The sequence below is a fragment of the Ranitomeya imitator genome, chromosome 4 (genome assembly GCF_032444005.1).
Source record: "Ranitomeya imitator isolate aRanImi1 chromosome 4, aRanImi1.pri, whole genome shotgun sequence".
In the NCBI taxonomy this organism is placed as follows: Eukaryota; Metazoa; Chordata; class Amphibia; order Anura; family Dendrobatidae; genus Ranitomeya; species Ranitomeya imitator.
Window position 1 is genome coordinate 345,055,211 of NC_091285.1, and position 288,358 is coordinate 345,343,568.

A 288,358-nucleotide genomic window follows, 5' to 3' on the forward strand; every position below is an offset into this window, starting at 1 on the left:
GGGTGTAGAGAGATGGTGTGTTCCACTCCAAGGTGTTCCCCAGGTTTCCTCGCCATTGCTTCGATCTTAATGCTCTCGTTTAGTAGTTGTTGGAAACTACACTGCATTAGGCCTACAAATTGGGTATGGGGTGTAGAGACGGTGTGTTCCACTCCAAGGTGTTCCCCCGGTTTCCTCACCATTGCTTCGATCTTAATGCTCTCGTTTAGTAGTTGTTGGAAACTATGCTGCATTAGGCCTACAAAATGGGTATGGGGTGTAGGGAGATGGTGTGTTCCACTCCAAGGTGTTCCCCAGGTTTCCTCGCCATTGCTTCGATCTTAATGCTCTCGTTTAGTAGTTGTTGGAAACTACACAGCATTAGGCCTACAAATTGGGTATGGGGTGTAGAGACGGTGTGTTCCACTCCAAGGTGTTCTCCAGGTTGCCTTTCCTGAGCTTCTATCTTCAGGCTCTTGTTAAATAGTGGTTAAATGGAACAACTGCATTTGGCGTACTAGTTGGTTTGGGGCCTACTAACAGTGTCTGCCGCTCCTTGCTGTTCTCCTGGTTTCCTGTCCTGAAATTCCATTTTCAGGCTCTCGTTAAGTTGTTGTTAATGTTAGACTGCATTTGGCCTACTAGTTGGGTTGGGGCCTACTATCGGTGTCTGCCACTCCTTGCTGTTCTCCTCCACTGAACAAAGCTGTGCCGCCTGTTTACTACGGTTGCCAATTTTGAACTGCATTTCGACTACTTACTGATTTGGGCCTACTCTCTGTGTCAGCCTCTCATTCCAGTTGTCCTCCACTGCAATGCCCCCTGATTAGTCCTGTGTTACCAATTTTGAACTGCATTTAGCCCACTTTATTCTTTGGGCCTATATCTGTGTTTCCTCCTCATCCTGCCCATTGCCCAGCCAGTGATAGATGAGTCTGCTGGTACATTGACCCATAGCGCAAAATTCCCCGTGCACGCTACACAGCAAGATTGTGACCCTGCTGAAAGTCAGGTTCCTCTTCCCGCATACCATACCACCTTACACGGGGACAAAGAGGAAGGTGCAGATGAAAGTGCAGGTTCCTTCATCAGGTGGGGGGAAGAATACTAGTTGGTGACGTCACTGGCACAGGGGCTCTCATAGTACGCAAAAGTGTTGCTGCCGGTGGGAGGCGCCCCCGCCGTGCAAACACACCGCTGTACTTTGAGGGGCCCTGTGCCAGTGCCAATGCCAACGAGTGGGCCCCCCCTGCTTGCTCAGGATCTCAGCACTTGCAAAGTTTAAATACTTACCTCTCCCTGCTCCACTGCCGTGACGTGTTCCAGATTTCCTGGGCCCACTAATTACTTGAACCAGCCCTACCCCCCACAACTTTAGCCAAATGACCCCCAATTTCAAATGCCTTCCAATTATTATAAGGTAAATTACGATTGACAAGCTTCTGTAACAAGAATGGATGTTTTTGCCATTAAAATGGGCAGTGTAGGTGTTTTCCTGGCCTCCACTCACTGCTGACTATGCTCCCCCATTGACTTGCATTGGGTTTCGTGTTTCGGGCGATACCCGACTTTTCGCGATAATCGGCCGATTCCAGTCGACTCGACTTCTAAGATAGTCGGGTTTCGCGAAACACGACTCGACTCTAAAAAGGTCAAGGTCGCTCAACCCTAGTAAGGGGTACTGTCACAAGGAGTGCAATGTTTTGGAAGATGCCGAGGGAGTACCTTGCTGACCGTGCCAACTTCCTCCGTGATTCCTCTGTGCCTTTTAATTACTGGGTATCCAAGCTGGACACGTGGCATGAACTGGTTTTCTACGACTTGGAATTCCTGGCCTGCCCTGCCGCTAGCATTTTGTCAGAGCGGTTTTTAGTGCCTCTGGTGAAATTATAACTGATAAGCGCATCCGCCTGCCAACTGAAAATGCTGACAGGCTGACTCTTATAAAAATGAACAAGGGCTGGATTGGGCCAGACTTCTCTACATCACCGAATGATAACAGCGAAACATAACCTCCAATACAGTGTCTTTTTTGGGAGGTGTATTCCCATGCAACACTTCACACCCACACAAGGGTATATGCTTCCTGATTATGGCTATTTGGTAGTATCCTCTTCCTCATCCTCTTCATCCACCACCACTAGAAAACCAGGGTGTTCTGTGATGCTACAGCAACTCTATTTTTTTGCAAGGGTGTTTATGATGCACGTAAATAATGAAATAAACAAAAAATGTGTACCCCAGGGGGAAATGTTTGTCAGCCCTTACACTTAGTGTATGGTCATTACAAGTATAGGAGACCCGCTCCTTTATATTGGAAATAGATTCTTAGGAGGACTTCCTCTACATCTATTCAGACACCACCACGAAAACACCAGGGTGAACGTATTCTGTGATGCAACTGTCACTCTATTTTTTGGCAAGGGTGTTTATGATGCCCATAACTAATTAAAAAAATAAATAAATTTGTAACCCCCAGGGTAAATGTTTGTCAGCCCAGGCACTTAGTGTATGGGCATTACAAGTAAAGGAGACCCGCTCCTTTATAATAGGAATTTTTTTTTTATTAAGCCCTGCTCCACATCTCTTTCATGGGGCATTGGAGTGCTTCCTAATTTTTTGCAGGTCTTGCATTCACTGCATAGGCAAACACTATGGGAGACACACTTCCTAATAATGGGAGCATTGTTTTCATGAGGCCCACCTCTACGTCTCTTCCATGGCTTATTGGGGTGCGTGTTACTTTGGTGCAGGGCAGGCCTTGCATTCAATGCATAAGCTAACAGTATTGCAGTACCAAATTCATAATAATGGGAACTTTGGTTTCATGTGGTCATCCGGGACATTTGTTCCAAGGGTGATTGAGATACGTGTAACTTTGGGGCAGGGCAGGCCTTGCATTCACCGCATAGCCAAACAGTATGGGAGACCCAGTTCCTAATAATGGGAGCTGTAGAGATTAGTCAGCTGCTTCAACAATGCAATTCTCCACTTTTGGTTCTTCATCCTCAACACTGCAATTCTCCACTTCAATTTCTTCAGCCTCAACTTTGCAATTCTCCACTCCAGGTTCTGCAGCCTCAACACTGCAATTATCCACTGCCAGGTATTCTTTAGCCTCAACACTACAATTCTCTATTCCAGGTTCTTCAGGCTCACCACTGCAATTCTCCAATGCAGGTTCTTCAGCCTCAACACTACAATTCTCCACTCCTGGTTCTTCAGCCTCAGCACTGCAATTTTCCACTCCAGGTTCTTCAGCCTCAACACTGCAATTCTCCACTGCCAGGTATTCTTTAGCCTCAACACTACAATTCTCTATTCCAGGTTCTTCAGGCTCACCACTGGATTTCACCAAATGCAGCTTCTTCAGCCTCAACACTGCAACTCTCCACTTCAATTTCTTCAGGCTCAACACTGCAATTTTCCACTGCCAGGTATTCTTTAGCCTCAACAACACTACAATTCTCCATTCCATGTTCTTCAGGCTCACTACTGCAATTCACCAGTGCAGGTTCTTCGGCCTCAGCACTGCAATTCTCCTCTTCAATTTCTTCAGCCTCAACACTGCAATTCTCCACTCCAGGTTCTACAGCCTCAAAACTGTAATTCTCCACTGTCATGTATTCTTTAGCCTCAACACTACAATTCTCCACCTCAGTTTCTTCAGGCTCACCACTGCAATTCACCAATGCAGGTTCTTCAGCCTCAACACTGCAATTTTCAACTTCAATTTCTTCAAGCTCAACACTGCAATTCTCCACTGCCAGGTTTTCTTTAGCCTCAACACTGCAATTCTCCACTACAGGTTCTTCAGGCTCACCACTGCAATTCACCAATGCAGGTTCTTCAGCCTCAACACTACAATTCTCCACTTCAAGTTCTTCAGCCTCAACACTGCAATTCTCCACTCCTGGTTCTTCAGCCTTAACACTGCAATTCTCCACTGCCATGTATTATTTAGCCTCAACACTACAATTTTCCATTCCAGGCTCTTCATGCTCATCACTGCAATTCACCAATGCAGGTTCTTCAGCCTCAACACTGTAATTCTCCACTTCAATTTATTCAGGCTCAACACTGCAATTATCCACTGCCAGGTATTCTTTAGCCTCAACACTACAATTCTTCATTCCAGGTTCTTCAGGCTCACCACTGCAATTCACCAATGCAGGTTCTTCAGCCTCAACACTACAATTTTCCACTTCAAGTTCTTCAGCCTCAACACTGCAATTCTCCACTCCTGGTTCTTCAGCCTCAGCACTGCAATTCTTCACTCCAGCTTCTTCAGCCTCAACACTGCAATTCTCCACTGCCAGGTATTCTTTAGCCTCAACACTACAATTCTCTATTCCAGGTTCTTCAGTCTCACCACTGGATTTCACCTTTGCAGCTTCTTCAGCCTCAATACTGCAATTCTCCACTTCAATTTCTTCAGGCTCAACACTGCAATTTTCCACTGCCAGGTATTCTTTAGCCTCAACACTACAATTCTCCATTCCAGGTTCTTCAGGCTCTCCACTGCAATTCACCAGTGCAGGTTCTTCAGCCTCAGCACTGCAATTCTCCTCTTCAATTTCTTCAGCCTCAACACTGCAATTCTCCACTCTATGTTCTTCAGCCTCAACACTGCAATTCTCCACTCCAGGCTCTGCAGCCTCAACACTGCAATTCTCCAATGTCATGTATTCTTTAGCCTCAACACTACAATTCTCCACCTCAGGTTCTTCAGTCTCACCACTGCAGTTCACCAATGCAGGTTCTTCAGCCTCAACACTGCAATTTTCAACTTCAATTTCTTCAAGCTCAACACTGCAATTCTCCACTGCCAGGTTTTGTTTAGCCTCAACACTGCAATTCTCCACTACAAGTTCTTCAGGCTCACCACTGCAATTCAAAAATGCAGGTACTTCAGGCTTAGCACTGCAATTCACTGCATAGTCAAACAGTATAGAAGTACCAACTGCCTAATAATGGGAACTTTGGTTTCATGTGGCCAACCAGGACATCTGTTCAATGGGTTGTTGGGGTGCATGTAACTTACAGTAGGTGTAGGACAGGCCTTGCATGCAATGCATAGGCTAACAGTATGGTAGTACCAAATGAATAAATTGGACCTTTGGTTTCATGTGGCCATCCAGTACTTGGGCTCAAAGGCTTATTGGGGTGCATGTAACTTTGGGGCAGGGCAGGCCTTGCATTCAATGCATAAACATACAGAATGGCAGTACCAAATGAATAATGTGAACTTGCTTTTCCTGTGGCCAACCAGTAGGTGAGATTGGGGTGCCTGTAACTTTGGGGCAGGGCAGGCCTTGCATTGAATGCATAAACATACAGAATGGCAGTACCAAATGAATAATGTGAACTTGCTTTTCCAGTGGCCAACCAGTAGGTGAGCTCAAAGGCTTATTGGGGTGCATGTAACTTTGGGACAGGGCAGGTCTTTAATTCAATGCATAGGCAAACACTATGGGAGACCCTCTCTCTTATAATGGGAACATTTTTTCAGGAGGCCCTTCTGTACGTCTGGTGAAAGAGGTATTGGGGTGCATCCTAATTTTTGGCAGTCCAGCCTCTCACTGCATAGGTAATAACAATATAGGAGACCCACTGTATAATAATGGCCCTTTAAGAATATTAATGCTGCCTGATGCCACTATAAAAATAGGCTTTGTGACTTTAAGATTCCCTCCTTCATAAATGAAACAAGATGTGTCACACACCACATGGCCAGATAAGGTTGTTCAATATTACAATGACATTTCCCAGTGAATGCATTTGTGTTGGTTGAAAGCAATGCTAAAGTTGAAAAACGCATCACAAACGCTACGTGTGAACATAGCCCAAGTGGTGGAGGAACATTTGTTTTGGGTTAATTATTTTGCCTTATATATAATTCATTACTCTGGAAAGGACGTTCATTAACATATTTACCAGAAAAATCAATTTTGGTTTCATTTTTATATGTTTTTGGTCGCACCTGTAAAAATAGCATAAGACTCTGACAACATTGCTCAAAACTGTGATCTGGGAGTCAGAAATGCTTCCAGGGGTGATCCTCATGATGTTCCCATATCATTTGAGCACTGTTTTCATCATTGTCAGACATTTTTAAACCTTAAAAGGACCCCCGGGGGGATCACGGTAAAAATGCTTGGGTTTCCCATAGACTTACATTGGGCTCGTTGTTCTGGCTGAGTACCCGAGTGTTACAAATTGCTAGAACCAAGCAATGAGCACCCGAGCATTTTAGTGCTGGCTCATCACTACTCATCACTACTCCCTTTGTCTTCAATACAGAGTCAATATTAGGTATTGAATCAATTCTAGATATCGAACATAGTTATTGATCCGGAAGAGAGGTTGCATCAAACATATGCAAGAACAAACACAGATCTGTTGATGCAGACTTTCGGAAAAACTTCTATCTCTTAATGTTATCCCAAGCAGGCTCAATTGTGTTGAGATCAGGAATCTATGGGGGCCTTATCATCACTTTCAGGACTCCTTGTTCTTCTTTACGCTGAAGATAATTCTTAATTACACCGCTCTATGTTTGGGGTCATAAACCTGCTGCAGAATAAATGTATAGCCAATCAAATGCCTGTATTGCATGATAAATAATTATCTGCCTGTATTTCTCAGCAATGAGGTTACAATTCTCCCTGACCACACCCTCAACTCTATTTTCTGAAATGCAGCCCCAAACTTGCAAGGAATCTCCACTATGCTTCACTCGTTGTAAACATTCATTATTGTACCTCTCTCAAGCCCTTTGGTGACACACTGCTTTCTGTAAGGCTATGTGCACACATTTTTTAGACCATTTTGACGATGGTTGATGGGCAATATAATTTAGCCAAATTTTATGCTAAGCATCTCAAATTTTTTTTCCTAATATTCAAAAGCCGTATTGCTATTCATATTTCATATATTTCACAATTACATGCTTTAGCATGAAAGGGTGCAACCTTTTTTGTATATTGTACGTGGAGGTTGCTCCTACTGGTATGTACCTATTCACACTAGTATGGATGTGCCAGTCAGTTTTTTGGCATTTGTATGATAACCTGTAAATGCTGTGATTGATGTTGAACGTAGCATTTAGAAAGCAGGTACAGAGAGAATGAGCCCCCTCTGCCTTCCGAATTCGATCACTGCCATGATGACCCGATGTCGCCATGATGACATATGGGACACCAAGTTTAAGCAAGTTAGTTTGATCATGTGCAGTGCATGATCCAACTAAGTTGTGTGAGTGCAGCACTGACATATATAAGCCATTGCAATGCTGGTGCCTTACAGTGTTTTATAACAGCGATCATAGCTGTAAAACTGAAAGTCCCATAGTGGGGCAATGTGAACAAGTAAAAGAATGTAAAAAAAAAATTGTAAAATTAAAAAAATAAATAAATGAGAAAATAATTTTAAAAAATGTTAAAATATATTATAACAATATATTTCTATTTTTATGTACAAAAATAAAAATAAACAAAAAACGTATACATGTTTTATCATCTGACATCACTGCATCTGGATTGACCTGCCCTATAAATCTGTAACACTAATTAAACCCTTCAGTGAACACAGTAATAAAAAAAACAAAACACAAAAACACAGGGCAAAAAACGATGCTTTTTCATAATACCGCCAAACTAACAGTGGAAGAAGAATAAAACACATTAAAAAAGATGAATGTTAATAAAAATGGTATAGCTGAAAACATCATCTTGTCCAGCAAAAAACAAGCTGCTGTAGAACTCCATCACGACAGATAAATAAAACTAATAAAGTTATAGCTCTAGGAATTATGCGATGCAAAAATAATTATTTTTTCCATAAAATAGTTTTTATTGTGGGAAAGAAACAAAACTTTAAAAAAATGAAACGTGGTATTGCTGAAATTGTACTGACCCGAAGAATAAAGTTGCCTTATCAATTTAACAACACGCAGGACAGCATACAAAAAAAAAGCAATTCCTGAATTGCTGTTTTTTGTTCATTCGGCCTCCCAAAAATCAGAATAGAAGCGATCAAAAAAGTCATGTGACCTAAAATGGTACCAATGAAAACGACAAATTGTCCTATAAAAAACAAGACCTCACATGACTGTCGACCCAAATATGGAAAAATGATAGCTCTCAAAATATGGTGATGCAAATAAAAAGTATTTTTAGTGTGTGACAACAGCCAAACAGAAAAAAAAACAATATAAATCTGGTATCACTGTAATTGCACCAACCCGAAGACTAAAGTTGCCTAATCACTCATACCGTAAGAGGAACAGTGTAAAAAATAAATAAAACCAATTCTTCATCTGCTGTAGATTTTTTTCATTCGGTCTCCCAAATATCACAGTAAGGCGTGGCACACATTTATCCTGCGCTCTACGCTGAGTGCTTTCATGTAAATCTCTGAAATACATGATTTAGATGGAACCCACAGTGGAAAATTCCCTATAGTGAGGCAGATGGAGGCACTGTGGATGGCATCGTGCCTGGGATGCAGTGCTATTCGTCTTTGTAAGAGTGCATAAAAATGTGGTCGACCACAGTTCTGTGCCCTTCAGGAAAGGACACCATTGAACAAAGGCCAGATGGAGTGCAGAGTAACTCTGCTGCCTCATTATAGTGCACGGATCCCTCGGGGGTTTCATCTGAATCATGTCACTCCAAGATTTAGATGAAAATCCCAAAGTGCTCAGCGTAGAGAATAGGATAAATGTGATCCCAAATGTTATGTAAAATATTTTCAACAAAAGATTGAAATCAATCCACAAAAAAAGCGAGTCCCCACTCATGTCCATTATATGTTAATGGAAATACAGGGAGCTTCCACGTTACTGGTCGTAAAAAGGCTTTGGAAAAGCTAAATGCCCCCCCTCTGCTCACTGATAACCATACGCCAGTATGGGCAGTAATGCCCTGATGGCGGCCCTGTTGGGAATAAAGGGGTTAATCATTATGTCTCTTTTTGAAAATCTTTTATTGTACCTTTAAACATAGCCAGTGTTAATGATAAGTCTTTGAAGAGGATACTAGACAACCATAGTGAATTTGAAAGTCAAGCAAAATAAATGGCAATAGATTTGAGTAGTTTTATCTAATAGATTTTCTTAAGCCTTCAATATAAAAGTTCATAAATATGTAGAAATGATTTAACCTTTTCATGTCACACAAGTATTCCCAACTGTGACTGACAAAACAGGCCAACTGCATAGCTCTAAGGGGTTATAGTTGAATCACAATGGATTATTTTCCTGAAGAATTTGGTTTCTTTGAGAAGCTAATGAAGTAGTAACAAAGTGAACTGGGGATATAGAAAACGGATAAAATCTATTTTCCAGGAATAGTTTTAATGAGCCAAATTAAAAAGGACTCTGTGAGAGTCAAGAGGAATAAGGATTGACAGCATTCATTACCATTTGTTGTGCAGATAAGGCTTGATATCCAAGAATGTATGTGAAAGTAGAGACTTAGAATCAGCTCAAGCATGAGTTGAAAGTGAAGGCGTATGTCAAATCTAACAGCAAGACATCATGCAGGAAAATATCTAGTATGGAGGAAGGAATTGCTTGTAGAACAAAGTAAATGTCTATTATGGAAAAAGGCATGTAAAAATGCTCTGAATGGCTATATCTACTATATAAAGCTGAATGTGTGTGTGTGTGTGTGTGTGTATGTATGTATGTGTGTATGTCCGGGATTGGCATCTGCACCGTCACAGCTACAGCCACAAAATTTTGCACAGTCACACGTCTGGACCCTGAGAGCGTCATAGGCTATATTGTGAGGCGAAAATTTAACCCCGCGCGTTCCAATTCACCAAACAATTTTGCCCCTATCTACATAATGGGGAAAAAAGTGAAAGGAAAAGTGTTGGAAGCGTCGCAGCTACAGCAACAAAATTTTGCACAGTCACACGTCTGGACCCCGACAGCGTCATAGGCTACGTTGTGAGGTGAAATATTAACCCCGCACTTTCCAATTCACCAAACAATTTTGCCCCTATCTACATAATGGGGAAGAAAGTGAAAGGAAAAGTGTTGGAGGCGTCGCAGCTACAGAAACAAAATTTTGCACAGTCACACGTCGGGACCCTGAGAGCGTCATAGGCTTCGTTGTGAGGTGAAATTTTAACCCCGCACGTTCCAATTCACCAAACAATTTTGCCCCTATCTACATAATGGGGAAAAAGTGAAAGGAAAAGTGTTGGAAGCGTCGCAGCTACAGCAACAAAATTTTGCACAGTCACACGTCTGGACCCCGAGAGCGTCATAGGCTATGATGTGAGGTGAAATTTTAACCCCGCGCTTTCCAATTCACCAAACAATTTTGCCCCTATCTACATAATGGGGAAAAAGTGAAAGGAAAAGTGTTGGAGGCGTCGCAGCTACAGAAACAAAATTTTGCACAGTCACACGTCGGGACCCTGAGAGCGTCATAGGCTTCGTTGTGAGGTGAAATTTTAACCCCGCACGTTCCAATTCACCAAACAATTTTGCCCCTATCTACATAATGGGGAAAAAGTGAAAGGAAAAGTGTTGGAAGCGTCGCAGCTACAGCAACAAAATTTTGCACAGTCACACGTCTGGACCCCGAGAGCGTCATAGGCTATGATGTGAGGTGAAATTTTAACCCCGCGCTTTCCAATTCACCAATTTTGACCCTATCTACATAATGGGAAAAAATTAAAGGAAAAGTGTAGGAGGCAAATTGACTGCTGCCAGATGTGAACAAGGGGGACTTAAAGAATGAGAGCGATGGCGCCAAAGAGTATATACCGTACAGTTGCTAAGGTGGGGCCTCGACATGGGATACTCACCACACATGGGGATATGAACACACACAAAATGCGCCACACACTACCACGTGCTTGAACACATATTACCCTCAGCACACATTTCACCACAAATACACCAACCTCGCCGCATAAAAGTCAAAACACAAAAGTCGCCACTCAAAACTCGCCACGCGCAGAACTCGCCACATGCAAAAACTAGGCTCTTGCAAAACTCGCCACAAGTGCAAAATTCTCCTCATGAAAAACTCGCCACACGCAAAACTTGCACACGCGGAAAAATTGCCACATGCACAAAAGTTGCAACACATGCAAAAGTTGCCTCACACAAAACTTGCACATACTCAAAAGGCACCACACATAATACTCGCAACGCGCAAAACTCGCCATGCGCAAAACTTGCTGCACACAACTTGCTACACTAACCTGTCACATGCAACTCGACACACAAAAAGTTGCTACACGCATGTTGCTACACAAAACTCATCTCACAAAAGTCGCTACATGCATGTCGCCACATGCAACTCAACACACACAACTTGACAAACGAAACTCGCCCTAAAACACACACAAGTCTGGTATTATCCTTCAAAAATAAAAATCTGATTAATAAGCAGACAAACTACAACAATTGCACCATATAGGAAATACGGCAGCTGTCAGTCACATGACCTGTCTATTATGTGTATGTGTGAGCTAATATATACTGCCAGGGAAAGGGCTTCCTGTTGGCTGGGGATTTATCAGGCTGCCAATTTAGCTTACAAATACTGAGGTAAAAATACTGAGCAAATAACGTGTGAACGAGGTCTAATACAGGATTAGATGACACACAGGTATATACTATATACAGGGGAGATGACACACAGATATATACTATATACAGGAGAGATGACACACAGGTATATACTATATAGAGGAGGAGATGACATATAGGTACATATATATACAGGAGGAGATGACATACAGGTATATACTATATACAGGAGGAGATGACATACAGGTATATGCTATATATAGAAGATGACATGCAGGTATATACTATATGCAGGAGGAGATGACACTCAGATATATACTATATACAGGGGAGATGACACACAGGTATATACTATATACAGGAGGAGATGACATACAGGTTTATACTATATATAGAAGGAGATGACATTCAGGTATATACTATATATAGGGGAGATGACACACAGCAGGTATATACTATATACAGGGGAGATGACATACAGGTATATATTATATACAGGAGATGACATACAGATGTATACTATATATAAGGGAGATGACAAACATGTATATACTGAGGTGATGAGGTGAAAATGAGAGGTGTGAGGTGAAAATGAAAAGGTGTGAGTGCAAAATGAGAGGAGTGAGGAAAAATAGTGGAATGATCAGAAAATGACAGATGTGAGGTTGAAATGACAAGTGTTAGGGGAGAATGAGAGGAGTGAGGGAGAAAATGAGAGGTGTGAGGGAGAAAATGAGAGATGTGAGGGGGAAAATGAAAGATGTGATTGGGAAAATGAGAGGCGTGATGGGAAAATAAGAGAAGTGAGGTGCTATTACTAACCACAGATATTTACTATGCCCAGGCAACGCCGGGTTCTTCAGCTAGTCTAATATATAAAGCTGAATGTGTGTGTGTATGTATGTATGTATGTGTGTATGTCCGGGATTGGCATCTGCACCGTCGCAGCTACAGCCACAAAATTTTGCACAGTCACACGTCTGGACCCCGAGAGCGTCCTAGGCTATGTTGTGAGGCGAAATTTTAACCCTGCGCGTTCCAATTCACCAAACAATTTTGCCCCTATCTACATAATGGGGAAAAAGTGAAAGGAAAAGTGTTGGAGGCGTCGCAGCTACAGCCACAAAATTTTGCACAGTCACACGTCTGGACACTGAGAGCGTTATAGGCTATGTTGTGAGGTGAAATTTTAACCCTGCGCTTTCCAATTCACCAAACAATTTTGCCCCTATCTACATAATGGGGAAAAAGTGAAAGGAAAAGTGTTGAAGGCAAATTGACAGCCGCCAGATGTGAACAAGGGGGACTTAAAGAGTGAGAGCGATGGCACCAAAGAGTATATACCGTACAGTTGCTAAGGTGGGGCCCCGATAAGGGATACTCACCACACACGGGGATATGAACACACACACAAAATGCGCCACAAACTACCACGTGCTTGAACACATATACCACCCTCAGCACACATTTCACCAAACATGCACCAACTTCGCCACATAAAAGTCGAAACACAAAAGTCGCCGCTCAAAACTCGCCACGGGCAAAACTCGCCACATGCAAAACTAGGCTCACGCAAACCTCGCCACACGTGCAAAACTCACCTCATGGAAAACTCGCCACACGCAAAACTTGCACACGCGGAAAAATTGCCACATGCAAAAAAGTTGCAACACATGCAAAAGTTGCCTCACACAAAACTTGCACATACTCAAAAGGCACCACACATAATACTCGCAACTCGCAAAACTCGCCATGCGCAAAACTTGCTGCACACAACTTGCTACACTAACCTGTCACATGCAACTTGACACACAAAAAGTTGCTACACGCATGTCGCCACACAAAACTCATCTCACAAAAGTCGCTACATGCATGTCGCCACATGCAACTCAACACACACAACTTGACACATGAAACTTGCCATAAAACACACGTTAGTCTGGTATTATCCTTCAAAAATAAAAATCTGATTACTAAGCAGACAAACTACAAGAGCAACAAATGTACCATATAGGAAATACAGCAGCTGTCAGTCACATGACCTGTCTATTATATGTATGTGTGAGCTAATATATACTGCCAGGAGGGAGGGCTTCCTGTTGGCTGGGGATTTATCAGGCTGTCAATTTAGCTTACAAATTATGAGGTAAAAATACTGACCAAATAACGTGTGAACGAGGTCTAATACAGGAGGAGATGACACACAGATATATACTATATACAGGAGAGATGACAAACAGGTATATACTATATACAGGAGGAGATGACACACAGGTATATACTATATACAGGAGGAGATGACACACAGGTATATACTATATACAGGAGCAGATGACACACTATATACAGGAGCAGATGACACAAAGGTATATACTATATACAGGAGGATATGACTTACAGGTATATACTATATACAGGAGGAGATGACACACGTATATACTATATACAGGAGGAGATGACACAGATATATACTATATACAGGAGGAGATGACACACAGGTATATACTATATACATGAGGAGATGACACACAGGCATATGCTATATACAGGAGGAGATGACACACGCGTATATACTATTTACAGGAGGAGATGACACACAGGCATATACTATATACACGAGGAGATGACACACAGGCATATACTATATACAGGAGGAGATGACACACAGGTATATACTATATACAGGAGGAGATGACATACAGGTATATACTACATACAGGAGGACATGACACACAGGTATATACTATATACAGGAGGAGATGATATACAGGTATATACTATATACAGGAGGAGATGACAACCTGGTATATACTATATACAGAGGAGATGACATACAGGTACATACTATATACAGTGGAGATGACACACAGGTACATACTATATACAGGAGTAGATGACATACAGGTATATACTATATACAGTAGGAGATGACACACAGGTATATACTATATACAGGAGCAGATGACACACAGGTATATACTATATACAGGAGGAGATGACTTACATGTACATACTATAAACAGGAGGAGATGACACGTATATACTATTATACTATATACAGGAGGAGATGACACACGTATATACTATATACAGGAGGAGATGACACAGATATATACTATATACAGGAGGAGATGACACATGCGTATATACTATATACAGGAGGAGATGACACACAGGCATATACTATATACACGAGGAGATGACACACAGGCATATACTATATACAGGAGGAGATGACACACAGGTATATACTATATACAGGAGGAGATGACATACAGGTATATACTACATACAGGAGGACATGACACACAGGTATATACTATATACAGGAGGAGATGATATACAGGTATATACTATATACAGGAGGAGATGACAACCTGGTATATACTATATACAGAGGAGATGACATACAGGTACATACTATATACAGTGGAGATGACACACAGGTATATACTATATACAGGAGTAGATGACATACAGGTATATACTTTATACAGTAGGAGATGACACACAGGTATATACTATATACAGGAGCAGATGACACACAGGTATATACTATATACAGGAGGAGATGACTTACATGTACATACTATAAACAGGAGGAGATGACACGTATATACTATATACAGGAGGAGATGACATACAGATATATACTATATAAAAGAGGAGATGACACATAGGTATATAGAGGAGGAGATGACATACAGCAGGTATATACTATATACAGGGGAGATGACATACAGGTATATACTATACACAGGAGATGATATACAGGTATATACTATATATAGGAGGAGATGACATACAGGTATATAGTATATACAGAAGAGATGACATACAGGTATATACTATATACAGGAGGAGATGACACATGGGTATATACAATATACAGGAGGAGATGACATACAGCAGGTATATACTATTTACAGGGGAGATGACATACAGGTATATACTATATACAAGAGAAGACATACAGGTGTAAACTATATATAAGGGAGATGACAAACGTATATACTGAGGTATAAATGAGGGATGTGAGGTGAAAATGAAAATATGTGAGTGCAAAATGAGAGGAGTGAGGGAAAATAGTGGAGTGATCGGAAAATGACAGATGTGAGGTCGAAATCACAAGTGTTAGGTGGGAATGAGAGGAGTGAGGGGGAAAATAAGAGGAGTGAGGGGGAAAATGAGAGGTGTAAGGGAGAAAATGAGAGGTGTAAGGGAGAAAAGGAGAGGCATGATGGGAAAATAAGAGACGTGGGGTGCTATAACTAACCACAGATATTTACTATGCCCAGGCAACGCCGGGCTCTTCAGCTAGTCTAATATATAAAGTTGAATGTAAGTGTGTATGTGTGTATGTCCGGGATTGGCATCTGCACCGTCGAAGCTACAGCCACAAAATTTTGCACAGTCACACGTCTGGACCCCGAGAGCGTCATAGGCTATGTTGTGAGGCAAAATTTTAACCCCGTGCATTCCAATTCACCAAACAATTTTGCCCCTATCTACATAATGGGGAAAAAGTGAAAGGAAAAGTGTTGGAGGCAAATTGACAGCTGCCAGATGTGAACAAGGGGGACTTAAAGAGTGAGAGCGATGGCGCCAAAGAGTATATACCGTACAGTTGCTAAGGTGGGGCCCCAACATGGGATACTCACCACACACGGGGATATGAACACACACACAAAATGCGCCATACACTAACACGTGCTTGAACACATATACCACCCTCAGCACACATTTCACCACACATACACCAACCTCGCCACATAAAAGTCGAAACACAAAAGTCGCCGCTCAAAACACGCCACGTGCAATACTCACCTCATGGAAAACTCGCCACACGCAAAACTTGCACACGCGGAAAAATTGCCACATGCACAAAAGTTGCAGGACTATAAACATAAGGATGAATGACCTCGGGGAGATCAAAACATCCAACACCACGGAGACACCATCACGTGTTTCTCAACGCAGTGATCCAGAACACTGCCCCCATCCCTTAGTCCTTTTAATAGGCACTGCTCCTAATAGCCAGTTTCCTACTCCACACTGATGAGGGGCAAATACCCTGAAACAGCTGTCTGTGGATGGATACCATGTTTTGGCATAGGTGGTTTTCCTTTGTGGATGCTGCCCATCCCGTGGTTGTTCCTTCCCGGTGAAAGACCTGGCTATTTATTGCTTGCGTTGAGAAACACGAGATGGTGTCTCTGCGGCTTTTCTACATGCCACACAAAACTCATCTCACAAAAGTCGCTACATGCATGTCGCCAAATGCAACTGAACACACACAACTTGACACATGAAACTCGCCCTAAAACACACACAAGTCTGGTATATCGTTCAAAAATAAAAATCTGATTAATAAGCAGACAAACTACAAGATCAACAAATGTATCATATAGGAAATACGGCAGCTGTCAGTCACATGACCTGTCTATTATGTGTATGTGTGAGCTAATATATACTGCCAGGGGGGAGGACTTCCTGTTGGCTGGGGATTTATCAGGCTGCCAATTTAGCTTACAAATACTGAGGTAAAAATACTGATGAAATAACGTGTGAACGAGGTCTAATACAGGAGGAGATGACATACAGGTATATACTATATACAGGGGAGATGACACACAGGTATATACTATATACAGGAGAGATGAAACACAGGTATATACTATGTACAGGAGGAGATGACACACAGGTATACACTATATACAGAAGGATATGACACACACATATACTATATACAGGGGAGATGACAAACAGGTATATACTATATACAGGAGGAGATGACATACAGGTACATGCTATATACAGGAGAGATGACACACAGGTATATACTATAGAGAAGGGAGATGACACACAGGTATATACTATATACAGGGGAGATCACACAGAGGTATATACTATATACAGGAGGAGATGACACACAGGTATATACTATATACAGGGGAGATGACACACACATATATACTATATACAGGAGGAGATGACACACTGGTATATACTATATACTGGGGAGATGACATACAGGTACATACTATATACAGGGGAGATGACATACAGGTACATACTATATACAGGAGAGATGACACACAGGTATATACTATATACAGGGGAGATGACACACAGGTATATACTAGGGGGGAATGAGAGGAGTGAGGGGGAAAATAAGAGGAGTGAGGGGGAAAATGAGAGGTGTAAGGGAGAAAATGAGAGATGTGAGGGGGAAAATGAGAGGCGTGATGGGAAAATAAGAGAAGTGATGTGCTATAACTAACCACAGATATTTACTATGCCCAGGCAACTTCAGCTAGTTAGTTATAAAATAAAGAAAACATGCTAAAATTTAGATGTTGCAGGACAATAATTACAATTTTGAAATATTTGAATCTGCAGCTACTGTATTACCAATTCAAGGTAGCAAATAATCTTCATAAAAAAAAACACTCTTACTGCTTTATGTATATGACATCTATGCTAATGTGTCTCCTAGGGACACACACAAACAAACTTGATGTAATCTGATCCCGCATTTGTGTTATCCCACTCCTTCTTCTCCCTATCATCCAACCGTACGATTAGCCAGATATAAACGGAAGATATTACACACTACAAGACAAAATTACACTGTTTGTTTGTAGCCTATATCATGTAGCTATTTACAGCAGTTTTCACAAACAGTATGATTTATTTAATAATATTTAATTAATATGAATATTTGTAATGTTGATTTTTAATTTATATACCATAGTACTACAAAAATTGTAAAAAGTTATAAAAGTGTGCACATAGGCATTAAGATAGCCCTACCTTACTAAACAGTACATTACTTGCAGTGGTAATGTACCTAATCTGTAGCGAAACCACAGCAATTAGTGGCAGAAGGCATGCCGTAGCCCTGTGTTAGCTGCAACTAACTGGCCAATAACTGGCCTAGTAGTGAAAACAGGCAACGTCTCATGCATCACTCGTTAGTAGGGTTGAGTGACTTTTATTTTTTTAGGGTCGAGTCGGGTTTCGCGAAACCCGACTATCTCAAAAGTCGAGACGAGTGGAATCGGCCGATTATCGCGAAAAGTCGGGGATCGACCGAAACACGAAACCCAATGCAAGTCAATGGGGGAGCATAGTCGGCAGTGAGTGGAGGCCAGGAAAACACCTACAGTGCCCATTTTAATGGCAAAAACATCCATTCTTGTTACTGAAGCTTGTCAATATTAATTCACCTTATAATAATAGTAAGGCATTGGAAATTGGGGGTCATTTGGCTAAAGTTGTGGGGGGTAGAGCTGGTTCAAGTATTTAGTGGGCCCAGGAAATCTGGACCACGTCACGGCACTGGAGCAGGGAGAGGTAAGCATTTAAACTTTGCAAGTGCTGTGATCCTGAGCAAGCAGGGGGGGCCCACTCGTTGGCATTGGCACTGGCACAGGGCCCCTCAAAGTACGGCGGTGTGCTTGCACGGCGGGGGCGCCTCCCACCGGCAGCAACACTTTTGCGTACTATGAGGGGCCCTGTGCCAGTGACGTCGCCAACGAGTATTCCTCCCACCACCTGATGAAGGAACCTGCACTTTCATCTGCACCTTCCTCTTTGTCCCTGTGTAAGGTGATATGGTATGCGGGAAGGGGAACCTGACTTTCAGCAGGGTCACAATCTTGCTGTGTAGCATGTACGGGGAATTTTGCGTTATGGGTCAATGTACCAGCAGACTCATCTATCACTGGCTGGGCAATGGGCAAGATGAGGAGGAAACACAGATATAGGCCCAAAGAATAAAGTGGGCTAAATGCAGTTCAAAATTGGTAATAGGACTAACCAGAGGGCATTGCTTTGTTCAGTGGAGTACAACTGTAATGAGAGGCTGACACAGTGAGTAGGCCCAAATCAGTAAGTAGGCTAAATGCAGTTCAAAATTGGTAACAGAAGTAAACGGGCGGCACTGGTTTGTTCAGTGGAGGAGAACATCAAGGAGCGGCAGACACCATTAGTAGGGCCAACAAAACAAGTAGGCCAAATGCAGTGTTATATTAAAAACAATTTAACGAGAGCCTGAAGATAGAAGCTAGGGAAAGGAACCTGGAGAACACCTTGGAGTGGAAGACACCGTTTGTAGAACTCAGACCCAACTTGTAGGCCTAATGCAGTGTTGTTTCAACAACTACTTAACGAGAGCTTCAAAGATAGAAGCTAGGGAGAGGTAACCTGGAGAACACCTTGGAGTGGCAGACACCGTCCCTACAACCCAGACCCAACTTGTAGGCCTAATGCAGTGTTGTTTCAACAACTACTTAACGAAGGCTTCAAGATAGAAGCTAGGGAGAGGCAACCTGGAGAACACCTTGGAGCGGCAGACACCGTCTCTACAACCCAGACCCAACTTGTAGCCCTAATGGAGGGTTGTTTCAACAACTACTTAACGAGAGCCTGAAAATGGAATTTCAGGACAGGAAACCTGGAGAACAGCACGGAGCGGCATACACCGTTAGTATGCCCCAACCAAACTAGTAGCCCCACTGCAGTTGTTCGATTAAAAAACTATTTAACAAGAGCCTGAAGATTGAAGCTCAGGAAAGGCAACCAAGAGAACACCTTGGAGCGGCAGACACTGTTAGTAGGCCCCAACCAAACTAGTAGCCCCACTGCAGTTGTTCGATTAAAAAACTATTTAACAAGAGCCTGAAGATTGAAGCTCAGGAAAGGCAACCAGGAGAACACCTTGGAGCGGCAGAAACTGTTAGTAGGCCCCAACCAAACTAGTAGCCCCACTGCAGTTGTTCGATTAAAAAACTATTTAACAAGAGCCTGAAGATTGAAGCTCAGGAAAGGCAACCAGGAGAACACCTTGGAGCGGCAGACACCATCTCTACAACCCAGACCCAACTTGTAGGCCTAATGCAGTGTTGTTTCAACAACTACTTAACAAGAGCTTCAAGACAGAAGCGAGGGAGAGGCAACAGAGAGAACACCTTGGAGCGGAAGACTCAGTTTGTAGACCACAACGAAACTTGTGGCCCCAATGCAGTTTTATAATTCTGACAAGCTGAAAATCAGCCTTTTTTTTTTTTTAGAGGAGGACAGCTGTATTAAGTGGCGCAGACAGACACTGCTAGTAGGCCTTACACCACAAAGTAGGCTCACTGCAGGATGAAAAAAAGTTACATGGGTACACGGTCGGCACTGGTGTGCTCAGCGGAGGACAAATGGAAGGAGGGACCGCAGACAGACGTAGTAGGCCTAAAATTTTAAAAAATAGGCTCAAAGCAGTTTGAATTATCTTGCAGGGCTACACAGGCAGCATTGGTTTGTTCAGCGGAGGACGATTGGAAGGAGTGTCTGACACAGTAACATAGTAACATAGTAACATAGTAAGGCCGAAAAAAGACATTTGTCCATCCAGTTCAGCCTATATTCCATCATAAATCCCCAGATCTACGTCCTTCTACAGAACCTAATAATTGTATGATACAATATTGTTCTGCTCCAGGAAGACATCCAGGCCTCTCTTGAACCCCTCGACTGAGTTCGCCATCACCACCTCCTCAGTCAAGCAATTCCAGATTCTCACTGCCCTAACAGTAAAGAATCCTCTTCTATGTTGGTGGAAAAACCTTCTCTCCTCCAGACGCAAAGAATGCCCCCTTGTGCCCGTCACCTTCCTTGGTATAAACAGATCCTCAGCGAGATATTTGTATTGTCCCCTTATATACTTATACATGGTTATTAGATCGCCCCTCAGTCATCTTTTTTCTAGACTAAATAATCCTAATTTCGCTAATCTATCTGGGTATTGTAGTTCTCCCATCCCCTTTATTAATTTTGTTGCCCTCCTTTGTACTCTCTCTAGTTCCATTATATCCTTCCTGAGCACCGGTGCCCAAAACTGGACACAGTACTCCATGTGCGGTCTAACTAGGGATTTGTACAGAGGCAGTATAATGCTCTCATCATGTGTATGCAGACCTCTTTTAATGCACCCCATGATCCTGTTTGCCTTGGCAGCTGCTGCCTGGCACTGGCTGCTCCAGGTAAGTTTATCATTAACTAGGATCCCCAAGTCCTTCTCCCTGTCAGATTTACCCAGTGGTTTCCCATTCAGTGTGTAATGGTGATATTGATTCCTTCTTCCCATGTGTATAACCTTACATTTATCATTGTTGAACCTCATCTGCCACCTTTCAGCCCAAGTTTCCAACTTATCCAGAGCCATCTGTAGCAGAATACTATCTTCTCTTGTATTAACTGCTTTACATAGTTTTGTATCATCTGCAAAGATCGATATTTTACTGTGTAAAGCTTCTACCAGATCATTAATGAATATGTTGAAGAGAACAGGTCCCAATACTGACCCCTGCGGTACCCCACTGGTCACAGCGACCCAGTTAGAGACTATACCATTTATAACCACCCTCTGCTTTCTATCACTAAGCCAGTTACTAACCCATTTACACACATTTTCCCCCAGACCAAGCATTCTCATTTTGTGTACCAACCTCTTGTGCGGCACGGTATCAAACGCTTTGGAAAAATCGAGATATACCACGTCCAATGACTCACCGTAGTCCAGCCTATAGCCTACCTCTTCATAAAAACTGATTAGATTGGTTTGACAGGAGCGACTTCTCATAAACCCATGCTGATATGGAGTTAAACAGTTATTCTCATTGAGATAATCCAGAATAACATCCCTCAGAAACCCTTCAAATATTTTACCAACAATAGAGGTTAGACTTACTGGCCTATAATTTCCAGGTTCACTTTTAGAGCCCTTTTTGAATATTGGCACCACATTTGCTATGCGCCAGTCCCGCGGAACAGACCCCGTCGCTATAGAGTCCCTAAAAATAAGAAATAATGGTTTATCTATTACATTACTTAGTTCTCTTAGTACTCGTGGGTGTATGCCATCCGGACCCGGAGATTTATCTATTTTAATCTTATTTAGCCGGTTTCGCACCTCTTCTTGGGTTAGATTGGTGACCCTTAATATAGGGTTTTCATTGTTTCTTGGGAACAATGTACTACAGTTAGTACTCCCCAAAAATAAATAGATGTTAATGTCTCTCAAAACAACTAAACAAAAAAAAAAAGGGTGGAATACTTAGGTACAGGGGTGGGTTCCTCTGCTGAGTTTCAGACATAGTAATTTGGCGCCGCTAAGTATTTACTGGTGTCAATATAGGACACTGACCCTGACTATTTTAACTAGCATCATACATGTCAACAAATTGGTATTGTCAGTGCCAGGCATTGAAGGATGTCAGCGCATAGACTAAACATTGGTGGAGCTGTGAGAGATAATTTTGCAAGTGGTAGAACAGTGTTTGAGCTGGGGGGAGAAACTCTGTTGTGGCCGGCAGTACAGGCCCAGGGCCCCTCATGTTACAACGGTGTGTCTGACGTTGGTTGCGCGCCACCACCGCCAGAGACACTTTATTGTACTATGAGGGACCCAGTGGCAGTGCCGTCGACCAAAAACGGGCACACCCACCTCTTCAGACAAACGGGTGCTTGCACCATGTGGCGAGACCACGGCCCCGTGGGGTGAGTTAGCCCATTTAGGGAGGTGAAAACATGTCATATGCTGGACAAACAGTTGCTGCAAATTAAGAGATTGGAACAGTCAGTAAGACTAGTATACAAGCGAGACCTTTTTATAGGAAAGCTAGGTGTCAGCCGGGAAAGGTGGGGCAAAATAATTCGAAATCCATGAGTGGTTCATTTTAATGAAGGTTAGATCATCAACATTTTGGGTAGCCAGTCGAGTCCTTTTTTCGGTCAATATTGAACCAGCAGCACTGAATACTCTTTCTGATAGCACACTAGCTGCTGGGCAAGCAAGCTCCTGCAATGCATATTCTGCCAATTCAGGCCAGGTGTCTATTTTGGATGCCAAGTAATCAAATGGGAATGACGTTTGAGGGAGAACATTGATAAGGGATGAAAAATAGTTAGTAACCATACTGGACAAATGTTGTCTCCTGTCACTTTGAATTGATGCTGCAGTACCTGTCCTGTCTGCGGTCATTGCGAAATCACTCCACAGCCTGGTCAGAAAACCCCTCTGTCCAACGCCACTTCTGATTTGTGCAACTCTAACACCTCTGCCCTGTTGCCCCCTGCAGCTCGTGTGAGAACCATCACCGGCGCTGTGTGCTAGGAATGCCTGAATCAAACGGTCTACAAGAGTTGCTTGTTTGGTTGCTAATATTTGTTCGAGGTTCTCATGTGGCATGATATTTTGCAATTTGCCTTTATAGCGAGGATCAAGGAGGCAGGCCAACCAGTAATCTTCATCGGTCATCATTTTAATAATGCATGGGTCCCTTTTGAGGATACGTAAGGCATAATCCGCCATGTGGGCCAAAGTTCCAGTTGTCAAATCTGCGGTTGTGCTGGGTTGAGGGGCAGTTTCAGGCAAATCTACATCACTTGTCTCCCTCAAAAAACCTGAACCCGGCCTTGCAACACCACCAATTTCTATTGGCCCCGGAGAAGCTTCCTCATTCAAAAAATACTCAACCCCATCATCCTCCTCGTCCTCCTCCTCTTCGCCCGCTACCTTGTCCTGTAGATTGCCCTGACCAGACAATGGCTGACTGTCATCAAGGCTATCCTCTTCCACTGCTGCAGATGCCTGCTCCTTTATGTGCGTCAATCTTTGCATCAGCAGACACATTAGGGAGATGCTCATGCTTATTATGGCGTTGTCTGCACTAACCAGCCATGTGCATTCCTCAAAACACTGAAGGACTTGACATAGGTCTTGTACCTTCGACCACTGCACACCTGACAACTCCATGTCTGCCATCCAACTGCCTGCCCGTGTATGTGTATCCTCCCACAAATACATAACAGCACGCCTCTGTTCGCACAGTCTCTGAAGCATGTGCAGTGTGGAGTTCCACCTTGTTGCAATGTCGATGATTAGGCGATGCTGGGGAAGGTTCAAAAACTGCTGATGGTTCTGCATACGGCTGGAGTGTACGGGCGAACGGCGGATATGCGTGCAAAGTCTGTGCACTTTGAGGAGCAGGTCGGGTAACCCCGGATAACTTTTCAAGAAGCACTGCACCACCAGGTTTAAGGTGTGAGCCAGGCAAGGAATGTGTTTCAGTTGGGAAAGGGCTATGGCAGCCATAAAATTCCTTCCGTCATCACTCACTACCTTGCCTGCCTCAAGATGTACAGTGCCCAGCCATGACTGAGTTTCTTGCTGCAAGAACTCGGACAGAACTTCCGCGGTGTGTCTGTTGTCACCCAAACACTTCATTGCCAATACAGCCTGCTGACGCTTGCCACTAGCTGTCCCATAATGGGACACCTCGTGTGCAACAGTGGCAGCTGCGGATGGAATGCTCGTGCGACTGCAGTCTGTGGACGAGCTCTCGCTTCTGCAGGAGGATGAGGAGGAGGAGGGGGGCAAACGCCTACAGCCAACTGTTTCCTAGACCGTGGGCTAGGCAGAACTGTCCCAATATTTGCTGTCCCCTGTGGACCCTGCATCCACCACATTCACCCAGTGTGCCGTGATGGACACGTAACGTCCCTGGCCATGCCTACTGGTCCATGCATCTGTTGTCAGGTGCACCTTTGCACTCACAGATTGCCTGAGTGCATGGACGATGCGGTCTTTTACTTGCTGGTGGAGGGCTGGAATGGCTTTTCTCGAAAAGAAGTGTCGACTGGGTAGCTCGTAGCATGGTTCAGTGTAGTCCATCAGGGCTTTGAAAGCTTCGCTTTCAACTAACCGGTAGGGCATCATCTCTAATGAGATTAGTCTAGCAATGTGGGCGTTCAAACCCTGTGTACGCGGATGCGAGGATGAGTACTTCCTTTTCCTAATGAGAGTCTCATGTAGGGTGAGCTGGACTGGAGAGCTGCAGATCGTGGAACTAGCGGGAGTGCCGGTGGACATGGCAGACTGAGAGAGGGTTGGAGATGGTATTCTTGCCGGTGCCCTACATGCAGTGTTTCCTACTACGAACTGGTGATTCCCTGACTGCTTTGGCCTGGCGACGAAACCAGCACATTTACTGCAGGTGGTGCGGGAAATGGTGGGCTTACAGTGAGGGAAGGGATGTAGCGTTGCTGACTAGCTTCATTGGCCGAGGGTGCTACAACCTTAAGGGACGTTTGGTAGTTAGTCCAGGCTTGCAAATGCATGGTGGTTAAATTTCTACGCATGCAACTTGTATTTAGACTTTTAAGATTCTGACCTCTGCTTAAGGTAGTTGAACATTTTTGACAGATGACTTTGCGCGGATCATTTGGATGTTGTTTAAAAAAATGCCAGACTGCACTCTTTCTATTATCGGATACCTTTTCAGGCATTGCAGACTGAGCTTCTTTAACCGGATGTCCACGCTGTCCTACAACTGGTTTTGGTTTTGCCACGCGTTTTTGGCCAGATATGGGCCTGGCAGATGGAACCTGTTGCGATGTTGATGCCTGCTGCGGCTCTTCCTCCTCCGCTTCAGAGCTACTGCCGCCTGCACCCTGTTCCCCCAATGGCTGCCAATCAGGGTCAACAACTGGGTCATCTATGACCTCCTCTTCTATGTCGTGTGCAACTTCGTCTGTGTCACCATGTAAGCCGGTGGTATAGCGTTCCTGACGGGGCACCATAGTCTCATCAGGGTCTGATTCTGGATCAGTACACTGCGAGGGCAACTTGTAATGGGCATGGCCTGTTAACTGTTTCACTTTCTAACCCAGGAACGGTATGTGTAAAGAGCTCCATGGAGTAACCCATTGTGTCGCCTGACGCATCCTTCTCTGTTGTTCTTGGTGAAGAAGACAAGGAAGTGACTTGTCCCTGACCGTGAACATCCACTAACGACGCGTTGCTTTTACATTTAGCAGTTTCAGAAGAGGAGGCGAAAGAGCTAGAGGCTGAGTCAGCAAGGAAAGCCAAAACTTGTTCTTGCTGCTCCGGCTTTAAAAGCGGTTTTCCTACTCCCAGAAAAGGGAGCGTTCGAGGCCTTGTGTAGCCAGATGACGAACCTGGCTCAACAACTCGAGACTTACTGTAGGTGCTATATTGCTTTTCCCACGACCACCTGATGCTCCACCGCCACTACCATCATTACCAGCTGGCAATGACCGCCCACGGCCACGACCTCTTCCACCAGACTTCCTCATTGTTTTAAAAACGTAACCAAAGTAACGGTATTTGTTACTGTAAAACCAGTTACAAGGTGAACTCAAACTTCTGTTGGATTTATATATCCCTTTATAGGTGGGTGAGACTGCAGGGAAAATCAGGCCCAATGTATAACAGTACACAGCTTCAGTGGCAGACAGATATGCCACTAACAGGACTGACGCTGATGCAGACACTACCAATAAAAAACTCCCCCTTTTTATTTTTTCTGGGAGAATATTGAAGAAATGTGGCCCACTCTTATACAGTATATGTTCTGTGGCACAAAATTAGAGACAGATGCCACACACAGCACTGGCAATGAGGCAGAATTGCCAATCTTAATCTCCCACTATTTTTATTTTTTCAGGGAGAATTTAAAAGAAATCTGGCCCAGTGTTACACACTAGGTTTAATGTGGCACAAAATTTGAGACAGGTGGCACACACAGGACAGCCACTGAAGCAGAAATGCCAATCTTAATCTCCCACTATTTTTATTTTTTCAGGGAGAATTTAAAAGAAATCTGGCCCAGTATTACACACTAGGTTTAATGTGGCACAACGTTTGAAACAGGTGGCACACACAGGAGTGGCACTGAAGCAGAAATGCCAATCTTAATCTCCCACTATTTTTTTTTCAGGGAGAATTTAAAAGAAATCTGGCCCAGTATTACACACTAGGTTTAATGTGGCACAAAATTTGAGACAGGTGGCACACACAGGACTGGCACTGAAGCAGAAATGCCAATCTTAATCTCCCACTATTTTTATTTTTTCAGGGAGAATTGAAAAGAAATCTGGCCCAGTATTACACACTAGGTTTAATGTGGCACAACATTTGAGACAGGTGGCACACACAGGAGTGGCACTGAAGCAGAAATGCCAATCTTAATCTCCCACAATTTTTTTTAAGGGAGAATTTAAAATAAGTCTGGCCCAGTATTACACACTAGGTTTAATGTGGCACAAAATTTGAGACAGGTGGCACACACAGCACTGGCAATGAGGCAGAATTGCCAATCTTAATCTCCCACTATTTTTATTTTTTCAGGGAGAATTTAAAAGAAATCTGGCCCAGTATTACACACTAGGTTTAATGTGGCACAAAATTTGAGGCAGGTGGCACACACAGCACTGGCACTAAAGCAGAAATGCCAATCTTAATCTCCCACTATTTTTATTTTTTCAGGGAGAATTTAAAAGAAATCTGGCCCAGTATTACACACTAGGTTTAATGTGGCACAAAATTTGAGACAGGTGGCACACACAGGACTGGCACTGAAGCAGAAATGCCAATCTTAATCTCCCACTATTTTTATTTTTTCAGGGAGAATTTAAAAGAAATCTGGCCCAGTATTACACACTAGGTCTAATGCGGCACAAAATTTGAGACAGGTGGCACAATTAGGACTGGCACTGAAGCAGAAATGCCAATCTTAATCTCCCACTATTTTTATTTTTTCAGGGAGAATTTAAAAGAAATCTGGCCCATTATTACACACTAGGTTTAATGTGGCACAAAATTTGAGACAGGTGGCACACACAGGACTGGCACTGAAGCAGAAATGCCAATCTTAATCTCTCACTATTTTTATTTTTTCAGGGAGAATTTAAAAGAAATCTGGCCCAGTATTACACACTAGGTTTAATGTGGCACAAAATTAGAGACAGTTGGCACACAAAGGACTGGCACTGAAGCAGAAATGCCAATCTTAATCTCCCACTATTTTTATTTTTTCAGGGAGAATTTAAAAGAAATCTGGCCCAGTATTACACACTAGGTTTAATGTGGCTCAAAATTTGAGACAGGTGGCACACACAGGACTGGCTCTGAAGCAGAAATGCCAATCTTAATCTCCCACTATTTTTATTTTTTCAGGGAGAATTTAAAAGAAATCTGGCCCAGTATTACACACTAGGTTTAATGTGGCACAAAATTTGAGACAGGTGGCACACACAGGACTGGCACTGAAGCAGAAATGCCAATCTTAATCTCCCACTATTTTTGTTTTTTCAGGGAGAATTTAAAAGAAATCTGGCCCAGTATTACACACTAGGTTTAATGTGGCACAAAATTTGAGACAGGTGGCACAATTAGGACTGGCACTGAAGCAGAAATGCCAATCTTAATCTCCCACTATTTTTATTTTTTCAGGGAGAATTTAAAAGAAATCTGGCCCAGTATTACACACTAGGTTTAATGTGGCACAACATTTGAGACAGGTGGCGCACACAGGAGTGGCACTGAAGCAGAAATGCCAATCTTAATCTCCCACTAATTTTTTTTTCAGGGAGAATTTAAAAGAAATCTGGCCCAGTATTACACACTAGGTTTAATGTGGCACAAAATTTGAGACAGATGGCACACACAGGACTGGCACTGAAGCAGAAATGCCAATCTTAATCTCCCACTGTTTTTTTTTTTCAGGGAGAATTTAAAGGAAATCTTGCACAGTATTACACACTAGGTTTAATGTGGCACAAAATTAGAGACAGATGTCACACACAGCACTGGCACTGAGGCAAAATTGCCAATCTTAATCTCCCACTATTTTTTTTTTATTTATGGGAGAATTGGCAAGAAATCAGGCCCACTGTTAGACTGTATGTTTTCTGTGCCAGATAATGAGACAGTGGAAATCGCTACAGCACAAGCGGTTTGGGGGTTAATGTACCCTGCCTAACGCTATCCCTGCTTCTGATGAAGCGGCAGCAACCTCTCCTTATGCTCAGATCAGCAGCAGTAAGATGGCAATCGGCGGGAACGCCCCTTTATAGCCCCTGTGATGCCGCAGAAAGCAAGCCAATCACTGCAATGCCCTTCTCTAAGATGTTGGGGACTGAGACCTATGTCATCATGCTGCCCACACTCTGCATCCACCTTCATTGGCTGAGAAATGGCGCTTTTCGCATCATTGAAATGCGAATTTGGCGCGAAAGTCACGTACCGCATGGCCGACCCCACACAGGGATCGGGTCGGGTTTCATGAAACTCGACTTTGCCAAAAGTCGGCGACTTATGAAAATGACCGACCCGTTTCGCTCAACCCTACTCGTTAGTCAATTGTGTAATTGTCCTGACCTGATGATTTGAGGCAGCGGAGTGTTGTTCCCTGAAAAATTAGTGTCGCGGGTGGGATATCTACATGATCTCTTGACTGTTATCCGCAATACCAATTTGTCAGGGAGACAGCTAGGGAGGATCACACAGATCTCAATGCTGCCACCAATATGTCATGAGATAGCAACAGTGAGGATCACGCAGATCCCACTGCTGTCACCAATATGACAAGGGTCATAGCATGTAACATGTAACAGTACCCTTGTCAGCTATAAAATACCAAATCACCTTTCACTGCTTATTACTATACAGAACTGTACAAAAAAATAAAAATTACCAGCACCTTCATTAGTAACATACATGTGGTCATTTCCTTATGAAGAAGTAACTTTATATTTCATGTATCATCCTCCTTCCCTCAGTAAGAGCATTGAAGATGGGTTGTGAATAGGTATTCCAGCATGACAATGACCCAAAACCCACATCCAGGGAAACTAAGAATTGGCTCCGTAAAAAGCATTTCAAGGACCAGGAGTGGCTTAGCCAATAGAAAATCTTTGGAGGGAGCTGAAATTCAATGTTGCCCAGTGACAGCCCCAAAACCTGAAAGATCTGGAGATAATCTGTGTGGAGGAGTGGGCCAAAATCCCTGCTGCAGTGTGTGCAAACTTAGCCAAGAACTATAGGAAACTTCTGACCTCCGTAATTGCAAAATAAGGTTTCTGTATCAAATATTAATTTCTGTTTTTCTATTGTATCAAATACTTATTTCATGCAATAAACTGCAAATTAATTATGTAAAAATTATTCAATGTGATTTTCTGGATTTTAATTTAAAGATTCTGTCTTGCACGGTTTGTATAACTACGATAAAAATTACAAAGTTTCAAAATCAGCAGTGTATCAAATACTTATTTTCCCCACTATATATATACAGTTGTGGCCCAAAGTATTGACACCCCTGCAATTCTGTCAGATAATACTCAGTCTCTTCCTGAAAATGATTGCAATCACAAATTCTTTGGTATTATTATCTTCATTTAAAAAACACAAAAGAGAATGAAGCAAAAAGCAAAACATTGATCATTTCACACAAAACTCCAAAAATGAGCCAGACAAAAGTATTGGCACCCTCAGCCTAACACTTGGTTGAACAACCTTTAGCCAAAATAACTGCGACCAACCGCTTCCAGTAACCATCAATGAGTTTCTTACAATGCTCTGCTAAAAAGTTTTAGACCATTCTTCTTTGGCAAACTGCTCCAGGTCCCTGATATTTGAAGGGTGCCTTCTCCAAACTGCCATTTTTAGATCTCTCCACAGGTGTTCTATGGGACTCAGGTCTGGACTTATTGCTGGCCACCTTAAAAGTCTCCAGAAGAGTTGAGCTACTTTTACTTTTTTTGGATCGAGTCAGATTTTGCGAAACCCGACTTTGTCAAAAGTCGGGTCAGTTGAAATCGGCCGATTATTGCGAAAAGTCGGTGGCTGACTGAAACACGAAACCCAATACAAGCAATGAGGAATCAAAGTCAGCAGGAAACCACCTACAGTGCCCATTTTAATGCCCAAAACATCAATTCTTATTACTTAAGCTTGTCAATCTTAATTTACTTTATAATAATAGTTAGGCATTGAAAACTGGGGGTCATTTGGCTAAAGTTGTGGGGGGGAAGGTCTGGCTCAAGATTTTCGTGGGCCTGGGAAACGCAGAATACATCACGGCGGTGGAGCAGGGAGAGGTAAGTATTTAAACTTTGCAAGTGCTGTGATCCTGAGCAAGCAAGGGGGGCCCACTCGTTTGCACTTGGCACTAGCACAGGGCCAATCATAGTACGGCGGTGTGTTTGACGGCAGGTGGCGCCTCCCACTGGTAGAGACACTTTTGTGTACTATGAGGGACCCTGTGCCAGTGATGTCGCCAATGAGTATGCCCCCCACCTGATGAAGGGACCTGCACTTTCATCTGCACCTTCCCCTTTGTCCCCGTGTAAGGTGGTATAGTATGCGGGAAGGGGAACCTGACTTTCAGGGTCAGATTCTGGCTGTGTAGAGTGCATGGGGAATGCAGTGGTCTGGGTCAATGTACCAGCAGACTCATCTAGCAGTGGCTGGACAATGGGCAGGATGAGGAGGAAACACAGATATAGGCCCAAATAATAAAGTAGGCTAAATGTAATTCAAAATTGGTAACAGGACTAAACAGGCGGCATTGCTTTTTTCAGTGGAGGAAAACTGTAATGAGTGGCAGACTGTTGTGAATTCCGCTCTTGGGCTCCCTCCGGTGGTAGTAAGTGGCACTTTTGTGAGTTCTGCTCTTGGACTCCCTCTTGTGGTTTCTAGTGGTATGGCTGCTCCTTGGAGTTAGCTGTCATCAGCTGCCTCCACTTATCGTCTCTTCTGCTCGGCTATTTAAGTCTGGCTCTATCTTCAGCCAGTGCCACTTGTAAATGGTTCCTGGTTGGATTCACATCTCTTTGGAGTTCCCTGTTATCCTGACCAGTTCAGCTAAGCTAAGTTTTTGCTTGCCCTTTTCAGTCCATAGATTGTGGACTTATCCATTCTGTGCTTTCTATGTTTGTCCAGCTTATCAGTGTGAATTAATTCTGTCTTGCTGGAAGCTCTGGGAGGCAGATTTGCCCTCCACACCTTTAGTCAGGTGTGGAGATTTTTTGTAAACTCTGCGTGGATTTTTGTAGTGTTTTATACTGACCGCACAGTATTCCATCCTGTCCTATCTATTTAGCTAGACTGGCCTCCTGTGCTCATCCTGGTTTCATTCTGTGTATGTCTTTTCCCTCTCCACTCACAGTCATTATTTGTGGGGGGCTAATCTATCCTTTGGGGATTTTCTCTGAGGCAAGATAGCTTTCCTGCTTCTATCTTTAGGGGTAGTTAGCTCTTAGGCTGTGACGAGATGCCTAGGGAGAGTTAGGAGCATTCCATGGCTACTTCTAGTGTTGTGTTGAGCTTAGGGACTGCGGTCAGTACAGTTACCACTTCCTTCAGAGCTCGTTCCATGTTGCTCCTAGACCACCGTATCATAACAGTACAAGTGGCCCAAAAATGAATTAAATGCATCTCAAAAGAAGGAAAAGAAAGTTCTGAACCATTTTTTTTCTGTGCTCTAGTTTGTCTTTTTTTTTCTTTTCCTCTTGATATCTGGGTGGTTCAGGATATATGCTTTGGCATGGATGTTCAGGGTTTGTTTTCTCGTGTGGATCAACTTGCTGCAAGAGTACAGAGTATCCAGGACTATGTTGTCCAGACTCCGGCTTTAGAGCTCAGAATTCCTACTCCTGATTTGTTTTTTGGGGACAGATCCAAGTTTTTGAACTTTAAAAATAACTGCAAATTGTTTTTTGCTTTGAAACCCCGTTCTTCTGGTGATCCCATTCAGCAAGTGAAAATCATCATATCCTTGCTGCGTGGTGACCCTCAAGACTGGGCTTTTTCTCTTGAAACAGGGGATCCGGCATTATTGAATGTAGATGCATTTTTTTCAAGCGCTCGGATTATTGTATGACGAACCTAATTCTGTGGATCATGCGGAAAAAACCCTGTTGGCCTTGTGTCAAGGTCAAGAAGCGGTAGAGTTATACTGCCAGAAATTTAGAAAATGGTCTGTGCTCACTAAATGGAATGAAGAGGCTCTGGCTGCTATTTTCAGAAAAGGTCTTTCTGAAACCCTTAAAGATGTTATGGTGGGCTTTCCTACGCCTGCCGGTTTGAGCGAATCTATGTCTCTAGCCATTCAGATTGATCGGCGTCTGCGTGAGCGCAAAGCTGTGCACCATATGGCAGTATCCTCTGAGCAAAGTCCTGAACCTATGCAATGTGATAGGATTTTGACTAGAACAGAACGGCAGGAATTCAGACGTCAGAATGCGCTGTGTTTTTACTGTGGTGATTCGGCTCATGTTATCTCTGATTGCCCTAAGCGTACTAAGAGAGTCACTAGGTCTGTTACCATTAGTACTATACAGCCTAAATTTCTCTTATCTGTGACCCTGATTTGCTCATTGTCGTCCTTTTCTGTCATGGCATTTGTGGATTCGGGCGCTGCCCTGAACTTAATGGACTTAGAGTTCGCCAGGCGCTGTGGTTTTTCCTTGCAGCCTTTGCAGAGCCCTATTCCTTTGAGGGGCATTGATGCTACACCCTTGGCCAAGGATAAACCTCAGTACTGGACACAGATGACTATGTACATGGCTCCTGCACATCAGGAAGATTGCCGTTTTCTGGTGTTGCATAACCTGCATGATGTTGTTGTACTGGGATTTCCATGGTTACAGGAACATAATCCGGTGCTGGATTGGAAAACTATGTCGGTGACTAGTTGGGGTAGTCGAGGAGTACATAGTGACGTTCCTTTGATGTCAATTTCCTCTTCCCCCTCTTCTGAGGCCCCTGAGTTTTTGTCGGATTTCCAGGATGTATTTGATGAGCCCAAGTCCAGTTCCCTTCCTCCGCACAGGGATTGTGATTGTGCTATTAACTTGATTCCTGGTTGTAAGTTCTCTAAGGGCCAACTTTTCAATCTGTCTGTGCCAGAGCATGCCGCCATGCGGAGCTATGTTAAGGAATCTTTGGAGAAAGGGCATATTCGGCTCTCTTCGTCACCATTGGGAGCGGGTTTCTTTTTTGTTGCTAAGAAGGATGGCTCCTTGAGACCTTGTATTGATTATCGTCTTCTTAATAAGATCACGGTCAAATTCCAATACCCCTTGCCTTTGCTTACTGATTTGTTTGCTCAGATTAAGGGGGCTAATTGGTTTACTAAGATTGACCTCCGAGGGGCATATAATCTTGTTCGTATTAAACAGGGTGACGAATGGAAAACTGCATTTAATACGCCCGAAGGCCATTTTGAATACCTTGTGATGCCATTCAGGCTCTCTAATGCTCCATCTGTGTTCCAGTCTTTCATGCATGATATTTTCCGCAATTATCTTGATAAATTCATGGTCGTATATTTGGATGATATTTTGATTTTTTCCGATGATTGGGAGTCTCATGTGAAGCAGGTCAGGATGGTGTTCCAGATCCTTCGTGATAATGCTTTATTTGTGAAGGGGTCTAAGTGCCTATTCGGAGTTCAGAAGGTCTCTTTTTTGGGTTTTACTTTTTCTCCCTCGTCTATAGAAATGGATCCTGTTAAGGTCCAAGCTATTCATGACTGGATCCAACCCACATCTGTGAAGGGTCTTCAAAATATTTTGGGTTTTGCTAATTTCTATCGCCGTTTCATTGCCAACTTTTCCAGTGTGGTTAAGCCCCTTACTGATTTGACGAAGAAAGGCGCTGATGTGATGAATTGGTCCTCTGAGGCTGTTGAGGCCTTTCAGGAGCTTAAACACCGATTTACTTCTGCCCCTGTGTTGCGTCAACCGGATGTTTCTCTTCCTTTTCAGGTTGAGGTCGACACTTCTGAGATTGGGGCAGGGGCCGTTTTGTCTCAGAGGGAGTCTGATGGTTCTTTGATGAAACCGTGTGCTTTTTTTTCCAGAAAGTTTTCGCCTGCGGAACGCAATTATGATGTCGGCAATCGGGAGTTGTTGGCTATGAAGTGGGCGTTTGAGGAGTGGCGACATTGGCTTGAGGGAGCTAAACACCATGTTGTGGTCCTGACCGATCATAAGAATCTGATTTACCTCGAGTCGGTCAAGCGGCTGAATCCTAGACAGGCTCGATGGTCCCTGTTTTTCTCCCGTTTTGATTTTGTGGTCTCGTATCTTCCGGGATCTAAGAATGTTAAGGCTGATGCCCTCTCTAGGAGTTTTTCGCCTGATTCTCCTGGAGTCCTTGAGCCGGTTGGCATTCTTAAGGAGGGGGTGATGCTTTCTGCTATCTCCCCTGATTTGCGGCGGGTGCTTTAGGAATTTCAGGCTGATAGGCCTGACCGCTGTCCAGTGGGGAAGCTGTTTGTTCCTGATAGATGGACAAGTAAGGTAATTTCTGAGGTTCATTGTTCAGTGTTGGCTGGGCATCCTGGGATTTTTGGTACCAGAGATTTGGTTGCTAGGTCCTTTTGGTGGCCTTCCTTGTCGCGCGATGTGCGTGCTTTTGTGCAGTCCTGTGGGACTTGCGCCCGGGCCAAGCCTTGCTGTTCCCACGCTAGTGGGTTGCTTTTGCCTTTGCTGGTCCCTGAGAGGCCCTGGATGCATATTTCCATGGATTTTATTTCGGATCTTCCTGTTTCCCAGAAGATGTCTGTTATCTGGTTTGTTTGTGACCGGTTCTCTAAAATGGTCCATCTGGTACCTTTGCCTAAGTTGCCTTCCTCCTCAGATCTGGTTCCATTATTTTTTCAGCATGTGGTTCGTTTGCATGGCATTCCGGAGAATATTGTGTCTGACAGAGGTTCTCAGTTTGTCTCAAGATTTTGGCGGGCCTTTTGTGCTAGGATGGGCATTGATTTGTCTTTTTCTTCGGTGTTTCATCCTCAGACTAATGGCCAAACTGAGCGAACTAATCAGACCTTGGAGACCTATTTGAGATGCTTTTTGTCTGCTGATCAGGATGATTGGATGTCTTTCTTGCCGTTGGCCGAGTTTGCCCTTAATAATCGGGCTAGTTCGGCTACTTTGGTTTCACCTTTCTTTTGTAATTTTGGTTTTCATCCTCGTTTTTCTTCTGGGCAGGTTGAGCCTTCTGATTGTCCTGGTGTTGATTCTGTGGTGGACAGGCTGCAGCAGATTTGGACTCATGTGGTGGACAATTTGACGTTGTCTCAGGAAAGGGCTCAACGTTTTGCCAACCGCCGTCGGTGTGTTGGTCCCCGGCTTCGTGTGGGGGATTTGGTTTGGTTGTCTTCTCGTCATGTTCCTATGAAGGTTTCTTCTCCTAAGTTTAAGCCTTGGTTTATTGGTCCTTATAAAATTTCTGAAATTATTAATCCAGTGTCTTTTCGTTTGGCTCTTCCTGCCTCTTTTGCCATTCATAATGTTTTCCATAGATCTTTGTTGCGGAGATATGTGGTGACCGTTGTTCCCTCGGTTGACCCTCCTGCCCCGGTGTTGGTTGAGAGAGAGTTGGAATATGAGGTTGAGAAGATTTTGGATTCTCGTTTTTCGAGGCGGAGGCTTCAGTATCTTGTCAAGTGGAAGGGTAATGGCCAGGAGGATAATTCTTGGGTTGTTGCCTCCGATGTCCATGCCACCGATTTGGTTCGTGCTTTTCACTTGGCTCGTCCTGATCGGCCTGGGGGCTCTGGTGAGGGTTCGGTGACCCCTCCTCAAGGGGGGGTACTGTTGTGAATTCTGCTCTTGGGCTCCCTCTTGTGGTTTCTAGTGTTATGGCTGCTCCTTGGAGTTAGCTGTCATCAGCTGCCTCCACTTATCGTCTCTTCTGCTCGGCTATTTAAGTCTGGCTCTATCTTCAGCCAGTGCCACTTGTAAATGGTTCTTGGTTGGATTCACATCTCTTTGGAGTTCCCTGTTATCCTGACCAGTTCAGCTAAGCTAAGTTTTTGCTTGCCCTTTTCTGTCCATAGATTGTGGACTTATCCATTCTGTGCTTTCTATGTTTGTCCAGCTTATCAGTGTGAATTAATTCTGTCTTGCTGGAAGCTCTGGGAGGCAGATTTGCCCTCCACACCTTTAGTCAGGTGTGGAGATTTTTTGTAAACTCTGCGTGGACTTTTGTAGAGTTTTATACTGACCGCACAGTATTCCATCCTGTCCTATCTATTTAGCTAGACTGGCATCCTGGGCTCATCCTGGTTTCATGTCTTTTCCCTCTCCACTCACAGTCATTATTTGTGGGGGGCTAATCTATCCTTTGGGGATTTTCTCTGAGGCAAGATAGCTTTCCTGCTTCTATCTTTAGGGGTAGTTAGCTCTTAGGCTGTGACGAGATGCCTAGGGAGAGTTAGGAGCATTCCACGGCTACTTCTAGTGTTGTGTTGAGCTTAGGGACTGCGGTCAGTACAGTTACCACTTCCTTCAGAGCTCGTTCCATGTTCCTCCTAGACCACCGTATCATAACAGCATACACAGTTATTAGGCCCAAATAATAAAGTAGGCTAAAGGCAGTTCAAAATTGGTAACAGGACTGTTATGACCTGGTGGTCAGGACAATAATGGACCTGGTGGTTAAGAGCACACGGAATGACCTGATAGTTTCTGATAATAAAGGTCGAGCTCTGGGACGAGGGAACTCTGCTGACCGCAATCCCTAATCCTATCAAACATACTAGAAATAGCCGTGGATTGCGCCTAACGCTCCCTATGCAACTCGGCACAGCCTAAGGAACTAGCTAGCCCTGAAGATAGAAAAATTAAGCCTACCTTGCCTCAGAGAATTTCTCCAAAGGAAAAGGCAGCCCCCCACATATAATGACTGTGAGTAACTCACGGTGCGGAGTGGTACTTCTGCTGATTCTCTCTGTGAGCTTCCGTTGGTGGAGGGAAGTGGTACTGCGGCTTCTGAGTTTCCTCCCTCAGGTGATGTGGTGAGGTCGTTAGGTGCTGCTCTACTTGACTCCACCTAGTGCTTTGATCCTGGCTTCCTGTCAATGTTCCAGTGTTGGACTTGTTTTCCTCCTGGATCGTTCCTGTGGCCTGCTGCTCTGCATAGCTAAGTTTTCCTTTTCTATTTTGTTTGTTTTTTTTCTGTCCAGCTTATCTATTTGTTTGCTGGAAGCTCTGGGACGCAGAGGGTGTACCTCCGTGCCGTTAGTTCGGTGCGGAGGGTCTTTTTACCCCTTTGCGTGGTTTTTAGGGTTTTGTGTTGACCGCAAAGTTACCTTTCCTATCCTCGCTCTGTTCAGAAAGTCGGGCCTCACTTTGCTAAATCTATTTCATCTCTACGTTTGTCTTTTCATCTTAACTCACAGTCATTATATGTGGGGGGCTGCCTTTTCCTTTGAGGTATTTCTCTGAGGCAAGGTAGGCTTATTTTCTATCTTCAGGCTAGCTAGTTTCTCAGGCTGTGCCGAGTTGCATAGGGAGCGTTAGGCGCAATCCACGGCTGCCTCTAGTGTTTGTTGGAGAGGATCAGGGATTGCGGTCAACAGAGTTCCCACGTCTCAGAGCTCGTTCTATGTTTTTGGGTTATTGTCAGATCACTGTATGTGCTCTGACCTCTATGTCCACTGTGGTACTGAATTGCCTAATCATAACAGTACAGGAAGCCAAAAGTACTAATGATTCTCAATAGAGGGAAAAATGAAGTTCTGAGACCATTTTTTTTTCTCTGCACTGTGTTTTGCCTTTTTTTTCCCCTAGACATTTGGGTGGTTCAGGACACAGGTGTAGCAATGGACATTAGAAGTCTGTCTTCATGTGTGGATCAGCTCTCGGCAAGAGTACAAAAGATTCAAGACACTATTGATCAGAAATCTATGTTAGAACCAAGAATTCCTATTCCTGATTTGTTTTTTGGAGATAGAACTAAGTTTCTGAGTTTCAAAAATAATTGTAAACTATTTCTGGCCTTGAAACCTCGCTCCTCTGGTGATCCAGTTCAACAGGTTTTGATCATTATTTCTTTTTTGCGTGGCGACCCTCAGGACTGGGCATTTTCTCTTGCGCCAGGAGATCCTGCATTAAGTAATATCAATGCGTTTTTCCAAGGCGCTCGGATTGCTGTACGATGAACCTAATTCAGTGGATCAGGCAGAGAGAAATTTGCTGGCTCTTTGTCAGGGTCAGGATGAGATAGTTATATTGTCAGAAATTTAGAAAGTGGTCCGTGCTCACTCTATGGAATGAATCTGCGCTGGCAGCTATGTTCAGAAAGGGTCTCTCTGAAGCTCTTAAGGATGTCATGGTGGATTTCCTATGCCTGCTGGTTTGAATGAGTCTGTGTCTTTGGCCATTCAGATTGGTCGACGCTTGCGTGAGCGTAAATCTGTGCACCATTTGGCGGTATTACCTGAGCTTAAACCTGAGCCTATGCAGTGCGATAGGACTTTGACCAGAGTTGAACGGCAAGAACACAGACGTCTGAATGGCCTGTGTTTCTATTGTGGTGATTCCACTCATGCTATCTCTGATTGTCCTAAGAGCACTAAGCGGTTCGCTAGGTCTGCCACCATTGGTACGGTACAGTCAAAATTTCTTCCGTCCATTACCTTGATCTGCTCTTTGTCATCGTATTCTGTCATGGCATTTGTGGATTCAGGCGCTGCCCTGAATTTGATGGACTTGGAGTATGCTAAGCGTTGTGGGTTTTTCTTGGAGCCCTTGCAGTGTCCTATTCCATTGAGAGGAATTGATGCTACGCCTTTGGCCAAGAATAAGCCTCAGTACTGGACCCAGCTGACCATGTGCATGGCTCCTGCACATCAGGAGGTTATTCGCTTTCTGGTGTTGCATAATCTGCATGATGTGGTCGTGTTGGGGTTGCCATGGCTACAAGTCCATAATCCAGTATTAGATTGGAAATCCATGTCGGTGTCCAGCTGGGGTTGTCAGGGGGTACATGGTGATGTTCCATTTCTGTCAATTTCGTCATCCACCCCTTCTGAGGTTCCAGAGTTCTTGTCTGATTACCGGGATGTATTTGATGAGCCCAAGTCCGATGCCCTACCTCCGCATAGGGATTGTGATTGTGGTATCGATTTGATTCCTGGTGGTAAGTTCCCAAAAGGCCGATTGTTTAATTTATCTGTGCCTGAGCACGCCGCTATGCACAGTTATGTGAAGGAGTCCCTGGAGAAGGGGCATATTCGCCCGTCATCGTCGCCATTAGGAGCAGGGTTCTTTTTTGTAGCCAAGAAGGATGGTTCGCTGAGACCTTGTATAGATTACGGCCTTCTAAATAAGATCACGGTTAAATTTCAGTACCCCTTGCCGTTGTTATCTGATTTGTTTGCTCGGATTAAGGGGGCTAGTTGGTTCACCAAGATAGATCTTCGTGGTGCGTATAATATTGTGCGAATTAAGCGAGGCGATGAATGGAAAACTGCATTTAATACGCCCGAGGGTCATTTTGAGTATCTTGTAATGCCATTCGGACTTGCCAATGCTCCATCAGTGTTTCAGTCCTTTATGCATGACATCTTCCGAGAGTACCTGGATAAATTCCTGATTGTGTACTTGGATGACATTTTGATCTTCTCGGATGATTGGGAGTCTCATGTGAAGCAGGTCAGAACGGTTTTTCAGGTCCTGCGTGCTAATTCTTTGTTTGTGAAGGGATCAAAGTGTCTCTTTGGTGTGCAGAAGGTTTCATTTTTGGGGTTCATCTTTTCCCCATCTACTATCGAGATGGATCCTGTTAAGGTCCAAGCCATCCATGATTGGACTCAGCCGACATCTCTGAAAAGTCTGCAAAAGTTCCTGGGCTTTGCTAATTTTTATCGTCGCTTCATCTGCAATTTTTCTAGTATTGCTAGACCATTGACCGATTTGACCAAGAAGGGTGCTGATGTGGTCAATTGGTCTTCTGCTGCTGTGGAAGCTTTTCAAGAGTTGAAGCGTCGTTTTTCTTCTGCCCCTGTGTTGTGTCAACCAGATGTTTCGATTCCGTTCCAGGTCGAGGTTGATGCTTCTGAGATTGGAGCAGGGGCTGTTTTGTCGCAGAGAGGTTCTGATTGCTCAGTGATGAAACCGTGCGCCTTCTTTTCCAGGAAGTTTTCGCCTGCTGAGCGAAATTATGATGTGGGCAACCGAGAGTTGCTGGCCATGAAGTGGGCATTCGAGGAGTGGCGTCATTGGCTTGAAGGAGCTAAGCATCGCGTGGTGGTATTGACTGATCATAAGAACTTGACTTATCTCAAGTCTGCCAAGCGGTTGAGTCCTAGACAGGCTCGTTGGTCGCTGTTTTTTGCCCGTTTTGACTTTGTGATTTCGTACCTTCCGGGCTCTAAAAATGTGAAGGCGGATGCTCTGTCTAGGAGTTTTGTGCCCGACTCTCCGGGTTTGTCTGAGCCGGCGGGTATCCTCAAGGAAGGAGTAATTGTGTCTGTCATCTCCCCTGATTTGCGGCGAGTGCTGCAAAAATTTCAGGCTAATAAACCTGATCGTTGTCCAGCGGAGAAACTGTTTGTCCCTGATAGGTGGACGAATAAAGTTATCTCTGAGGTTCATTGTTCGGTCTTGGCTGGTCATCCTAGAATCTTTGGTACCAGAGAGTTAGTGGCTAGATCCTTTTGGTGGGCATCTCTGTCGCGGGATGTGCGTACTTTTGTGCAGTCCTGTGGGATTTGTGCTCGGGCTAAGCCCTGCTGTTCTCGTGCCAGTGGGTTGCTTTTGTTCTCCGGGATACCATGTAAACGAACCACATGCTGGAAAAATAATGGCACCAAATCAGAGGAGGAAGGCAATTTAGAGAAAGGTACCAAATGGACCATCTTAGAAAAGCGATCACAAACCACCCAAAAGACCGACATCTTTTGAGAGACGGGGAGATCCGAAATAAAATCCATAGAAATATGCGTCCAGGGCCTCTTCGGGACCGGCAAGGGCAAAAGCAACCAACTGGCACGAGAACAGCAGGGCTTAGCCCGAGCACAAGTCCCACAGGACTGCACAAAAGAACGCACATCCCGTGACAAAGACGGCCACCAGAAGGATCTAGCCACCAAATCTCTGGTACCAAAGATTCCAGGATGCCCAGCCAACACTGAACAATGAATCTCAGAGATAACTCTACTAGTCCATCTATCAGGGACAAACAGTTTCTCCTCTGGGCAACGGTCAGGTCTATCAGCCTGAAATTTTTGCAGCACCCACCGCAAATTAGGGGAGATGGCAGACAAAACTACCCCCTCTTTGAGAATACCCGCCGGCTCAGGAACACCCGGAGAGTCAGGCACAAAACTCCTTGACAGGGCATCAGCCTTCACATTCTTAGAGCTCGGAAGGTATGAAACCACAAAATCAAAACGGGAGAAAAATAACGACCATCGAGCCTGTCTCGGATTCAACCGTTTGGCAGACTCAAGATAAGTCAAATTCTTGTGATCTGTCAAGACCACCACGCGATGCTTGGCTCCTTACAGCCAATGACGCCACTCCTCGAATGCCCACTTCATGGCCAACAACTCACGATTACCAACATCATAGTTACGCTCAGCAGGCGAAAACTTTCTAGAAAAGAAAGCACATGGCTTCATCACCGAGCCATCAGAACTTTTTTTGCGACAAAACAGCCCCTGCTCCAATCTCAGAAGCATCAACCTCAACCTGAAACGGAAGCGAAACATCTGGCTGGCACAACACAGGGGCAGAAGAAAAACGACGTTTCAACTCCTGAAAAGCCTCTACAACTGCAGAAGACCAATTGACCACATCAGCACCCTTCTTGGTCAAATCAGTCAACGGTTTAGCAACAGTAGAAAAATTAGCGATGAAGTGCCGATAAAAATTAGCAAAGCCCAGGAACTTTTGCAGGCTTTTCACAGATGTCGGCTGAGTCCAATCGTAAATGGCCTGGACTTTAACAGGGTCCATCTCGATAGTAGAAGGGGAAAAAATGAACCCCAAAAATGAAACCTTCTGAACTCCAAAGAGACACTTTGACCCCTTCACAAACAAGGAATTTGCACGAAGGACCTGGAACACCATTCTGACCTGCTTCACATGAGACTCCCAATCATCCGAAAAGACCAAAATATCATCCAAATACACAATCAGGAATTTATCCAGGTACTCTCGGAAGATATCATGCATAAAGGACTGAAATACTGATGAAGCATTGGAAAGCCCGAATGGCATAACCAGGTACTCAAAATGGCCCTCGGGCGTATTAAATGCTGTTTTCCATTCATCGCCTTGTTTAATACGCACAAGATTATACGCCCCTCGAAGATCTATCTTGGTGAACCAACTAGCCCCTTTAATACAAGCAAACAAATCAGACAGCAATGGCAAAGGATACTGAAATTTGACTGTAATTTTATTAAGAAGGCGGTAATCAATACAAGGTCTCAAAGAACCATCCTTCTTGGCCACAAAAAAGAACCCTGCTCCTAACGGTGATGACGACGGGCGAATATGGCCTTTCTCCAAGGATTCCTTTATATAACTCCGCATAGCGGCGTGTTCTGGCACAGATAAATTGAACAATCGGCCCTTAGGAAACTTACTACCAGGAATCAAATTAATTGCACAATCGCAATCCCTATGAGGAGGTAGGGCACTGGCTTTGGGCTCATCAAATACATCCCGATAATTCGACAAAAACTCTGGAAGTTCAGAAGGAGTGGAAGACGAAATAGACAAAAATGGAACATCACCATGTACCCCCTGGCAACCCCAGCTGGACACAGACATAGATTTCCAGTCCAATACTGGATTATGAACCTGTAGCCATGGCAACCCCAAAACGACCACATCATACAGATTATGCAACACCAGAAAGCGGATATCCTCCTGATGTGCAGGAGCCATGCACATGGTCAATTGGGTCCAGTACTGAGGCTTATTCTTGGCCAAAGGCGTAGCATCAATTCCTCTCAATGGAATAGGATACTGCAAGGGCTCCAAGAAAAAGCCACTGCGCCTAGCATACTCCAAGTCCATCAAATTCAGGGCAGCGCCTGAATCCACAAATGCCATAACAGAATAGGATGACAAAGAGCAAATCAGAGTAACAGACAATAGAAATTTAGACTGTACTGTACCAATGGTGGCAGACCTAGCAAACCGCTTAGTGCGCTTAGGACAATCGGAGATAGCATGAGTGGAATCACCACAGTAAAAACATAGCCCATTCCGACGTCTGTGTTCTTGCCGTTCAGCTCTGGTCAAAGTCCTATCACATTGCATAGGCTCAGGCCCATGCTCAGATAGTACCGCCAAATGGTGCACAGCTTTACGCTCAGCAAGCGTCGATCGATCTGAATGGCCAAGGACATAGACTCATTCAGACCAGCAGGCATGGGAAACCCCACCATGACATCCTTAAGGGCTTCAGAGAGACCCTTTCTGAAGATTGCTGCCAGGGCACATTCATTCCACTGAGTGAGCACAGACCACTTTCTAAACCTCTGACAATATATCTCCGCCTCATCCTGACCCTGACACAGAGCCAGCAAGATTTTCTCTGCCTGATCCACTGAATTAGGTTCGTCATAAAGCAATCCAAGCGCCAGGAAAAACGCATCAACATCACGCAATGCCAGATCTCCTGGCGCAAGAGAAAATGCCCAGTCTTGAGGGTCACCACGTAACAAAGAAATAATGATCTTTACTTGTTGAACAGGGTCACCTGAGGAGCGAGGTTTCAAGGCAAGAAACAATTTACAATTATTTTTGAAATTCAAGAACTTAGATCTATCACCAAAAAACAAATCAGGAATTGGAATCCTAGGCTCTGACATCGGATTCTGAACCACAAAATCTTGAATGTTTTGTACCCTTGTAGTGAGATTATCCATCCAAGAGGACAGACCTTGAATGTCCATGTTTCCACCAGTGTCCTGAACCACCCAGAGGTAAAGGGGAAGAAAGAGACAAAACACACTGCAAAGAAAAAAAAATGGTCTCAGAACTTCTCTTATCCCTCTATTGAGATGCATTAGTACTTTGGGCCACCTGTACTGTTGTGACCTGGTGGTCAGGACAATAATGGACCTGGTGGTTAAGAGCACACGGAATGACCTGATAGTTTCTGATAATAAAGGACGAGCTCTGGGACGTGGGAACTCTGCTGACCGCAATCCCTAATCCTATCAAACACACTAGAAATAGCCGTGGATTGCGCCTAACGCTCCCTATGCAACTCGGCACAGCCTAAGGAACTAGCTAGCCCTGAAGATAGAAAAATTAAGCCTACCTTGCCACAGAGAAATTCCCCAAAGGAAAAGGCAGCCCCCCACATATAATGACTGTGAGTAAAGATGAAAATACAAACACAGAGATGAAGTAGATTTAGCAAAGTGAGGCCCGACTTACTGAACAAACCGAGGATAGGAAAGGTTACTTTGCGGTCAGCACAAAAACCTACAAAAAGACCACGCAGAGGGCGCAAAAAAGACCCTCCGCACCGACTCACGGTGCGGAGGCGCTCCCTCTGCGTCCCAGAGCTTCCAGCAAGCAAGAAAACAATAAAAATAGCGAGCTGGACAGAAAAATAGCAAACCAAAGAAATACAAGCTGGAACTTAGCTTCTGCTGGGAAGACAGGTCACAAGAACGATCCAGGAGTGAACTAGACCAATACTGGAACATTGACAGGTGGCATGGAGCAAAGCCAGCTAACGAATTAACCTCGTCACCTGAGGAAGGAAACTCAGAAACACCCACCAGAGGAAGTCCATGGACAGAACCAGCCGAAGTACCATTCATGACCACAGGAGGGAGCCCGACAACAGAATTCACAACACAGGACTAAACAGGCGGCATTGCTTTGTTCAGTAAAGGAAAACTGTAATGAGTGGCAGACACAGTTAGTAGGCCTAAATAATAAAGTGGGCTAAATGTCTGCCAAAAAATTGCTCATAAATAAACAGGTGGCATAGCTAGGTACAGGGGTGGGCTCCTCTGCTGAGTAGCAGACAGTGGTAGTAGGCGCAAAGTATTAACTGGTCTAAATGGAGGCCAGGGCCCCTGTATCATTTCAACAAATTTGTATTGGCAGTGCCATTGAAGGATTTAACAGCACAGACTACACAGTGGTGGAGCAGGGAGAGGTAAGTATTGCAAGTGGTAGAGCACTGTTCGAGCTGGGGGGAACACTCTCTCGTGGGCGGCGGTACTGGCACAGGGCCCCTCATATTACGACGGTGTGTCTGAAGTTGGTTGTGCACCACCACCATCAGAGACACTTCATTGTACTATGAGGGACTATGAGGGACCCTGTGCCAGTGCCGTCGCCCAAGAGTGGGCCCACTCACCTGTCCAGGCAAACGGCACTCGCACGGGTGCTTGAGCCAGCTGGCTCAACACCTCCAGTCTTAGGTGCTATTGTGCTTTTGCCACTACCACCAGATGCACCACCACCACCATCAGTACCAGCTGGCAACCACCGCCCATGGGCTCTTCCACCAGACTTCCTCATTTTTTTTGGAAAATCTAACCAAAATAACAACCGTTATATGGTACTGTAAAACAAGGTAGAAGGTGTATATAAACTTGTTGAGAACTTAAATCTCCCTTTTTTTGGGAGACTGAACCAAAACTCAGGCTCTGTGCATAAAACAACACACTGTAAGTGGCAGAAAGTGGCTGACTGATATACGACAAACTAACAGGACTGAAGTATATCCACTTTGTGAGAATTTGAATCTCACTTTTTCTTGGGAGACTGAACCAAAACTCAGGCCCAGTGTACAGTACAGACCAAAAGTTTGGACAAACCTTCTCATTTAAAGATTTTTCTGTATTTTCATGACTATGAAAATTGTACATTCACACTGAAGGCATCACAACTATGAAATAACGTATGTGGAATTATATACTTAACAAAAAAGTGTGAAACAACTGAAAATATGTCTTATATTCTAGATTCTTCAAAGTAGGCACCTTTTGCTTTTGCTTTGCTGACTGCTTTGCACACTCTTGGCATTCTCTTGATGAGCTTCAAGAGGTAGTCTCCGGGAATGGCTTTCACTTCACAGGTGTGCCCTGTCAGGTTTAAAAAATGGAATTTCTTGCCTTGTAAATGGGGTTGGGACCATCAGTTGTGTTGAGCAGAAGTCTAGTGGATACACAGCTGAGAGTCCTACTGAATAGACTGTTAGAATTTGTATTATGGCAAGAAAAAAGTAGCTAAGTAAAGAAAAACGAGTGGCCATCATTATTTTAAGTAATGAAGGTCAGTCTGAAAAATTGGGAAAACTTTGAAAGTGTCCCCAAATGCAGTTGCAAAAACCATCAAGCACTTCAAAGAAACTGGCTCAAATGAGGACCGACCCAGGAAAGAAAGACCAAGAGTCACCTCTGCTTCTGAGGATGTTTATCAAAGTCACCAGCCTCAGAAATCGCAGGTTATCAGCAGCTCAGATTAGAGACCAGGTCAATGCCACACAGAGTTCTAGCAGCAGACACACCTCTACAACAACTGTTAAGAGGAGACTTTGTGCAGTAGGCCTTCAGGGTAAAATAGCTGCTAGGAAACCACTGCTAAGGACAGGCAACAAGCAGAAGAGACTTGTTTGGGCTAAAGAACATAAGGAATGGACATTAGACCAGTGGAAATCTATGCTTTGGTCTGATGAGCCCAAATTTGAGATCTTTGGTTCCAACCACCGTGTCTTTGTGCGACGCAGAAAAGCTGAACGGAAGGACTCTACATGCCTGGTTCCCATCGTGAAGCATAGAGGAGGAGGTGTGATGGTGTGGGGGTGCTTTGCTGGTAACACTGTTGGAGATTTATTCAAAATTGAAGGCATACTGAACCAGCATGGCTACCACAGCATCTTGTAGAGGCATGCTATTCCATAGGGTTTGCGTTTAATTGGACCATCATTTATTTTTCAACAGGACAATGACCCCAAACACACCTCCAGACTGTGTAAGAGCTATTTGACCAAGAAGGAGAGTGATGGGGTGCTATGCCAGATGACCTGGCCTCCACAGTCAACAGACCTGAACCCAATCGAGAGGGTTTGTTGTGAGCTGGACCGCAGAGTGAAGGCAAAAGGGCCAACAAGTGCTGAGCATCTCTGGGAACTCCTTCAAGATTGTTGTAAGACCATTTCTGGTGACTACCTCTTGAAGCTCATCAAGAGAATACCAAGAGTGTGCAAAACAGTCATGAAAGCAAAAGGTGGCTACTTTGAAGAACCTAGAATATAAGACATATTTTCAGTTGTTTCACACCTTTTTGTTAAGTATATAATTCCACATGTGTTAATTCAGAGTTTTGATGCCTTCAGTGTGAATGTACAATTTTCATAGTCATGAAAATACAGAAAAATCTTTAAATGAGAAGGTGTGTCCAAACTTTTGGTCTGTACCGTATATAACAATGCAATCTAAGTGGCAGAAAGTGGCTGGCTGACATATGACAAACTTACAGGACTGAAGTATATCCACTTTGTGATAATTTGAATCTCACTTTTTTGGGGGGAGACTGAACCAAAACTCAAGCCCAGTGAATAAAACAACACAATGTAAGTGGCAGAAAGTGGCTGGAAGATATATGAAAAAATACAAGGACTGTAGTACAATTTCAATCTCCCTACAATGATTTCAGGACAAGTATGGCAGCAATAAAAAGGACTGTTGCACACAAAAGTGTGGACAAATAAACAAGATAACTGTGCAGAAAGGAGCAACAGGATTTTTGCTTTTAAAAAAGCAGTTGGTTTGCACAGCAGCGTGCAAACAGCAATGCAGCTATCAGGGAGCCTTATAAGACAGCCTAATAAGCTACAGAGCTGATGCACAAAAAAATAGCCTCCACTGTCCCTGCAAAAAAATGGTGGTGTTGGACAGTGGAAATCGCTACAGCACAAACAGTTTGGGGGTTAATCTTCCCTCCCTAACTATATCCCTTCTTCTGATGAAGTTGCAGCAACCTCTCCCTATGCTAAGATCGGCAGAAGTAAGATGGCGGTCGGTGTGCACACCCCTTTATAGCCCCTGTGACGCCGCAGAAAGCAAGCCAATCACTGTCATGCCCTTCTCTAAGATGGTGGGGACCGAGACCTATGTCATCACGCTGCCCACACTCTGCATCCTCCTTCATTGGCTGAAAAATTACGCTGAAAGCGTCATATGAAACGCGACTTTTGCGCGCAGATCGGCGACCTCATTGCCAATCCCACGCTAGGATCGGTTGGGTTTCATGAAACCCGAATTTGTTGAAGGTCAGCGATTTTTGAATTTTTCCGATCCGTTTCGCTCCACCCTAGTCTCTGATGCTTTCTCTCAAACCATTTTCTAGTGCTTTTTGAAGTGTTTTTTGGGTCATTGTCCTGCTGGAAGACCCATGACCTCTGAGGGAGACCCAGCTTTCTCACACTGGGCCCTACATTATGCTGCCAAATTTGTTGGTAGTCTTCAGACTTCATAATGCCATGCACACGGTCAAGCAGTCCAATGCCATAGGCAGCAAAGCAACCCCAAAACATCAGGGAATCTCCGCCATGTTTGACTGTAGGGACCGTGTTCTTTTCTTTGAATGCCTTTTTTTTCTCCTGTAAACTCTATGTTGCTGCCTTTGGCCAAAAAGCTCTACTTTTGTCTCATCTGACCAGAGAACATTCTTCCAAAACATTTTAGGCTTTTTCAGGTACGTTTTGGCAATCTCCATCCTGGCATTTTTACATCTTGGGGTAAGAAGTTGGGTCTTCCTGGGTCTCCTACCATACAGTCCCTTTTCATTCAGACGCCAATGGATAGTACGGGTGAACACTGTTGTACCCTCGGACTGCAGGGCAGCTTGATCTTGTTTGGATGTTAGTCGAGGTTCTTTATCCAACATCCGCATAATCTTGCGTTGAAATCTCTTGTCAATTTTTCTTTTCTGTCCACATCTAGGGAGGTTAGCCACAGTGCCATGGGCTTTAAACTTCTTGATGACACTGCGCACGGTAGACAAAGGAACATTCAGGTCTTTGGAGATTGACTTGTAGCCTTGAGATTGCTCATGCTTCCTCACAATTTAGTATCTCAAGTCCTCAGACAGTTCTTTGGTCTTCTTTCTTTTCTCCATGCTCAATGTGGTACACACAAGGACACAGGACAGAGTTTGAGTCAACTTTAATCCATGTCAACTGGCTGCAAGTGTGATTTAGTTATTGCCAACACCTGTTAGGTGCCACAGGTAAGTTACAGGTGCTGTTAATTACACAAATTAGAGAAGCATCACATGATTTTTCGAACAGTGCCAATACTTTTGTCCACCTTCTTTTTTATGTTTGGTGTGGAATTATATCCAATTTGGCTTTAGGACAATTCTTTTTGTGTTTTTTCATTTAAGACAAATTAAATGAAGATAAGAATACCAAAGAATTTGTGTTTGCAATCATTTTCAGGAAGAAACTGAGCATTATCTGGCAGAATTGCAGGGGTGTCAATACTTTTGGTTTGGATAAATCTATCCCTGTGTGTGCTGCAGTCATCAAAGCAAAAGGTGGCTACTTTGAAGAACCTAGAATATAACACATATTTTCAGTTGTTTCACACTTTTTTGTTAAGTATATAATTCCACATGTGTTAACTCATAGTTTTGATGCCTTCAGTGTGAATGTACAATTTTCATAGTCATGAAAATACAGAAAAATCTTTAAATGAGAAGGTGTGTCCAAACTTTTGGTCTGTACTGTATGTACAATAAATCATCAGTATTGGTGTAATGTTATTGTCACAATGGTGTGCAGTCTCATTCTTGAGCGCTCAAAATACTCAGTCTAATTGGGAACGGCCGCAGCACACACAGGGATAGATTTATCCAAACCAAATTTCCATAACATCTGGCGCCTGCATTCGGGGCAATGAACGAAACGCATGGGGACCCTGCTGACCGGAGAGACGGAGGTGTTGACCACGGCCTTGGTTCATGGGACGGAGACTGCGCAGCTCCTTAAGTAAGGTAAGAAAATGTTATCATCTTACCTGAAAGTCCCCTGTGCCCACCACCACCACCGCATTCCCCGGTAGTGTAAAAAGTCCAAGCCTGTATCCAAACCCTGGGATATAAGCCAAGGTGTCTGCTGTGTGCCGTGTGTGTTCCATGTTTGTATAGACCCGGGAGACAGTTGGATTGTTTGTCGTGGCTGGGTAACAGACGGCAGGAGTTCAAATCGCTCGATAAGTTATTGCAGGATTCCCATGCATAGGAGGGACAGGTAGTCCCGGGACAGGTAGCTCCAGGCTCGGGTAGTGATAACTTAGAGGGCTACCGCAGATTCCCGTGGCGTCGGTGAGCCAGTTTGGACAGGGGTGCCCAGTGTGATTGGCAGCAGTCTGTTCCCAGAGCAGTTAGCACCTGCCACAGAATAATAAAGAGGGCATCGGTTCTCCCGGACGTCTGTATCTGTTTTTGTTCATGTCATGTACTGTTGCTTTAAGTGCATACAGTTGTAAGGGGAAGTTTTTTTTTCCTTCTCCACGCTTCTCCTTCTGCTGCTAACAAAGATATATCCATTGTAAATCACACTGTCACATCTGTTTTGCAAAGTTTCCTGTTTCTGTATTCTGAGATACTGTAAGTGCTAGCTACAGTGTAGCAATTTTTGAAGAAGTGAAACTAAGTGGTATCGATCATTATTGCTGTGAGCTACTTGTTTTTAGATACGTGATTTCACTGACTTTGGATACAGCAGCATAAGAAAGGGGAAGTGTGTGTGTCTGACTGCGTTTGAGCACAGACAAAGTGTTAAAGAAGCCGTTTTAACTTTTTACTCTTTGAAGCTTTCCTTGTCTTTTTACCTTTTTGCAGTTATTCTTTCTGTATCAAAATTTTAAGTTTTTCTTTTTGTGCCAACTTTTTTGAAATTTTTCTTTTCTTTTTTGTTTATATATACCGATCTTTTTGGAGTTTTTGTTGTTGTTTTTTTCCTTTTGGTTTTGCCATGGGGGTAAGATGGGCATACAGGAGTGTTTTTTTGCTTTGTTTTTTTTATATTCCTGGAGAGACAACGGCCCACCCAGATAGTGGCGTAACACGAAGGTGTTAAGTATGTGAAGAATTTTAGAAGGTATAAAGTATGTGGGATTCATGAGAATGGCAGACTTCAGACTGCAGAATGGCATGGCGTATTGAGAAACGAAAATAAGGGACCTTAGCTGATGTTAAATTGCTGAATACTAATACATGGTATAAAGTAGCAGCAGAGCTTACATCGTTTAGGTGGTACAGAAAGATATGTGAGCAAACCAGGAAGTGATTTTTATGTCTAAGGCTAGGTTCACATTGCGTTAGTGCAATCCGTTTAGCACATACGCTAACGGAATGCACTAATGCAATGTCTAAAAAGGGATCACGTTTAGTAATCCCGCTAGCGCAGATGCCCGATCTGCGCTAGCGAGAAACGGACCTCGAACGCTGCAAGCAGCGTTCGAGGTCCATCAGAAAATAATGAGACATCGCTAACGCATGCCAAAAATGGCATACTGTATGTTAGCGATGCGTTAGTTACATTGGGTCAATCGGTGCGCTAACAGATCCTTTACATAGTGTTAATTGCGCCATATATCGGATTCCGTCAGCGGACACCCACTAATTCAATGTGAACCCAGCATAAGATGGGGAAAGGTATTAAGCCATCAGCGCCACCCCATGCATTAGTCATGTGCAGTCTTCTCTCAACAGAATCCATGGTATAGGGAATTTTTGTGCAGTATGTGGCGCACCCTGTCCCTCCCTATAGGGAGAAGGCATCATTGTTCCAACCATGCCCTCTCAGACTGCACAGTAGGGGGAGGAATTCTCTTCTCTATCCTCCTCTTTCTTTGTCACTTTCTCTCCTCCTTCTTCACTCTCTCTCTCCTTTCCTCTCCTTTTTCTCCACACCTTTCTCTCTCTTTCTCCGACCTTCACCACACCTATCTCCTTCTGCTCCTCTGTCACTCCCCTGTCCTCATCCTCCTTCATTTCTATCTCTCTCTATCTCCTCATTCTCCACACCTTTCTACTCCTCCTTCTCCTTCTTCTCCACACCTCTTTCCTCCTTCTTCACTCACCCTTTTTCTATCCTCCTCTCCTCCTTCTTCACTCCCCAACCACACCTATCTCCTCCTGCTCTTCCTTCTCCACATCCATCTCAACACCTCTCATCTAATCCTATTCTCTCTCCTCCACACCTCCCATCTTCTCCTCCTTCTGTTCTTTTTTCTCACTCATCACCTCGCCTCCAGTGCACCTTACACCTCTACCTCCTCTGTCTTCTCTGCCACAGCTATCTCCTCCTTTTACACACCCTTCTTCTTCTTCTTTGTTGCCGGCTGTATTCAATGCTTCCAGGCACAGTCCAGCCATTGCAGGTTGTGAAATCGGGGGAGAAGGTAAAAATCCCTCCTACACACAATGCAGTAGGCAACCCCCAGACACATCAGGCAGCAGACAGCTCAGCCCTGGGTGCAGAGGGGGGAGGACTGACATCACCATCTGCTGATAATGTACAACTTCAGCATTGGTCAGAGCTGCCTACATTCACACCAACACAGAACTATAAGCCTATGCTTCAGCAAAGGGGGAGACATCCTCACACAAAAAAGCAACTTCTAAGTCCAAAAATCAGCCAGTGTATGACCCCAGCACTCGCTATCACAACTATTCCTCTGATGAAGATGAAGAGGGAACATCATACATGCTGCCCAGTACCAGAAAACCACAGGCACCAAGAATGCAGGGGCAGATAGAGGCACCACCATCACACTATGTGCACTTCACCCCAAGTCAGGTGACAATCTTCCAGACCCAGGGATGCATCCTATGCCATTTTACCAAAGAATGTAGCAGAACCAGCGAACATATGCAGCCACCTGGCAATGATCTCTGGGCCATAAATGGAAATAAAAGCAGGTGATGCACTCTGGCCAATCATGGAGGAACAATTCAAACTTCCAGTAGAATTAGATGTACACGCTTGGGAGTCAAGGCCACAGCTAATTGAACAGCTCAGAGAGTGGGCCAAAGGCAGATTGGTAGGACAAGCCCTCAGCTTACATGACATGAGCCAAGACAAGACAGAGTCTGTAGAGAAGATTCATGGCAGAGTAATGCAAGTTTTCCAAGACTTAGGCTTCACCATTCATGACCAGATACACACGCAAATGTTGGCACAGGCCTTTGTGCATGGACTAAGACAGGCAATCAGGAAACCACTGATAGTGGATAGGCCCGAGAACAGGTCAATAGCAGTGAACTAAACCCAGCAAAATGGGTCATGTGCGCCTAAGAGACTGTTTATTGCCAATTGCCGCCAAAACTGCTGTCATTATAGCGCCACAAAGAGCATGAGGGAAGAAGAGGTGTACCTTCATGGGCGGAGCCAGCTGGAAGAGCGCAAAGAAGGAAATGGGTGCCGCTCTGCTGAGAATGCCAGAAGGGGAGCCAGAAGTGAAGATGCTGCAAAGTGCCGAGCGACACACTGGAAGAATCGCTGCAGACAGGGGCAAGCCAGGTCCGCAAGACACTGCGCTCCTGACATGTAAAACCCCATCTGCAGGACCAATACCTCAAATTACCCTGAAAGTGGATGGTGTTGTCAGATCTTTTCTTCTGCACACTGGTGCAGCCAGAGGTGTGATGAGACATGTGGAACTCCCCGATCCCACCTGCCTATCAGAATCCTCTGTGTCTCACATGGGCATTGATGGTCAAGTGAGACATTCTCAGTTTACAAAGCCTCTGAGCGTGTGCACTCAGCCAGGACACTATATCCTGTCCCAGTTTGTGGTGTCAGGGACCTGCCATTCAATCTGCTGGGAGTGGACCTACTGCAGAAGCTGAAGGCGACCACAGTGTTCCAGGAAGATGGGACTGTGACACTTTCTTCATCCCTGACCCAAGAAGAATCATGATAGTGGCCCTACAAGAACCTCAAACAACCGACGGAGGCCTACCCAAGGAGGTACTGGACATAGTACCAGAAAGTCTATGGTCTAATGGACCCCAGGACGTGGGAAAACCTCAAGTTGCCCCAGTACAGGTGTCACTCAAGCCAGGTACCCCGTACCCTCCTAAGGCCCAGTATCCCCTGTCCATCGCCTAGAGTCAAGCTGTCTCTGACCAACTGAAGGTCTACATGGATATAGGAATCATTGTTCCTTGCACATCACCTTGCAATACCCCGCTTTTGCTGGTCAAGAAAAAGAATGTAAAAGGAGAGCCAGCCAAGTTCAGAATGGCACATGACCTGAGAGCTGTGAATGACGCCACAGTGTTTGAAACTCCAATTGTGCCGAATCCGCACACTCTGCTCCCAAATGTGCCTTCCACGGCAAGAGTGTTCACAGTGACCAACCTGGCTAATGCTTTCTCCAGTGTTCCCCTTCATCCAGAAGACCAGTACCTCTTAGCCTTAACGCACCAGGGGGCACAGCACACATGGACAGTGATGCCACAGCGGGCCGAGAACAGCCCTTCACAGTTCACCAAAGCAATGTCCACAGTCCTCGCCAACTGGGTCACAGAACATGCAGAAGTAACCCTGCTACAATACATGGATGATCTACTCCATTGTGTAGTTGACTTTGACATGTGTAAAGCCCATTCCTTGTCTCTCCTACTCTACCTGGTGGAGCATCACTGCAAGGTCTCAAACAACAAAGTTCAGTGGTGTCTGAAGCGATTTATGTTCCAGGGACACTGAATTGCTCACCAGACGAAACACCTGACAGATGACCGGAAGACCACAGTGGAGAAGATGGTTCCTCCAACAACTCCAAAGGCGCTACAGGCCTTTCTTGGTCTAGTTTCATATTGCAGAGCCTGGATCCCTGATGCCTCAGTCCTAATGCAGCCTCTGTATGATTGCGTCAAAGTAACCCCGCTCCTCCTGACAGATGCAGCCTTCAGCTCATTCAAGAAGTTAAAAGACTCTGCAGTTTCAGCACCAGCACTAGGCCTACCTGACTACGAGAAGCCATTCCGTCTCTGATGGAAAAAGGCCTTGCTACTGGAGTCCTGACGCAGCTTCAGGGGGGAAAGCCGAGACCTTTGGGCTAATTTTCAGCTTGCTTGGATCCAGTTGCAAGGGAAGCTCCCTCCTGCATGACATCTCAGCAATTCTCAACCAAACCCAGCCAAAACATCTCTCCACCACCAGGCATCTTCGCTTCCAGTGCTCTCTACTCCTGCCTGACAATGTCACCATCTCCAGATGTACATACTCAACCCGTCCACTCTACTCCCACTCCCAAGGAGGGATACAGATATGGACATTCAGATCAAAATTCTGATCAAAATCTGCATGATACCTTCCGCAGGGATCTGGATTTGCTCCGGATGGATGACCATGATTGCTTCAGCATCATGCAACAGGAAACAGCAGGACTATCCAAGGTGGAAGAACGGCCACTGACCAACCCAAAATTGATCCTCTATGTGGATGGCTCCAGATTTGCAGATGATTAAGGAAGATTCCACACGGGATGTGCAGTGACCAGCAATCAAGAGATCCTGTTATCCAGAATTCTGGCGTCTAGCCTGTCAGCCCAGGAAGCAGAATTGATAGTGCTGACAAAGGCCTGCCAGATTGCAGAAGGCAAAACTGCGAACATATACACCAATTCAAGGTACTCGCATGGCATAGCACATGACTTTGGACCCATCTGGGCTGCAAGGGACTTCATCACAGCAAGTGGAACAGCCGTGAAGCATCATGGAGCCATCAAGGACCTGCTGGATGCACTCAAACATCCAAAAATGGTGGCAGTACTAAAGGACAAAGCACACGGAAAACTGAACACAGTAGAGGCACGGGGTAATAACATGGCGGATATGGCAGCCAAAGAAGCAGCCAAAGGAAGACAATATGGAGAAGTGGGAGAGGTCGTAGAGCCGGACGGCTACTACATGACGAATGAAGATGAGAAACCTGACCAGATAATGTCCTGGGATCTGCTCAAAAAGCTTCAAGAGCAAGCCCCAAAGGACAAGAAGGAATGCTGGATACGGAAGGGAGCAACACATGAAGAAGGAAGGGTATACTCAATGGACTACAAACCCTGTTTACCCCAAAGCATGTACCTTATGGTGGTTCAATGGGCACATGGGACCACACACAGATCAAAGACACAGCAACCCTGGAAGAATGGAGAGAGTTCCCACACATCATCTTGCAAGACCACTGTACCCCTCCAGAGGATCCAGAGAGACCACATCCAGACGTCGCCAAGTGGGGGATTCGAATATGCCCTTGTGGTCGTGGACGTGTTCTCAGGATGGCCAGAAGTTTTCCCAGTGAGTAACCAGTCAGCAAAGACTACTGCAAAGAAGCTACTCTCAGAGATATTATGCATATATGGGGTCCCAGAAGTGATAGAGAGTGACCAGGGACCCGCATTCACAGCAAATCTCACACGAGAGATCTGGTCAGCAGTAGGGTCAGATTTAGGCCTACGCACTCCCTACAATCCCCAGAGTAGCGAGAAAGTGGAAAGACTGAATGGGACACTTAAGAACAGGATGTTGAAAGTTTCCCAAGAGACAAACAAGCCATGGCAGGAGACACTCCCAATCACACTTCTTAGTGTTAGGCACACTCCCAGAGGCCCAGAAAAGCTGTCACCATATGAAATTTTGTTTGGGTTTAGTCCCAGGTTAGGGGTATTCTTCCCTCAGCAGCTGACTATGCAATATGATACTTTGTCTGCGTATGTAATTAAACTCACCAAGAAACTTGCTAATATCCATTCTCGAGTTTTTTTCTTCATTGCCAGATCCAGATTCAGTGTCTGGTACACACTACCTGAAGCCAGGAGGTTGGGTGTTGGTGAAAAAGCTTGTAAAGAGAACACGACTCGATCCCAGATTTGATGATCCTGTCCAAGTGCCGCTGATGACAAGAACCTCTGTGAAACTGGGGGGAAGACCCACTTGGATCCACACATCGCATTGCTAGAAAGCTCCCCTTCCAGAAGATGACACCCAAGCCAGAAAGATGTTGTGGATGCCCTGCTTGACCGGATAGATGACTTCTCTGATAAAGAATACACACCATTCACTACACATGCTGTTCCCTAACAGACTGATTGCAATGAACACCCATTAGGGGCAGATCTCCTTACCGCCCATTTGCGAAAAGTCTGTACGGAGGGTGGTGTATGTGCTAGGCATGCGTCACCTCACAGGCAGCATAAATGAGTTGCAGCGCTTTGGGACAGGAGGCTAGGATTAGGGCAAGTGATATCTAAGGGGGATTGTGATGGAAATATACATATCATGTAGATCTCACTTGCATGTATACTCCTTTATAATTATATATACTCATATAAACGCAAATATATCTATATGCTCAGCTAGTTTATAATCAATTGCTCAACTTGACCACATAAGCTAGGCCAGATGGTACCTCAGTACTTTCCAGACACCAAAAACAGGATCTTAGGCCAGATGTCTTGAACTAATGTCTAGAATCCTGCTGAATAGCAGGATAAATGTGACAGCCACTTTTAAAAGTGCTAAATCAGCTTGTTGCTAGTCAGAATATGCCATGTACTCAGTCAAAATATATCATGTACTCAGTCAACCAATGAGATAACAGCTAAATTGTATGTTAATTAACTAACCACCCCTAACCACCTCCTTTCTATATGCAATTATAAAACCATGTATGTACAATAAATCATCAGTATTGGTGGAATGTTATTGTCACAATGGTGTGCAGTCTCATTCTTGAGCGCTCAAAATACTCAGTCTAATTGGGAATGGCCGCAGCACACACAGGGATAGAATTATCCAAACCAAATTTCCATAACAAGGGAAGCGAGGCTTGCAGACATGAAAACAAGAGCTGCTTGCTCAAAATCCAATGAACTTTCTGAGGAGAGGGAAGCGAGGCTTGCAGACATAAAAACAAGAGCTGCTTCCTCAAGAGCCAATGAACTTTCTGAGCAGAGGGAAGCGAGGCTTGCAGACATGAAAACAAGAGCTGCTTCCTCAAGGTCCAATGAACTTTCTGAGGAGAGGGAAGCGAGGCTTGTAGACAAGAGAACAAGAACTGCTTCCTCAAGAGCCAATGAACTTTCTGAGGAGAGGGAAGCGAGGCTTGCAGATAAGAGAAGAAGAGCTGCTTCCTCAAGGGTCAATGAGTCATCTCAGCAGAGAGAAGGCCGACTTGCCACTAAGAGATTGCTATTTCTTCCACCAGGGCACAGGAAATGGTTGGAGATGTGAAACATGCTGCCTTTTGTTATCAGTCAGACATTAACTATGAGGATAATCCTAAAGTTCAGATAGGAAAAATGGATGTGGTCTGCATGTACTGTAGTGCCCTGAAATGGAAAGATGAACCGGTGTGTGCTGTGCAAATGGCAAGATAAAACTTCCACCTCTCCTGTAACCACCAGATCCCCTAATGTCTCTGATGAAAGGTACCAGTATAATATCAAAGCATTTCTTGGACAACATCAGGAAGTACAACTCCTGCTTCCAAATGACATCATTTGGGGCAACAAAAGAAATGTTTGCAACAGGATTTATGCCGACATTTAAAGTTCAAGGGCAGGTTTACCACTCAATTGGCTCACTGCTTCCATTACAAGGAAAAGAACCTCAATTTCTTCATCTCTTCTTCATGGGAAATGCAGAAGCAGAGGCTCAGCGGAGATGCTCTTTAATTCCTAACACTCGCCTTGATATTGTCACTATTTTGCAGCAGTTCCTTCACTCCAACAATCCATATGTTCAACTTTTCAAGACTGCACTTGGATGCATGCCAAATAACGATTACAAGGTCATCATTCGAGTTGACAAAACACCACAAGGTGAACATCAGCGACGTTTCAATGCTCCCACATTTGATGAAGTAGCCATCTTGATTCTAGGTAATGATTTTCAAAGCCGTGACATTGTGCTTCAGAATTGTGCTTCAGAAAAGGAACAATAGTTTGCAACGAGTAGCAGAAACTCACAGGACCAATGATGCACTGCAATATCCAATCATCTTTTGGCAGGAACAGGATGGCTATCACTTTGGAATACCTCAAACAGATCCTACAAGAGGCAACCCTTCAGGAAAAAAAGTGTCTGCCATGGACTTCTATGCATATAGGATCATGACAAAATTTGCAGAGGATAATCACATCTTGAAATGCAAACACCTCTTCCACCAATTTATTGTTGACATGTACAGTGGGGCAAAAAAGTATTTAGTCAGTCAGCAATAGTGCAAGTTCCACCACTTAAAAAGATGAGAGGCGTCTGTAATTTACATCATAGGTAGACCTCAACTATGGGAGACAAACTGAGAAAAAAAAATCCAGAAAATCACATTGTCTGTTTTTTTAACAATTTATTTGCATAATATGGTGGAAAATAAGTATTTGGTCAGAAACAAAATTTCATCTCAATACTTTGTAATATATCCTTTGTTGGCAATGACAGAGGTCAAACGTTTTCTGTAAGTCTTCACAAGGTTGCCACACACTGTTGTTGGTATGTTGGCCCATTCCTCCATGCAGATCTCCTCTAGAGCAGTGATGTTTTTGGCTTTTCGCTTGGCAACACGGACTTTCAACTCCCTCCAAAGGTTTTCTATAGGGTTGAGATCTGGAGACTGGCTAGGCCACTCCAGGACCTTGAAATGCTTCTTACGAAGCCACTCCTTCGTTGCCCTGGCAGTGTGCTTTGGATCATTGTCATGTTGAAAGACCCAGCCACGTTTCATCTTCAATGCCCTTGCTGATGGAAGGAGGTTTGCACTCAAAATCTCACGATACATGGCTCCATTCATTCTTTCATGTACCCGGATCAGTCGTCCTGGCCCCTTTGCAGAGAAACAGCCCCAAAGCATGATGTTTCCATCACCATGCTTTACAGTAGGTATGGTGTTTGATGGATGCAACTCAGTATTCTTTTTCCTCCAAACACGACAAGTTGTGTTTCTACCAAACAGTTCCAGTTTGGTTTCATCAGACCATAGGACATTCTCCCAATACTCCTCTGGATCATCCAAATGCCCTCTAGCAAACTTCAGACGGACCCGGACATGTACTGGCTTAAGCAGTGGGACACGTCTGGCACTGCAGGATCTGAGTCCATGGTGGCGTAGTGTGTTACTTATGGTAGGCCTTGTTACATTGGTCCCAGCTCTCTGCAGTTCATTCACTAGGTCCCCCCGCGTGGTTCTGGGATTTTTGCTCACCGTTCTTGTGATCATTCTGACCCCACGGGGTGGGATTTTGCGTGGAGCCCCAGATCGAGGGAGATTATCAGTGGTCTTGTATGTCTTCCATTTTCTAATTATTGCTCCCACTGTTGATTTCTTCACTCCAAGCTGGTTGGCTATTGCAGATTCAGTCTTCCCAGCCTGGTTCAGGGCTACAATTTTGTTTCTGGTGTCCTTTGACAGCTCTTTGGTCTTCACCATAGTGGAGTTTGGAGTCAGACTGTTTGAGGGTGTGCACAGGTGTCTTTTTATACTGATAACAAGTTTAAACAGATGCCATTACTACAGGTAATGAGTGGAGGAAAGAGGAGACTCTTAAAGAAGAAGTTACAGGTCTGTGAGAGCCAGAAATCTTGATTGTTTGTTTCTGACCAAATACTTATTTTCCACCATAATATGCAAATAAATTGTTAAAAAAACAGACAATGTGATTTTCTGGATTTTTTTTTCTCAGTTTGTCTCTCATAGTTGAGGTCTACCTATGATGTAAATTACAGACGCCTCTCATCTTTTTAAGTGGTGGAACTTGCACTATTGCTGACTGACTAAATACTTTTTTGCCCCACTGTATGCAAAGATTGAGAGTGATCGTCTTTTATATATCCGACTAAATCAAAAGAAGCTCAGAGCAGAGGAATATATTCACCTTAGAGATGCTGTTGCAAATGATGCTGATCCAAAAGAGTTGGGGAAAATGGTTATTCTCCCATTAACTGTCACTGGAAGCCGACGACACATGCAAGAATACACACAGGATGCAATGACTTATGTGAGAAAGTATGGCCGTCCAGATCTTTTCATCACCTTTACTTGCAATCCTGCCTGGGAGGAAATTGGAGGGCACCTGTTGCAAGGCCGAAAAACAGTGAATCGCCATGACCTTATTGCTCGGGTTTTCAAACAGAAACTTTCAAAAATGACTAATCTCATCACAAAATCACATATTTATGGTGAGACACAGTGCTGGATGTATTCAATTGAATGGCAAAAAAGAGGCCTTCCTCACGCCCACATCTTGATCTGGCTGAACCAAAAAATACAGCCTACTGAAATTGACAATATCATCAGTGCCGAATTGCCAGACCTTCAGATTGACCCATTGCTGTTTGACACCATCACAAAAAAACATGATCCATGGTCCGTGTGGGAGTCTCAACAAAAATTCTCCCTGTATGATTGATGGCAGGTGTTCAAAGCATTACCCACGATCCCTGGTCCAAGAAACCCACACAGGACAAGATGGATATCCAGTCTACCGAAGAAAGCCAGGGTATGGAGTTTTCACAGCAAAGCTCAATATGCGTGTTGGATCACCACTCCAAGAGATAGAAATTGACAACAGGTGGGTAATGCCTTACAACCCTTTGCTCTCAAAAATCTTCCAGGCCCACATAAATGTTGAATCTTGCCACTCTGTGAAATCAATCAAGAATATCTGCAAATATGTCCACAAACGAAGTGATAAAGCAGTTTTTGAACTCCAGAAAAATGGACCTATTATTGATGAAGTGGAGGCATTCCAGATGGGCAGGTACATAAGCAGCAATGAAGCTGTTTGGAGAATATTAGGATTCTCCATTCATGAGCGCTACCCACCAGTTGTGCATCTGCGTGTGCACTTGGAATATGGACAGAGAATTTACTTTAACCCAGCAAACTTGCAGCAGCAGCTCCTCACACGACCTTGGCATTTTTTTGAGCTTCGTCAATAAGACCCTTTTGTAAAAACAATTCTCTACTGTGATTTACCAAAGTACTACACTTGGATTGCCTCCTGAAAAACACTGGAATGGAGGAAACGGGGGCTTTATATTGAGAGCTATCCAGGGGTGAAAACAACTGATACTCTTGATCGCGTCTACACTGTTCATCCGTCTAATGCAGAGTGCTTCTACCTGTGCATGTTACTTCATGTTCTGACCTGAAGACCGTCGAAGGCCATGTGTGTGAAACATTCAGGGAAGTTTGCCAAAGAAAAGGACTTCTGGAAAATGATGGACACTGGGACATGACCCTCAGTGAAGCAGCAGCCACACAAACCCCAAAGTGACTAAGACACCTCTTTGCTATTATTCTAACAACGTATAGCATTTCAAATCCTCTTGAGGCTTGGACACAGTACAAAACTGATCTCAGTGAGGACATCCTCATGCACATAACACAGGAAAATCCTCAGTAACTCATCAACTTCACTGAGGAAATGTTCAATGAAACTTTAATGCGCCTTGAAGATCAGTGCATAGCAATGTCAGGAAAAGACTTGCAGTTGCTTGGTTTGCCTGCTCCAATAAGAAATCCTGTAGGCTTCCAAATGTGTAGGGAGATTTTCATAGAAACAAACTACAATATTGATGAACAGACAGCATTTGTGTCTCAGAACGAGCCAATATTGGTACCAGATCAAACGGACGCCTATAACTACATTCTAAGTTTCAGTGATACCAACAAAGGTGGGATTGTCTTCCTTGATGCTCCCGGTGGAACAGGAAAGACATTTATAATCAACTTGATCCTGGCAAAATTTCAACAACAAAAAAGATTGCACTTGCTGTGGCATCTTCTGGAATTGCAACTACGCTTTTAAAAGGTGGCAGGACAGCACATTCGACATTCAAACTACCACTTAACCTGTCTTATAGTGACAGCCCTGTGTGTAATATTGCCAAGGGATCAGGACTGGCCAAATTGCTTCAAAAATGCAGTGTCATTATTTGGGATGAATGCACCATGTCACACAAAAGGGCTCTGGAAGCAGTGGACAGACTGCTGCAAGACCGGCGGAGCAACAAATATATCATGGGAGGAGTAGTTGTTGTTTTGGCAGGTGAATTCCGCCAAACACTACCTTTTATTCCAAGATCAACCCCTGCATACGAACTCAATGCCTGTCTCAAAGCATCGTACCTTTGGATAAAAGTAAAGAAAATGTCACTGAACACAAACATGAGGGTCTACATGACAGGCGATGTTTCTGCTAGACTGTTTTCGAGCCAGCTGTTGACTACTGGAGATGGGAAGGTACCAGTAAACTCAACCACTGGACAGATCACCTTCCAAAGCAACGTTTGCTGCATTGTGACTTCCATTGAGGAGTTGAACGCAAAGGTTTTTCCAAACATTCAACTCCACTTCAAAAATTCTGGCTGGCTGTGTGAAAGGGCTATTCTAAATCCCAAAAATGACAGCGTCAACAAGATCAGTCTTCAAATTCTAAATCTCCTTCCAGGTGTGTGCACAACCTACAAGTCAGTGGATACAGTAATAGATCCTGCTCAAGCATTATTTTATCCAACTGAGTTCCTCAATTCCTTGGAGCCACAAGGACTTCCTCCTTACAACCTCTTTCTAAAACCTGGAGCACCTATTCTGCTACTGAGAAATTTGGATCCACCAAAGCTGTGTAATGGAACAAAACTCTTGATTAAGAACATGTTTCCACATGTAATTGAGGCAACTATTTTGACAGGATGTGCCACAGGAGAAGATGTTTTCAATCCAACAATTCCTCTCTTTCCATCTAATTTGCCTTTTGATTTTAAATGCCTCCAGTTTCCTGATAGAATGGCGTTTTCTATGTCCATCAACAAGGCTCAGGGCCAGTCCTTGAAAGTAGTTTGAATCGATTTACAATCTCCATGCTTTTCTTATGTTCAACTTTATGTGGCCTGTTCAAGAGTTGGAACAGCCAAAAATCTGTTCGTCTTTGCACCTGAAGGAAAAGCTAAGAATCTCGTTTATCAAAAGGCTCTCGAATAAGTAGTAGAAGATTACTTCACATTACTTGGCCAATTTAGTTAAATCTGTGTGGAATATCTCTGGTGTTGAAATATATGTTGTGAAATGCTTTTATTAGCTTAGTTTTTGCCTTTTAATAATTACATTTCTATCTATTTGTTTTGTGGTTTTTGTGTGCGGAGTAAATTTTTGTTAACACATTCTATTTTGCTAACAGCAGTTATTAACCCGGGCGAAGCCGGGTAGTACAGCTAGTAATTATATAAAATCTAGATATAACATAATAGGATAAAATGCTTTCTTATAAAATCCAGATTAATAAATTACTCATTTTTTCATTACTGCTAGTCTGAACCACTGATAAAAAAGGAAAAAAAAATTTTCATGTTGTCGTAATCTTTGAATTGTGTAATTTTACGAACAATCCGTTATTAGTTTTCTATGTGAAGTTTTCTGGTTTATAAAGAAATACTATGGAACCTTCATGTAATGACATGAAATAACCGTATAGTAGTATGTCATCAATGACTGGAAATAAAATATGATCAAATTACAGTAAATGTCCAAACTGGTGTTTTGGGGAATGTGCAGTAATTGTGTGCAGCTCAGTGAGGAGTCTTTCTTTGATTACCTGTCACTTCCTACACTAATATTCAAAGGAAGTGAATGAGAGCACTGTGAATACTTGAAGCATTAGGACTCTAAGGATATGGATCTAAGAGTCCATATTTCAGTTGAAGAGTCCCACACATTTTATTTACCTGCACAGTAATGATTTTCTATTAAATAGAAAAAAGCAGAAGAATGACATGAGATGAATTATAGGCAGTACAATAATGATAAAAGTCTATGAAACAAAGGAAAGTATTGACATTTGGCATTTGAGTGCTGACAGACTTTGCTTCATCTTCCCTAACCATGAGAGATATAATTTGGAGAACGATAGTAAAATAAAAAAAACTCGTTATCTGAGCATTGAGTAGCATTTGTTGAATGTGATTTTTAAGGTTGCTTTGCAGACTGAACAAGCTGGTGCTGATTTCCAAAAGATCCTTCAAAGCAATCATAGGTAATTAAAAATAGGTCATTATTTATACAGTTTCTGAGAAATTCCTACCAGGCATTCCTTTGTTATAACTATGGAAAAAGCAATGTAATCAGCGTTGTAGCAAACAAATATGTTAACATTGGCACTAGGTGAATACTCTGCTCTGCAATAACATACTTATCATAAATTTCTATACTGAAACTTTTGGAAATGCTGAAGGCTACCATGTATCATTATATCATTTGTATCATTGACCAGGATAACAACGTATATCCAGTTTTTATACTATAGCTGACTAGGACAATAACAAGATTAAATATACACTGCCACTTCAATAAAGTGTAGAAAAGACGAAAAAAGGAAATGTAAAATATAATGAATTTTATTAAATATATTACTTAAAATAGTGTAATAAAGCACCCTCCAATGTAAGGGGGGCTTCCCCATAGAGGAAGCATTTAGCGAAACGGCGCTGTCGGGGTGGGAACACACATGCCTTGGAGACCTTTCACATCCATCATTTAGGTATGATTATGTTTTTTTTGCCTTAACCTTTCATTTAGTGGCCATGTCTACGGTCTTTGCTACATGCAACACATTTGTGTTGAGACTTTAGACCGGTATTTGCAGATTGCAGGTCCACATACACCCTTTATATTGACACACATGTACTTTATATCCTTTTGCACAGCACATCAAGCACCTTACATAGGAGGGTGCTACATTATACTACTCTTTTGATATATGTACTGTACATTTTTTACACAGCACACTAAGCACTTCTATACAGGAGGGCGCTGCATTGCACAATTTCTGATGTTTACAGATCTGCTTTGTCAGGCTGGATATTTCTTTATTTGTATGCATATGACCCTTAGTAACCTTTTGAGGTATTTACATGTGTTTAATATTTATTCGGAGCACTTTATATGTATATATATGCATTTCTCTGTTTGCACTTTGCACCAGGCACTTTTGTTAGCATTTGCTAGCTGTCGCCATTTGTAGCATTTTTTGCACAGAAGTTACATTGGTATTATTATTTATTTATTTATGTATAGGTGCTTACGGATGTTTTATGCATTTTAGGCATAATCCTTAATCATTATTGTGATATTAATATATTTTTGGGCACTGTCCATAGGTCTTCTTTTCAGTGCGTTCTTCTTTTTGTGTGGCTCTAGTAGCTTGCTTTGGTATTTTATTACACTATTTTAAGTAATATATTTAATAAAATTAATTATATTTTACACTTGCTTTTTTCGTCTTTTCTACACTTTACTGAAGTGGTAGTGTGTATTTAATCTTGCATTTGACGTTTTTGCTAGATATTTTCCTAAAACTGTGTTTAATAATAGGACAATAACAAGCATGGTACTGATTTCCACCCAAAGATGTATTATACCTAAAGACAAAGATAAAAGAAAGGATACAGATATGCACTGAAAACGGCCCCAGTACAAGAACAATATACAGTCATGTCTAAAAGTATTGGCATCCTTGAAACTGTTCCAGAAAATAAAGTACCGGTATTTCTCAAGAAAATGATTGCAATTACAAATGTTTTGTTATTCACATGTGTATTTCCTTTTGTATGTATTGGAACAGCATGAAAAAAGATAAAAAGGCAAATTAGACATAATTTCACACAAAACCCCAAAAATGAGCTGGTCAAAATTGTTGACACCTTTACAAAATTGTGGGAAAACAACTTTGTTTCAAGCATGTAATGCTCCTTCAAACTCACGTGTGGCAAGTAACATGTGTGGGCAATATGAAAATGACACCTGAAACCAGATAAAATGGAGAGTAGTTGACTCAATCTGTGCATTGTGTGTCTGTGTGTGCCACACTAAGCCTGGAGAAAAGAAAGAGAAGAGAACCAGAGGACTTGAGAACCAAAATTGTTGAAAAATATCAACAGTCTCTAGGCTACAAATCCATCTACAGAGATCTTAATGATCCTTTGTCCATGGTGCGAAACATAGTCAAGAAGTTGACAACCCATGGCACTGTAGTTAATCTCCCTGGAAGTGGACATCAGCAAAAAATTGATAAAAGGTTGCAACACAGCATAATCCAGATGGTAGAAAAGAGCCCTAATCAAGTTCTAAAGAATTTCAATTTGTCCTGCAGGCTCAGGGTGCATCAGTGTCAGCATGAACTATCCATCAACATTTGAATGAAATGAAACTTTGTGGCAGGAGGTCCCCACTGCTGACACAGACATAAAAAAAAGCTTGACTGTAATTTGCCAAAATGAACGCTCCTGAAGAAGGAGCTGTTCTTAAATATTTGTTGGGGCTGGTGGATCATATGAGATCCTGCTAGTGAACTTTTTCGGGTAATGAGTGACCAGACTATACAACTGGTCTTCAAGCATTCCTTATACCTCTTATGTTTACCTGGTACCTCATCCTGACACTATATTGCAGGTGATATGCCCTCCCCATATTTTTTCATATAACCTTTTCGGAGGATTTTACCCGTGATTTCCATGGAAGTTATGTGTTTGATTATATCCAAATGATATCATTTACCCAAATGGTTCCATATGCCCTATGCTTTTATAGTTGTATGTTCGTCCATTTTTAACCCACACCTATTCATGCCTGTTAACATGATTTAATAAAGCTATTTTGCATTAACAAACATGGACTAAAAGAATGTCTTTTGCCCCCCCCCCCCTTTAAAAATGTATGTAAGCCAAAAGCCTTCTAGGAAATAAGCTTGTGGACCGGTGAGACCAAAAGAGAGCTTTTTTTTATAAAGCATATCATTCTACTGCTTAACGAAAATGGAATGAGGCCTGCAAAGAAAAGAATACAATACCTACAGTCAAATATGGTAGTGGTTCACAGATGTTTTTTTTTTTGCTGTATTTGGCACTTGATGCCTTGACTGTGTGCAAGACATCATGAAATCAAAAGATTACCAAAGGATTTTGAATTGCAATGAAGTGTCCAGTTTCAATAAGCTGGTTTTGCGTCCTAGGTCATGGGTCTTCCAGCCAGACAATAACCCCAAACATACTTCAAGAAGCACCCAGAAATGGATGGAAACAAAGCGCTGGAGAGTTCTGAAGTGGACAGCAGTGAGTCAACATCTAAATCCCACTGAACACCTGTGGAGAGATCTTAAAATTACTGTTGGGAGAAGGCACCCTTCAAATATTAGAGATCTGGAGCAGTTTGCAAAGGAAGAGTGGTCCAAAATTCCAGTTAAATGGTGTAAGAAGCTTGTTGATGGTTAAAGAAAGTGATTGATTGCAGTTATTTATTGCAAAGGGTGTGCAACTGAATAGTATGTTGAGGGTGAAAACAATTTTGTCCTGCCCATTTTGTTTTTTTTTGTGTGAAATGATATCCAATATGCCTTTTTTTTCTTTGTTTTTTTTTGTGTTCTTCCAATACACACAATGGAAATAAATGTGTGAATAACAAAACATGTGTAATTGTAATAATATTCTGAAGAAATACTTTTTATTTTTTACTGGAACAATTTCAAGGGTGCCAACACTTTTAGCCATGGCTGTATGAGCCCTTTGGAATCCAGTAGCTTATCATAATGCACAATTCATCCTGCTTTGGAGGGGAATGTGCCACCTTACCTCATGGGCCCCTGTGCGATTGCACAGGTTGCACCAATGATATGTCTGTCCCTGGTACCATTATTGGAAATAAATATAGAATGGTATTTGAGTCTGCTCACCTTTATCTGATGATGAAAATAATAATTATTATTATCATCATCATTGTCATCATCACCATAATCATCATCTTCATCTTTCTTTTTTATGGCAATATTTTCCACAGCACTTTACAATTACAACGGCATATGTATAAACAATATGATAACATATATTTATACAAGAAGAGTGAGGGCCTTGCTCACAAGTCCTTCCAATCTATGGGGAAATAGGGATAACACAAAAGATAAAAAGGGCTTGTCATATATGGTCCTTTTATAATTAAAAAGGTCATGTATGCAAAGCATGAGTTGGTCGCAAACCAGTATCTGTGTATATACAGGTACAAAGTGCTACTGTGTGAAAGAATTGTGGGATAAAGTGATAAAGGGACCAGATTCCAAGAAAGAATGCAAGGAGGGAGCTTTGAGAAAAGTTAGATTATTGAGGAGATGCAATAAAAGGAACTACAGTGGCATGTAAAAGTTTAGCACCCCTGGTCAAAATTACTGTTAGGTTGTGTGCACACGATGCAGATTTGGTGCAGAATTTTATGCACAAAATCTGCATCTTCTGGCAGAAAATGCAGCTGACAATTCCTGCGTTTTTTATGCGTTTTTAATGCGGTATTTGTGCGGTTTTCATGCATTTTTAGTGCGGATTTTTCAGTGCTGTTTTGGTGCAGGTTTTGTGCGTGTTTTGTGCGTTTTGTGCGTTTTTTCATGCGGATTTGTCAGCTTTTTTTAAAGCTAAATAAAGAGACAAAGTTTAAAAAAAATATATATATATTTACGTGATGTCATTTCCTAGTCCAACCTCTTCTCAATCTCCATTTTGGAAAGCTATAACCACTTTCTGACAGGCCTCACCATGAGTGCTAATGGTAATGAACAACACAGGGAACAACGTAGCCAACCGCATGCCGAACAGCATGTAGAAACTACTGTCCGGATACGCAGGCCACAACGCCTCCAGATGCTTGGAGTTTTACTGGAGAATCTGAATCAGCAAAGATTGCAGGTAAGGTTACGTTCACATTTCTGGCTTTTGGCAAGTGTTGCAATGCCTCGTTCTGTGGAAAAATTGCATCCTGCAAAGTTGCCCGCAGGATGCGTTTTTTCACCATAGACTTGTATTACCAATGCATTGTGACGTATGGACACACGTTCCATACGTCATGCACTGGATGCGTCGGTATTTGGTGGACCATCGTAGCGAAAAAATGTTCAAGGGAAAACTTTGTCGTACGTCGGGTCCTGCAATTTTAAAGTGCGCAGGTGCTACCGGAACTACAGCCCCTCCTCCCTCGGACTTAACTATGGCCACCAGACGCATTGAAACATTGCGTCTGCTGCCCACGTTGCACAAAATTTGCACAACATGCGTCAGTACGTTGTGCTGACGCTTAGCGACAGCCGCGTACCGATGGATGTGTGAAAGAAGCCTTGGCTACTTGCACATTTCCTTTTTTTTCCCCATCACAAAGCGTCTTTTTGGGAATAAAATGCATCCTGCAAATGTGCATGCAGAATGCGTTTCGTTACCATAGACTTGTATTGCCGACAGATCGCGACGTATCGCCACACGTTGCATCCGTCATGCACTGGATGTGTCGGGTTTTGGCATACCGTCTTCTTTGAAAAATGTTCCAGGGAACTATTTTCTGTCTGTTGTATCCACTGTTTCAGACTGCGCATGCTCAGCAGGAAATATCGCTCTCACGCTATTTTCTCACCCAGCAGTCTGGTGGAAATGTGAGAGCACACACTTCCGTCTGTACATTGCGCTGATTATTCATGACAGGCGACTACTGACGGAAGTGTGAAAGAAGCCTAAGCTGCACCATGTGTACAATAATATTACATGTCTCTTTTTTTGACTGTGTTGTGCAGTAACGCATATTTTTCCTACAGTCGCAGACCAGAAGAAGATGAAAAATGTGGGTACACCCAATAATGGAACAAAGAATTGTAAAGGGACATTTTCGTGTTCTATATCAAGATTTGAGGAGGTAAGTTTATCTTATGTGAAATAACTTCCTGTAACCTTATCCATGTCTGAAAGGACCTTTACTCCTTTTTTCCAGATACCCAGAAAAGTTCATAGCGTTTTGTCGGCTGAGCATACCAGCTTTTGATTGACTTCTTTCTGTAGCCCGTGCTGAACTGACATCATGCGGAAGTCCATCTCTGCTGAGGAAAGGCTGCTCATCACCTTGCGGTAAGTATTTTTGAATTTTTTGTTTTGTATGTCATAAGTCCTCTTTGACACAGCAATGTCTCCGGTACGTGTGGTGAAAGTTTTCCCATGTCCTGGAGACACTGACAGATGACCATTTAAAGGGAACCTGTCCCCCCAAAATCGACGCTGAGCTAAGGCCACCGGCATCAGGGGTTTATCTACATCATTCTTGAATGCTGTAGATAAGCCCCTGATGCTGGTGGGCTTACCTCACCCTCAATTTTGGTGGGGACAAGTTCCCTTTGAAGGCTGGGATCACACATACGCGATATACGTTAGAGTCTCGCCGGTGAAATCCCACCTCTGGCGCTGGCACTCATGAGCGGAGCGTGCAGCTCCATGTGTTGCTATGCAGGTGCACACTCCGCTCCGGAGTCCAGACGCAAGAGGAGTGATTTCACCTGTGAGACTCGGGCGTATCTCATGTATGTGTGATCCCAGTCCAATGTTTGAGTGTATGCACAGGTCAGCTAGGTGTTATGCAAATTTTTTTTTTTACATTTTCCGGGCGCATGGTACACAAACACATGCACACATGGCTGGCCACCACAAAAGAAAAGTGTTGTTCACCAGCAGAAGGTGATGAAGAGGATCGCGTTATTCTCCCCGACTCAGCACACGAACTCTTTATCACCTGCTGCTGGTGACCAGTGCTTTTCTTCTTCCATGGTGGCCATCCATGTGTTACTAATGTCTGTCACAGTTACACGCCTGTACACAGATATCACTGGTCAATTAGTCCTTACCGTTAGTGTTGTGACATGTGAAACAAACCTGTCAGTAGTTTTTGCCGCTATAGAACATGTCGAAAACCGACCTATCTACTGCATTGTTACATTGACTGGGGAATTTTGACTGGGGAGTTATTGGCAGCATTGGAAGATGTTCTTGAAAAAACAGAAAGGCGGTGACATAGCGGCCCCAACTGCTGACAGGTTTCCTTTAAAGGGACTCTGTCACCTGAATTTGGAGGGAAGAATCAAACACCCGAAAACCCCGCCCCTATCGCTGAAGATTGTTCCCTCTAAATTCAGGTAACAGAGTCCCTTTAACTTGAGGGTGACATTACTAATAATAATTTCTTTGCCTTGCAGATTTCTGGCCACGGGAGAAAGCTATACATCCCTGCACCTCCAATTTAAAGTTGGTAAATCTACCATCTCTCAAATTGTGAGGGGCACATGTACCGTCATCTGGCAGAAGTTGCAGTCCATCATGATGCCTTCCCCAACCGAGGAGACTTGGCTGCAGGTTGCAGCAGGCTTTCAGTCTGTGGCCAATTTCCCAAACTGCATAGGTGCAGTCGATGGTAAACATGTAAGGGTTCAGCAGCCCCCACGATCAGGATCACGCTTCTTTAATTATAAGAAGTATTTTTCAGTGGTCCTGATGGCGGTGGCTGATTCCCATTACAAATTTGTTGCCATTGACGTTGGTGCCTATGGTAGTACCAGGGATTTTCGGGTGTTGCGAACTTCACAGATTGGGATCCAAATTCTTCAAGATGGCGGAACGCTCCCAGACCCAAAACCTTTGCCGAGTTCCACATATCCAGTACCCTTTGTGATGTTATCGGATGAGGCCTTTGCTTTAACGACCAACCTGCTGTGCCCATACACACGAAGGGGACTGGATGCGCGACGGAGGATTTTTAATTATCGGCTGAGTCATGCACAAAGATATGTGGAATGCACCTTTGGGATTATGAGCAGTCAGTGGAGGATCTTTCACACACCCATCCAGTTGGATACTGACACTGTTGACACTGTGATTAAGGCTTGCTGTGTGCTCCACAACTATGCTCGTGACTACAGCACTAACATAGATGTGGAGCACCAGCAGCTTGTATTTAATCCAGTGGTCAACGTGGGTCTGGGAAGACCATCTAGCTCCGGTGTGTGTGTGTGTGAGAGAAACCTTCACTGACTACTTTATGAATCCAGAAGGTGCTGTGCACTGGCAATACTCCTGTGTTGGTGATGTGCAGCTGGACCAGCAGAAGATGGACGAAAACTAACCCGAAGACTGAAAATTAAATTGAAGACCAAGAAACATTTTTCACTTTTTTTGGAAAAAAATTTGTATTTTCTTTTCACTTATTAAAAATAATTAATAATCTTACTATTTTTCACTCTATTTCAAATTATACTTTTCTTTTTTCTTTTTAGGATAATTATGAGTGATGAGAAAAAGAGATTATGTAATGCTGAGGGCCAATTGTTGTGTGTGCGCGGTCCCGTGAACGGAGGGTTACCATAGTGGCTTCATCAGGGCCCAGTCATTAGTTGTAGGCCTAGAAATATATTTTTTTGTTGTATATTCTATAGGTCAAAGAAATGTTATTTTAAAAATAAGAAAAGGCAAATTTTAGGGAGTTTAGTAAATAAAGTTTTAAAAACACTCTATGGGATGGTGAAAATCCAGATTTATTTATAAATCATTAAAAAAAGGTATGAAAAAAGTTGTCATTGCTTTGTTAAACTTCATTATTTTATTAATTTTTTTTTAAGTAAATCACAATTATAGTATGAGTTGATTTTCAGAAAAAACTTGTCGGGTAGGGGATTCAAAAATAGTGTGACAGAATATAATGGAACAGCATTATGACTGTCAACATTTTAACTAATGTACCATAGTATACTCCGGGTCAAATCCAAAGTGGTCGGAGTTGGAATATCAGAGTAGTTTTGGCTGGTAGGCCGGTGATACCGTTGGTCATGCTGCAGTAGCTGTGGCGGTGTTGGTGGTGGTGGAGGTCTCACACTCTGTGTGATACTTGTTACAATGTCCACTAGGGGGGCAATTGGTGCAGGTTCCTCAAACGCATCCAAAAGGGCATGGACAGAGCTCATACATTTGCTCAGTCTTTCCGGTGCCAATAACCACGCCTTGTTTGCTATAGTAGACCCAAAAAGATCCAGATAATCCTCTTTAGCCGTTAAGAAGATCAATGGTCTCATTGACCCTTTTTGTGGTTTTATCTTCTATTTTTTTGGTTAATTTTATTTTGGGGGGTGGGACTGTTATTGGCACCGGAACGACAGAGGTTCCTTGGGTTCTTGGCACATCACTTTGGTCAGCTGAAGATGTTGAACCGGAACATATTTCCGAAGTGCCTGCGACAACATGGATAGAGCTTGGTGAGCCCAAAGCAGATGCGTCATCTGCTGACTCTGCTGTTTCTTGTGTTGAGTCCTCTACGGGGTCAGGAGCTGGAATGTTCCCTTCAATGCTGTGAAAAAAAAAGGAATTTTTAAGTTTGATACAATAAATTATATTCATCATTACTGCATTCACTTTAGTTTTAACAAATCACTTCCTCAAAGTCCTGCTGGTGAGCAAGAAACTTAGGTCCTCATACAAGCTGAAGCTCCCTTTGACCGGGGAAGACCCGCTTTTGTACCGGCTGGTCTGAATTTTTTTTGGAAGCGGTCTCGCACTGAGCGCCACCGCTGTTTGACCTCTTTATCTAAAACAATAAAATAATATGATCATTTAATTCCCTTGAAAAAAATTTTTTCTGAAAGGTGTAAAAAAAAATACTTACTAATTTGCAGCTGCAGGCTACAGTTGTAGCCATCATAAAGCGGATAGAGGTCACTTAAAATCCTCGTCCAGCAATTTTCACGTGCATACTTGTCTTTATATGCCTCATCGGCTGGGTCCCATATGGCGGGCATGTCCCTTATCTATAATGGAAAACAAAATGTAATTAAAAACCTTCCTCAGATATAATTAGAAATTGTAGACACAACGATAGCTTTTATTTATATATACAGTCATGGCCAAAAGTATTCACACCCCTGCAATTCTGACAGATAATACTCATTTTCTTCCTGAAAATGATTGCAAACACATTATTTGGTATTATTATCTTCATTTAATTTGTCTTAAATGAAAAAACACAAAAGAGAATGAAGCAAAAAGCAAAACATTGATCATTTCACACAAAACTCCAAAAATGGGCCAGACAAAAGTATTGGCACCCTCAGCCTAATACTTGGTTGCACAACCTTTAGCCAAAATAACTGCGACCAACCGCTTCCGGTAACCATCAATGAGTTTCTTACAATGCTCTGCTGGAATTTTAGATCATTCTTCTTTGGCAAACTGCTCCAGGTCCCTGATATTTGAAGGGTGCCTTCTCCAAACTGCCATTTTTAGAACTCTCCACAGGTGTTCTATGGGATTCAGGTCTGGACTCATTGCTGGACACCATAGAAGTCTCCAGTGCTTTCTCTCAAACCATTTTCTAGGGCTTTTTGAAGTGTGCTTTGGGTCATTGTACTGCTGGAAGACCCATGACCTCTGATTGAGACCCAGCTTTCTCACACTGGGCCCTACATTATGCTGCAAAATTTGTTGGTAGTCTTCAGACTTCATAATGCCATGCACACGGTCAAGCAATCCAGTGCCAGAGGCAGCAAAGCAACCCCAAAACATCAGGGAACCTCCGCCATGTTTGACTATAGGGACCGTGTTCTTTTCTTTGAATGCCTCTTTTTTTCTCCTGTAAACTCTATGTTGATGCCTTTGCCCAAAAAGCTCTACTTTTGTCTCATCTGACCAGAGAACATTCTTCCAAAACGTTTTAGGCCTTTTCAGGTAAGTTTTGGCAAACTCCAGCATGGCTTTTTTATGACTCGGGGTAAGAATTGGGGTCTTCCAGGGTCTCCTACCATACAGTTCCTTTTCATTCAGATGCCAACGGATAATACGGGTTGATACTGTTGTACCCTTGGACTGCAGGGCGGCTTGAACTTGTTTGAATGTTAGTCGGGGTTCTTTATCCAACATCCGCACAATCTTGCATTGAAATCTCTTGTCAATTTTTCTTTTCCGTCCATATCTAGGGAGGTTAACCACAGTGCCATGGGCTTTAAACTTCTTGATGACACTGCGCACGGTAGACACAGGAACATTCAGGTCTTTGGAGATGGGCTTGTAGCCTTGAGATTGCTCATGCTTCCTCACAATTTGGTTTCTCAAGTCCTCAGACAGTTCTTTGGTCTTCTTTCTTTTCTCCATGCTCAATGTGGTACACACAAGGACACAGGACAGAGGCTGAGTCAACTTTAATCCATGTCAACTGGGTGCAAGTGTGATTTAGTTATTGTCAACACCTGTTAGGTGCCACAGGTAAGTTACAGGTGCTGTTAATTACACAAATTAGAGAAGCATCACATGATTTTTCGAACAGTGTCAATACTTTTGTCCACCCCCTTTTTATGTTGGTGTGGAATTATATCCAATTTGGCTTTAGGACAATTATTTTTGTGTTTTTTTCATTTAAGACAAATAAAATGAAGATAATAATACCAAATAATTTGTGTTTGCAATCATTTTCAGGAAGAAACTGAGTATTATCTGGCAGAATTGCAAGGGTGTGAATACTTTTGGCCATGACTGTATATATATATATATATATATATATATATATATATATATATATATATGTATATATAGATATATAATAAATACATATGTAGACCCATAGAGAGCGCGTAGGGCAGATGTTAACCCAAAGATGTGGCATGGTTTAGGAAACCCCCAAAATCATAACCAAAAAAGATTTCCAGGATCCTGTTTTATGTCATAGACTTGTATTAGCGACAGATTGTGACAGACGGCCATCCGTTGTGCGCAGGATCGGGCATTAAATCAGTGTCCGTCGGGCGGAGACAACGGAGATAGAAAAGATAGAAAGAAGCCTTTGGCCGGGATGACACATGCGAAAAATACGGCCAAGTCATGCATGTTAATACCTGTCCTTGCCTAACGTACTTCTGAGCGTATTTTGCAGCTCCATGTATTGCTCTGCAGCCGCAGGCTACAATCATGAGTTTAACAGCGGCAATGGCGGGAATTAACAAGCAAGAATTTACTGTGTTTAACACATGTGTAATCCCGGCCTAGTCCCTCTCTTCCCACTGCCTGGTTGTGTTCAGAAATGTTTTAATAACTATTGCCATAGTAAGGTGACGTTAACCCCGGTTAATATTGGAGAGGTGTCTGTAATACGCCTATCCATTATTATCCCCTCAAAAAAAATTGGTGTAGGCTCACGCCCAATTTTCATGTCCAGAAAGGGAAAGCCAGCGAAAGCAGGCTGCTAATTTGTAGCCAGGGAAGGGGTTAATCTTCCCAGGCTATGAATATCAGCCCACAGATGTCTGCGTGCCTTACTGGCTATTAAAATAGGAGGACCCCAGAAAAAAAATTACATGGGGTTCCCCTTTATTTTATAGCCAGAAAACGCTACGCAGACAGCTGCAGGCTGATATTCATAGCCTAGAGAGGGGCCATGGATATTGCCCCTTTCCCCCCCCCGCCTACAACTACCAGCCCGCAGCTGCCCCAGAAATGGCCCATATCTAAGATGCACCAAATCTGGCGCTTAGCCTCTCTCTTCCAACTCCCGGGTAGCGGTGGGATATGGGGTAATAAGGGGTTAACGTCACCTTAACATTGTCAGGTGACGTTAACCCCAGTTAATAATGGAGAGGCGTCTATAAGACGCCTATCCATTATTAACCCCAAATAACTGAACATCAAAAAAAAGACATAGGAAAAAGTATTTTAATATTCTAAGTTTTACCATACTTACCAATCACACAATCTGTTCTTGTCTTTTCCAACGTAGTCCATTAATATCGAGTGTCCCACGACGATCTGCCATGGAGAACAGCCACACAGGAGATGTGACTGCTCTCCACGGCTGCTAAAACACACTGACAGGAGCAAAAGCTCCTGCAGTGTGTCTGCGCATGCGCGAGAGTTTACTGGAGTTCAATGAACTCCAGGACTCTCGCTTTGCGACACTGCTGCGTGAGAAAATTTTACGGCAGCTCAATTGCCGTAAAGTGAGCTCCCGGAGTTCATTTAACTCCTGCAGTGTATCACCAGAGGACATCGTGGGACAAGCGATATATATGGATTACGAAGGAAAAGATTTTTTTTTTTGGGGGAAAGGATGATCGTGGATGGTGGCCTTCGGGGACGTATGTGGTGAGTATGTACTACATGTTATATGTTGTATGTAATGTATGTTTTATGTGTGTTTATGTTTTTAACCCATTGTAGTCAGTCGCCTGATGATGGGACAACTCTCCCATAATCACATTTTGATGGGAGTAGTAGTCCGACCCGACGAATGACTACAATGAGTCACTAATGACAGACAGATACACAGACAGACACACAGACAGATGCACAGACAGACACTACATACCATTTCAACCATACGCCTCACATCGATCCCCATCCGATGGTACGACTCCATTTTCACTACACTACGCCCACACACTTCCTCCACAGCAGTGACATCACTTCCTTCTGCTGTGGTTTTTACACCCAAATCCACAGATAATCCGCAGATGATTTTTACATCTGCAGTTTTTCTGTGGATTTGACCCACAAAATGGGAGTCAATGGGTGCAGAAACGCTGCAGAACTGCACCAAAGAAGTGACACGCACTTCTCTGAAATCTGCAGCTTTTCTGCGCGGATTTTTCTGCACCATGTGCACAGCTTTTTTTTCACATTGATTTACATTGTACTGTAAATCACAGTGCAGTTCTGCAGCATTTCTGCTGCAGAAAAAACCACTGCAGAACTGCACTAAATCTGCATCGTGTGCACATACCCTAAGGGTACGTGTCCACATTCAGGATGGCCGGTGGTTTTGACAGAGCAGGGAACTCGCTCTGCCCAAAGCTCCGCCCCCTTCGTGGGACGCGATGATGCCAGATGTGTTCATTGCACACGTCCGGAATCATCGCACCCCACACATAGGGCCCTGTGTTATACCTTGCAGCGGCGCAGCGGTAAACGGACATGCTGCGATCTAAAAATATGCGCCGCATGCCCGGAATCGCAGGGCTGCCGGATGCGTGTTACCACGCATAGTGGAGACGGGATTTCATGAAATCCCCTCCAGTATGCTGTAACATCTGGACGCTGCGTGTTTGACGCTGCGTCTCTATGCGTTTCCTGAACGTGGAAACATACCCTTATTGTTAACAGTTAAGAAAGTTGAAGGTGAAGTGATCTCTAAAAGGCCTAAAGTTAAAGTTGACACATTTCCTTTGTATTTTAGGCTATATATATAGTCATTTTTTACATTTTAAAAATCAAAGAAAGTCAGATGGGTCTATGCAAAAGTTTTGGAACCCTTGGAGATATGTGTGCTCAGGTAATTTTGAGCAAGGCTTCAAGCCTTAATTAGCCTTTTAGGGTTATGGCTTGTTCACCATCATCGTTAGGAAAGGTTAGGTGATGCTAATTTCCCACATTTATAAAAATCCAGCCTCCTCTAACCTTGTGCCAAAAAATAGCAGCTGTGGGTTCTTCTAAGCAGCTGCCAAGCACTCTGAAAATGAAAATGGTGGAGGCCCACAAAGCAGGAGAAGGCTATAAGAAGATAGCAAAGCATTTTTAAGTTTCCCTTTCCTCAGTTCAAAATGTAATTAACCTATTACTTGCCAAATTAAAATTTTTACAAGTACGGATATTTCAGAAAAGGGCATCCCAATATTCAATTAAAAATGACAATGACATGATTTCCTATTTCGAAAACATTCATTTTACAAACACAACATAAAAAATTGGACCTACCGTATATACTCGAGTATAAGCTGACCCAGGTATAAGCCGACCCCCTTAATTTTGCCACAAAAAACTGGGAAAACTTATTGACTCGAGTATAAGCCTATGGTGGAAAATGCAGCAGCTACCGGTGAATTTCAAAAATAAAAATAGATGCTCCGTACCGTTCATTATTGCCCCAAAGGAGGTTCCATATAAAGCTGTGCCATATATAATGCTCCATACCATTGATTATTGCCCCATAGATGATCCATATATAGCTGTGCCATATAGAATGCTCTGCACCGTTCATTATGGCCCCATAGATGCTCCATATAAAGCTGTGCTATATAGAATGCTCTGCACCGTTTATTATGGCCCCATAGATGCTCCATATAAAGCTGTGCCCCATATACAATGCTCTGCACCGTTCATTATGGCCCCATAGATGCTCCTTATAAAGCTGTGCCATATAGAATGCTCTGCACCATTCATTATGGCCCCATAGATGCTCCATATAAAGCTGTGCCACATATAATGCTCTGCACCGTTCATTATGGCCCCATAGATGCTCCTTATAAAGCTGTGCCATATAGAATGCTCTGCACCGTTCATTATGGCCCCATAGATGCTCCTTATAAAGCTGTGCCCCACATATAATGCTCTGCACTGTTCATTATGGCTCCATAGATGCTCCTTATAAAGCTGTGCCATATATGCTCTGCACCATTCATTATGGCCCCATAGATGCTCCATATAAAGCTGTGCCATATATGCTCTGCACCGTTCATTATGGCCCCATAGATGCTCCTTATAAAGCTGTGACATAAATAACGCTGCTGCTGCTGCAATAAAAAAAACAAGCACATACTCACCTCTCTTGCTTGCAGCTCCTCAGCGTCCCGTCTCGGCATCTCTCCGCACTGACTGTTCAGGCAGAGGGCGCCACGCACACTAGTACGTCATCGAGCCCTCTGACCTGAACAGTCAGAGCAAGAGGATGGGAAGACGGAGCGTCACCCGGCGGGTGGAACGTGGACAGGTGAATATAAAATACTCACCTAGTCCCGGCGCTCCTGACGCTGCCCATGCCTGTAACACTGTCTTGGGGTGCCGCAGCTCTATCTGTCAGCGGTCACTGGCACCGCTCATTAGAGGAATGAATATGCGGCTCCACCCCTATGGGAGTGGAGTCCATATTCATAAGTTTAATGAGCGGTCCCACGTGACCGCTGAACAGGGGAAGAGCTGCGGCACACGAAGACAGTGTGACAGGCAGGGGAGCGTCAGGACCGCTGGGACAAGGTGAGTATGCGACAATCCTCTCTCCCCCTCACCCGCCGACCTTGCCACAGACCGTGACTCAAGTATAAGCCGAGAGGGGCACTTTCAGACCAAAAATTTGGGCTGAAAATCTCGGCTTATACTCGAGTACATACGGTAATTGTAAAAATTATAAAATCTTAGTTGCTAGAAGCTAAAGATTAGGCATCCCAAAAAAAGGTCATTGGTAGATAATGGGTTAAGAAATGACAGTTAACCGGAAGACTGGAGCTCAAGATAAGGTCTGGAAGACCAAGCAAAATTTCAGTGAGAGCTGCTCATAGGATTGCTAGATAGGCAAATCAGAACCCCCTTTGGAAACAAGTCTAGTGGACCGAAGAGGTTAAAATAGAACTCTTTGGCCACCATGATCAAAGGTATGTGTGGAGAAAAAAGGGCACAGAATTTCAGGAAAAGAACATCACGCCAACCTTTAAGCATGGGGGTGGATTAATCATGCTTTGGGGTTGTGTTGCAGCCAATGGCATAGGGAACATTTCACGGGTGGAGGGAAGAATGGAATTAATTAAATTTCAACAGATTCTGCATGCAAACATAGCACCATCTGTAAAAAAAATCTGAAGTTGAAAAGAGGATGGCTTCTACAAATGGATAATGATCCTAAACACAAGTCAAAATCCACAATAGACTACTTCAAAAGGCGCAAGCTGAAGGTTTTACAGTGGCCTTTACAGACCACTGAGCTGAACATCTGAAAATCTGTGGCTAGACTTCAAAATAGCGGTGCATGTAAGATGACCCAGGAATCTCATAGGACTGGAAGAATTTTCCAAGGAAGAATGGATGAAAATCCCTCAAACAAGAATTGAAAGACTCTTGGCTGGCTGCAAAAATCTTTTTGAAGCTGTGATACTTTCAAAAGGTGTACTACTAGGCGCATGTTTTCAAGTCATACTCTGGCTCAGTTTTCTGCTTTTCTTCAGTAATTTTGTATTCAGTACAAATAGGGTGTGGCCCCCCTTTTCACTGAGCTGGGAAGTTCCTATATAGTCTCTCCAAAGCTGGGTGTTCGGTTGGGACCTGGTTACTCTCTGCCACTAGTCACACTAGGTAGGTTTTAACATTAGAGGGTGTAGTTACTGCCCCAATTGGGTACACCTTGTTGCGGTTGGACAGTTTTATGCTTTTTTTTAAATCAAAAACAGTGTTTACTAAGTACTCTATGTTATTTAATTCACTTGCTTTTTTCTTAATTATTTTCATTAGGGTATATGCACACATTGTATTTTCTTTGGTTTTGTTTGTTTCCTGTTGTGAATTCTGTTGTCAAGCTCCCTCCTGTGGTCATGAATGGTACTTCGGCTGGTTCTGTCCATGGGCTTCCTCTGTTGGTTGTGTGTGGGGCTGCGGCTTCTGAGTTTCCTTCCACAGGTGACGAGGTTAATTCGTTAGCTGGCTGCTCTATTTAACTCTACTTAGATCATTGCTCCATGCCACCTGTCAATGTTCCAGTATTGGTCTAGTTCACTCCTGGATCGTTCTTGTGACCTGTCTTCCCAGCAGAAGCTAAGTTCCTGCTTGTTTTTCTTTAGTTTGCTATTTTTCTGTCCAGCTTGCTATTTTGATTTTTGTCTTGCTTGCTGGAAGCTCTGGAATGCAGAGGGAGCGCCTCCGCACCGTGAGTCGGTGTGGAGGGTCTTTTGCGCCCTCTGCGTGGTCTTTTTGTAGTTTTTTGTGCTGACCGCAAAGTTACCTTTCCTATCCTCAGTCTGTTCAGTAAGTCGGGCCTCACTTTGCTAAATCTATTTCATCTCTGTGCTTGTATTTTCATCTTTACTCACAGTCATTATATGTGGGGGGCTGCCTTTTCGTTTGGGGAATTTCTCTGAGGCAAGGTAGGCTTTATTTTTCTATCTTCAGGGCTAGCTAGTTCCTTAGGCTGTGTCGAGTTGCATAGGGAGCGTTAGGAACAATCCACGGCTATTTCTAGTGTGTGTGATAGGATTAGGGATTGCGGTCAGCAGAGTTCCCACGTCTCAGAGCTCGTCCTATATTATTTGTAACTATCAGGTCATTCCGTGTGCTCTTAACCACCAGGTCCATTATTGTCCTTACCACCAGGTCATAACAGTACAGGTGGCCAAAAGTATTAATGCATCTCAATAGAGGGATAAGAGAAGTTCTGAGACCTTTTTTTTTTTTTTTGCAGTGTGTTTTGTCTCTCTTTTCCCCTTTACCTCTGGGTGGTTCAGGATACAGGTGTAGATATGGACATTCAAGGTTTGTCCTCTTGTATGAATAATCTCACTGCAAGGGTACAAAACATTCAAGATTTTGTGGTTCAGAATCCGATGTTAGAGCCTAGGATTCCAATTCCTGATTTGTTTTTTGGGAATAGATCTAAGTTTCTGAATTTCAAAAATAATTGTAAATTGTTTCTTGCTTTGAAACCTCGCTCCTCAGGTGACCCTGTTCAACAAGTGAAAATCATTATTTCTTTGTTACGTGGCGACCCTCAAGACTGGGCATTTTCCCTTGCGCCAGGAGATACGGCATTGCGTGATGTTGATGCGTTTTTTCTGGCGCTCGGATTGCTTTATGATGAACCAAATTCAGTGGATCAGGCAGAGAAAATCTTGCTGGCTCTGTGTCAGGGTCAGGATGAGGTAGAGATATATTGTCAGAAATTTAGGAAGTGGTCTGTACTCACTCAGTGGAATGAATGTGCCCTGGCAGCAATTTTCAGAAAGGGTCTCTCTGAAGCCCTTAAGGATGCCATGGTGGGATTTCCCATGCCTGCTGGTCTGAATGAGTCTTTGTCTTTGGCCATTCAGATCGATCGACGCTTGCGTGAGCGTAAAGCTGTGCACCATTTGGCGGTATTATCTGAGCATAGACCTGAGCCTATGCAATGTGATAGGACTTTGACCAGAGCTGAACGGCAAGAACACAGACGTTGGAATGGGCTGTGTTTTTACTGTGGTGATTCCACTCATGCTATCTCCGATTGTCCTAAGCGCACTAAGCGTTTCGCTAGGTCTGCCACCATTGGTACGGTACAGTCGAAATTTCTTTTGTCCGTTACTCTGATTTGCTCTTTGTCATCCTATTCTGTTATGGCATTTGTGGATTCAGGCGCTGCCCTGAATTTGATGGACTTGGAGTTTGCTAGGTGCTGTGGTTTTTTCTTGGAGCCCTTGCAGTATCCTATTCCATTGAGATGAATTGATGCTACGCCTTTGGCCAAGAATAAGCCTCAGTACTGGACCCAATTGACCATGTGCATGGCTTCTGCACAACAGGAGGATATTCGCTTTTGGTGTTGCATAATCTGCATGATGTGGTCGTTTTGGGGTTGCTATGGCTACAGGTCCATAATCCAGTATTGGATTGGAAATCGATGTCTGTGTCCAGCTGGGGTTGTCAGAGGGTACATGGTGATGTTCCATTTTTGTCTATTTCGTCATCCACCCCTTCTGAAGTCCCGGAGTTTTTGTCGGATTACCGGGATGTATTTGATGAGCCCAAATCCAGTGCCCTACCTCCTCATAGGGATTGCGATTGTGCTATCAATTTGATTCCTGGTAGTAAGTTTCCTAAGGGCCGACTGTTCAATTTATCTGTGCCAGAGCACGCCGCTATGCGGAGTTATGTAAAGGAATCCTTGGAGAAGGGTCATATTCGCCCGTCATCATCACCATTGGGAGCAGGGTTCTTTTTTGTGGCCAAGAAGGATGGTTCTTTGAGACCTTGTATTGATTACCGCCTTCTTAATAAGATCACAGTCAAATTTCAGTATCCTTTGCCGCTGCTGTCTGATTTATTTGCTCGGATTAAGGGGGCTTGTTGGTTCACCAAGATAGATCTTCGTGGTGCGTATAATCTTGTGCGTATTAAACAGGGCGATGAATGGAAAACAGCATTTAATACGCCCGAGGGCCATTTTGAGTACCTGGTTATGCCATTCGGGCTTTCCAATGCTCCATCAGTATTTCAGTCCTTTATGCATGACATCTTCCGAGAGTACCTGGATAAATTCCTGATTGTATATTTGGATGATATTTTGGTCTTTTCGGATGATTGGGAGTCTCACGTGAAGCAGGTCAGAATAGTGTTCCAGGTCCTTTGTGCGAATTCTTTGTTTGTGAAGGGGTCAAAGTGTCTCTTTGGAGTTCAGAAGGTTTCATTTTTGGGTTTCATTTTTTCCCCTTCTACTATCGAGATGGACCCTGTTAAAGTCCAGGCCATTTATGATTGGACTCAGCCGACATCTGTGAAGAGTCTGCAAAAGTTCCTGGGCTTTGCTAATTTTTATCGTCGCTTCATCAGTAATTTTTCTAGTGTTGCTAAACCGTTGACTGATTTGACCAAGAAGGGTGCTGATGTGGTCAATTGGTCTTCTGCGGCTGTGGAAGCTTTTCAGGAGTTAAAGCATCGTTTTTCTTCTGCCCCTGTGTTGTGCCAGCCAGATTTTTCGCTCCCTTTTCAGGTCGAGGTTGATGCTTCTGAGATTGGAGCAGGGGCTGTTTTGTCGCAAAGAAGTTCTGATGGCTCGGTGATGAAACCATGTGCCTTCTTTTCTAGAAAGTTTTCGCCTGCTGAGCGCAATTATGATGTTGGCAATCGAGAGTTGTTGGCCATGAAGTGGGCATTCGAGGAGTGGCGTCATTGGCTTGAAGGAGCCAAGCATCGCGTGGTTGTCTTGACGGATCACAAGAATTTGACTTATCTCGAGTCTGCCAAACGTTTGAATCCTAGACAGGCTCGTTGGTCGCTATTTTTCCCCCGCTTTGATTTTGTGGTTTCGTACCTTCCAGGCTCTAAGAATGTGAAGGCTGATGCCCTGTCAAGGAGTTTTGTGCCCGACTCTCCGGGTGTTCCTGAGCCGGCGGGTATTCTCAAAGAGGGGGTAATTTTGTCTGCCATCTCCCCTGATTTGCGGCGGGTGCTGCAAAAATTTCAGGCTGATAGACCTGACCGTTGCCCAGCGGAGAAACTGTTTGTCCCTGATAAATGGACTAGTAGAGTTATCTCTGAGGTTCATTGTTCGGTGTTGGCTGGTCATCCTGGAATCTTTGGTACCAGAGATTTGATGGCTAGATCCTTTTGGTGGCCGTCTTTGTCGCGGGATGTGCGTTCTTTTGTGCAGTCCTGTGGGACTTGTGCTCGGGCTAAGCCCTGCTGTTCTCGTGCCAGTGGGTTGCTTTTGCCCTTGCTGGTCCCGAAGAGGCCCTGGACACATATCTCTATGGATTTTATTTCGGATCTCCCTGTCTCTCAAAAGATGTCGGTCATTTGGGTGATTTGTGATCACTTCTCTAAGATGGCCCATTTGGTACTCTTGTCTAAATTGCCTTCCTCCTCTGATTTGGTGCCATTGTTTTTCCAGCATGTGGTTCGTTTACATGGCATTCCGGAGAATATTGTTTCGGACAGAGGTTCCCAGTTTGTTTCGAGGTTTTGGCGAGCCTTTTGTGCTAGGATGGGCATTGATTTGTCTTTTTCCTCGGCTTTCCATCCTCAGACAAATGGCCAAACCGAACGAACTAATCAGACTTTGGAAACATATCTGAGATGCTTTGTTTCTGCTGATCAGGATGATTGGGTGTCCTTTTTGCCTTTGGCTGAGTTCGCCCTTAATAATCGGGCCAGCTCAGTTACTTTGGTTTCGCCGTTTTTCTGCAATTCTGGTTTCCATCCTCGTTTCTCTTCAGGGCAGGTTGAGTCTTCGGACTGTCCTGGTGTAGATACTTTGGTGGATAGGTTGCAGCAGATTTGGACTCATGTGGTGGACAATTTAACATTGTCCCAGGAGAAGGCTCAACGTTTCGCTAACCGCCGGCGCTGTGTGGGTCCCCTACTTCGTGTTGGGGATTTGGTTTGGTTGTCGTCTCGTTATATTCCTATGAAGGTTTCCTCTCCTAAGTTTATGCCTCGTTTCATTGGTCCGTATAAGATTTCTGAGGTTCTCAATCCTGTGTCGTTTCGTTTGACCCTTCCAGCTTCTTTTGCCATCCATAATGTATTCCATAGGTCGTTGTTGCGGAGATACGTGGCGCCTGTGGTTCCATCTGTTGATCCTCCTGCCCCGGTGTTGGTTGAGGGGGAGTTGGAGTATGTGGTGGAGAAGATTTTGGATTCTAGTATTTCGAGACGGAAACTCCAGTACCTGGTCAAGTGGAAGGGTTATGGTCAGGAAGATAATTCCTGGGTCTTTGCCTCCGATGTTCATGCTGCCGATCTGGTTCGTGCCTTTCATTTGGCTCGTCCTGGTCGGCCTGGGGGCTCTGGTGAGGGTTCGGTGACCCCTCCTCAAGGGGGGGTACTGTTGTGAATTCTGTTGTCAAGCTCCCTCCTGTGGTCATGAATGGTACTTCGGCTGGTTCTGTCCATGGGCTTCCTCTGTTGGTTGTGAGTGGGGCTGCGGCTTCTGAGTTTCCTTCCACAGGTGACGAGGTTAATTCGTTAGCTGGCTGCTCTATTTAACTCCACTTAGATCATTGCTCCATGCCACCTGTCAATGTTCCAGTATTGGTCTAGTTCACTCCTGGATCGTTCTTGTGACCTGTCTTCCCAGCAGAAGCTAAGTTCCTGCTTGTTTTTCTTTAGTTTGCTATTTTTCTGTCCAGCTTGCTATTTTGATTTTTGTCTTGCTTGCTGGAAGCTCTGGGATGCAGAGGGAGCGCCTCCGCACCGTGAGTCGGTGCGGAGGGTCTTTTGCGCCCTCTGCGTGGTCTTTTTGTAGTTTTTTGTGCTGACCGCAAAGTTACCTTTCCTATCCTCAGTCTGCTCAGTAAGTCGGGCCTCACTTTGCTAAATCTATTTCATCTCTGTGTTTGTATTTTCATCTTTACTCACAGTCATTATATGTGGAGGGCTGCCTTTTCGTTTGGGGAATTTCTCTGAGGCAAGGTAGGCTTTATTTTTCTATCTTCAGGGCTAGCTAGTTCCTTAGGCTGTGTCGAGTTGCATAGGGAGCGTTAGGAGCAATCCACGGCTATTTCTAGTGTGTGTGATAGGATTAGGGATTGCGGTCAGCAGAGTTCCCACTTCTGAGAGCTCGTCTTATATTATTTGTAACTATCAGGTCATTCCGTGTGCTCTTAACCACCAGGTCCATTATTGTCCTTACCACCACGTCATAACAGTTTCCATGGCTAGTATGAACATGCTTTTACATCTGCATGTTTTCAAGTCATACTCTGGCCCAGTTTTCTGTTTTTCTAGGTGATAACTATGCAGGGTGACCAAACTTTTGCATCAGCCTATTTTCCTTTTTGTAATTTTAAAATGTAAAAGCAAAAAATTATTTTTTCTTTTTGCCTAAATACAAAGTAAACTTGTCATCTCTAATTTTAGACCTTTTACAAATCATTTAATCTTCAACTTGCTTAACAGTTCACAAAACCAATAATTTAACTAAGGGTGCCCAAACTTTTACATGCCACTGTATTTTACGGCACAGGTGAAGCACTGTAGAATGGAATAATGGACACAATGGAAAATAAGCCTAAATATAAGGCTTTTCCTGTTAAGGAATTTGGGGTAGTTGCCAACAGACCATCACTAGGCAAAGCACTTGCTCTTTAATTTATTCTTGATATTACTGAAGTTGTCCATCTAATTTAAATTGATAACATTTGCAATTTACTGCTAATTAAAAATTCTCTCCATTCTCAACAGCTTATTGCCAAGATTAGTTGCCACCTCAGAGGTGAAAAGCAGCTCTCAAAGGTTCAGCCATGTCATAGGCCCAAGCTGTCAATCTTCAGGAGAGCATCACACCCTGGTAAGCAGGAAGCCGGAAGGTAGAGGAGTGGTGAGCTCCTGAAGGTAGAAAGTGAGACAACCTACTTTAAATATGTGAAAAACTCTGTCTCATTCCTGTGTGTAGATCAGTTTGATGCATGCAATGTATTGTCTAATTAAGGTCTCAGTTAGGTTCATTAAAAAAACTACATAAAAATTGTATTTTTTAATGGAACTTTTTCTTTATTCTTTCACCTGAGGAACATGGCATTAATCACACAAACCTGATGTTCTTAAAAAATCTGTTGTAACTTATATAATCATTGACTGTGGTCTACAGCAATGCCTGGTGTATGTATCTTCTAGAAAAGGACACAGTTATTACAGGCACACAATGCTGCAGTCAGGCCGGCATTCTCTCATCACCTCAGTCCTCAAATTTGGCAACCTATTTATTTACTAGGAACTGCCTTCTGATTACATGCTGCAGGCTATCATGTAAGCCGGGCTTCGTCTAATCAGAGGAATATTAGCCTGATCGATCCTGGGCCCATTTAAATGTCATTTATGGATGGGATTGACATCATTGTGTAAATTACCACCAGCATACATAACCTAAATATAAAATATTACAAAAACAAAAAAGCAGGAAATCAGCTAAATATTCCATAAACTGTATCATTTCTAGACAAAATGTATGAAAACATGTGCCTCTAGGTCTGACTGACTAATATTCTGAATATTATGGTCCTGTGTACTGTCATTTAAGTCCAAGAACATACATAATATATAGCTAAATATATTCATATAATGCAAATCTGGATTCATTTCCGACACTAGGAAGCATATTACACAATGCCGGATTCTGACAATACGTGCTCCTATATGCAGTCTGCCAAAGTGATTTTATGATATGATATGTATGTCTACCTTTATGTGGCGTTCTTAAATACTAAGTTAGTTATTCAGGGTGCTTTATGGTTTAAACATGGGTCATATGAAGAGGGTAAAGGGCGTGAAGGTCGTATCTTCACTTTAGAGGGTTACTATTGTAATTGGGTCTTCAGTTCGTTGTAAAGGATGGTAGTAATGTCAGCTTTCTTGTGCCATGTTCAGAAAACATCTAGATCATTAGGCTTTCTAAGTACCTTATGCAGTGCTATTATTTAACATTACTTCCAGCACCACAAGCCTTGGGGCCACAGTGATTGAATGAAGCTGTTTTTATTAACATCGCGTGCCTTTCTAAGCACTAAGTCTGTGATCTCAATCTTATTCTGGCACCTTGAACACAAAGAAATAAAGTGACTTGTCCAAAAAATCCAGAAAGCCTATTGTCGAAACCAAATCAGCCTCCTTTCAGAATCACAGATTTTATAGAGTATTCTGAGCTCATTTCACTTCCCCTGTTAATTGGACGCCACACTAAAAGCATTACTAATGTATTTGTCGTATCATAAGTGTTTGACATATGCTCAGGTAGGATTCTTAAGACCGTGAAAGTCCTTTATAAAGTGAAAACAAGCTAGACATTTTATTTTACGGACTCATTTGTACATTATTGATCCCAGTTGGCTGCTGATTAGTTGTTATGCTTCTACGCTCATGTGCTTTGACAATGTGGAAAAAATGGATTTAAGTTTGAGGGAAAACACAAAGTTATTACATTAATTGTGAACCCAATGACATACTTGTTATATATTTTTTTTCTAATTTATCACTAGAATGAATTATACCAGTAGAGATGAAAGCAGTGTCCCAAGATAAAAGTGGCTCTAGTGTCTATCACACTTCCCTCATTCTGTTCTTAAAGTTTTATAATACATATCATTTTAGATATAGGGAACCAGTAAACCGGTTACTAAATTATTACTGTAACTGTAGAAAACATTATCCTAGTAGTTATATAACTTCTTATGATGTAGACACATTCTGTAATCCCATGTTACGAAAGCCACCCATACAGATGACATGGCTGTTGGCCAAATAATTGACTTGGCTATCTCAAGCTTCTCTCCCATATACAGGAGTACTCGCTTGGCAAAGCATGGCTGTGTTTTCTATGAGAGAACCACTGCCAGACAAATCTCAGGGAGAACAAAAGGATTGGCAGTCCGAAGTCAGACATGCTGGATCCTTCACTGCCCCGACTATCAATCGTCCAGGCTCCAGTCCACATTAGACTGTCTGCTAAAACTGTCATTATAGGTTTTGCTATGTGTATATGAATGGGGAGCTTAGAGTAATATGTGTAAAATGATTGCCCATAAGATTAATCAATGACCAATCTGAGACAAATATAGCCAGATAACCAATGATAAAGAATTTATTACTCACTATATATTGGACCTACTCAAGTCAGTGAGAATGAAGAAATTGTGGTCAGGTTTAAATAAAAAACACTAAGTAATGACATCTAATATATAATTGCCTAGAATACTACTTCCTGTCCGGAGCTAATGTCCGGAGCTAATGTCCGGAGATAAGTGACGTCAACAGTGTCCAGTGTCTGATTGGTTGCCGCCTGCTGCGAGCGACCAATCAGAAACGTGCCGTACTGTGACACACTCCGCCCGCCATTTTGGTGTGATTTTTGAATTTTTACCTCACAGCAAGTTTCTACTGCGTGGAGGCGGGCCCAGTGACGTTGCTCTTCAAGCTCCTGCCGAATTTCGTAAAAAAAAATGATAATACCATTTACCAAAACTATATATATTTAGTTGTGAAGTGGTTCAGTGACATTTTCACACCAATTTTGAGCTTTTGTTTGGTGTTTTCTCCATATACTGCCTATTATTCACTGACTGTTATACTGAGAGACTGCCGTTTATTAACCTCTTCTTTGCCACATTGGGTATATTGCTCTATTATTTGCCACATAAGGACATTGTCCATTATTGCCCAGCAATTTCTCTGCAATGTAAACTGCCTATTTATTAATATCTGCATTCCTGCAAAGAACTATTGCCTATTATTAACTGGCTATTTTCCTACTACCTGACACTGCCTCTTATTAACCTGTTGTTTGCCACCACCACGCTTAAAGCTGTTTAGCTTAGCCAACATGAGCTCTAATAGTAAGGATACTAATGACACAGAGCCCAAAGCTGCTGATGGCGCACGTAAGATTAGGTCTGATAGAAAGTATACTAATAATGCAGAGCAAAAAGAAGCCCCTGCTCCTATCTGCCGTATTTTACTGATCAGTATTATACGGCTTTCTACGGCCGTAGAAAATCGCAGCATGCTGCGTTTGTCACCGTATTGCGCCAAAAAAACGCCAATGAAAGTCTATGGAAGCCAGAAAAATACGGATTACACACGGACCAGCAGTGTGACTTGCGAGAAATACGCAGCGGTGATAGAGAGAAAAGCCGGCAATTCAGTGCGGTGTACAGTAAAATCACACTGACAGCTTACAGTAGAATAGGTAGAATAAATGTGTACACATAGAATAGGTATATATACAGCAGTGTATTAGTGTAGCCATAGACATATAGATTTTAAGTACTTATGTAGGAAATACGTATATAACATACGTACTCATTAGCATATAGGGTTAATAACTCTATATCATATCTACATAAATTTAGAAATATGATATATCAATACATATTTTTATAGGTAAGTAGAACACACATTAAGTACAAGATGTAAGATGTGTATCATTCAAATGCCTGTATTTGGTGATAGGAACCTGTATTTGAAGCTCCAGCAGTATAGCTGCTGAGAGATTTCATTTTGTTTTTAAAAAGGGTGAGGTTTTTGTGAATAGGTAAGAGACGGGTGGGATGGCTGTTCACACACATCTCTATCTTCAGGTGTGTTCTGTACATAGAAATAGATATATAGATAGGTACATTTTTAGATAGATAGGGAAAGAATAGAGATTTTGCTTTCACATCAACATTTTTCTGCTATTTGGAGAATTTATGGTGGAAAAAAGGCTATTTCTGCACTTCCTGCCTAAGGGCTGACCCACGCCACTCTTGCTGTAAGTTGCGTGCAATGTATACGGAATTTGTACTTCACTTGCGGCAGGTGCGGCACATGTGGTTTCTGCTGTTTTCGCCACAAAATCTCCACTTACCAGTGTTTTTGTTGTGGCTGCATTTAATGCAATTGCCGAAGCCGCGTTTGCTGCATTTACTGCAAGTTAACTCCAAGCTTCATCTACATTGCATGGCACTTGCTGAAAGTGTGTTGTAGGTCAGTTCTTTGGTGCCAAGTGTGGAAGTTGTATTGTTTTTAACATTACTTCTGCAAATATCAGAAACATGCAGATGTGAAAGAGGTCTGAGTATTAAGAAATAGGAATCAGTTAGTTAGGACCCATCAGTTCAAAGGCTACCGTGATGTGGTTGATGGGCATGCTTATATTAGCCCATCGGTGTACTATGAACGTTGATTTCTTAAATTTCACACTTCTGTAAAAATAAACACAAACCATTTGGGTACACAAAAAGGCTTTTATTTCTGTTGTACCTATTAGAATTATTTAAAATGAAGGCTTAGCTAAGCCCAAGAGATGATTAAAAACGTTTCATACCAACCCATCAGATGTAAAATTACTGTGAAAATACCTGATGGGCACACAAGTATGCGCCAGTATGGGTACTAAGAGCCTTTCCACATAATAATGAAATATTTTAAAATGTCATAGAACATACCAATATACATAGTTATTGATACATATTATTTATTATTTACATTATTGTTCTTAAGCAAAGAACCGTTGTTGTGGCATTTGCCACAACATGCAAAGTTGTCGTCTGATGTCTTTCATCCCTCCCCTCATAAGCATGTTCATGGATCCTGTGTAACTGTACCTTAAATAACAAGAATTGTCAAGAGCTGGTGAGTGCAGCCATTTTTTGTTCTTTCTTACTATTATTTATTAATTGTATTATTCTTACATTTGAATAAATAAAGTATATATGGATTCTAGACTCCCGATTCTTTAGAATCGGGCTGCCATCTAGTTTTATATATAAATAGAAAAAAAAAGCTGTTGAAATATACACTGACAAGCAAAAGGGTAACAATGTTTTGAACTTGTGGCTCCATATCTCACCATCCACTACTGCTTCGAACGTGAGACTACCATAATTTTACAGACAATTGTCTTGGCTATCTCATACATAAATTCGACTTGCAACTATTTAGCATATAATTAGTTATGCAGATTCTTGTCATGTCACTGCATTGTTACTGATTTGGTGAAAAACAGCGATCAGGTTAATGCTTTTTTTTCTTGAGAGATCGGGCAATTCTGAATGCGGCGATACCAAATATGTGTATGTTTGATTTTTTTTAATTGTTTTATTTGAGATGGGGAGAAAGGGGGGTGATTTAAACTTTTATTTGTTTTTATTTTTTTCATATTTTTTAAAACATTTTTTTTTTACTTTTGCCATGCTTCAATAGCCTCCATGGGAGGCTAGAAGCTGGCATAGCCTGATCGGCTCTGCTACATAGGAGCGATGCTATGTAGCTGAAATGCAGGCTTGCTATGAGCGCCGATGCATCGCTGACCCCGGATCATGTGACGGGGGTCGGCGATGCGTGCATTTCTGTCCTCGCGGCCGGAAGCGGTAGTTAAATGCAGCTGTCAGCGTTTGACAGCGGCATTTTACTGGTTAATAGCGGCAGGTGGATCGTGATTCCAACTGCCACTATTGCGCGCACATGTCAGCTGTGCAAAACAGCTGACATGTCGCGACTTTGATGTGGGCTCACTGCCGGAGCCCACATCAAAGGGGGAGACACGACATGCACCGTACTAGTACGGGGCATGACATGAAGGGGTTAAAAAAAATTGCACGTGGTTATTCATTTTCAGATCCCCTGAAAATCAAGATTTTCCTATTGCATTTTGCAAGTCCTTCCCAGTTATGCGTGCTCATTATGAGTATTGTACATCCAGGATTTTGCCGCCTTCATTAGTTCTCATGAACTGGGTTAATTTAGCCTTTCACAGATATATATTAACTCACAAAGCCTACACGCACACATCCATGTCAAACGTGCTGATTTTTTTCTCAGAGAGCACTTGGACTCGTAGAATAGAATGGATGCATTCACGCATTGGTTAAAATCACGGATCCAATAGTGAGATCCGTGGGACTTGTCCTATTCTGAACCAATTTGCTGATCAGACTCAACCATTCATGTTTATTTGGATCCATGAAATACAGGTAAAAAATCGGAAGGCTTGCATTTTGCATCTGTGTCTCACGGATCTGTTGCTTGTGATAAAACCCTGAGAGCTTTCAATGGTTTTTAACTGGCTTGGAAGCACGCACATCTATACAATGAAAACAACATAAAAGAAGAAAACCGAAGCAACTATGATGACACCTTACCACGCGAATATTCAAAGGACATATATATTTGTTTAAGGCTACAGACATGTCGCTATCAGCCTCTCCATTCATTACTATAAACAAAATCTAGAGTGGATTACTCCATATAACCACCTACATAGGAATACCAAGACATTTAAAATAATACTTGCATAAATAGTAAAATAGATTTTTATTAAGTACAGTTAAAACACGTATCACAAAACAAGTACTCACAAGTAGTGTTGAGCGATACCTTCCGATATCGGAAAGTATCGGTATCGGTTTGGATCGGCCGATATTCAAAAAATATCGGATATCGCCGATACCGATACCCGATCCCAATGCAAGTCAATGGGACCAAAATATCGGAATTAAAATAAACCCTTTCTTTCCTTGTAGGTTCATTCTACATGAAGGAAAACAACTAAGAATAATGTAGGATGTATGGGGGAGGTGGCGGAGACATTAAAGGCAATGAGGATTAGTCCAATCAAATAGAATAGCATGATTTTTTTTTTTTTTAAAGACGTTCGGATTGAAAAAGATATTGACTATGTAAATTTTTTTTTATTTTGTCAGATATTGATGTTTCACTATTCCACGACCTTACCCTTCTTTTTTTTCCTTTTCCCACACTTTCATCTTCATCATCATCAGCATCTTTGACATCAACTTCTTCACCTTATTCATCTTCTTCTTCATCTTCTACCTATTTTTTTTTTTTTATTACATTCTTCATATTCATTTTCTTCAACTATTATTATTCTTCCTATTCTACATATTCTTTTTATTCCACTGTTATTATTCTTCCTATTCTACTTCTTCATCATATTCTCATTTGTGACAGGCATTCCCGTAGTTGTTATCTATAAAAGTTTGAAGATTACACCTTCCGTTCTGCCAGTCACAAAAGTTACATTTGTCCGCGTTCAGTTTGGCCTGCAGCATCAGGCTTTATCCAGTGGCACCACGAGGAGGAACGGACTAACCCCCATACACTGCTTAGTCTTCTTCTGCATATAATTTAGATAATATCTTTTGCTCTGATATTAAGTCTTATGCTTAATGTTCTTCTGCTCTTTGTTCTGCAGCCTCTTGTTCTTCTGCTTCTCGGTCTTCCATGTTGTCGTCTCCAGGGTCGTCGTCTCCAGTGTCGTCATCTCCGCCGTCGTCGTCTCAGCCGTCGTCGTCTCCGCCATCGTCGTCTCCGCCGTCGTCGTCGTCGTCATCGGGGTGGTCTTCCGGGTTGTCGTCATCGGGGTGGTCTTCCGGGTCGTCGACGTTAGGGTCTTCAACTTGGAAATGTAGCAGAAGGTACAAGAAGGCTGAGAAAATGCCAAGAACCAGCTGATGGAACTGGAACTCGGATGGCTACCCGAAGGTTCAAGAGCCTATGGAACTACCGAGGACCAGCTGACGTTACTGGAACCCGGTTACTAAGCAGGAGGTACCCGTGCTAAAAAGCACTACCAAGGACCGCCTGACGTTGGCGGAACTCGGATACCCAGAAGGAGGCACCTAAGCCAAAGGCTCTGCCCGGAACCAGCTGACGTTACTGGAACCAGGATGGGGAGCAGAAGGTACAAGAGCAAAAGACACTGCCGAGAACCAGCTGACGGTACTGGAACCCGGATGGGTAGCCGAAGGTCCAAGAGCCAATGGAACTACCGAGGACCAGCTGACGTTACTGGAACCCGGTTACTAAGCAGGAGGTACCCGTGCCTGAAAGCACTACCAAGGAGCACCTGACGTTGGTGGAACTTGGATACCCAGAAGGAGGCACCTAAGCCAAAGGCTCTGCCCGGAACCAGCTGACGGTACTGGAACCAGGATGGGGAGCAGAAGGTACAAGAGCAAAAGACACTGCCGAGAACCAGCTGACGGTGCTGGAACCAGGTGGTGGACCCCAAGGCCCACAGGAGAGGAGAGAACAGCTAGGCCGCGAGGCAGCCGCAGTTACCGAACCCCAACAGTCCTACAGGGGGAGCTGGGCCTACTGGCACTACAGAACCAGCCTTGACTACCAGTTCACGCAGCCCACATAGGAAGCTCCTAAACTGGAGGCACCCTGGAGTTGGCTAACTCGACCGCACCACGACGGGGCAAGCATAGGCGTCTCAGTGAAGTTGACACAACCCGGAAACAGCTGACGGTGCTGAAACCAGGCTTGGCACGAGGGAGTACCTGTGACAAGAACACTGCCGAGAACCAGCTGGCGGTGCTGGAACCCGGATGCGTTGCCCCAGTGTGCAAGAGCCAATGGCACGACCGAGGACCAGCTGACGGTGCTGGAACCCGGTTACTAAGCTGTAGGTGCCCGCGCTTAAAAGCACTACCAAGGACCGCCTGGCGTTGGCGGAACTCGGATACCCAGGAGGAGGCACCTAAGCCAAAGGCTCGGCCCGGAACCAGCTGACGGTGCTGGAACCAGGTGGTGGACCCGAAGGTCCACAGGAGAGGAGAGAACAGCTAGGCCGCGAGGCAGCCGCAGTTACCGAACCCCAACAGTCCTACAGGGGGAGCTGGGCCTACTGGCACTACAGAACCAGCCTTGACTACCAGTTCACGCAGCCCACATAGGAAGCTCCTAAACTGGAGGCACCCTGGAGTTGGCTAACTCGACCGCACCACGACGGGGCAAGCATAGGCGTCTCAGTGAAGTTGACACAACCCGGAAACAGCTGACGGTGCTGAAACCAGGCTTGGCACGAGGGAGTACCTGTGACAAGAACACTGCCGAGAACCAGCTGGCGGTGCTGGAACCCGGATGCGTTGCCCCAGTGTGCAAGAGCCAATGGCACGACCGAGGACCAGCTGACGGTGCTGGAACCCGGTTACTAAGCTGTAGGTGCCCGCGCTTAAAAGCACTACCAAGGACCGCCTGGCGTTGGCGGAACTCGGATACCCAGGAGGAGGCACCTAAGCCAAAGGCTCGGCCCGGAACCAGCTGACGGTGCTGGAACCAGGTGGTGGACCCCAAGGCCCACAGGAGAGGAGAGAACAGCTAGGCCGCGAGGCAGCCGCAGTTACCGAACCCCAACAGTCCTACAGGGGGAGCTGGGCCTACTGGCACTACAGAACCAGCCTTGACTACCAGTTCACGCAGCCCACATAGGAAGCTCCTTAACTGGAGGCACCCTGGAGTTGGCTAACCCGACCGCACCACGACGAGGCAAGCATAGGTGTCTCAGTGAGCTTGACACAACCCGGAAACAGCTGACGGTGCTGAAACCAGGTTTGGCACGAGGGAGTACCTGTGACAAAAACACTGCCGAGAACCAGCTGGCGGTGCTGGAACCCGGATGCGTTGCCCCAGTGTGCAAGAGCCAATGGCACGACCGAGGACTAGCTGACGGTGCTGGAACCCGGTTACTAAGCTGTAGGTGCCCGCGCTTAAAAGCACTACCAAGGACCGCCTGGCGTTGGCGGAACTCGGATACCCAGGAGGAGGCACCTAAGCCAAAGGCTCGGCCCGGAACCAGCTGACGGTGCTGGAACCAGGTGGTGGACCCGAAGGTCCACAGGAGAGGAGAGAACAGCTAGGCCGCGAGGCAGCCGCAGTTACCGAACCCCAACAGTCCTACAGGGGGAGCTGGGCCTACTGGCACTACAGAACCAGCCTTGACTACCAGTTCACGCAGCCCACATAGGAAGCTCCTAAACTGGAGGCACCCTGGAGTTGGCTAACTCGACCGCACCACGACGGGGCAAGCATAGGCGTCTCAGTGAAGTTGACACAACCCGGAAACAGCTGACGGTGCTGAAACCAGGCTTGGCACGAGGGAGTACCTGTGACAAGAACACTGCCGAGAACCAGCTGGCGGTGCTGGAACCCGGATGCGTTGCCCCAGTGTGCAAGAGCCAATGGCACGACCGAGGACCAGCTGACGGTGCTGGAACCCGGTTACTAAGCTGTAGGTGCCCGCGCTTAAAAGCACTACCAAGGACCGCCTGGCGTTGGCGGAACTCGGATACCCAGGAGGAGGCACCTAAGCCAAAGGCTCGGCCCGGAACCAGCTGACGGTGCTGGAACCAGGTGGTGGACCCCAAGGCCCACAGGAGAGGAGAGAACAGCTAGGCCGCGAGGCAGCCGCAGTTACCGAACCCAACAGTCCTACAGGGGGAGCTGGGCCTACTGGCACTACAGAACCAGCCTTGACTACAAGTTCACGCAGCCCACATAGGAAGCTCCTAAACTGGAGGCACCCTGGAGTTGGCTAACCCGACCGCACCACGACGAGGCAAGCATAGGTGTCTCAGTGAGCTTGACACAACCCGGAAACAGCTGACGGTGCTGAAACCAGGTTTGGCACGAGGGAGTACCTGTGACAAAAACACTGCCGAGAACCAGCTGGCGGTGCTGGAACCCGGATGCGTTGCCCCAGTGTGCAAGAGCCAATGGCACGACCGAGGACCAGCTGACGGTGCTGGAACCCGGTTACTAAGCTGTAGGTGCCCACGCTTAAAAGCACTACCAAGGACCGCCTGGCGTTGGCGGAACTCGGATACCCAGGAGGAGGCACCTAAGCCAAAGGCTCGGCCCGGAACCAGCTGACGGTGCTGGAACCAGGTGGTGGACCCCAAGGCCCACAGGAGAGGAGAGAACAGCTAGGCCGCGAGGCAGCCGCAGTTACCGAACCCCAACAGTCCTACAGGGGGAGCTGGGCCTACTGGCACTACAGAACCAGCCTTGACTACCAGTTCACGCAGCCCACATAGGAAGCTCCTAAACTGGAGGCACCCTGGAGTTGGCTAACTCGACCGCACCACGACGGGGCAAGCATAGGCGTCTCAGTGAAGTTGACACAACCCGGAAACAGCTGACGGTGCTGAAACCAGGCTTGGCACGAGGGAGTACCTGTGACAAGAACACTGCCGAGAACCAGCTGGCGGTGCTGGAACCCGGATGCGTTGCCCCAGTGTGCAAGAGCCAATGGCACGACCGAGGACCAGCTGACGGTGCTGGAACCCGGTTACTAAGTTGTAGGTGCCCGCGCTTAAAAGCACTACCAAGGACCGCCTGGCGTTGGCGGAACTCGGATACCCAGGAGGAGGCACCTAAGCCAAAGGCTCGGCCCGGAACCAGCTGACGGTGCTGGAACCAGGTGGTGGACCCCAAGGCCCACAGGAGAGGAGAGAACAGCTAGGCCGCGAGGCAGCCGCAGTTACCGAACCCCAACAGTCCTACAGGGGGAGCTGGGCCTACTGGCACTACAGAACCAGCCTTGACTACCAGTTCACGCAGCCCACATAGGAAGCTCCTAAACTGGAGGCACCCTGGAGTTGGCTAACCCGACCGCACCACGACGAGGCAAGCATAGGTGTCTCAGTGAGCTTGACACAACCCGGAAACAGCTGACGGTGCTGAAACCAGGTTTGGCACGAGGGAGTACCTGTGACAAAAACACTGCCGAGAACCAGCTGGCGGTGCTGGAACCCGGATGCGTTGCCCCAGTGTGCAAGAGCCAATGGCACGACCGAGGACCAGCTGACGGTGCTGGAACCCGGTTACTAAGCTGTAGGTGCCCGCGCTTAAAAGCACTACCAAGAAACGCCTGGCGTTGGCGGAACTCGGATACCCAGGAGGAGGCACCTAAGCCAAAGGCTCGGCCCGGAACCAGCTGACGGTGCTGGAACCAGGTGGTGGACCCCAAAGCCCACAGGAGAGGAGAGAACAGCTAGGCCGCGAGGCAGCCGCAGTTACCGAACCCCAACAGTCCTACAGGGGGAGCTGGGCCTACTGGCACTACAGAACCAGCCTTGACTACCAGTTCACGCAGCCCACATAGGAAGCTCCTAAACTGGAGGCACCCTGGAGTTGGCTAACCCGACCGCACCACGACGAGGCAAGCATAGGTGTCTCAGTGAGCTTGACACAACCCGGAAACAGCTGACGGTGCTGAAACCAGGTTTGGCACGAGGGAGTACCTGTGACAAAAACACTGCCGAGAACCAGCTGGCAGTGCTGGAACCCGGATGCGTTGCCCCAGTGTGCAAGAGCCAATGGCACGACCGAGGACTAGCTGACGGTGCTGGAACCCGGTTACTAAGCTGTAGGTGCCCGCGCTTAAAAGCACTACCAAGGACCGCCTGGCGTTGGCGGAACTCGGATACCCAGGAGGAGGCACCTAAGCCAAAGGCTCGGCCCGGAACCAGCTGACGGTGCTGGAACCAGGTGGTGGACCCGAAGGCCCACAGGAGAGGAGAGAACAGCTAGGCCGCGAGGCAGCCGCAGTTACCGAACCCCAACAGTCCTACAGGGGGAGCTGGGCTTACTGGCACTACAGAACCAGCCTTGACTACCAGTTCACGCAGCCCACATAGGAAGCTCCTAAACTGGAGGCACCCTGGAGTTGGCTAACTCGACCGCACCACGACGGGGCAAGCATAGGCGTCTCAGTGAAGTTGACACAACCCGGAAACAGCTGACGGTGCTGAAACCAGGCTTGGCACGAGGGAGTACCTGTGACAAGAACACTGCCGAGAACCAGCTGGCGGTGCTGGAACCCGGATGCGTTGCCCCAGTGTGCAAGAGCCAATGGCACGACCGAGGACCAGCTGACGGTGCTGGAACCCGGTTACTAAGCTGTAGGTGCCCGCGCTTAAAAGCACTACCAAGGACCGCCTGGCGTTGGCGGAACTCGGATACCCAGGAGGAGGCACCTAAGCCAAAGGCTCGGCCCGGAACCAGCTGACGGTGCTGGAACCAGGTGGTGGACCCCAAGGCCCACAGGAGAGGAGAGAACAGCTAGGCCGCGAGGCAGCCACAGTTACCGAACCCCAACAGTCCTACAGGGGGAGCTGGGCCTACTGGCACTACAGAACCAGCCTTGACTACCAGTTCACGCAGCCCACATAGGAAGCTCCTAAACTGGAGGCACCCTGGAGTTGGCAAACCCGACCGCACCACGACGAGGCAAGCATAGGTGTCTCAGTGAGCTTGACACAACCCGGAAACAGCTGACGGTGCTGAAACCAGGTTTGGCACGAGGGAGTACCTGTGACAAAAACACTGCCGAGAACCAGCTGGCGGTGCTGGAACCCGGATGCGTTGCCCCAGTGTGCAAGAGCCAATGGCACGACCGAGGACTAGCTGACGGTGCTGGAACCCGGTTACTAAGCTGTAGGTGCCCGCGCTTAAAAGCACTACCAAGGACCGCCTGGCGTTGGCGGAACTCGGATACCCAGGAGGAGGCACCTAAGCCAAAGGCTCGGCCCGGAACCAGCTGACGGTGCTGGAACCAGGTGGTGGACCCGAAGGTCCACAGGAGAGGAGAGAACAGCTAGGCCGCGAGGCAGCCGCAGTTACCGAACCCCAACAGTCCTACAGGGGGAGCTGGGCCTACTGGCACTACAGAACCAGCCTTGACTACCAGTTCACGCAGCCCACATAGGAAGCTCCTAAACTGGAGGCACCCTGGAGTTGGCTAACCCGACCGCACCACGACGAGGCAAGCATAGGTGTCTCAGTGAGCTTGACACAACCCGGAAACAGCTGACGGTGCTGAAACCAGGCTTGGCACGAGGGAGTACCTGTGACAAAAACACTGCCGAGAACCAGCTGGCGGTGCTGGAACCCGGATGCGTTGCCCCAGTGTGCAAGAGCCAATGGCACGACCGAGGATCAGCTGACGGTGCTGGAACCCGGTTACTAAGCTGTAGGTGCCCGCGCTTAAAAGCACTACCAAGGACCGCCTGGCGTTGGCGGAACTCGGATATCCAGGAGGAGGCACCTAAGCCAAAGGCTCGGCCCGGAACCAGCTGACGGTGCTGGAACCAGGTGGTGGACCCCAAGGCCCACAGGAGAGGAGAGAACAGCTAGGCCGCGAGGCAGCCGCAGTTACCAAACCCCAACAGTCCTACAGGGGGAGCTGGGCCTACTGGCACTACAGAACCAGCCTTGACTACCAGTTCACGCAGCCCACATAGGAAGCTCCTAAACTGGAGGCACCCTGGAGTTGGCTAACTCGACCGCACCACGACGGGGCAAGCATAGGCGTCTCAGTGAAGTTGACACAACCCGGAAACAGCTGACGGTGCTGAAACCAGGCTTGGCACGAGGGAGTACCTGTGACAAGAACACTGCCGAGAACCAGCTGGCGGTGCTGGAACCCAGATGCGTTGCCTTGCCTATTAAAGATTGTCTTCCTAGAGCCCCAACTAGCGGTGTTGGAGCAAAGGGTAAGCAGGGGGAGATGAGTGTAGGCCGAAGCCTGCACTGGAGGCAGCTTTGTGTCTGCGTTGCGTTTGCAGGACACTTTGCCGGCTACACACTGGGGGAACAGCTGGCGTTGCTGAACCCCACTAACACAATGGCGTGTGTTTTTCTCTGTGCAGCTAGCACTTGCGGGCAAAAACTAGCGACGTTAGAGCCCGTGTTGAAGCAGGAGGAGGAGGAGAGGAGCAGAGTGTAGGCCGAAGCCTAGTTGAACCAATTTCAAAGGAAACCTTTAACCCCCCCCTCAGGTGTTACAAAGTACAAGAGACACACCTTGTGCAGTATTAATGCTGCACAAGTGAAAGGTTGCTCTATTAATTTGTCTACTTGCACACGCTGAATGAAAGACATACACAATTTACCCCATTCTACAGTCAAACTGTAGTGGATGCGTGACTTGGTTTTTTGATGAGACGCAGCACAGGTGTCCAAAATAACGCCTTGGTGCTTGGCGCAGCTTCCTGAGCGTTGTTATTTGCTGTACAGGAGTCTGCGCTCTTGTGTTATCCCTTGGCAATGCCCTGTTAGCGCTGCCCATCTTATGACATCATTTCATGTTGGCCGGTGCGGTTAACGATGGCCATAAATCCCAGACCCACAGTGTCTTTTCATAAAGCCACACTGCGGTGCTGGGATTCGTGGCCTTGAGCAGTAAATATTTTGGCCGCTCACACACGTCCTTACACCTGCTTCAGACTGGGCGGCCTCTGCTGATCCCTTCTCGCATGCCGCGGCCATGAGGCTGCACAGTCTGAAGAAGGCGGAAGGAGATGAGTTAAGACAGGCGAAGATATGCACTGCTCGTGCCCATCAATCACACCCTCGCAGTCAAAATAATTAAGACAACGAGGAGCATTTTATTCAGGCAGGGCGGACGAACAGGCGCAAGTAGCCAACCAATGATGTCAGAAGACGGGAAGCGCTACCAAGGGGGGTGCTGCGTATCATTAGAAAGGAAAGTCACACCTTAGGGACAGTGGAATGGTCTCAAAGAGACACATTTTGTACGTGTTGAGTTCCACGTGGGCAAGGAGAAAACATCAGCCACCTTGTACAAATGCAGCAGTACTGCTGTACAAGGTGGCTGTTATACATAGAAACACCTGGGGGTGGGGGCCAGGCTCCCTTCAATTTCAGTTCATGTGCCTGCGTGGCGTTTGCAGGTCACGTTGCAAGCTGCACAGCAGGGGAACAGCTGGCGGTGCTGAACCCCACTAACACATTGGCTGGTGTTTTTCTCTGTGCAGCTAGCATTTCCGGGCAAAAACTAGCGTTGTTAGAGCCCAGGGTCAGCAGGAGGAGGAGAGGAGCAGAGTGTAGGCCGAAGCCTAGTTGAACCAATTTCAAAGGTTACCTTTAACCCCCCCTCAGGTGTTACAAAGTACAAGAGCCACTCCTTCTGCAGCATTAATGCTGCACAAGTAAAAGGTTGCTCTATTAATTTGTCTACTTGCACAAGCTGAATGCAACACGTAGACTATTTAGCCCATTATACTGTTTAACAGTAGTGGAGGCGTGACTTGTCTTTTTAAAGAAAAGCAGCACAGGTGTCGAAAACAACACCTTTTTGCATGGGCGCAGCTTCCTGAGCGTTGTTAGTTGCTGTACAGGAGTCTGCGCTCTTGTGATCCTTTGGCCATGCGCTGTGAGCGCTTCCTGTCTTATGACCTCATTTCATGTTGGCCGTTGCGGTTAGCGATGGACATGAATCCCAGACCCACAGTGTGTTTTTAAAAAATCACACTGCGGTGCTGGGATTCGTGCCCTGGTGCAGTAAATATGTTTGCCGCTCACACATGTCCTTACACCTGCTTCAGACTGGGCGGCCTCATCTGATCCCTTATCGCCTGCCGCGGCCATGAAGACACCCAGTCTGAAGAAGGCGGAAGGAGATGAGTGAACACAGGCAAACATATGCACTGCACATGCCCATCAATCACACCCTCGCTGTCCAAAAAAATAAGACACCGAGGGGCGTTGTTTCGAGCAGGGGAGATGCACAGGCGCAGCCAGCTAACCAATGATGTCAAAAGACGGGCAGCGCTAACAAGGGTGGTGCTGCGTGTCATTACAAAGGAAAGTCACACCTCAGGGACATTGTAATGGTCTCTAATGAGACACATTTTGTACGTGTTGAGTTCCACGTGGGCAAGGAGAAAAAGTCAGCCACCTTCTACAAATGCAGCAGTACTGCTGTACAAGGTGGCTGTTATACATAGAAACACCTGTGGGTGGGGGGCAGGCTCCCTTCAATTTCAGTTCATGTGCCTGCGTGGCGTTTGCAGGTCACGTTGCAAGCTACACAGCAGGGGAACAGCTGGCGTTGCTGAACCCCACTGACACATTGACTGGTGTTTTTCTCTGTGCAGATTGCATGTCCGGGCAAAAACTAGCGGTGTTAGAGCCCAGGGTCAGCAGGAGGAGGAGGAGAGGAGCAAAGTGTAGGCCGAAGCCTGCACTGGTGGCAGCTTTTGGTCGGTTGTGCCAGCGTGGCTTGTGCTGGACACGATGCCGGCTACACAGCGGGGGAACAGCTGGCGGTGCTGAACCCCACTAACACATTGGCTGGTGTTTTTCTCTGTGCAGCTAGCATGTCCGGGCAGAAACTGGCGTTGTTTGAGCCCAGGGTCAGCAGGAGGAGGAGAGGAGCAAAGTGTAGGCCGAAGCCTGCACTGGTGGCAGCTTTTGTTCTGTTGTGCCAGCGTGGCTTGTGCTGGACACGTTGCCGACTACACAGCAGGGGAACAGCTGGCGTTGCTGAACCCCACTAACACATTGGCTGGTGTTTTTCTCTGTGCAGCTAGCAGTTCCGGGCAAAAACTAGCGGTGTTTGAGCCCAGGGTCAGCAGGAGGAGTAGAGGAGCAGAGTGTAGGCCGAAGCCTAGTTGAACCAATTTCAAAGGTTACCTTTAACCCCCCTCAGGTGTTGCAAGGTACAAGAGTCACACCTTGTGCAGCATTAATGCTGCACAAGTAAAAGGTTGCTCTATTTGTTTTGCTCCTTGCACACGCTGACTAAAACACGTACACTATTTAGCCCATTATACTGTCAAACAGTTGTGGAGGCGTGACTTGTCTTTTTAACGAGACGCAGCACAGGTGTCAAAATTTGCACCTAGGTACTGGGCGCAGATTCCTGAGCATTGTTATTTGCTGTACAGGAGTCTGCGCTATTGTGATCCCTTGGCCATGCGCTGTGAGCGCTTCCTGTCTTCTGACCTCATTTCATGTCGGCCGTTGCGGTTAGCGATGGACATGAATCCCAGACCCACAGTGTGTTTTCAAAAAATCACACTGCGTGGCTGGGATTCGTGGCCTTGTGCAGTAAATAGGTTTGCCGCTTACACATGTCCTTACACCTGCTCCAGACTGGGCGGCCTCAGCTGATCCCTTATCGCCTACCACGGCCAGGAGGCCGCACAGTCTGAAGAAGGCGGAAGGAGATGAGTTAAGACAGGCGAACATATGCACTGCTCGTGCCCATAAACCACACCCTCGCTGACAAAATAAATATGACAACGAGGGGCGTTGTTTCTAGCAGGGCGGATGCACAGGCGCAGCCAGCTAACCATGATGACAAAAGACGGGAAACGCTACCAAGGGGGGTGCTGCGTATCATTACAAAGGAAAGTCACACCTCAGGGACAGTGGAATGGTCTCAATGAGACACATTTTGTACGTGTTGAGTTCCACGTGGGCAAGGAGAAAAAGTCAGCCACCTTGTACAAATGCAGCAGTACTGCTGTACTAGGTGGCTGTTATACATAGAAACACCTGGGGGGGTGGGGCCAGGTTCCCTTTAATTTCAGTTCCTGTGCCTGCATGGCGTTTGCAGGTCACGTTGCCGGCTACACAGCAGGGGAACAGCTGGCGTTGCTGAACCCCACTAACACATTGGCTGGTGTTTTTCTCTGTGCAGCTAGCACTTCCGGGCAAAAACTAGCGGTGTTTGAGCCCAGGGTCAGCAGGAGGAGGAGAGGAGCAGAGTGTAGGCCGAAGCCTGCACTGGTGGCAGCTTTTGTTCTGTTGTGCCAGCGTGGCTTGTGCTGGACACGTTGCCGACTACACAGCAGGGGAACAGCTGGCGGTGCTGAACCCCACTGACACATCACCTAGTGTTTTTTCTGTGTAGACAACACTTCCAGGTGGCAACTGACAGTGTTGAAACCCAGGGAATCAAAGAGGAGCAGAGTGTAGGCCGAAGCCTGCAGTGGAGCAAGTTGAAAGGGAACCTTTAACCCCCCCCCCCCAGGCATTTGTTGCTGAAAGAGCCATCTTGTACAGCAGTAATACTGCACATGGAAAATGGTGGCTCCGAAAATTATGCTCCTTGCAAACGCTGAAGTACACACTCATATAATGTGTCCCCTCACACCGTCAAACCATCCCGGAAGTGGGACTTTCCTTTGTAATGTGACACAGCACAGCCGTCATTCCAACCCCCTTGGTGCCGGGCGCCACCTCCTCAACGTTGTTTGGTTCTGTCACGGTGCACGCGCTGTAATGTTATCCCTTGGCCATGCACAGTTAGCGGTGCCCGTCTTCTGACATCATGTAGGTGTCAGGCTGGCAGTGCCTGTGCGTCCAAGCTGCCCGAGATCCAACCTTGCAGTGTCATCTAATGTAGTCCCACTGCGGGCCAGGGATCCATGGGCATGCGCAGTGCATATCATCGCCTCTCACTCACCTCCTTCCTGCTTCTTCAGACTGTGCGGCGTCACGGCCGTGGCATGCTATTAGGGATCAGCTGACGCCGCCTAGTCTGAAGAAGCGTGAAGAAGGGGAGTGAGAGGCTAGTATATGCACTGCGCATGGCCATGGACACCAGGCCCACTGTGGGATCACATTAGACGACACTGCGAGGTGTGATTTCGGGCAGCGTGGACGCACAGGCGCAGCCAGGACGACAACAAATGATGTCAGAGGACGGGCAGCGCAAACTGTGCATGGCCAAGGGATAACATAACAGCGCAGGGTCCATGACGGAATCAAACAACGCTAAGGAGGCAGCGCACGGTGCCAAGGGGGTAGCAATGACGGCTGTGCTGCGTCACATTACAAAGGAAAGTCCCACCTCCGGGACGGTTGGACGGTGTGAGGGGACACATTACATGAGTGTGTAGTTCAGCGTTTGCAAGGAGCATAATTTCAAGAGCGACCTTTCCCTTGTGCAGTATTAGTGCTGCACATGGTGGCTCTTTCAGTAACAAACGCCTAGGGGGGGGGGGGACAGGTCCCCTTACATTTTAGTTGTGCCAGCGTGGCGGTCGCATGACACATTGCCGGATACACAGCTGGGGATCAGCTGACGTTACTGAACCCCAATAACAGAGGAGCGACTGTTGACTGTGCACACAGCACTTCCAGGCACCAACTGGCGGTGTTAGAGCCCAGGGACAGCAGGAGGAGCAGATTGGAGGTATTGCCGCACACACAGCTGGGGATCAGCTGACGTTACTGAACCCCAATAACAGAGGAGCGACTGTTGACTGTGCACACAGCACTTCCAGGCACCAACTGGCGGTGTTAGAGCCCAGGGACAGCAGGAGGAGCAGAGGAACAGAGTGTAGGCCGAAGCCTGATTGGAGCAAGTTGAAAGGAAACCTTTAACCCCCCCCCCAAGACGTTTGTAGCTGAAAGAGCCATGTTGTGCAGCACTAAGGATGCAAAAGGAAAAGGTTGCTCTTTTAATTATGCTCCTTGCAAACACCGAAGTAAACACTAAAAATGTGTCCCTTTATACCGTTAAACCGTTCCGGAGGTGCGAATTTCCTTCGTAATGGGACACAGCACAGCTGTCATTCCTATCCCCTTGATGCCGTGCGCTGCCTCCTCAGCGTTGTTTTAAGCTGTCACGGAGCCTGCGCTGTTCTGTTAGCCCTTGGCCATGCCCAATTAGCGCTGCCTGTCTTCTGACATAATTTGGTGTCAGGCTGTCAGTGCCTGTGCGTCCACGCTGCTCCAGATTCCACCTCGCAGTCTCATCTAACGTAATCCCACTGCGGGCCTTGGAACCATGGGCATGCACAGTGCATAACCTCGACTCTCACTCCCCTCCTTCCCTCTTCTTCAGACTGTGCGGTGTCACGGCCGTGGCATGCTAGGGATCAGCTGACGGCGCACAGTCTAAAGAAGGCGGAGGGAAATGAGCGAGAGCCCGAGGGGAAGATATGCACTGCGCATGCCCATGGATCCCAGGCCCGCAGTGTGACTCAATCAGAAGACACTGCGAGGCGGGATCTCGGGCACCGCGGCCGCACAGGCGCAGCCAGCCTGACACCAAATTATGTCAGAAGACAGGCAGCGCAAATAGGGCATGCCCAAGGGATAACAGAACAGCGCAGGCTCCGTGACAGCTTAAAACAACGCTGAGGAGGCAGCGCATGGCACCAAGGGGGTAGGAATGACGGCTGTGCTGCGTCACATTACGAAGGAAAGTCCCAGCTCCGGGACGGTATAACGGTATCAGTGAACACATTTTATAAGTGTTAAGTTCTGCGTGTGCAAAGAGCTAAAAAAAAAGAGCTACCTTTTCCTTGTGCAGCATTACTGCTGCACAAGATGGCTCTTTCAGTAACAAACGACGGGGGGGGGGGACAGGTTCCCTTACATTTAGGTTGTTGTGCCAGCGTGGCGGTCGCAGGACACATTGCCGGCTACACAGCTGGGGATCAGCTGACGTTACTGAAACCCAATAACACTGGGTCGTATGTTTTTACTGTGCAGCCTGCACTTCTGAGCCGCAACTGGCGGTGTTGGAGCCCAGGAATAGCAGTTCAGGTGGTAGAAAGATGAACACAGCAGGAGACCTGGATGACACCCAATTACTTAATCAGGCAGAGGAGTGGCAAATTCCTGCGAGATCCAGGCCTGGTTCATTTTCAGGAAAGTAAGCCGGTCAACGTTATCGGAGGATAGTCGCATGCGACGGTCTGTTAGTACACCACCTGCGGCACTAAAGACACGTTCCGATAAGACACTAGCCGCAGGGCAAGCCAGCACCTCCAATGCATACTGGCTTAGCTCTGGCCATGTATCCAGCTTAGAGACCCAAAACTTGAACGGGGAAGAGTCGTCTGGGAGTACAGTAGGAGGGCAAGCCATGTAGTCTGTCACCATCTGACGGAACCGTTGCCTCCTGCTGACTGGAGCCGCCGGTGATGGTGTAGACATTTGGGGCGGGCACACAAAAGTGTGCCAGAGTTGTGCCATACTGGGCTTGCCTTGGGCAGAGGCACTGCTTCTGCTCCCTCTTTGGGCAGAGCCTCCCCCACTGCCTCGACGCACTGAGCTGCTTTGTAAAGCACTAGCAGCACTCCTCTCAGTTGGACAGGAGAAGATGATGGAATTCACCAGTGTGTCGTGGTACTCCCGCAATTTACGCTCCCGGGTCAACGCAGGGATGAGGTTTTGGACGTTGTCCCGGTAGCGAGGATCGAGGAGGGTGAACACCCAATAATCAGGCATGTTGAGAATGTGGTCGATGCGGCGGTCGTTTCTCAGGCACTGCAGCATGAAATCCACCATGTGCTGCAGAGTGCCAACTGGCCCAGAAACGCTGTCCCCTGCTTGAGACATGATCTCTGCCCGCTCGTCATCACCCCACCCTCGCTGTACACACTGACCACTGGACAATTGTGTCGCTCCCTCCTCTGGACGGAGCTCTTCCTCCTCCATTGACTCCTCCTCATCCTCCTCACAAATTGGCCCCTGCGTACCCCTTTGTGAGGAACCACGTGGCGCTGACTCTCCAGAAGCTGATGGAAAAGGTGACTCCTCATCCTCCACCTCTTCCACCACATCATCCCTTAACCCTTGCAAAGTTTGCTGAAGCAGGCAGATAAGGGGGACAGTCATGCTGACTAGTGCATCATCTGCACTTGCCATCCGCGTGGAATAATCAAAAGGACGCAAAACCTGGCAGACGTCCTTCATAGTGGCCCACTCTGTGGTTGTGAAGTCTGATCGGCGCTGACTGCGACTTCTTTGCGCCTGATGCAGCTGGTACTCCATAACTGCTTGCTGCTGCTCACACAACCGCTCCAACATATGTAACGTGGAATTCCACCGGGTAGGTAGGTCACATATGATGCGGTGTTCCGGAAGGCGGAATCGGCGCTGCAGAGCAGCAATGCGGGATCTGGCCAAGCTGGAACGCCGCAAGTGAGCACACTCTAGGCGGACCTTGTGCAGCAGGGCATCAAGATCCGGATAGTCCCTCAGAAAACTCTGCACAACCAAATTGAGCACATGTGCCAGACATGGGATGTGAGTGAGGTTGCCAAGGGCCAAAGCTGCCACCAGATTTCGGCCATTGTCACACACTACCATGCCTGGCTGGAGATTCGCTGGCAGTAACCACACATCGCTCTCCTGCTTTATGGCATTCCAGAGCTCCTGCGCTGTGTGGCTTCGATGCCCCAATGAAACTAGTTTCAAGACGGCCTGCTGACGTTTGGCCACGGCTGTGCTCATGTCGGTCATAGGTAAACGTTCACGGGTCCATGTGGGGGTGGACTGTGACGGATCCTGCAGAGAGGAATCAGAGGAACTGGTGTAAGAGGAGGAGTCGATGCGTACAGACTGGATTCCTGCAATCCTTGGAGTGGGCAGGACACGTCCTGCGCCACTCGCACGATCTGTACCTGGCTCAACAACATTAACCCAATGGGCAGTGAGGGAAACATATCACCCCTATCCATGCTGACTGGTCCACGCATCGGTGGTGAGGTGGACCTTGCTACTGACGGCGTTCAGTAGCGCATGTTTTATGTTTGCCTCAACATGCCTGTGCAGGGCAGGGACAGCCTGCCTGCTGAAGTAAAAGCGGCTGGGCACCTTGTACTGTGGGACTGCCAATGCCATCAAGTCACGGAAGCTGTCAGTCTCCACCAGCCTGAACGAGAGCATTTCCAGGGACAACAGTTTGGCAATGCCTGCATTCAGAGCCTGTGCTCGGGGGTGGTTGGCCGAGAATGCCCGCCTTTTCTCCCATGCCTGTACTACCGATGGCTGTAGAGTAGACTGGGAGTGTGAGGATGACTGGGAAGGTGGTGCTGTGGGTGGAATTACACAAGGTCTCTGGGAGGAAGCCAAACCAGCTGTGCGTGAGCTGGAGGAAGAGGCAACACGAGCTGAAGAGGTGGTAGCTGCCGCTGTTGGTTGGCCTACATCTTCAGTGTGTTTCTGTAACTCCACCGCGTGCCTGGTCCGCACATGTTTCCACATATTTGTGGTATTGAGGTTGCTGACATTTTTCCCTCTTTTTACTTTATGATGACACAGCTTGCATTTGACAAAACAAATGTCATCTGCAACTGTGTCAAAAAAGGACCAGGCACTGCAAGTCTTGGGAGCGCCCTTTTTGGCTTTGGAAAGAGACAGGCTCCTAACGGGTGCCAAAGTGGAGGCTACAGGCTCCGCAGTCTTCCCCCTCCCTCTCCCTCTTTGGCCCGTAAGAGGAAGCTCTTCCTCTGAGCTGCTCCCACCACCTTCCTGTTCCTCACGCCACGATGGGTCAAGGACCTCATCATCTCCACTACCCTCTGCCACCAACTGCTCCTCCTGGGTAGTCTCAGCAGCACAGTACGCACGAGAAAGCGGCACCTGAGTTTCATCATCAGATGCGTACTGCGCTGTGGTCACCGGAGGCACTGGCCCACCTGCCTCTTCAGAGTCAGAGAGAAAAAGGTGTTGGGCATCACTGCACACTGCCTCTTCTTCCATTTCTCCAATGCTGCTTGGCTGGCCCCCTGTTTCCAAGCCAAGAGATTCAGAGAACAGAAGTAGAGACGGCTCCTGTCCTGGGCTCTCTGACTGCCTGGCCAATTTGGCAGGTGGTGAAGAGACAGATGGCTGCTCTCCAGTGCTCTGTGCCTGAGAGGATGTGGCACTAACTGAAGTCGATGCCGAGGCGTTAGCTGCCATCCACCCGACAACGGCTTCAATTTGGTCTTCACGCAGCAGCGGTGCACGGCGCTCTCCGACAAAGCTGCGCATGAAGGACTGTTCCCTGCTGAAACTGAGTGACGACGAGTCACCGGCGCCCGCAGCAGGCACAGAATCACCACGTCCTCTCCCTGCTCCTCTCCCTGCTCCGCGCCCACGCCCACGTGCCTTACTCCCTGCCCTCTTCATCTTGGTTGACAGATAAAGATAAGCAGAAAAGTACTAAGGCCTTAGTGTGCTTATTCCTGTAATGCTCCTCCTAACAGGTGTAAGAAACACTAATGTTGTAAATTGTGGACTAAACTTTATTATTTTTCAAATGTGGCCTACACAAGTGTTAAGTTGTGTTTGGTGAACTTAACTTTTTTTTTGGTGCAGATCGGGCTACAGAGCTAGTTTAAATCACACGGAGACCGTGCAGACAGCCGTAGACGGCGCTGCAAGGCCAAAAAACCCTCCTCTAGGTTATCCTATATAGTGTTTTTCCACTATTTAGCTGGATACAAGTGGAAAGACACTAATAGGAATTTTTTTTTTCAAATTTGAAACTGGCTGCACTATTTGAAAAAAAGGAAATTGTTTTTCAAGGTATGAGGCAGTAACGCACCCTGAGCTGAATCCAACCGGCTATGGCTGCACACAGACTACAGGGCGAGCTGCGCTCACACAGAGACCGTGCAGACAGCCGTAAACGGCGCTGCAAGGCCCCAAAAAAACCCTCTAGGTTATCCTATGTAGTGTTTTTCCACAATTGAGCTGGAGACTGGTGGAAAGACACTAATAGGAATTTTTTTTTTTTCAAATTTTAAACAGGCTGCACTATTTCAAAAAAAGGAAAATTTTTCTCAAGGTATGAGCCAGTAACGAACCCTGAGCTGAATCCAACCGGCTATGGCTGCACACAGACTACAGGGCGAGCTGGGCTCACACGGAGACCGTGCAGACAGCCGTAAACGGCGCTGCAAGGCCAAAAAACCCTCCTCTAGGTTATCCTATATAGTGTTTTTCCACTATTTAGCTGGATACGAGTGGAAAGACACTTATAGGATTTTTTTTTTCAAATTTTAAACAGGCTGCACTATTTGAAAAAAAAGGAAAATTTTTCGCAAGGTATGAGCCAGTAACGAACCCTGAGCTGAATCCAACCGGCTATGGCTGCACACAGACTACAGGGCGAGCTGGGCTCACATGGAGACCATGCAGACAGCCGTAAACGGCGCTGCAAGGCCAAAAAACCCTCCTCTAGGTTATCCTATATAGTGTTTTTCCACTATTTAGCTGGATACGAGTGGAAAGACACTAATAGGAATTTTTTTTTTCAAATTTTAAACAGGCTGCACTATTTGAAAAGAAGGAAAATTTTTCTCAAGGTATGAGCCAGTAACGAACCCTGAGCTGAATCCAACCGGCTATGGCTGCACACAGACTACAGGGCGAGCTGGGCTCACACGGAGACCGTGCAGACAGCCGTAAACGGCGCTGCAAGGCCCAAAAACCCCCCTCTAGGTTATCCTATGTAGTGTTTTTCCACAATAGAGCTGGAGACTGGTGGAAAAACACTAATAGGAAATTTGAGAAAAAATGTGCAGCAGGCTGCACTAAGAGCAAAAAAGAACAACTGTGTGAGGCAGTGTGAACCCCCCCTGAGCTGAATACAACCGGGTATATGGCTGCACACAGACTACAGAGTGAGCTGCACACACACACACAGAGACCTTGCAGAACGCTGTTAAAACAGCGCTGCAAGGCAAGAGCAAGGTGAACAGTGAAGAACACACAGCGTTTTGCTAAATTAGCCTTTGGAAAGGAAAATAAAGCAATTAGCAAGCTCAACTGGCCCTCAGTTAGAACACAGCGTCCTGTCCCTAACTGAAATCACAGCAGAGTGAGCGCAAAATGGCGGCAGCGCTTTTTTATAGTGCAGAGTGACATCATTTCAGCAGCCAATCACAGCCTTGCCAGTACTTACATGCCCACCATGCTAAACAGGATGTGCCCACACTTTCATTCATTCCTCATTGGCTGCTGCGTTCAATTTGAATTCTGGGAACTTCCGATTCCGGTATCCGATACGTGGGAAGTATCGGAATTCAGTATCGGAATTCCGATACCGCAAATATCGGCCGATACCCGATACTTGCGGTATCGGAATGCTCAACACTACTCACAAGGCATTTAAAGAGGAAGGATCAAGTTAGTAATACAAGCACTCTGTTTCACAACTCAGGTACCAAGTTATAGACTGGATCCCTGTATCCAGAAGAGGAGGTGATAGGGTTAACAGACTTAAGGTGCGTGAGGCCTAGTGGATACATAAATTGCAAACACTTTCCCCATTGGGGCTAAACAGGGAATACGAGGTCATACATTGGTAGCTTATTGGTTGGTCAGTTATAAGGGCTCCCCCTTTATATGGACTCTTATATGATGGATAGGGAGGTAATCCCTGATTACATTAGTGTGATAGGAGGTTATTCATATAGAGGTTTCTTTCCCTTTCTTTTCTCCTTTTTTTTCTCTTTTTCTCTCTTTTTTTTTTCTATTAATGTAATTCCGTGGTTTATATTCATATTCCTATTTAATATATATACACTTATATGTCGGCTGTATTATTATTTAATTTTTCTTTCTTTGTTTCTTTTCAGCAGGCTGGCTCGGAACACCGCTAGCCACGCATGCGCTGTGGTGTAGTAGGGAACTCGGCTTTTTCCGACTTCATTCGGCTCTCCATGAACACTTGCGCCTGCGCACTGGGCGCATAACCCTTTCGATCACCCGGAAGTTCCTCTCTCACTGCGGACCCACCGCTCTTATAAAAGCACAGACATGCCGCCTTACTGCACAAACTTTGATTACCCGAATTCTCATTAATTGCAAGGTATAGTACCTGCCATCTGGATTTTTTCCCTGTCTTCTCACTGATTTGGTACCACTGCTGGAGGCTGTTTGACCTTATGGCTCTGCTTTACCATTCCGTCACTTTGTGTCACTGAGACATTTATGTGTATGTTGTCCTATATAATCACGGTCTTTCCTACTTAACGGTATTCACATTACTTTATATTTAGATCACTACAGTGTACGCCATATATCTGGATGGCGGACAATGAACCTATGTGTTTTGACAGATATGTTGGGTGTTTTTCTGTTTGGATATCATTCCGCCTTGTAGAAGGTTTACATATATATACTGTATACGGGTTTATATATATTTTGATGTATGTGTACATATGGACTGGATATACCCTGGAGATGTCAGGGCAGATTATTGCTATTTAGGTTTATTTGTTTGTTTCATTTATATGATACTGATTGTTATTCATATCGTTACAGATACAGGTATATTTTGATAAAAGCTCATAGTCAGCCAAAACGTTGAAACTGATACCTGATATATTCATCTTGTTTTCATCACTGTGTGCGGACTTGATTTTTGAAATATAGAAAATTGAGAAGTCTATGAAATAAACTTTATTACTCATTTGGAAACTCTCTTTGTGCCGGAGTTCTTTTTTGATAGATTAAAAATCATGGTTATTCCACAAAATATTGATTTCTGAACTCTTCCTGAGTTAAAACATTATAGTATTGTTGTTTCTAAATGACTATGAACTTGTTTTCTTTGCATTATTTGATGTCTAAAAGCGCTGGGCTTTTTTTTAATATTTTGACCATTTCTCCTTTTCAGAAAAAAACAACATTTATTGCTTGGAAATTCGGAGACATGTTGTCAGACGTTCATAGACTAAAAAAACAATTTACATTTTACTCAAAAATCTCTCTATATAAAAACGAGTGTATGTGTGTATCGACGATTATGTCATAATGGTTGCCATGGCGAAGATGATGTCATAATGGTTTCCATGGCGACAATTATGTTATAATAGGTTGCAAAGGTGACAGTGATATCATAATAGGTTGTAATGGTGATGTTTATGTCATAATGGTTGCCATGCTGACGATGATGTCATATTAAGTTACCATGGTGACGATGTCAGAATGGTTGCCATGGTGAAGGTGATGTCATAATGGGTATATGGACATGGAACTATGGGATGGAGGATATGTATGATGGGTATATGGGCAAGGGACTATGGAATGGAGAATGTGTGATGGGTATATGGGCACGGGACTATGGGATGGAGGATATGTATGATAGATATATGGGAAAGAGACTATAGGATGGGGGATGTGTATATGGTATATGGGCATGGTAATATTAGAAGGAGGATGTGCATGATGGGAATATGGGCCTGGGACTATGGGATGGAGGATGTGTATGAAGGGTATATGGGCATGGGACTATGGGATGAAGGTTATCTATGATGGGTATATGGGCCCAGACTATGGGATGGAGGTTATGTATGATGGATATATGGGCAAAAGACTATGGGATGGAGGATGTGTATGATGGGTATATTGGCCTAGGACTATTGTATGGAGGATATGTATGATGGGTATATGGGTACGGGACTATGGGATGGAGGATAATCATTATAATTAAAATATATTAAAATGGTGGTGCAAAGTGTCCCACGCTATAAAACAGCCCCTGCTGCAATACCAGCAAACTTCCACCAAAGGTTTGTCAGGGATGTGCAGAAAACAGAATATTTAAATATATGCACAAAGTGCATATATAGGTATGCGCTGGAGCGATACTCAGCAGCCAGCAAGGGAGATAGGAACAATCTCTAAGCGCTGCCATACACTTTTTTTTTTCTCTGTGAAGCATACACACCGCCACTATATTGGCGTTGATTTGGACATCAGATTATTTTTATTTTTCTAAACTGGGGTACTTTGGCTCTATAAAATTTTATTTCTCCCTACTGTTGCCGCTATCGCTCCAGCGCATACCTATATATGCACTTTGTGCATATATTTAAATATTCAATCATTATAATTAACCACAGCTAGTTACTATGCCCAGGCAATGCCGGACTCTTCAGCTAGTATACCTATAAAGAGAAATATCAGACTAACTGAACATTTTGCAGTGGTCTCCTAATTTTTGCCAGAGCTAAATATATGGTCTAAATTTGATCCCCCAAAAGCAAGCACAGCCATATAAGCCAAGTTAATAAAATAACATACCTTACCCATAGTGGGATAAATAGACCACCAAGACCACCACAGCCACCAAGACCACCACAGCCACCCCGACGCGTATTTAGCACAGGTGCTTTTTCAAGGGGAGTGAGTCGGACAACCAGTATTGTCATTTTTATCTGGATCTATTTATCACACTACGGGTAAGGTATGATATTTTATTAACTTGATAGGGCTACCAATGGTAAAATCCCAAGTGATCACTATCAATCTTGACAACGAGGGTCCTCAAGCCTCTTGCTCCATTGCCATCTTTGCAACTGTCCACAGCTTCTGTTTTAGTCTCATAAAAGTGAATGGTGGGAAGCTGAGCTTGCACACCAAAATCCATTCACTTATACATTGTGTGCAGAATTGTTAGGCAAGTTGTATTTTGATCACTTTTTATACATGTTGTCCGGAGTAGGACACTGTTCAGGCTTGAGAGCCAACTACCAATTATGTAAATCAGGTGATGTGACTTCCTTTCCTTTGGCAAAATGGGTCAGAAGAGAGATTTGACGGGCTCTGAGAAGTCCAAAATTGTGAGATGTCTTGTAGAGGGATGCAGCAGTCTTGAAATTGCCAAACTTTTGAAGCGTGATCACCGAACAATCAAGCGTTTCATGGCAAATTGTTGTGAATTCTGTGGCAGAGCTCCCTCCTGTGGTCACAAGTGGTACTTCGGCTGGTTCTCTCTGTGAGCTTCCGTTGGTGGAGGAAAGTGGTACTGCGGCTTCTGAGTTTCCTTCCTCAGGTGATGTGGTGAAGTCGTTAGGTGCTGCTCTATTTAACTCCACCTAGTGCTTTGATCCTGGCCTCCAGTCAATGTTCTAGTATTGAACCTGTTTCCTCCTGGATCGTTCCTGTGGCCTGCTGCTCTGCATAGCTAAGTTTCTCTTTGCTATTTGTTTGCTGTTTTTTTCTGTCCAGCTTGTCAATTTGTTTTTTTCTGCTTGCTGGAAGCTCTGGGACGCAGAGGGTGTACCTCTGTGCCGTTAGTTCGGTACGGAGGGTCTTTTTCCCCCCTTTGCGTGGTTTTTGTAGGGTTTTGTGTTGACCGCAAAGTTACCTTTCCTATCCTCGCTCTGTTCAGAAAGTTGGGCCTCACTTTGCTAAATCTATTTCATCTCTACGTTTGTCTTTTCATCTTAACTCACAGTCATTATATGTGGGGGCTGCCTTTTCCTTTGGGGTTTTTCTCTGAGGCAAGGTAGGCTTATTTTCTATCTTCAGGCTAGCTAGTTTCTCAGGCCGTGCCGAGTTGCATAGGGAGCGTCAGGCGCAATCCACGGCTGCCTTTAGTGTGGTTGGAGAGGATTAGGGATTGCGGTCAACAGAGTTCCCACGTCTCAGAGCTCGTTCTTGTTTTTTGGGTTATTGCCAGGTCACTGTATGTGCGCTGACCTCTATGTCCATTGTGGTACTGAATTACCTTTCATAACAGTACTGGAGGCCAAAAGTACTAATGATTCTCAATAGAGGGAAAAAAGAAGTTCTGAGACCATTTTTTTTTCTTTGCACTGTGTTTTGCCTTTTTTTTCCCCTAGACATTTGGGTGGTTCAGGACACAGGTGTAGTGATGGACATTAAAGGTCTGTCTTCATGTGTGGATCAGCTCACGGAAAGAGTACAAAGTATCCAAGACTTTGTGGTTCAGAATTCTATGTTAGAACCGAGAATTCCTATTCCTGATTTGTTTTTTGGAGATAGAACTAAATTTCTGAGTTTCAAAAATAATTGTAAACTATTTCTGGCTTTGAAACCTCGCTCCTCTGGTGACCCAGTTCAACAAGTTAGGATCGTTATTTCTTTTTTGCGTGGCGACCCTCAGGACTGGGCATTTTCTCTTGCGTCAGGAGATCCTGCATTAAGTAATATCGATGCATTTTTCCTGGCGCTCGGATTGCTGTACGATGAGCCTAATTCTGTGGATCAGGCAGAGAAGAATTTGCTGGCTCTGTGTCAGGGTCAGGATGAAATAGAGGTATATTGTCAGAAATTTAGAAAGTGGTCCATACTCACTCAGTGGAAAGAAGGTGCGCTCGCAGCTATTTTCAGAAAAGGTCTCTCTGACGCCCTTAAGGATGTCATGGTGGGATTTCCTATGCCTGCTGATCTGAATGAGTCTATGTCTTTGGCCATTCAGATCAGTCGACGCTTGCGCGAGCGTAAATCTGTGCACCATTTGGCGGTATTACCTGAGCTTAAACCTGAGCCTATGCAGTGCGATAGGACTTTGACCAGAGTTGAACGGCAAGAACACAGACGTCTGAATGGGCTGTGTTTCTACTGTGGGGATTCCACTCATGCTATCTCTGATTGTCCTAAGCGCACTAAGCGGTTCGCTAGGTCTGCCACCATTGGTACGGTACAGTCAAAATTTCTTCTGTCTGTTACCTTGATCTGCTCTTTGTCATCATATTCTGTCATGGCATTTGTGGACTCAGGCGCTGCTCTGAATTTGATGGACTTGGAGTATGCTAGGCGTTGTGGGTTTTTCTTGGAGCCCTTGCAGTGTCCTATTCCATTGAGAGGAATTGATGCTACGCCTTTGGCCAAGAATAAGCCTCAGTACTGGACCCAGCTGACCATGTGCATGGCTCCTGCACATCAGGAGGTTATTCGCTTTCTGGTGTTGCATAATCTGCATGATGTGGTCGTGTTGGGGTTGCCATGGCTACAAGTCCATAATCCAGTATTAGATTAGAAATCCATGTCTGTGTCCAGCTGGGGTTGTCAGGGGGTACATGGTGATGTCCCATTTCTGACTGTTTCGTCATCCACCCCTTCTGAGGTTCCTGAGTTCTTGTCTGATTACCGGGATTTATTTGATGAGCCCAAGTCCGATACCCTACCTCCGCATAGGGATTGTGATTGTGCTATCGATTTGATTCCTGGTAGTAAATTCCCAAAAGGTCGACTGTTTAATTTATCTGTGCCTGAGCACGCCGCTATGCGGAGTTATGTGAAGGAGTCTTTGGAGAAGGGGCATATTCGCCCGTCATTGTCGCCATTAGGAGCAGGGTTCTTTTTTGTAGCCAAGAAGGATGGTTCACTGAGACCTTGTATAGATTACCGCCTTCTAAATAAGATCACGGTAAAATTTCAGTACCCCTTGCCATTGTTATCTGATTTGTTTGCTCTGATTAAGGGGCCTAGTTGGTTCACCAAGATAGATCTTCGTGGTGCGTATAATCTTGTGCGTATTAAGCGAGGCGATGAGTGGAAAACTGCATTTAATACGCCCGAGGGCCATTTTGAGTATCTAGTAATGCCGTTCGGACTTGCCAATGCTCCATCAGTGTTTCAGTCCTTTATGTATGACATCTTCCGAGAGTACCTGGATAAATTCCTGATTGTGTACTCAGATGACATTTTGATCTTCTCGGATGATTGGGAGTCTCATGTGAAGCAGGTCAGAACGGTGTTTCAGGTCCTGCGTGCTAATTCTTTGTTTGTGAAGGGATCAAAGTGTCTCTTTGGTGTTCAGAAGGTTTCATTTTTGGGGTTCATCTTTTCCCCTTCTACTATCGAGATGGACCCTGTTAAGGTCCAAGCCATCCATAATTGGACTCAGCTGACATCTCTGAAAAGTCTGCAAAAGTTCCTGGGCTTTGCTAATTTATTATCGTCGCTTCATCTGCAATTTTTCTAGTATTGCTAAACCATTGACCGATTTGACCAAGAAAGGTGCTGATGTGGTCAATTGGTCTTCTGCTGCGGTGGAAGCTTTTCAAGAGTTGAAGCGTCGTTTTTCTTCTGCCCCTGTGTTGTGTCAACCAGATGTTTCGCTTCCGTTCCAGGTCGAGGTTGATGCTTCTGAGATTGGAGCAGGGGCTGTTTTGTCGCAGAGAAGTTCTGATTGCTCGGTGATGAAACCATGCGCCTTCTTTTCCAGGAAGTTTTCGCCTGCTGAGCGAAATTATGATGTGGGCAACCGAGAGTTGCTGGCCATGAAGTGGGCATTCGAGGAGTGGCGTCATTGGCTTGAAGGAGCTAAGCATCGCGTGGTGGTCTTGACTGATCATAAGAACTTGACTTATCTCGAGTCCGCCAAGCGGTTGAATCCTAGACAAGCTCGTTGGTCGTTGTTTTTTGCCCGTTTTGACTTTGTGATTTCATACCTTCCGGGCTCTAAAAATGTGAAGGCGGGTGCTCTGTCTAGGAGTTTTGTGCCCGACTCTCCGGGTGTATCTGAGCCGGCGGGTATCCTCAAAGAGGGAGTAATTGTGTCTGCCATCTCCCCTGATTTGCGGCGGGTGCTGCAAAAATTTCAGGCTAATAAACCTGATCGTTGCCCAGCGGAGAAACTGTTTGTCCCTGATAGGTGGACGAATAAAGTTATCTCTGAGGTTCATTGTTCGGTGTTGGCTGGTCATCCTGGAATCTTTGGTACCAGAGAGCTAGTGGCTAGATCATTTTGGTGGCCATCTCTGTCGCGGGATGTGCGTACTTTTGTGCAGTCCTGTGGGATTTGTGCTTGGGCTAAGCCCTGCTGTTCTCGTGCCAGTGGGTTGCTTTTGCCCTTGCCGGTCCCGAAGAGGCCTTGGACACATATCTCTATGGATTTTATTTCAGATCTTCCCGTCTCTCAAAAGATGTCAGTCATTTGGGTGGTCTGTGATCGCTTCTCTAAGATGGTCCATTTGGTACCCTTGTCTAAATTGCCTTCCTCCTCTGATTTGGTGCCATTGTTTTTCCAGCATGTGGTTCGTTTACATGGCATTCCAGAGAATATCGTTTCTGACAGAGGTTCCCAGTTTGTTTCGAGGTTTTGGCGAGCCTTTTGTGGTAGGATGGGCATTGACTTGTCGTTTTCCTTGGCTTTCCATCCTCAGACTAATGGCCAGACCGAACGAACCAATCAGACCTTGGAAACATATCTGAGATGCATTGTTTCTGCTGATCAGGATGACTGGGTGTCCTCTTTGCCTTTGGCTGAGTTCGCCCTTAATAATCGGGCCAGCTCGGCTACCTTTGTTTCACCGTTTTTCTGCAACTCTGGGTTCCATCCTCGTTTCTCTTCAGGACAGGTTGCAGCAGATTTGGACTCATGTAGTGGACAATTTGACTTTGTCCCAGGAGAAGGCTCAACGTTTCGCTAATCGCAGACGCTGTGTGGGTCCCCGACTTCGGGTTGGGGACTTGGTTTGGTTATCTTCTCGTCATATTCCTATGAAGGTTTCCTCTCCTAAGTTTAAACCTCGTTTTATTGGTCCGTATAGGATTTCTGAGGTTCTTAATCCTGTGTCTTTTCGTCTGACCCTTTCAGATTCTTTTTCCATACATAACGTATTCCATAGGTCATTGTTGCGGAGGTACGTGGCACCTATGGTTCCATCTGTTGATCCTCCTGCCCCGGTTTTGGTGGAGGGGGAGTTGGAGTATATTGTGGAGAAGATTTTGGATTCTCGTGTTTCAAGGCGGAAACTCCAGTATCTGGTTAAGTGGAAGGGTTATGCTCAGGAAGATAATTCCTGGGTCTTTGCCTCTGATGTCCATGCTCCCGATCTTGTTCGTGCCTTTCAAATGGCTCATCCTGGTCGTCCTGGGAGCTCTGGTGAGGGTTCGGTGACCCCTCCTCAAGGGGGGGGTACTGTTGTGAATTCTGTGGCAGAGCTCCCTCCTGTGGTCACAAGTGGTACTTCGGCTGGTTCTCTCTGTGAGCTTCCGTTGGTGGAGGAAAGTGGTGCTGCGGCTTCTGAGTTTCCTTCCTCAGGTGATGTGGTGAAGTCGTTAGGTGCTGCTCTATTTAACTCCACCTAGTGCTTTGATCCTGGCCTCCAGTCAATGTTCTAGTATTGAACCTGTTTCCTCCTGGATCGTTCCTGTGGCCTGCTGCTCTGCATAGCTAAGTTTCTCTTTGCTATTTGTTTGCTGTTTTTTTCTGTCCAGCTTGTCAATTTGTTTTTTTTCTGCTTGCTGGAAGCTCTGGGACGCAGAGGGTGTACCTCCGTGCCGTTAGTTCGGTACGGAGGGTCTTTTTGCCCCCTTTGCGTGGTTTTTGTAGGGTTTTGTGTTGACCGTAAAGTTACCTTTCCTATCCTCGCTCTGTTCAGAAAGTCGGGCCTCACTTTGCTAAATCTATTTCATCTCTACGTTTGTCTTTTCATCTTAACTCACAGTCATTATATGTGGGGGCTGCCTTTTCCTTTGGGGTATTTCTCTGAGGCAAGGTAGGCTTAATTTCTATCTTCAGGCTAGCTAGTTTCTCAGGCCGTGCCGAGTTGCATAGGGAGCGTCAGGCGCAATCCACGGCTGCCTTTATTGTGGTTGGAGAGGATTAGGGATTGCGGTCAACAGAGTTCCCACGTCTCAGAGCTCGTTCTTGTTTTTTGGGTTATTGCCAGGTCACTGTATGTGCGCTGACCTCTATGTCCATTGTGGTACTGAATTACCTTTCATAACAGCAAATAGCCAACAGGGTCGCAAGAATCTTGTTGGGCAAAAAAGGCGCAAAATAACTGCCCATGAATTGAGGAAAATCAAGCGTGAAGCTGCCAAGATGCCATTTGCCACCAGTTTTGCCATATTTCAGAGCTGCAATATTACTGGAGTAACAAAAAGCATAAGGTGTGCAATACTCAGGGACATGGCCAAGGTAAGGAAGGCTGAAAAACCACCACCTTTGAACAAGAAACATAAGATAAAACATCAAGACAGGGCCAAGAAATATCTTAAGACTGACTTTTCAAAGGTTTTATGGACTGATGAAATGAGAGTGACTCTTGATTGGCCAGATGGATGGGCCAGAGGCTGGATCAGTAAAGGGCAGAGAGCTCCACTCCAACTCAGATGCAAGCAAGGTGGAGGTGGGGTACTGGTATGGGCTGGTATCATCAAATATGAACTTGTGGGAGTGGGACCTTTTTGGGTTGAGGATGGAGTGATACTCAACTCCCAGACCTACTGCCAGTTTCTGGAAGACAACTTCTTCAAGCAGTGGTACAGGACGAAGTCGGTATCATTCAAGAAAAACATGATTTTCATGCAGGACAATGTTCCATCACATGACTCCAACTACTCCACAGCGTGGCTGGCCAGTAAAGGTCTCAAAGAAGAAAAAATAATGACATGGCCCCTTTGTTCACCTGATCTGAACCCCATAGAGTACCTGTGGTCCCTCATAAAATGTGAGATCTACAGGGAGGGAAAACAGTACACTTCTCGGAAAGTGTCTGGGAGGCTGTGGTGGCTGCTGCACGCAATGTTGATCGTAAACAGATCAAGCGACTGACAGAATCTATGGATGGAAGGCTGTTGAGTGTCATAAAGAAAGGTGGCTATATTGGTCACTAATTTTTTGGGGTTTTGTTTTTGCATGTCAGAAATGTTTATTTCTAAATTTTGTGCAGTTATATTGGTTTACCTGGTGAAAATAAACAAGTGAGATGGGACTATATTTGGTTTTTATTAAGTTGCCTAATAATTCTGCACAGTAATAGCTTTGATATTTATGAGTCTTTTGGGTTGATTGAGAACATAGTTGTTGATCAATAATAAAAATAATCCTCTAAAATACAACTTGCCTAATAATTCTGCACACAGTGTATAGTACAGGGAATCCACATTCGAAAGGACTTTTGAGAGCTTCGTATCCTTAATCAGTTGGGGTCCCATTGGTGTAATCCCCAATTACCAGCAAGTTATCACCTATCCTGTGGACAAGTGATAACATACAATCTCGGAAATAACCATTTAACCACCTGTCATTGTATGCAGCATATTTTTCACATTATTTTAGCATTTATCTGTATTGACACATTAGCACAGTACATTAGTATTGTGATTCAGAAGGTGAAGCATGGTTGGTTAGCATGACATGAGAGCCGAGAATGGATTCCCAGGGTTTAAGATTCTCATTCTTAGTTCGCTCACCTCTACTTGTTTCTTGACAAATGGAAATATTGCCAGCCTTTTGAGCATATAAAAATAAGCACAAAACTAAAGAGTAGATTGGCAAAGATATTTCTTACAATATTTGGGTAATAATTACAGGAATTATGCCTCGGCAGCTCCCCATTAACAGTTCCAGATCCGCAGAGATATTTTACAAACACAGATGTATGCTGTTTGTGATTTGCTTGGTTTTAAATCCTTTGTGCACATGTTCATAGCGCAGAGTCAAGTTTTATACAGACAAAGAAATGATAAGCGAGAGCATACTTTCTAAATGACATGTCTGCAATAAACCAAAGATTGTACAATCGCTCTTAACACTTACATGTGCTGGTGTGTTGAAAGCAATTTCTTTATTTTCAATTACATATTTTGAAATGTTCCGTTGATTTTTAGGTGCCCATAAAAAAAAGCACAAAATTTGAAAAGAAAATAACATAGACAGGACAGTAATTCTAGCAGCTTGCGGGTTATGTAGGTGCAGTCGCCATATCTCTGCTTTAGCTGCAGTGCTCCAGCTCCCCCTACTGGCCCCTTAGGTTCCTGCAAATCAGTGAGTTGTGTATACAGGTCCTAATTAGAAAGATAAGCCTGTTAGATTTGCAAATCATGCAACTTACCAAGCAGCTTAGTCACCGCTGGAAAATATTTGCATTTAAGAGCTTATACAGGGTGATATGTGCATTGCATTTATGGATGTAAATAATTGTGCACTCAATTTAATTCCATAATAGTTTTCAGAATTTCTATTTTTTTTTTGTATAAAGCCCAATAGTCTGCAAAAATATATCTTGTCATATCAGGGCTGAGTTTGTCATAGGGCAGTATGTCCAGTCCTGTGATATAATGAGTTATATTTGGTTTTCTTTGGAGTTGCGGGTAACAATTGTGTTATTTTACTTCAGTTATCACAAGAATGAAGCTATACTCTATAATCAGCATCTTACACAATTATAATATACCGTATGGGTATAATATATTCAATTCCTAGCTGAGGACTAACAAAAGAATAAACAAATAAATTGCTAGTGTTGGACTGATGACAGATACGCAGGTGGAATGGAGAAGAGTTTGTCATCTGTGATTTTCTAAAATACGGGGAAACACAAGTGAAACATAGGGATCTAGGAAGGTTTACTTACTGACCAACGTCGTAATTGGCTCAGCTCTATTCACTCAGAGCAATTAGAGGGGGTGGGCGACGGGATCACGCTTTTCTAATGAGCTAATATGCAAGCAGAACAATATTGTTAATTGGTTTAATTTAAAAACTGAATTGTCCTGGCATTATAATCTAATTGGCCACCCAATTAGATTTAATGACAGATCAGCTTTAATATTGTACTTTAAAAGTTCAGTTTCCACATCATTGCTTATATACAACTAGAAGGTAACAGTAATATGTGGGAATAAAAAATTAAGATAAGTACCTATATTTTTGGGTAACTTTTGAGAATAAGCTGTCATGTGCTTGTATATGAGGAATAACACTTTTCCTGGTCAGGACTTATATCCTTCTTATCCTGAATTGTTTTTACCAGTTCTCCAATCTCCAGGCTCTCTCTCTGTCTCTCTCTCTCTCACTTTTCAGTTCTCTCTGAGCTAGTGTATTTAGACTAGCTACTATGATGTATCACATAAACAGTACACAGAAATAGGGTGACTCTTACTTCTTTTTTTCTCTGTGAAGCTCCTGTTTAGAGGCAGCAATAGTATAGAAGACAATATATAGAAGCATGGAGAATATTATGTAGCAGTATTGAGATGTGTGGCTGTGAATCCAGCACTGTAATGTGGTAAACTATGTAACCTTACACTTCACTGTGCTGTCAGGCTGTCTTTGTTTTTCAGAGTGAATAGAGAGTTCAGGAGGCAGGGCAGAGGAGAGGAAGAAGTGGGTCAGAGCCTGCTGTCAGTCAATGTTCAGGGAGCAGTTACAGCCATCGCTGTCTATACACAGAGCAGTCAGTGAAACTGCTTGCACCACCTGTGACTGAAGGAGTGAGGCTGCAGGAGGGAATAAAGTTCATTTCCTCACAGCAGTGGGGCTCTCAGGCTCAGTGTGGCCGCCAAACAATGTCAAAACACTGTTAACCTGAAGATTAACCCCATATCTGCAGGTTAACAGTGTGATTTTACATGGCAGGTTCCCTTTACTCAAAGTCAAGCTTAGATTGCAGTGTTTAAGTTGCAGAAAACAAATCTGCATCATAGCAGCCCCAGACACTGCTTTACAAATGGGCAAATGCAAATGTTGGTAACCTTTTTGTTAAATGTGGCTCATTAGTAGAAAATGCCCTAAAGCACCGTACTTAAGAGCATGCTACAGGTTGCAAAAAACTTGACTTCATCTGCTGGATGAGCCTCCTGACATGTTCATTGAAAACAAAGGTGTTTGATAAGATGTTGTGAAGTGCTTTGGAACCAACTATATCACAGAACAAGTTTAAATATCCTCTACAACTAGAAATCCAGGTGATCATGTATTGCATCTCACTCGCAATGCAGTAAATAGCCTAATAAAAGCAAGCGAAGAGCTGCTGAACAAAATAAATAAAAAAGTTTATATTTCACCTTGCACTAGAGAAGGAAAATACATATTTACAGGTTGTTACATTAATACGAACACCAATTTATTTTATTGCAATCATTATTATACTGTATATATATATACAGCTCTGGCAAAATTTCGTAGACCACTGTAAAATGTTCAGTTTGTCTGATTTTTCTCTTTATAGGTATATTTTTGAGGAGTAAAATGTAAATTGTTCTTTTATTCTATAAACGTCTGACAACATGTCTCCGAAATTTCCAAGCAATAAATGTTGTATTTTTTTTCTGACAAAGAAAAATTGTCAAAATTAAAATAAAGCCCAGTGCTTTCAGACCTCAAATAATGCAAAGAAAACAAGTTCACAATCATTTAGATCGTGAAGCGGCATAACGAGAAAAAAGTCAAATCGCCAGAATTAGTTTTTTTTAGATTTCATTGTACCCTGCACAGATTCAAGACACCCTGTGCCAGAAGCAGCAAATTAGCCCCCAAACATAATCCAGCCTCCTCCTTGTTTCACAGTAGGTACAATGTTCTTTTCTTTGTATGATTCATTTTTGTGTCTGTGAACATAGAGCTGATGTGACTTGCCAAACATCTTCAGCTTTGCCTAATTTTTGCTTTGAACAAAGTGTACTTTCTTGGACTCAGCACATTTGCTTACACTACTTGATCTTGTTTTGGCACCAAAAATTGAAAACCACCACTGACTGCTGTTACTATGGGAAACTGCATACATTATTAAATAGATCTCTCATACATGGTAGAGATGTTTTACTTACTTTGAAAATCCATGTTAGAGTACTTGTGCAACTCTCAGCCTGCACTCACCTAGTCTGAATGACAGCTTCTCAGTGTTCTTCCTGCTGCTAAGGCTACTTTCACACTAGCGTCGGATTCAGCCCGTCGCATTGCGTCAGGCCGAGATTCCGATGCTAGCGTTTGTTGTGCCGCACAACGGGTGCAGCGGATGCATTTCTCCAGCGCATCCGCTGCCCCATTGTGAGGTGCGGGGAGGTGGGGACGGAGTTCCGGCCGCGCATGCGCGGTCAGAAAAAGTGGTCTGTCGGCTGCAAAAAACGTTACATTTAACGTTTTTTGCTCCCGGCGGTCCGCCACAACATGGCGCAACCATCGCAAGACGGTTGAGATGTGTGTAAATGCGTCGCAATGCGTCTGTAAAGTAACTTTATGGGGCAAAAACGCATCCTACAAACAACTTTGCAGGATGCGTTTTTTCCCCTAAACGACGCATTGCGATGTATTAAAAAAAACGCCAGTGTGAAAGTAGCCTTAGTTTTCACACTGCTAAGTACAAACTGCAGCTGTTCATCAGGCGGGTGGTGACAGAATACATGTGGACTGACTCATGAGCTATTTTATTCTCTAATAGGATTATAGAGGCACTAGTGTCACCAGGTCTACTAGATTTATTTATTAATTACAGTTTGTACTATGTAATCTAGCAATAGATCCCCTTGAAGTTCTAATCCTGGTAAAATAGGTAATTTCTTAGTTTCCACCCTGCTTAGTCCCAGGCCAAATCAGTTGCATCCTAAGAGGTGTATCACTTTCCATGAAGGTCTCTCATTACACTGATTTACCTCATAAAAGAAAAATTGGATGATGATGAGACCCATAGGGGACATGAAGGACTGAGGAATATACTAGCGCTTTATAAATAGCAGAAATAAATATGCATCAAGACGACCCAGGAAAACATACTCAGAAGGGAGGTAAGAACATTTCTAAAACAATCCACAGTGAGGAGATTGGAACAAAACAAAATCCTCTAAACTGCATGCTCGCAAACGCCAGAAGCCTGACAAACAAGATGGAAGAACTAGAAGCAGAAATATCTACAGGTAACTTTGACATAGTGGGAATAACCGAGACATGGTTAGATGAAAGCTATGACTGGGCAGTTAACTTACAGGGTTACAGTCTGTTTAGAAAGGATCGTAAAAATCGGAGAGGAGGAGGGGTTTGTCTCTATGTAAAGTCTTGTCTAAAGTCCACTTTAAGGGAGGATATTAGCGAAGGGAATGAGGATGTCGAGTCCATATGGGTTGAAATTCATGGAGGGAAAAATGGTAACAAAATTCTCATTGGGGTCTGTTACAAACCCCCAAATATAACAGAAAGCATGGAAAGTCTACTTCTAAAGCAGATAGATGAAGCTGCAACCCATAATGAGGTCCTGGTTATGGGGGACTTTAACTACCCGGATATTAACTGGGAAACAGAAACCTGTGAAACCCATAAAGGCAACAGGTTTCTGCTAATAACCAAGAAAAATTATCTTTCACAATTGGTGCAGAATCCAACCAGAGGAGCAGCACTTTTAGACCTAATACTATCTAATAGACCTGACAGAATAACAAATCTGCAGGTGGTTGGGCATTTAGGAAATAGCGACCACAATATTGTGCAGTTTCACCTGTCTTTCACTAGGGGGACTTGTCAGGGAGTCACAAAAACATTGAACTTTAGGAAGGCAAAGTTTGAACAGCTTAGAGATGCCCTTAATCTGGTAGACTGGGACAATATCCTCAGAAATGAGAATACAGATAATAAATGGGAAATGTTTAAGAACATCCTAAATAGGCAGTGTAAGCGGTTTATACCTTGTGGGAATAAAAGGACTAGAAATAGGATAAACCCAATGTGGCTAAACAAAGAAGTAAGACAGGCAATTAACAGTAAAAAGAAAGCATTTGCACTACTAAAGCAGGATGGCACCATTGAAGCTCTAAAAAACTATAGGGAGAAAAATACTTTATCTAAAAAACTAATTAAAGCTGCCAAAAAGGAAACAGAGAAGCACATTGCTAAGGAGAGTAAAACTAATCCCAAACTGTTCTTCAACTATATCAATAGTAAAAGAATAAAAACTGAAAATGTAGGCCCCTTAAAAAATAGTGAGGAAAGAATGGTTGTAGATGACGAGGAAAAAGCTAACATATTAAACACCTTCTTCTCCACGGTATTCACGGTGGAAAATGAAATGCTAGGTGAAATCCCAAGAATCAATGAAAACCCTATATTAAGGGTCACCAATCTAACCCAAGAAGAGGTGCGAAACCGGCTAAATAAGATTAAAATAGATAAATCTCCGGGTCCGGATGGCATACACCCACGAGTACTAAGAGAACTAAGTAATGTAATAGATAAACCATTATTTCTTATTTTTAGTGACTCTATAGCGACAGGGTCTGTTCCGCAGGACTGGCGCATAGCAAATGTGGTGCCAATATTCAAAAAGGGCTCTAAAAGTGAACCTGGAAATTATAGGCCAGTAAGTCTAACCTCTATTGTTGGTAAAATATTTGAAGGGTTTCTGAGGGATGTTATTCTGGATTATCTCAATGAGAACTGTTTAACTCCATATCAGCATGGGTTTATGAGAAATCGCTCCTGTCAAACCAATCTAATCAGTTTTTATGAAGAGGTAAGCTATAGACTGGACCACGGTGAGTCATTGGACGTGGTATATCTCGATTTTTCCAAAGCGTTTGATACCGTGCCGCACAAGAGGTTGGTACAGAAAATGAGAATGCTTGGTCTGGGGGAAAATGTGTGTAAATGGGTTAGTAACTGGCTTAGTGATAGAAAGCAGAGGGTGGTTATAAATGGTATAGTCTCTAACTGGGTCGCTGTGACCAGTGGGGTACCGCAGGGGTCAGTATTGGGACCTGTTCTCTTCAACATATTCATTAATGATCTGGTAGAAGGTTTACACAGTAAAATATCGATATTTGCAGATGATACAAAACTATGTAAAGCAGTTAATACAAGAGAAGATAGTATTCTGCTACAGATGGATCTGGATAAGTTGGAAACTTGGGCTGAAAGGTGGCAGATGAGGTTTAACAATGATAAATGTAAGGTTATACACATGGGAAGAAGGAATCAATGTCACCATTACACACTGAATGGGAAACCACTGGGTAAATCTGACAGGGAGAAGGACTTGGGGATCCTAGTTAATGATAAACTTACCTGGAGCAGCCAGTGCCAGGCAGCAGCTGCCAAGGCAAACAGGATCATGGGGTGCATTAAAAGAGGTCTGGATACACATGATGAGAGCATTATACTGCCTCTGTACAAATCCCTAGTTAGACCGCACATGGAGTACTGTGTCCAGTTTTGGGCACCGGTGCTCAGGAAGGATATAATGGAACTAGAGAGAGTACAAAGGAGGGCAACAAAATTAATAAAGGGGATGGGAGAACTACAATACCCAGATAGATTAGCGAAATTAGGATTATTTAGTCTAGAAAAAAGACGACTGAGGGGCGATCTAATAACCATGTATAAGTATATAAGGGGACAATACAAATATCTCGCTGAGGATCTGTTTATACCAAGGAAGGTGACGGGCACAAGGGGGCATTCTTTGCGTCTGGAGGAGAGAAGGTTTTTCCACCAACATAGAAGAGGATTCTTTACTGTTAGGGCAGTGAGAATCTGGAATTGCTTGCCTGAGGAGGTGGTGATGGCGAACTCAGTCGAGGGGTTCAAGAGAGGCCTGGATGTCTTCCTGGAGCAGAACAATATTGTATCATACAATTATTAGGTTCTGTAGAAGGACGTAGATCTGGGGATTTATTATGATGGAATATAGGCTGAACTGGATGGACAAATGTCTTTTTTCGGCCTTACTAACTATGTTACTATGTTACTATGTATAGTCAGATTTTCATGAACTGCACTGGGTTTTTAATTTTTTTCTTGGATTTCACCTACTTGAAAAAGGAATAATTATTTATAGGTGCATATTTTATCCTAAAATTTGGAAGCTTTGGTTTTCTTTTTTTTCTGACTACTCACTAAAGAAGATGATTTACTTATATTATAATAATTTTTTATTATACCAGAAAAAATACCCAAACCTATTTCATCTGCTGTAGATAAAACAAATTTGGTGGGTAAATGTAATCCAACACAAAGAGAATTTTATTGCTCATCATCTTTAATAAAAATCTGTTGACAATGGATCTGAGTTGCCTTGCACTTTGATGCTCAGTTCTTCTTTAAAATATAATTTATATTTACGGTTGGTAGAATGGAAAAATTGCAAATTACATGGCTGTGTTGCTTTCAAAATATTTTCATGCATTAAGAGTGACTTTACCTGTGTGAATCCCATCTATGAATTTAAACACGGAATTCTGATAAAGGGGGTTCTAGCATTATATTAGTGGTCTACTTCCAAAACAATCGCTTATCAAATGTTGTTTCAGGGCAAGTTTGCTTAATCCACTCACCCTAGAGACAATACAGGCAATGGATTACAATTAGACACCTTGTTATGCATAGTTTTTCATGATGTGTTCCCTGCAGTAAAAAGTCAATTATGTGGCTCCCAGCAGTGAGACTCCTCTGTTCAAAATGTACAGTACACTGTAAAAGGCTGAAAACTAACCATGAAGGACGTGTTATTAGCCAGAAGTCCCAATTCTTCTTTAGGCAGCTCTTTAATATTGTGCTGAGGGAAATCTTCCTGGTGGGATGTTAGGGCTATGCTTTGCGCTCGAAGACAGTCAGGTGTAGGCTGAGGCAGAAAGACTATGAGTCCGGAGTCACACTAGAGTATGGCATCTGATGCCAGAGCATCAGATTCGATATGCTAATGACCCTCAGTTACTGCTCTGCTGCAAGCGGGAACTGAATGTCAGGCTACTGTGCTCCGATCCTTTCTGAGCACAACTGCGGAGCAGGCGGAGAAAGTAATTTCTCCATCTCCTCCGCTGCCAGCGCCGCCGTATAACGCACCACACTCGTTTGATATCCGAGTGATGTGCGTTGTGTCACTCACACCAATAGACTTATATGGAACGAGATTCGTCCGAGTCTCGGTGCCAATCGCAGCATGTTGCAAATATTCTTGCATGCAGATTTGGTATGAGAAAATAATCGCAGATGTGATCTGCCCCATAGAGTAACACTGGCCCGAGTGCTATGAGATGTTTTCTCGCATAGTACTTCAGCCATATTGTACGATAGCGTGACTCCGGCCTAAGGGATTTTTCCCATCAGAATTTCAGCATCTGCTGTACAAATAGGTTTGAAAACCAGAGAAAAAAGATTTTCTGAGATACTGCTTGGCGAAGCCATAGCCTCTACTGTGCTTTTGTTTGATGATTTTCATGAAAGGTGTATATTTTATAGAAGTACAAATAGGAAACCGCAATATACTACAACTCACTTTCATAAAGATGATGAACATAAGAGTCTGTCGGTACCTGTCAAATCTGTGTGAGGCCTCTGGTTCAAAAAGGCTACCTTGTACAGACTTGGCTCAAGCCACTCCATCTGTCTGATTCCAGAGGAGCCGCGACCTTCACCCTTTAACCCCTGTACAGGGTCTAAAATGAAATTTTTGTGAAAAAAAAATTTAAATGTTAATTTTTTCCTTCCATATTCCAAAAAATATCTGGGACGCACTTGAAGGGTTAGGCTACTTTCACACTAGCGTCGGTACGGGGCCGTCGTGCTGCGTCGGCCCGATGTACCGACGCATACTGTGCAAGCACCGCACAACGGGGCAGCGGATGCATTTTTCCAACGAATCCGCTGCCCCATTGTGAGTTGCGGGGAGGTGGGGGCGAAGTTCCGGCCGCGCATGCGCGGTCGGAAATGGCAGACACAACGCAGCTAAAAAAATTACATGTAACGTTTTTTGCTGCCGACGGTTGCGACGTGTGGCAAAGCGTCGCAATGTGTCACTAATGTTAGTCAATGGAGAAAAAACGCATCCTGCAAGCAATTTTGCAGGATGCATTTTTTTTAAACAACTCATTGCGACGTGCAGTGCACGACGCTAGTGTGAAAGTAGCCTTAATCTACTTCTTGAATGTGGATTTGAGCACCTTGAGGGGTACAGTTTTTAGAATCTTGTCACTTTTGGGTATTTTCTGTTATATAGACCCCTCAAAGTCACTTCAAATGCAATGTGATCCCTAAAAATAATGGTTTTGTTGAAAAAATTTGAAATCGCTGGTCAACTGTTAACCCTTATAACTTCCTAACAAAAAAAATTGTTTCAAATATTGTGCAGATGTAAAGTAGACATATGGAGAATGCTACTTATTAACTATTTTGTGTGACATATCTCTGTGATTTAAAGGAATACAAGTCATATTGAAGAAATGTTACCACTATTGTAAAAAATAAATATGTCTTGATTGAAAAAACAAACTCAGAATCACTGGATCCGTTGAAGCGTTCCAGAGTTATGACCTCATAAAGTGGCCTGGTCATGAAGACGCAAACCGAGGATAACGAGGTTAAAATCCCCGAAAAAACAGACCAACATATGGATTCCCTAATCTACCTTTAATCCTTAAGAACCACTAAACTATATGTTACTAGTTTTAAAAGGTTGCTCTCTTTCAGTAAATGAATGGCCCTGGCTGTAGGTTATTATAAAGAAATATGCAAATATACATTGCTGTGCATACCTTCCCCAGGTCCACTGTTGAGTCTCCATCGATGCTCTCAGTGTCTGGCAGAGCCGCTGAGCTCACTGAATGACTACCGCAGTGTCAAAGGAATGCCAGACACCGGAAGCATCAGCAGAGACTCTCTGGACAACTCAGGGTAAGGTAAGTTCTGAATGATTTGTTCCTTTATAACAACCTGGAGCTGGGGACATTCATTTATTGAAAGGGACAAATCCCTTTAAAAAGTAAGTTTTAAATCATGGTCACAGTGAGAGATAGACTAACACATTTGATATTAATGTTTTAAATGATTCAATATGCAAACTATGCAAACTACCAGTGCAATATAGTCCAGGTATATGCAGCGCCCCAGGGTCCTGGTCGTTGCAGTAATATCATTCTCCTCCAGGGGGTGTGATGTTATGTCTGAAGGCAATAAAGGAGATCTCTTTACCAGGTAAACACAATGCATGCAACATGTTCACACTCCAGACTAGAAGGGGGAGCGCTAAGCCTGTTTTAGGTGAACTCCCCTATAAAACATCCTGATCTGGAGGGAAAAGGGGTTCAGAGTTCAGTTCCTGTCCGGAGGACAGAGAGACAGGATGGAGTCCTGGAGCCTGAAGTGCTTTAGCTCCTGGAAGAAGACACTAAAGCGAACATATTGCAGAGAGTGTGCAGGAAAGCAGAGCACAGGAGAGAAATATCAGAGGGAGACCAGCCAGGAGCAGGCAGGATCCAGTAGCCAGAATACGGAGGGAGTAAGGATCTCTATACTTTACTTCAGAGACTGGCAGGACAGATAATTCCATGTTACCTGCCCGACCTATACCCAGGAGGCACAGTGGCAACTAGTGGAGGCTGGGGCATGCTAGAGTCCCTGTAAAAAGCCTCAGGCCATCAGTCATATGGGTTGTTCCTATCCATCTTGGGGACAGAGAGAAAGACTTAACATCTAGAACACCAACACAGTTGTGAGGACCTTATGAGAAGCTTAGCAGTAAGGTACTACCACATCCAGGCGCTAGAGGAAGGTTACTGATTTCCACCTGGATAAGGGGACTCTGGATTTGCCTTCAGACCGGCCGGACTCTGCCGGCCCTGTGATCTGGTGCTCTGAACTGTGGATGCTGAAGTCTTCAGTAAGAGGTAAAGAGACTGCAACCTTGTGTCCTCGTTCTTCACTGCGCCTCACACCATCCACTATCCACACACTGAGAAGCCCTGGGGACATACTTCACCTGTGGGAAGGTATAACAACTAGCTGCCATAACATCACCCCAGTAGACCCCTAAGCAGCGTCGGTCACCCTGACCGAATACCACAGGTGGCGTCATGAACATTATCCCTTTAAAGACCTTCCCCCAATTTACAACGGACGTCCCTAGGGCCACGAACCGGGTCAGCCACCGTGACATCCCCCTCGAAAATCTAAGGACCCGGTGCCGAATACCGCGCCGCCCTTGGGGGCGCTCCATATCCTCAGCAGAGGGTCCTCACTGCAGTTGGTAATTACACTGCAGATAGCTCACTTGGTAGTTATGTAACTTTGTTATATTCTAACCGCATTAACATTAATTTGTCTGTCTCAGAGGTCACAAAAAGTAGTCCAACATGTTTTGCCTTATCAAAGGCATCCTCAGGGGTTTGTGGCTGTCTCTCAAATTCTGTTTCAAAGCTGAGGTTGTGGAAGAAAGCTTCATGTCACATTTCGTAGACAAGATTGAGCACAGCATCGAAACACAAAGTAGTTGTAGTATATGTTAGGGCTAGCGGAACGCACCAAATAATAAGACAGATAGAGTATGGTGCGTTCGCAGCCCGGGGTCCACCGTGCAGAGATGGAACCTGCTGCCAAGTAATGACGGACTATATGGCGGTACTCATAAGTATACCCACGTGGGTTAAACTTCACCCAGCGTGAAGGAAGCGATCCTGTTGCGTCACAGGATCGCGGTACCGCACATAGAGCGCGAGCAAGTAGTCAGCGAACTCAACCCCAACTAGGATTGAAGTCCGATTAGACCCTTGCTGGCACAACACCGCAACTGGGTGTGTAAGGAAGCTAAATAACAATATTAAGGCACAAGAGTGCATGCGGTGCCGCACTGACGAACGCCACTAACCACCCAGGCTTGGGTAAGGAAAGCACAGAGGAAGTGCACGGCGCCGTACTGGCGGTCACAGCAACTGGACGCTGTAATGTGTGATTCGTGCTGTAGGATAAGTCGGGCGCTAGATAGCAACCATACACCTTCCGCGAACAGACATTCAATAGGGAAGGGGTATCCAAGGACGACTTGCACTCACAACAAACACACGTATGCAAATGTACACTAGCGCATGGCCGTGCGGTCATGCACAGTTTATATAGTTGCAGCACAGGAAGTGGCCACAGAAACTTTGCCCTTCCAAGACCTGCCAAGAGGACCAATGGAATGTGCTGCAAAGCCTGAGCACATGACCCTCGATCTCCAACGGGAGATATTGCCCTGGGCATGCTCAGTGTGTGCAGACAAGGACTTAGTCCCAGAGAAGTCCGCTCGCTGCTGACCAGCACTGGCTTTAAAGGCAGAAGCTGAAGAAGCAGCAGTAACTCTCTGTACAGAGTGAGACTGAGCAAGACGCTGGGACCGACGTCCCTGCTGAGCAGACTCCACTGCGGCTGGATAAGAATGGGAGACCGCAGCGGAGATGGCTCGAGATTCCCCCTGTGCAGAAGCGGGAACTCGAGACCTAACATTACCCCCCCTCCTTGGGCCTCGCTACGCTCGAAGGCAGCAATGAGCTGTGGGGCCCAAATGTTTTCAGCAGGCTCCCATGACCTGTCCTCTGGGCCATAACCCTTCCAATCCACCAGATAAAACCTTTTGCCGCGTACCACCTTGCACCCCAAAATAGCGTTCACCTCGTAATCGTCCGTAGACGAACCCGATGTCCCGGCAGATGACTCGGAAAACCGGGACATGTATACGGGTTTCAAGAGGGACACATGAAAGGTGTCGGTGATACCCAGGCGTGGAGGAAAGGCCAGACGGTAGACCACAGGGTTAACCTGTTCGAGGACCTTGAAGGGACCCAAGTAGCGAGGAGCAAACTTAGTGGACTCAACTCGCAGCCTGATGTTACGGGCGGAGAGCCACACCAAGTCGCCAGGAGCAAAGGTCGGAGCGGGGCGCCGATGAATATCGGCGGAGGACCTCATTCTCTCCTTGGAGGCCCGAATGGCATCCTGCGTGCCAAATGTCCCGTGCCTCCACAGCCCAGTCTGCCACCCTGGAGTCAGCAGAAGACACAGGCATGGGCACAGGAACACGCGGATGCTGGCCGTAATTTAGGAGGAATGGAGTCTGACCGGTGGAGTCGGCTACGGCATTGTTAAGTGCAAACTCTGCCCACGGTAGCAAGGATGCCCAGTCATCCTGCCTGGCAGAAACAAAATGTCGTAAATATGTGACCAAGGTCTCTATCAACCCATTCGTCTCGGGATGATATGCCGAAAAGAGATTCAACTCAATACTGAGTAGACGACAAAGCTCTCTCCAGAATCGAGACGCAAACTGGGGACCCCGGTCACTAACAATTTTGTCTGGCATACCGTGTAGGCGAAAGATATGCTTGACGAACAAGACAGCCAACGCCCGTGCAGAAGGTAGCCGTGGAAGAGGCACCAAGTGCACCATTTTGGAAAAATGGTCGGTGATCACCCAGATAATGGTGCAGTTACGAGACTTGGGTAAGCCCACCACAAAGTCCATCCCGACCATCTCCCAGGGCCTGTCCGCCACCGGCAGAGGATAAAGCAAACCAGCTGGCCGTTGCTGAGGAGTCTTGTTCTTGGTGCAAGAGACACATGCCCGAACATACTCTGCGACATCACGAGCCATATGCGGCCACCAGTATGTCCTTGCCAGTAACTCAGATGTCCTTTTGGTACCAAAATGTCCACCCACCCTGGACGAGTGTGCCCAAGAGAGAACCTCCGGTCGCAAACTGGATGGTACAAAAGTCTTGCCCGGAGGCACAGACTCTAGCGAAACCGGGGCCACAGTTCTCAAGCTCTCGGTGGGGACAATAAGCCGAGGCTCCTCCTCCTCCTCCTCAGATGACACAACGGAGCGAGAGAGAGCGTCGGCCCGAATGTTCTTCTCCCCAGAAAGAAAATGGAGGGTGAAATGAAACCGGGAGAAGAATAAGGACCATCTGGCCTGGCGAGAATTCAACCGCTGGGCTGTCTGCAGGTATACCAAATTTTTATGGTCTGTGAAGACTTGGAAGGGAAAACGTGCTCCCTCCAAGAGATGTCTCCACTCCGAGAAAGCCAACTTCATGGCTAGCAACTCCCTGTCCCCGATGGAATAATTCCTCTCTGCTGGTGAGAAGGTCTTGGAGAAAAAGAAGCAAGGATGCTTCCGACCTTGAGCATCCATTTGGAAGAGGACTGCTCCAGCACCAACAGAAGAATCATCCACCTCCATGATAAATGGCTTATCAGCATCGGGGCGATGTAGGATGGGAGTGCTAGCGAAGTGTGACTTTATAGAGTTAAAGGCCTTGGAGACCTCCTCAGACCACAATTTGGGATTCGCCCCCTTCTTGGTGAGGGCAACCAAGGGAGCTACCAAAGTTGAGAAGTGCGGAATGAACTGGCGATAATAATTAATGAACCCCATAAAGCGCTGCACCGCTTTAAGAGAATGGGGTTCCTGCCAGTCCATCACACAGAGGCTTAGCTAGAGCTTTTGCCGCCCGGGGCTGTTCCCGAGTTTGGCGCCCCCCCCCCGGCTCCATACACACAAAGGTTACCAAAAATGGTTTTCCTGTTTTGTAGAACTGAAACTGGGCCTAATGGTGTCACCCCCACATGCCAAACCTGTGACTTAATACCACCACACCGTGACCAGACCACATAGTGACCGAATAATACTACATACAAGGGACAAATACCACAACACCATTTCCAGACCACATATTACCACCACATAGTGACTGAATACTACAATACTGATCAGTAATAAAAAAAAAACACAATACTATCACCATAAGTGCCAGTATTCACAGGAGATCTGTACTTAGTATGCAGTGTCTGTGTAGAGGTAATACAGAGATCACTGGTGACATTGTACACAGGACCGCTGTATATAACTGTATAACTGAACTCCTCGTGTTCTCTCCCTCTTCTAACCTACCTTTGCCTGACATTGCCATCTCCGTGTGCGGTTCCACCATTACTCCAAAGCAACATGCCCGCTGCCTTGGGGTCATCCTTGATTCTGACCTTTCATTCACCCCCTACATCCGATCACTGGCTCGCTCTTCTTACCTGCATCTCAAAAATATTTCTAGAATTCGCCCTTTTCTTACTTTCGACTCTGCAAAAACTCTGACTGTTTCACTTATTCATTCTCGTCTGGACTATTGTAACTCTCTACTAATCGGTCTCCCTCTTGCAAAACTCTCCCCGCTCCAATCTGTCCTGAATGCTGCAGCCAGGATCATATTCCTCACCAACCGTTACACCGATGCCTCTACCCTGTGCCAGTCATTACACTGGCTACCCATCCACTCCAGAATCCAGTACAAAACTACTACCCTCATCCACAAAGCACTCCATGGCTCAGCACCACCCTACATCTCCTCCCTGGTATCAGTCTACCACCCTACCCGTGCCCTCCGCTCCGCTAATGACCTCAGGTTAGCATCCTCAATAATCAGAACCTCCCACTCCCGTCTCCAAGACTTTACACGTGCTGCACCGATTCTTTGGAATGCACTACCTAGGTTAATACGATTAATCCCCAATCCCCACAGTTTTAAGCGTGCCCTAAAAACTCATTTGTTCAGACTGGCCTACCGCCTCAATGCATTAACCTAACGATCCCTGTGTGGCCTATTTATAATAAAAAAAAAAAAAAAAAAAGGTTCCTCGCATCATGTTCTCATACACTTTATGCAGTATTAGCCCTCTGTGTCTCTACTGCTACATACTTAGGCAGGTAACTGGTTCATGCAGCTTTACATGAACACCTGAGCCTTACACTATAGCTGGTCCGAATAACTAAAGCAATTGTTACCATCCACCTCTCGTGTCTCCCCTTTTCCCCATAGTTTGTAAGCTTGCGAGCAGGGCCCTCACTCCTCCTGGTATCTGTTTTGAACTGTGATTTCTGTTATGCTGTAATGTCTATTGTCTGTACAAGTCCCCTCTATAATTTGTAAAGCGCTGCGGAATATGTTGGCGCTATATAAATAAAATTATTATTATTATTATTATTATTATTATTATTATATAGTATACAGTGTATAGTGTCACTGTATAGGTAACACTGACTCACCAGTGACGTCTCTAGGTGAAGTCCTTCATCTTTCATCCAGCACAGACAGCCATCATTCCTTCCAGCCAGGACTCGTTTCTGCAGGAAATAACACAGTTATCTCGAGCTCCGCTTGAAGAACACATTACTTAATTTTTCACAACTTCTACATTACACCACATGAAGACAAAAAGGCGATATAGTGTCACTCTGCACAATAACAGTACCGCCCCCCCATTTAAAACAGTATACTCAAAAAATAAAATAAATACATCACTGCAGTAATAATATCCCTTAATTAGCCCCTATGGTAACACTATTCCCCACCCTGGCCCCGTTTATCTCATTCCTGGCTCCAGCCATATGTTCTCGTATCCTGCCCTCATGACTATCCATTCTACACCATATGATCTCCCCATCCTGCCCCATATGATCTCCCCATCCTGCCCCACCAGCCTCCATCGTATCCGTCCTGCCCCATGATCCAATCCTGCCCCGTGTCTCCAATCATGCCCCATGTCTCCAATCATGCCCCAAGTCCTGCCCCCAGTGTGTCCAGCAATCTGCCCCAGTGTGTCCAGCATATTACCCCCATGTTGTCCAGCAATCTGCCCCAGTGTGTCCAGCATATTACCCCCATTGTGTCCAGCATATTACCCCCAGTGTGTCCAGCAATCTGCCCCAGTGTGTCCAGCATTCTGCCCCATGGTCTCCAGTATTGCCCCAGTGTGTCCAGCATTCTGCCCCATGGTCTTCAGTATTGCCCCAGTGTGTCCAGCAATCTGCCCCATGGTCTCCAGTATTGCCCCGGTGTGTCCAGCATTCTGCCCCATGGTCTCCAGTATTGCCCCAGTGTGTCCAGCAATCTGCCCCATGGTCTCCAGTATTGCCCCGGTGTGTCCAGCATTCTGCCCCATGGTCTCCAGTATTGCCCCAGTGTGTCCAGCATTCTGCCCCATGGTCTCCAGTATTGCCCCAGTGTGTCCAGCATTCTGCCCCATGGTCTCCAGTATTGCCCCAGTGTGTCCAGCAATCTGCCCCATGGTCTCCAGTATTGCCCCAGTGTGTCCAGCAATCTGCCCCATGGTCTCCAGTATTGCCCCAGTGTGTCCAGCAATCTGCCCCATGGTCTTCAGTATTGCCCCAGTGTGTCCAGCAATCTGCCCCATGGTCTCCAGTATTGCCCCGGTGTGTCCAGCATTCTGCCCCATGGTCTCCAGTATTGCCCCAGTGTGTCCAGCAATCTGCCCCATGGTCTCCAGTATTGCCCCGGTGTGTCCAGCATTCTGCCCCATGGTCTCCAGTATTGCCCCAGTGTGTCCAGCAATCTGCCCCATGGTCTCCAGTATTGCCCCAGTGTGTCCAGCATTCTGCCCCATGGTCTCCAGTATTGCCCCAGTGTGTCCAGCATTCTGCCCCATGGTCTTCAGTATTGCCCCAGTGTGTCCAGCAATCTGCCCCATGGTCTCCAGTATTGCCCCGGTGTGTCCAGCAATCTGCCCCATGGTCTCCAGTATTGCCCCGGTGTGTCCAGTATTCTGCCCCATGGTCTCCAGTATTGCCCCAGTGTGTCCAGCATTCTGCCCCATGGTCTCCAGTATTGCCCCAGTGTGTCCAGCAATCTGCCCCATGGTCTCCAGTATTGCCCCAGTGTGTCCAGCAATCTGCCCCATGGTCTCCAGTATTGCCCCAGTGTGTCCAGCAATCTGCCCCATGGTCTCCAGTATTGCCCCGGTGTGTCCAGCATTCTGCCCCATGGTCTCCAGTATTGCCCCAGTGTGTCCAGCATTCTGCCCCATGGTCTCCAGTATTGCCCCAGTGTGTCCAGCAATCTGCCCCATGGTCTCCAGTATTGCCCCAGTGTGTCCAGCAATCTGCCCCATGGTCTCCAGTATTGCCCCAGTGTGTCCAGCAATCTGCCCCATGGTCTCCAGTATTGCCCCAGTGTGTCCAGCAATCTGCCCCATGGTCTCCAGTATTGCCCCGGTGTGTCCAGCATTCTGCCCCATGGTCTCCAGTATTGCCCCGGTGTGTCCAGCATTCTGCCCCATGGTCTCCAGTATTGCCCCAGTGTGTCCAGCAATCTGCCCCATGGTCTCCAGTATTGCCCCAGTGTGTCCAGCAATCTGCCCCATGGTCTCCAGTATTGCCCCAGTGTGTCCAGCAATCTGCCCCATGGTCTTCAGTATTGCCCCAGTGTGTCCAGCAATCTACCCCATGGTCTCCAGTATTGCCCCGGTGTGTCCAGCATTCTGCCCCATGGTCTCCAGTATTGCCCCAGTGTGTCCAGCAATCTGCCCCATGGTCTCCAGTATTGCCCCGGTGTGTCCAGCATTCTGCCCCATGGTCTCCAGTATTGCCCCAGTGTGTCCAGCATTCTGCCCCATGGTCTCCAGTATTGCCCCAGTGTGTCCAGCAATCTGCCCCATGGTCTCCAGTATTGCCCCACTGTGTCCAGCAATCTGCCCCATGGTCTCCAGTATTGCCCCAGTGTGTCCAGCAATCTGCCCCATGGTCTCCAGTATTGCCCCGGTGTGTCCAGCAATCTGCCCAATGGTCTCCAGCATTGCCCCCAGAGTCAGACATAAAGAAAAAAAAAAAAGTAAAATCCTCACCTCTCCCGTTCCTAGCGCAGTTCCGGTGCAGTCAGCGTCTCTCCGGCTCTGCGACGCTCAGGACAGAGAGGCAGAGTGGCGCGCACAGTAGTGACGTCATCGCGCCCTCTGCTCTGAGACGTCGCAGAGTCAGAGGACGCTGTTGCTGCCGGCGCCGCAGGAACCAGGAGAGGTGAGTATAGAGCGGGGGGCGGGGGCCCAGGGGCGGGGGGAGCCTGGTCGTGGCGGCGGACCGTGCCGCCCGAAGATTTAAAGGGGCGTTTTTGTTTTTTTTTTCCTTTCTCCTGCAGCGCCGGCCGCCCCCCGCATTGTGCCGCCCGGGGCGGACCGCCCCCCCCGCACCCCCCTTCCTACGCCACTGCCATCACAGCCTGTAGTTTGGCAGGATCCATAGCCAATCCCTGGGCAGAGATGATGTAGCCTAGGAAAGGTAAGGACTCCTGCTCAAACATACACTTCTCCAACTTGGCATAGAGGGAGTTTGCCCGTAGGAGGTCGAAGACTTTGCAAACATCTCTCCGGTGGGAGTCAATATCTGGAGAGTAGATGAGAATATCATCCAGATAGACTACGACCGAGGTGGAAAGCATATCCCGGAAGATATCGTTCACAAAGTCTTGGAAAACGGCTGGGGCATTACAGAGCCCGAAGGGCATCACCAGATATTCATAGTGCCCATCCCTGGTGTTAAAAGCCGTCTTCCATTCGTCCCCCTCACGGATGCAAATCAGGTTGTAAGCACCCCGCAGATTTAGTTTAGTAAATACCCTTGCTCCCCGAAGCCTATCGAAGAGCTCAGATATCAAGGGCAAAGGATACTTATTTTTAACGGTGATGGCATTAAGACCCCTGTAGTCTATGCATGGACGCAATTCCCCATTCTTCTTCTGCACGAAGAAGAACCCTGCCCCAGCAGGTGACACTGACTTCCTAATGAATCCTCTTGCCAGATTTTCCTGGATGTACTGTGACATTGCCTCCGTCTCCGGGAGAGATAGCGGATAGACTCGACCCCGGGGAGGCTCAGCACCAGGCAAGAGATCAATAGGACAGTCATAGGGGCGATGGGGCGGAAGGATCTCCGCCGCCTTTTTGGAAAACACGTCTGCATAAGACCAATACTGCTTGGGGAGAGAGGAAAGATCTGCGGGTACCTCTGTAGTAGCAACCTGAACGCACTCCCTCTGACACCTACCCCCACAAGATTCGCCCCATCCCAGGATTCTGCCAGAGGACCACTCGATATGAGGAGAGTGGTACCGTAGCCAAGGTATTCCCAACAGGACCTCATCAATTCCCTCAGGAATGACGAGCAGAGATATAATCTCCTGATGAGATGGCGACATGGACAGAGTAAAAGGGATGGTCTGGTGTGTTATCTGTGAGGGCAGTGTCGACCCATTCACCACTCGTACCGTTACTGGTTGAGCTAGCATAACCAGGGGTATTGCGTGACGTTGGGCGAAGGCAGAAGACATAAAATTGCCCTCCGCCCCAGAATCCACGCAGAGCTCTACCGAGTGGGAGAATGAGCCTATAGTAATTGTCCCCTTAAAGGACAATTTAGAGGCAAACGTCGCCGTGTCTAGTGTACCTCCACCTACTACCACTAGACGCTGACGTTTCCTCGACCGCTGAGAACATCTGGTGGCTAGATGTCCTGACTGCTGGCAAACATGACAGACCTTGAGTGCACAAGCGGTCCGGGACTTAGATCCCGCTTGTGACACTTCCCTGGCCTCATGTGACTCAGGAACCAGGACCGGAGATTCCAGAGGTTTGGCGAAGGTAGGAGCCAGCCGAAACCTCTGCCTACACTGGGCTCGCTCTAACCTCCGCTCGTTAAAACGGAGGTCAATTCGAGTGGAGACAGTTATTAACTCCTCCAGTGTGGCAGGAATCTCCCTAGTGGCCAGAGCGTCCTTAACGTGGTCAGCCAGGCCCCTCCAAAATATGGGGATAAGAGCTTTATCCGACCAATCCAGCTCAGAAGCTAAAGTGCGGAATTGGACGGCAAAATGACTGACCAAGGACTCACCCTGAGTTAATGCCAGCAGTTGGAGCGCAGTATCATGGATGACTTGAGGTCCTAAAAAGACCTGTTTCAGAGTGCTCAGAAACAGCGGAGCACTCTGCACCACATGATCGCCACGCTCCCACAGCGGCGTAGCCCATTCCATTCCATTCTTGGCATGCTCAGTGTGTGCAGACAAGGACTTAGTCCCAGAGAAGTCCGCTCGCTGCTGACCAGCACTGGCTTTAATGGCAGAAGCTGAAGAAGCAGCAGTAACTCTCTGTACAGAGTGAGACTGAGCAAGACGCTGGGACCGACGTCCCTGCTGAGCAGACTCCACTGCGGCTGGATAAGAATGGGAGACCGCAGCGGAGATGGCTCGAGATTCCCCCTGTGCAGAAGCGGGAACTCGAGACCTAACAGTATAGCAGCAAGACATATCCCCAGCAAAGAGTCCAAATCAGATCTGCTCTTCAATTTCTTTTCAAAGAACACAAAAAAATAGGCAATTTTGTGGGCCATAGCCACAGTAAGGCTTGGACTGACCCTCAGGAGAACAGGAAAATCCTCTAGTGGGCCACTGTGCAGTATTGATTGTCTGAAGCATGGTAGAGGTTCCTTGCAAGTTTGGGGCTACATTTCAGAAAATAGATTTGTGGATTTGGTCAAGATTATTGGTGTCCTCAATTCGGAGAAAAATAAGTATATGGATATTCATCATGTGATACATCAGAGAGGCATCTGGCTTCATATTTATGCTGCAACAGAACTATCTGCAGGGAAAAGAAAAACAAGGAGCCCTGGAAGTGATGACATGGCCTCACAATGCCCTGATCTCAATTTAATCAAATCTGTCTGGGATTACATGAAGAAACAGAAGAATTTGCACAAGTCTACATCCACAGAATTTCTGTGGTTAGTTCTCCAAGGTGTTTGGAACAATCTGCCGAGCTCTTTCAAACCCTGTGTGCAAGTGTACCTAGAAGATGGATGACGTTTTGAAAGCAATCGCCGATCACACCAAATATTGCTTTGCTTTAGATTTCTCTTCGGCTCATTCACTTTGCGTCTTGTTAATTGATAATAAAATATTGACCGTTACTTTTTAAAGATTTCATACTTTTCAGTATTTCTGCATTTGTATATATCTGCGTCTATCAAAAGATAAGTAGTGGACACCACCGCCGACTTCACTGGATCGGAGTACCTGGCACGCAGTGTACTCATTGAAGCTTAGCCTCCAGATCTCGCGTGCTCCTCTGAAAAAACATTGAAATGCAGTCCATATAGCAAAGAAGAGATGGGCAGCACTCACCGATCCTTAAAGGGAACCTGTCACCCCGTTTTTTGAGATTGAGCTATAAATACTGTTAAATAGGGCCTGCGCTGTGTGTTCCTATAGTGTATGTAGTGTACCCCGATTCCCCATGTATGCTGAGAAATAACTTACCAAAGTCGCCGTTTTCGCCTGTCAATCAGGCTGGTCAGGTCGGGAGTGCGTGGTGACATCGCTGGTTCTTCCTCAGCTTTACGTTGGTGGCGTAGTGGCGTAGTGGTGAAGACACAGCGCGCGATCTGCGCTGTCATCCCTTTCGTCGGTGGGGGCGGCCATCTTCCTGGGGCCGCGCGTGCGCAGATCGAGTGCTCTGCTGCACGGGGCTTCAGGAAAATGGCCGCGGGATGCTGCGCGTGCGCATTAGAGATCGCGGCGGCCATTTTCCCAAAGCCGAGTTTGCATCTCGGCTTTGGGAAAATGGCCGCCGCGATCTCTAATGCGCACGCGCGGCATCCCGCGGCCATTTTCCTGAAGCCCCGTGCAGCAGAGCACTCGATCTGCGCACGCGCGGCCCCAGGAAGATGGCCGCCCCCACCGACGAAAGGGATGACAGCGCAGATCGCGCGCTGTGTCTTCACCACTACGCCACTACGCCACCAACGTAAAGCTGAGGAAGAACCAGCGATGTCACCACGCCCTCCCGACCTGACCAGCCTGATTGACAGGCGAAAACGGCGACTTTGGTAAGTTATTTCTCAGCATACATGGGGAATCAGGGTACACTACATACACTATAGGAACACACAGCGCAGGCCCTATTTAACAGTATTTATAGCTCAATCTCAAAAAACGGGGTGACAGGTTCCCTTTAACATGGTTTGTCCTTTATTTAATCACAATATAAAACCTTCATGGCTCAAGGGTGTGAAAATAGGAGTGTTCAGGCACTGACGATAGCCATTTCGCGCTGATATAGCGCTTCTACGGGTCAGTCGTAGGAGCGATATACCAGCGTAATATGGTTGTCATCAGTGCCTGCATACTCCTATCTTCACACCCCCGAGCCATGAAGGTTTTATATTGTGATTGAATAAATGACAAACCATTTTAAGGATCGGTGAGTGCTGCCCATCTCTTCTTTGTTATTTGTATACTAGATGGTGGCCCGATTCTAACGCATTGGGTATTCTAGAATATGCATGTCCACGTAGTATATTGCCCAGCCACGTAGTATATTGCCCAGCCACGTAGTATATTGCCCAGTCACATAGTACATTGCCCAGTCACGTAGTATGCAGCACAGATCCACGTAGTATGTAGCACAGACATGTAGTATATTGCACAGCCCATGTAGTATATTGCCCAGCCACGTAGTATATTGCCCAGCCACGTAGTATATTGCGCAGCCACGTAGTATATTGCCCAGGCACGTAGTATACAGCACAGAACCACGTAGTATGTAGCACAGCCCACGTAGTATATAGCACAGACATGTAGTATATTGCACAGCCCACGTAGTATATTGCACAGCCCACGTAGTATAATGCACAGCCACGTAGTATACAGCACAGCCCACTTAGTATATAGCACAGTCACGTAGTATATTGCACAGCGATGTAGTATATAGCACAGCCACAGAGTATATACTCATCTTCCATCCGCAGCTGTCACCGCCACATGTGCTGCACTGTTTCCTGCAGTCGCAGCCATCATGAATAACCGCACCCACAAATTTAGTCCCCAGCTTTTGGCGGCGGTAGGCCCAACAGCGCCCATGGTCCCGGGCGGCTACCCCTTCCTCACGGTGACTCCGCCCCCTTTGCAGCGCTTCTGGCCGGGCCTGTATTGGCTGGCCTCGGCCGCTAATTTAGTCCACGGTAGGCCCAACAGCGCCCATGGTCCCGGCCGACTCCGCCCCCTTTACAGCGCTTCTGGCCGGGCCTGTACGGAGTGGGCGGGGACTCGCTCTGCATACTTCCTGGCCTCCCCTGCCCTTTTGTCTATGCCCACTGGCTGACCTCGACCAATGAATATCCGGGACAGACAGACAGAAGTGCCCCCTAGACAATTATATAGATAGATTTGTATATACAGTGGGGCAAAAAAGTATTTAGTCAGTCAGCAATAGTGCAAGTTCCACCACTTAAAAAGATGAGAGGCGTCTGTAATTTACATCATAGGTAGACCTCAACTATGGGAGACAAACTGAGAAAAAAAAATCCAGAAAGTCACATTGTCTGTTTTTTTAACATTTTATTTGCATATTATGGTGGAAAATAAGTATTTGGTCAGAAACAAACAATCAAGATTTCTGGCTCTCACAGACCTGTAACTTCTTCTTTAAGAGTCTCCTCTTTCCTCCACTCATTACCTGTAGTAATGGCACCTGTTTAAACTTGTTATCAGTATAAAAAGATACCTGTGCACACCCTCAAACAGTCTGACTCCAAACTCCACTATGGTGAAGACCAAAGAGCTGTCAAAGGACACCAGAAACAAAATTGTAGCCCTGCACCAGGCTGGGAAGACTGAATCTGCAATAGCCAACCAGCTTGGAGTGAAGAAATCAACAGTGGGAGCAATAATTAGAAAATGGAAGACATACAAGACCACTGATAATCTCCCTCGATCTGGGGCTCCACGCAAAATCCCACCCCGTGGGGTCAGAATGATCACAAGAACGGTGAGCAAAAATCCCAGAACCACGCGCGGGGACCTAGTCAATGAACTGCAGAGAGCTGGGACCAATGTAACAAGGCCTACCATAAGTAACACACTACGCCACCATGGACTCAGATCCTGCAGTGCCAGACGTGTCCCACTGCTTAAGCCAGTACATGTCCGGGCCCGTCTGAAGTTTGCTAGAGAGCCTTTGGATGATCCAGAGGAGTTTTGGGAGAATGTCCTATGGTCTGATGAAACCAAACTGGAACTGTTTGGTAGAAACACAACTTGTCGTGTTTGGAGGAAAAAGAATACTGAGTTGCATCCATCAAACACCATACCTACTGTAAAGCATGGTGGTGGAAACATCATGCTTTGGGGCTGTTTCTCTGCAAAGGGGCCAGGACGACTGATCCGGGTACATGAAAGAATGAATGGGGCCATGTATCGTGAGATTTTGAGTGCAAACCTCCTTCCATCAGCAAGGGCATTGAAGATGAAATGTGGCTGGGTCTTTCAACATGACAATGATCCAAAGCACACCGCCAGGGCAACGAAGGAGTGGCTTCGTAAGAATCATTTCAAGGTCCTGAAGTGGCCTAGCCAGTCTCCAGATCTCAACCCTATAGAAAACCTTTGGAGGGAGTTGAAAGTCTGTGTTGCCAAGCGAAAAGCCAAAAACATCACTGCTCTAGAGGAGATCTGCATGGAGGAATGGGCCAATATACCAACAACAGTGTGTGGCAACCTTGTGAAGACTTACAGAAAACGTTTGACCTCTGTCATTGCCAACAAAGGATATATTACAAAGTATTGAGATGAAATTTTGTTTCTGACCAAATACTTATTTTCCGCCATAATATGCAAATAAAATGTTAAAAAAACAGACAATGTGATTTTCTGGATTTTTTTTTCTCAGTTTGTCTCCCATAGTTGAGGTCTACCTATGATGTAAATTACAGATGCCTCTCATCTTTTTAAGTGGTGGAACTTGCACTATTGCTGACTGACTAAATACTTTTTTGCCCCACTGTATCTATATGAACATTTCTGCAACTTTCTAATACCATACACTGTATATAAATTGCAAACTTTATATTACACTATATATTATTTGTATTCTTCACCTTATTTAACCCCTTAGTGACAGAGGCAATTTGGTACTTAATGACCGAGCCAATTTTTACAATTCTGACCACTGTCACTTTATGAGGTTATAACTCTGGAACGCTTCAACGGATCCCGCTGATTCTGAGAATGTTTTTTCGTGACATATTGTACTTCATGTTAGTGGTAACATTTCTTCGATATTACTTGCGATTATTTATGAAAAAAATGGAAATATGGCAAAAAAATTTAAAATTTTGCAATTTTCAAATTTTGTATTTTTATGCTTTTAAATCAGAGAGATATGTCATGAAAAATAGTTAATAAATAACATTTCCCACATGTCTACTTTACATCAGCACAATTTTGGAAACAAAATTTTTTTTTGTTAGGGAGTTATAAGGGTTAAAAGTTGACCAGCAATTTCTCATTTTTACAACACCATTTTTTTTTAGGGACCACATCACATTTCAAGTCATTTTGAGGGGTCTATATGATAGAAAATAATGAAGTGTGACACCATTCTAAAAACTACACCCCTCAAGGTTCTCAAAACCATATTCAAGAAGTTTATTAACCCTTTACGTGCTTCACAGGAATTGAAGCAATGTGGAAGGAAAAAATGAACATTTAACTTTTTTTTGCAAACATCTTAATTCAGAACCATCTTTTTTATTTTCACATGTGTAAAAACAGAAATGTAACCATAAATTTTGTTATGCAATTTCTCCTGAATACGCCAATACCCCATATGTGGGGGTAAACCACTTTTTGGATGCACCGCAGAACTTAGAATTGAAGGAGCACCGTTTGACTTTTTCAATGCAGAATTGGCTGGAATTGAGATCGGACGCCATGTCACGTTTAGAGAGCCCCTGGTGTGCCTAAACAGTGGAAACTCCCCACAAGTGACACCATTTTGGAAACTAGACCCCTTAAGGAACTTATCTAGATGTGTGGTGAGCACTTTGAACTCCCAAGTGCTTCACAGAAGTTTATAACGTAGAGCCGTGAAAATAAAAAATCGCTTTTGTTTACACAAAATGATCTTTTCACCCACAAATTCTTATTTTCACAAGGGAAAGAGGAGAAATTAGACCACAAAAGTTGTTGTGCGATTTCTCCTGAATACGTCGATACCCCATATGTGAGGGTATACCACTGTTTGGGTGTACCGCAGAGCTTGGAAGGGAAGGAGTGCCGTTTTACTTTTTCAATGTAGAATTGGCTGGAATTGAGATTGGACGCCATGTCGCGTTTGGAGAGCCCCTGATGTGCCTAAACAGTGGAAATCCCCCACAAGTGACACCATTTTGGAAACTAGACCCCTTAAGGAACTTATCTAGATGTGTGGTGAGCACTTCAAACCCCCATGTGCTTCACAGAAGTTTATAACGTAGAGCCCTGAAACAAAAAATCGCATTTTTTCTACAAAAATGATTTTTTTGCCCACAAATTTTTATTTTCACAAGGGTAACAGGAGAAATTAGACCACAAAAGTTGTTATGCAATTTCTCTTGAGTACGTCGATACCCAATATGTGGGGGTAAACCACTGTTTGGGCGCATCGCAGAGCTTGGAAGAGAAGGAGTGCCGTTTTACTTTTTCAATGTAGAATTGGCTGGAATTGAGATTGGACGCCATGTCGCGTTTGGAGAGCCCCTGATGTGCCTAAACAGTGGAAACCCCCCACAAGTGAAACCATTTTGGAAACTAGACCCCTTAAGGAACTTATCTAGATGTGTGGTGAGCACTTTGAACCCCCATGTGCGTCACAGTTTATAACGTAGAGCCGTGAAAAAAAAAAAATCGCATTTTTTCTACAAATATGATCTTTTTGCCAACAAATTTTTATTTTCACAAGGGTAACAGGAGAAATTAGATGACTAAAGTTGTTGTGAAATTTCTCCTGAGTACGTCAATACCCAATATGTGGGGGTAAACCACTGTTTGGGCGCACCGCAGAGCTTGGAAGAGAAAGAGTGCCATTTTACTTTTTCAATGTAGAATTGGCTGGAATTAAGATCGGACGCCATGTAGCGTTTGGAGAGCCCCTGATGTGCCTAAACAGTAGAAATCCCCCACAAGTGATGCCATTTTGGAAACTAGACCCCCCATGGAACTTATCTAGATGTGTGGTGAGAACTTTGAATGCCCAAGTGCTTCACAGAAGTTTATAATGCAGAGTCGTGAAAATAAAAAATTTTTTTTTTTTCCACAAAAAAGATTTTTTAGCCCCCAAGTTTTTATTTTCACAAGGGTAACAAGAAAAATTGGACCCCAAGAGTTGTTGTCCAATTTGTCCTGAGTATGCTGGTACCCCATATGTGGGGGTAAACCACTGTTTAGGCGCACGGCAGAGCTCGGAAGGAAGGAGCGCTGTTTTGGAATGCAGACTTTGATAGAATGGTCTGCGAGCATTATGTTGCGTTTGCAGAGCCCCTGATGAACCTAACCAGTAGAAACCCTCCACAAGTGACCCCATTTTGGAAATTAGACCCCCCAAGGAACTTATCTAGATGTGTGGTGAGAACTTTGAATGCCCAAGTGCTTCACAGAAGTTTGGAATGCAGAGTCGTGAAAATAAAAAATATTTTTTTTTCCACAAAAAAGATATTGTAGCCCCCAAGTTTTTAGTTTCACAAGGGTAACAGGAGAAATTGGACTGCAACAGTTGTTGTCCAATTTATCCCGAGTACGCTGATGTGCCATATGTGGGGGTAAACCACTGTTTGGGTGCACGGCAGAGCTCAGAAGGGAAGGAGCGCCGTTTTGGAATGCAGACTTTGATAGAATGGTCTGTGGGCGTTATGTTGCGTTTGCAGAGCCCTTGATGTACCTAAACAGTAGTAACCCTCCACAAGTGACGCCGTTTTGGAAACTAGACCCCCAAGGAACTTATATAGATGTGTGGTGAGAACTTTGAATGCCCAAGTGCTTCACAGAAGTTTATAATGCAGAGTCATAAAAAAAAAAAAAAAAATTTCCACAAAAAAGATTTTGTAGCCCCCAAGTTTTTATTTTCACAAGGGTAACAAGAGAAATTGGACCCCAGAAGTTGTTGTCCAATTTATCCCGAGTACGCTGATGCCCCATATGTGGGGGTAACCCACTGTTTGGGCGCACGGCAGAGCTCAGAAGGGAGGGAGCACCATTTGACTTTTTGAGCGCAAAATTGGCTGTCGTGTTTGGAGACCCCCTGATGTACCTAAACAGTACAATTCTAGCTCCAACCCAACTCCAACACACCCCTAACCCTAATCCCAACCTGATCCATAATCCTAATCACTAACCCTAACCATAATCACAACCCTTACCCCAAAACAACCCTAATGTCAACCCTAACCATAACCCTAATCAAAACCCTAAATCCAACACACCCCTAATCCTAATCTCAACCCTAACCTCAAAGCTAACCCTAATCCTAATACACCCCTAATCACAACCCTAACCTTAACCCTAATCCCAAACCTAACCCTAATCCCAAGCGTAACCCTAATGCCAACCCTAACCCTAATACCAACTCTAATCGAAACCCTAACCCTAATCCCAAATCTAACCCTAACTTTAGCCCCAACCCTAGCCCTAACTTTAACCCCAACCCTAACCCTAGCCCTAATTAGGCTACTTTCACACTTGCGTCGTTTGGCATCCGTCGCAATCCGTAGTTTTGGACAAGAAACGGATCCTGCAAATGTGCCCGCAGGATGCGTTTTTTGCCCATAGACTTGTATGGCCGACGGATCGTGACAGATGGCCACACATCGCAGCCGTCGTGCACTGGATCAGTTGTGTTTTGGCGGACCGTCGGCACAAAAAAAGTCCAATGAAACATTTTTTTGTACGTCGCATCCGCCATTTCTGACCGCGCATGTGTGGCCGTAACTCCGCCCCCTCCTCCCCAGGACATAGATTGGGCAGCGGATGCGTTGAAAAACTACATCCGCTGCCCACGTTGTGCACAATTTTCACAACGTGCGTCGGTATGTCGGGCCGACGCATTGCGACGGCCCTGTACTGACGTAAGTGTGAAAGAAGCCTAACCCTAAATTTAGCCCCAACCCTAATCCTAAATTTAGCCCTAGCCCTAACCCTAGCCCTAACCCTAGCCCTAACCCTACCCCTACCCCTAACCCTACCCCTAACCCTACCCCTAGCCCTAACCCTAACCCTACCCCTAACCCTAGCCCTACCCCTAACCCTAGCCCTAACCCTAGCCCTAACCCTACCCCTAACCCTACCCCTACCCCTACCCCTAAACCTACCCCTAACCCTACCCCTAACCCTTTTTGCGATCGCCGGTAAACGGTTAATTACCGGCGATCGCAAATGCGGGGTGGGTAAAAAAAAACCCGAATCATGTTCTCTGGGGTCTCGGCTACCCCCGGCAGCCGAGACCCCGGAGAAAATCCGACTCTGGGGGGCGCTATTCACTTTTTCCACAGCGCCGTTAATTAACGGCGCTGTGGTTTAAGTACCCTTAGCGGCCGCCGTTAAAAGGCGTATCGGCGGTCGCTAAGGGGTTAAGATCACAGAGATCTTTTTCAAATTCTGTGACAGTTCTGCTCTCAGCTGAGAAGTGGATACAATTGTATTCAGCCCAGGCAAACCTCTGTGAACAAGCAGCTTCCACTCCAGACGTCATCTAGTAGCAGAGTTCCTGAGAGATTTCTGCCGTTGCTGCTGTGTTTTGCTTCCAGAACATTGTATAGACTGGATATAATTGCATCTACTTCGAGCAAGTCTTGGAATGAGTTTTCATGCTCCTCATCTTACACTGTCTTCATCATAGGCAGATTATAATGAGGGCAACCTGGGCTACTGTCCGGGGCCCAGAGCTCCAGGGGTGCTCATGGCCAGAGTGCCCTCATTATAACATTTTCTGCACTTCCATCGGCAATAGAGAGACGATGCGTAGCTGCAGCCTGTCGCCTTCTCTATGACTCGGCTGGAGTGATGATGTCACCCCGCGGCTGCGTTGTTTGCCATGTACCTGCCGGCAAGAGGAAGGATGCAGAGCTGCAGGGGATCGCCAGGGGAAGTGAGTTATTATTTTTTCCTTAAAGTGAATGAATTGAGGTGGGGGGATGGGTGCGAGAATGGTATGTTATAATGAGTTGGGATGGGGATGGGTGAGAGAACAGTATGTTATAATGAGTTGGGATAGGTAAAGGGTGAGAATATTATGTTAGAAATAATTGGGATGGATGAGAGCACAGTATGTTATAATGAATTGGGATGAGGATAGGTGAAAGAACAATACGTTATAATGAGTTGGGATGGGTGAGAGCACAGTATGTTATAGTGAATTAGGATAGGGATAGATGAGAGCTCATTTATCGGGTAATTGGCAGCTTCCTCATACTGAAAAGACATATACCGTAATAATAATCTTTATTTTTATATAGCTCTAACATATTCTGCAGCGCTTTACAGTGTGCATACATTATCATCACTGTCCCCATTGGGGCTCACAGTCTAAATTCCCTATCAGTCTTTGGAATGTGGGAGGAAACCGGAGTACCCAGAGGAAACCCACGCAAACACAGAGAGAGAACATACAAACTCTTTGCAGATGTTGTCCTTGGTGGGATTTGAACCCAAGGCAAGGCTGCTGTGCTAAGCACTGTGCCACCGTGCTGCCCACTGCACGCTGCCCATTGAATAACGCTTCTTCAATAATTATCTCTTTTTGTAAAAGCAGCAAAAGAAACTCCCTTATTATGTAAAGCACCTTATTGTGTAAACAACTATCACAGTATATTGATAATGGTGAGGAATAAAAATACAAGTTATATTTGCAAGTTGTATTAATTTTCAACATACAGTGGTTTGCACAGGGGAAGGAGGTGTCGACTTCGCTCACCTCAGAGGAGGGGAGAGAAAGACCCAGAAGGGATTGGCTCTCTGGCGCCACCACTTGCACCAGGTCAGACAGGGAACCTCACTGAGGCAAATAGTCACCAGAAAGGCTTCCCTTATAGGTAGGAGTTATTGAGGCGCTCCTAGTGATATACCCAGGGATATACATCACCAGTCCAGGCTGCGGAGATATATATATATACTAGCTATTGAACCCGTTCTACGCCCGGGTGGCGAGCATTTATATTGGTATATGGTCTCCATCCTGGTATGTGCTGCTCCACCCTGCTCCCCCATCCTGTCATGTGCTGCTCCCATCCTGCGCCCCCGTTCTGTCATGTGCTGCTCCCATCCTGCGCCCCCGTTCTGTCATGTGCTGCTCCCATCCTGCGCCTCCATTCTGTCATTTGCTGCTCCCATCCTGTCATTTGCTGCTCCCATCCTGCACCCGTTCTGTCATGTGCTGCTCCCATCCTGCGCCTCCATTCTGTCATTTGCTGCTCCCATCCTGTCATTTGCTGCTCCCATCCTGCACCCGTTCTGTCATGTGCTGCTCCCATCCTGCGCCTCCATTCTGTCATTTGCTGCTCCCATCCTGTCATTTGCTGCTCCCATCCTGCACCCGTTCTGTCATTTGCTGCTCCCATCCTGCGTCCCCGTTCTGTCATTTGCTGCTGCCATCCTGCGCCCGTTCTGTCATGTGCTGCTGCCATCCTGCGCCCGTTCTGTCATGTGCTGCTGCCATCCTGCGCCCGTTCTGTCATGTGCTGCTGCCATCCTGCGCCCGTTCTGTCATGTGCTGCTGCCATCCTGCGCCCGTTCTGTCATGTGCTGCTGCCATCCTGCGCCCGTTCTGTCATGTGCTGCTGCCATCCTGCGCCCGTTCTGTCATGTGCTGCTGCCATCCTGCGCCCGTTCTGTCATGTGCTGCTGCCATCCTGCGCCCGTTCTGTCATGTGCTGCTCCCATCCTGCGCCCGTTCTGTCATGTGCTGCTGCCATCCTGCGCCCGTTCTGTCATGTGCTGCTGCCATCCTGCGCCCGTTCTGTCATGTGCTGCTGCCATCCTTCGCTCGTTCTGTCATGTGCTGCTGCCATCCTTCGCCCGTTCTGTCATGTGCTGCTGCCATCCTGCGCCCGTTCTGTCATGTGCTGCGGCCATCCTGCGCCCGTTCTGTCATGTGCTGCTGCCATCCTGCGCCCGTTCTGTCATGTGCTGCGGCCATCCTGCGCCCGTTCTGACATGTGCTGCTGCCATCCTGCGCCCGTTCTGTCATGTGTTGCGGCCATCCTGCGCCCGTTCTGTCATGTGCTGCTGCCATCCTGCGCCCGTTCTGTCATGTGCTGCGGCCATCCTGCGCCCGTTCTGACATGTGCTGCTGCCATCCTGCGCCCGTTCTGTCATGTGCTGCGGCCATCCTGCGCCCGTTCTGTCATGTGTTGCGGCCATCCTGCGCCCGTTCTGTCATGTGCTGCTGCCATCCTGCGCCCGTTCTGTCATGTGCTGCTCCCATCCTGCGCCACCATTGTATTATATGCCCCCCGCTCCAGTGTGTATGCCCCCGAATGCTGCTGCCATATAAAAAAAAAAAAAATACCATACTCACCTATCGTCCGGCTCCACTGCAGGTATGTCTTCAAGAAAATGGCGCCGGAAAGCGGGGACTGCGCAGGCGCCGATTCCGGCAGCAGGAATCGGCGCCTGCGCAGTCCGCGCTTTCCGGCGCCATTTTCTTGAAGACACACCTGCAGTGGAGCCGGAGTGTGTCTTCAAGAAAATGGCGCCGGAAAGCGCGGACTGCGCAGGCGCCGATTCCGTGAGCAGGAATCGGCGCCTGCGCAGTCCGCGCCCTCCGGGGCCGGGAGACGGAGCCGCAAGCAGCGCTGGAACCGGGAAAGGTGAGTATACTTACCCTCCCTCCTGGCGGTCCCTGACTCTCCGGTGGAGATCGCGGTATGCGTTCAGTGCTTACGCATACCGCGATCTCCCGGGAGCGTCGCTCTGTGAGGCCCAGACTGCGCCGGCGCTTGCGCTTGCGCAGTCTATAGAGGCTTCGGACAGAGTGACGCTCCCAGCGTTATATTATAGATATATATATATATATATATATATATATAAACCTCCTGGCCATCACTGCCAGAGTTCCTCACTAACACAGTACGGTATTCTGCCTCTAGTTCCTCGTTATACATACGCCCCGTCCGACAACAGGCTTATGTCGGGTCAGAAACCAACCCAGAGTAGCGTATAATTGAACAACCGAGCGTGCGGACGTGGGGATTTGTGAATCGAGATAAAAGAGCAGCCAAAGATTAATTTTATATTTAATCACGGAAAAGGTGCACTAGATAAGTACAGGTATATATACAAGAACAAATATACAAGTTTACAGTCAGGAGTGCAGTACAAAGGTAGGGTATAGATAGGTTGCAATTACCGTGTTATGTAGCATGTGATCACAGAGAGGCGCTGAGAGATCACAGGTCCAAATCTAAAATACAGGCTTTCTAGGCTGCATCAGCTAACGTTACCACCCTGCCAGTAGAAAAAACTCAGTCCAAAATGAGGGGCTGCCTTATATCTCCTATATTAATTTTCAACATATAGTGGTTGCGCTAATTACATCAATCCAGCAAACACCCTTATGGCTTGGTATGAACCATAGTTAATGTACATGCAAAAGAAAATAGCTTAAAGATGAAATTATTATTTCTAAGCTTCAACATAGTAATGTGGACTTCTGCTTGGCAGGTTGACATGCAGAAAATATTCTTTATTCGGGTAAGAAAATGTCGGGTTTACAAACCTCTTTGACAGAGCACAGAGTGGATTTATCAAAAATAATTGGACTAACCCACGCATTAGTCATTTTTAACGCAAACCAAAGTGATTTTAACTTTTATGTTAATTATTTTTGGAGATTTAAAGGGGTATTCCCATCTTCAAGATCATATCCCAAGTTGTAGTAGGTATAATAAAAACAATATTAGAAAATACTTGCAATTAGAAATGTAGTATAGTTCTTCTGATTAGTTATGTCATTTACCCCATGTGCTGGGCATTGCAGTAGCTTAGGTAACCATGGTTATGACCACTCATAGTGACATTTAGTTGTTAGTGCTTGGAACCATGACTATCTAAGTTACTGCAATGCCCTGCACAAGGGGTAAAGTACATAGATAATCAGAAGAAATATACCACATTTCTAACTGGAGGTATTTGCTAATATTATTGTTATTACATCTACTACATATTAGAATAGAAATTTGGAGATGGGAATACCCCTTTAAAGGGAGTGTTGTGGGTGTTTGGGAGTCTTTCAGAGTTAGTTTAAAATGTGATGAACACAAAATATAAAATAACCTGGTAAAGAATTTTAAATCAAGCAAACATTTCATGTAAGACGGCTGACTGCAGCATACTTGTGTATTAATCTGAATAAGAGTAATCGATCTATTTGTGGAGAAGAAAGAACAGTGTCTCATGGGTGGATAATTGCCTCATTGTAAATCACCACTATCATGCTGAACATGTATCTGAGATGCTGAATGCTCATTCATATTAGTTATAACATTACAAGCTTCACTGTTAACAGAAGTATTAATAGTATCACATAAACAACTATGGAGACAGTATAATCAGTTATTTTATAGAAGTACCATTAATAACATCCGAGGTAACAAATGAGAGCATTATCTGATACATCACTGACATCAGCATTGTTTCTTATTGAGGTCAGGAAAATGACAGTCATTTTAATAAGCGGCATCGCACTTGTGCTGGCAACTTCCCATCTGCAACTTTAGAGTCAGTAAAGTATATAACTTTCATTCTGGTGTCATACTTTCACTGAACATCGATTGCAGCAACATATGGGAACTCTCAGTCTTCCGAACATGACAATTAACATCCAATATAATGGCAGCTTATGCATACAATATTTGACCCAAGGAATTAGAATGATACTCTACCTGAGGCTTCATATCACAGCAAACATGAAAAGCAACCAATACTCTTACTAAGTTTGTTCAGTATTCTAGTGATTAAGGCCGGCGTCACACTCAGCGTATAAAAATACGGTCCGTAATTTACGGCCGTAATACGCAGAAATGTCCCCAAAATAGTGGTCCGTATCTCCTCCGTAGGCATGGTGTGTCAGCGTATTTTGCGCATGGCATCCTCCGTATGTAATCCGTATGGCAGCCGTACTGCGAGATTTTCTCACAAGCTTACAAAACCGACATACGGATATACAAAGGATCCATGTGCTCAAAAAATAATAAAAACATATGTACTGTCTATATATACAGTGGGGCAAAAAAGTATTTAGTCAGTAAGCAATAGTGCAAGTTCCACCACTTAAAAAGATGAGAGGCGTCTGTAATTTACATCATAGGTAGACCTCCACTATGGGAGACAAACTGAGAAAAAAAAATCCAGAAAATCACATTGTCTGTTTTTTTATCATTTTTTTTGCATATTATGGTGGAAAATAAGTATTTGGTCAGAAACAAACAATCAAGATTTCTGGCTCTCACAGACCTGTAACTTCTTCTTTAAGAGTATCCTCTTTCCTCCACTCATTACCTGTAGTAATGGCACCTGTTTAAACTTGTTATCAGTATAAAAAGACACCTGTGCACACCCTCAAACAGTCTGACTCCAAACTCCACTATGGTGAAGACCAAAGAGCTGTCAAAGGACACCAGAAACAAAATTGTAGCCCTGCACCAGGCTGGGAAGACTGAATCTGCAGTAGCCAACCAGCTTGGAGTGAAGAAATCAACAGTGGGAGCAATAATTAGAAAATGGAAGACATACAAGACCACTGAAAATCTCCCTCGATCTGGGGCTCCACGCAAAATCCCACCCCGTGGGGTCAGAATGATCACAAGAACGGTGAGCAAAAATCCCAGAACCACGCGGGGGGACCTAGTGAATGAACTGCAGAGAGCTGAGACCAATGTAACAAGGCCTACCATAAGTAACACACTACGCCACCATGGACTCAGATCCTGCAGTGCCAGACGTGTCCCACTGCTTAAGCCAGTACATGTCCGGGCCCGTCTGAAGTTTGCTAGAGAGCATTTGGATGATCCAGAGGAGTTTTGGGAGAATGTCCTATGGTCTGATGAAACCAAACTGGAACTGTTTGGTAGAAACACAACTTGTCGTGTTTGGAGGAAAAAGAATACTGAGTTGCATCCATCAAACACCATACCTACTGTAAAGCATGGTGGTGGAAACATCATGCTTTGGGGCTGTTTCTCTGCAAAGGGGCCAGGACGACTGATCCGGGTACATGAAAGAATGAATAGGGCCATGTATCGTGAGATTTTGAGTGCAAACCTCCTTCCATCAGCAAGGGCATTGAAGATGAAACGTGGCTGGGTCTTTCAACATGACAATGATCCAAAGCACACCGCCAGGGCAACGAAGGAGTGGCTTCGTAAGAAGCATTTCAAGGTCCTGGAGTGGCCTAGCCAGTCTCCAGATCTCAACCCTATAGAAAACCTTTGGAGGGAGTTGAAAGTCCGTGTTGCTAAGCGAAAAGCCAAAAACATCACTGCTCTAGAGGAGATCTGCATGGAGGAATGGGCCAACATAGCAACAACAGTGTGTGGCAACCTTGTGAAGACTTACAGAAAACGTTTGACCTCTGTCATTGCTAACAAAGGATATATTACAAAGTATTGAGATGAAATTTTGTTTCTGACCAAATACTTATTTTCCACCATAATATGCAAATAAAATGTTAAAAAAACAGACAATGTGATTTTCTGGATTTTTTTTTCTCAGTTTGTCTCCCATAGTTGAGGTCTACCTATGATGTAAATTACAGACGCCTCTCATCTTTTTAAGTGGTGGAACTTGCACTATTGCTGACTGACTAAATACTTTTTTGCCCCACTGTATATATATATATATATATATATATGTTAGTGAGACACATATAAATATATATATATATATATATATATATATATATATATATATACAGTATATACTCGAGTATAAGCCGACCCGAGTATAAGCCGACCCCCCCTAATTTTGCCACAAAAAACTGGGAAAACTTATTGACTCGAGTATAAGCCTAGGGTAGAAAATGCAGCAGCTACAGGTAAATTTCAAAAATAAAAATAGATGCTCCATACCGTTCATTATTGCCCCATAGATGCTCCATATACAACTGTGCTATATACAATGCTCTGCACCGTTCATTATGGCCCCATAGATGCTCCACATAAAGCTGTGCCATATGGAATGCTCTATACCATTCATTATGGCCCCATAGATGCTCCATAGAAAGCTATGCCATATATATATTGCTCAGCACCGTTGATTATGGCCCCATAGATGCTCCTTATAAAGCTGTGCCCCATATATATATATATATGCTCTGCACCGTTGATTATGGCCCCCCATAGATGCTCCTTATAAAGCTGTGCCCCATATATATATGCTCTGCACCGTTGATTATGGCCCCATAGATGCTCCTTATAATGCTGTGCCATATATATATATATATGCTCTGCACCGTTGATTAAGGCCCCATAGATGCTCCTTATAATGCTGTGCCATATATATATATATGCTCTGCACCGTTGATTATGGCCCCATAGATGCTCCTTATAATGCTGTGCCATATATATATATGCTCTGCACCGTTGATTATGGCCCCATAGATGCTCCTTATAATGCTGTGCCATATATGCTCTGCACCGTTGATTATGGCCCCATAGATGCTCCTTATCAAGCTGTGCCATATAGAATGCTGCTGGTGCTGCAATAAAAAAAAAATCACATACTCACCTCTGTTCGCTCAGGACGCCGGCGCTTTCAATAATTACCTGCTCCTCGTGCGGCTCCGTCTCCAGCACTGACGCTCAGCAGAGGGCGCGCACTGACTATGTCACCGCGCCCTCTAACCTGAGCGTCACTGCTAGAGGACGCTGGAGGAGACGGAGATGCACCGGAACGAGGAGCAGGTAAATATAGTGCAGCGCTGCGCTCCCTGTATACTTACCTGCTCCTGGCGCGGTCCCTGCAGTCCCTGGCTTCCCCGGCGCTGCAGCTTCTTCCTGTAATTGAGCGGTCACAGTTACCGATCATTTACAGCAATGAATATGCGGCTCCTCCCCTGTGGGAGGTGGAGCCGCCTATTCATTTCTGTAATGAGCAGTGCCATGTGACCACTCAGTACAGGAAGAATCTGCAGCGCCGGGGAAGCCAGGGACTGCAGGGACCGTGCTGCAGCAGGTAAGTATAACTACACAGCCCCCGCTCCCCCTCACCTGCCGACCTCCCGGTATATGACTCGAGTATAAGCCGAGAGGGGGACTTTCAGCCCAAAAAAATGGGCTGAAAATCTCAGCTTATACTCGAGTATATACGGTATATATATATATATATATATATATATATATATATTAATATTCCATCCAGTGTGAGATAGCTTAAAAGCCAGTAATTCAATTGCCGGCTTTTGCTATCTCCTTCCAAAACCCGACATGATATGTGACATGGTTTACATACAGTAAACCATGTCATATTCCCATTTTTTTTTTGCATATTCCACACTACTAATGTTAGTAGTGTGTATGTGCAAAATTTGGGTGTTCTAGCTATTAAATTAAAGGGTTAAATGGAGGAAAAAATTGGCGTGGGCTCCCGCTCCATTTTCTCCGCCAGAGTAGTAAAGCCAGTGACTGAGGGCAGATATTAATAGCCTGGAGAGGGTCCACGGTTATTGGCCCTTCCCTGGCTAAAAACATCTGCCCCCAGCCACCCCAGAAAAGGCACATCTGGAAGATGCGCCTATTCTGGCACTTGGCCACTCTCTTCCCATTCCCGTGTAGCGGTGGGATATGGGGTAATGAAGGGTTAATGTCACCTTGCTATTGTAAGGTGACATTAAGCCAGATTAATAATGGAGAGGCGTCAATTATGCCACCTATCCATTATTAATCCAATAGTCTGAAATGGTTAAAAAAAACACAAACATTATTAAAAAGTCTTTTAATGAAATAAAAACACAGGTTGTTTGAATATTTTATTATTCTGGTAATCCACCTGAAGACCCTCGCTTTGTGACAAAGAAAAAATAATAAACCAACAATATACATACCTTCTGAGAATCTGTCATGTCCCACGATGTAAATCCATCTGAAGGGGTTAATTTTTTTTACAGCCAAGAACTCTGCTATAATGCAGCTGTGCTCCTGACTGTAAAACCCCAGCAAATGAATGGAAACAAGGTCAATGACCTGTAGTTACCTTCATTCGCGGTGAGGTGCCCTCTGCTGGATGTCCTTCGAGCATGGGAAAAAATCAGAAAAGTTCCCAGGCTCGAGTTCATATGAGGACTTTACAGCACTGCTGCGTGGGAAAGTGCCGTAAAATTAGACACTGGAGTAGCAAAACTCCGGTAAACAATGCATTACACTGCATTTACCCAGTTACAAGACTGGGTTCTTCTGTTCGGTCTGCTGTAATATTTTCTTTGTGTTTGTTTTGTCTTATTTGGTGTTTGGGTTTCTTGTTTGTCCTTGGGTTACGTTATGGATGATATCTAAATATATCCCAAAATTTACACATATTTTCTATAAGCTTACTTCGCTGTTGGATATAGTATCTAATGACACTATTGTATTCATTGTAGGTTCGTGATTATCCAGCCAAATGGGACCCTGCGGCTGAGTGTTATAAGGACAAACACTATAGGGACCTTTCCTGGAGCAAAATATTTCGAGACCTTTATCCTGAATGGGATTCTTATTCCAGGCAATTGCAAATTGGTAATTAGAATGTTATTTACTAATTAATATTAGAGTTTCTAAAAAATGTAATTTGAATATATGTATATATGTTTTTTTTCTTAGTAAAAGATATAAAGCAAAGATGGAGATCTGTCAGGGACCGTTTCCAGAAGTATCTCAATTCGTGTGACAAAAGTGGATCGTTGCCCAATAGGAGAACGTTCCCAGTACCAGAGATATCCATGTCCATGTGTGTGTGTGTGGCCCATGTGCTGAATCCTTCCCACACTAATGGCTAGCAGGGATAAAAGTGGTACAGTAAGTGCAGTTAGCGGCGGCAGGTGATGAAGACAAATTCCATTCTTCCCTGATGCCTCTGAAATCATGTAGAGCAGGGAATAATGATGACAACATCTTCATCACCTGCTGCCAGAGAACAGTGCTTCCTGTAGCACTTCACCTGTGTGATGCGTGTCACACAGAGGACATCAATGTGTGTTCTCCATGTGCACGTATGCGGGACACTTAGTTGAACATGCAAATGAAAAAAAAATGGCATGTCAGCGTGTTTAGCCCACAGACATACGGCCGCCGAAAATGCACTGACATGTGCATAGATGAGTGTGTCTAAGTTTGTCAGTGTCTCCGGGACATGTGAAAACTTTCATCACACATAGCAAACACACTGACATGTGAAAGAGCCCTAATGACATTCAACCCAAAAATTTGTTACTTACCGCAAGGTGATGAGCAGCCTTTCTTCAGCAGAGATGGCCTTCCTCATCACTGTATCTTGCATTGTCACATGGGGCGAAAGTATTGCCAGATGTTGGTCGAACGCCGGGATGGAGAGACTGCAGAGTGATATGAATTTTTCTGGATATCTGAAAATGTAAAAAGAAAAAAACTTAACATATCATAACATTTGTGGAAAAACATTAATTTGTCTTTTCATTTATTTCAACTTACCTCCTCAAATAGTTGTAAAGCACATAAAAGTGGCCCTTTTGTGCATGTTCGGCTACAAGCAGGTGCACCCATAGTCTTTTTCATGCACGTCTTCTCTGCTGCTGCTGCCTCTAAAATAAAAACAAATATATATATATTTTTAGAACACAACACTGTGAAAAATAATTAAAAAAAATACATGTCTGTAAAGTGCTGCGGAATATGTTAGCGCTAAAAAAACAAAAACAAATGCACTTTAGCTTACCTGCTGTCTATGATGATTCAGTATTTGCAGCAGCAACCCCAGCATAAGAATCCGGTGTGGCCTGCGGAGTTGTATCTGAGGCATGATGTGACGATGCTCTGCACTCTGCTGAGCGCTGTCAAGGTTACTTCCACTCATTGTGATGTTTTCACAAAATGGAGGATGAAAGAAGAAGGGGTTGGACAAGGAAATGACATCAATTTTTTTTTTCCTTTTACTGTAGTTTGTCAAGTTTCAAAAGCTTTATTTGGTGTAAAAAACGCAGACAATCTGCAGAGAAAACCGCAATGAAAACCGCACCAAAAGCGCACCTGCGTTTTCTGCTAAGAGCTGCGGATTTAGTGCAGAAAAATCCGCAGGCAAATCTGCAACATGTGCACATACCCTTAGAAAGATTTAAAATTAGACAGGGCTGAACCTCCATAAAGCAGGAGAGATACAACATGAAATCCAAGCACATCAATATGTAATAGTATTAGAGCAAACCATAAAATATAAATATATCAATATAGGTTATGAAGAAGCCACTATAAATCAACAATTCAATAACAACGTGTGTGGTATCATAAATACAATTCAATTCAATAGACCCTGATGTAATGAATCAAAGTAAAAAGGCTGATGAATAAAAGGGAATCTGTCAAAAGAAGGATAGATCTAATGCCAAAAGTAAATATGCAAATGTATTATTCCCTCAGAACAGTGGCTATCCCAAATCCAATGCATAAGGGTGTCTGATACATACACAAACTATAGATCATTCCATCACCAAAACAAGAGGACTGAAAGTATACCTCCTATGGAATATACTGTATATTACCTGAGTAGGGCTGGTAGATAGAAGGTGCGACTAATAGTGCTGTGTCCAATGCTATGTCAGGACGGTGCTCTCCCGCCTGCCCGATGGGCGGTGTTTCGCTGTTCGCTTCTTCTTGGGGCGTGTATATAAGTATTAAAGTTAAATTGCAGTCAGTCAGTGAAATATGTATTCCGTACCCGAGCTTTCTTATGATGGCAACTAAATGTTGAAAAATCAAGGGTGGTTCCGGAACAGAGTCAAGTTTTCCTGTGAGTCCTTATGGATTCATGCTAAAAGACATCCATCCTTCCAGAAGAAATAATCAAGATTGTTTCCAGTCTCATCAGGAGTATCAGGGTCCCTGTTGTGCATTCCAGCAGTTGCATGAGCCGGAGTCATTTCAGGATGCTTCGATGGGAGATTTTGGAAGCGAGGGACACCTAGGTAACAAAATTTGTATTTTGGAAGGGATTCGGGAGTCCCTAGTTTAGTGGCTCAGCCTAGAGAGTCTTTTACAGGGGGTTCCCTGGGAGTTAAGATGAATGTTCACTGAATCATGCAGTATTTCAAAAAATCATTTTATTATGGGGTCATCCACAGGGAGGTTTCTTAGATTGTACAGGGTCATCCCATTTTGGGTTGGAGAGCCACTTCTCTGAGTGAGGAAATAACAGTTTCTTATGGACACGGATACCAAAAAGATCTGCATCCCTGACAATGGACATCCGATACTAGAGCTACTTCCAACAGGAGACTGTGTACTCCAAGGAATTTCAGCTCACTTTGATGCTTTGCAATTGCAAACTGCACATCATGTAACATATGCTGAATTTGTTTCCTGTAAAGAGTCGTGGTAAATACACTTTTGTACCTTCAATTCATTTACTGGTAACACACTATTTTAAGTGTAAAGCACGATCAGCCAAATCCTATTATGATATCACGCAAGCCCACTCTGCTATCAAATATTCTTTATTAAAGTACCTCCGTGGTCTGCCAGAATAGTCTGGCATGTTGATGATACAATCATTTGTGCGTATAAACATGGAATTTATTGGCTGCATTCTAGATGAGCTTATATGTATGGCCAGCTCTAAAATGTATTTTTGGCAATTCGTTTCATATCAATTTTTAATACATAAACTTTTCAGCATAGACATGCCTGCCATAGAGAGAAAACATTAACTTTATCACTCCCTATTGTCATTTTGAAAAGGCACCTCTAAATCTTTAAGTCTTAAGGCCCCGTCACACATAGCGAGATCGCTAGCGAGATCGCTGCTGAGTCACAAGTTTTGTGACGCAACAGCGATCTCAGTAGCGATCTCGCTATGTGTGACACGTACCAGCGATCAGGCCCCTGCTGTGAGATCGCTGGTCGTGTCAGAATGGCCTGGGCCATTTTTTGATCGTTGAGGTCCCGCTGACATCGCTGAATCGGCGTGTGTGACGCTGATTCAGCGATGTCTTCGCTGGTAACCAGGGTAAACATCGGGTTACTAAGCGCAGGGCCGCGCTTAGTAACCCGATGTTTACCCTGGTTACCATCCTAAAAGTAAAAAAACAAACACTACATACTTACCTACAGCTGTCTGTCCTCTAGCGCTGTGCTCTGCTCTCCTACTGTACTGGCTGTGAGCGTCGGTCAGCCGGAAAGCAGAGCGGTGACGTCACCGCTCTGCTTTCCGGCCGCTGTGCTCACACAGACAGTACAGGAGGAGTGCAGAGCAGAGCGCCGGGGACAGACAGCGGTAGGTAAGTATGTAGTGTTTGTTTTTTTTTACTTTTAGGATGGTAACCAGGGTAAACATCGGGTTACTAAGCGCGGCCCTGCGCTTAGTTACCCGATGTTTACCCTGGTTACCGGCATCGTTGGTCGCTGGAGAGCGGTCTGTGTGACAGCTCTCCAGCGACCAAACAGCGACGCTGCAGCGATCCGGATCGTTGTCGGTATCGCTTCAGCGTCGCTATGTGTGACGGGGCCTTTACTTAGATACTACTAAAAGATTCCCTTTTGTACTGCACTATGTCAGTACAGAGGACCAAGGTATCTTAATTTTTTTTTGCTTTGTAGATACATTTACTATGTATAGTAAGACACAGGGACAAGATCAAGACTATTTCCCAGGTTGACGCTTTACATGATCAACAGGCACAAAAGTCTTACCATGCTTTGTGGCAACAAGCTGCCCGAGGGCAGAGGAGCCCTTAGCTACGCCTTGGGAATATATGTGAAACATATAACTCTTGTAACAATGAAAACTGTCAGTATTTATATAATACCTAAGGAAGTTTATGATTATAGTTATTTTCCACTGAATATACACTTGTACTACTTGTATTGGTATTGTTTTATACAACATATCATACACTGTTGAGAATTACAAAAGTGGTTGTTAACAATGGAGAAAATGAGCTCACCGAAATTATTGCCCCTGTAGTGAGGATGAAGGTCTCACTGTAGGAGAATTAATAGACAATATTGTTTAGTTGGGCATGCTTCAATATTTGGTTTAATATCTATTTGTTTCCCAATGCAGCTCTTACATGACATCATATATCATGGCAGTTCAAGCTAATTATGATTCGATTCACGTGGCTCTAAAAAAGAAAAACAAACAAAGCCCTGCGCTATTTCACACATTGCTGAAGATTGCATCAACCATATAGGTTATGATGTCATGAGCAGCTGTGTGGGCTTCCCTATAATCCCTATAATGCCTTGCAGCTATCACATCAAAAACTTTACTGTAGTGAATTGGAGGGGGGAGAGGCTATCACAGGAGCTATAAAAATGAGGCAGGAAAAGCATTGACCATTAGGCTTCTTTTACACTTCAGTTGTTTGGCGTCAGTCTGCTCCGACATTGTGACAGATCGACGGATCCGTCAAAATTGTTGAGCAAACGGTTCTAACGGATCCGGTTTTTTGACGCATCCGAGTATCTGGGAAAAGTATGTACTTTTTGGAGCATGCTCAATTGAAAAAGCGGATTGGGGTGACGGATCCGCCAAATGACGGTTGCGACGGATCCGTCACCCGTAGGCGGCCATTCTATGAAATGGTGGATGCGACGGATCCGTCGTGAACCACCATTTCGGCGCAGACAAAAAACGTTGCAATGTCCGTCAATGTCTAGACGACGTCCACCAAATTTCGACGGATCCGTCACATGGCGGATGGAACGGACGACCATCTGCCACAATCCGTCACTAATGCAAGTCTATGGGAAAATAGCGGATCCGTAAAAAAAAATGGCGGGTCCGCTATTTGATGAAAACGGTGGATTCAAACTGACGCCAAAAGACTGAAGTGTGAAAGAGGCCTTAGAGAATTTTGCAGCCTATGGATAGGAGGACAGAGTGCACAGCACAATATAGGGTTACAGATAGAGTTAGAAACATCTAAATATGATTGTGGTACACTGCTGCACCGCTGGAGAATATCAAACATAGGGGTAGTAGTCAAAGCCTGTGAATAATAATGCAAAGGTTCATGTGATGAAAAAAATCCCAAAAAAGGTTATTTTTTGCATAACTGTTTTGCTAGAATAATTCAACCTTTCCAACATTGGGCGTAATTGTATGCCCATGTCGAAATCCCTGCCTTTGAGGTGGCCTTTGATGCTGAGCCCGCATCTTTCCCGGCACATGTCAGCAGTTTTAAACAGCTCATATGTGCTCTAACAGCCACGGGTGGAATGTCCTGCCACTAGATCTTTTATGGGAAGATTTGCTTCTTCTGGATTCAGCTAAAGACTAGGTGATATCACGACTGATGTAGGTGTAGGAGGCTGTCACAGTTACATTGTATGTGGAAGTCTGGCAGTTGTTACAAGCACAAGCTGCTCCATTTACTAGCTTCCAGCAGTTGCTCTGGCCTTGAATGTTTAATCGCTGTACAGCAATCTATACTTACACATGTACCCCTGAGCTGGGTCAACAGAATCAGCTACTGTTCGGTTGAGCAAGTTAGTAGCAAGAATGGTCATCCAGATTCAATAAAATCGTTGCCGAAACACATACTGCCTTTCCCAAAACAATCATGTGTGCTCAACCTCAATGAACGATCTTTAGCTGTCATTTCTGGTTTAAATTCAAAAAATTCCTGCCAGGTCTGGGCACAAAATGCAAAACAATTTGAATCAAATTTCACATACAGCTTGCAACTTACTTTTGGATAAATATTTATTTTTATAAGACCAGCGTTTAGTTTGAATTTTACAAGAAGGACCCTGCACAGGATTTAGGCTTTTTCAGAGATGGCCACAAAGAGTAAAAATTGGCTTAAAAAAATTTTATGGCTTCAATTTGATTACACCCAATGTTTTTAAGGCTGTGTTTCATCATCAATTTTGGCAGGTATAAGAAATTTTGGGGGTGGGGCATCATCATTTGGGGTTACATCCCCTGGTAGGACCCTTTGTAAGCTTGGGCACCTGCAAAGGACAGGGCACAAGGGGAAACAATTATTGTAACTTATCAAATAAAAATTCTTGGTATTCCATTAGCGCAATTTTCTTTAACAACATTCCCACTTTTTTAATAAAATTTTAATGATTTTTAGGGTTGAGTGCATTTCCTTGTTAGGAGATTGTCCTGGAATGAGCCCATGCTCATGCTTCATGATCCATATTACATGCAGAAGGATGTAGGCAGGAACAGAAGCATTTGGATGTGGTGGGGAACATTTACTTTGCATAAGCAGAGGATGAGACTGATGGTCAAAGTGAAAATGACAATGATGCTGAATGAATCATATCTACTAATCATTGCATTGGAGAAAGTAAACAGTGCCCTCTAGTATACTTTCAGAGAGGGTATTCAGTTCTGCTGGTGGCTTTGTCACTTGCAAGAAGACCAGGTTATCCTCCACAAGCAGGGTCTCACGCTGTGACGGTTTTCAGTAAGGAAGGGGGACTTCCAACTGTTCTCTGGAACTGGGACCCTAACTATCCCTGCTCCAGAGGTACTCTTAATGGCAGAGAAGCCCAAGTCTCTGATCTTACTATGTTCCTATTATTCCCTGAGCTGTCCCCTCCTTCTGTGCCAGGAGGCCTGGGATAGATATGTAAGTGTTATAAACACGTAAAACAAAGAGGGTAAACAAAAGGCAACTTGAATACAAAAACACTCACCAAGGGTTGGGAGGTATATAGGGAAAGATAGGCAGGTACTAACTTAAATGACAATTGGAGTAAAGTGGAAAGCATACCCTCAAAAACAGCATGCAACAATCTCTAGTAGCAACAACGATCTACAATTCAGCACAGGGTCATGAAGGAGTAAGAAAGCAAAGCTTTCACTGGCAACACAGAGAGGGTCTGGCTAGATTTTATAGGGAGAGATAATGACCACATCAAAAGCAGCTGAAAATGTAGTTGTAAGTTTCTGACAAGCATAGAAAGGGTCATCAACCTCTTCCTCACCAAAGGAAACCAAATTCATTTAATATGGGACCAAAACACACAAGCTACATGGAAGATCTCAATTCACAATACACAGTAATCTTCTACCCTCAGATCTCGCAAGTTGACCTGACACACTCATGACACGGAAACCTTAACTTTTCCTCACAATGAATCAGACATGGATCAGTGCCAACTTTCATTCAATAATGACTGATCAATTAATATATTAACCATATCATCTTCCTACCTGCCTGTCTTATTGTCTTTCTTCTACACTGTTCTGCTGTAGCATCGCTTGGAAAACTGGTTGACAGGTTGGTCACACTTGTCAAACATAGTGTTTGACAAGTGTGACCAACTTTTTACTATAGATGCTGCCTATGCAGCATCAATAGTAAAAAGATCTAATGTTAAAAATGATAAAAAAAATAAAAAATTGTGATATTCTCACCTTCCGGCATCCCCCACAGGCTTCCTGCTCCTCACAATGCTGCCATTCCCAGTAATGCCTCGTGGCAATAACCCCAGATGACGTAGCGGTCTCACGAGACCGCTACATCATCACATGTCATTGCCGCAAAGCATCACTGGGAACGGGAGCATCGAGAGGAGCGGGAAGGCTGCGAGGGACGCCGGAAGGTGAGAATATCACAATTTTTTATTTTAATTCTTTTTTTAAAACAATTATATTGTTCCCAGGGCCTGGAGGAGAGTCTCCTCTCCTCCACCCTGGGTACCAACCGCACATGATCCGCTTACTTCCCGCATGGTAGGCATAGCCCCATGTGGAGAGTAAGCGGATCAATGCATTCCTATGTGTACGAATCCACGCAATTCCGCACAAAGAATGAACATGCTGCGTTTTTTTCCGGAATGCGATTCCACCGCAGAAAAAATGCAACATGTGCACAAAAATTGTGGATTGCATTCTAATAATAGGATGCTTAATGTAAGCATTTTTTCGCGGTTTTGTTGCGTTTTTATAGCGAAAAAATGCAAAAAAATGTGAAAAATCCTGAACATGTGCACATAGTCTTAATGTAAAAAAAGTCAAGAAGGGATTTGTTGGCATAAATATTTTAACAGTAGACTAGCTTCTTAAAGACAACCTAACAGTTCTAATGACATGATACCTGTTGGGGTGTATGTCCTTACAACATCTGGCAGTGTCTAATCAGTATTGATCTTTTCAGACGGTATAGAGACACAATTATGACAAGAGGAATGGTCGAACCCAGTTGTCAATTTATTCATACATTTCTAGTAATAAGGAATGACACAAAGCAGGATGGAAGAAAATGTAAGGAAGAGTTTTCCATCATAAATCAGACCTTAGAAGTCATCATGAATCCTCCTAAAATAAAAAAAAAAACGCTTTCCTGGCAAAGAAAATCTACTGTTCTTCTGTTCTATGTACGTTTTCGGCTCATGGAAAGCTACGAAAATGTCCATGTGTTTCCCCCCAAAAAAGCAAAAAAAAAAAAAACAACAGAATACTTTTTTATCCATCTTTCGTCAAAGTTTTTTTTTTATTCTTTTTTCTGCACAACGGAAATAGCACATTTCATACCTACCGTAAACAAATGTCCATGACCGATTGATTATACTTTAGCACACAGAGAATTGAATTAATTATTCCACATCTGTAGTATATGTAATTTTACATTTAGGCAGGAAATTTTGCATAAAATGTGATTATAATGAGCGCCGGTAAAGAATGTGGATACTTATTGCAGCCGTTAAGCCGGTTTACAAATGGGCCTCTCAACCAGACAACACTTGATTGAAGAGCATCCCAATATTTGTAACGGGATTGTGTCAGAGAACATGAACTGTGAATATGAAAATAGATGTTAAGCTGCTTTGAGGGATTTGTGTATTCTGTATTCAACAAGAAACATTTTTAAATTCAGTACTATGAAGCTCCCTAGGGTTTATAGTGAAAATGATCAGAAAGAACAGAAGAAATAAAAAAGGTATGAAAGATTACCTTCCCCTCTGCCCCTATGGGCAAGAAAGGAAAGAAACAAATTATAGGAAAAGCTGACAATCAAGACAGCAGCACTTTATGTATTCTGAGCTGCACAGAAAAGGTTTGGCCAGTGGCCTGTGAATTCTAAATTTCAAAATGATTAGTCGTCAGTGCCGTTGGCGAAGGATGTGAAGATTTCTATATTTTTTCCTTTTACCTGCGTATCTGCATCTGTGAAAAGCTGGGCAAGTAGACGGCAAAGAAACAAAAGCAAAACTTCATTGAACTTACAAACACTTGGAAGTGATTTGGCATGTTATCCGCACAGTCTTAATCAGTGTCATTTCCACGGCGTTTAACTGCATGAGCTGTTTTCAGGATAATTAGTATTTTCCTTCTTTTAAAACATGATTGGTGTTTTGGATAAGGCACAAACCATCTTGACATGTATAAAGAAGAAAGTTTGAAGATTTTACTGACCTTTTAAAAAAAATATTTAAAACTGAAAACATCAAAGTCAATTTTTTTTTGTTATTTTTTGTGTGTGTTAAAAGCCAACATATGAAATATTCAACTTCTTTATAATATGGCAGATGGTAAAGCTGAAATATACATTTAATGATATGGCCTAATTTCTATTATGTATGTTTACACATTTATTCATGGAGAACTATGGCATCTATCATGGTTATTATTTCTCTTTAAATGCTTTTCATTTGAGTAATAGTAATAGGTTGTCTTTGCTTATTGGTCATTCAGATAGGGATTCAATTGAACATACTAATTGACAAGGGTTACCTGACAGTGTCACAACTGTGCTAGGTCTACATAGCCCTAGCAGGATGATGATGTGACTGTCACCCTTCAATGACAAAGCAATGGATGTAATGACAGCACTGCTGCCTCCCTTGCATACACAGCACTTATATGTTCACTGTGTATGCAGAGATCTGGTTGACAGAAAATACTGTTTCTGCCTTACCTTTTGATGCTATCTTTGATTAGGCTCTCCAACAGGCAGCCATTCAGAGGTGCATTATCTTCCATGGAACCGTAAAACACTGTCTTGGTAGTAGCCCCATTAGGCCGATTTTTTTCAAGAGAAAGATGTTTCTGGAAATGCTGTTGTTTTTTTTTCATGAAGCATATTTTTAGCATATTTTAGCCTTTTTTTAACATTTTTGGAAATTGACCTTTTTTTGAGCTTTTTTCCAGCATTTTTGTCACTTTATTTTTTACATGTGCTTTCCAAATTATTTTTAACTCCATTTAACAATGAAAAAACCACTAAGTCAGTGTCACTTGACCTATGATTAATGGAGTAGATGAAAACTTGTTATTTTATTACATTTCCTTCTCCTTGTCCCAATTACTAAAACTTCCAGACAACCTCTTCAAAATTTAAACAAGCACTTCCATCAAAGTTTTTATCTTCTTAATACATTACAATCATCATCTTATATAGCAATATGTACTTACAATTGCTCATTTTGCCTTTCTGTCAAGCTGATTGTTCTCTTTTCTCTGCTCTGTGTAGAAACAGGAAGTCTCTTTTCCCTGCATTTATCATCCCCTCTTCAACTCCTGACCAAGCTGCTCCCTCTTCCTTTTTGCCAGGAACTTTTGCAGTTACTTATGACTGTGACTCATGAAGAGAAAAGAGACTTTATGTTCCTACATAGAGGTGTTCAGCTAATCAGTCTTTAATCACATGATGTCATAAACCTAATGGAAGACAGATTAATTAGCTGGATAGAAAGGCAAAATGAGTAATTTTAAGTACACAATGATATATATAATATGATGATTGCTTAATATTAAGATGCTAAAAACTTTGATGGGAGGAGTGCTTCTTTAACCATGGAACAATTGATTAGAAATTTGGGTCCTACTGGATTCACAAAATTTGCTAAGTAATATAAATCTCATATGCTGTAATTTACAAATTAAATTATTAGTTGCAGCAGGAAAGCACAGTACCCATGTAATTCAAGGAAGAGTAATGCCGCCCACTAAAAGAATACTGTATACCAAACTGCATAACTGGATTCTTGGGTTACGGAAATATATCATCACCAACATTTACTGAATCTATAATAAAGCATGTTTTCTGGATATTTATGAAACTTTAATGCTTTGATTGATTTTTATGAAATAAGTATGAATACAAATATTTTCTATAAGTAATGATGTTGTTAAGTAGAACTTCTCAGACATTTCTTGAAGGTTCACAACGACCTCTGCAAATCGATATCAAGGCTTTTTATGCATTGAAATTCTCGTCTATCTTTCAATGTTTTTTCAATTTGTAAACCAGGAGAGTTTAGTAAAAAGGGGAAAATAATTCATGAAGTGTGGGATCAATAAATAACAGATGTTGAGGAGTGGTGAGGGACACTATGATGTTGAAGCAGGGTACGTTCCTATGCTCGTTTTCATGGACCTCGTGGAGTACATCAATCTCAGCACAAAGGTAAAATGGTGCTAAGAGATGATTACTCAGAGAGGAGAGGAAGCTGTGCTGTACAAAGATCCTTTTTCACCTTTTTTGTTGCAGGCTAACCCCTGCTACAGAGCCATGTTCCTGATAACACTTTTTATTAAGTAGCCATCTGGACTTCTCTGGTGTTATCCATACCTAAAAAACCATATGTAGCGTCATTATCATTACTAATTTATAAAGTTTTATATCTATGTACTTTATTGACCCACGTGTAGCCTTGCAATACTTTGCGAGCAGTGAATTATTAGGCCGACAGTTTGACTAGTAGATTTTTGTTCTTTTATTGTTTGTTTGGAATACATGGGTATATAGTTTCCTATTTTCACTTTGTCAGCGTACCTGACACCTCAATGTTATTTTTCAACAGCATCAACATAGCTGGCATTCTTCTTATTTCTATCATATATTTCTCTAGCTTTTGTCTAGAAGCGTGATTAATGCTGATCTGCATTGTGACTGTAACACTGTTGGAGCTCCAAGAATTATGCTAATAATAGTGCAAGATCCTGAGGAGAATACAGCGACTGTAGCAATGTCAAGCAAGTGGCACCTTTTAAGACTGATTGCTGTGCACTGAATGACATTTTTGTTTAAAAAGAAGCCATTTATTTTCCTGTGGCTTAGACTGAGCAGTGCTCGCATCCCATGAGAACAATGGTGTTTTTTCTTCTCTCTGGAAGCCGAGGTGCAATTATTTACAACCACACAAACCACTTTGTTTCTTTTACTTTCCAAAATAAAACAGGATGTCTATCCATGGCTTTTATGCAGCATTTCACATTTATTATTCTTTAAAAGAATAGGTTTATTTTGTATAGAGAAATTCTGTAAGATTAAAATTTAACAATAAACAAATATGGATCCCTATTCCAAAAAAATGTTTTAAAGGTTTTTAGTTATTAGAACACTAGATGGTGGCCCGATTCTAATGCATCGGGTATTCTAGAATATGTATGTATGTATGTATGTATGTATGTATGTATGTATATAGCAGCCACATAGTATATAGCACAGGCCACGACATATTCTAGAATACCCAATGCGTTAATACAGGCCACACAGTATATAACAGTGGCCACACAGTATATAACACAGCCCAAACAGTATATAACATTGCCCACGTAGTATATAACACTGCCCACATAGTATATAACATTGCCCACGTAGTACATAGCAGCCACGCAGTATATAACACAGCCCACGTAGTATATAACACAGCCCAAACAGTATATAACACAGCCCACACAGTATATAACACTGCCCACATAGTATACAGCAGCCATGTAGTATATAACGCATGCTCACGCAGTATATAACACAGCCCACATAGTATATATCACTGCCCACGTAGTATATAGCAGCCATGTAGTATATAATGCAGCCCATGCAGTTTATAACACTGCCATGTAGTATATAGCAGCGATGTAGTATATAACGCAGCCCACATAGTATATAACACTGCCCACATAGTATATAGCAGTCATGTAGTATATAATGCAGCCCACATAGTATATAACACTGCCCACGTAGTATATAGCAGCCATGTAGTATATAACGCAGCCCATGCAGTAAATAACACTGCCACGTAGTATATAACACAGCCCATGTAGTATATAGCACAGCCACGTAGTATATAACACAGCCCACATAGTATATAACACTGCCCACGTAATATATAGCAGCCACGTAGTATATAGCACAGCCACGTATTATAGTAACATAACATAGCAACATAGTTAGTAAGGCCGAAAAAAGACATTTGTCCATCCAGTTCAGCCTATATTCCATCATAATAAATCCCCAGATCTACGCCCTTCTACAGAACCTAATAATTGTATGATACAATATTGTTCTGCTCCAGGAAGACATCCAGGCCTCTCTTGAACCCCTCGACTGAGTTCACCATCACCACCTCCTCAGGCAAGCAATTCCAGATTCTCACTGCCCTAACAGTAAAGAATCCTCTTCTATGTTGGTGGAAAAACCTTCTCTCCTCCAGACGCATACCTCTGGGTATTGTAGTATATAGCAGTTACGTAGTATATAGCAGCCACGTAGTATATAACACTGCCCACGTAGTATATAGCAGCTATGTAGTATATAGCACAGCCACATAGTACATAACACTGCCGACGTAGTATATAGCAGCCATGTAGTATATAACGCAGCCCACACAGTATATAACACTGCCCACATAGTATTTAGCAGTGTGGGCACCATATCCCTGTTAAAAAACAATTAAAATAAAAAAATAGTTATATACTCACCCTACAGTGTCCAGGGAACCTCTGTCGATGCGCTCGTGGCTGCTGCCAACTTCCGTTCCCAGAATGCATTGCAAAATTACCCAGATGACATAGCGAGACCGCTAAGTCTTCAGGGTAATTTTGCAATGCATCTCTGGGAATTGAAGCTGGCGGCAGCCGCGCGCGCCTCGGCGGACGACGGAAGGTGAGAATAGCAGGTTTTATGTTTTTTTATTATTTTTAAAATTAGATCTTTTTACTATTGATTAGAGTTGAGTGACTTTTACTTTTTTAGGATCGAGTCGGGTTTCGCGACACCCGACTTTGTCAAAATTCGGGTCGGGTGAAATTGGCCGAATATTTCAAAAAGTCAGGGGCCGACCGAAACACGAAACCCAATGCAAGTCAATGGGGAATCAAAGTCGGCAGTGAGTCGAGGACAGGAAAACACGTACAGTGCCCATTTTAATGCCAGAAACATCAATTCTTATTTCTTAAGCTTGTCAATATTAATTTACTTTATAATAATAGTTAGGCACTGAAAACAGGGGGTCATTTAGCTAAAGTTGTGGGGGGGCAGGGCTGGCTCAAGATTTTCGTGGGCCCAGGAAACGCGGAATACGTCACGGCGGTGGAGCAGAGAGAGGTAAGTATTTCAACTTTGAAAGTGCTGTGATCCTGAGCAAGCAGGGGGCCCACTCGTTGGCACTGGCACAGGGCCAATCATAGTACGGCGGTGTGTTTGATGGCGGGTGGCGCCTCCCACTGCCAGAAACACTTTTGCGTACTATGAGGGGCCCTGTGCCTGTGACGTCGCCAACGAGTATGCCCCCCACCTGATAAAGGAACTTGCACTTTCAGCTGCACCTTCCTCTTTGTCCCCGTGTAAGGTGGTATAGTATGCGGGAAAAGGAACCTGACTCTGGCTGTGTAGAGTACAAGGGGAATGTAGTGGTCTGGGTCAATGAATCAGCAAACTCATCAAGCTGTGGCTGGGCAATAAGCAGGATGTGGAGGAAACACAGATATAGGCCCAAATGATAAAGTAGGCTAAAAGCAGTTCAAAATTGGTAACAGGACTAAACAGGCGGCATAGCTTTGTTCAGTGGAGGACAACTGTAATGAGTGGCGCAGACACAGATAGTAGGCCCAAAATAAAAAAGTTGGCTAAAAGCAGTTCAAAATTGGTAACAGGACTAAAATGGTGGCATAGCTTTGTTCAGTGGAGGACAACTGTAATGAGTGGCGCAGACAGAGTTAGTAGGCCCAAATACAAAAGTAGCCTAAATGCAGTTCAAAATTGGTAACAGGACTAAACAGGCGGCATAGCTTTGTTCAGTGGAGGACAACTGTAATGAGTGCCGCAGACCCAGTTAGTAGGCCCAAAATAAAAAAGTAGGCTAAAAGCAGTTCAAAATTGGTAACAGGACTAAACAGGCGGCATGGCTTTGTTTAGTGGAGGACAACTGTAATGAGTGGCACAGACACAGTTAGTAGGCGCAAAATAAAAAAATAGGCTGAAAGCAGTTCAAAATTGGTAACAGGACTAAACAGGCGGCATAGCTTTGTTCAGTGGAGGACAACTGTAATGAGTGGCGCAGACACAGGTAGTAGGCCCAAAATAAAAAAGAAGGCTCAATGTAGTTCAAAATTGGTAACAGAACTAAACAGGTGGCATAGCTTTGTTCCGTGGAGGACAACTATAATGAGTGGCGCAGACACAGTTTGTAGGCCCACAATAAAAAAGTAGGCTAAATGCAGTTCAAAATTGGTAACAGGACTTAACAGGCGGCCTAGATTTGTTCAGTGGAGGACAACTGTAATAAGTGGCGCAGACGCAGTTAGTAGGCCCAAATACAAAGTAGGCTAAATGCAGTTCAAAATTAGTAACAGGACTAAACAGGCGGCCTAGCTTTGTTCAGTGGAGGACAACTGTAATGTGTGGCGCAGACATAATTTGTAGGCCCACAATAAAAAAGTAGGCTAAATGCAGGTCAAAATTGGTAACAGGACTAAACAGGCGGCATTGCGTTGTTCAGTGGAGGACAACTGTAATGAGTGGCGCATACACAGGTAGTAGGCCCAAAATAAAAAAGAAGGCTAAATGTAGTTCAAAATTGGTAACAGTACTAAACAGGTGGCATAGATTTGTTCCGTGGAGGACAACTGTAGTGAGTGGCGCAGACACAGTTTGTAGGCCCACAATAAAAAAGTAGGCTAAATGCAGTTCAAAATTGGTAACAGGACTAAACAGGCGGCATAGCTTTGTTCAGTGGAGGATAACTAATGAGTGGCGCAGACACAGTTAGTAGGCCCAAATAATAAAGTAGGCTAAATGCAGTTCAAAATTGGTAACAGGACTAAAAAGGCGGCATAGCTAGGTACTGGGGTGGGCTCCTCTGCTGAGTAGCAGACAGTGGTAGTAGGCGCAAAGTATTAACTGGTCTAAATGAAGGCCAGGGCCCCTGTATATTTTTACTATCATCTATCATTTCAACAAATTTGTATTGGCAGTGCCATTGAAGGATTTAACAGCACAGACAACACAGTAGTGGAGCAGGGAGAGGTAATTATTGCAAGTGGTAGAGCACTGTTCGAGCTAGGGGGGAACACTCTCTCGTGCACCACCACCGTCAGAGACACTTCATTGTACTATGAGGGACCCTGTGCTAGTGCCGTTGCCCAAGAGTGGGCACACCCACCTGTCCAGGCACGGGTGCTTGCGCCAGGTGGTGACCATGGCCCTGTGGGGGGAGTCAGCCCATTTAGGGAGGTATAAAAATGGCCTATGGTGGACATTCAGCAGCTGCAAATGGCGGAATTGGAGAAGTCAGTAAGAGGAGGCCAAAAGCAAGACATTTTTCAGGCAAGCTACGTGTCAGCAGGAGAAGGTGGTGCAAAATAATTTGAAATCCATGATTGTTTCATTTTAATGAAGGTTAGATCATCAACATTCTGGGTAGCCAGACATGTCCTATTTTTGGTCAGTATTGAACCAGCAGCACTGAAGACTCTTTCTGATAGCACACTAGAAGCAGGGCAAGCGAGCTCCTGTAATGCATTTTCTGCCAATTCAGAGGAAAAGTAGTTCGTAACCATACTGGACAAATGCTGTCTCCTGTCACTTTGAATCGATGCAGCAGTACCTGTCGTGTCAGCAGTCATTGTGAAATCACTCCACAACCTGGTCATAAAACCCCTCTCTCCAACGCCACTTCGGATTTGTGCACCTCTAACACCTCTGCCATGTTGCCCCCTATGGCTTGTGTGAGAACCATCACCGCCGCTGTGTGCTGGGAATGCCTGAACCAAACGGTCAACCAGAGTTGCTTGTTTGGTAGCCAATATTTGCTCAAGGTTCTCATGTGGCATGATATTTTGCAATTTTCTTTTATATCGTGGATCCAGGAGGCAGGCCAACCAGTAATCGTCATCAGTCATCATTTTGATAATGCGGGGGTCTCTTTTTAGGGTATTCAAAGCATACTCAGCCATGTAAGCCAATGTTCCAGGTGTCAATTCACTGCTTGTACTGGCTTGAGGAGCACTTTCTTGCAAATCAACATCACTTGTGTTCCGCAAAAACACTGTACCTGACCTTGCACCGCCACCAGTTTCTATTGCCGCCTGTGAAGCATCCTCCTCCCATAAATATTTATCCCCATCCTCCTCTTCATCCGCAACCTCATCCAGGAGAGTTCCCTGAGCAGACAATGGCTGACTGTCATCAAGGCTTCCCTCCTCCTCGGCTGCAGACGCCAGCTCCTTAATGTGCATCAAACTTTGCATCAGCAGACGCATTAGTGGGATGCTCATGCTTATGATGGCATCGTCTGCACTTACCAGCTGTGTGTATTCCTCAAAACACTGAAGGACTTGACAGAGGTCTTTTAGCTTTGACCACTGCACACCAGACAACTCCATGTCTGCCATCCAACTGCCTGCCCGTGTATGTGTATCCTCCCACAAATTAATTACAGCACGCCTCTGTTCGTACAGCCTCTGAACCATGTGCAGTGTGGAGTTCCACCTTGTTGCAACGTCGATTATTAGGTGGTGCTGGGGAAGATTCAGCGATTGCTGATGGTTCAGCCTACTGCTGGAGTGTACGGGCGACCGGCGGATATGCGAGCAAAGTCTTCGCACCTTCAGGAGCAGGGCTGGTAACTCCGGATAATTTTTGAGGAAGCACTGCACCACCAAGTTCAAGGTGTGAGCCAGGCAAGGTATGTGTTTAAGTTCTGAAAGGGCTATGGCAGCCATAAAATTCCTTCCGTTATCACTGACTACCTTGCCTGCCTCAAGATGTTCACTGTCCAGCCATGACTGAGTTTGTTGCTGCAAGTACTCAGCCAGTACTTCTGCGGTGAGTCTGTTGTCGCCCAAACACTTCATTTGTAGCACAGCCTGCTGACGCTTATCACTGGTTGTTCGATAATGGGACACCTCGTGTGCAACACTGGCAGCTGCGGATAGAGTGGTTGTGCGACTGCGCTCTGTGGACGAGCCTTCGCTTCTGGAGGATGAGGAGGAGGAGGAGGAAGGGTGGCGAATGCCTACAGCCAACTGTTTCCTAGACTGTGGGCTAGGCAGAACTGTCCCACTATGGCTGTCCCCTGTGGACCCTGCATCCACCATATTAACCCAGTGTGCCGTGATTGACACGTAACTTCCCTGGCCATGTCTACTGGTCCATGCATCTGTTGTGAGGTGCACCTTTCTACTGACTGATTGCCTCAGCGCATGGACAATGCGATCTTTGACATGCTGGTGGAGGGCTGGGATGGCTTTTCTCGCAAAGAAGTGTTGACTGGGTGGGTCATAGCCTGGTACTGCCTAGCGTAGGCCATCAGGGCTTTGAAAGCTTTGCTTTCAACCAACCGGTAGAGCATCATCTCTAACGAGATTAGTCTAGCAATGTTGGCGTACAAACCCTGTGTACGCGGGCACAGGAAACAGTTGGCTGTAGGCGTTCGCCACCCTTCCTCCTCTTCTTCTCCAGAAGTGAAAGCTGGTCCATAAAGCACAGTCGAACGACCACTCCATCCACAGCTGCCAGTGTTGCACACAAGGTGTCCCATTATCGAACAGCTAATGGTAAGCGTCAGCAGGCTGTGCTACAAATGAAGTGTTTGGGCAACAACAGACACACCGCGGAAGTACTGGCCAAGTACTTGCAGCAACAAACTCAGTCATGGCTGGGCAGTGTACATCTTGAGGCAGGCAATGTAGTAAGTGATAACGAAAAGAATTTTATGGCTGCCATAGCCCTTTCAGAACTTAAACACAAAGCACCGCCTAATAATCGACATTGCAACAAGGTCGAACTCCACACTGCCCATGGTTCAGAGGCTGTGCGAACAGAGGCGTGCTGTTATTAATTTGTGGGAGGATTCACATACACGGGCAGGCAGTTGGATGGCAGACATGGAGTTGTCTGGTGGGCAGTGGTCGAAGCTAAAAGACCTCTGTCAAGTCCTTCAGTGATTTGAGGAATGCACATGGCTGGTAAGTGCAGAAGACCCCATCATAAGCATGAGCATCCCACTAATGCGTCTGCTGATGCAAAGTTTGACGCACATTAAGGAGCTGGCGTCTGCAGCCGAGGAGGAGGGAAGCCTTGATGACAGTCAGCCATTGTCTGCTCAGGGAACTCTCCTGGACGAGTTGGCGGATGAAGAGGAGGAGGAGGAGGATGATGGGAATGAATATTTATGGGAAGAGGATGCTTCTTAGGGGGCAATAGAAACTGGTGGCATTGCAAGGTCACGGACAGGGTTTTTGCGGGACACAAGGGATGTTGATTTGCAAGAAAGTGCTCCTCAACACAGCACAAGCAGTGAATTGACACCCGGAACATTGGCCCACATGAGTATGCCTTGCGTATCCTAAAATGGGACCCCCGCATTATCAAAATGATGACCGATGACGATTACTGGTTGGCCTGCCTCCTGGATCAACAATATAAAGGAAAATTACAAAATATCATGATACATGAGAACCTTGAGCAAATATTGGCTACCAAACAAGCAACTCTGGTAGACCGTTTGGTTCAGGCATTCCCAGCACACAGCGTCGATGATGGTTCTCACACGAGCCATAGGGGGCAACATGGCAGAGGTGTTAAAGGTGCACAAATCTGAAGTGGCATTGGACAGAGGGGTTTTATAACCAGGTTGTGGAGTGATTTCGCATTGACCGCTGACACGACAGGTACTGCTGCATCGATTCAAAGTGACAGGAGACAGCATTTGTTCAGTATGGTTACGAACTACTTTTCCTCCCTTATCAATGCTCTCCCTCACAGGTCATTCCCCTTTGATTACTGGGCATCTAAAATAGACATCTGGCCTGAATTGGCAGAATATGCATTACAGGAACTCGCTTACCCTGCTTCTAGTGTGCAATCAGAAAGTGTCTTGAGTGCTGCTGGTTCAATACTGACCGAAAAAAGAACACGTCTGGCTACCCAGAATGTTGATGATCCAACCTTCATTAAAATGAACCAATCATGGATTTAAAATTATTTTGTCCCACCTTCTCCTGCTGACACGTAGCTTGCCTGAAAAATGTCTTGCTTTTGGCCTCCTCATACTGACTTCTCCAATTCCTCCATTTGCAGCTGCTGAATGTCCTCCATAAGCCATTTTTATACCTCCCTAAGTGAACTGACTCCCCCCACAGGGCCGTGGTCACCACCTGGCGCAAGCACCCGTGCGAGTGCCGTTTGACTGGACAGGTGGGTGCGCCCACTCTTGGGTGACGGCACTGGCACAGGGTCCCTTATAGTACAATGAAGTGTCTCTGACGGTGGTGGTGCACAACCAACGTCAGACACACCGTCGTAATATGAGGGGCCCTGTGCCAGTACCGCCGCCCACGAGAGAGTGTTCCCCCCAGCTCGAACAGTGCTCTACCACTTGCAATACTTGCCTCTCCCTGCTCCACCACTGTGTAGTCTGTGCTGTTAAATCCTTCAATGTCACTGCCAATACAAATTTGTTGAAATGATAGAAGATAGTTAAAATACACAGGGGCCCTGGCCTCCATTTAGACCAGTTAATACTTTGTGCCTACTACCACTGTCTGCTACTCAGCAGAGGAGCCCACCCCAGTACCTAGCTATGCCGCCTGTTTAGTCCTGTTACCAATTTAGAACTGCTTTTAGCCTACTTTTGTATTTTGGTCCTACTACCTGTGTCTGCGCCACTCATTACAATTGTCCTCCACAGAACAAAGCTATGCCGCCTGTTTAGTCCTGTTACCAATTTTGAACTGCTCTTAGCCTACTTTTGTATTTTGGTCCTACTACCTGTGTCTGCGCCACTCATTACAATTGTCCTCCACAGAACAAAGCAATGCCGCCTGTTTAGTCCTGTTACCAATTTTGAACTGCTCTTAGCCAACTTTTGCATTTTGGGCCTACTACCTGTGTCTGCGCCACTTATTACAATTGTCCTCCACGGAACAAAGCTATGCCGCCTGTTTAGTCCTGTTACCAATTTTGAACTGCTTTTAGCCTACTTTTGTGTTTTGGGCCTACTAACTGTGCCTGCGACACTCATTACAATTCAACTCCATTTAACAAAGCTGTACCGCCTGTTTAGTCCTGTTACCAATTTTGAACTGTATTCAACCTATTTTTGTATTTTGGGCCTATTACCTGTGTCAATGCAACTCATTACAATTGTCCTCCACAGAACAAAGCTATGCCACCTATTTAGTCCTGTTACCAATTTTGAACTGCTTTTAGCCTACTATTATATTTGGGCCTACTACCTATGTCTGCGCCACTCATTACAATTGTCCTCCACTTAACAAAGCTATGCCACCTGTTTAGTCCTGTTGCCAATTTTGAACTGCATTTAGCCTACTTTTGTATTTTGGGCCTACTACCTGTGTCTGCCTCACTCATTCCCATCGTCTTCCACTTAACAAAGCTATGCTGCCTGTTTAGTCCTTTTACCAATTTTGAACTCAATTTAGCCTAATTTTTTACTTTGGGCCTACTACCTGTGTCTGCGCCTCTCATTACAATTGTCCTCCACTTAACAAAGCCATGCCTCCTGTTTAGTCCTGTTACCAATTTTGAACTGCTTTTAGCCTATGTTTTTTTTGGGCCTATATCTGTGTTTCCTCCTCATCCTGCCCATTGCCCAGCCACTGCTAGATGAGTCTGCTGGTACATTGACCCAGGCCACTACATTCCCCTTGCACTCTTCACAGCCAGAATCTGACCCTGCTGAAAGTCAGGTTCCCCTTCCCACATACTATACCACCTTACATGGGGACAAAGGAAGGTGCAGATGAAAGTGCAGGTTCCTTCATCAGGTGGGGGGGCATACTCGTTGGCACTGGCACATGGCCCCTCATAGTACGCAAAAGTGTCTCTGGTAGTGGGAGGCGCCACCCGCCGTCAAACACACCGCTGTACTATGAGGGGCCCTGTGCCAGTGCCAACTAGTGGGCCCCCCTGATTGGCTCAACCCTAATCCTGAGCAAACGGGTCAGCCATTTTCAGAAATCGCCAACTTTTGGCAAAGTCGGATTTCATGAAACCCGACCCGACCCCTGTGTGGGGTCGGCCATGAGGTCGGCGATCTTCTGAATCTGGTATCGGAATTCCGATACCGAGTTCCGATATGTTTGCAATATCGGAAATCGGTATCTGAATCCATATTTAAGTGTAAAATAAAGAATTAAAATAAAAAATATTGCTATACTTACCCTCTGACGCGCCCTGGTACTAACCGGCAGCCTTCCTTCCTTAGAATCAGCGCGTGAAGGGCCTTAGATGACTTCGCGGCTTGTGATTGGTCGCGCGACCGCCCATGTGACTGCTCCCGCAACCAATCACAAGCCACGACGTCACCGAAGATCCATCAAGCGCTGATTCTTAGGAAGGAAGGCTGCCGGAAAGAAGCAGGGCGCGTTCGAGGGTGAGTATATACCAAATAGGAATATACTTACCCTCGGACGTGCCCTGCTTCTTTCCGGCAGCCTTCCTTCCTAAGAATCAGTGCTTGAAGGACCTTCGGTGACGTCGTGGCTTGTGATTGGTCGCGCGAGCGGTCACATGGGCGGTCTGATTCTGATTCTTAGGAAGGAAGGCTGCCGGAAAGAAGCAGGGCGCGAAACCTGACTCGATCCTAAAAAAGTAAAAGTCGCTCAACTCTAGTGCCGGGTATTGATGCCAGAGACTTGCGCGAGTTTCTCGCATCACACTCGCAGTTGTGACCCCTGCCTTAACCCTGCTGTTCTGTTCGGTCTGGGGAGACCTATTTTGAACTTTGGTATTTTTTGGGGTGTTCAAGATGCGGTTCTGAAACTTGTGGTTGATTGACTTAAATGAGGATGGGTCGGTCGGCCACGGGTTTCAGAGCCGCATCTTGAATATTTTAAAGAATATTGAAGTTCAAAGTCGGTCATTTTAGACCAACAGAACAGCAGGGTTAAGGGGAGAAGTGCACAAACCAGTGAAAACACCCACTTGGATTAACTAAAGTTATCTTATTAGGTACCGAACACATTGATTGCTAATATCTCCACAATGAAGGCATAAAATAATAAAAAATATATATTTTGTTCTCCTCTGCATCTACTATGACATTGTGTGCCCAGCTCAACATTCAAAATGTGGTGAAAGGTCCTCCTTAATAGTGAGAAAAAGAAGCAGATGGGATAAGTGAAATAAACATATATATGTTCAAAGTCAGAATCATTGACCCAAACAGTGAGAAAATGTTTATTGAAAAATGTCAATATCTATCTTTAGGAAAATGCTTTTAAATACGTTCATGTCCCATAGATTGTGTTATGGGGCAAATAATTTCATGTGCTCATATCATCTTGTATAGCTCTGGATTGATTGTGAGAAAGATAAAGATCTTTGCGGATTGATGAATATAAAATAAGCCTGTGAAAGTAAACTGTAAAGCGTTGATGCTTGAAGATGTAAATGAATGTGATTCCCCATGTCAGTAGTTTATAACAGCAGTCCATTGACCAGAAAGTTAGTTATTATTTACAGCAAATGTTTTGCTCTCCGGCAGATATCTCATGTGACCAATTTGGCATAAACAAAATGCACCTTCTATAGTTTTTCTATATAAATTGTAGTGTATCTTCATTATTCATTGCACCATAAAAAGACAGTGTGACATATAAGATGATTTCAAGGTCCCCACTGAAAAGAATTCTCAGCACATTAATGTCTAAGTTTCTGAATAGTCACATTTGTTTGACAATGGCTCAGGTCACAGTGGAATATATAAAAACATCAATATAGATAAAACAGAGTTGTGGGTAAGACACACCTCTTACAAGAGTGTTTATACAGTACATTATGCATTAATATAATATCTGACACAACAGCCTACGGCTTATCTAGCTGCCATATAAATCAACTGGATATGCATGTATATTGTGCATAATCTTAGAGTCTTTGTCACATATTCCCTCGAGCTGTATTTATTTCACGCATCTCCTTTCTAGAGATATGAATACTTTTAGGATCTATAATAGTAAGTGTTAGTAAATTAGCTAGAAGGATCAATAGCACCACCCTTCCAAAGCCTACTATCACCCATGAAATAGTAATAATCTCAGTGTTTAGCACTGTAGCTCTGCAGCGCTGGGGTCCTGGGTTCGTATCCCACCCAGGACAACATCTTCAAGAAGTTGGTATGTTCTCCCCGTTTTTGCGTGGGTTTCCACCAGGTTCTCTGATTTCCTCCCTCGCTCCAAAGACATACTGATATGGGATATGGGAATCTAGATTGTGAGAAGCAGTGGGACAGTGATGATAATGTCTGTAAAGCGCTGTGGAATTAATGGTGCTATGTGAATACAATTAATAAATAAAAATAAATAAATAACTTCATATACATCTCTAAGAAAAATAATGCAAGGAAAAAAGAAGAGTTGGCGCAGACAGGGCTGTAATCATTTCTTTCTTATTACCCCCATTATTGATAACACTATGGAACACAATTTTTGAAGGCTGCTGATTCTTTGTCGAGAGCTGTGACAAACTGTTTTATCAGGCCTAACTTGATGTGCAGGGGTGACATCAGCACTTTCCGTGGGTCCACCAATGGCTCTCGGTCCTCTGTGGCCTGTCTCGCCTGTGATAGTGCTGATTGGTGTCACGGCTGTCCTAAAGAAAAGGCAAAGAAAACAAGGACATTTTGTAAAACTGCCTTGGAGGCCCATCAGAAATGCCACCATTTTGAAGTCTCCAATGACGTACCAGCCATAATCCTCAAACTTCAAGACACATAACAGCAGCTTGACATTGGTGTAGTCCTCTTTGAGGTGAACCGAGTGCGCCACAGGCAGAGATGAGTACTTGTTCCCTTTATGCAGCAGCACAGCTTTGAGGCTTCTGGACGAACTATATATGAATAGGCGCCACTCGCTCGAGTTGCACGTGATTCCTTTAGCTTTGTATAGACCCGCCACATTGTTGCAGAAGCATAGTCCATCTTGCTGACTGAAGAAGCTGTCAAAAGTTTGATGATGCTTTCTCTGATCAGCTATTTTGACACTTTTGTCTAACAAGTTACACTGTTTGAGCCCGGACGTGAGAAGCTCAGCGTTTGACTTGGTGAGACCGAGGTCTCTAATGAGATCGTTAAGGTCTTTTAGGTTAGGGTAGTAAGGTGTTCTTTCTTTTTCGAAACTGTGTTCTGGATCTGCATTGTCTTCCTCATTCTCAAACTGCCTACATTCTCCTGAAGATGGCCGAACTCCTTCTGGAGGAATGGGTACGGGTAGATGGGGCAGTGTGAAACTGGAGCATTTGAGGAAGGAATGTCTGGATAGGTGATAGGACGCGCATGCTTGCCAGTTCGACGTTTGGATGGGTCCACCATACAGAAGTAAAAGTTTTTGATGTGTTAAGTAGGTACTTGCCAAATTCATGGGATAGCAAACTTCATTGCCCTTTTTTCTCCTCTGTACAAGCCAGTAAGTTATTAAACATGAGAATAAAATATATATGTGTATTGAACTGTATGATATACAATCATACATGTTCTTCTATAGCAGCAAAAAATTTTGCACTTGTTTTAACAACAGTTCTTTTAAGCTGTAATGAGGAATTTAAAAAATTAAAATCTTGATATCTTAGCTATCAACAATTGTTCACCTTACCCTCAAGTGTTCTCTTGCAATACTCACATGTGAAATGAGGCACCCATGGTTTGTCTTGATCCCCTACAGGCATGCCGAAGTAGGCTCTGTAGACATCACACATTTTTGGAAGATGCCGCCACGTTATATCTTTTAGCTTATGTTTTTATAAATTCACACAAAATGCATCCGCCGGATACTTACAACCTCTTGATGCCATCTAAATTAAATGCAGATATGTATCAACTGTAAAACAAACAGAAAAGGACAATTAAGGATCCTGTATTTACACTACTTTATCGACAGTTCTCGCATTTCTGGAAGTTTCTCGCGGTCTACACAACATTGCCTGTTTTGCTAATGTTCGAGAAAACATATATTTCAAATTATCAATCTCCTCACCACAAAAGCAAACTTTCTTGGGAATTTTTGCCATTTTCTTTTCACTTTAGTCACAAGTGATTGGGAAAACATCATTGATATCCGAGGACAAACCAAAAATTAAAATTTGTTACATAGTGTAATAGAAGATTTGAGAGCATGATGTTAGATAAACAGGCAATCAAAAAAACCTTGTAAGTCTTGTTTTATATCAAGAAAAAACAGGATATCCCCTTTAACTCCTTCTTGATATGCGCCGTATATATAGCTGCGTTCCCGCAAACAGCAGTATATATATATATATATATTTAACCCCTCTGATGCCGCTGTCAATAGTGACCGACATCGAGGAGCATCGAGCAGAGAGGGGGCTCCCTGCTTGCTTCCATCAGGACAATGCGATGCGATCGCGTTGTTCTGATGGTCAAATGGAGACTCCTGGCTCCAAAATGACCATGAGCTCCTGCAAGGAAGGTGGCTTGTGAGCGCCTGCTGAGAACAGGTGCAGACACGACTCCTTTCCTGCCTGTCAGACGCTGGTCTAACGTTCTGCAGTGCAGAAGCACTGCAGAGTATCAGCTCAGCAATCCAATACTGTACAGTGATATCCCATTCTGGGACAATGTAAAAAAGTAATAAAAAGTACAAAAATATGTTTTAACCCCTTAATGAATACGTCTTTTAACTGACCTGAGATATAAGAGAATAGCCTCCCCATACAGGTGACAATCCAGCAGCCGTCTGCTGTACACTATAGCTGACAACTTGCTCTATCAGCCACGATCAGTGTTGGTACCGTCCAAGTCTATTTAACCCCTTAGATGCTGCTGTCAATAGTGACTACATCATAAAAATGGTTAACAGAGTGTGAGGGCTCCCTCTTTATCCAAATTGGTGCCCTCAGATCATGATTTTGTGGTCCTGATGTTTGCCGTAGCAAATCACGACCAAATAATGGCCTTAGAGTCTGACTGCTACAGTAATCTGTTCAGAAGTTAGAGACATTTAGGTGCTAAAAATCCACATTTTCACTTCTGTCATACCACTTTGCATTAATTTCTGTAAAGCACCTGAAGGGTTAATAAACTACCTGACAGTAGTTTTCAATATGTCAGGGGGTGCTGTTTATTAAAATGGTATCATGTTTGGGGGTTTCCCAATATAAGAGACCCCTTAAGTCACTTCAGACTTGGATAAGTCCCTAAAACAATACATTTTGTAAATTTCCTTGAAAAAATGAAAAATTGCTGCTGCATTTTTAAACCTCCTAAAATGCTAACAAAATAAAATAACATTTTACAAATGGTGCTGATGTAAAGCAGACATGAAGGAATTGTGATTTATTAATGGTTTGCTGTGGTATGACTCTCTGGATTAGGCCGGGGTCACACTAGACCGTAATACGGCCGAGTGCAATGCCATAAAAAATTGCATTGCACTCGGACCAATGTTAACATATGGTGCCGCTCCCACCAGCCGACTTTTTGTTGTCCGTTTTCCTCGGTCCGAGACAATTGCAGCATGCTGCGATTGTCTCGGACCGAGGAACACTCTCGGCTCACTCGCACCCATATAAGCCTATGGGTGCGAGTGAGACAGCGCACACCACTCGGATATCATCCGAGTGATGTGCGCTATAAGCGGACCCCAGCAATGGAGGAGATGGAGAAATTCATTTCTCCGCCTCCTCCGCAGCTGTGCTCCGATCCTCCCTGTGCGAGAGAATCGGAGCACAGACGCATGACACTCGGCTCCTGCTCTGCTGCAAGCAGGAGCCGGGTGTCATTAGCATATTGCATCTGATGCTCTTGCATCGGATGCAATACGCTAGTGTGACCCCGGCCTTAAAGGGATAATCATTCAAATTTTAAAAATTGCTAATTTTTAAACATTATTCTCAAATTTTTGATATTTTTTGTAAATAAACACTAAACATATTGACCTAAATTTACCATTATCATAAAGTATAATGTGTCACGAAAAAACAGTCTCAAAATCACTGGGATATGTTGAAGCGTTGAAGAGTTATTACCACATAAAGTGACACTGGTCAGATTTAAAAAATCTGGCTACGTCACTAAGGGGTTAAAAAATCTTCAAATAAAGAACAAAAAAATAAACAAATATTATCCCAATAAATACATTTATTGTAAATAAAAAATTAAACAAAAAAGTACACATAATAGGTATCAACACATCTGTAGCGACAAGCTCTATAAAACTGTCCCACTAGTTAACCCCTTTAATGAACACCATAAAAAATGAAGCAAAAAACAATGCTTTATCATCATACTGCCGAACAAAAGGTGGAATAAAATGTGATCAAAAAGACAAATGTAAATAAAAATGATCATCTTGTTCTGCAAAAAACAAGCCACCATACAGCTCCATTAGTAGAAAAATAAAAAAGTTATAGCTCTTAGAATAAGGCTTCTTTTACAAATACCGGGTTTTTTGCGGCCTGTTATCACGGGCCTTTTTTGCAGGCCATAGTGCCGCAATTTTCACGGTCTGCCGCAATAATGGACAGCAAAAAACTTGCGGATCGCCGTTTTTCAGGTTCCCAATACTATAGCAAAAGTATTGAGAAAAAAAGGCAGTCCGCAAAACCAGAAATCACGGCGCACCGCAAAAACAACCTTCCTTTGTTTTTGCGGCCCCATTGATTTACAATGGGGGCTGTGTCCGTAAGCTGTGAAAAAATCGAGCAGGCTCAATCTTTTTTCACGGCCATAAATACGGCCCTCACGGCCATACGGCGCATGGCACGCCGTGGTATTATTGCTGCCCATTTTTGCAGCCCCATAGAAATCTATTGGGACTGCAAAAATGGGCCCCAAAATCACGGCAAGTGTAAAAGAAGCCTTACATGATGCAAAAATAATATATTTTTCTTTAAAATAGTTTTTATTGTGTAAAAGCGCCAAGACATAAAATAAAATATAAATGGGGTATCATGTGATCATACTGACCCAAAGAATAATGCTGCCTTATTAATTTTACCACATGCGGAATGGTATTAAAAAAAAACTAAAAACAAATCCTGAATTGCTGGTTTTTGTTCATTCTACCTCCCAAAAATCGGAATAGAAAGCGATGAAAAAATGTAGTGTGTCTGAAAATTGCACCAATAAAAACGTCAACTCATCCAGCAAAAAACAAAAACCTTACATTACTCTGTGGGCCGAAATATGGAAAAATTATGGCTCTCAAAATATGGGGATGCAAAAACTACATTTATTGTGTGACAGCAGTCAAACATAAAAACCCGATATAAATCTGGTATTGCTGTAATCGCATTGACCTGAAGAATAAAATCACCATATCATGCATACTGCACGAGGAAAGGCGTAAAAAATAACTAAAACTAATTATTCACCTGCTGTTGATTTTTCCATTATGCCTCCCAAAGATCACAGTAAGGCCTGGCACACATTTATCCTGCGCTCTGCACTAAGCTCTTACACCGGGGCTTCCATGTAAATCTCTGAAATGCGTGATTCAGTTGTAACCTCTGGCAGAAAATTCCCTATAATGAGGCAGATGGAGGCACTGTGGATGCTATCTGACTTGTGATCTGGTGGTGTCCGCCTTTTTTAAGTGATCATAAAAGTTTTGTGCACTTCTGAAAAGAAGGACACCGCTGAACAGAGGCCAGACGGAGACCACAAACTCTTCTGCCTCATTATAGTGAGTGGATCCCTCAGAGGTTTCATCTGAATCATGTTACTCAGAGATTTAGATGGAAACCCTAAAGTAATTGCTCAGCATAGAGTTCAGGATAAATGTGATCCCAAACGTTATGTTAAATGTTCCAAATAAAAGCTTCAATTCAGTCCACAAAAAAAGCGAGTCCTCGCTCAGGTCTGTCATCTGTTAACTAAAATAAAGGGGGCTTCTACATTACTGGTAGCACAAAGGCTCTGGAAAAGCAAAATGACTCCTCATCTCTCAAAAGAAATTCAGCAAATTCCCAAATCCAAATACCTCCCTCACTTCTGAGCCCCAGTGTGTCTAGAATAAATATTGTGCCCACATGTTTGGCATTCCTGTAGTTATGAGAGCCCACCTAATTTACAAGTGCATGTCTCCAGAAGCATGAGCTGGGCATAACTTACTGGTCACTACAACATACTAGACACTACAATGACAGTTTGCAATTTTCCCTCAGCAACATCCACTCTGCATATTTCTGGAAAACACCCATAGAGTCAAAATCATCACCACACCTGTAGATAAATTCAAAAAGGTGTATAATTTCCAAAATGGGGTCACTTGAGGGGGGATTCTACTTTTCTAGCACTTAGGGACTCTGTACAAGGAGTCCACAAACTATTCTTGGAACATCTGTGCTCCAAGAGCCAAATAGCGCTCCGACCCTTCCGATTCTCTCCATATGGCTAAGCTATACAGTACATCCTCATATGGGGGATTTTTACATTCAGCAGAAATTGTGGGACAAATTTTGGTGTCATTTTTTCCCATTTCCCTGTATGAAAATGTAAAATTTGGGGCTAACACACAATTTTGGTGATAAAAAAGTAATTTTTTTTCTCCACTGCCCAATGGTATAAAATTTTGTGACAAATCTGTGGTGTCAATATGATCACAGCACCCCTAGATGAATTCATTGAGAGGTGTAGTTTGAGAGGGTTCTGCTGTTCTGGCACCTTAAGGGCTATGTCATACTGACATGGCACCCTCAAGCCAGTGCAGCAAAATCTCCACTGTAATATGGCGCTATTTCCCTTCTGAGCTTATCACTGTGCCACAAAAGTAGATTTTGACCACATATGGGGTATCGGTAAACTCAAGGGGAAATTGTGCAACAAATTTTGGGGTCCATTTTCTACTGTTACCCTTGTGAATTTTCACTTGGCAAGAAACCTTTGTTATGGCCTCAATAGACATAGAGAGCCTTTACACCCGTATACCGCAAAATCAAGGGGTACAAGCAGTTAGGGAGGTGCTCTCCTGCACAGCAAAAGATTCAAAGACGATTAATTTTATTTGTGATGGCTTACAATATATATTGACACACAATGCCTTCCAATTTGACTCCGAGTGGTTTGCGCAAGTAGAAGGGACCGCAATGGGTACGCCCGTTGCATGTACCCTAGCCAACCTATTTTTGGCCGTCTTTGAAAATCGCTATGTGTATGCAGACACCAACCCCTTCTTAAGCCATATAAAACTTTTTCTAAGATTCTTGGATGACGTTTTTATTATTTGGGACGGGACTGAAGAGGAGTTCAACCAATTTGTCTGTCACTTAGAACAGGTTAACACCATGAACATGAGACTGACATCAGTTTTTGGTGGGTTAAGTTTGGAATTTTTAGATGTGAAGTTGTGGGTTCATGAAGGCTCGATATTGACAGAAGTATTTTGAAAATCGTCAGCCACTAATTCCCTTCTACACTATAATAGTGCACATCCCCAGTATATAAAAAATTCCCTCCCATATAGCCAATTTCTGAGGGTTAAAAGGATAAACAATAGTGATGAAGGTTTCAAAAGACAATCCCAGGAACTCTATAATAGATTTAGAGCACGAGGTTATCCCCGAAAAGTGTTGGATAATGCACAAAAAAAGGCGGAGGTAGAGGACAATATAGGAGTAAGGGCAAAAAAAGAAAAGACGTTACAAAAGAGATTTGTCTTCAGTTTTAAATTTAGCCCTATGGATAATTGCATAAGAACGGCCATTAGAAATAATTGGCATATCCTAGAAAAAGACCCCGCTCTCACAGACCCCACTAGCCACGGACCTCTCTTTGCCTGCCGCAGAGGTAAAAATTTGAAAGACGTCTTGGTCCATAATAGAGTAGTTTCCGAAAGACACATGTGGCTACAAACCGGAACACCGCAAGGCAATTTCAAATGTGGTCAGTGCAATTTTTGTAAGTTCCATCTAGTAGATAAATGCATTCAGATAGGACCTGTGCGACATGTAGTTCAGGATTTGATAACATGTAAAACAACGCATGAAGTATATGTAATTTTTTGTCCCTGTGGATTTTATTATGTTGGCCAGACTATCCGCCCGCTCTTTGTCAGATTTAGGGAACACTGCAATTCCATTAAGACAGGTAAAGGGGTCCCTCGGTTGATTAGCCATCTACGAGACCAACATGAAGGTAATGCAGCAGTGATGCGGTTTGCCGGCCTAGAAAGAGTTAAACTCCCTCCACGAGGTGGGGATCTGCATAGACTGTTACTTCAGAGGGAGGAGAAATGGATACTGCAAGTCAATGCCACAGGACCATTAGGTCTCAATGAGAGATCAGATATGACAGTTTTCTTGTGAATAGAGTTAGTCTTCCTATAGTACTGGATAAGTAGTTCATTAATTAAGTGTTACGTGTTGTTTTTAATCTGTTTGTTCTTTTAATCTGATTAGTAAGTGTCTGGTTGTCTCAGCTGACGCTGGGGTAGGGGCGGCAACTTTGTAGTGTTCTGACTGCATAAAGTTCCCCTCCCCCCAGCCTTACCTTAGACCCATAGAAGCGCAGCAGCGTGAAACGGCCGTCGTCTCGTGACACCCACGTTCTCCTGTGAGACCTTGCTATACATTTTATGCCGCAATAAAGATTGAACATTTCTTCTGGATGGTGAGTGCTCCTTTCTACTTCTACTTCGTTGTACTGAACTGTGGTGTCAATATGATCACAGCACCCCTAGATGAATTCATTGAGAGGTGTAGTTTGAGAGGGTTCTGCTGTTCTGGCACCTTAAGGGCTATGTCATACTGACATGGCACCCTCAAGCCAGTGCAGCAAAATCTCCACTGTAATATGGCGCTATTTCCTTTCTGAGCTTATCACCGTGCCTCAAAAGTAGATTTTGACCACATATGGGGTATCGGTAAACTCAAGGTGAAATTGTGCAACAAATTTTGGGGTCCATTTTCTACTGTTACCCGTGTGAATATTTTTTTTTATTTTCACGGCTCAATATTATAAATTACTGTGAAGCACCTGAGGTTTCAAAGTGCTCACCACACATCTAGATAAGTTGTCTAGTTTCCAAAATGGTGTTACTTGTGGGTGGATCAACATGTTAGGGCATGTTAGGTTAGGCTATGGGTTGAACTAGATGGACTTATAGTTTTCCTTCAACCTTAATAACTATGTAACTATATGTAACTATTAGGGTTGAGCGACTTTTCTTTTTATAGGATCGGGTGGGGTTTCACGAAACCCGACTTTTTCAAAAGTCGGGTCGAGTGAAATCGGCCGATCCTATAGAAAAGTCGGGGTCGGGGTCGGCCGAAACCCGAAACCCAATGCAGTGCATTGGGTTTCTAATGGTTCCCAGGGTCTGAAGGAGAGGAAACTCTCCTTCAGGCCCTGGGATCCATATTTAAGTGTAAAATAAAGAATCAAAATAAAAAAATAGTGATATACTTACCCTCAGACGCGCCCTGGTTTTCACCGGCAGCCTTCCTTCCTAAGAATGAGCGCCTGAAGGACCTTCGATGACATCGTGGCTTGTGATTGGTCGTGTGAGCGGTCACATGGGCGTCACGCGACCAATCACAAGCCGCGACGTCATCTAAGGTCCTTCAGGCGCTGATTCTTAGGAAGGAAGGCTGCGGGTTAGAACCAGGGCACGTCCGAGGGTGAGTATAAACCTATTAGGAATATACACACCCTCGGAGGCGCCCTCGGACGCTTCCTTCCTAAGAATTAGCGCCTGAAGGACCAGTGTTCACAGGGGGATGTCACGGTGGCGACCCAGTCCGTGGCCCTGGGTGCCCATGTAAAAGGGGAAAGTCTTTAAAGGGATTTGGTGAGTAGAGTTTATGTTTGTGATGCCACCTGTGGTATTCGGTCAGTGGGGACCGACGCTGCTTTAAGGGATCCTCTGGGGTGTTGTTATGGCGTTATGGCAGCTAGATGGTATAACTTCCTACAGGTGAAGTATATCCCCAGGGCTCCCTTCATGCTCACTGAACAATGTTCGGCTTTCTGTATGTCTCTTTCTAGAAGCTGTAGTACTTCAGACTACATGGCCCCTTCAGACATTCTGACCCTCTAGGTCCATCTGCTCTCTCCTCTGTCTCTGACAGCCTGACTAAAAACTCCCCTAACTTTCCCTCCAAGACCACAATATATATGCATATGCAGGGGAGTCACCTAGTAAATAGGATCAAAAGCTCCCCCTTTTGGCCTGGAGTGTGAACATGTTGTGTGTATGGTGGTTACCTGATAAAAGATGTTTTTCATCACTTCCAGGCGAAACATCACTATCCCCATGAGGAAAGCAATGCTACTGCGATGACCAGGACCCTGGGGCACCACACTCCCCCCCATTAAATCCAGTACTCCCGGACTAAGAAAAGAAGAACAACAATACAGATTAGCAAAAGGACATACAAATTTTTGGAATGCTGTAAACTTGTAAAACAAATTAATAAGTGCAAACTGGAGCTTCTTTTTATGGGAGGAATTGATGCTTGAACGTTACTGGAACATATATACATAGTATGCATACTTTTAACAATAGAAAACAGTATTATAACTAACTATGAAACACAATTACCCTCTATGGGTATACTATCTCTGAAGGCTTCAAAGTGAAGAAAATAAAAATGTGTTGTTTTTCAAAGTGCAGAACTTTCCCTACAAATGGCGACCACCCCTACGGCTATACTGCATCAGGTCCGTTTAATTCACAAGTGCAACATTAGACATCTTCAATACTTTCTGCACATAACACTATCTGGATTCAGGTTTCAGTTTCATTTTTATTCATTATATTAACTCACTAATATATTAACTATCTAGCATATAAAGTACAGTTCTGACTACTTCAAATATAATTTCAACAAAGTGCAACATATTTAACTAGTCAAAAGTGAAAATTCAAATCTAACTTCTAACTTTTTTTTACTACTCAAGTCAATTAATAACTTTACAACAGCAGAAATGAAGCGAGCGACCCGTCATAAACCCCCAACGTAGGCTTAGGCGGGCTACAAGGCGTGTATCCAGACCCGGAATCCTGCCACACCAAACAGGTTTTTCTTCAGGTCTCTCCAAAACAAGACAACTTTCACAGTAATGTTGGAAACAATCTCTTAAAAGCTTCTTTGTAAAACCAGTAGGAAGCACGTAAATAGGTGCCAACTAGGGTTGAGAGACTTTTACTTTTTTAGGATCAAGTCGGGCCGAGTGAAATCGGCCGATTATCGCGAAAAGTTGGGGATCGACCGAAACACGAAACCCAATGCAAGTCAATGGGGAAGCATAGTCGGCAGTGAGTGGAGGCCAGGAAAACACCTACAGTGCCCATTTTAATCGCAAAAACATCCATTCTTGTTACTGAAGCTTGTCAATCTTAATTTACCTTATAATAATAGTTAGGCATTGGAAATTGGGGGTCATTTGGCTAAAGTTGTGGGGGGTAGGGCTGTTTCAAGTTTTTAGTGGGCCCAGGAAACGTGGACTATGTCACGGCGGTGGAGCAGGGAGAGGTAAGTATTTCAACTTTGCAAGTGCTGTGAGCCTGAGCAAGCAGGGGGGCCCACTCGTTCGCATTGGCACTGGCACAGGGCCCCTCAAAGTACAGTGGTGTGTTTGCACGGCGGGGGCGCTTCCCACCGGCAGCGACACTTTTGCATACTATGAGGGGCCCTGCGCCAGTGACATTGCCAATGAGTATGCCCCCCCACCTGATGAAGGAACCTGCACTTTCATCTGCACCTACCTCTTTGTACCCGTCTAAGGTGGTATAGTATGAAGGAAGGGGAACCTGACTATCAGCAGGGTCAGATTAAAAATATAGGCCGAAAGCCTGAAGATAGAAGCTCAGGAAAGTAAACCAGGAGAACACCTAGGAGCGGCAGACACCGTTAGTAGGCCCCAACCAAACTAGTAGGCCAAATGCAGTTTAATATTAAAAATATAGGTTGAAAGCCTGAAGATAGAAGCTCAGGAAATTAAACCAGGAGAACACCTAGGAGTGGTAGACACCGTTAGTAGGCCCCAACCAAACTAGTAGCCCAAATGCAGTTTCAGATTAAAAATATCAGCTGTATTGAGTGGCGCAGACAGACACAGGTAGTAGGCATTAAACTAAAAAGTTGGCGCAATGCAGTTTAAAAAAGGTTACAGGGGTACACAGGCAGCATTGGTGTGGTCAGCGGAGGACGATTGCAAGGAGGGACCGCAGACAGACTTAGTAGGCCTAAAATTAAAAAAGTAGGCTCGATGCAGGTTTAAATAGGTTACAGGGGTACACAGGCAGCATTGGTGTGGTCAGCGGAGGACGATTGCAAGGAGGGACCACAGACAGACTTAGTAGGCCTAAAATAAAAAAGTAGGCTCGAAGCAGGTTTAAATAGGTTACAGGTGTACACAGGCAGCATTGGTGTGGTCAGCGGAGGATGATTGCAAGGAGGGACCGCAGACAGACTTAGTAGGCCTAAAATAAAAAAAGGAGGCTCGATGCAGGTTTAAATAGGTTACAGGGGTACACTGGCAGCATTGGTGTGGTCAGCGGAGGACAATTGGAATGAGTGTCTGACACAGTTAGTAGGCCAAAATAATAAAGTGAGGTTAATGTCTGGCAAAAAAAAATTCACAAATAAACAGGTGGCATACCTAGGTACAGGGGTGGGCTCCTCTGCTGACTTGCAACCAGTGGTATTTGGCGCAAAGTATTAACTGGTGTAAATGTAGGACAGGGCCCCTGAATATTTTTACTAGCATCATACATGTCAACAAATTGGTATTGGCAGTGCCATTGAAAGATTTAACCGCACAGACTAAACAGTGGTGGCACAGTGAGAGATAATTTTGCAAGTGGTAGAGCACTGCTTGAGCTGGGGGGAGAACACTCTCTCGTGGGTGGCGGTACTGGCCCAGGGCCGCTCATGTTACGACGGTGTGTCTGACTTTGGGTGCGCACCACCACCGCCAGAGACACTTCATTGTACTATGAGGGACCCTGTGCCAGTGCCGTTGCCCAAAAGTGGGTACACCCACCTCTTCAGCCAAACGGCAATCGCACGGGTGCTTGCGCCAAGTGGTGACCATGGGCCCGTGGGGGGAGTCAGCCCATTTAGGGAGGTGTAAAAATGGCATATGCTGGACATACAGCAGCTGCAAATGGAGAAATTGGAGCAGTCAGTAAGACCAGTCCAAAAGCAAGACCTTTTTACAGGAAAGCTAGGTGTCAGCAGGGAAAGGTGGGGCAAAAAAAATTAGAAAACCATGATTGGTTCATTTTAATGAAGGTTAGATCATCAACATTTTGGGTAGCCAGACGACTCCTTTTTTCGGTCAGTATTGAACCAGCAGCACTGAATACTCTTTGCCCCCTGCAGTTCGTGTGAGAACCATCACCGCCGCTGTGTGCTGGGAATGCCTGAACCAAATGGTCTACAAGAGTTGCTTGTTTGGTAGCCAATATTTGCTCAAGATTCTCATGTGGCATGATATTTTGCAATTTCCCTTTATAGCGTGGATCCAGGAGGCAGGCCAACCAGTAGTCATCATCGGTCATCATTTTGATAATGCGTGGGTCCCTTTTTAGGATATGCAAGGCATAATCTGCCATGTGGGCCAATGTTCCAGGTGTCAATTCACTGCTTGTGCTGGGTTGAGGAGCACTTTCTGGCAAATCTACATCACTTGTCTCCCTCGAAAACCCTGTACCTGACCTTGCAACGCCACCAGTTTCTATTGCCCCCTTAGAATCTTCCTCCTCCCATAAATATTCATCCCCATCATCCTCCTCGTCCTCCTCCTCTTCGTCCGCCACCTCGTCCAGGAGACTTCCCTGAGCAGACCGTGGCTGACTGTCATCAAGTCTACCCTCGTCCTCGGCTGCAGACGCCTGCTCCTTCATGTGCGCAGACGCATTAGGGGGATGCTCATGCTTATCATGGTGTCGTCTGCACTAACCAGGAGTGTGCATTCCTCAAAACACTGAAGGACTTGACACAGATCTTGTAGCTTCGACCACTGCACAACTGACAACTCCATGTCTGCCATCCAACTGCCTGCCCATGTATGTGTATCCTCCCACAAATACATAACAGCATGCCTCTGTTCGTACAGCCTCTGAAGCATGTGCAGTGTGGAGTTCCACCTTGTTGCAACGTCAATTATTAGGCGGTGCTGGGGAAGGTTCAAAGATCGCTGATGGTTCTGCATACGGCTGGAGTGTACGGGCGAACGGCGGATGTGCGAGCAAAGTCTTCGCACCTTCAGGAGCAGGGCGGGTAACCCCGGATAACTTTTCAGGAAGCACTGCACCACCAGGTTCAAGGTGTGAGCCAGGCAAGGAATGTGTTTCAGTTGTGAAAGGGCTATGGCAGCCATAAAATTCCTTCCGTTATCACTGACTACCTTGCCTGCCTCAAGATGTACACTGCCCAGCCATGACTTAGTTTCTTGCTGCAAGAAGTCGGACAGAACTTCCACGGTGTGTCTGTTGTCACCCAAACACTTCATTTCCAACACAGCCTTCTGACGCTTACCACAAGCTGTTCCATAATGGGACACCACGGATGCAACACTGGCAGCTGTGGATGGAGTGGTCGTGTGACTGCGCTTTGTGGACGAGCTTTCGCTTCTGGAAGAGGAGGAGGGGCAAATGCCTACAGCCAACTGTTTCCTAGACCGTGGGCTAGGCAGAACTGTGCCACTATGGCTGTCCCCTGTATACCCTGTATCCACCACATTAACCCAGTGCGCCGTGATAGACATGTAACGTCCCTGGCCATGCCTACTGGTCCATGCATCTGTTGTGAGGTGTACCTTTCTACTGACTGATTGCCTGAATGCATGGACAATGCGGTCTTTGACATGCTGGTGGAGGGCTGGGATGGCTTTTCTTACAAAGAAGTGTTGACTGGGTAGGTCATGGCGTGGTACTGCATAGGCCATCAGGGCTTTGAAAGCTTCGCTTTCAACCAACCGGTAGGGCATCATCTCTAAAGAGATTAGTCTAGCAATGTGGGCGTTCAAACCCTGTGTACGCGGATGAGAGGATGAGTACATCCTTATTCCTAAGGAGAGTCTCTTTTAGGGTGAGCTAGACTGGAGAGCTGCATATAGTGGAACTAGCGGGGGTGGTGGTGGACATGGCAGACTGAGAGAGGGTTGGTGATGGTATTCTTGCTGTTGGCCTACATACAGTGTTTCCTACCAAGAACCTGGTGATTCCCTGACTGCTTTGGTCTTGCGACGATACCTCCACATTTGCAGCAGGTGGTGTCGTAAACGGTGGGCTTACAGTGAGGGAAGGAATGTAGCATTGCTGACTTGGTAGTTAGTCCAGGCTTGCAAGTGCATGCAACTTATATTTAAATTTTTGACATTCTGACCTCTGCTAAAGGTCCTTGAGCATTTCTTACAGATCTCTTTGCACCGATCATTCGGATTTTGGTTAAAAGATTGCCAGACTTCACTCTTCCTACTATCGAATACCTTTTCAGGCATTGAACACTGAGCTCCTTTAACCGGATGGCCACGCTGTCCTACAACTGTTTTTGGTTTTGACACACATTTTTGGCCAGATACGGACCTGCCAGATGAAAGCTGTTGCGATGTTGATGCCTGCTGTGGCTCCTCCTCCTCCGCTTCAGAGCTACTGCCAGCGGCACCCTGTTCCCTCAATGGCTGCCAATCGGGGTCAACAACTGGGTCATCTATCACCTCCTCTTCTATGTCCTGTGCACCTTCCTCTGTGTCACCGTGTAAACCGTTGCTATAGCGTTCGGGACGGGGCACCATAGTCTCATCAGGGTCAGATTCTGGCTCAGTACACTGCGAGGGCAATGTTGTGATCTGAGTCAATGGAACAGCATAATAATCTAGCTGTGGCTGCGCATCTGTGCACTCCATGTCCGATTCATCTTCTAATGGGCATGGCCTGTTAACAATTTCCCTTTGTAACCCAGGCACGGTATGTGTAAAGAGCTCCATGAACCTGTTGTGGCGCCTGACGCATCATTCTCTGTTGTTCTGGGTGAACGACACAAGGAAGCGACTTGTTCCTGACTGGGAGCATCCAATGACGACGCGCTGGTTCTAAATTTTGCACTTTCCGAAGAGGAGGCGAAAGAGCTAGAGGCAGAGTCAGCAAGGAAAGCAAAAACTTGTTCCTGCTGCTCCGGCTTTAAAAGCGGTTTTCCTACTCCCAGAAAAGGGAGCGTTTGAGGCCTTGTGTAGCCAGAAGATGACGCTGGCTCAACAACTCGAGACTTAGGTGCTATATTGCTTTTCCCACGACCACCTAATGCTCCACCACCACTACCATCATTACCAGCTGGCAATGACCGCCCACGGCCACGACCTCTTCCACCAGACTTCCTCATTCTTGGAAAAATGTAACCAAACTAACAAAGGTTACATGGTACTGCAAAACCAGTTAGAAGGTGTATGTAAACTTGTTGTGAGTTTAAATCTCCCTTTATAGGTGTGTGAGACTGCTGGGAAAATCAGGCCCACTGTATTACACTACACAGTTTCAGTGTCAGAAAGTGGCTAACAGATATGCCGCAAACAGGACTGACACAGATGCACTCAGTGGCAATATAAATCTCCCTTTTTTATGTGTGGGAGACAGCAGAAAAATCAGGCCCACTGTATTACACTACACAGTTTGAGTGGCAGGAAGTGGCTGACAGATATGCCACAAACAGGACTGATGCAGATGCACTCAGTGGCAATATAAATCTCCCTTTTTTATGTGTGGGAGAATGCAGGAAAAAATCAGGCCCACTGTATTACACTACACAGTTTGAGTGGCAGAAAGTGGCTGACAGATATGCCACAAACAGGATTCACGCAGATGCACTCAGTGGCAATATAAATCTCCCTTTTTAATGTGTGGGAGAATAGAGGAAAAAAATCAGGCCCACTGTATTACACTACACAGTTTGAGTGGCAGACAGTGGATCACAGATGCCACAAACAGGACTGACGCAGATGCACTCAGTGGCAATATAAATCTCCCTTTTTTATGTGTGGGAAACAGCAGAAAAATCAGGCCCACTGCATTACACTACACAGTTTGAGTGGCAGAAAGTGGCTGACAGATATGCCACAAACAGGACTGACACAGATGCACTCAGTGGCAATATAAATCTCCCTTTTTTATGTGTGGGAGACAGCAGAAAAATCAGGCCCACTGTATTACACTACACAGTTTGAGTGGCAGAAAGTGGTTGGCAGATATATCAAAAAATACAAGGGCTGTAGTAGAATTTCAGTCTCCCTACAATGTTCAAATGTCAAGTATGGCAGCAATAAAAAGGACTGCTGCGCAAAAGAGTGTGGACAAAGAAACAAGAGAACTGTGCAGAAAAGAAGGAGCAACAGGATTTTTGCTTTGAAAAAAGCAGTTGGTTTGCACAGCGGCATACAAACAGCAATGCAGCCATCAGGGAGCCTTATAAGCTACAGAGCTGATGCACAGAAATCTAGCCTCCACTGTCCCTGCAAAGAAAAGGTGGTGTTGGACAGTAGAAATCGCTACAGCACAAGCGGTTTGGGGGTTAAGCTTTCCTCCCTAACAATATCCCTGCTTCAGATGAAGCTACAGCAACCTCTCCCTATGCTCAGATCGGCAGAAGTAAGATGGCGGTCAGCGTGCACGCCCCTTTATAGCCCCTGTGACGCTGGAGAAAGCAAGCCAATCACTGTAATGCCCTTCTCTAAGATGGTGGGGACTGAGACCTATGTCATCACGCTGCCCACACTCTGCGTCCACCTTCATTGGCTGAGAAATGGCGCTGAACGTGTCATATGAAACGTGACTTTGGCGCGTACCGCATGGCCGATCCCACACTGGGATTGGGTCGGGTTTCATGAAACCCGACTTTGCCGAAAGTCGGTGACTTATGAAATTGGCCGATCCGTTTCGCTCAACCCTAGTGCCAACTATGTACAATGGAAAGTTCCTGATCGTGCGCAGTTCAAGATTCACAGATCCTGGAAACAGTTAAACTTTTTGTGCAAAACCTTGGCCAGGTGAAACGAACTTTTGAACTTTTTAACTATTCACAGTCATATTGCTTTTCAGATTTTATGGTTCTTTTGGTAGCACCTGGACGCTACGCTCACTCATGTTAGGTTCCAACCTGATCCCAGGGATGATGTAGATTTTGTCAGTTCCCACTATGCAAGTCTGAGTGCAGCTCCACGTGGTGATTAGTTCAGTTTGCATAGCCAGGGTGCGTGTAATAGCTGGTGAAGCTGCCACTGCTGTCTCAGTAGTGGTGATGGTGCACACAGTGTCATCTTGGTGGTGCAAACTGGGGTCACATTGGGTGTGGCAGTGGTGGTGGCTACTTTGGTGCTAGGTAGCGCTACTGGTGCCTTTGATTTAGCCAGCTTTGGGGCAGTGTCTCTGCACTTTTTCACGTTCAGAGCATACCACCCTTTATCACCGAGATGCATGGTGTATGTGAAGTGATCACAGGGGTAAAGGTCCCTGTCCGGGTGTCCTTCCCAGAGGTGAGATTCCACGTCTCTCCTGTTGATGAAGATTTCTGTGTACAGGTCTGGCTCCTTGATAAAACTCCAGCCCTCCTTTAGTCTGAAGGCTACCACTATGCCCTGCTTCAGTGGGGCCTGGTTTGTTTGGCGGTCCTTGTGGGCCTGGGCCTTAGCACATAGGTCCCTCTCATCAATGGCCTTTGCACCGGGCCTCTTTAGCCTCCCATTTGCGGGCAAGTTGTTGCTGGTATTCTTCCCAGCTTAGAACTTCTAGGGTCTCCCCTTCCTTCTTCTCCTCCCCCGGGAACCCCATAAGGTCTGTCCCAGGGATCACCCAGCGATAGACAGACCTTTCCGCATAGATCTCACTTGGCAGACTGGTGGGCTGGATCGGGGCCTTCATAAAATGTTCCACCCCTGTGACCTGGTCCCATTTCCCCAGGATCTGAAGTCGCGCAGATCCATAACGTGGTGGTGCAGCAACTGGGCCCAGTAAAAGTTCCTCGGCTACCGGGGCAGGGTCGGCATCCTTACCTGCTGCTGCAGTGTCTGTGGTGCCGGTTTCCTCTGCTGGTGTCGTGGGCTGTTGGACGGGACACTGTTCCTGCAGTTCTTCCGCTGGCGCTGTCTTGCTTGTGGTTTCGGCGTCCAGCTGCATCCGCAGGAGCTGGTCAATCAGATCCTCTACTCCGGTCGGCAGGAGTTTGGGGACGGCAGGTGCTGGCTCACTGCGGCTTCCTTCCAGGTGGTTGGGGGAGTCCTCCGCTTCCACCCCACACTCTGGTTCCGAGCTGCTGGCCATGGCGTCCTCCACATTGTTCTTTGCGTCTGGGTCTCTCTCCCGCTCTCTCCTGCAAGGGGAGGAACTTCTTCTTTCTCTTCCTTCCGCCATTCAGGATCAGGAGGCGGATCTCTGTTGCTGATGGGCATGTCCACATGGTACAGTAGTACTTGGAGTGAGTGGCCATTATTTTCCCGCCACGCAGTTAGGTCCCGCCCAAGATGGCGCACTTGTCTTTTCCAGTGCTCCTTGTGGCGCTATAATGGCAGCAGTTTTGGCAGCAATTCACAATGCACAGTCTCTCAATAAATCACAGATAGGCACAACACAGTCTCTAAGGTGCACATGACCCAATTCTCAGTGTCAGTCCATCCTGTTCGTGACACCAAAATGACTCACCTGCCACCGGGTCCGGTGTTCACAGGGGGATGTCACGGTGGCATGGGTCCGTGGCCCTTGGCACCCATGTAAAAGGGGAAAGTCTTTAAAGGGATTTGGTGAGTAGAGTTTATGTTCATGATGCCACCTGTGGTATTCGGTCATTGGGGACTGACGCTGCTTTAAGGGGTCCTCTGGGGTGTTCTTATGGCATTATGGCAGCTAGATGGTATAACTTCCCACAGGTGAAGTATATCCCCAGGGCTCCCGGTGTGTAGATGGAAGATGATGGTGAATGGTGCAGTAAAGAACAAGGACACAGGTTTGCAGTCTGTTTACCTGGTTTACTGAAGACTTCAGGCAGCCACAGTCCAGGGTACCAGATCACAGGGCAGGCAGGGTCCGGCCAGCTTGGAAGTGAATCCAGAGTCCCCTTTACCAGGTGGAGTTAAAAGCCTTCCTCTAGCTCGGTGGTGTTGTAGTCCCTTACTGCCTATGGCTTCAGATAAGGTCCTCACAGTTCTTCTCTCTGTCCCCCATATAGGATAGGAAAATATCTGCATGACAGGTAACTCGAGCCTTTTTACAGGGACTCTAGCACGCCCCAGGCTCTATGTGTTACTGTGTCTCAGGTGTGTGGTGGACAGGTAACTTGCAGTTCAGCTGTCCTGCTGGTCTCTGCTGTAAGTCGTAGAGTCCCTTACAACCTCAGTGGTCTGGCTACCAATTATCTGCACTTCAGAGGGAGGCAGTCTGCTCGTAGCTGGTCTCTCCTGATGTTACTCTCCTGAGTTTCGCTCTCCTTCACGCTCACTGAACAATGTTCGGCTTTCTGTATGTCTCTTTCTAGGAGCTGTAGTACTTTAGACTACATGGCCCCTTCAGACATTCTGACCCTCTAGGTCTATCTGCTCTCTCCTCTGTCTCTGACAGCCTGACTAAAAACTCCCCTAACTTTCCCTCCAAGACCACAATATATATGCCTATGCAGGGGAGTCACCTAGTAAATAGGATCAAAAGCTCCCCCTTGTGGCCTGGAGTGTGAACATGTTGTATGTATGGTGGTTACCTGATAAAAGATATCTTTCATGGCTTCCAGGCGTAACATAGTAACATAGTAACATAGTTAGTAAGGCCGAAAAAAGACATTTGTCCATCCAGTTCAGCCTATATTCCATCATAATAAATCCCCAGATCTACGTCCTTCTACAGAACCTACTAACTGTATGATACAATATTGTTCTGCTCCAGGAAGACATCCAGGCCTCTCTTGAACCCCTCGACTGAGTTCGCCATCACCACCTCCTCAGGCAAGCAATTCCAGATTCTCACTGCCCTAACAGTAAAGAATCCTCTTCTATGTTGGTGGAAAAACCTTCTCTCCTCCAGACGCAAAGAATGCCCCCTTGTGCCCGTCACCTTCCTTGGTATAAACAGATCCTCAGCAAGATATTTGTATTGTCCCCTTATATACTTATACATGGTTATCAGATCGCCCCTCAGTCGTCTTTTTTCTAGACTAAATAATCCTAATTTCGCTAATCTATCTGGGTATTGTAGTTCTCCCATCCCCTTTATTAATTTTGTTGCCCTCCTTTGTACTCTCTCTAGTTCCATTATATCCTTCCTGAGCACCGGTGCCCAAAACTGGACACAGTACTCCATGTGCGATCTAACTAGGGATTTGTACAGATGCAGTATAATGCTCTCATCATGTGTATCCAGACCTCTTTTAATGCACCCCATGATCCTGTTTGCCTTGGCAGCTGCTGCCTGGCACTGGCTGCTCCAGGTAAGTTTATCATTAACTAGGATCCCCAAGTCCTTCTCCCTGTCAGATATACCCAGTGGTTTCCCATTCAGTGTGTAATGGTGATATTGATTCCTTCTTCCCATGTGTATAACCTTACATTTATCATTGTTAAACCTCATCTGCCACCTTTCAGCCCAAGTTTCCAACTTATCCAGATCCATCTGTAGCAGAATACTATCTTCTCTTGTATTAACTGCTTTACATAGTTTTGTATCATCTGCAAATATCGATATTTTACTGTGTAAACCTTCTACCAGATCATTAATGAATATGTTGAAGAGAACAGGTCCCAATACCGACCCCTGCGGTACCCCACTGGTCACAGCGACCCAGTTAGAGACTATACCATTTATAACCACCCTCTGCTTTCTATCACTAAGCCAGTTACTAACCCATTTACACACATTTTCCCCCAGACCAAGCATTCTCATTTTGTGTACCAACCTCTTGTGCGGCACGGTATCAAACGCTTTGGAAAAATCGAGATATACCACGTCCAATGACTCACCGTGGTCCAGCCTATAGCTTACCTCTTCATAAAAACTGATTAGATTGGTTTGACAGGAGCGATTTCTCATAAACCCATGCTGACATGGAGTTAAACAGTTATTCTCATTGAGATAATCCAGAATAACATCCCTCAGAAACCCTTCAAATATTTTACCAACAATAGAGGTTAGACTTACTGGCCTATAATTTCCAGGTTCACTTTTAGAGCTCTTTTTGAATATTGGCACCACATTTGCTATGCGCCAGTCCTGCGGAACAGACCCCATCGCTATAGAGTCCCTAAAAATAAGAAATAATGGTTTATCTATTACATTACTTAGTTCTCTTAGTACTCGTGGGTGTATGCCATCCGGACCCGTAGATTTATCTATTTTAATCTTATTTAGCCGGTTTCGCACCTCTTCTTGGGTTAGATTGGTGACTCTTAATATAGGGTTTTCATTGTTTCTTGGGATTTCACCTAGCATTTCATTTTCCACCGTGAATACCGTGGAGAAGAAGGTGTTTAATATGTTAGCTTTTTCCTCGTCATCTACAACCATTCTTTCCTCACTATTTTTTAAGGGGCCTATGATTGGATGCCTCCCCCGTTTGGTGAGCCCGCACCTTTTCTGGCACATGAATGCTGATCTGATCAGCTGACATGTGCCCGGAACAGGCACTGGTGGAAGCAGGAGACTTCTGTGGTTGTCATAGCAGGATAACTATGAGCACCGCCCAGTGGTCGGCGGTCATAGCAAGTGAGGTATTCTTCCACATGAAGGCGATCTGATTATCGCCTGCATGTAGCAGAGCCGATCGGGTTATAGCAGCTTCTAGTCTCCCTTGGAGACTATTGAAGCATGCCAAAAATTAAAAAAAAGTTTTTAAAAATATAAAAAAAATAAAAGTTCATTTCACCCCCCTTTCGCCCCATTCAAAATAAAACAATATAGAAAAATATACATATTTGGTATCGCCGAGTTCAGAATCGCCCAATCAATATAAAAAAAGAATAAATTCAATCCGTAAACTGCGTAGCGAGAAAAAATCAAAACTCCAAAATTACGTTTTTTTGTGGCTGCAGCATTGCAATAAAATGCAATAGTTGGCAATCAAAAGATCGTATACACACCAAAATGATATGAATAAAATGTCAGATCAGCGCACAAAAAAATAAGCCCTCACCCGGCCTTGGATCCTGAAAAATTGAGATGCTACGGGTCTCGGAATATTGCAACATTTATTTATTTTTTTTTTACAAACTTTGGAATTGTTTTTCCCCACTTAAATAAAAAAGAACCTAGACATGTTTGGTGTCTGTGAACTTGGATAATCATAATGGCAGGTCAGTTTTAGCATTTAGTGAACATGGTTCAAAAATCCAAAAACATTTGTGGAATTGCACATTTTTTGCAATTTTACCGCATTTGGATTTTATTTCCTCTTTTCCAGTACATGATATAGTAAAACCAATGGTACCATTCAAAAGTACAACTTGTCCCGCAAAAAACAAGTCCTCACATTGCCATATTGACAGAAACATAAAAAGTTATGGCCGTGGGAAGAAGGGGAGCAAAAAATGGAAATGTAAAAATGAAAAATTCCCCTGGTCCTTAAGGGATTAATCTGAGAGCAGCATGAGGTAAGAACATAGTTACAGTAGTTTCAATACAATCAGTGTTTTATCAGCAGGAGATAATCACAGCAGGACTAGGTCTCACCTGCACAGCTGTCAGGCTAATCCGTGTAATGAAACTCCACCAAGTAGCTGCCAATCAACATTCTCACCACTGCAACATCTAGAACAAAGAAAACAGGGATTTTATCAAAACTGCACCAAGCAGTACAGATAGTGACACATCACTGAAATCAGGCTCTCTGCACTTACATCATGCCTCTTTCAGATCAATTAACAAAAACCTGCTGATTCTTTTTTATTTAGATTTGGAAACTGATGGAAAGAATAGTCCTGTGCTTGATTATATGCAGAATATAAAATCGGATAATCTAATAGTTTATGGTTTATAAGGTGTGAGTGCATAATACCATACCAAATCAATAGGGATAAAGAAGCTGATGAGTAAATGGGAGAGGTCTGGAGACGATTACTCTTCTATAAATGCTTGTCAAGTGGTCCAAAATCATGATCTGGTAACTCACTGATGCGTAAGAGTTAAACACACTGTGCACAACATCGGAAACCACAGTTGATTGCTGTCTTAAGTTATGTCTTCAAAGTAAAAAGAATCTGTCAGACGTATGCAACTTGTATGGTTTGTTTCTGTGAAGTGTTGTCTCTTAGAGTTCCAATAATTACTAAAAAGTGTAGACCATCTGCAAGATGTATCTGCGACAGATATTACCACTATTAATCATACATTTTCCAAGCAATTTTTCAAATTTTGTCTCATCCAAGCTTGGAGGGATGAAAGTAATTGGGTCATTTGTCCATGTCTGTTTGGTATTTATTGGGGGAACTCGTAGTGAAAATGCGCAGCATATCTCAGCACTGTTCAGCAACACATTTATGGAGCACAGTAACAGTAATTCTGTTGACTTTGTTTAAGCATATGACAGAGAGCAATGTGTTTGATGGATTGATGGAGGCATATCTATCTAATTGACAGCAGGATGAAAAATCCTTCAGACCATGATGTGCAGAAAGTACAATTGATTTACATACACAGCGCAAAGGCATTGGAAACGCATTGGCTCCTATGTGCTTACTGCTAGGTATAATTGTCATCCCAACCTGAAGATTACTTCACAATTTGCCTCACTGCACTCATTAGCAGTATATGGCAATAGTGTACGGCGCCGCTCAGAAGGACGCAGGATGATAAATAATTTGTAGACGTCTCAGACTACAAACTTTTTACTCTGTATAAGCAGTAATTAATGTTTGCCCACAGTGTCATCCATGTTCCTAAATTAGCAACCATCTATAAGTAATTCACCAGCATATCACAAAATCGGATTTTATGTAATTTATGTGCAGATTTATGTGCAGTACGTGTAGATTCTTCTGTCTTGCTTTATGAAAATGTCAGAAAGACCAGCTCTCTCACCACTTGTTTCAATTTCAGTTCCTCGGCCTCACAATATACATTTCCATGCATGTATACAGTGGCAGATACAGACAGAAGAGGGCCCCTGTGTAAGAGCAGTATGTGGCCTCCGCTTTGTGTGTGTGCATAGCTGCTTGCTACTTTGAGGTGGAAGTCAGCCCCCTTACCTCTTGGCCCCCTGTGTGACTGCCTATGTTGCACCAATGGTATGTCCTGTGCATGTATCTCTAGCCTCCAGTCTAAGGCATTTAATCCCATTGTATTATCTTATTTTTCATTATTTATCATTGTATTTCACATATTCTGTCTTTCCCCATTATGGCATGTACTTTTGCCAAAATTGTTGGTTCACTATTGGCAGTATAGAAAAATTCACTGCGTTCTGTGTGTTGGCAGATATGCAACAGATACAGACTTATTTGTGTGCAGGAGGAGTTTACACTTTTCTGGCAGTAGATGGCGATGTTGTTACTATTATATGCTTAGTTGAATGTAATGCATATACTTGTTGTACTTTGGCTTCACTTTCTCTCTGGTAAAAGGTCCTTAGATTTCCTCTTATGCTGTATTAAGAAGCTGATGCATGTACCTCATGTTTTGTGTAGATGAAAGCTGAATTACCCCATATAATCTACTCTCACACGTTTCTTCTGTGACCAAGCTATGCAACACTGTGATCAAGAGTGGTATAGTTCGTTTGCTACATAGAGTCTCATTGCAAAGTGGGTGCCATACCAGAGAGCTCATTTGATCCAATCTGAGTGGCCAATTCACACCTTAATTAATCTGGTCTCTATACACTATGCATTGTATGAGGTGGGAGCAGAATGGGAGGTAGAAACAAGGAGGAGAAAATTTTGCCTTTTATATATATTTACTAGATGGTGGCCCGATTCTATCGTATCGGGTATTCTAGAATATGTATGTATGTATGTATATAGCAGCCACATATTATATAGCACAGCCCACATAACACAGACAGCCACGTAGTATACAGCACGGACACGTAGTATATTGCCCAGCCACGTAATATATTGCACAGCCACGTAATATATTGCACAGCCACATAGTATATAGCACAGCCACGTAGTATATAGCACAGAGACGTAGTATATAACACTGCCCATGCAGTATATAACACAGGCCACGTAGTATATAGCACAGTGATGTAGTATATTGCCCAGCCATGTAATATATACCACAGCCACGTAGTATATAGTACAGCCCACATAGTATATACCACAGAGATGTAGTATATAACACAGCCCACGCAGTATGTAACACAGCCCACGTAGTATCTAGCAATGTGGGCACCATATCCCTGTTAAAAAAAGAATTAAAATAAAAAATAGTTATATACCCACCCTCCGTCGGCCCCCCGGATCCAGCCGAGGCATTTAACGATGCTCCTCGCGATGCTCTGGTCCCAAGAGTGCATTGTGGTCTCGCGAGATGATGATGTAGCGGTCTCGCGAGACCGCTACGTCATCATCTTGCGAGACCGCAATGCATGGACTGGTCATCGGAGCGCCGCAAGGAGTGGGAAAGGCCTTGGCTGGATCCGGGTGGCCAACAGAGGGTGAGTATATAATGATTTTTTAATTTTTTAATTGTTTTTAACATTAGATCTTATATCCATTGATGCCGCATAGGCAGCATCAATAGTAAAAAGTTGGTCACACAGTATTAGGGCTGGCGGAACGCACCGAGTAAATAGAGAGATGTTATTTGGTGTGTTCGCAGCCCGGGGTCCACCATGCAGGAGAGAACCTGCTGCTGACATATAGCGGCCCTATATGGTGCTAGAAGCAAACTCTGTTACTTCACGGAGTCGCCTAAAGAAAGCTCTGTGTCCTGTTTAACTCACAGGAGTACACAGCAACTGCCGAACAGATAGCAGTTTGTGGTTATGCAATCATACAATCTCCCCACCGAAGGAGCCGGTATTCTAGGGGCTTATTTCAGCTGGGCCCTGAATCAATACACACAATCTCCTCACCGGAGGTGCTGTTATTCTAGGGGCTTATTTCAGCCGGGTCCCTGAACACATACACACGTAACCACACTGACGCAAAGCACATCACTTAGATTTGATACTAGCACATGTGTTGTGAATTCTGTGGTCAAGCTCCCTCCTGTGGTCATGAGTGGTACTTCGGCTGGTTCTGTCTATGAGCTTCCTCTGGTGGATGTGAGTGGGGCTGCGGCTTCTGAGTTTCCTTCCTCAGGTGACGAGGTTAAGTCGTTAGGTGCTGCTCTATTTTACTCCACCTAGTTCTTTGTTCCTGGCCTCCAGTCAATGTTCCAGTATTGATCTTGCTTTCTCCTGGATCGTTCTTGTGGCCTGTCTGCCCTGCATAAGATAAGTTTTGCTTGTGTTACTTTTGTTTGCTATATTTTCTGTCCAGCTTGCTATATTGGTTTTTTGCTTGCTGGAAGCTCTGAGACGCAGAGGGAGCACCTCCGTACCGTTAGTCGGTGCGGAGGGTCTTTTTGCCCCTCTGCGTGGTTGTTTGTAGGTTTTTGTGTTGACCGCAAAGCTATCTTTCCTATCTTCGGTCTATTCAGTAAGTCGGGCCTCACTTTGCTAAAATCTATTTCATCTCTGTGTTTGTATTTTCATCTTAACTCACAGTCATTATATGTGGGGGGCTGCCTTTTCCTTTGGGGAATTTCTCTGAGGCAAGGTAGGCTTATTTTTCTATCTTCAGGGCTAGCTAGTTTCTCAGGCTGTGCCGAGTTGCATAGGGAGCGTTAGGCGCAATCCACAGCTACCTCTAGTGTGGTATGATAGGATTAGGGATTGCGGTCAGCAGAGTTCCCACGTCTCAGAGCTCGTCCTATGTTAGTAACTATCAGGTCACTTTGTGTGCTCTTAACCACTAGGTCCATTGTGGTTCTGAATCACCTGTTCATAACAGTACTGGAGGCCCAAAGTACTAATGCTTCTCAATAGAGGGAGAAGAGAAGTTCTGAGACCATTTTTTTTCTCTGTACTGTGTTTTGTCTTTCTTTTCCCCTAGACATTTGGGTGGTTCAGGACACAGGTGTAGTGATGGACATTAAAGATATGTCTTCTTGTGTGGATCATCTCACTGCAAGAGTACAAAATATTCAAGACTTTGTGGTTCAGAATTCTATGTTAGAGCCAAGAATTCCTATTCCTGATTTGTTTTCTGGAGATAGAGCTAAGTTTCTGAGTTTTAAGAATAATTGTAAACTGTTTCTGGCTTTGAAACCCCGCTCCTCTGGTGACCCAGTTCAACAAGTTAAGATCATTATTTCTTTATTACGTGGCGACCCTCAAGACTGGGCATTTTCCCTTGCGCCAGGAGATCCTGCATTATGTAATATTGATGCGTTTTTTCTGGCGCTCGGATTGCTGTATGATGAACCTAATTCAGTGGATCAGGCAGAGAAAAATTTGCTGGCTCTGTCTCAGGGTCAGGATGAGGTAGAGATATATTGTCAGAAGTTTAGGAAGTGGTCTGTGCTCACTCAATGGAATGAATGTGCGCTGGCAGCAATTTTCAGAAAAGGTCTCTCTGAAGCCCTTAAGGATGTCATGGTGGGATTTCCTATGCCTGCTGGTCTGAATGAGTCTATGTCTTTGGCCATTCAGATCGGTCGACGCTTGCGTGAGCGTAAAACTGTGCACCATTTGGCGGTATTATCTGAGCATGGACCTGAGCCTATGCAGTGCGATAAGACTTTGACCAGAGCTGAACGGCAAGAACACAGACGTCAGAATGGGCTGTGTTTTTACTGTGGTGATTCCACTCATGCTATCTCCGATTGTCCTAAGCACACTAAGCGGTTCGCTAGGTCTGCCACCATTGGTACGGTACAGTCGAAATTTCTTTTGTCTGTTACTTTGATCTGCTCTTTGTCATCCTATTCTGTCATGGCATTTGTGGATTCAGGCGCTGCCCTGAATTTGATGGACTTGGAGTATGCTAGGCGCTGTGGGTTTTTCTTGGAGCCCTTGCAGTATCCTATTCCATTGAGAGAAATTGATGCTACGCCTTTGGCCAAGAATAAGCCTCAGTACTGGACCCAGCTGACCATGTGCATGGCTCCTGCGCATCAGGAGGATATTCGCTTTTTGGTGTTGCATAATCTGCATGATGTGGTCGTGTTGGGGTTGCCATGGCTACAAGTCCATAACCCAGTATTGGATTGGAAATCAATGTCTGTGTCCAGCTGGGGTTGTCAGGGGTACATGGTGATGCTCCTTTTCTGTCTATTTCATCATCCACCCCTTCTGAGGTCCCAGAGTTCTTGTCAGATTACCGGGATGTATTTGATGAGCCCAAGTCCAGTGCCCTACCTCCGCATAGGGATTGTGATTGTGCTATCGATTTGATTCCTGGTAGTAAATTTCCTAAAGGTCGACTGTTTAATTTGTCTGTGCCTGAACACGCTGCTATGCGGAGTTACGTAAAGGAATCCTTGGAGAAGGGTCATATTCGCCCGTCGTCGTCGCCATTGGGAGCAGGGTTCTTTTTTGTGGCCAAGAAGGATGGTTCGCTGAGACCTTGTATTGATTATCGCCTTCTAAATAAAATCACGGTCAAATTTCAGTACCCCTTGTCGCTGCTGTCTGATTTGTTTGCTTAGATTAAGGGGGCTAGTTGGTTCACCAAGATAGATCTTCGTGGTGCGTATAATCTTGTACGTATTAAACAGGGCGATGAATGGAAAACAGCATTTAATACGCCCGAGGGCCATTTTGAGTACCTGGTTATGCCATTCGGGCTTTCTAATGCTCCATCAGTGTTTCAGTCCTTTATGCATGACATCTTCCGAGAGTACCTGGATAAATTCCTGATTGTATACTTGGATGATATTTTGGTCTTCTCGGATGATTGGGAGTCTCACGTGAAGCAGGTCAGAATGGTGTTCCAGGTTCTGCGTGCAAATTCTTTGTTTGTGAAGGGGTCAAAGTGTCTCTTTGGTGTTCAGAAGGTTTCATTTTTGGGGTTCATTTTTTCCCCTTCTAATATCAAGATGGACCCTGTTAAAGTTCAGGCCATTTATGATTGGACTCAGCCAACATCTCTGAAGAGTCTGCAAAAGTTCCTGGGCTTTGCTAATTTTTATCGTCGCTTCATCAATAGTTTTTCTAGTATTGCTAAACCGTTGACTGAGTTAACCAAGAAGGGTGCTGATGTGGTCAATTGGTCTTCTACTGCTGTGGAAGGTTTTCAAGAGTCGAAGCGTCGTTTTTCTTCTGCCCCTGTGTTGTGCCAACCAGATGTTTCGCTCCCGTTCCAGGTCGAGGTTGATGCTTCTGAGATTGGAGCAGGGGCTGTTTTGTCACAAAGAAGTTCTGATGGCTCGGTGATGAAACCATGCGCCTTCTTTTCCAGGAAGTTTTCGCCTGCTGAGCGTAATTATGATGTTGGCAATCGAGAGTTGCTGGCCATGAAGTGGGCATTCGAGGAGTGGCGTCATTGGCTTGAAGGAGCTAAGCATCGCGTGGTGGTCTTGACTGATCACAAGAACTTGACTTATCTCGAGTCTGCCAAACGGTTGAATCCTAGACAGGCTCGTTGGTCGCTGTTTTTCTCCCGTTTTGACTTTGTGGTTTCGTACCTTCCGGGCTCTAAAAATGTGAAGGCAGATGCCCTGTCTAGGAGTTTTGTGCCCGACTCTCCGGGTTTGTCTGAGCCGGCGGGTATTCTCAAAGAGGGGGTAATTTTGTCTGCCATCTCCCCTGATTTGCGGCGGGTGCTGCAAAAATTTCAGGCTGATAGACCTGACTGTTGCCCAGTGGAGAAACTGTTTGTCCCTGATAAATGGACGAGTAGAGTTATCTCTGAGGTTCATTGTTCGGTGTTGGCTGGTCATCCTGGAATCTTTGGTACCAGAGATTTGGTGGCTAGATCCTTTTGGTGGCCGTCTCTGTCGCGGGATGTGCGTTCGTTTGTGCAGTCCTGTGGGATTTGTGCTCGGGCTAAGCCCTGCTGTTCTCGTGCCAGTGGGTTGCTTTTGCCCTTGCCAGTCCCAAAGAGGCCCTGGACACATATCTCTATGGATTTTATTTCGGATCTCCCCGTCTCTCAAAAAATGTCGGTCATTTGGGTTGATTGTGATCGCTTCTCTAAGATGGTCCATTTGGTACCCTTGTCTAAATTGCCTTCCTCCTCTGATTTGGTGCCATTGTTCTTCCAGCATGTGGTCCGTTTACATGGCCTTCCGGAGAACATCGTTTCTGACAGAGGTTCCCAGTTTGTTTCGAGGTTTTGGCGAGCCTTTTGTGCTAGGATGGGCATTGATTTGTCTTTTTCCTCGGCTTTCCATCCTCAGACAAATGGCCAGACTGAACGAACCAATCAGACCTTGGAAACATATCTGAGATGTTTTGTTTCTGCCGATCAGGATGATTGGGTGTCCTTTTTGCCTTTGGCTGAGTTCGCCCTTAATAATCGGGCCAGCTCGGCTACTTTGGTTTCGCTGTTTTTCTGCAATTCTGGTTTCCATCCTCGTTTCTCTTCAGGGCAGGTTGAGTCTTCTGACTGTCCTGGTGTGGATACTGTGGTGGATAGGTTGCAGCAGATTTGGACTCATGTGGTGGACAATTTGACATTGTCTCAGGAGAAGGCTCAACGTTTCGCTAACCGCCGGCGCTGTGTGGGTCCCCTACTTCGTGTTGGGGATTTGGTTTGGTTGTCATCTCGTTATATTCCTATGAAAGTTTCCTCTCCTAAGTTTAAGCCTCGTTTCATTGGTCCGTATAGGATTTCTGAGGTTCTTAATCCTGTGTCTTTTCGTTTGACCCTTCCAGCTTCTTTTTCCTTCCATAACGTATTCCATAGGTCATTGTTGCGGAGATACGTGGCACCTGTGGTTCCATCCGTTGATCCTCTTGCCCCGGTTTTGGTTGAGGGGGAGTTGGAGTATATAGTGGAGAAGATTTTGGATTCTCGTATTTCGAGACGGAAACTCCAGCACCTGGTTAAGTGGAAGGGTTATGGTCAGGAAGATAATTCCTGGGTCTTTGCCTCTGATGTTCATGCTGCCGATCTGGTTCGTGCCTTTCATTTGGCTCATCCTGGTCGGCCTGGGGGCTCTGGTGAGGGTTCGGTGACCCCTCCTCAAGGGGGGGTACTGTTGTGAATTCTGTGGTCAAGCTCCCTCCTGTGGTCATGAGTGGTACTTCGGCTGGTTCTGTCTATGAGCTTCCTCTGGTGGATGTGAGTGGGGCTGCGGCTTCTGAGTTTCCTTCCTCAGGTGACGAGGTTAAGTCGTTAGGTGCTGCTCTATTTTACTCCACCTAGTTCTTTGTTCCTGGCCTCCTGTCAATGTTCCAGTATTGATCTTGCTTTCTCCTGGATCGTTCTTGTGGCCTGTCTGCCCTGCATAAGGTAAGTTTTGCTTGTGTTATTTTTGTTTGCTATATTTTCTGTCCAGCTTGCTATATTGGTTTTTTGCTTGCTGGAAGCTCTGAGACGCAGAGGGAGCACCTCCGTACCGTTAGTCGGTGCGGAGGGTCTTTTTGCCCCTCTGCGTGGTTGTTTGTAGGTTTTTGTGTTGACCACAAAGCTATCTTTCCTATCTTCGGTCTATTCAGTAAGTCGGGCCTCACTTTGCTAAAATCTATTTCATCTCTGTGTTTGTATTTTCATCTTATTCACTCACAGTCATTATATGTGGGGGGCTGCCTTTTCCTTTGGGGAATTTCTCTGAGGCAAGGTAGGCTTATTTTTCTATCTTCAGGGCTAGCTAGTTTCTCAGGCTGTGCTGAGTTGCATAGGGAGCGTTAGGCGCAATCCACGGCTACCTCTAGTGTGGTATGATAGGATTAGGGATTGCGGTCAGCAGAGTTCCCACGTCTCAGAGCTCGTCCTATGTTAGTAACTATCAGGTCACTTTGTGTGCTCTTAACCACTAGGTCCATTGTGGTTCTGAATCACCTGTTCATAACACACATGGCCGTGAGGCCATGCATACCTTTTATAGCTGTAGCAAGTACAGGACCTTCCTAGAAGGACCAATGAGAGGCTGCCACATAGCCTGAGCAACTTCAGGACCTTCCTGGAGAACCAATGAGTTTTGCTGCAGTATCTAAGCATGTTACCCTCGATCTCCAATGAGAGATCTTACCCCGGGCATGCTCAGAAGGGGCAAAGCAGAACTTAGTCCCAAAAGCGTCTGCTCGCCGCTTCCCAGCACTGGCTTCAATGGCAGAAGCTGGAAAAGCAGCAGTAACCCTTTGCACAGAGTGAGACTGGGCAAGATGTTGGGACTGACATCTCTGCTGAGCAGACTCCACTGCAGCAGGAGAAGAATGGGAGACCGCAGCGGAGATGGCCCGAGATTCCCCGTGTGCAGAGGCAGGAACTTGACCCCTAACATGACCCCACCTCCTTGGACCTTGCTATGCTCGAAGGCAGCAAATGAGCTGCGGAGCCTGAATATACTCAGCAGGCTCCCAGGACCTGACCTCAGGACCAAAACCCTTCCAGTTCACCAAATAAAATTTTTTGCCCCATACCACTTTGCACCCCAAAATAGCATTCACCTCGTAATTGTCCGTAGATGAACCCGATGTCCGGGCAGATGACTCGGAAAACCGGAACATGTATACGGGCTTCAAGAGGGACACATGAAAGGTGTCGGTGATACTCAGGCGTGGTGGAAGGGCCAGACGGTAGACCACTGGGTTAACCTGTTCGAGGATCTTGAAATGGCCCAAGTAGCTTGGTGCAAGCTTAGTGGACTCAACTTGCAGCCTGATGTTACGGGTGGAGAGCCACACTAAGTCGCCGGGAGCAAAGTTCGGAGCGGGGCACCGATGTGCATCAGCGGAGAACCTCATTCTCTCCTTGGAGGCCCGAATGGCATCCTGAGTGTGGTCCCAAATATCCCATGCCTCGACAGCCCAGTCTGCCACCCTGGAGTTGGCGGAAGACATAGGCATAGGCACAGGTACCCGCGGATGCTGACCATAGTTAAGGAGGAATGGGGTTTGTCCAGTGGAGTTAGCTATGGCGTTGTTCAGCGCAAACTCCACCCATGATAGCAAGGATGCCCAGTCATCCTGCCTGGCTGAGACAAAATGTCGCAGATATGTGACCAAGGACTGGTTGGTCCATTCGTCTCGGGATGATATGCGGAAGAGAGATTCAACTCAATGCTGAGAAGACGACAAGGCTCTCTCCAGAACCGAGATGCAAACTGGGGACCCCAGTCACTGACAATTTTGTCCGGCATACCGTGTAGGCGGAAGATGTGTTTTATGAACAATGCTGCCAAGGCCCATGTAGAAGGTAGCCGTGGAAGTGGCACCAAATGCACCATTTTAGAAAAATGATCGGTGATGACCCAAATGATGGTACAGCCACGAGACTTGGGCAAACCCACCACAAAGTCCATCCTGACCATCTCCCAGGGCCTGTCTGCCACCGACAAAGGATAGAGTAACCCAGCTGGCCGTTGTCAAGGAGACTTATTTTTGGTGCAGGAGACACAAGCCCGAATATAATCTATGATGTCACGGACCATATGTGGCCACCAGTACGTCCTCGCCAGCAGCTCAGATGTCCTCTTTGTCCCAAAGTGTCCACCCACCCTGGACGAATGAGCCCAAGAGAGAACCTCCGGTCGCAAATTCATGGGTACAAAAGTCTTGCCCGGAGGCACAGACTCTAGAAAAAACCAGAGCTACGGTTCTCAGGGTCTCAGAAGGGACAATAAGCCGAGGCTCCCCTTCCTCCTCCTCCGATGACACAACGGAGCGAGAGAGGGCGTCAGCACGAATATTCTTCTCCCCAGTGAGATAATGGAGGGTAAAGTGGAACCGGGAGAAGAACAAGGACCATCTGGCCTGACGAGAATTTAGCCGTTGAGCTGTTGGTAAATGCAAAAACCTCAGTGACATATTATATGTCAAAGAAGTGAGGCTTAAAACAAAGCCTGACCACATGCAGCACACAAAAAAAGCCCACTCCAAAGCTTAGGAATGAAGGAGAAAAAGGAGCAAATAGGCAGCTAAAGTAGCAAAACCAATAATTTTTTTATTAACCAAAACAGTATACAACAACAGTGACCATTTATAAGATAACACATGATAAAACTAAAGCAGGACAGAAACAGAGGAACCCAGGAAATCCATGATTGCAAATTGCCCAAATAACCATTGCAGCATTTTGAATAAAGTGCCAGTGCCTATGTATGCAGTAAGGTGGTAAGAACACCACTCCCAGTAATGTAGGATAAAGTAGACGGAACAAACCTAAGGAGGGCTTTGTTAACTTACCAAGGGCAGAGCAAGAGTGGACCCCGGGCCAGGTGTGGTTAGACCCCGACGCGCATTTTGCATGTCTAATGCATCGCTTTCTCAAGGGGAATGTGAGAAAGCGATGCATTAGACACGCGAAACGCGCGTCAGGGTCTAACCACACCTTGCCCGGGGTCCACTTTTGCTCTGCCCTTGGTAAGTTAACAAAGCCCTCCTTAGGTTTGTTCCATCTACTTTTTCCTATATTACTGGGAGTGGTGTTCTTACCACCTTACTGCATGCATAGGCACTGGCACTTTATTCAAAATGCTGCAATGGTCATATGGCCAATTTGCAATCATGGATTTCCTGTGTTCCTCTGTTTCTGTCCTGCATTAGTGTTATCATGTGTTATCTTATAAATGGTCACTGTTGTTGTATACTGTTTTGGTTATTAATAAAATTATTGGTTTTTCTCCTTTAGATGCCTACTTGCTCCTTTGTCTCCTTCATTCCTGAACTGTTAGTAAATATACCAAATTTTTGTGGTCCGTGAAGACTTGAAAGGAATAAGGAGCCCCCTCCTAAAGATGTCTCCACTCCGAGAAAGCCAACTTCATTGCTAGCAACTCCCTGTCCCCAATGGAATAATTCCTCTTCGCTGGTGTGAAGGACTTGGAGAAGAAGAAGCAAGGATGCTTCCAACCTTGAGCATCCTTTTGGAATAGGACTGCTCCTGCACCAACGGATGAGGCATCCACCTCCATTATAAATGGCTTATCAACATCGGAACGATGTAGGATGGGAGCGCTAGCAAAATGAGACTTAATAGAAGAGAAGGCCCTGGAGACATCTTCAGACCACAATTTGGGATTTGCTCCCTTCTTGGGGAGGGCTACCAAGGGAACTACCAAAGTTGAGAAGTGGGAAATGAACTGGAGATAGTAATTAATGAACCCCATAAAGCGCTGCACCGCTTTTAGAGAATGGGGTTCTTGCCAGTTCATCACACCCTGTAGTTTGGCAGGATCCATAGCCAATCCCTGGGTGGAGGTGATATTGCGCTGGAAAGGTAAAGACTCCTGCTCAAACATATACTTCTCCAACTTTGCATAGAGGGAATTTGCCTGTAAGAGGTCAAAGACTCTGCCAACATCTCTCCGGTGGGAGTCAATATCTGAAGAGAAGATGAGAATATCATCCAGATAGACTACAACTGAGGTGGAAAGCATATCCCGGAAGATATCATTGACAAAGTCTTGGAAAACGGATGGGGCATTACAGAGCCCGAAGGGCATCACCAGATACTCATATTGCCTATCCCTGGTATTAAACGCCTTCTTCCATTCGTCCCCCTCACGGATGTGAATCAGGTTATAAGCATCCCACCGATCTAATTTGGTAAATACCCTTGTTCCCCATAGCCTATCAAAGAGCTCAGAAATCAAGGGCAGCGGGTACTTATTCTTAACGGTGATGGTGTTAATAGTCTTAACAGCGACTTTTAGTTATTTAGGATCAATTCGGGTTTCGCGAAACCCGACTATCTCAAAAGTCGAGTCGAGTGGAATCGGCGGATTATTGTGAAAAGTCGGGGATCGACCGAAACACGAAACCCAATGCAAGTCAATGGGGGAGCATAGTCGGCAGTGAGTGGAGGCCAGGAAAACACCTACATTTTAATGGAAAAAACATCCATTTTTGTTACTTAAGCTTGTCAATCTTAATTTACCTTATAATAATAGTAAGGCATTGGAAATTGGGGGTCATTTGGCTAAAGTTGTGGGGGGTAGGGCTGGTTCAAGTATATAGTGGGCCCAGGAAATCTGGAACACGTCACGGCAGTGGAGCAGGGAGAGGTAAGTATTTAAACTTTGCAAGTGCTGTGATCCTGAGCAAGCAGGGGGGGCCCACTCGTTGGCATTGGCACTGGCACAGGGCCCCTCAAAGTACGGCGGTGTGTTTGCACAGCGGGGGCGCCTACCACCGGCAGCGACACTTTTGCGTACTATGAGGGGCCCTGTGCCAGTGACGTTGCCAACGAGTATTCCCCCCCACCTGATGAAGGAACCTGCACTTTCATCTGCACCTTCCTCTTTGTCCCCGTGTAAGGTGGTATGGTATGCGGGAAGGGGAACCTGACTTTCAGCAGGGTCACATTCTGGCTGTGTAGCGTGCACTGGGAATGTAGCGTTCTGGGTCAATGTACCAGCAGACTCATAGTAACATAGTAACATAGTAACATAGTTAGTAAGGCCGAAAAAAGACATTTGTCCATCCAGTTCAGCCTATATTCCATCATAATAAATACCCAGATCTACGTCCTTCTACAGAACCTAATAATTGTATGATACAATATTGTTCTGCTCCAGGAAGACATCCAGGCCTCTCTTGAACCCCTCGACTGAGTTCGCCATCACCACCTCCTCAGGCAAGCAATTCCAGATTCTCACTGCCCTAACAGTAAAGAATCCTCTTCTATGTTGGTGGAAAAACCTTCTCTCCTCCAGACGCAAAGAATGCCCCCTTGTGCCCGTCACCTTCCTTGGTATAAACAGATCCTCAGCGAGATATTTGTATTGTCCCCTTATATACTTATACATGGTTATTAGATCGCCCCTCAGTCGTCTTTTTTCTAGACTAAATAATCCTAATTTCGCTAATCTATCTGGGTATTGTAGTTCTCCCATCCCCTTTATTAATTTTGTTGCCCTCCTTTGTACTCTCTCTAGTTCCATTATATCCTTCCTGAGCACCGGTGCCCAAAACTGGACACAGTACTCCATGTGCGGTCTAACTAGGGATTTGTACAGAGGCAGTATAATGCTCTCATCATGTGTATCCAGACCTCTTTTAATGCACCCCATGATCCTGTTTGCCTTGGCAGCTGCTGCCTGGCACTGGCTGCTCCAGGTAAGTTTATCATTAACTAGGATCCCCAAGTCCTTCTCCCTGTCAGATTTACCCAGTGGTTTCCCGTTCAGTGTGTAATGGTGATATTGATTCCCTCTTCCCATGTGTATAACCTTACATTTATCATTGTTAAACCTCATCTGCCACCTTTCAGCCCAAGTTTCCAACTTATCCAGATCCATCTGTAGCAGAATACTATCTTCTCTTGTATTAACTGCTTTACATAGTTTTGTATCATCTGCAAATATCGATATTTTACTGTGTAAACCTTCAACCAGATCATTAATGAATATGTTGAAGAGAACAGGTCCCAATACTGACCCCTGCGGTACCCCACTGGTCACAGCGACCCAGTTAGAGACTATACCATTTATAACCACCCTCTGCTTTCTATCACTAAGCCAGTTACTAACCAATTTACACACATTTTCCCCCAGACCAAGCATTCTCATTTTGTGTACCAACCTCTTGTGCGGCACGGTATCAAACGCTTTGGAAAAATCGAGATATACCACGTCCAATGACTCACCGTGGTCCAGCCTATAGCTTACCTCTTCATAAAAACTGATTAGATTGGTTTGACAGGAGCGATTTCTCATAAACCCATGCTGATATGGAGTTAAACAGTTATTCTCATTGAGATAATCCAGAATAACATCCCTCAGAAACCCTTCAAATATTTTACCAACAATAGAGGTTAGACTTACTGGCCTATAATTTCCAGGTTCACTTTTAGAGCCCTTTTTGAATATTGGCACCACATTTGCTATGCGCCAGTCCTGCGGAACAGACCCTGTCGCTATAGATTCACTAAAAATAAGAAATAATGGTTTATCTATTACATTACTTAGTTCTCTTAGTACTCGTGGGTGTATGCCATCCGGACCCGGAGATTTATCTATTTTAATCTTATTTAGCCGGTTTCGCACCTCTTCTTGGGTTAGATTGGTGACCCTTAATATAGGGTTTTCATTGTTTCTTGGGATTTCACCTAGCATTTCATTTTCCACCGTGAATACCGTGGAGAAGAAGGTGTTTAATATGTTAGCTTTTTCCTCGTCATCTACAACCATTCTTTCCTCACTATTTTTTAAGGGGCCTACATTTTCAGTTTTTATTCTTTTACTATTGATATAGTTGAAGAACAGTTTGGGATTAGTTTTACTCTCCTTAGCAATGTGCTTCTCTGTTTCCTTTTTGGCAGCTTTAATTAGTTTTTTAGATAAAGTATTTTTCTCCCTATAGTTTTTTAGAGCTTCAATGGTGCCATCCTGCTTTAGTAGTGCAAATGCTTTCTTTTTACTGTTAATTGCCTGTCTTACTTCTTTGTTTAGCCACATTGGGTTTTTCCTATTTCTAGTCCTTTTATTCCCACAAGGTATAAACCGCTTACACTGCCTATTTAGGATGTTCTTAAACATTTCCCATTTATTATCTGTATTCTTATTTCTGAGGATATTGTCCCAGTCTACCAGATTAAGGGCATCTCTAAGCTGTTCAAACTTTGCCTTCCTAAAGTTCAATGTTTTTGTGACTCCCTGACAAGTCCCCCTAGTGAAAGACAGGTGAAACTGCACAATATTGTGGTCGCTATTTCCTAAATGCCCGACCACCTGCAGATTTGTTATTCTGTCAGGTCTATTAGATAGTATTAGGTCTAAAAGTGCTGCTCCTCTGGTTGGATTCTGCACCAATTGTGAAAGATAATTTTTCTTGGTTATTAGCAGAAACCTGTTGCCTTTATGGGTTTCACAGGTTTCTGTTTCCCAGTTAATATCCGGGTAGTTAAAGTCCCCCATAACCAGGACCTCATTATGGGTTGCAGCTTCATCTATCTGCTTTAGAAGTAGACTTTCCATGCTTTCTGTTATATTTGGGGGTTTGTAACAGACCCCAATGAGAATTTTGTTACCATTTTTCCCTCCATGAATTTCAACCCATATGGACTCGACATCCTCATTCCCTTCGCTAATATCCTCCCTTAAAGTGGACTTTAGACAAGACTTTACATAGAGACAAACCCCTCCTCCTCTCCGATTTTTACGATCCTTTCTAAACAGACTATAACCCTGTAAGTTAACTGCCCAGTCATAGCTTTCATCTAACCATGTCTCGGTTATTCCCACTATGTCAAAGTTACCTGTAGATATTTCTGCTTCTAGTTCTTCCATCTTGTTTGTCAGGCTTCTGGCGTTTGCGAGCATGCAGTTTAGAGGATTTTGTTTTGTTCCAATCTCCTCACTGTGGATTGTTTTAGAAATGTTCTTACCTCCCTTCAGAGTATGTTTTCCTGGGTCGTCTTTGTTCGAGTCTAATGTTTTTCTTCCCGTCCCCTCTTCTTCTAGTTTAACGCCCTCCTGATGAGTGTAGCGAGTCTTCTGGCGAATGTGTGTTTCCCAGGTTTGTTGAGGTGTAGTCCGTCTCTGGCGAGGAGTCCATCATACCAGTAATTCACACCGTGGTCCAGGAATCCAAATCCTTGTTGTCTGCACCATCGTCTTAGCCAGTTGTTTGCATCAAGGATCCTGTTCCATCTCCTGGTGCCATGCCCGTCTACTGGAAGGATAGAAGAAAAAACTACCTGTGCATCCAGTTCCTTTACTTTCTTCCCCAACTCTTCAAAGTCCTTGCAGATTGTCGGTAGGTCCTTCCTTGCTGTGTCATTGGTGCCAACATGTATCAGAAGAAATGGGTGGACGTCCTTGGAGCTGAAGAGCTTTGGTATCCTATCGGTCACATCCTTGATCATCGCACCTGGAAGGCAGCATACTTCTCTTGCAGTTATGTCCGGTCTGCAGATGGCTGCTTCTGTGCCTCTCAGTAGTGAGTCTCCCACCACCACCACTCTTCGTTGCTTCTTGGCTGTACTTTTTGCTGTCACTTGTTGCTGTGTGCCCTTTTCTTTTTTGCTTGCTGGTATTGCTTCATTCTTAGGTGTGCCATCTTCATCCTCTACAAAGATTTGATATCGGTTCTTCAGTTGTGTGGTTGGTGATTTCTCCATGGTCTTCTTGCTTCTTTTGGTCACATGCTTCCACTCATCTGCTTTTGGAGGTTCTCTGACACTTTTTTCACCTTCTGTGACCAGTAGAGATGCTTCTGTTCTGTCTAGAAAGTCTTCATTCTCTTTGATGAGTTTCAAAGTTGCTATTCTTTCTTCCAGACCCCGCACCTTTTCTTCTAAAAGGGCCACTAGTCTACACTTCTGACAGGTGAAATTGGATTCTTCTTCTGGTCGATCTGTGAACATGTAGCACATGCTGCAGCTCACCATGTAGGTTGTCACATCTGCCATGTTGCTCCTAGATCCTGCTGACTTGCTGTGTGTTTTCCTTCTTGTGTAATCTACTCAGCCAAGCTCTCTTGCAATAATGTCCTACAGGCAAAAAGTTTGGTGATGCTTTCGAAGCAGCTGGTCCCGGCTGTACCCAACGATCTTCTAGCTTAGGGAGACTTCGCTTCTCCCAGAAGGCACCTGGAATATGCAAATTAGCCTCCTGAAGCTTGAATCCCTGGTTTGGTGATGCTTTCGAAGCAGCTGGTCCCGGCTGTACCCAACGATCTTCTAGCTTAGGGAGACTTCGCTTCTCCCAGAAGGCACCTGGAATATGCAAATTAGCCTCCTGAAGCTTGAATCCCTGGTTTGGTGATGCTTTCGAAGCAGCTGGTCCCGGCTGTACCCAACGATCTTCTAGCTTAGGGAGACTTCGCTTCTCCCAGAAGGCACCTGGAATATGCAAATTAGCCTCCTGAAGCTTGAATCCCTGGTCATCTATCACTGACTGGGCAATGGGCAGGATGAGGAGGAAACACAGATATAGGCCCAAATAATAAAGTGGGCTAAATGCAGTTCAAAATTGGTAACAGGACTAACCAGGGAACATTGCTTTGTTCAGTGGAGTACAACTGTAATGAGAGGCTGACACAGTGAGTAGGCTCAAATCAGTAAGTAGGCTAAATGCAATTCAAAATTGGTAACAGAAGTAAACAGGCGGCACTGGTTTGTTCAGTGTAGGAGAACATCAAGGAGCAGCAGACACCGTTAGTAGGGCAAAAAAAACAAGTAGACCAAATGCAGTGTTATATTAAAAACAATTTAACGAGAGCCTGAAGATAGAAGCTAGGGAAAGGCAACCTGGAGAACACCTTGGAGCGGAAGACACCGTTTGTAGAACCCAGACCCAACTTGTAGGCCTAATGCAGTGTTGTTTCAACAACTACCTAACGAGAGCTTCAAAGATAGAAGCTAGGGAGAGGCAACCTGGAGAACACCTTGGAGCAGCAGACACCGTCCCTACAACCTAGACCCAACTTGTAGGCCAAATGCAGTGTTGTTTCAACAACTACCTAACGAGAGCTTCAAAGATAGAAGCTAGGGAGAGGCAACCTGGAGAACACCTTGGAGCAGCAGACACCGTCCCTACAACCCAGACCCAACTTGTAGGCCAAATGCAGTGTTGTTTCAACAACTACTTAACAAGAGCTTGAAGATAGAAGCTAGGGAGAGGCACCCTGGAGAACACCTTGGAGCGGCAGACACCATCCCTACAACCCAGACCCAACTTGTAGGCTAAATGCAGTGTTGTTTCAACAACTACTTAATAAGAGCTTGAAGATAGAAGCTAGGGAGAGGCACCCTGGAGAACACCTTGGAGCGGCAGACACCGTCTCTAGAACCCAGACCCAACTTGTAGGCCTAATGCAGTGTTGTTTCAACAACTACCTAACGAGAGCTTCAAGATCGAAGCTAGGGAGAGGCAACCTGGAGAACACCTTGGAGCGGCAGACACCGTCTCTACAACAAAGACCCAACTTGTAGGCCTAATGCAGTGTTGTTTCAACAACTACTTAACGAGAGCCTGAAAATGGAATTTCAGGACAGGAAACCTGGAGAACAGAACGGAGCGGCATACACCGTTAGTAGGCCCCAACCAAACTAGTAGCCCCACTGCAGTTGTTCGATTAAGAAACTATTTAACAAGAGCCTGAAGATTGAAGCTCAGGAAAGGCAACCAGGAGAACACCTTGGAGCGGCAGACACCGCCTCTACAACCCAGACCCAACTTGTAGGCCTAATGCAGTGTTGTTTCAACAACTACTTAACAAGAGCTTCAAGATGGAAGAGAGGGAGAGGCAACAGAGAGAACACCTTGGAGCGGAAGACTCAGTTTGTAGACCACAACGAAACTTGTGGCCCCAATGCAGTTTTATAATTCTGACAAGCTGAAAATCAGCCTTTTTTTTTTTTTTTTTTAGAGGAGGACAGCTGTATTAAGTGGCACAGACAGACACTGCAAGTAGGCCTTACACCACAAAGTAGGCTCACTGCAGGATGAAAAAAAGTTACATGGGTACACGGTCGGCATTGGTGTGCTCAGCGGAGGACAAATGGAAGGAGGGACCGCAGACAGACTTAGTAGGCCTAAAATTTTAAAAAATAGGCTCAAAGCAGTTTGAATTATCTTGCAGGGGTACACAGGCAGCATTGGTGTGGTCAGCGGAGGACAATTGGAAGGAGGGACCGCAGACAGACTTAGTAGGCCTAAAATAAAAAAAAATTAGGCTCAATGCAGTTTGAATTATCTTGCAGGGGTACACAGGCAGCATTGGTGTGGTCAGCGGAGGACGATTGGAAGGAGTATCTGACACAGTTAGTACTCCCAAAAAATAAATAGATGTTAATGTCTCGCAAAACAACAAAACCAAAAAACAAAAGGGTGGCATACTTAGGTACAGGGGTGGGTGTTATGATAAGGTAATTCAGTACCACAATGGACATAGAGGTCAGAGCACATACAGTGACCTGACAATAACCCAAAAACATAGAACGAGCTCTGAGACGTGGGAACTCTGCTGATCGCAATCCCTAATCCTCTCCAACCACACTAGAGGCAGCCGTGGATTGCGCCTAACGCTCCCTATGCAACTCGGCACAGCCTGAGAAACTAGCTAGCCTGAAGATAGAAAATAAGCCTACCTTGCCTCAGAGAAATACCCCAAAGGAAAAGGCAGCCCCCACATATAATGACTGTGAGTTAAGATGAAAAGACAAACTTAGAGATGAAATAGAGTTAGCAAAGTGAGGCCCGACTTTCCGAACAGAGCGAGGATAGGAAAGGAAACTTTGCGGTCTACACAAAACCCTACAAAAGCCACGCAAAGGGGGCAAAAAGACCCTCCGCACCGAACTAACGGCACGGAGGTACACCCTCTGCGTCCCAGAGCTTCCAGCAAGCAGGAAAAAACAAATTGACAAGCTGGACAGAAAAAAACAGCAAACAAAATAGCAAAGCGGAACCTAGCCATGCAGAGCAGCAGGCCACAGGAACGATCCAGGAGGAAACAGGTCCAACACTAGAACATTGACTGGAGGCCAGGATCAAAGCACTAGGTGGAGTTAAATAGAGCAGCACCGAACGACTTCACCACATCATCTGAGGATGGAAACTCAGAAGCCGCAGTACCACTTTCCTCCACCAACGGAAGCTCACAGAGAGAATCAGCCGAAATACCACTTGTGACCACAGGAGGGAGCTCTGCCACAGAATTCACAACAGGTGGGCTCCTCTGCTGAGTTTCAGACATAGTAATTTGGCGCTAAGTATTTACTGGTGTCAATATAGGACACTGACCCTGACTATTTTAACTAGCATCATACCTGTCAACAAATTGGTATTGTCACTATTTTTTTTTTCAGGGAGAATTTAAAAGAAATCTGGCCCAGTATTACACACTAGGTTTAATGTGGCACAAAATTTGAGACAGGTGGCACACACAGGAGTGGCACTGAAGCAGAAATGCCAATCTTAATCTCCCACTATTTTTTTTCAGGGAGAATTTAAAAGAAATCTGGCCCAGTATTACACACTAGGTTTAATGTCGCACAAAATTTGAGACAGGTGGCACACACAGGAGTGGCACTGAAGCAGAAATGCCAATATTAATCTCCCACTATTTTTTTTTTCAGGAAGAATTTAAAAGAAATCTGGCCCACTATTACACACTAGGTTTAATGTGGCACAAAATTTGAGACAGGTGGCACACACAGGACTGGCACTGAAGCAGAAATGCCAATCTTAATCTCCCTCTATTTTTTTTTCAGGGAGAATTTAAAAGAAATCTGACCCGGTAATACACACTAGGTTTAATGTGGCACAAAATTTGAGACAGGTGGCACACACAGGAGTGGCACTGAAGCAGAAATGCCAATCTTAATCTCCCACTATTTTTTTTTTCAGGGAGAATTTAAAAGAAATCTGGCCCAGTATTATACACTAGGTTTAATGTGGCACAAAATTTGAGACAGGTGGCACACACAGGAGTGGCACTGAAGCAGAAATGCCAATCTTAATCTCCCACTATTTTGTTTTTTCAGGGAGAATTTAAAAGAAATCTGGCCCAGTATTACACACTAGGTTTAATGTGGCACAAAATTTGAGACTGGTGGCACACACAGGAGTGGCACTGAAGCAGAAATGCCAATCTTAATCTCCCACTATTTTTTTTTCAGGGAGAATTTAAAAGAAATTTGGCCCAGTATTACACACTAGGTTTAATGTGGCACAAAATTTGAGACAGGTGGCACACACAGGAGTGGCACTGAAGCAGAAATGCCAATCTTAATCTCCCACTGTTTTTTTTTTCAGGGAGAATTTAAAAGAAATCTGGCCCAGTATTACACACTAGGTTTAATGTGGCACAAAATTTGAGACAGGTGGCACACACAGGAGTGGCACTGAAGCAGAAATGCCAATCTTAATCTCCCACTAATTTTTTTTTCAGGGAGAATTTAAAAGAAATCTGGCCCAGTATTACACACTAGGTTTAATGTGGCACAAAATTAAAGACAGATGCCACACACAGCACTGGCACTGAGGCAAAATTGCCAATCTTAATCTCCCACTATTTTTTTTTATTTATGGGAGAATTGGCAAGAAATCAGGCCCGCTGTTAGACTGTATGTTTTCTGTGCCAGAAAATGAGACACAGATGCCACACACAGGACTGCCACTGATACAGATTTGCCAATTTTAATCTGCACCCTTTTTTTTTTTTTTTCTTCAGGGAGACTAGTGAATAAATCTGGGCCACTGTATTAGAGTATATTTTCTGTGGCAGAAAGTGGCTTGATTATTGATATAACGAAACAATAAAAAAAAGGGACTGTCCTACAATTACTATCTCCCTGCAGTAATCTCAGCAAAGTATGGCAGACAGCAATAACAAGGAGTGGAATGCTGCACAAAAAAGTCAAAAGTGTGGACAAACAAACAAGATAGCTGTGCAGAAAGGAAGGAGCAACAGGATTTGTGCTTTGAAAAAAGCAGTTGGTTTGCACAGCGGTGTACAAACAGCAATGCAGCTATCAGGGAGCCTTCTAGGGCAGCCCAATGAGCTACAGCGCTAAGGACAAAAAAAATCTAGCTTCCACTGTCCCTACTAAGAAAAGGTGGTGTTGGACAGTGGAAATCGCTACAGCACAAGCGGTTTGGGGGTTAATGTACCCTGCCTAACGCTATCCCTGCTTCTGACGAAGCGGCAGCAACCTCTCCCTATGCTCAGATCAGCAGCAGTAAGATGGTGGTCGGCGGGAACGCCCCTTTATAGCCCCTGTGACACCGCAGAAAGCAAGCCAATCACTGCAATGCCCTTCTCTAAGATGGTGGGGACTGAGACCTATGTCATCACGCTGCCCACACTCTGCGTCCACCTTCATTGGCTGAGAAATGGCGCTTTTCATGTCATTGAAACGCGACTTTGGTGCGAAAGTCGCGTACCGCATGGCCGACCCCACACAGGGATCGGGTCGGGTTTCATGAAACCCGACTTTGCCAAAAGTCGGCGACTTATGAAAATGACCGACCCGTTTCGCTCAACCCTAGTTAAGACCCCTGTAATCTATGCAAGGACATAATTCTCCATTCTTCTTCTGCACGAAGAAGAACCCTGCCCCTGCAGGTGATACTGACTTCCTAATTAACCCTCTTGCCAGATTCTCCTGGGTGTATTGGGACATAGCCTCCATTTCCGGGAGAGAGAGGATAGACCTGTCCCCGAGGAGGTTCTGCTCCAGGCAAGAGATCAATAGGACAGTCATAGGGGCGCTGAGGCAGAAGGGTCTCCGCAGCCTTTTTGGAGAAGACGTCTGCATAGGACCAATAGCATTTGGGAAGAGAAGAAAGATCTGCGGGTGTCTCGGTGGTGGAAACCTGAATGCACTCTCTCACTCATCTGCCTTTACATGATTCACTCCAACCCAATATCCTCCCAGAGGTCCACTCAATATGTGGGGAGTGGGAACAGAGCTAGGGTATTCCCAGCAGAATCTCGTCCATTCCCTCGGGAAGGACAAGAAGGGAAATAATCTCCTGGTGGGAAGGGGACATGGATAACGTGAAAGGGACAGTCTGGTGTGTGATAAAAGAAGGAAGTGTCGACCCATTCACTACTCTAACAGTTAACGGTTTGGCAGCATCACCAGAGTTATTGCATAGCGCAGAGCAAATGCAGAGGACATGAAATTCCCCTATACTCCAGAATCCACACAAAGCTCGACTGCTAGAGAGGATGAGCCTAACATGATTGTTCCTTTGAAGGACAGCTTGGAGGAAAACACCGCTATGTCTAGTGACCCTCCTCCAATGGTTACTAGACGTGATCGTTTCCCGACTGCCGTGGACATTTATTGGCGTAATGTTCTAGCTGTTGGCAATTTTACAAACCACGGGTACTCGAGTGGTCCGAGACTTTCGTCTGCGCTCGAGAAACCTCCATTGCCTCATGGGAGTCAGACGCCTAAACAGGAGATTCTAGAGGGCTGGAGAAGGTAGGAGCCAGCCAAAACCTCTGCCTACACTGGGTCTGCTCTAACCTCCACTCGTTAAAACAGAGGTCAATGCGGGTAGATATTGAAATGAGCTCCTCCAGTGTGGCGGGAATCTCCCTTGTGGCCAAGCCGTCCTTCACATGGTTTGCCAGTCCTTTCCAGAACACCGGAATAAGGACTTTATCCAGCCACTCCAGCTCAGAAGCCAGAGTCTGGAATTGGACGGCAAACTGGCTGACCATGGATGAACCCTGTGTTCAATTGCCAACAATTGGAGCGCGGTATCATGGGTGACATGAGGTCCCAAAAAGACCTGTTTCAGAGCGTCCAGGAAGAGAGGAGCACTCTGCACCACACGATCATTACGCTCCCATAGCGGAGTTGCCCACTCCAACGCCCTACTCGACAAAAGGGATAAAATAAATCTCACTTTCGCCCATTCCATAGGAAAAAGTGCAGCCAGGAGCTCTAGATGTAAGGAGCACTGACTCACGAATCCCCGACATAGCTTACTGTCACCAGCGAACTTGTCTGGAAGCAGGAGACGGGATAAAGTCGGAGCAGGGGTGGCAGAGGACAAACTGGCTGCAGCTACACTTGCAGCCTGAACAGCAACTGCAGTAACATCCACAGCTGAGGTTGTGCGCTCAAGAGCCGCCAACCTACCCTCCAGCTGCTGGATGTAGCGCTGTAAACACTGATCGTCCGCCATTTACTAGCCAGACCATGGCGCTAGTATTCTGTTAGGGCTGGCGGAACGCACCGAGTAAATAGAGAGATGTTATTTGGTGCATTCGCAGCCCAGGGTCCACCGTGCAGGAGAGAACCTGCTGCTGGCAAATAGCGACCCTATATGGCGGTAGACGTGAACTCTGTTACTTCACAGAGTCGCCGAAAGAAAGCTCTGTGTCCTGTTTAACTCACATTAGTAGACAGCAACTGCCGAGCAGATAGCAGTTTGTGGTTACGCAATCATACAATCTCCTCACCGGAGGAGCCGGTATTCTAGAGGCTTATTTCAGCCGGGGACCTGAATCCATACACACAATCTCCTCACCGGAGGTGCCGGTATTCTAGGGGCTTATTTCAGCTGGGTCCCTGAACACATACACACGTAACCACACTGGCGCAAAGCACATCACTTAGATCTGATACTAGCACATGGCCGTGAGGCCATGTGAACCTTTTATAGCTGCAGCAAGTACAGGACCTTCCTAGAAGGACCAATGAGAGGCTGCCACAGAGTGTGAGCAACTTCAGGACCTTCCTTGAGAACCAATGAGTTTTGCTGCAGTATCTAAGCATGTGACCCTCGATCTCCAATGAGAGATCTTACCCTGGGCATGCTCAGAAGGGGAAAAGCAGGACTTAGTCCCAAAAGCGTCTGCTTGCCGCTGCCCAGCACTGGCTTCAATGTCAGAAGCTGGAAAAGTAGCAGTAACCCTATGCACAGAGTGAGACTGAGCAAGATGCTGGGACCGACGTCTCCACTGAGCAGACTCCACTGCGGCTGGCGAAAAATGGGAGACTGCAGCGGAGATGGTTTGAGATTTCCCTTGTGTAGAGGGGGGAACTCGACACCTAACAGCTACATTTGGATTATAAGATGCACCTCAATTTTCCCCCAAAATTTTTTGGGAAAAAGTATGTCTTAAAAATTTGAAAAATACGGTAATTAAATTTAATATTTATTTTTGCATTACTCAGAAGAAATTGAAAACATTTTTTGCTATGTGCTACCTCACACTTGGACATGAACAATTTATGGAGCAAAACTGCTAGGTTTTGAAGGTGGGATGCACATAAAATACATGGCATCATTAAGTCAGTGGATGAAAATTTCTGAACTGTATTTAATTTTTTCTATGATTATGTGATATTTCAGTTATTTTCTTGCTTTAGTCACATTTTCAGCTTCTGCATACATACAAATATACCAGTGTGAATAAATACTGTGAACAATTAATTGCAGATTCAGAACTATATTTCTTCTGCTGTAGGGGAATTTCATTGTTCAGAAACCTTTACAAAAAATGTCTTGCCCTAACTCAACTCTCGATGTGCTTTCCACAGATTAAGTAGGCCTGATTATTTCCTCTTTAACATTCCGCTAAAACCATAGCTCAGCTTAAATGTCATCCACGTGAGCATATATTCTAGCAGATCTTTAAGCTATGCATGGTCACTCCAGCAACATTAATTTGGCCATCGAAGTTTCCCTCAAATTTACTGATGTGTGAAGATACCTATTACAGGTATTTTAGTCCTATTTTCTCTGCAAGATGACTTTCCTCCTAGCCCTTTTCTTATCAGAACTAGCAGCACAATGTGCTAACAATGTAACAGCTGTTTAATTTAGCAATTCTTTGTTTTATAAACCGATCTATGTAATTAATCAGTCACACACTACTCCCCATTGAAAAGAAGCATTCTATGGCAAAACAAACAGGGGGCATTGACTTGATTTTTTTCTGTGACCTTCAGTGGGACATTTAAATGAATGTAATAGCCCTCTATTGTCTCAATTTCATTGTTGAATAAACACCATTTGTATCATTTACTTCTTTGATTAATTGAAGTAAAATTGTAATGTTTCCCATTGGATTTTATTTTAGAAAACTAAATATGATTTTATATATATATATATATATATATATATATATATATAGATATATAGATATATATATAAAAAAGAATATATATATATATATATATATATATATATATATATCCAGCCATGTTTTTCATTTATAATAGCCATGTCATTTAATTTTATATTTGTATTCAGAAATTGTTTTTGCTAGAGTCTCCAACTCAATGTTCCCTGGTGATGTTACGTGTAAAGTATTCATTGCAACAATGGAATCCAGTACATTATACGTGCCTTCCGGAGCATCTGATGGGTTGTGGGGCAGGAGCTAAGGCGGATGTTGGACTTACCCCCCATAATGCGTCTGACTGGGATGATTCTCCGCTCCGTCCATGTGAGTTAGGGGCCACAGTTGCGACCACTCCATGGCCGCTCGATCCGTATATCCAGACCACTTCTTCCTCCTTTTGCAGCATTCGTGTATACCATGTGCTCAGCAATGGCTCCATACTGTCCTCCACCCAGACTCCTTCTTCCGAACTACGGCCTTCTGTGGGTGGAGCCACTTCCATACACATAGTATAGGTATATATACTTGTATATATATGTAACTGACATATATATATATATATATATATATATATATATATATATATATATATATATCTTTATATTTCATACATAGCTAGATAGCAGAATAGCCGATAATTCAATTGTCAGGTTCTGTAAAATCATTGCAGAACCCAACAGGATATGAGACATGGTTTACATACAGTAAACCATTGCAGAACAGTTAGATTTTTATATGTCACGCACAGGGGTGGATTAAGGGTAGTCAGGGCCCCAGGCTGTTCGGACTCTGTGGGCCCCCCGGGCATGTGACGGGGTCATGCGACGGGGTCATCATATACCTGAACCAGATTATTCCAGAAAAATAGTTGCTTCTCACCTATCACACATTAACAGTTCCCATCACCAGATCACACATATAACCAGCAGCTTTTGTTTTGGCCAAAAGATTTTTCAAGCCGCCACCATACAGCGGTAGACACTTTTGGACGGGCCCTACTCTATTGTAACCTATTAAATATTTGTTAAAATATGCAATACAATTTAGGTATATTTTTATGTGTTTTTCATTTTTTTAAATAAATAATAATATCACATACAAGGAACAAATACAACACCATGACCAGACCACATATTACTACCAGTGACCGAATAATATCGCATACAAAGAACAAATACCACCTCACCATGACCAGACCACATATTACCACCACAAAGTGAACAAATAGCACATACAAGGAACAAATACCACAACACCGTGTCCAGACCACATATTACCATCACATAATGACCTAATTCTGCAATACTGATCAGTAGGGTTGAGCGACTTTTAGTTTTTTAGGGTCGAGTCGGGTTTCGCGAAACCCGACTATCTCAAAAGTCGAGTCGACTGGAATCGGCCGATTATCGCGAAAAGTCGGGGATCGACTGAAACACGAAACCCAATGCAAGTCAATGGGGGAGCATAGCCGGCAGTGAGTGGAGGCCAGGAAAACATGTACAGTGCCCATTTTAATGGCAAAAACATACATTCTTGTTACTGAAGCTTGTCAATCTTAATTTACCTTATAATAATAGTAAGGCATTGGAAATTGGGGGTCATTTGGCTAAAGTTGTGGGGGGTAGGGCTGGTTCAAGTATTTAGTGGGCCCAGGAAATCTGGACCACGTCACGGCAGTGGAGCAGGGAGAGGTAAGTATTTCAACTTTGCAAGTGCTGTGATCCTGAGCAAGCAGGGGGGGCCCACTCGTTGGCATTGGCACTGGCACAGGGCCCCTCAAAGTACGGCGGTGTGTTTGCACGGCGGGGGCGCCTCCCACCGGCAGCAACACTTTTGCGTACTATGAGGGGCCCTGTGCCAGTGACGTCGCCAACAAGTATTCCTCCCCCCACCTGATGATGGAACCTGCACTTTCATCTGCACCTTTCTCTCTGTCCCCGTGTAAGGTGGTATGGTATGCGGGAAGGGGAACCTGACTTTCTGCAGGGTCACAATCTTGCTGTGTAGCGTGCACGGGGAATGTTGCGTTATGGGTCAATGTACCAGCAGACTCATCTATCACTGGCTGGGCAATGGGCAGGATGAGGAGGAAACACAGATATAGGCCCAAAGAATAAAGTGGGCTAAATGCAGTTCAAAATTGGTAACAGAACTAACCAGGGGGCATTGCTTTGTTCAGTGGAGTACAACTGTAATGAGAGGCTGACACAGTGAGTAGGCCCAAATCAGTAAGTAGGCTAAATGCAGTTAAAAATTGGTAACAGAAGTAAACAGGCGGCACTGGTTTGTTCAGTGGAGGAGAACATCAAGGAGCGGCAGACACCGATAGTAGGCCCCAACCCAACTAGTAGGCCAAATGCAGTCTAACACTAACAACTACTTAACGAGAGCCTGAAAATGGAATTTCAGGACAGGAAACCAGGAGAACAGCAAGGAGCGGCAGACACTGTTAGTAGGCCCCAACCCAACTAGTAGGCCAAATGCAGTTGTTCCATTTAACAACTATTTAACAAGAGCCTGAATATAGAAGCTCAGGAAAGGCAACCAGGAGAACACCTTGGAGCCGCAGACACTGTTAGTAGGCCCCAAACAAACTAGTAGCCCCACTGCAGTTTTAACCCCTTTACCCCCAAGGGTTGTTTGCATGTTATGGACCGGGCCAATTTTTACAATTCTGACCACTGTCCCTTTATGAGGTTATAACTCTGGAACGCTTCAACGGATCCCGGTGATTCTGACATTGTTTTCTCGTGACATATTGTACTTCATGATAGTGGTAAAATTTCTTTGATACTACCTGCGTTTATTTGTGAAAAAAACGGAAATATGGCGAAAAATTTGAAAATTTCGCAATTTTCCAACTTTGAATTTTAATGCAATTAAATCACAGAGATATGTCACACAAAATACTTAATAAGTAACATTTCCCACATGTCTACTTTACACCAGCACAATTTTGGAACCAAAAGGAGCACTGTTTTACTTTTTCAACGCAGAATTGGCTGGAATTGAGATCGGACGCCATGTCGCGTTTGGAGAGCCCCTGATGTGTCTAAACAGTGGAAACCCCCAAATTATAACTGAAACCCTAATCCAAACACACCCCTAACCCTAATCCCAACCCTATTCCCAACCGCAAATGTAATCCAAACCCTAACCCTAACTTTAGCCCCAGCCCTAACTGTAGCCTTAACCCTAACTGTAGCCTTAACCCTAGCCCTAACCCTAGCCTTAACCCTAGCCCTAACCCCAGCCCTAACCCTAGCCCTAACCCTAACCCTAGGCCTAACCCTAACCCTAGCCCTAACCCTAGCCCTAACCCTGGCCCTAGCCCTAACCCTAACCCTAGCCCTAACCCTAGCCCGAACCCTAGCCCTAGCCCTAACCCTAATGGGAAAATGGAAATAAATACATTTTTTTAATTTTTTTTATTTTTCCCTAACTAAGGGGGTGATGAAGGGGGGTTTGATTTACTTTTATTGCGGGTTTTTTAGCGGATTTTTATGATTGGCAGCCGTCACACACTGAAAGACGCTTTTTATTGCAAAAAATATTTTTTGCGTTACCACATTTTGAGAGCTATAATTTTTCCATATTTTGGTCCACAGAATCAAGTGAGGTCTTTTTTTTTTGCGGGACGAGTTGACATTTTTATTGGTAACATTTTCGGGCACGTGACATTTTTTGATCGCTTTTTATTCCGATTTTTGTGAGGCAGAATTACCAAAAACCAGCTATTCATGAATTTCTTTTGGGGGAGGCGTTTATACCGTTCCGCGTTTGTTAAAATTGATTTATGCAGTTTTATTCTTCGAGTCAGTACGATTACAGCGACACCTCATTTGTATCATTTTTTTAATGTTTTGGCGCTTTTATACGATAAAAACTATTTTCTAGAAAAAATAATTATTTTTGCATCGCTTTATTCTGAGGACTATAACTTTTTTATTTTTTTGCTGATGTTGCTGTATGGTGGCTCGTTTTTTGCGGGACAAGATGACGCTTTCAGCGGTACCAAGGTTATTTATATCTGTCTTTTTGATCGCGTGTTATTCCAATTTTTGTTTGTTTTTTTTTTTTTTTCTTACGGTGTTTACTGAAGGGGTTAACTAGTGGGACAGTTTTATAGGTCAGGTCGTTACGAACGCGGCGATACTAAATATGTGTACTTTTATTGTTTGTTTTTTTTATTTAGATAAAGAAATGTATTTATGGGAATATTTTTTTATTTTTTTTTCATTATTTAGGATTTTTTTTTTTCACACACTTGTAAAAAATTTTTTTAACTTTTTTACTTTGTCCCAGGGGGGGACAATACAGATCGGTGATCTGCCAGTTTGCACAGCACTCTGACAGATCACCGATCTGTCTGAGAGCAGTGCAGCGTTACCAAGTGCCTGCTCTGAGCAGGCACTTGGTAAGCCATCTCGCTCCCTGCAGGACCCGGATCCGCAGCCATCTTGGATCCGGGACTTTCTGCAGGGAGGGAGGTAGGAGACCCCCGGAGCAACGTGATCACATCGCGTTGCTGCGGGGGTCTCAGGGAAGCCCGCAGGGAGCCCCCTCCCTGCGCAATGCTTCCCTGCACCGCCGGCACATCGCGATCATGTTTGATCGCGGTGTGCCGGGGGTTAATGTGGCGGGGGCGGTCCGTGACTGCTCCTGGCACATAGTGCCGGATGTCAGCTGCTATAAGCAGCTGACACCCGGCCGCGATCGGCCGCGCTCCCCCCGTGAGCGCGGCCGATCGCCCATGACGTACTATTCCGTCCTTGGGAAGTAAAGCCCACCCCACATGGACGGAATAGTACGTCTAATGGCAGAAAGGGGTTAAAATTCCGATAGGCTGAAAACCTGATAATTGCAGGTCATTTTTTTAAAGAGGACAGCTGTATTGAGTGGCACAGCCAGACACTGCAAGTAGGCCTTACACCACAAAGTTGGCTCGACGCAGGTTTAAAAAAGGTGACATGGGTACACGGTCTTCATTGGTGTGCTCAGTGGAGGACAATTGGAAGGAGGGACCGCAGAAAGACTTAGTAGGCCTAAAATAACAAAATAGGCTCTATGCAGCTTGGATTATGTGGCAACCTGGAGAACACCTTGGAGCGGGAGACACCGTCTCTACAAGCCAGACCCAACTTGTAGGCCTAATGCAGTGTTGTTTCAACAACTACTTAACGAGAGCTAGAAGATAGAAGCTATGGAGAGGCAACCTGGAGAACACCATGGAGAGGCAACCTGGAGAACACCTTGGAGCAGCAGACACCGCCTCTACAACCCAGACCCAACTTGTAGGCCTAATGCAGTGTTGTTTCAACAACTACTTAACAAGAGCATGAAGATTGAAGCTATGGAGAGGCAACCTGGAGAACACCTTGGAGCGGGAGACACCGTCTCTACAACCCAGACCCAACTTGTAGGCCTAATGCAGTGTTGTTTCAACAACTACTTAACAAGAGCATGAAGATTGAAGCTATGGAGAGGCAACCTGGAGAACACCTTGGAGCGGGAGACACCGTCTCTACAACCCAGACCCAACTTGTAGGCTTAATGCAGTGTTGTTTCAACAACTACTTAACAAGAGCTTCAAGATAGAAGCGAAGGAGAGGCAACAGAGAGAACACCTTGGAGCGGAAGACTCAGTATGTAGACCACAATGAAACTTGTGGCCCCAATGCAGTTTTATAATTCTGACAAGCTGAAAATCCGCCATTTTTTTTTTTAGAGGAGGACAGCTGTATTAAGTGGCGCAGACAGACACTGCTAGTAGGCCTTACACCACAAAGTAGGCTCACTGCAGGATGAAAAAAAGTTACATGGGTACACGGTCGGCATTGGTGTGCTCAGCGGAGGACAAATGGAAGGAGGGACCGCAGACAGACTTAGTAGGCCTAAAATAAAAAAAATTAGCCTCAAAGCAGTTTCAATTATCTTGCAGGGGTACACAGGCATCATTGGTGTGTTCAGCGGAGGACAATTGGAAGGAGGGACCGCAGACAGACTTAGTAGGCCTAAAACAAAAAAAATTTGGCTCAAGGCAGTTTCAATTATCTTGCAAGGGTACACAGGCAGCATTGTTGTGTTCAGCGGAGGACAATTGGAAGGAGGGACCACAGACAGACTTAGTAGGCCTAAAATAAAAAAAATTAGGCTCAAAGCAGTTTGAATTATCTTGCAGAGGTACACAGGCAGCATTGGTGTGGTCAGCGGAGGACGATTGGAAGGAGTGTCTGACACAGTTAGTACTCCCAAAAAATAAATAGATGTTAATGTCTCGCAAAACAACAAAACCAAAAAACAAAAGGGTGGCATACTTAGGTACAGGGGTGGGCTCTTCTGCTGAGTTTCAAACATAGTAATTTGGCGCTAAGTATTTACTGGTGTCAATATAGGACCCTGACCCTGACTATTTTAACTAGCATCATACATGTCAACAAATTGGTATTGTCAGTGCCAGGCATTGAAGGATGTCAGCGCATAGACTAAACATTGGTGGAGCTGTGAGAAATAATTTTGCAAGTGGTAGAGCACTGTTTGAGCTGGGGGGGAACTCTCTTGTGGCCGGCGGTACAGGCCCAGGGCCCCTCATGTTACAACGGTGTGTCTGACGTTGGGTGCGCACCACCACCGCCAGAGACACTTTATTGTACTATGAGGGACCCAGTTGCAGTGCCGTCGACCAAAAGCGGGCACACCCACCTCTTCAGACAAATGGCACTCTCACGGGTGCTTGCGCCAAGTGGCGCGACCACGGCCCCGTGGGGGGAGTTTGCCCATTTAGGGAGGTGTAAACATGTTGTATGCTGGACAAACAGCTGCTGCAAATTCAGAGATTGGAACAGTCAGTAAGACGAGTCCACAAGCAAGACCTTTTTAAAGGAAAGCTAGGTGTCAGCCGGGAAAGGTGGGGCAAAATAATTCGAAATCCATGAGTGGTTCATTTTAATGAAGGTTATATCATCAACATTTTGGGTAGCCAGACGAGTCCTTTTTCGGTCAATATTGAACCAGCAGCACTAAATACTCTTTCTGATAGCACACTAGCTGCTGGGCAAGCAAGCTCCTGCAATGCATATTCTGCCAATTCAGGCCAGGTGTCTATTTTGGATGCCCAGTAATCAAATGGGAATGACGGTTGAGGGAGAACATCGATAAGGGATGAAAAATAGTTAGTAACCATACTGGACAAATGTTGTCTCCTGTCACTTTGAATTGATGCAGCAGTACCTGTCCTGTCTGCGGTCATTGCGAAATCACTCCACAACCTGGTCAGAAAACCCCTCTGTCCAACGCCACTTCTGATTTGTGCACCTCTAACACCTCTGCCCTGTTGTCCCTTGCAGCTCGTGTGAGAACCATCACCGGCGCTGTGTGCTGGGAATGCCTGAATCAAACGGTCTACAAGAGTTGCTTGTTTGGTTGCTAATATTTGTTCGAGGTTCTCATGTGGCATGATATTTTGCAATTTGCCTTTATAGCGAGGATCAAGGAGGCAGGCCAACCAGTAATCGTCATCGGTCATCATTTTAATAATGTGTGGGTCCCTTTTGAGGATACATAAGGCATAATCCGCCATGTAGGCCAAAGTTCCAGTTGTCAAATCTGCTGATGTGCTGGGTTGAGGGGCAGTTTCAAGCAAATCTACGTCACTGGTCTCCCTAAAAAACCCTTAACCCGGCCTTGCAATGCCACCAGTTGCTATTGGCCCCGGAGAAGCTTCCTCATACATAAAATACTCATCCCCATCATCCCCCTCGTCCTCCTCCTCTTCACCCGCTACCTCGTCCTGTAGACTGCCCTGACCAGACAATGGCTGACTGTCATCAAGGCTTCCCTCTTCCTCGGCTGCAGACGCCTGCTCCTTTAAGTGCGTTAAACTTTGCATCAGCAGACGCATTAGGGGGATGCTCATGCTTATTATGGCGTAGTCTGCACTAACCAGCCGTGTGTATTCCTCAAAACACTGAAGGACTTGACACAGGTCTTGTACCTTCGACCACTGCACACCTGACAACTCCATGTCTGCCATCCAACTGCCTGCCCGTGTATGTGTATCCTCCCACAAATACATAACAGCACACCTCTGTTCGCACAGTCTCTGAAGCATGTGCAGTGTGGAGTTCCACCTTGTTGCAACGTCGATGATTAGGCGATGCTGGGGAAGGTTCAAAGACCGCTGATGGTTCTGCATACGGCTGGAGTGCAAGGGCGAACGGCGGATATGCGAGCAAAGTCTGCGCACTTGGAGGAGCAGGTCGGGTAACCCCGGATAACTTTTCAGGAAGCACTGAACCACCAGGTTTAAGGTGTGAGCCAGGCAAGGAATGTGTTTCAGTTGTAAAAGGGCTATGGCAGCCATAAAATTCCTTCCGTTATCACTCACTACCTTGCCTGCCTCAAGATGTACAGTGCCCAGCCATGACTGAGTTTCTTTCTGCAAGAACTCGGACAGAACTTCCGCGGTGTGTCTGTTGTCACGCAAAAACTTCATTGCCAATACAGCCTGCTGACGCTTGCCACTAGGTGTCCCATAATGGGACACCTCTTTTGCAACAGTGGCCGCTGCGGATGGAGTGCTCGTGCGACTGCGGTCTGTGGACGAGCTCTTGCTTCTGCAGGAGGATGAGGAGGAGGAGGAGGGGGGGCGAATGCCTACAGCCAACTGTTTCCTAGACTGTGGGCTAGGCAGAACTGTCCCAATATTGCTGTCCCCTGTGGACCCTGCATCCACCACATTAACCCAGTGAGCCGTGATGGACACGTAACGTCCCTGGCCATGCCTACTGGTCCATGCATCTGTTGTCAGGTGCACCTTTGTACTCACAGATTGCCTGAGTGCATGGACGATGCGGTCTTTTACATGCTGGTGGAGGGCTGGGATGGCTTTTCTCGAAAAGAAGTGTTGACTGGGTAGCTCGTAGCGTGGTTCTGCGTAGTCCATCAGGGCTTTGAAAGCTTTGCTTTCAACTAACCGGTAGGGCATCATCTCTAATGAGATTAGTCTAGCAATGTGGGCGTTCAAACCCTGTGTACGCGGATGCGAGGATGAGTACCTCCTTTTCCTAACGAGAGTCTCATGTAGGGTGAGCTGGACTGGAGAGCTGCAGATCGTGGAACTAGCGGGGGTGCCGGTGGACATGGCAGACTGAGAGATGGTTGGAGATGGTATTCTTGCTGGTGCCCTACATGCAGTGTTTCCTACTATGAAACTGGTGATTCCCTGACTGCTTTGGGCTGGCGACGAAATCTGCACATTTGCTGCAGGTGGTGCGGGAAATGGTGGGCTTACAGTGAGGGAAGGGATGTAGTGTTGCTGACTAGCTTCATTGGCCGAGGGTGCTACAACCTTAAGGGACGTTTGGTAGTGAGTCCAGGCTTGCAAATGCATGGTGGTTAAATGTCTACACATGCAACTTGTATTTAGACTTTTAAGATTCTGACCTCTGCTTAAGGTAGTTGAACATTTTTGACAGATGGCTTTGCGCTGATCATTTGGATGTTGTTTAAAAAAATGCCAGACTGCACTCTTTCTACTATCGGATACCTTTTCAGGCATTGCAGACTGAGCTTCTTTAACTGGATGTCCACGCTGTCCTACAACTGGTTTTGCCACGCGTTTTTGGCCAGATACGGGCCTGGCAGGTGGAACCTGTTGCGATGTTGATGCCTTCTGCGGCTCCTCCTCCTCCGCTTCAGAGCTACTGCCGCCTGCACCCTGTTCCCCCAATGGCTGCCAATCGGGGTCAACAACTGGGTCATCTATGACCTCCTCTTCTATCTCGTGTGCAACTTCATCTGTGTCACCGTGTAAGCCGGTGGTATAGCGTTCGTGACGGGGCACCATAGTCTCATCAGGGTCTGATTCTGGATCAGTAGACTGCGAGGGCAATGTTCTGGTCTGAGTCAAAGGAACAGCATAGTAATCTGGCTGTGGCTGTGCATCTGTGCACTCCATGTCCGATTCATCTTGTAATGGGCATGGCCTGTTAACTGTTTCACTTTCTAACACAGGAACGGTATGTGTAAAGAGCTCCATGGAGTAACCCGTTGTGTCGCCTGACGCATCCTTCTCTGTTGTTCTTGGTGAAGAAGACAAGGAAGCGACTTGTCCCTGACCGTGAACATCCACTAACGACGCGCTGCTTTTACATTTAGCAGTTTCAGAAGAGGAGGCGAAAGAGCTAGAGGCTGAGTCAGCAAGGAAAGCCAAAACTTGTTCTTGCTGCTCCGGCTTTAAAAGCGGTTTTCCTACTCCCAGAAAAGGGAGCGTTCAAGGCCTTATGTAGCCAGATGACGAACCTGGCTCAACAACTCGAGACTTAGGTGCTATATTGCTTTTCCCACGACCACCTGATGCTCCACCACCACTACCATCATTACCAGCTGGCAATGACCACCCACGTCCACGACGTCTTCCACCAGACTTCCTCATTGTTTGAAAAACGTAACCAAACTAACGGTATTTGTTACTGTAAAACCAGTTACAAGGTGAACTCAAACTTCTGTTGGATTTATATATCCCTTTATAGGTGGGTCAGACTGCAGGGAAAATCAGGCCCAATGTATAACAGTACACAGCTTCAGAGGCAGACAGATATGCCACTAACAGGAATGACGCTGATGCAGAAGCTAACAATTCAAATCTCCCCCTTTTTATTTTTTCTGGGAGAATATTGAAGAAATGTGGCCCACTCTCATACAGTATATGTTCTGTGGCACAAAATTTGAGACAGGTGGCACACATAGGAATGGGACTGAAGCAGAAATTCCAATCTTAATTTCCCACAATTTTTTTTTCAGGGAGAATTTAAAAGAAATCTGACCCAGTATTACACACTAGGTTTAATGTGGCACACAATTTGAGACAGGTGGCACACACAGGAATGGGACTGAAGCAGAAATGCCAATCTTAATCTCCCACAATTTTTTTTTCAGGGAGAATTTAAAAGAAATCTGACCCAGTATTACACACTAGGTTTAATGTGGCACACAATTTGAGACAGGTGGCACACACAGGAGTGGCACTGAAGCAGAAATGCCAATCTTAATCTCAAACTATCTTTTTTTTCAGGGAGAATTTAAAAGAAATCTGACCCAGTATTACACACTAGGTTTAATGTGGCACACAATTTGAGACAGGTGCCACACACAGGACTGCCACTGATACAGATTTGCCAATTTTAATCTGCACTCTTTTCTTCTTCAGGGAGACTAGTGAATAAATCTGGGCCACTGTATGTTAGGAGTCGAGTTTCCTCTGCTGCACAGGGGGAATCTCGATCCGTGTCTGCTGCGGTCTCCCATTCTGCTTCGGCCGCAGTGGGCACTGCTCAGCGGAGGCGTCGCTCCCAGCATCTTGCTGGGACTGATTCTGTGCAGAGGGTTACTGCTGCCTTTTCTGGCTCTCCTGTTGTACCCTGCACTGATCTGCAGCGAGCGGGCTTCTCTGGGACTAAGTCCTTATTTGCACACACTGAGCATGCCCAGGGCAAGATCTCCCGTTGGAGATCGAGGGTCACATGCTCAGGCACTGCAGCACATCCCATTGGTCCTCTTGGCAGGTCCTGAAAGGGCAAAACTTCTGTAGCTGCTTCCTGTGCTGCAACTATATAAACTGCGCATGACCGCACGGCCATGCGCTAGTATTGTCTTGTTATAATGTGTGTGTGTAGATGGATGTATGTCGATGGATGAAAGCTCCTAAGTATCCCTCCCTAGTGTTGTTGACTGCTCGCGGATGATGGTAGCTATCTAGCGCCCGACTAGCCATCTGCACGTAACACACATCACAGCGTCCAGTTGGGGTTCATTAATTACTATCGCCAGTTCATCCCACACTTCTCAACTTTGGTAGTTCCCTTGGTTGCCCTCACCAAGAAGGGAGCAAATCCCAAGTTGTGGTCAGAGGAGGTCTCCAAAGCCTTTCTCTCGATCAAGTCACACTTCGCTAGCACTCCCATCCTACATCGCCCCGATGTTGATAAACCATTTATCTTGGAGGTGGATGCCTCATCCGTTGGTGCTGGAGCAGTCCTTTTCCAAAAGGATGCTCAAGGTCGGAAGCATCCTTGCTTCTTCTTCTCCAAGACCTTCACACCAGCGGGGAGGAATTATTCCATCGGGGACAGGGAGTTGCTAGCCATGAAGTTGGCTTTTTCAGAGTGGAGACATCTCTTGGAGGGAGCTCGCTTTCCCTTCCAAGTCTTCACTGACCACAAGAACTTGGTATATCTACAAACGGCCCAGCGGCTGAATTCTCGCCAGGCTAGATGGTCCCTGTTCTTCTCCCGGTTCCATTTTACTCTCCATTTCCTCTCCGGGGAGAAGAACGTTCGTGCTGACGCTCTCTCCCGCTCCGTAGCGTCATCGGAGGAGGAGGAGGAGCCTCGGCTTATTGTCCCTTCTGAGAGCCTGAGAACTGTAGCTCCGGTTTCGCTAGAGTCTGTGCCCCCGGGCAAGACTTTCGTACCAGCTAACTTGCGACCGGAGGTTCTCTCTTGGGCTCACTCCTCCATAGTGGGTGGGCATTTTGGGACCAAGAGGACATCTGAGCTTTTGGCGAGAACATACTGGTGGCCGCATATGGCCCGAGATGTCAGGGACTATATTCAGGCGTGCGTTTCTTGCGCCCAGAATCGGTCTCCTCGGCAATGGCCTGCTGGGTTGCTTTACCCTCTACTGGTGGCAGACAGGCCCTGGGAGATGGTCGGGATGGACTTTGTGGTGGGCTTACCCAAGTCGCGTGGCTGCTCCATTATTTGGGTTGTCACCGACCATTTCTCTAAGATGGTGCATTTGGTGCCCCTTCCTCGGTTACCCTCAGCACGGGCCTTGGCGGTGTTGTTCATTAAGCACGTTTTCCAATTGCATGGTGTGCCTGATAAGATTGTCAGCGATCGGGGTCCCCAGTTCGCGTCTCGGTTTTGGAGAGAGCTCTGCCGTTTACTCAGCATAGAGTTAAACCTCTCCTCTGCATACCATCCCGAGACGAATGGGTTGGTGGAGAGAACCAACCAGACTCTGGTGACATATTTGCGACATTTCGTCTCTGCTAGGCAGGATGACTGGGCATCTTTGCTACCTTGGGCGGAATTTGCCTTGAACAACGCCGTAGCCGATTCCACTGGTCAAACTCCCTTTCTCCTTAATTACGGCCAGCATACGCGTGTCCCTGTGCCCATGCCCATGTCATCCACCGATTCTAGGGTGGCAGACTGGGCGGTGGAGGCACGTGACATCTGGGACCGCACACAGGATGCCATCCGGGCCTCCAAGGAGAGAATGAGGGTTTCGGCTGATACACACCGGCGCCCCGCTCCGGTCTTTGCTCCTGGCGACTTAGTGTGGCTCTCCGCCCGTAACATCAGGCTGCGAGTTGAGTCCACTAAGTTTGCTCCTCGCTACATTGGCCCGTTTAAGGTTCTGGAACAGGTCAACCCTGTGGTCTACCGTTTGGCTATTCCTCCACGCCTTGGTATCACCGATACTTTTCACGTTTCCCTCTTAAAGCCCGTTCATTTGTCCCGGTTTTCTGAGTCATCTGCTGGGACATCGGGTTCATCCACGGATGAGTTTGAGGTGAATGCTATTGTGGGGTGCAAGGTGGTACGTGGCAAGAAATTTTATCTGGTGGACTGGAAGGTTCACGGCCCAGAGGATAGAACCTGGGAGCCTGTGGAGCACATTTGGGCTCCGCTGCTTATTGCAGCTTTTGAGCGTAGTGAGGCTCAGGGAGGGGGGGCCCTAGGAGGGGGGGTAATGTTAGGAGTCGAGTTTCCTCTGCTGCACAGGGGGAATCTCGATCCGTGTCTGCTGCGGTCTCCCATTCTGCTTCGGCCGCAGTGGGCTCTGCTCAGCGGAGGCGTCGCTCCCAGCGTCTTGCTGGGACTGATTCTGTGCAGAGGGTTACTGCTGCCTTTTCTGGCTCTCCTGTTGTACCCTGCACTGATCTGCGGCGAGCGGGCTTCTCTGAGACTAAGTCCTTATTTGCACACACTGAGCATGCCCAGGGCAAGATCTCCCGTTGGAGATCGAGGGTCACATGCTCAGGCACTGCAGCATATCCCATTGGTCCTCTTGGCAGGTCCTGAAAGGGCAAAACTTCTGTAGCTGCTTCCTGTGCTGCAACTATATAAACTGCGCATGACCGCACGGCCATGCGCTAGTATTGTCTTGTTATAATGTGTGTGTGTAGATGGATGTATGTCGATGGATGAAAGCTCCTAAGTATCCCTCCCTAGTGTTGTTGACTGCTCGCGGATGATGGTAGCTATCTAGCGCCCGACTAGCCATCTGCACGTAACACACATCACAGCGTCCAGTTGCTGTGTCTGCCAAGTACGGCGCCGTGCGCTTCCTCTGCGCTTTCCTTACCCAAGCCTGGGTGGTTAGTGGCGTCCGTCAGTGCGGCACCGCATGCACTCTCGTGCCTCTATACACTATTTAATAGTTTCCTTACACACCCAGTTGCGGTGTTGTGCCAGCAAGTGGTCTAATCGGACTTCAATCCTGACTTGGGGTTGTGTTCGCTGACTTCTTGCTCGCGCTCTATGTGCGGTACCGCGGTCCTTTGATGCAACAGGATTGCTTCCTTCACGCAGGGTGAAGTTAACCCGTGCGTGTATACTTTTAGTACTGCCATATAGTCCGTCTTACCAGCAGCAGGGTTTATACCTGCACGGTGGACCTCGGACTGCGAACGCACCTAGTTTCATATCATCTATACTTGGTGCGTTCCGCCAGTCCCTAACACTGTATTAGAGTATATTTTCTGTGGCAGAAAGTGGATTGAAGAGATATAACGAAACAAACAAAAAAAAGGGACTGTCCTACAATTACTATCTCCCTGCAGTAACCTCAGCAATGTATGGCAGGCAGCAGTAACAAGGAGTGGACTGCTGCACAAAAAAAGTCAACAGTGTGGACAAACAAACAAGGAAGCTGTGCAGAAAGGAAGGAGCAACAGGACTTGTGCTTTGAAAAAAGCAGTTGGTTTGCACAGCGGTGTACAAACAGCAAGGCAGCTATCTGGGAACCTTCTAAGGCAGCCCAATGAGCTACAGCGCTGAGGAAAAAAAATGTAGCCTCCACTGTCCCTGCAAGCAAAAGGTGGTGTTGGACAGTGGAAATTGCTACAGCATAAGCGGTTTGGGGGTTAATGGACTCTGCCTAATGCTATCCCTGCTTCTGACGAAGCGGCAGCAACCTCTCCCTATGCTCAGATCAGCAGCAGTAAGATGGCAGTCGGCGGGAATGCCCCTTTATAGCCCCTGTGACGCCGCAGAAAGCAAGCCAATCACTGCAATGCCCTTCTCTAAGATGGTGGGGACTGAGACCTATGTCATCACGCTGCCCACACTCTGCGTCCACCTTCATTGGCTGAGAAATGGCGCTTTTCGCGTCATTGAAATGCGACTTTGGCGCGAAAGTCGCGTACCGCATGGCCGACCCCACACAGGGATCGGGTCGGGTTTCATGAAACCCGACTTTGCCAAAAGTCGGCGACTTATGAAAATGACCGACCCGTTTCGCTCAACCCTACTGATCAGTAATAAAAAAAAACACAATACTATCACCATAAGTGCCATTATACACAGGAGACCTGTACTTAGTATGCAGTGTCTGTGTACAGGTAATACAGTGATCACTGGTGACAATATACACAGGAGCTCTGTATATAGTATACAGTGTATAGTGTCAGTGTATAGGTAACGCACTGACTCACTAGTGACGTCTCTAGGTGAAGTCCTTCATCTTTCATCCAGCACAGACCGCCATCACTTCATCCAGCCAGGGCTCGTCTCTGCAGGAAATAACACAATTATCTCGAGCTCCGCTTGTAGAACACATTACTTAATTTTTCTCAACTTCTACATTACACCTGATATAGAAGGGTTAATGTTTTGCCTTTAATTGCTATAATGTATTCTTATGACACTGTAGTCTGTTAGTCTCCTCTTCAAGGATTTTATACTTCTTATCTTATATGTTTTCAATAGTCAGCATAAAGCATGTTCTGGGTATGTGAGAAATAAAGTTCAGCATGTCTTGGGGTAATGGGGGAGGGCTACATGATTTACATGGAGAGTTACATTTGTTGTAAATGGTATAAAATACTGCCTTTTTGCTGCATTACATCAGATAAAAGTGACTTTGCTCACAATCTGTGTGCGGTGTCCTTTTTCTCCAAGCGCGCTTGTAAATTACGAGCGTAACCTCCTGATTTGGCCTCACTGGTGATCTGGCATGTCTGACATTGGGTCAAAACGAAAACCACTACAACACACTACATAAAGAAAAAGAGGCAACATAGTCTCACTCTGCAAAGTAACAGGCCTGCCCCCTCATTTAAAACAGTATACTCAAAAAATAAAATAAATACATCACTGCAGTAATAATATCCCTAAATTAGTCCCTATGGTAATAATATACCCCATCCGGGCCCCTGTGTGTTTCATTCCTGACTTCAGCCATATGTTCCCCATCCTGCCGTCATGAGTATCCATTCAGCCCCATATGATCTACCCATCCTGCCCCATCTGTCTCCATCATATCCATCCTGCCCAATGATCTGATCCAATCCAGCCCCATGATCCTGCACGATCTGTCTCCAATCCTGCCCCCAGTGTCTCAAATCCTGCCCCATATCTCCATTCTGCCCCGTATTTCCATTCTTCCGCCTATGTCTCCAGCATTTCTGCCCCAGTGTCTCCAGCATTTCTGCCCCCAGTGTCTCCAGCATTTCTGCCTCCAGTGTCTCCAGCATTTCTGCCCCCAGTGTCTCCAGTATTTCTGCCCCAGTGTCTCCAGCATTTCTGCCCCGAGTGTCTCCAGCATTTCTGCCCCCAGAGTGTCCAGTATTTCTGCCCCCAGAGTGTCCAGCATTTCTGTCCTCAGTGTCTCCAGCATTCAGCCTCCAGTGTGTCCAGCATTCAGCCCCCTGTGTGTCCAGCATTCAGCCCCCAGTGTGTCCAGCATTCAGCCCCCAGTGTGTCCAGCATTCTGCCTCCAGTGTGTCCAGCATTCTGCCCCCAGTGTGTCCAGTATTCAGCCCCCAGTGTGTCCAGCATTCTTCCCCCAGCATGCCCAGCATTCAGCCCCCAGTGTATCCAGCATCTCTGCCCTCATCTATGTCCAGCATGTCTTACCCCATCTGTGTCCAGCATCTCTACCCCACCTGTATCCATCATCTCTGCCCCATCTGTGTCCAGCATCTCTGCCCCATCTGTGTCCAGCATCTCTGCCCTCATCTGTGTCCAGCATCTGTGCCCCATATGTGTCCAGCATCTCTGCCCCATCTGTATCCAGCATCTCTGCCCCATCTGTGTCCAGCATCTCTGCCCCATCTGTCTCCAGCATCTCTGCCCCATCTGTGTCCCGCATCTCTGTCCCATCTGTGTCCAGAATCTCTGCCCCATCTGTGTCCAGCATCTCTGCCCCATCTGTGTCAAACATCTATGCCCCATCTGTGTCCAGCATCTCTGTCCCATCTGTGTACAGCATCTCTGCCCCATCTGTGTACAGCATCTCTGCCCATCTGTGTCCCGCATCCATGCCCTCATCTGTGTCCAGCATCTCTGCCCCATCTGTATCCAGCATCTCTGACCCATCTGTGTCCAGCATCTCTGCCCCATCTGTGTCCAGCATCTCTGTCCCCAGTGTCTCCAGCAACTATGCCCCCATTTGTGTCGAGCATCTCTGCCCCATCTGTGTCCAGCATCTCTGCCCCATCTTTGTCCAGCATCTCTACCCTCATCTGTTTCCAGCATCACTGCCCCATCTGTTTCCGGCATCTCTGACCCATCAATGTCCAACATCTCTGCCCTCATCTGAGTCCAGCATCTCTGCCCCATCTGTGTCCAGCATCTCTGCCCTCATCTGTGTCCAGCATCTCTGCCCAATCTGTGTCCAGCATCTCTGCCCCATCTGTGTACAGTATCTTTGTCCCATCTATGTCCAGCATCTCTGCCCCATCTGTGTCCAGCATCTCTGCCCCATCTGTGTACAGCATCTCTGCCCTCATCTGTATCCAGCATCTCTGCCCCATCTGTGTCCAGCATCTCTTCCCCATCTGTGTCCAGCATCTCTGCCCCATCTGTGTCCAGCATCTCTGTCCCCAGTGTCTCCAGCAACTCTGCCCCCCCCCCCCCCCCCCCGGATCGCTGCTCTCAACTTAAAAAAAAAAGTTCTTCTCACCTGGCCGCACTACTGTGGCGAAGCTCCCTCTACGCAGCTGAAGCGCGCACTCGCCGGCGACTGACAATCACGTCAGATGCCAGCGATGTGCATGCTGCAGCTGACATCAGCTGCCAGCCTCCAATTGGCTGGCGGCTGTTTACTATTGATGTGCGGGCACGGGCCTGCACGTCAATAGCGTTAAATTGCCACAGCGTCAGTAGGGGCCTGGTGAGCAGATGTGACGGGGCCCGATGCGGGCCCCCTCTGTTCACCGTGCCCCATACGCCAGTAAGGGCAGTAATGCCCTGATTGCGGCCAAGGTCAATCTCAACAGTAGCCCAGGGCCCCCCACACCACTGGGCCCTGGGCTACCGCCCAGATTGACCTCATTATAATCCGCCACTGGTCCGTCATAGTGATGAGCGAGTGTACTCGTTGCTCAGGTTTTCCTGAGCACGATCGGGTGACCTCCGAGGATTTGTTAGTGTTCGGAGATTAAGTTTTCATCGCCTCAGCTGAATAATTTACAGCTACTATCCAGGCTGAGTACATATGGGGGTTATCCATTATTAATCCAATAGTCTGAAAGGGTTAAAAATACACACACACATTAAGAATACTTGACATGGCTGTGGTGGCTGTTGTGAACTCTGTTGTCGGGCTCCCTCCTGTGGTCATGAATGGTACTTCGGCTGGTTCTATCCATGGAATTCCTCTGGTGGCGGTGGGTGTTTCTGAGTTTCCTTCCACAGGTGACGAGGTTAATTCATTAGCTGGCTGCTCTATTTAACTCCACTTAGTTCTTTGCTCCATGCCACCTGTCAATGTTCCAGTATTGGTCTTGTTCACTCCTGGATCGTTCTTGTGACCTGTCTTCCCAGCAGTAGCTAAGTGCCCGCTTGTTTTTCTCTGGTTTGCTATTTTTCTGTCCAGCTTGCTATTTGGTTGTTTTCTTGCTTGCTGGAAGCTCTGGGACGCAGAGGGAGCGCCTCCGCACCGTGAGTCGGTGCGGAGGGTCTTTTTGCGCCCTCTGTGTGGTCTTTTTGTAGGTTTTTGTGTTGACCGCAAAGCTACCTTTCTGTCACGCACGCGCCCAGACTGTTTGGCGCGGGCATACGGGGGTGTGGCCCCACTGGACCACAGACCAAACTTCCCTGGAAGGGGCGTAACTAAGTAGCTTCCTAGGTGTTCGCTGGAGCCTCTGATGGTGAGGTCAGACTTGTGCAATAGGAAGCTACCAGGTGCCACTCCAGGGTGATGTCTGGCTGTGGCTGCTGATCCCACTAAGGAACGGAGCGGGCACGGCTGGCACTCTGGCTGACAGGCGGGCACGGCTGGGACACAGGCAGGCAGACGGGTACAACAGAGACACTGGAGGGCAGGCGGACACGGCTGGCTCTCTGGTAGGCAGGCGGGTACGGCTGGAAGATAGGAAGAACCGGTAGGGACCGGTCTGCAGGCAGGTATGTGAAACAGGTTGGAACCTGTTCAGACAGGAGGACTAAGTAACAAGCAGAGAAAGACCGCAAGAGCGGATGCAGAGCGAAAGCACAAGAGCTAGAACCAAGAACAGAAACGCAGGAGGCTGAGTACGAGTAGAAGGTGGAACTAAGAGGAGAGAAGGAGAAGGCGGAGCCCCAAGAGGCGGAGCCAAGGGCAGAGTCGCAGGAGGCGGAGCCAAGGGCGGAGACGCTGGAGGCGGAGCCAAGAGCAGAGACGTTGGAGGCGGAGACAAGAGCGGAGACGCTGGAGGCGGAGCCAAGAGCGGAGACGCTGGAGGCGGAGCCAAGACCGGAGACGCTGGAGGCGGAGCCAAGAGCGGAGACGCTGGAGGTGGAGCCAAGAGCGGAGACGCTGAAGGCGGAGCCAAGAGCGGAGACGCTGGAGGCGGAGCCAAGAGCGGAGACGCTGGAGGCGGAGCCAAGAGCGGAGACGCTGGAGGCGGAGCCAAGAGCGGAGACGCTGGAGGCGGAGCCAAGAGTGGAGACGCTGGAGGCGGAACCAAGAGCGGAGATGCTGGAGGTAACGCCAAGAGCGGAGACGCTGGAGGCGGAGCCAAGAGCAGAGACGGAGCCAGATAGAACCGCAAAGAGCGGAGCCACAGAGCAAAGCCAGAGAGTGCGAAGCAAGGTCTGAGTGCAGAGCCGCAAGATTGCGGAGTGTAAGCAGACTGAGAACACAAGGAAAGACAAAGCAGGGAAGGAAGCCACAGACAAGGAGACAGAGAAAAGACAAAGTACAGACAAGGCAATGGAACAAGACACAGGGACAAAGACACAGGGACCAGGATATTCTGCCTCCTGGAAGGCGGACTACAAGATCAAGGCAATAGCACAGAGAAAAGCTCAGAGGGAGTAACTCAGAGCAAGGCCAGGCAAACTCAGCAGCTAAACACTAACTGAGCTAACACATTGCACAGGCCCAGACCACAGGGTGGAGCTGCACTATATACAGGAGGCCTCTTGGTAATTGGTCAGGAACTGATTAGACAGGTGCACCTGATTCCTATAAGAACCAGAGAGTTCAGGCGCCGCCCCCCTATACACATAGCAATGAGGCATGCAGAGAGCAGAGACACAGAACATGGAGCTGGCATGAAACAGAACCCACATCATGGCCTGGAGCAGTGGGTAAGATTGTGTGAGAGATGTGAGGCCATGCTGTGATGCCAGCAGAGTTGTTACAGTACCCCGCCCTTTACGGCCCCTCTTCTTCAAGCTCGCCAGAATAACTTGTAGAAGAAGGATATGAGCACACATAGTCCAGGCCAACATGACATCTTCAGGGTAGAATAAGGCAGGCGGGTCACCAGGATTCTCATAAAACAAAGTCTCTTGGTGCTCAACAGGGTTAGCTTCCACAATGAGCTTTACCACCTCCTTCAGGTAGACAGGTAACAGGGAATTGAATGCTGCTGTCTTGACATCTTCACCAGCCGGACACATGGAAACTGGAAGCCTTCTCATAGGATTCAACTTTTGCCCGACAGGTAGCAGAGATGTTCTTAGATACGGAACACAAGAAAAGTCATTAGAGATGAGAGAGGAGAACAACAGCTCCACCGGGTCAGAGAAAAATTGAGGTGAACAAACTTCTGTTTTGAAATCTTCACCAGCCGGCCACAAGGACGCAGAAGGTATCAACATAGGAACCATCTTCTGCCCGTTATCCAGAAGAAATCGTCCAAATGGCGGGGATGTTCCTAGGAACAGATTACAAGAATAGTCGTGGGAGATGTGTGGAGACATCGTCATCGTTTTCCCATCTTCAGTGACGTCAGCACACCTTGACTCGACGACTAACTGTTTACTGGTATAGTCATTGGAGATGTGTGGAGACATCGTCACCGTTTCCCCATCTTCGGTGACGTCAGCACACCTTGACTCGACGACTAGCAGACCAGCTGAAGAAGATGACACTGCTGAGTGTCTTTGACGCATGGGAACCAGACACTTCTCAAGACTGGGTAAGTTCAAACGAAGCACTTTACTGGAACTCTTGACCAGAGCGGGTGGTAGAGTCCTTGGCTCAGAATGACCCATGGGCATAACAGACAGCATACGGTAGACAAACTTCTTCGTGTATAAGGCTCCAACTTGGAGCTGTAGTTGTCCTTGCAGGACTAGACTGCTCTTGAGTAGGGCTTGACCAACTTCAGACAACGCCCTTATCGGGTTCTGGAGCTGTATGACAGAGACCACACACCGACTCCGAATGGTTGACGACTTTATCACACCAAAGCTCCCGGAAAACAGAGACACAGTCTTTGGTTTTAATGGAGAGGAAGAACTCTCACCTAGGGCAGCCTCTCCTGCTGGCCCAGAGTTTTGGAGTTTTAGATCTACAGGGCAGAGACCGTCAGGATGTTCCTTGCAACCGCAGCGATACCGCGTTCCCTTCTTGCGGCTGGATTTGGGCTGCTGCTTAGCCAGCCCACTTTTATCAGCCTTCTGGGGTTTTGCTTGGGTAGCTGCTGGGACAGGTAGAGGAACAGGTGGGTCTTGGACGGACTTGGTCAGACGTGACGATTTCTTCACGGGTTTCGCCCGTCTGGACCGCCTCTCAGATCTAGATGGGGAAGACTTCACAGGAGCAGCAGGACGAGGCTTGTCAAAGACTTTACGGAAGGCCACCAGGAAGGCCCCAAGACTCATGACGATAGGATCCCCTGCTTCCCAGAGGGGACAAATCCATAATAAAGCATCTCCTGCTAGGTAGGACATGATATAGCCCACCTTAATCTGGTCAGAGGGAAAACAAGCTGCATTCTGCAGGATGTAGCGCAAGCACTGTTCCAGGAAGCTTTGGCATTCCTCTGGATTCCCATAGAACCTAGATGGGTCTGCTGGGTTGTGCTCCTCCTCATAGGCCAGAAGTTGGTTGTAGAGAGCATTTGAAACTTTGATTGGGCCCGAGGTCTCCTCAATTGGAACGACACAGGGCGGAACAAATTCTTCAGCTTGCTCATACTGGTAGAGAGAAAGTTCATCATGCTCAGAGAGCGGTAGGACATGGGATACAGCGGAGGCCATGGCCTGTGCAAACTGTCACGCACGCGCCCAGACTGGTTGGCGCAGGCATACGGGGGTGTGGCCCCACTAGACCACAGACCAAACTTCCCTGGAAGGGGCGTAACTAAGTAGCTTCCTAGGTGTTTGCTGGAGCCTCTGATGGTGAGGTCAGACTTGTGCAATAGGAAGCTACCAGGTGCCACTCCAGGGTGATGTCTGGCTGTGGTTGCTGATCCCACTAAGGAACGGAGCGGGCACGGCTGGCACTCTGGCTGACAGGCGGGCACGGCTGGGACACAGGAAGGCAGACGGGTACGATAGAGACACTGGCAGGCAGGCGGACACGGCTGGCTCTCTGGTAGGCAGGCGGGTACGGCTGGAAGATAGGAAGAACCGGTAGGGACCGGTCTGCAGGCAGGTATGTGAAACAGGTTGGAACCTGTTCAGACAGGAGGACTAAGTAACAAGTAGAGAAAGACCACAAGAGCGGATGCAGAGCGAAAGCACAAGAGCTAGAACCAAGAACAGAAACGCAGGAGGCTGAGTACGAGTAGAAGGTGGAACTAAGAGAAGAGAAGGAGAAGGCAGAGCCAAGGGCGGAGCCGCAAGAGGCGGAGCCAAGAGCAGAGTCGCAGGAGGCGGAGCCAAGGGCGGAGATTCTGGAGGCGGAGCCAAGAGCAGAGACGCTGGAGGCGGAGCCAAGAGCGGAGACGCTGGAGGTAACGCCAAGAGCGGAGACGCTGGAGGCGGAGCCAAGAGCAGAGACGGAGCCAGATAGAACCGCAAAGAGCGGAGCCACAGAGCAAAGCCAGAGAGTGCAAAGGAAGGTCTGAGTGCAGAGCCGCAAGAGTGCGGAGTGTAAGCAGACTGAGAACACAAGGAAAGACAAAGCAGGGAAGGAAGCCACAGACAAGGAGACCGAGAAAAGACAAAGTACAGACAAGGCAATGGAACAAGACACAGGGACAAAGACACAGGGACCAGGATATTCTGCCTCCTGGAGGGCGGACTACAAGATCAAGGCAATAGCACAGAGAAAAGCTCAGAGGGAGTAACTCAGAGCAAGGCCAGGCAAACTCAGCAGCTAAACACTAACTGAGCTAACACATTGCACAGGCCCAGACCACAGGGTGGAGCTGCACTATATACAGGAGGCCTCTTGGTAATTGGTCAGGAACTGATTAGACAGGTGCACCTGATTCCTATAAGAACCAGAGAGTTCAGGTGCCGCCCCCCTATACACATAGCCATGAGGCATGCAGAGAGCAGAGACACAGAACATGGAGCTGGCATGAAACAGAAACCACATCATTGCCTGGAGCAGTGGGTAAGATTGTGTGAGAGATGTGAGGCCATGCTGTGATGCCAGCAGAGTTGTTACACTTTCCTATCCTCGGTCTTTTCAGTAAGTTGGGCCTCACTTTGCTAAATCTATTTCATCTCTGTGTTTGTATTTTCATCTTTACTCACAGTCATTATATGTGGGGGGCTGCCTTTTCCTTTGGGGAATTTCTCTGAGGCAAGGTAGGCTTTATTTTTCTATCTTCAGGGCTAGCTAGTTCCTTAGGCTGTGCCGAGTTGCATAGGGAGCGTTAGGAACAATCCACGGCTATTTCTAGTGTGTGTGATAGGATTAGGGATTGCGGTCAGCAGAGTTCCCACGTCCCAGAGCTCGTCCTATATTATCAGTAACTATCAGGTCATTCCGTGTGCTCTTAACCATCAGGTCCATTATTGTCCTGACCACCAGGTCATAACAGTACAGGTGGCCCAAAGTACTAATGCATCTCAATAGAGGGATAAGAGAAGTTCTGAGACCATTTTTTTTTCTTTGAAGTGTGTTTTGTCTCTCTTTTCCCCTTTAAATCTGGGAGGTTCCGAACACAGGTGTAGACATGGACATTCAAGGTCTGTCCTCTTTGATGGATAATCTCACTATAAGTGTACAAAACATTCAAGATTTTGTGGTTCAGAATCTGATATCAGAGCCTAGGATTCCAATTCCTGATTTGTTTTTTGGTGATAGATCTAAGTTCTTGAATTTCAAAAATAATTGTAAATTGTTTCTTGCCTTGAAACCTCGCTCCTCAGGTGACCCTGTTCAACAAGTAAATATCATTATTTCTTTGTTACGTGGTGACCCTCAAGACTGGGCATTTTCCCTTGCGCCAGGAGATCCGGCATTGCGTGATGTTGATGCGTTTTTCCTGGCGCTTGGATTACTTTATGACGAACCTAATTCAGTGGATCAGGCAGAGAAAATCTTGCTGGCTCTGTGTCAGGGTCAGGATGAAGCGGAGATATATTGTCAGAAGTTTAGAAAGTGGTCTGTGCTCACTCAGTGGAATGAATGTGCCCTGGCAGCAATCTTCAGAAAGGGTCTCTCTGAAGCCCTTAAGGATGTCATGGTGGGATTTCCCATGCCTGCTGGTCTGAATGAGTCTATATCTTTGGCCATTCAGATCGATCGACGCTTGCGTGAGCGTAAAGCTGTGCACCATTTGGCGGTACTATCTGAGCATGGGCCTGAGCCTATGCAATGTGATAGGACTTTGACCAGAGCTGAACGGCAAGAACACAGACGTCAGAATGGGCTATGTTTTTATTGTGGTGATTCCACTCATGCTATCTCCGATTGTCCTAAGCACACTAAGCGGTTCGCTAGGTCTGCCACCATTGGTACGGTACAGTCTAAATTTCTATTGTCCATTACTCTGATTTGCTCTTTGTCATCCTATTCTGTTATGGCATTTGTGGATTCAGGCGCCCTTGCAGTATCCTATTCCATTGAGAGGAATTGATGCTACGCCTTTGGCCAAGAATAAGCCTCAGTACTGGACCCAATTGACCATGTGCATGGCTCCTGCACATCAGGAGGATATCCTCTTTCTGGTGTTGCATAATCTGCATGATGTGGTCGTTTTGGGGTTGCCATGGCTACAGGTCCAAAATCCAGTATTGGACTGGAAATCTATGTCTGTGTCCAGCTGGGGTTGCCAGGGGGTACATGGTGATGTTCCATTTTTGTCTATTTCGTCTTCCACTCCTTCTGAAGTTCCAGAGTTTTTGTCAGATTATTGGGATGTATTTGATGAGCCCAAAGCCAGTGCCCTACCTCCTCATAGGGATTGCGATTGTGCAATTAATTTGATTCCTGGTAGTAAGTTTCCTAAGGGCCGATTGTTCAATTTATCTGTGCCAGAACACGCCGCTATGCGGAGTTATATAAAGGAATCCTTGGAAAAAGGCCATATTCGCCCGTCGTCATCACCGTTAGGAGCAGGGTTCTTTTTTGTGGCCAAGAAGGATGGTTCTTTGAGACCTTGTATTGATTATCGCCTTCTCAATAAAATTACAGTCAAATTTCAGTATCCTTTGCCGTTGCTGTCTGATTTGTTTGCTTGTATTAAAGGGGCTAGTTGGTTCACCAAGATAGATCTTCGAGGGGCGTATAATCTTGTGCGTATTAAACAAGGCGATGAATGGAAAACAGCATTTAATACGCCCGAGGGCCATTTTGAGTACCTGGTTATGCCATTCGGGCTTTCCAATGCTCCATCAGTATTTCAGTCCTTTATGCATGACATCTTCCGAGAGTACCTGGATAAATTCCTGATTGTGTATTTGGATGATATTTTGGTCTTTTCAGATGATTGGGAGTCTCATGTGAAGCAGGTCAGAATGGTGTTCCAGGTCCTTCGTGCGAATTCCTTGTTTGTGAAGGGGTCAAAGTGTCTCTTTGGAGTTCAGAAGGTTTCATTTTTGGGGTTCATTTTTTCCCCTTCTACTATCGAGATGGACCCTGTTAAAGTCCAGGCTATTTACGATTGGACTCAGCCGACATCTGTGAAGAGTCTGCAAAAGTTCCTGGGCTTTGCTAATTTTTATCGGCGCTTCATCGCTAATTATTCTAGTGTTGCTAAACTGTTGACTGATTTGACCAAGAAGGGTGCTGATGTGGTCAATTGGTCTTCTGCAGCTGTAGAGGCTTTTCAGGAGTTGAAGCGTCGTTTTTCTTCTGCCCCTGTGTTGTGCCAGCCAGATGTTTCGCTCCCGTTTCAGGTTGAGGTTGATTCTTCTGAGATTGGAGCTGGGGCTGTTTTGTCGCAAAGAAGTTCTAATGGCTCGGTGATGAAGCCATGTGCTTTCTTTTCTAGAAAGTTTTCGCCTGCTGAGTGCAATTATGATGTTGGTAATCGAGAGTTGTTGGCCATGAAGTGAGCATTCGAGGAGTGGCGTCATTGGCTTGAGGGAGCCAAGCATCGCGTGGTGGTCTTGACAGATCACAAGAATTTGACTTATCTTGAGTCTGCCAAACGGTTGAATCCGAGACAGGCTCGATGGTCGTTATTTTTCTCCCGTTTTGATTTTGTGGTTTCGTACCTTCCGGGCTCTAAGAATGTGAAGGCTGATGCCCTGTCAAGGAGTTTTGTGCCTGACTCTCCGGGTGTTCCTGAGCCGGCGGGTATTCTCAAAGAGGGGGTAATTTTGTCTGCCATCTCCCCTGATTTGCGGCAGGTGCTGCAAAAATTTCAGGCTGATAGACCTGACCGTTGACAAGCGGAGAAACTGTTTGTCCCTGATAGATGGACTAGCAGAGTTATCTCTGAGATTCATTGTTCAGTGTTGGCTGGGCATCCTGGAATCTTTGGTACCAGAGATTTGGTGGCTAGATCCTTTTGGTGGCCGTCTTTGTCGCGGGATGTGCGTTCTTTTGTGCAGTCCTGTGGGACTTGTGCTCGGGCTAAGCCCTGCTGCTCTCGTGCCAGTGGGTTGCTTTTGCCCTTGCCGGTCCCGAAGAGGCCTTGGACGCATATTTCTATGGATTTTATTTCGGATCTCCCCTTCTCTCAAAAGATGTCGGTCATTTGGGTGGTTTGTGATCGCTTTTCTAAGATGGTCCATTTGGTACCTTTGTCTAAATTGCCTTCCTCCTCTGATTTGGTGCCATTATTTTTCCAGCATGTGGTTCGTTTGCATGGTATCCCGGAGAACATCGATTCTGACAGAGGCTCCCAGTTTGTTTCGAGGTTTTGGCGATCTTTTTGTGCTAGGATGGGCATTGATTTGTCTTTTTCCTCGGCTTTCCATACTCAGACAAATGGCCAAACTGAACGAACTAATCAGACTTTGGAAACATATCTGAGATGCTTTGTTTCTGCTGATCAGGATGATTGGGTGTCCTTTTTGCCATTGGCTGAGTTCGCCCTTAATAATCGGGCCAGCTCGGCTACTTTGGTTTCGCCGTTTTTCTGCAATTCTGGTTTCCATCCGCGTTTCTCTTCAGGGCAGGTTGAGTCTTCGGACTGTCCTGGTGTAGATACTGTGGTGGATAGGTTGCAGCAGATTTGGACTCATGTGGTGGACAATTTGACATTGTCCCAGGAGAAGGCTCAACGTTTCGCTAACCGCCGGCGCTGTGTGGGTCCCGGACTTCGTGTTGGGGATTTGGTTTGGTTGTCGTCTCATTATGTTCCTATGAAGGTTTCCTCTCCTAAGTTTAAGCCTCGTTTCATTGGTCCGTATAAGATTTCTGAGGTTATCAATCCTGTGTCATTTCGTTTGCCATCCTTCCTGCTTCTTTTGCCATCCATAATGTGTTCCATAGGTCGTTATTGCGGAGATACGTGGCGCCTGTGGTTCCATCCGTTGATCCTCCTGCCCCGGTGTTGGTTGAGGGGGAGTTGGAGTATGTGGTGGAGAAGATTTTGGATTCTCGTATTTCGAGACGGCAACTCCAGTACCTGGTCAAGTGGAAGGGTTATGGTCAGGAAGATAATTCCTGGGTTTTTGCCTCTGATGTTCATGCTGCCGATCTGGTTCATGCCTTTCATTTGGCTCATCCTGGTCGGCCTGGGGGCTCTGGTGAGGGTTCGGTGACCCCTCCTCAAGGGGGGGTACTGTTGTGAATTCTGTTGTCGGGCTCCCTCCTGTGGTCATGAATGGTACTTCGGCTGGTTTTATCCATGGAATTCCTCTGGTGGCTGTGGGTGTTTCTGAGTTTCCTTCCACAGGTGACGAGGTTAATTCGTTAGCTGGCTGCTCTATTTAACTCCACTTAGTTCTTTGCTCCATGCCACCTGTCAATGTTCCAGTATTGGTCTTGTTCACTCCTGGATCGTTCTTGTGACCTGTCTTCCCAGCAGTAGCTAAGTGCCCGCTTGTTTTTCTCTGGTTTGCTATTTTTCTGTCCAGCTTGCTATTTGGTTGTTTTCTTGCTTGCTGGAAGCTCTGGGACGCAGAGGGAGCGCCTCCGCACCGTGAGTCGGTGCGGAGGGTCTTTTTGCACCCTCTACATGGTCTTTTTGTAGGTTTTTATGTTGACCGCAAAGCTACCTTTCCTATCCTCGGTCTGTTCAGTAAGTTGGGCCTCACTTTGCTAAATCTATTTCATCTCTGTGTTTGTATTTTCATCTTTACTCACAGTCATATGTGGGGGGCTATCTTTTCCTTTGGGGAATTTCTCTGAGGCAAGGTAGGCTTTATTTTTCTATCTTCAGGGCTAGCTAGTTCCTTAGGCTGTGCCGAGTTGCATAGGGAGCGTTAGCAGCAATCCACGGCTATTTCTAGTGTGTGTGATAGGATTAGGGATTGCGGTCAGCAGAGTTCCCACGTCCCAGAGCTCGTCCTATATTATCAGTAACTATCAGGTCATTCCCTGTGCTCTTAACCATCAGGCCCATTATTGTCCTGACCACCAGGTCATAACAGGTGGCTCCAGAAGTGTTCATAGTCTAAAAGCATGTAGATTGGCAGCACTGCAGCCTTTCAACAAGCTATATTAGACTGGCAAGCCCAAACAGGAAACCAGACATACAGTAAAAAGTGTGTGTTCGGGGTTCGGTAATGGACACTAGATGTTATATATGTTGTTATGAACAGGTAATTCAGAACCACAATGGACATAGAAGTTCAGAGCACACAAAGTGACCTGACAATTACCAAAAACCAAGGACGAGCTCTTAGACGTGGGAACTCTGCTGACCGCAATCCCTAATCCTAACACACCACACTAGAGGTAGCCGTGGATTGCGCCTAACGCTCCCTATGCAACTCGGCACAGCCTGAGAAACTAACTAGCCCTGAAGATAGAAAAATAAGCCTACCTTGCCTCAGAGAAATTCCCCAAAGGAAAAGGCAGCCCCCCACATATAATGACTGTGAGTAAGATGAAAATACAAACACAGAGATGAAATAGATTTAGCAAAGTGAGGCCCGACTTACTGAATAGACCGAGGATAATAAAGATAGCTTTGCGGTCAACACAAAAACCTACAAACAACCACGCAGAGGGGCAAAAAGACCCTCCGCACCGACTAACGGTACGGAGGTGCTCCCTCTGCGTCTCAGAGCTTCCAGCAAGCAAGAAAAACCAATATAGCAAGCTGGACAGAAAAAATAGCAAACAAAAATAACACAAGCAAAACTTAGCTTATGCAGGATAGACAGGCCACAGGAACGATCCAGGAAGCAAGACCAATACTAGAACATTGACTGGAGGCCAGGATCAAAGCACCAGGTGGAGTTAAATAGAGCAGCACCTAACGACTTAACCTCATCACCTGAGGAAGGAAACTCAGAAGCCGCAGTACCACTCTCATCCACCAAAGGAAGCTCATAGACAGAACCAGCCGAAGTACCACTCTCGACCACAGGAGGGAGCTTGGCCACAGAATTCACAACAGTACCCCCCCTTGAGTAGGGGTCACCGAACCCTCACCAGAGCCCCCAGGCCGACCAGGATGAGCCACATGAAAGGCACGAACCAGATCGGCAGCATGGACATCAGAGGCAAAGACCCAGGAATTATCTTCCTGACCATAACCTTTCCACTTAACCAGATACTGGAGTTTCCGTCTCGAAACACGAGAATCCAAAATCTTCTCCACTATAAACTCCAATTCCCCTTCAACCAAAACCGGAGCAGGAGGATCAATCGTATCTCCGCAACAATGACCTATGGAACACGTTATGGATGGAAAAAGAAGCTGGAAGAGTCAAACAAAAAGACACAGGATTAAGAACCTCAGAAATCCTATATGGACCAATGAAATGAGGCTTAAATTTAGGAGAGGAAACCTTCATAGGAATATAACGAGATGACAACCAAACCAAATCCCCAACACGAAGTCGGGGACCCACACAGCGCCTGCGGTTAGCGAAACATTGAGCCTTCTCCTGGGGCAAAGTCAGATTGTCCACCACATGAGTCCATATCTGCTGCAACCTATCCACCACCGCATCCACACCAGGACAGTCCGAAGACTCAACCTTCCCTGAAGAGAAACGAGGGTGGAACCCAGAATTGCAGAAAAACGGCGAAACCAAAGTAGCCGAGCTGGCCCGATTATTAAGGGCGAACTCAGCCAAAGGCAAAAAGGAAACCCAATCATCCTGATCAGCAGAAACAAAACATCTCAGATATGTTTCCAAGGTCTGATTGGTTCGTTCAGTCTGGCCATTTGTCTGAGGATGGAAAGCCGAGGAAAAAGACAAATCAATGCCCATCCTAGCACAAAAGGCTCGCCAAAACCTCGAAACAAACTGGGAACCTCTGTCAGAAACGATGTTCTCTGGAATGCCATGTAAACGAACCACATGCTGGAAAAACAACGGCACCAAATCAGAGGAGGAAGGCAATTTAGACAAGGGCACCAAATGGACCATCTTAGAGAAGCGATCACAAACCACCCAAATGACCGACATTCTTTGAGAGACGGGGAGATCCGAAATAAAATCCATAGAGATATGTGTCCAAGCCCTCTTCGGGACCGGCAAGGGCAAAAGCAACCCACTGGCACGAGAACAGCAGGGCTTAGCCCGAGCACAAATCCCACAGGACTGCACAAAAGAACGCACATCCCGCGACAGAGACGGCCACCAAAAGGATCTAGCCACCAAATCTCTGGTACCAAAGATTCCAGGATGACCAGCCAACACCGAACAATGAACCTCAGAGATAACTTTATTCGTCCACCTATCAGGGACAAACAGTTTCTCCGCTGGGCAACGGTCAGGTCTATTAGCCTGAAATATTTGCAGCACCCGCCACAAATCAGGGGAGATGGCAGACAAAATTACCCCCTCTTTGAGAATACCCGCCGGCTCAGGCAAACCCGGAGAATCGGGCACAAAACTCCTAGACAGGGCATCCGCCTTCACATTTTTAGAGCCCAGAAGGTATGAAACCACAAAGTCAAAACGGGAGAAAAACAGCGACCAACGAGCCTGTCTAGGATTCAACCGTTTGGCAGACTCAAGATAAGCCAAGTTTTTGTGATCAGTCAAGACCACCACGCGATGATTAGCTCCTTCAAGCCAATGACGCCACTCCTCGAATGCCCACTTCATGGCTAGCAACTCTCGATTGCCAACATCATAATTTCGCTCAGCAGGCGAAAATTTCCTGGAAAAGAAGGCGCATGGTTTCATCACCGAGCAATCAGAACTTCTCTGCGACAAAACAGCCCCTGCTCCAATTTCGGAAGCATCAACCTCGACCTGGAACGGAAGTGAAACATCTGGCTGGCACAACACAGGGGCAGAAGAAAAACGACGCTTCAACTCCTGAAAAGCTTCCACAGGAGCAGAAGACCAATTGACCGCATCAGCACCCTTCTTGGTAAAATCAGTCAACGGTTTAGCAATGCTAGAAAAATTAGCGATGAAGCGACGATAAAAATTAGCAAAGCCCAGGAACTTCTGCAGACTCTTCAGAGATGTTGGCTGAGTCCAATCATAAATGGCCTGAACTTTAACAGGGTCCATCTCGATAGTAGAAGGAGAAAAAATGAACCCCAAAAATGAAATCTTCTGAACACCAAAGAGACACTTTGACCCCTTCACAAACAAAGAATTAGCACGCAGGACCTGGAACACCATGCTGACCTGCTTCACATGAGACTCCCAATCATCCAAGAAGACCAAAATATCATCCAAATATACAATCAGGAATTTATCCAGGTACTCTCGGAAGATGTCATGCATAAAGGACTGAAACACTGATGGAGCATTAGAAAGTCCGAATGGCATAACCAGGTACTCAAAATGGCCTTCGGGCGTATTAAATGCTGTTTTCCATTCATCGCCCCGTTTAATACGCACAAGATTATACGCACCACGAAGATCTATCTTGGTGAAACAACTAGCCCCCTTAATCCGAGCAAACAAATCAGACAGCAGCGGCAAGGGGTACTGAAATTTGACCGTAATTTTATTTAGAAGGCGGTAATCAATACAAGGTCTCAGCGAACCATCCTTCTTGGCCACAAAAAAGAACCCCGCTCCCAATGGCGACGATGACGGGCGAATATGACCCTTCTCCAAAGACTCCTTCACGTAACTCCGCATAGCGGCGTGCTCAGGTACAGATAAATTAAACAGTCGACCCTTAGAAAACTTACTACCAGGAATCAAATCGATAGCACAATCACAATCCCTATGCGGAGGTAGGGCATTGGACTTGGGCTCATCGAATACATCCCAGTAATCAGACAAGAACTCTGGGACCTCAGAAGGGGTGGATGATGAGATAGACAGAAATGGAACATCACCATGTACCCCCTGACAACCCCAGCTGGACACAGACATTGATTTCCAATCTAATACTGGGTTATGGACTTGTAGCCATGGCAACCCCAACACGACCACATCATGCAGATTATGCAACACCAGAAAGCGAATATCCTCCTGGTGCGCAGGAGCCATGCACATGGTCAGCTGGGTCCAATACTGAGGCTTATTCTTGGCCAAAGGCGTAGCATCAATTCCTCTCAATGGAATAGGACACTGCAAGGGTTCCAAGACAAACCCACAGCGCCTAGCAAACTCCAAGTCCATCAAATTCAGGGCAGCGCCTGAATCCACAAATGCCATGACAGAATAGGAAGACAAAGAGCAGATCAAAGTAACGGACAAAAGAAATTTCGACTGTACCGTACCAATGGTGGCAGACCTAGCGAACCGCTTAGTGCACTTAGGACAATCAGAGATAGCATGAGTGGAATCACCACAGTAGAAACACAGCCCATTCTGATGTCTGTGTTCTTGCCTTTCAGCTCTGGTCAAAGTCCTATCGCACTGCATAGGCTCAGGTTCATGCTCAGATAATACCGCCAAATGGTGCACAGATTTACGCTCGCGCAAGCGTCGACCGATCTGAATGGCCAAAGACATAGACTCATTCAGACCAGCAGGCATAGGAAATCCCACCATGACATCCTTAAGGGCTTCAGAGAGACCCTTTCTGAAAATAGCTGCCAGCGCACATTCATTCCATTGAGTGAGCACGGACCACTTTCTAAACTTCTGACAATAAATCTCTATCTCATCTTGACCCTGACACAGAGACAGCAAATTTTTCTCTGCCTGATCCACTGAATTTGGTTCGTCGTACAGCAATCCGAGCACCAGAAAAAACGCATCAATATTACATAATGCAGGATCTCCTGGCGCAAGGGAAAATGCCCAGTCTTGAGGGTCGCCACGTAATAAAGAAATAATGATCTTAACTTGTTGAACTGGGTCACCAGAGGAGTGGGGTTTCAAAGCCAGAAATAGTTTACAATTATTTTTAAAATTCAAAAACTTAGCTCTATCTCCAGAAAATTACTCAGGAATAGGAATTTTAGGTTCTAACATAGGATTCTGAACCACTAAATCTTGAATATTCTGTACATTTATAGCGAGATTATCCATCAAAGAGAACAGACCTTGAATGTCCATGTCCACACCTGTGTTCTGAACCACCCTGATGTAAAGGGGAAAAGAAAGACAGAACACAGTGCAAAGAAAAAAAAATGGTCTCAGAACTTCTCTTTTCCCTCTATTGAGAAGCATTAGTACTTTGGGCCTCCAGTACTGTTATGAACAGGTAATTCAGAACCACAATGGACATAGACGTTCAGAGCACACAAAGTGACCTGACAATTACCAAAAAAAAAGGACGAGCTCTGAGACGTGGGAACTCTGCTGACCGCAATCCCTAATCCTAACACACCACACTAGAGGTAGCCGTGGATTGCGCCTAACGCTCCCTATGCAACTCGGCACAGCCTGAGAAACTAACTAGCCCTGAAGATAGAAAAATAAGCCTACCTTGCCTCAGAGAAATTCCCCAAAGGAAAAGGCAGCCCCCCACATATAATGACTGTGAGTAAGATGAAAATACAAACACAGAGATGAAATAGATTTAGCAAAGTGAGGCCCGACTTACTGAATAGACCGAGGATAGGAAAGATAGCTTTGCGGTCAACACAAAAACCTACAAACAACCACGCAGAGGGGCAAAAAGACCCTCCGCACCGACTAACGGTACGGAGGTGCTCCCTCTGCGTCTCAGAGCTTCCAGCAAGCAAGAAAAACCAATATAGCAAGCTGGACAGAAAAAATAGCAAACAAAAATAACACAAGCAAAACTTAGCTTATGCAGGATAGACAGGCCACAGGAACGATCCAGGAGGAAGCAAGACCAATACTAGAACATTGACTGGAGGCCAGGATCAAAGCACCAGTGTTGTGAATTCTGTGGCCAAGCTCCCTCCTGTGGTCGAGAGTGGTACTTCGGCTGGTTCTGTCTATGAGCTTCCTTTGGTGGATGAGAGTGGTACTGCGGCTTCTGAGTTTCCTTCCTCAGGTGATGAGGTTAAGTCGTTAGGTGCTGCTCTATTTAACTCCACCTGGTGCTTTGATCCTGGCCTCCAGTCAATGTTCTAGTATTGGTCTTGCTTCCTCCTGGATCGTTCCTGTGGCTTGTCTTCCTGCATAAGCTAAGTTTTGCTTGTGTTATTTTTGTTTGCTATTTTTTCTGTCCAGCTTGCTATATTGGTTTTTCTTGCTTGCTGGAAGCTCTGAGACGCAGAGGGAGCACCTCCGTACCGTTAGTCGGTGCGGAGGGTCTTTTTGCCCCTCTGCGTGGTTGTTTGTAGGTTTTTGTGTTGACCGCAAAGCTATCTTTCCTATCCTCGGTCTATTCAGTAAGTCGGGCCTCACTTTGCTAAATCTATTTCATCTCTGTGTTTGTATTTTCATCTTACTCACAGTCATTATATGTGGGGGGCTGCCTTTTCCTTTGGGGAATTTCTCTGAGGCAAGGTAGGCTTATTTTTCTATCTTCAGGGCTAGTTAGTTTCTCAGGCTGTGCCGAGTTGCATAGGGAGCGTTAGGCGCAATCCACGGCTACCTCTAGTGTGGTGTGTTAGGATTAGGGATTGCGGTCAGCAGAGTTCCCACGTCTCAGAGCTCGTCCTTTGTTTTTGGTAATTGTCAGGTCACTTTGTGTGCTCTGAACTTCTATGTCCATTGTGGTTCTGAATTACCTGTTCATAACAGTACTGGAGGCCCAAAGTACTAATGCTTCTCAATAGAGGGAAAAGAGAAGTTCTGAGACCATTTTTTTTCTTTGCACTGTGTTCTGTCTTTCTTTTCCCCTTTACATCAGGGTGGTTCAGAACACAGGTGTGGACATGGACATTCAAGGTCTGTTCTCTTTGATGGATAATCTCGCTATAAATGTACAGAATATTCAAGATTTAGTGGTTCAGAATCCTATGTTAGAACCTAAAATTCCTATTCCTGAGTTATTTTCTGGAGATAGAGCTAAGTTTTTGAATTTTAAAAATAATTGTAAACTATTTCTGGCTTTGAAACCCCGCTCCTCTGGTGACCCAGTTCAACAAGTTAAGATCATTATTTCTTTATTACGTGGCGACCCTCAAGACTGGGCATTTTCCCTTGCGCCAGGAGATCCTGCATTATGTAATATTGATGCGTTTTTTCTGGCGCTCGGATTGCTGTACGACGAACCAAATTCAGTGGCTCAGGCAGAGAAAAATTTGCTGGCTCTGTGTCAGGGTCAGGATAGATAGAGATTTATTGTCAGAAGTTTAGAAAGTGGTCCGTGCTCACTCAATGGAATGAATGTGCGCTGGCAGCTATTTTCAGAAAGGGTCTCTCTGAAGCCCTTAAGGATGTCATGGTGGGATTTCCTATGCCTGCTGGTCTGAATGAGTCTATGTCTTTGGCCATTCAGATCGGTCAACGCTTGTGCGAGCGTAAATCTGTGCACCATTTGGCGGTATTATCTGAGCATGAACCTGAGCCTATGCAGTGCGATAGGACTTTGACCAGAGCTGAAAGGCAAGAACACAAACGTCAGAATGGGCTGTGTTTCTACTGTGGTGATTCCACTCATGCTATCTCCGATTGTCCTAAGCGCACTAAGCGGTTTGCTAGGTCTGCCACCATTGGTACGGTACAGTCGAAATTTCTTTTGTCCGTTACTTTGATCTGCTCTTTGTCTTCCTATTCTGTCATGGCATTTGTGGATTCAGGCGCTGCCCTGAATTTGATGGACTTGGAGTTTGCTAGGCGCTGTGGATTTGTCTTGGAGCCCTTGCAGTGTCCTATTCCATTGAGAGGAATTGATGCTACGCCTTTGGCCAAGAATAAGCCTCAGTATTGGACCCAGCTGACCATGTGCATGGCTCCTGCGCACCAGGAGGATATTCGCTTTCTGGTGTTGCATAATCTGCATGATGTGGTCGTGTTGGGGTTGCCATGGCTACATGTCCATAACCCAGTATTGGATTGGAAATCAATGTGTGTCCAGCTGGGGTTGTCAGGGGGTACATGGTGATGTTCCATTTCTGTCTATCTCATCATCCACCCCTTCTGAGGTCCCAGAGTTCTTGTCTGATTACTGGGATGTATTCGCTGAGCCCAAGTCCAATGCCCTACCTCCGCATAGGGATTGTGATTGTGCTATCAATTTGATTCCTGGTAGTAAGTTTCCTAAGGGTCGACTGTTTAATTTATCTGTACCTGAGCACGCCGCTATGCGGAGTTACGTGAAGGAGTCTTTGGAGAAGGGTCATATTCGCCCGTCATCGTCGCCATTGGGAGCGGGGTTCTTTTTTGTGGCCAAGAAGGATGGTTCGCTGAGACCTTGTATTGATTACCACCTTCTAAATAAAATTACGGTCAAATTTCAGTACCCCTTGCCGCTGCTGTCTGATTTGTTTGCTCGGATTAAGGGGGCTAGTTGGTTCACCAAGATAGATCTTCGTGGTGCGTATAATCTTGTGCGTATTAAACGGGGCGATGAATGGAAAACAGCATTTAATACGCCCGAAGGCCATTTTGAGTACCTGGTTATGCCATTCGGACTTTCTAATGCTCCATCAGTGTTTCAGTCCTTTATGCATGACATCTTCTGAGAGTACCTGGATAAATTCCTGATTGTATACTTGGATGATATTTTGGTCTTCTCGGATGATTGGGAGTCTCATGTGAAGCAGGTCAGCATGGTGTTCCAGGTCCTGCGTGCTAATTCTTTGTTTGTGAAGGGGTCAAAGTGTCTCTTTGGTGTTCAGAAGATTTCATTTTTGGGGTTCATTTTTTCTCCTTCTACTATCGAGATGGACCCTGTTAAAGTTCAGGCCATTTATGATTGGACTCAGCCAACATCTCTGAAGAGTCTGCAGAAGTTCCTGGGCTTTGCTAATTTTTATCGTCGCTTCATCGCTAATTTTTCTAGCATTGCTAAACCGTTGACTGATTTAACCAAGAAGGGTGCTGATGTGGTCAATTGGTCTTCTGCTGCTGTGGAAGCTTTTCAGGAGTTGAAGCGTCATTTTTCTTCTGCCCCTGTGTTGTGCCAACCAGATGTTTTGCTTCCGTTCCAGGTCGAGGTTGATGCTTCCGAAATTGGAGCAGGGGCTGTTTTGTCGCAGAGAAGTTCTGATTGCTCGGTGATGAAACCATGCGCCTTCTTTTCCAGGAAATTTTCGCCTGCTGAGCGAAATTATGATGTTGGCAATCGAGAGTTGCTAGCCATGAAGTGGGCATTCGAGGAGTGGCGTCATTGGCTTGAAGGAGCTAAGCATCGCGTGGTGGTCTTGACTGATCACAAAAACTTGACTTATCTCGAGTCTGCCAAACGGTTGAATCCTAGACAGGCTCGTTGGTTGCTGTTTTTCTCCCGTTTTGACTTTGTGATTTCGTACCTTCCGGGCTCTAAAAATGTGAAGGCGGATGCCCTGTCTAGGAGTTTTGTGCCCGATTCTCCGGGTTTGCTTGAGCCGGCGGGTATTCTCAAAGAGGGGGTAATTTTGTCTGCCATCTCCCCCGATTTGCGGTGGGTGCTGCAAAAATGTCAGGCTAATAGACCTGACCGTTGCCCAGCGGAGAAACTGTTTGTCCCTGATAGGTGGACGAATAAAGTTATCTCTGAGGTTCATTGTTCGGTGTTGGCTGGTCATCCTGGAATCTTTGGTACCAGAGATTTGGTGGCTAGATCCTTTTGGTGGCCTTCTCTGTCGCGGGATGTGCGTTCTTTTGTGCAGTCCTGTGGGATTTGTGCTCGGGCTAAGCCCTGCTGTTCTCGTGCCAGTGGGTTGCTTTTGCCCTTGCCGGTCCCGAAGAGGCCTTGGACACATATCTCTATGGATTTTATTTCGGATCTCCCCGTCTCTCAAAGAATGTCGGTCATTTGGGTGGTTTGTGATCGCTTCTCTAAGATGGTCCATTTGGTGCCCTTGTCTAAATTGCCTTCCTCCTCTGATTTGGTGCCGTTGTTTTTCCAGCATGTGGTTCGTTTACATGGCATTCCAGAGAACATCGTTTCTGACAGAGGTTCCCAGTTTGTTTCGAGGTTTTGGCGAGCCATTTGTGCTAGGATGGGCATTGATTTGTCTTTTTCCTCGGCTTTCCATCCTCAGACAAATGGCCAGACTGAACGAACCAATCAGACCTTGGAAACATATCTGAGATGTTTTGTTTCTGCTGATCAGGATGATTGGTGTCCTTTTTGCCTTTAGCTGAGTTCGCCCTTAATAATCGGGCCATCTCGGCTACTTTGGTTTCGCCGTTTTTCTGCAATTCTGGGTTCCACCCTCGTTTCTCTTCAGGGCAGGTTGAGTCTTCGGACTGTCCTGGTGTGGATACTGTGGTGGATAGGTTGCAGCAGATTTGGACTCATGTAGTGGACAATCTGACTTTGTCCCAGGAGAAGGCTCAACGTTTCGCTAACCGCAGGCGCTGTGTGGGTCCCCGACTTCGTGTTGGGGATTTGGTTTGGTTGTCATCTCGTTATATTCCTATGAAGGTTTCCTCTCCTAAATTTAAGCCTCGTTTCATTGGTCCATATAGGATTTCTGAGGTTCCTAATTAACACTAGAACTACTGATGGAGTCATTTTGACTCCTTTCGTTTTTTATTTCTCTTCTGTGACTACATTTTTCAGAATTCCGGCTTGAAACTCGGTGACTTTTCCTCAAATATGATGTGAAAAAAGATTTTGTGAGAATAAATAATTTTGGTAAAAAATTTGCGTGTTTTTTTCAAAATTTACCAAGAACTACTGAAGGGAGTCATTTTGACTCCCTACTATATTTTGAGGTCCTTTTGTCACTAAATGTTGCTATAAGGTTTTGTACATAATTTTTTCACTCTGTCTTATTTACCCTGATGTTCATATAGATGTAGTTCAATTTACATGTCAACTTTTCACATTTTCCTTGTGTTTTACCTGCTTGTATTACTGTGTAATGCTGAACAAAATAGCTTGTTTACTCTAGGCTCTTATCTTATGCTAATGAAGGGTGGTGTTTTTCTAAGGTCCTAGCAGGAGACAGTATTCTGGATAGTAACTTTACTTTCAGTTCAGCTGAAGAGACAAAGAGAACAGACGCAGACATACGAGCTCTGAAGACTCATACAGGTATGAATTATTATGAAATAGTTTAGCTGTCTGTCAACTGATTCAGCCCACCTACTTTTGAAGGTGGCAGAACAGTTATTATTTCTTTTAGTTTTCATTTCATTTCTATTTTTCAGCAGGGAACTATATAGAATTATGGAATTTGTGAGGAATATGGAGAGAAGACGTTTGATAAAGCCTCAGGATATTCTGGCTACTTTGCAATCCATACCGGAGGATGAATCGGAATCCGAATTGCAGGAACATGTATTTGATTCTGACAGTGATGAAGATTTAATTCCTCAGAACATATCAAGTGAATCTGAAGACTCAGAAGGAACAAATCCAGAAGGTAAGTAGTTATGTGTATTTATTTGTTCTTCCACACACTGAGTTAGGGCCTGTGCACACTAGCAGAATTCTGGCTGAATAGCCATCTGGATATTCTTGCCGCAATACAGGCCGTACCTGCCCGCCCATGCCTGAAGCTCCGCTCTGAACCCCGGGCTGGAGCCGCTGTCAGGGACAGAGCAGCGCTTGCTTACGTGCGAGTACGGCTCCGTCCCAGACAGCGGCTCCAGCCCGGGGTTCGGAGCGGAGCTTCAGGTATGAAACTCCGCTCTGTACCTGAGTGGGCAGGTACGGGCCGGATTGTGGTGAGAATATCCGGTCGGATATTCCGCCGCTAATCCAGCCAGTGTGCACGGACCCTTACAAAACAAAAATTCTAAATATTCATCAACTTTTTTCCAGATATTCCAAGCACATCAACTGGGGATCGGGCTCATGCAGTTATGTTGCCTCGTGACCATCCTCCTGGTCGTGGACAGAAAAAATCAGCAAAACGTCCCAGAAATGAAAGAACAACAGATAACGATGGCGGCGAAGGTAATGCAACAACAAACACCAGAGAAGGCGAATCTGAAGGAATACCAGCGGATGGTATTCAATGGAAACCTGTTGAAATTGGACAACACTTGCCTGGTAGGCGTGACAGCCTGGCCCTACAGGATACGCCAGAAGAAATATCATTATCGATAGTCCTTTGAGCGCATGGCGTTTATTTTTTGATTCATATATATTGACACATATAAAGAACTGTACGCTTGCAGAAGCATGCAGGAACAATAATTTACAGTTTACTCTATCTGATGAGGAGCTAGATGCATTCATTGCGATATTCTATGCTCGTGGAATATCTGGCACGAACCGTCACTCGATTAGCAGTATTTGGTGTAATGACTGGGGAATACCGTTTTGCAAAGCGACAATGTCTAGGGACCGCTTTGTTGAAATTATGAGGTTTCTCAGATTTGATGAGAAATCTACTCGATCGGAGAGACTGCAAACGGACAAGTTTGCTCTATTTTCTACTGTGTGGGACAGGTTTATTGAAAATTGTATTGCGTGTTACAAACCTGGCCCATACATAACGGTGGATGAGCAACTTTTCCCAAGCAAAACTAGGTGTCCATTCACGCAGTACATGCCTTCCAAACCAGATAAATATGGCCACAAATATTGGCTAGCTGTTGATAAGGAGAGCAAATATCTGGCAAATGGCTTCCCTTATCTAGGCAAAGATGACACACGCCGTGCTGAGGACCGTTTAGCTGACCATGTGGTAATGAAGTTATTGGACCCCTTTTTGAAAAAAGGTCGCAATGTTACAACCGATAATTATTTTACTTCATTAAAATTAGCTAAACAGCTAAAAAGCAAAGGAACAACCATCGTGGGAACACTGAATAAGATAAGGCGAGAAGTGCCTAAAGAAATAAAATCCATGAAAGAGGAATTGTACAACACTAAAGTGTTTAGAAATGAAGACAATTTTACACTTACAGTATATCAAGGAAAGCCCAACAAAAATGTTGTCATTTTGAGTTCCGTCCATCCAGATGTTGTTGTTGCGTCTCATTCCGCTAAAAAAACTCCAGAAACGGTAAAGTTTTACAATGAAACAAAATATGGAGTAGATGTAGTGAATCAGATGGCACGAAAATATACCACACGAACATCCACAAGGAGATGGCCTGTTCATGCATTTGAAAATGCCTTAGACTTTGCGGGTATAAATGCATGTATAATATTCAAGGAGATTACCCACCAAAAAATGTCACGCAAGGCATTTTTGCAAACGCTTGTGAGAGAGTTGAGTGGTACTTATGTCACAGATAGGGAAAAGGGTTCCACGTCCCAAGTTTCTACATGTTCAGAAGTGATGGTTCAAACAAAATTTTGCCAGATCAAAGAAAAGTGCAAGAAAAATAGATCTGTCGGCAATTGTAAGACTTGTGGTAAGTCTTCTTGTGTTATTTTTGTTTGCTATTTTTTCTGTCCAGCTTGCTATATTGGTTTTTCTTGCTTGCTGGAAGCTCTGAGACGCAGAGGGAGCACCTCCGTACCGTTAGTCGGTGCGGAGGGTCTTTTTGCCCCTCTGCGTGGTTGTTTGTAGGTTTTTGTGTTGACCGCAAAGCTATCTTTCCTATCCTCGGTCTATTCAGTAAGTCGGGCCTCACTTTGCTAAATCTATTTCATCTCTGTGTTTGTATTTTCATCTTACTCACAGTCATTATATGTGGGGGGCTGCCTTTTCCTTTGGGGAATTTCTCTGAGGCAAGGTAGGCTTATTTTTCTATCTTCAGGGCTAGTTAGTTTCTCAGGCTGTGCCGAGTTGCATAGGGAGCGTTAGGCGCAATCCACGGCTACCTCTAGTGTGGTGTGTTAGGATTAGGGATTGCGGTCATGAGTTCCCACGTCTCAGAGCTCGTCCTTTGTTTTTGGTAATTGTCAGGTCACTTTGTGTGCTCTGAACTTCAATGTCCATTGTGGTTCTGAATTACCTGTTCATAACACACCAGGTGGAGTTAAATAGAGCAGCACCTAACGACTTAACCTCATCACCTGAGGAAGGAAACTCAGAAGCCGCAGTACCACTCTCATCCACCAAAGGAAGCTCATAGACAGAACCAGCCGAAGTACCACTCTCGACCACAGGAGGGAGCTTGGCCACAGAATTCACAACAATATGTACCCCGAACATTCACAATCACTTATCCCTAGCAGCAACGACATCGGAAGTTAATAGAATAGCTATGGGGATATCAGCAATGAAGTCACTGGACAAGGCCTTTAAATCAAGGAACATTTCACCAGTGACAAAGAAACGGCAACTACATAGTCTAATTTTTTCTGTAGTAACATATGGATGAGAGACCTAGATGAAAAAGAAACAAGACAGAAGAAGAATCAAACTAGTTTGTGTTTTTTTCATCATGAAGTCGGATGATTTCGAAATGCATTGATAACAAACCGCATTGCTACCAATCCCATTTCTTGGAATCTTCCTTTGGAACCAGGTGAGCACCTGCTTTCACCTTACTGTCATTGATTATCAGAAACCGTATATTTTGGACATAAGACGCACTTTTTCCCATAAAAATTTGAGAGGAAAATGGGGGGGGTGTCTTATAGTCTGAACGCAGGCTTACTGAGAGGTTACGGCAGTGGTGTAGCAGCATCCCTTCCTCAGGGAACCGGCAGTGGCAGAGGTGTGGCGATGCTGAGGCTCGGTGTCAGTGGTGGGTGTTGCGGAGCGCATCATTGGTTTACCTGCAGCCATCTTCCTGAAGCCGTGGGCTGCCGGAGCCGGTGCTTGCGTGGATTGAGATCTCAGCTGACCTCTCGCACTCCATTTTCCTGAGACTGTGGGCTTGAGATCTCTCCGGCCCTTAGCTTCAGGAAAATGGCCGCCAGAGTCTGCATGTACGCAGATTGAGGTCTCGGAGGCCATTTTCCTGAAGCTGAGGGCCGCTGAGATCTCAATCTGCCTCAGAAAAATGCCTGCCGAGAAACCGGTAATGCACTCGGCTCAGCTCGCTGTGGACACTGGGCCACGACGTTACCACATTTCTACCACCAGCATCCTGAGGAAGGGACCCTGCTCTATGCAACGCACTCTCCTCTGCCTAACTGCCAACACCTGACCTGCAGCATCGCACCGCTGCGATATCCTGGGATTGCAACATTGCCTCACTTCTGCCTCCGCCGGTTTCCTGAGGAAGGGACAATGCCTCCTGTGACCACCACCGGCCCTCAGGTAAGATACCTTAAATTCAGACAATAAGATCGACCCCTATCTTATAAAAATCTTTTTTCTGCTCTTTTCCATTGTTGTGCATCTTATAGTCCAAAAAATATACCCCTTTGCCCTTTTTTTGTTTCCCAGTCATTGCTACATTATTTTTAAGATTATGTATGCATAATTGGATTTGTCTGTTTTGGATCCTTATAGACTCACTGCTTGTAACTTTATATTGTTTGTTTTTTGCATATTGCTCATATGTATGGTTAATTGAACACACAAATGAACCTTGCAAATCATAGACAAGGTTTCTGTAAAAGGTCATTTATGATTTCAATTTTTAATTCTGTATTGCTTTTCCTCAGCTGCTTTGGATTTGTATGACCAACAAGCACAAATCAGACTGCCCATTAACCCTATTTTATTCAATCAAGCCATTTTTGATTAATGATTTTGAAATCTGATCAATACAGAGTTGGGATCCAATTAAAAATATTCTGCTGTCTGTATGAAAATTGCCCATTAAGCCATTAAAGAAGCACTCCCATCAAAATTGTCATCTTCTTAATATTGTCCTCCCAGTTTCTAGAGAATCCCTCGATAAGATATTCAGACGCAGGAATGTCGGTGGTAGTAGACACAGTGAAAGGAATATTTGGATGTTTATCATGCACAACAAAAAACAGAGATTTAGCTGAGGATTCACTCACATGGTTGTTATATG